At 37.3% G+C, this 288,358-nt stretch overlaps 1 protein-coding gene, 2 long non-coding RNA genes and 1 pseudogene across 8 annotated transcripts; all 4 read right to left on the bottom strand.

Annotated features, from left to right (window-relative positions):
• Positions 1-12,310: 12,310 nt before the first annotated feature.
• Positions 12,311-134,708, bottom strand: ATP11B (ATPase phospholipid transporting 11B (putative)). 6 transcript variants are annotated; one of them, XM_032407107.1, is made up of 31 exons: positions 134,437-134,708; positions 110,815-110,931; positions 105,110-105,199; positions 103,390-103,470; positions 98,192-98,299; positions 97,875-98,003; positions 96,941-97,044; positions 93,503-93,550; positions 91,420-91,484; positions 88,502-88,583; positions 80,811-80,961; positions 79,484-79,681; positions 72,646-72,885; positions 71,882-72,057; positions 71,369-71,437; positions 69,989-70,062; positions 69,812-69,915; positions 67,324-67,505; positions 65,966-66,169; positions 57,417-57,570; positions 55,987-56,089; positions 52,414-52,559; positions 51,170-51,229; positions 49,505-49,632; positions 48,311-48,449; positions 35,734-35,799; positions 35,089-35,192; positions 34,726-34,891; positions 32,136-32,221; positions 29,154-29,279; positions 21,252-21,339 (listed from the first exon to the last, which is right to left on the bottom strand). In XM_032407107.1, the coding sequence occupies exons 1-30, from the start codon at positions 134,461-134,463 to the stop codon at positions 29,195-29,197; spliced, it is 3,486 nt and encodes a 1,161-aa protein (XP_032262998.1). In that variant the 5' UTR covers positions 134,464-134,708; the 3' UTR covers positions 21,252-21,339; positions 29,154-29,194. The 6 variants fall into 6 exon arrangements, with proteins under 6 accessions (XP_032263000.1, XP_032262997.1, XP_032262998.1 ...); XM_032407106.1 differs by lacking the exons at positions 29,154-29,279; positions 32,136-32,221 and adding an exon at positions 12,312-16,989 and having other exon boundaries at positions 21,206-21,339; XM_032407110.1 differs by lacking the exon at positions 32,136-32,221.
• Positions 134,709-147,607: 12,899 nt separating this feature from the next.
• LOC116634025 lies at positions 147,608-163,410 on the bottom strand. Its single transcript, XR_004299825.1, has 5 exons — positions 163,321-163,410; positions 157,562-157,685; positions 155,735-155,820; positions 155,222-155,325; positions 147,608-149,426 (listed from the first exon to the last, which is right to left on the bottom strand). It is a non-coding gene; the product is annotated as an uncharacterized LOC116634025 (long non-coding RNA).
• An 18,834-nt stretch (positions 163,411-182,244) lies between these two features.
• LOC116634212 lies at positions 182,245-182,424 on the bottom strand (annotated as a pseudogene).
• A 9,915-nt stretch (positions 182,425-192,339) lies between these two features.
• LOC116634026 lies at positions 192,340-195,951 on the bottom strand. The gene is made up of 3 exons (XR_004299826.1): positions 195,849-195,951; positions 195,172-195,301; positions 192,340-193,684 (listed from the first exon to the last, which is right to left on the bottom strand). It is a non-coding gene; the product is annotated as an uncharacterized LOC116634026 (long non-coding RNA).
• Positions 195,952-288,358: the final 92,407 nt, after the last annotated feature.

Here is a 288,358-nt window from a genome sequence, read left to right on the forward strand (position 1 = left end):
TACAAAAGAGCCAGAAACCAATTCACAAAATGACCATAAGGACATATCTATATCAACAATTACTTTTAGTGTAAACGGACTAAATTTCCCAATCAAAAGACACAGTGGCTAAATGGATTAAAAAAACAAGATCCATCTATATAAGGCCCACAAGAAACTCACTTCAGATATAGGAACACACACACAGACTGAAAGTGAAGGGATAGAAAAAGCTATTCCATGCAAATGGAAACAAAATGAAAGCCAGGGTAGCTACACTTATTATATTAGACAAAATAGACTTTAAGACAAAGACTAATAAAGAAGAGCATTACATAATGATAAAGGGGCCAATCCAATATGAGGATATAACATTTGTAAATATTTATAAATATGTACCCAACCTAGGTACACTCACATATATACAGCAAATATTAACAGATTTAAAGGGAGCAATTTACAGTAGTACAATAATAGGGGACTTTAATACCCCACTTTCATCAATGGATAGATCATCTATACAAAATCAATAAGGAAACATTGGCCTTAAGTTACACATTAGATGGATTTAATAGAGATATATAGGACATTCCATCCAAAAGCAACAGAATACACATTCTTTTTAAGTACACATGGAACATTCTCCAAGATGGATCATGTTAGGCCACAAAACAGATCTTAATAAATTTAAGGAGACAGAAATCATACTGAGCATCTTTTTCAACCACAATGGTATGAAACTAAAAATTATAAAAAGATAACTAGGAAAATCACAAACATATGGAGATTAGAGAATATGCTACTGAACAACCAAAGGGTCAAAGAAATCGAGAAATCAAAAATACCTTGAGATGGATGGAAAGGAAATACAACATAACAAAACTTTGGGATGCAGCAAAACCAGCTGTAAGATGGAAGTTCATAGTGATAATTAATATGTTAAGAAACAAGAAGAATTTCAAACAAGTAACTCAACTTTATACCTCCAGTAGAAAAAGAAGAAAAAAAATGAAGCCCCAAGTTAGTAGAAGAAAGGAAATAAAGCTCAGAGTAGAAATAAATGAAAGAGAGACTAAAAAAACAGAAAAGATAAAAGATCAATGAAAATAAGAGCAGGTTCTATGAAAAAATTGACAAAACTTTAACTAAACTCACCAAAAAACAAACAAGAAAATAAAAAACCCTCAAAATCAGAAATGAAAGATATTACAGTTGATAACACAAAAATACAAAGGATAAGATACTCTGAACAATTATATGCCAACAAATTGGACAACCTAGAAAAAATGGATAAATTCCTTGAAACATACAACCTACCAAGACTGAATCAGGAAGAAATAGAAAATCTAAACAGACCATTTATGGGTAACGATATTGAATCAGTAATCAAATACCTCCCAACAAACAAAAAGTCCAAGACCAGACAGCTTCACTGGTGAATTCTGCCAAACATTTAAAGAAGAATTAATACCAATCTCTCTCAAACTCTTCCAAAAAATAGAGGAGAAGGGTATACTCCCAAACTGTTTTTATGAGGCCAGCATTACCCTGATACCAAAACCAGACAAGGACACCACAGGAAAATAATTACAAGCCAATATCCTTGATGAAAATAGATGCAAAAGTCCTTAACAAAATATTACCAAATTAAATTCAAGAATACATTAAAATCATCACGCACCATGATCAAGTGGAATTTATTCCACAAATGCAAAGATAGTTCAACATTTACAAATCAAACAACATGATACACCACACTAACAAAATTAAGGATAAAAATCGTATCAATAGATACAGAAAAAATATTTGACAAAATTCAACATCCTTTTACAATAAAAACTCTCAACAAAGTGGGTATAGAGGGAATGTACCTCAACATAATATAGGTCATATATGACAAGCCCACAGCTAATATCATATGCAATACTGAAATTCTGGAAGCTTTTCCTCTAAAATCAGGAATAAGGCAAGGATGTCCACTCTCACCATTTCTATTCAACACAGTATTAGAAGTTCTTATTATAACAACTAGGCACAAAAAAGAAAAGCCATCCAAATCAGAAAGAAAGAAGTAAAATAACTATCTGCAGATGACATATTATAAAGTCCTAAAGACTACACCCAAAAACTGTTACAACTAATATATTCAGTAAAGTTGCAGGATACAAAATCAATATAAAAAAAAATCTATTGTACTCCTATACACTAATAACAAACCAACAGAAAGGGAAATTAAGAAAACTATCCCACTTATAACTGCATCAGAAAGAATAAAATATCTAGAAGTAAATTTAACCATGAAGGTGAAAGACTGAAAACTATAACGCTGATGAAAGAAACTGAAGCCACAAATACATGGAAAGATATTCCATGTTCATGGATTAGAAGAATTAATATTGTTAAAATGCCCATACTACCCAAAGCAATCTACAGTTTCAATGCAATCACTATCCAAATTCCAATGACATTTTTAAAATTTAAATTCAATTAATTAACATATAGTGTCTTACTCATTTCAGAGGTAGAGTTCAGTGATTCATCAGTTGTTTATAACACCCAGTACTCATTACATCACATGCCCTCCTTATTGCCCATCACCCAGTTGCCCCATCTCTCCACCCCCCTCCCCTCCAGCAACCCTCAGCTTGTTTCCTATGGTTAAGAGTCTCTTATGGTTTGTCTCCCTCTCTGATACATCTTGTTTTATTTTTCCCTCTCTTCCCCTATGATCCTGTTTTGTTTCTTAAATTCCACATATGAGTGAAATCATATAATTGTCTTTCTCTGATTATTTTGCTTAGCATAATACCCTCTAGTTCCATCCAACCAAATTCCAATGACATTTTTCACAGAAGTAGAATAATCCTAAAATTTGTATGGAACCACAAAAGACCCTGAATAACGAAAGCAATCTTGACAAAGAAAAAAGCTCAAGGCACCACACTCCCTGACTTCAAGCTATATTACAAAGCTATAGTAATCAAAACAGTATGGTATTAATGGGACAGAGTAGAGCACCCAGAAATAAACCCATGCATATATATGGTCAGTTAATTTACAACAAAGGAGCCAAGAACATACAATGGGGGAAGGACAATCTCAAATGATGTTGGGAAAACTGAACCACTATCTTACACCATACTCAAAACTAACTCAAAATTGATAAAAGTCTTGATGTAAAACCTGAAATCACTGTAAACCTCCTAGAAGGAAAAAAAAAAAGGCAGTTAAGCTCCCTGACATCAGTTTTAGCATTGAATTTTTGGATTTGACCCCCAAACCAAAGGCAACAAAAGCAAAAATAAACAATGGGACTACATCAAACTAAAAAGCTTCTGCACAGCCGAAGAAATGAACAGAATGAAATCAACAAAATGAAAAGGTAACTTAATGGATGGGGAGAAAATATCTGCAAATCATATATATGATAAAGAGCTAATATCCAAAATATACAAGGAACTCCTACAACTCAATAATAAATCAAACAATGTGATTAAAAAAGGGGCAGAGGATCTGAATAGACATTTTTCCAAAGAAGACATACACATGGCCAACAGACACATTAAAAGATGCTCAATATCACTATCAGGGAAATGCAAGTCAAAACCACAATGAGATGTCACTTCACACCTGTTAGAATGGCTAGTATCAAAAAGACAAGAAATAACAAGTGTTGGTAAGGATGTGTAGGAAAGGGAACACTTGTGCATTGTTGGTGAAAATATAAATTGGTGCAGACACTGTGGAAAACAGTATACAGGTTCCTCAAAAAATTAAAAATAGAACTACCATATGATTAGGCAAGTCCACTTCAGGGTATTTATCAGAAGAAAACAAAAACACTGACTTCTGGGGAAGATGGCTGAGTAGGAGGACCCTAAGCTCACCTCGTCCCACAGATAAAACTAGATAACATTCTCATCAGTGTAAATAACCCAGAAAATGGCTGGAAGACTGGCAGAACAAGCTCTTCACCTACATATAGAGAAGAGGTTCCATGAAAGAGGATAGAAGGGTGGAGATGCAGTTGGAAGCTAAAGGGACCTGTGGGACTGTCAGCAGGAGGGAGGGACACTGCGGGCTGGAAAAGGGGAGTGAAACAGACTTAACCAGGAAGCCCACACAGGAAAGATGAATCCTCATAACATTTGGGTCTGAAAACCCAGAAAGGCTCAATTTCATAAGTTCTTATTATCAGTGGGACTTAAAATCTGGAACTTTAAAGATCAGCACGCTTGGCTCTGGGAGAGCCAGGAGGGCAGGAGGAAACTGAATCCCTGCCCTTAAAGAGACAGCCCAAAAGCTTTGCAGAGATGCAGCATAGAAGCAGCAGTTCGAAAAATGCCTGGAGTATACAGGAAGGAGATTTGTTTACTAATTTCAAAGCATGTGCTAGAGGGGCAGGGATCATTGGAAGACTTCTCCAGAACAAAGGAGCTGGCAGGCACCATTCCTCCCCACCTCCCTAGCCAGCATAAACACACAGCCACCTGTGGGAACCAAGCAGTGCCAACACTCCCTACCTAATTTGCTAACAGTGCCCCCCATCACACACTCTCCTGTGGAAACGCCTCCTCCAGACAGGCCTCTGCTCCAGATCTCCTCCCAGAGCAGACCCACACAGAACTTGCTAACGCCGCCGCACGTCCTGCCCCACACACCTCTGATCTGCCCCCTCTAACGTGCTCTTGTCTGGAGCCCATCCAAAGCAGTGCCACAAGGCTGGCAGTGTGCAAGCAGCCCTGATGGGGCCAGTACCACTCCAAAGTGACTCCTGACCCAGACAGTGGAAAAGATAGCCACATACAACGATCAGACTGTGGCCCCAGCAGTGCACTGAGGGCAGACAGCTGGTCTGGCTGCAGGCTCCGTCCATCAACAAAAGCTTCTCAGAGGACAAAACAGGGAAAGTGCCTTGAAGTTCATTGCTACTTGCATCTCTGACAAATGCCTGTCAGACTCAAGCGAAGCCCAAGGTGGCCCCAGACTGGCCCACTAACAACAGAGGAACCAAACCCTGCCCACAAAAGGCAAAGAGAGTCACTGCAGACAATGGGACTGAAGGAAAAAGTGGCTGAGCCACAACAAACTGGACAACCCAGAAGAAATGGATAAATTCCTACTAACATACTATCTTGCCAAACAGAACCAGAAAGAAACAGAAAATGTGAACAGTTTACAAGTAACGAATTTGAATTGGTAATTAAAAAAACTACCAAAAAATAAAAGTCCAGGAGCACATGGATTCATAGGGGAATTCTACCAGATGTTTAAAGAAGAGTTAGTACCTATTCTCCTCAAACTATTCCAAAAAAAGAGAAGAGGAAGGAAAGCTTCAAATACATCCTAGAAGGCCAACATTACCCTTACACCAAAACCAGACAAAGACACCATAAAAAAGAACTACAGGCCAATATCCCTGAGAACATGGATGCAAAAATCAACTAAATATTAGCAAACTGAATCCAACAATACATTAAAAAGATCATTCACCATGATCAGGTGGGATTTATTCTGGGGATGCAAAGATGGTTCAATATTCGCCTATCAATCAACATACACCACATCAACAAAATGAAGGATAAAAATCCTATGATCATCTCAATAGATACAGAAAAAGCATTTGACAAGATTCAACAGCCATTCATGATAAAAACCCTCATCAAAGTGGGTTCAGAGGCAACATACCTCAACATAATAAAGACCATAATATGAAAAACACACAGCTACCATCATGTTCAATGGTGAAAAACTGAGAGCCTTCCCTCTAAGGTCAAGAGCAAGACAAAGATGTCCACTCTTACCACTTTTATTCAAAATAGTACTGAAAGTCCTGGCCGCAGCAATTAGACAAGAAGAAATAAGAGACATCCATATTGGTAAAGAAGAAGTTAATCTGTCACTATTCACAGACAACATAATACTATACACAGAAAATCCTAAAGACCCTCCCAAAAAACTACTAGAAGTAATAAACAAATTCAGTAGGGTGACAGGTTACAAAATTAATACCCAGAAATCGGTAGTGTTTCCATATATTAATAGTGAAGTAGCAGAAACAGAAATTTTTTTTTCAGAAACAGAAATTTAAAAAAATACCATTTACAATTGCACCAAAAAGATTAAAATATCTAAGAATAAACTTAATTGAAGAGGTGAAAGACCTGCACTCCAAAAACTATAAAACACTGATGAAAGAAATTAAATATGACACAAATGGAAAGATATTCCATGCTCATTGATTAAAAGGACTTTGTTAAAATGTCTATATTACCCAAAGCAATCTCCACATTTAATGCAATCCCTATCAAAATACCACCAGCATTTTTCACAGAACTAGAACAAACAATCCTAAAATTTGTAGGGAACCACAAAAGACCCCGAATAGCCAAAGCAATCTTGAAAAAGAAAAGCAAGGCTGGAGACATCACAATTCCGGACTTCAAGCTATACTACAAAGCTGTAGTCATCAAGACAGTATGGTTCTGGCACAAAAACAGACACACAGATCAATGGAGCAGAATAAAAAACCCAGAAATGGACCCACAACTATATGATCAGCTAATCCTTGAGAAAGCAAGAAAGAATATCCAGTGGAAAAAAGACAGTCTCTTCAACAAATGATGTTGGGAAACCTGGACAGCTACATGCAGAAGAATGAAACTGGACCACTTTCTTACACCATACATAAAAACAAATTCGAAATGGATGAAAGACCTAAATGTGAGACAGGAAACCATCAAAATCATAGAGAACACAGGCAGAAACCTCTTCGACATTGGCCATAGCAACTTCTTACTAGATACATCCCTGGAGGCCAGGGAAACAAAACCAAAAATGAATTATTGGAACGTCATCAAGATAAAAAGCTACTGCACAGTGAAGGAAACAATTAATATAACTAAAAGGCAACCTTTGGAGTGAGAAGATATTTGCAGATGACATGTCTGAGAAAGGTTTGGTATCCAAAATCTATTAAGAACTTATCAAACTCAACACCCCAAAACCAAATAATCCAGTTAAGAAACGGGCAGAAGACATGAATAGTCATTTTCCCAAAGAAGACCTACAGATAGCTAATAGACACATGAAAAGATGCTCAACAGCACTCATCACCTGTCAGAATGGCTAACATTAACAACCCAGGAAACAGCAGATGTTGGCGAGGATGTGGAGAAAGGGAGCCCTCTTACACTGTTGGAGGGAACACAAACCGGAGCAGCCACTCTGGAAAACAGTATGGAGGTTCCTCAAAAAGTTAACAACAGAATGACTCAGCAATTGCACCACCAAGGATTTACCCAAAGGATACAAAAATACTGATTCCAGGGGGCACATGCATCCCAGTGTTTATAGCAGCATTATCAACAATAGCCAAATTATAGAAAGAGCCCAAATATCCATCTACTGAAGATATGCATATATACACAATGGCCTATTACTCAGCCATAGAAAAGAATGAAATCTTGCTATTTGCAATGATGTGGATGAGCTAGAGTGTAGTATGCTATGCAAAACAAGTCAGGCAGAGAAAAATAAATACCACATGATTTCACTCATATGTGGAATTTAAGAAACAAAACAGATGAACATGAGGGAAAGAAAAAAAGAGAAGGGGGGAAGACAAACCATAAAACAGACTCTTAACTATGGAGAATAAACTGAGGGTTGCGGGAGGGAAGCTGGGTGGGAAGATGGGCTACGTGGGTGATGGTGCATTAAGGAGGGCACTTGTGATGAGCACTGGGTGTTATATGTAAGTGATGAATCACCAAATTCCACTCCTGAAACCAATATTATATGTTAACTAGAAGTTAAATGAAAATTTGAAACAAAAAACCACAATGAGAGATTACCTTACACCAGAATGGCTAAAATAAAAAAGACAAGAAATAACAGGTGTTGGCAAGGATGTGGAGAAAAAGGAACCCTTGTGCATTGTTTGTGGGAATGTAAATTGGTGCATCCACTGTGGAAAACAGTATGGAGGTTCCCCAAAAAATTAAAAATAGAAATACCATATGATTCAATAATTCCACTACTGGGTATTTACCCAAAGAAAACAAAAACACTAATTTAAAAGATATATGCACCCTATGTTTATTGCAACATCATTTACAACAGCCAAGATATGGAAGCAACCTAAGTGTCCATCAATAGATGGATGGACCAAAAAAAAAATAAATCTTGCCATTTCTAATGACCTGGATGGAACTAGAGGGTATTATGCTAAGCAAAATAAGTCAATCAGAGAAAGACAATTATCATATGATCTCACTTATATATGGAATTTAAGAAACAAAACATAGGGGGAGAGAGGAAAAAATAGAACAAGATGAAATCAGAAAGGAGACAAACCATGAGACTCTTAATCATAGGAAACAAACTGAGGGGTTCTGGAGGGGAGGGAGATGGGGACATGGGGTAACTGCTGGTGGACATTAAGGAGGGCATATGATGTAATGAGCACTGGGTATTATATAAGACTGATGAATCACTGACCTCTACCTCAGAAACCAATAATACATTATATATTGAATATAAACTAAAAAAATGAAAAAAAAAGGATGGATAAGGAAAATGTGGTATGTACACACACACACACACACACACACACACGGAATATTATGCAGCCATAAAAAAAGAGATTGTGTCATTTGAGACAACATGTGGACCTAAAGGGTATTACGCTAAGTGAAATAAGTCAGACTGAGAAAGATAAATACCGTATGATTCTACTCCATAAGTGGAATCTACTAAAGAAAAAGGAATAAACAAACAGCACAATCAGACCAATAAATACTGACAATTGATGGATGCCAGAAGCGAAGGGTGTAGGAGGTTTGGGCAAAATGGATGAAGGGGGGTGGGAGAAATAGGCTTCCAAGTATGGAATGAACAAGTTATGGGAATGAAAGTCACAGCATAAGGAATATGATGTAATGGGACAGATGGTAGCTACCCTTGTGGTGAACATAGCATAATGTATAAACTTGTCAAATCACTAAGTAGTATACCTGAAACTAATGTACCACTGTGTGTCTACTCAAAAAAAAAAAAAAAAAAAAAAAAAAAAATTCTGTAAGCCTCAGAAGACAAATATGGTCCTGCTCTTACATCTTAGTTTTATTCCAGTGAGACTTGTGTCAGACTTCTAACCTACAGAATTTGGGATAATAAATTTGTGTTGTTTTAAGCTATTAAGTTTGTGGTAATCTGCTGCAATAGCAATAAAAAGTAATACCTACTAAAAAATATTCCCACAAATAAAAAATTCTAGGCCCACAACAGTGAATTCAAAATATTAAAAGAAATAACACCAACCTTACATAAACTCTTTCAAAAAAGAGGGGAGGGAGGAATACTTCACAAATTGTTTTATGAGGCCAGCATAACCCTAATACCAAAACCTGATAAAGACATTATAAGAAAATGAAATTACAGACCCTATATCCTTCGTAAGCACAGATACAAAAGTCCCTAACACGATATTACTATACTAAACAGCAATATATAAAAGAATAACATTTTATAACAAAGTGCAATTTATTTCAGGGATGTAAAGTTGGCTTAACATTTGAAAATAAACTGAGGTAATTTACCATAATACCAAATGAAACAAACCAAAAAATACGATCATCTTGATAAATGGAGAAAAAGCATTTTCAAAATTTAACACCTATTCACAGTTCCCACCATGTCTATTTAATTAACATTTCACAGGGAAGTTCTAGCCAGAGCAATAAGGCAGTAACAAGAGACAAAGATCATGAAGATTGGAAAAAAATACTGAAACTGTCACTTTTCTCAAATGACACGACTGTGTATGTGAAAACTGAAAAGATTCTACACAAAATTAAAAATCTAGAATTGAATGAATTGAGCAAGGTTGTAGGTTAGAGTCAAAAGTATAAAAATTAATTGCATTTCTGTATTCTAGTAATGAGTAATTTGAAAATAAATGAAAGAACAATTCCATTTACCATAGCATCAAAAAACATACAAATTTTAGCTTAACAAAGGTTTGCCAGACGTCAACACTGAAGACTATAAGACATTCCTGAGATAAAGACGACCGAAAAAAAATGGAGAGATACATCATGTTTATGGATTAGAAGACTCAATATTGTTAAGATGTCACTTGTTTCCAAATTGAACTATCCAAATCAAAATCATACCATGATTTTGTTTTAGAAATTGATCATCAGCTGATTTCAAAATCTATATGGAGATTAAAGGACCTAGGATAGCCATAATAATCTTGACAATAAAGTTGGAGAACTTTGATTACCTGATTTCAAAGTTCAGTATAAAATTATAGTAATCAAGGGGCGCCTGGGTCGCTCAGTCAGTTAAACGTCTGCCTTTGGCTCAGGTCATGATCCCTGGGTCCTGGGATGGAGCCCTGGTTGGACTTCCTGCTCAGTGGGGAGTCTGCATTTCTCTCTCCCCCTGCCCCTACACCCTGCTCGTGCTCTCTCTCTCCCTCTCTCAAATAAATAAATAAAATCTTAAAAAAAAAAAACAAAACTATAGGGGCACCTGGGTGGCTCAGTCGGTTAAGCGTCTGCCTTCGGCTCAGGTCATGATCCCAGCGTCCTGGGATAGAGCCCACATTGGGCTCCCTGCTCAGTAGGAAGCCTGCTTCTCCCTCTCCCACTCCTCCTGCTTGTGTTCCCTCTTTCACTGTGTCTCTGTCAAATAATTAAAATCTTAAAAAAAACCCAAAACTACAGTAATCAAGATAGTGTGTTATTGCCACAAGAATAAATGAATAGATCAGAGAGCCCAAAAGTAGATCCATGTTTATAGTCAGTTAATTTTAAAGACTTTATTTTATTTTAGAGAGAGAGAGCATGCAGGAGCAGGGGGAGGGGTGGGGGGGGAGAGGGAAAAAGTCTCAAGCAGACTCAGTGCTAAGCACAGAACCCCACACAGGGCTCAATCTCACAACCTTGAGATCATGACCTTAGGGGAAACCAAGAGTTGGATGCTTAACCGACTGAGCCACCCAGGTACCCCTACAGTCAATTTATTTTAAAAAGAGACACCAAATGAATTCAATGGAGACAGAGAATATTTTCAACAAATGGAGCTAAACCAAACAGCCTTACGGGGGTTAGGAGGAAGGAAGATCCTTAGTCCTTGCCTCATACCCTACATATAAATGAATGAGAGAGGGATCATAGACCTAAACATAAAAGTGAAAACTGTAATGCTTTCAGAAGAAAACATAGGAGAATATTTTCATTACTTTGGGTTTGACAAGTATATTTTAGACAAGACACAAAAAACATGTATCCATAAAAAGAAAAAAAATTGGACTTCATCAAAATACAGCACTTCTTCTGCAAACCAAAGTCACCATTAAGAAAATAACTCATGAACAACACAGGGGTCAAGGGCACTGACCTCCTGTGCACGAATATCCACTTTATAACTTTCGACTTCTCAAAACTTAACTATTAACAGCTTAACTGTTGGATTGGACAGCTTTACTGATAACATAAAGTCGATTAACATATACTTTGTATATGTATTATATTCTTACAATGTTAAGAAAATTGTAATAGAAAATACATTTACAATACTGTGAAATATCCACATAAGGTGACTCATGCAGTTCAAACCCATGTTTTTCAGGGGTCAACTGAATATAGGCAAGTCACAGACTGGGGGAGGGGGGGAATGTGAGCAATACATTCACCTGGCAAAGGACTTAAATTCTTATATAAAGGATTCCAGCCATTCTGTAATGAGACAAGCAGTCTAATGAAAAAATGGTCAGAGACTTGAACAGGCATTTCAGAAAAAAAACCCCAAAACAAAAAACTGCCAATAAGCATATGAAAAGGAGTTAAACATCATTAATCATCATGCTATAGATATAATAGAACTGGAACTCTCATAATTGCATACGAATGCACATAAAATGGCATATACAACAACTTTGGAAAATTTTTCAGCAGTTTCTTATAAAATTAAACATAAACCTAACTTGTGACCCAGCAATCCCAGTTATTTCAAAAGAGAAATTAAAACATGTCCAGAAAGAATGCTCATAACTTTATTTATAATCACACCAAACTGTAAATAACTCAAAGGCCCATAAATAAGAGAATGGACAAATTACAGGATGTTCATGAAATGCAACATGACTGAGTAGCAAAAATAAACCAAGTATATATGCAACAATGTTGATGAATCTCATTTTGAGCAAATGTAAAGTTATACATGGTCACTTTTACCAGATGTAAAAGTGACCATGTATAATTCCACTTATATGAAATTCAAGAACAGGTAAAACTACTCTATGACAATGAAAAATAGAAAAATGGTTGCAAGGGAGAAAGGGAGGAATAAATTCATTGGAAAGTGGCAAAAGGGAAGTTTCTGAGATGGTGGAAAATTATCTGGATTGCGGTAAGCATCACACAGATGTATATAGATTTGTTAAAAGTGATAGAATTCTAAAATCTATGCACTCCATGGTCCACAAATTTTACTTGAGGACAAATCATTTCCCCTGATTTATCAGAGGGCTATCTATCACTTCCAAAAAAAGTTGTTCACAGAGACATGTTTACTTATCTCCATTTATAGCAGCTTTGTCCTTGAGTCAGCTCTTCAAAAGAAAACTTGTTTCCGAATTCACGAAGTCTTCTGGTGAAATGTTGCTCATAAAGTTTTATTTCTTGTCCTAAATTTCTAATTCAAAAACATTACTCATCATCTTGTACCATAGAAGTTAAAGACTGAAGTTACCCTAGATATAGTCCAAACCCTCAACTACTTTTTAAATAAAAAGATGCCTAAAGTGATTTGTCCAGGATCATATTATTTCCTTTCAGAAATAAAAAAATATATATTATACATTGTCACTCTTTGCATATACTAACACTTGGGCAAATATAACAGCTTACCTTATAAAAAACGTATATTAGACAGTTATGTGTGCTTTAAATGGCAACTGAGGAAGCATAAGGAATAATGATTACCATTAGGAGGTTAGAATACTTTATATATAAATTGACATTATATCAGCTGTATTTTTTAAAAAGCACATATTTTCATTTCCAAGTTCACACTGGCTAGTTTTTCATGAGTGATGCAATTTCTAGTTGAAGTGTGTTGGTCTTTACAGCTGGGACACTTCTATCAGGCTGCTTTTCAGGAGCTGTACTGATGATCTATAAAATCTGGGCAAATGAAAAACTTAGAGATTTTTGACACTGGAGTCAGTGAATGGCGTAATAGCATCCCTGTACCATATGGAAGGTAAATGTAATAAAATTTCACCAAAAAAGTTTTTGGCAGTGTTAGTTGTGACAAGTAGATAGAGGCTTAAAATGCTTAAATAATGAAAAAACACTTTTAATTATGTAGGAAAATTTTTATTCAATAAATATAATTTCATAAACTTTAAAAAATTACTGAGAGCTATACAATAAGTAACTACACTTACTGACAATGCAGAGAGATGTTAAAGGATTTTATTAGACAGCCACAGTGTCTGAGGTCCTGGATTTTAAACTAAGTGTTGCCACAGTATTGCCAACTACTAATTCCCCAGAAAAATCTAACAATCACCATTATTAGAAACATATCATTACTTGTGATCTATTTTTTTGTAGGAAAATCATTCAAGTGTTCTCACATAAACAGCACTTTAATAATGTTCTATTTTTATGAAAATAGATGACTCATTTCAAGATAGAAATAATGTCTCAGAAGCAGGACCAAAATTAATAAAACATATTTTACATAACTCTTTGGTGTGTTTCTTTTATGAATACCTGCTTATATCACACTTCAACGTGATCTTTACAGGAAAACACAAGCATAGATGGTTTTGCCTTTTCCCCTGCCCCCAATAACTTCTCAGAGTAGCATATTTAAAATTTTTTTTTGATATTAACTGTCAATTTTTTTAGTGGCTTTGACTTCTGCCTATTGGATAGGAGTCTCAAGCTTCTCACACAAGCTCAATTCCACAATCCACAATCTTACAGCAGAAACGGCCTGGTCTGAGTAAAGGAATTTCCTGATGCAGTGATTTGCCTCAGTTTAATCTCCTACTCAGGACAGTGCCAGAGTTTGGATAGGTCTGGGAAGCCTTTTTGGACATCATGGAGATTGAGACCCAAGGAGGAGGGCAGTTAAGAGAAATTCAAACTAAATTCTCCCTTCTTTCTTCTCAACTCCACAGCAAGCTTGGTAGCTGTAGTTCTCCTGGCCCATACTCTAATCCTCCTAAGGTGAGCCTATTGCTTGCTGAAGCTGAGGAAGGGTACTGAGTTATCTTTTAAAGCAGCTGATGGGCAATTTTGAAAACCGTCTTGGTGCTTACTACTATCTTCAGGGCTACAGCCTTCAGACTAGGTAGTAAAGGTAAGAAAGTGAGGCAAACAGATTTGAGACCATCAATTAGTAAAAACACATGTAGCATTTTACTCTGGTTTCGCCAGGTTTAAAAGTAACTTAATTGCCAACATCATACTCTCCAAAGAATTTTAAAGAAATATGCAAAGGGGATTGTTTTGTGATTACTGGCTACATAATAAGTTTTAAAATATGAGTATTAGCACTAGAAAACTATTTAAAGCTTATAGACAACAGTTACTTTCTTAAATAAATTGAAGAAAGCTCTTTTCTTATAATTTTCCTTTAAAAAGAGGTTTCCAACAGAGTAGGATGAGCATTATCAGTAGATGACATTTACTTTTTTTTGACATAAAGTTCTTAAATAACTTCAAATAGTCAATGCAGACAATTACATCACCACTTTCAGCACCATATAGCCTGGCTGACCTCCACTGCGGCAGTTGGTCAGAGACTGCTTGGATGGCTTTGTGGTCCTTCTCTAGTGTCAGTAGTCAGTTTGGTTTATGGCAAACAAACACTGTAAATTGTTAAGGAAGATGTAATGTAGGACTATTACATGTCATTTTGTTAGATAAATATTTTATAAGACATTCTAAGAAAAAACAAATTCTGAGTTATCTTCCACTAAACTACCCTGAGTATTTTCTGCAATTTTCCTCCTCTGGAACATGAATTGTAAGTGAATATATTGTACACTGTATTATCCCTTTAATGTACTTCCAGAATCACAGTATATTCTTAAACTCAATTTTGGAATATCTAAGTTAAAGAAGGGCTATTAATGAAAATTAATATTTAAGCTGAAATTCATAATCTAATATCCTTGCATTACTGAAACAGACAAATGTTATATTAGCAAGAAAATAAAAACTTAAATAGTTTACCAGCAAACAAGGTAAAGTCTTAATTCTTGACTCTATCATTCTTTCCCTACTAGCCCAATTCCAGAAGTCTTATATTCATGAGATGGGAAGAGGTGGAAGGTTGAAGAATATATCTACAGAAAGGAATTATATTCTCAAGAGAAAATTTTGGAAAACCTTATTTAACCATTTCCATACAATTTTAAATGTATATGTATACAATCACATACTTAGAGCTCGGTAAGTTCTTTAACCAATAATCATTTCCAAATTTTAAAATGACGTTACTTTTTATCAAAACAAATGACAACACTGATCATATGATAAACTCAGGATGGAAATTAAGTACTGAAGTACAGTGAGTCAATTACAGCAATATGTACCTGATTAATCATTCTTAGCATTTTAACTTATGCTGCCATTACCCCTTAAGATTTAGCATTTTAAACTTTGTTTCACTTACATCCTATAGCCATGCCTGAAAATATACCTAGTAATGGGACACTGAACAGATTTCACTTCACTGTGGTAGTCTACTATAACTTAGATAACATATACTAACCTAAAAATAATAGGATTCTTATGTGAAATCCTTTATTCTGCACTCTAGCTTACTGAAAGGCAAGAGCAATTCTAAATTAGCCATAGAAAGAGCTCTTATCTTTTTAATTACCCTAATATTTTGATTTATATGATTAAAAATATTTGCAATATTAAAATACTGTCCAAACTTGTTTTTTATTGATATAGTTGAACTTTACAACAGTGTCATAAAATACTATAAACAGAGGCTTCAGATAGAGGAAAAAAAAAAAGGCAAATTTAAATATATTAACCAGATTAAAGCATGCAAAAGATCCAATGATAAACACATTAAATAATAATATGCTAATGGTATATAATTTACCCACTATAGGTTCTTTGTATTCTGTCACAAAAATATTAAACATCAACTTGAAATTTGGTGAATGGACTTGATTCCTGATTTATATATATAATATACCCTTTGCATGTATATGCTTAACTTTACTGGTTGTGTTACAGTATTTAGAGAAGTTTGGTATTGGTATATATTTACTATCCACAATGCAGTAAATAATGGTGGGAATGCAGCAAATTCTCCTAATTTGCTCTGTGAACTTAGAAAGCACTAAAGAATTAACAACATGGGTCACTGAGGGACCAAAATTCCTTTCTATTCACATTAACTTTTCGCATGAAAATCTTTAAATATAACTCTAATAAAAAAATAGAGTTTTCAGGGCAAACTTTTCAGCATAATTTACAGAAGCAGATTTGAATAGAAGACTCAATAACCAAGTTAATACTAAAAAATACAATTAATTAGGAATTACTTCCCTTTTCTACCTGGATATTAAAATATAGTGGCCTTAGCAAGAGGATGAAATGCCATTTGGAGTCCCATAAGCACAAGGGACAACCCAAAGAGATGGAAAATGTCTCTTTCACAAATTCTAACATGTTCAGATTTAAATTAAAGGGGTTGAAAGGGGTTTATGTCAATGCTTTTTATTTGTTTGCCATTATAACTGAATGGTATGAAATACTCGAGAAATTTCAAAAAGTAATTCTGCAGAACTAGTGTGGCCATTACCAGGATGATCACACTGAATTTTAGGAAAGGAGTTGAAATGGTTCCCACAAAGTACTACTGCCCCTTTAACAAGTAGATGAGTCCATTGTGGAGAGAGTCAAGATGCTCCTGTCGTTGGTATAGAAAGGATCCGATGCACTCCAAGATCTAAAGTAACAATAAGAGAAAAGTTTGGCTCACCAGGACCTATGTTTTAAGTGAGACAAAAATTTACTCTAAAACTTAGGATCAAAATGAAATTTGAATATTAAAATAATCACTTATTGATTCATTTTTAAATGCTAAGAGAAGTTCTTCATACTAGCCTTGAATGACCAGTCTATTTATATAATACAAGAACTTGGAAAAAAAATAATGCTCTAGTCATTATATAAAATATTAGCCAAAATTCAGACATTCATTAGCATTAAAACAATTTCTGTAAGTAGTAAAGCATGAGATGCTCTTAAAATTTTAACAATACAATAAGAAATAAGTATGTTACTAAGAGTTATGCACAATCAGTTTTACTGAAAAGCAACTAGGCTATATTTTGACATTACAGAAGCAAACAAACATCCCACTTACCAAAAGCTTTGGAATGAAATAGTAATATGTTCATATTATATTATACTATTTCTTTTCAGCTATAAATTCTATTCTAAAGATTTTAGCATAATTAGCTTGAATGCAGTAAATGGTTTATTCAATAGGTATCAAAGACAGCTGTGACTCATTAGGGTTTTCACTTAACTGAGAACAAATAAACCTTTAATGGTCTGGAAAATTTACTGTCTGAATAATAAGGCCTATAAGCAATTAATTACATAATGCTTTATTTGTAGCTCTATTAATTTAAGCTAAAATAACCCAAGACCAGAAATAGCCTTCCATGCTTAAAACAGCCTAACCCATTTCAAGGACAGTATCAGGATTACCAAGTCAAAGGTGGCTTTTCTTAGAGAAGACTAAAAGCACTAAACAATAAATACATTTTATGTAACTTTTTCCAGGGTTCCTACTTTTCTAAACAAAGATGTTGGAGGAAGAGATTAGCATTTAAAATGGCTTTTAAATTCACTCATCAAATATCCACTGTTTCCTTGAGATTCTGTATGTAGTTTAAGTTTAAATCAATTAAGCAAGCACAGTGATAATGAAGTTTGGAACCTAGAAATTTTACAAAGTTGGCAAAGAGGAACACAAATAAGCTACAACCATACTGGTAGTTTACAAATTCTCTAATTTTAAACACCTTAGTTTAAGGAAGGGCCTGTTCACTACTGTCTCTCTCTAGTACCTAGAACTGCACCTGATACATAGCAGGCAGTATTTGTAAAATAAATAAATGAATGAAGTGAGTCTATGAACATTTCTTAAAAGTATTTATCCAAGAAGAAGTATGCTTAGATACATATGACAAAACATAGCTCCCAACACCCTAATTATCGGGAGTCACTCAGAGTCTATTCCCAAATTGCCAATATTTTATATTAGTTTTTCCTCTTTTCCAACCATTGCTTACATAGAAGAATTTTATTAGGTAAGGTTTCTTTTGTTTTTGATCTTTCCAAAGCACACATGTGCATTCATATGTTAAATATCATATTTGACAGAACATTAAATACTGGAACTACATATTAACTATTAAGTCCTTTCTATTTAGAAAATAGGTTTGATTAGGATAAAGTAACTGTTGGTAAAATGCAAAAAGAAAATCATTTATTGCTGAAGTACAGCCTTTAGTGTACAACATGGCATATTCTTCATATAGCACCATGATGCTACATTTGAAACTGAGCCTGCAATATGGCATATTCCTTTGAAAACATCAATTAATAAAATGTAAGAATTTTTGTGCCTGGACGGTAAAAGTTTTTAATCAGTAGAATGTGCATATGAAAGCACTAGTTGTATTTCTCAAGTGATGCTCATTACCTCTTATGCTTAATAGGTTAATAGAACAAATATCCAAGGGCTTCTACATCTTGTAACAGAAGTAGTAGTCTTGTTTCACCGTTTAAGTTAGACATGAAATAGAAATGTAGAATAAAGGCTGTTTCACAACACAGAGTACTAACCACTATACGATCACGGCAATAAAGGCTGTTTCAATATCAAAACAGAAATACCAAACGTCTTTCTCTAATACAATTATATGGAAAAAAACAAAAACAAAACTCTACATATCAAAATGACTTTCAAAGTTTAAATATGATAATGGATATATGGCAATTTCCATATAGCCCTTTGAAAAGCGCCAAGTGGTTTTTCATATTGTATGATTTTTATCCACTAGAAAAAAACTGAATAGATCTTAAAGGACTTTTTAGATTATTCATTTGAAAAAAAAAAAGGGAGGATACAGTACTAACCAATAACATAACCTGAGATGTTGGACAAAAATGGTAAGATATTTATAGTCTGTCAAACAAGATATTACCGTTAAACATTTTATTAGGAAAATAAAAAAATCTTACAAAAGAAAATATTATGATACAATTTTAAGTGAAAAAAAGTACAGATGATAAGAGCCACCTTCAGGATGTGCTGAAATAAATCCCCTATTTCCAGGGGCAGGTTCAAAGGGATAATAATACAGTGTAAAAATGGCTATGTAAAGAAAAATGGGGGTCTATTACCTGAGTAATGGATATCAAACAATGAGAATATATATATAAACCAAAAAATATTTTTGGCTTATTTAAAATTAATTACAGTTTTTTTAATAGTGAAGATGTATACTGTCATTAAAATTAAATTAAAATTAAAATCCCTGTTGAAGCAGAAATTTAAAAAATTCTGTGGAAGTTCTATAGTAGTCTCTTAGTCTAACTCCACCTTAGTTCTATACAGTAAAGCTGTTTTAATAAGTAAAATAATACTATAAAGTAGGTCCTTCTGGAACTTCTTTTGGAAAACTTGGTGGCCTGGGTACATGACAGAGCTCCTTTCTAATAATGCATTTTATAATACATTTGTGTAAGTCAAAATACATAAGTCCCAATAAATTTAACTGTTCATAGTAATTCTTTTATGTAGAATAAAATTACTACAAAATGATACCACAGCATTATGGAAATATTTTTGATCACATGTTATAATCAATAAATGGAGACTGAAAACACAGATGTTTTAAGAATGCTATTTATAAATGCAACTGTACCACAAAGACATGGCCATAACTAAAGGCAAAGTGGGAACTAATAAGTTCGCCAGTAAATGTTACCTGAATTTTATGATACATATGAATGATAATTACTCATCATTTTTAAAACAAAAAGCTAAACAAATATTAAAAATTATTTTATCAGCAGATAATAGTGCCTCCTCCACCCCCTCTATTCCCTGCCCCTGGGGTATATTCCAAACTTTTCTAGGCCATGGCACACTTAGAAAGTGATTATTCATGTGGTACACGGTGGGCAATGGAAATCACCATCTATCTATCCCTGCCCATCTATAACTCTTCCTGCACACCAGTGCACTGCTGCTCTCATTCTAGGAATATGATATAATTCACCTTAAGGACACCAAAGCATGAAAAAAGTTATTTCCACTTCCTAATGTCCCCTGAATAATATGTCCCTTGGGGAAATAATGAAGAAATGAATCCATTTCACTTTTAAATAAATTTAAGTGGCATTTACCAAAACACGGCATTTTTTGTTATGATCCACAAAAGCAAGCACTGATATATCTAATTCAAGAAATAGATTTGGGAGGGGACAGAAATGCTAAGATTCTTCTAAACCATAATTTAATGTGCCTATTCTAACTTAAAAACTTTTAATTAGACCATGAATACCAAGTAAAAAATATCACAACTCATTTTAAAAACCTCATTACAGAGATAAAATGGTGTAGGAGAGCAGAAATACAGCCTTTTGTGTTTATAAATACCTCAAAGTCTCAAATGACTGAACAGAAAATATACATGAAGAGTAAGAGAAGCGAAATCCTTTGATTTTACTATTATGTGTAGACTATTTTGTAATACAAAAAGCAAACAAACAAAAAATAAATACAGGAAATAAAACAGTAATATAAGGTATAATCAAAAAAAGAAAGCTATAAAAACCAAATAAGTATCATATACACACTCCTATTCACCATATTTTAGAAAGACTGTAAAGAAAATTTTTTGTTCATTAGATGAAGTCTCTTCAAAGGTGCTTTCTCTTCCTTTGTTAGTGAAAGAGCCCCCTACCCCAAAGCCACAAAATGAAATCTACCATCAAAGAGTGCTAATAAATAGCACACCTCCCGCTTCAGTTGGTAAAACCAGCTGCTGATTTATTAGGTATCTAGAGATGCAGGTTCATCCTGTTCCAGTTTATAGGACACTCATCTGCAGCAAAGGCTACTTAGAGAAATTTCACACCTGCTGACATGGGTTGGACTACATCTTCCTACTACTCGTTCCAGCATTCTTCCAACAGATGCGCACGCTGTTTCTCCTTCTGGGAAACAGCACATGGAGTCCAAGCACTTGATACCTGAATTTGTTTCAGTAAGCTGGAGGAGTTGAAACAGAAAAAAATTAGTTATTTATAGATCTGGATTTCTAAAAAGCATTAAAAAAAAAAAACTACAACAAGCACTTTAAAATCAAAAGTAATGTATATAAATATACATGTTTTCTATAATATGAAAATGTATGGAAGGCTTTAAGCCTAATATACAAAAATATTTAAAAGGCACTGTGTCCTAAATTAGAAAATGGATAAAATAATTATATAAAAATAAGTAGCTGGTTATTATTTAAATCTGCAAAGATTCTGGATTTTAATGTCTCACTTTAACAATTTATTATAGCCAAAATGATTTACATCAACCACTCAAATTGAATTCTAATTCTTCTTTGAGTTTTTGTTTAGGTGAAATGCTCCTGCAATTTCAAGAAAAATGTCTAGCAATTGAGAAAAACAGAGTGTGAACCATTCTGAAGACTGGGAAATAATAACCAGGCAGGACCTAACCCCAATCTTCAACAACAACAACAACAACAACAACAACAGTAGCAAATACTTTATGTAATGTTTTCTATGTGCTGGGTTCTAAGCACTCTACATATATCCACTGAAACAATCCTTGAAAATTTATTATAATTTTATAATTCTCCTCGAAAAAAAGCATCATTTACCTTAAATTTGCTAAGCAACTATTAAGTGCCAATTATGGCCATAATCAGCTTATCTTGCTTTTAAAAAAATTACTGATTAATTTAAGCTACTGTATTAAAATCCACTAAACAAATGGCTTACTACTATTTTTATTAATTTCTGAAGGTATGCAAGATTTGTACTGATTCAGGCATAAATAATCCAGCAAAATAACTTAAAGCCATTACTACTAATAATTTTAATCCTGTTAAAATGAGGGGAAGAAATGGTATGATCACATAGCCCAATGAATCCCAACCCTGGTTTTGACATGATCAAGTGTACTCCTTAATTTCTCAGGGGGTATCATTTTAAACAAACTGTTTTTCGTTCACTTTCCTTTACATATATAACATACTGTATTAACAAATCTTTGGAAAGTATAGAGGAAGGAGAACAAAAATAGATTCATTAGAGGGTTGCAATTCACAAAGGTTGGGAGTCACAAAGGCATGGCAACAGGGGACATTTGTGGAGACGCACACAACGGACATAAGATGGATATGATGGAACATAAATAACCTGGTGCTCGGAATATAAGGAACGGGTGAGGTCCTGCAAAACCCCTGCTCAGAGTAATCCTACCAAATACCAAGCAGTGCAAGACAACATGGTTCCTGTCTGGCAATTACCTAATTGCACCAATGTCCTAGGGTCTGCTAAGAACTGAGAAATAGCCAAATTTTACTAGTTCTTTCATTACAATACCCTTGGTTTAGGACTGTTTATGGTACTGTTTCTTAAACTGTTTTTTGAGAGATGTTTACAGATGTCTTGTGAAAAAATGTTCTGCGGCCAATTAATTAAGTTTGGGAAACACTAATTCAATGATGGTATAAACAGACTTTTTGAGTAAAGGACTGTCAATAAGTCAGGATGCATGGTCAGTCTCCAGGGGGAGAGCTGGACATGGTGCATTCTCAAACTGCTTTTTTTTTTCCCCCAGTAAAATCTTCCATCCCACCCCCACTGCCCCTGGGAATCAATCAACACTAGGAAGAACATTAATATCCAGAGGAACAGTTTAAAAAATGCTGGTTTAAGAATTAAACCAGGTTTAAGGATTTTATCATCTCCCAGTTTCCTCCTTGGGTCCTTAGGCTCCAATTTCCTCCAACTCAAAATAACCCTCCACAGGAAGCAGGACTCGAAAGCTCCCACATACTCAAAGGTGAAAGTACAATACTGCAAGGAGGCCTTAAGGCCCTTTATAACCTGACCTCAGGCTGCCTTTCTTGCTCAACTTCCCAATGCTCCTGTACAGTCTTCACACAGCCAACCAGTGCAGTGTTCCTTGCCTTCGGGCAGATGTCAGGGCCTGTCACCAATTATGGTCAGAATGCTGACCCCTACACCTAGTTCAGTTTAAATACCATCATCTCCATGAAACTTCCCTCACCTCTCCAACTACCAGGAATCTCTCTCTGGATTCTATTGTACTGCTTGTTTGCATAACTTAAATGGTACGAGCACTTAAATTCAACTTGTATTTATTGAGCAAGGCACTGTGCTGATTCCCAGAGGGGATGGCAATCTAGTAAGTTAATAAGGGTAAAGAAAGGATGGGAGATAAGTCAGAACAAATAATGGTAGTTATATTAATGGAATGCTTACTATGTATGTGCCAGTTCCTATGTAAGATGCTTCTCATGGATTATTCTCATTTAAAACTTAAACTTTTGGGGTAAGTACCATATTCAGAAACATTTTACAGATGAGGAAAGAGAGAAGTTGAGAATTTGTTCAAGATCACCCTGCTGAGGCTTGAGTCTTGGTTTCTTTAATTCCAGAGCTCAAACCTCTTTATCATGCCATTATACTGCCTTCTTATAATTATGGTAATGAGGCTGACTACAAATATTAACAAAGAGGAGGGAAAGCTCAAACCCAGCTGTTGTTGTTGGTATTGGTGGGAGGGCATGAAAGAGTTGATGAAAAAGATAGCATCTGAAACACATTTTAAAGACTGGGTGGGATTTCAGTAGTTGGAGATGGGAGAGAAAGAGCATTCTAGGCTAAGCAAAGAGAATGAGTAATTATATGTGGGTAGAAAAGTATGATGTGTATTCAGCACATGTTTAGCCTACGTATAAGAAAGTAGTTGTTACACCTGCCCCCTTGCAAAAAGACTAGTGCGACTTAAAGTGTGATCCATGCATCAGTGTTGGTCCAAAAACATTTGTTACTGGTCTATGAGGAGATTAAGTGTTTCTGGTCTGTACGAATAAGAGGTTAGAAAATTTTATGGCAATTTGACAGAATACTTTTATAACTATTAAATCTAATAGTAATTTAAAAATCAGAGCTTATTTTATATGTCTTTTAAATTTCATTTCCTAGTACACATTTTGACCCTTAAACAAGATGGGTTTGGACTGCACAGGTCCACTTATAAATTTTTTTCAAATACACATACAGTACTATAAATATATTCTCTTTTGATTTTTTCTCTAGCTTACTTTATTGTGAGAACAGAGCATATAATACCTATAAGATACAAAATACGTGTTAATTGGCACTTTTATGTTATCGATAAGTGTCCCGGTCAACAGTAGGCAATTAGTTAGGTTTTTGAGGAGTCAAAAGTTATACCTGGATTTTTTTACTGCATGACGTGTCAGCGCCCCTAACCCCCACATTGTTCAAGGGTAACTGTAACTCATTTTTATTGTATTTTACCAAAGTATTGGTCCGTGATGGACTGGAAATTAAAAACAACAAAACAAAACAAGAGAACAAACTGGTCTTTCACATTTGGCTGGAGAACACTAAACTAGACCAGAAACTATAGAGAGCAAGGAGTTTGCCTGGTACTTCTTAATTTAACAACTTGTGCTTTGCTTATATAGCTGGTGCTCAACTTTCAAGGATTCACTGAAGATGAAGTCCATAAGGTCAGCAGCATTTGAGTGACCACGTATGAGCACAACACCGCTTAGGTCTGATCTGACTTTAGGTAATTATGTTGCTTTGCACTTATTACCTCTCACTTTAAAATCTAAGGACAGGTATTACTACATGGATAACCCCAAAGAGAGTAAACATCTCGAAATATCAAAAATATTATAAAGAAATGACTTCCTTAAGATCACCTTTTGAATTAGCAAAAATATATTTCCTTTTTTTCTCTAAAGAGAAAAAAAAAAACCCAGCTGTTTTAAAAATGCTGAATGCTGGTTAACTGTGCTTCTGTAAAGCTGCTATTTATATAAAAAACTACACTGTTCTCCAGCAAACGTCCAAGCTCTACCACTTTCCCATATACATATCTTTGATCTCATATTCAGGAACTGGGAGACCAGCCAGATACATGTAGCCACAGCTGCCAATTAAGTGGGAGTAGGAAAAGGGTAGAACATTTAAATCTCATTTCATTCAAAGTAAGGAGAGGGAATTATTCCTTTTGTGTGTGTTTCTTTTTTTTTTTTTTTTTTTGAACTGCTTATAAATACTAGACAAGGAAAAAAAAAAGCAAAGTAATGGGAGTGAGACCCTCCTTGGTGGCACTTTAATTTACCAGAAATTTTGAATCATTGGTAAGACCCTCTGCCACATCTGCTTCCCAGGAATGACCATATACCTTAGAGCTGAAAGGGCTGCCAAGCAAAACAACTACGGAGATTCAACATAATTATGTATGGCTAATAAAAATTTTCATCTTTATAAAAGAACTTGCCTTCTGAAATAAATTCTGACTCACTGCTCTTGTTTCTATTATTTTCATATCAATGAGAGTAAACATTTAAAAGTTTCTCCTAGTGCTTCTACTTCTATCTTCTATTTTTCTTGAATCTTCTAGATGTTAGAACATCGTCATACATCTTTAAATTATTTAGTCTTTCTTATGACATCTTACCTATCAAATCAAGTAAGTCTTTTTAAGTTTAGATAAGAATTATTGAACTATTAACCATATTGGTTCTTTAGTCTTTAAAACAGTTTTATAATAAATATATAATCAAAGTGAGAATCTTGTATAGCCTTAAAGGAGATATTTGGAAACTGTAATTATGAAAAACAACAACAACAAAAACAACGCTGTGTTTAAGGAAATGTTTTTCTTTTTAATGTGAAATCAAAAGCCATCAAATAGTACTGATTTCCAAATTTGGTTAAGAATAATAAAACCCTTAAAACAAGTAATGGCTTCAATTCATTATTCAGAATTGCAAGAGGTAGCTTTTTAGCAATGGCATTTAGAAGACTGCTGTCTCTTACTCAAGGCCCATTTCTTCAAAACATGCCTCAAAAGCTCACATTCACTCCTCTACATTCTCTTCCCTCTTTCCTTTTCCTCAAGGAAAATAAACAACTTTGGAAGATAGTTATAAATATAAATACCTCCATACTGTCTTTTAGGGATCTCCAGAGAGGAGATTTCTGTACGTGTTGCCTAAATTTAACTATGAAAATAAGCATACAATAAGAATTACATTTATCAGGTATGGTTATTTTAATAATTTGGTTTATTCTAGTTTAAGAACTGAGACCCCTTTATTTTAATGATGTAGTTACATAAATAACAATATCTGACCAGGAATCTGAAGTTTAGGTTAAGAAGAGTATCAAGTATCTGTAAAAAATGATAAAATCACCTATTTTAACGGAGAGGGTAAATCAGAATAGCACTAATTAATGAACTAAACCATGGTATAGCTGATGTTAAGAATTTTTCCTTAAAAAAAAAAAAAAGAATTCAGTTTTTTAAGTATGAATCGTTCAAAGAATGTCAGAGGGTAATTGTTTCATAGAAATAATGTCAACACTAATATTTTTCTTCATTTTGACCTCCAGATGGAAAAGCTGCTCAAATAACTCAGCACAGATTTGAAAATAACATTGGTTTTGTAGTGTTGTATTTATCAGGTAAACATGCAGGTCTTGCTACTCACGGCAGCCTTATTATTAGTTTTTTTAAACGTTCACTTCTTTTTGCTCACAGAATTTTACTCAGGAAAGTATAGCTTTTACTGGCAAACAACTGAATCCAGGCCATTAAAGTTTTCTGTTCCTTTTGTAGTTCACCGCTTTGTTAAATGAGACAGTAGATGTAAGTATCTTTGTCACAGAAGAGGAAGGTGACTTGTAGGTGGTTGAAACTATTCAAAATGTTTTGTTTTGTTGTAGGTGGTGGCAAGTTTCAGGTCTGGGGCTTAGCATCCAGGTCCACCATGAGAAAGGTCAACAGCCCTAACATCCTGTTGATACCCCTATAGTTGCTAGGTATAGCTGAAAAGAGAGCATCCAGAGCAGGCCAGGAATCTAGGGACAGAGAAATGACAAAACAATGGAGGCCAAAGAGGCAGGTCACAGTGGAGGGAGATGACTAGAAGGCCCTAGCCCACGACAACATTTAGGGCTCAGCATCATCCCCTGCCTGATTTGGCAAGGCTCACCGCATTTCGATTAGAGAAAAACAACTGCCATGTCAAGACAGAAAAAATAGAAGAGGGATATTATATAACACTTATTTTTTGAACTGATTTTTATTTCAAAATATATGCCAAAGGCAGGAATATATAAGAAAAATATTCAAGGTATACTTCACTCAACCAATGAAAATTCAGTGATAATCAGCAGAAAAAATTGCAGGTCAGGGCAATAACCCCAGCAATTTTACTAAAATCATATTCATGGTTTCAGGGTTCTTCTAGCTTCTTGTTTATAGGAAGAAAGACCAACTATCGCAGGATGATGAGATATTTTCACTCATCACCCTTTTGTAAAAGTAACCATAACAAGGCCCCTGTTACTAGGAGCGTTCTAAGAAGCCATCTCTCAACAATACATTTTAATGGACATATTAAAGCAAAGCAGTACCAGATCCATGTCTTATGAAATATCCACTTGAACTTGAACCTTTGGGGAACTTTTATCACAGAGGACATAGTTTTATAGCTTTAGTCTAGTCAGGTCCCAAGTGGATTGATTATCTGCTTTGTGGATTATCCAGGGCATAATACAAATCCAGGCCAGCTCCCCCCCCTTTACCCAGTGAGCTCTTCAGCTGAGTTTTCTTCACAGCTCAAACAGGGCATATTTTTAAAAACTAACAATTTTTCTATATTTATCAAAGCAAAATATAGTAAAAATAATCATACGGAGCATCCCAAAACAAAAGTTCTGAATTCTTTTGAATTTCTTTTCAATTAATAATAATACTAAGAGTTGATCTTCAACATTTTTCAACATAATCTTCAACATTTTTCATTTAGAGCAATTCACTAAAGGAATCTAATTTTAAAAATATGTCTTCCAGAATAATTCAGATTTTTCAAATTATTGTACCTGTTCTATGGTCTGATTCCACGGTAGAGTTAAGATTTATAATTTTTAAGTAGTTTTGTTTGAAAGTTTCACCACTTACGATGTTTTATCTCAAATGAGGCAATAGCACCTTACTGACCAGTAATTATAATATACAAATGACAAATAATCCAAGTAAAAATATAATTATTAGTAGTAAGAATTTTTATCCTCCATAATTGCTACCAATCAAAATATTTTGCATATTCCAATAAGGTCTAGAAGTGGTTGTTAGGGTTTACTCCTCAAGAGGTGAGTGAATCAAGTCCTCATCAATTCATACTTTTTTTTAATTACAAAGATATAACTATGAAAGTTTATGAAAAGTAAGAAGTGAGAGTCTGATGAATCTGATGAATATCAGTCAACAGAAAATTATTCAGTACCACGCCTAAGCACTCATTCATTGGATCATTCAACTCAAGAGCTAGACTTGGATAAGTAATTTGGTGTCTAACTACATTAAGATGTATAAAATGATACACAACTACCTCTTCAAATGGGAAAACTGACTTCAGAAATAACAGAAGTAGCATGACATATTTTCAAAAGAAGGGAAAAGGAGTAATTTCTTGAATATAAAATAGGTTGTGAGAATACCTTACTAGGTTAGAATTTGAGGTGAAGTATGATTTAACACTGTAACTCTAAAGGAAGACTAAAAAAATATTCAGGGATGGACATATAAAAAATGTAAAGATCACAAAAAAAGGAAGACAAGTAAACAAAAACAGTAAACATATGAGGAACAGTGAAGGATTAGGAAAGTAAAAACTGAAGGTCAGGCCAGTTCTCCCATAGCATGCCCCAAGCATGAGAACTTAGCGGATATGTCCCCAGGAAGGTCCAGCGCAGTACTACCTAGTGCACGCAAGAACTGTCCTGCTGGCTGCAAGCCTCAGCTAGCAGGTGCCTACTGTCCTCCCCTCTGTGCTTGCTTTCAGCAAATTCATATGCTGAGCTGACTGAACCCTTATCTTCTTCCATCTGGAAGGACAGAAAAGCAGTAAGTCTCACATTAAAGAACAATACTATCACTGTAAAATAGGTTTAGAATCAAAACAGCAAGTTGGGGTCCACAATCTGCGAGGGAAAATGAATGTTCATACAACACCACATTCATTTACTGTCACGAAAGAGAGCTAACAGCAGCTTCTTAAGGGGAATACAACAAAGCACACAAAATTAAGCCATGATTTTCCAGTGCACAAAGTTAGATTAAAACCAGATTGCCTTCAAAAAAATTCAATTTCTTCTATTATATTCCTTGCCACCGAGATTTAGGGTTCTTATTGCAAAGGTATGTATGCCCTTTTTCACAACTCTTATGCTCCCTTCTCAAAAGACTTCTCTACTCGAAGTGAACTTTAGCAGAGTAGAAGGGTCACTCACATGGCCTTTCAAATGCTAGACATGTGGGTAAGGGGGGGGGGCTTGACTTATTTAACAAAATTAATTTAATCCTTAATTTGAAATGTATCTTTTTAGTGAGTGCTAATTTACATAAATTTTTATTCTTTGCTTTTTTTTTCTTCTAGGGAGTATGTTCCCATAGCCATGTTAATTTGAACCTTTTTTAAATTGTAAGAAAATGTCCTCAATGAATAAAAAACCAATTTTTCCTCATTTTGTGTTTTCTCAGTCTTAGGACTGACCAACAATTATTTCTATCAAAAAAAATGCTATGGTGAATGTCTTACATGTATAAAAAATAAAGTAGAAGTCCTTGGTTTCAAGAGTACAATAAGCTTATGTGAAGATAGATTATTATTATTTAGCTTTGCCTATAATACAGGGGATGGGAAAATACCCAAAATGAGTTTTCTTTCATTAAAAAAGTTAATACTTTTGTATTAATGGTTCTTAAGAAGGACTAACCTGATTAAAGATTTGAAAACTCTTAAAGATATTTTATATCCGCATAATTTTCCTCTTTGTCACAACAGTAAACAATTAAGCTACCATGGATCACACCCAGGAATACTGTTTAATGCAATTAAAAAGAAAGATGTATTCAAAATTCACAGGATGCATAGTAGACAGATGTATGTGAGCACTTGTTCTTCATGCAGCTATAAGCAAATGCCCACCCAGTGGTCACTCACTGCTTATTTAAACAACTGGTATTTCTGCCTGGCCTTTGGTTGAGCATAGTATTTTTTCTTTTTGTTCTCTGATGCTGACAGTAAGTAAATAGACCACAGTATGTAAAATGATTACCTGATAGGTGAAGAACCTGGAGGCTCAGAGAGGTGAACTGATTTGGTTAGGACACACAAGCAGTAGTACCAAGGGTATCACTAACACCCAGGCCTGCTGTCTCCCCAACAGGGCTCTTCTCCCTTTGCTATACTACCTGATTGGAGAGTGGCTTGCAGCAAAGGCCACCTGACCGGTATATCCTGTTCTCATTGTGTTTTTTCACAGATGAATGTTAAACTTACCACCTTATCACATTGTTACAGAAACTGGGATCTCTCTAATTTATGATAACTGTACCTCATTTTTTTTAGTCTATTATTGCTCAAAAAACCCCCCCAAAAAGCCAATATGGTATGTGAAAATATGATTTCATAAAAACAGGAAGACTATTCACAATGCAAAAATTATCTTCACTTGACCAAAGAGTTTGCCAGGTGTTCTTTTAAATAACAAGCTCTCCTACTGTCTTAGAGTTAAATAATTAGATGTTCAAAGGCACATATGGATAAAATGTGTTATACATATTTGACTCAACCAAAGGTGAAGGAAAATCCTCAAGTTTGTTTTCATTTTAGTTCTTGTTTTAAACATAAAATTTAGTTGACTACCACTTAAACATCCATTTTTATATTCATGTACAATTATTATACCTTTGTAATTCAAAGTAGAATATTTCAAAAATCTGGAAGATAGTAAGAATAAAATCGAAAGGTTTGATAAAACTTTAGAACAGCTCAAAATTGTGAACTCACAGAGTTCCATAGGACATTATTTAAGCAATGTTTCGTCAAGGCCACTTGCTTGATCAAATGAACACAGAAACTCGGAGAATAAAAAAAAATTTTAAAAATATAATTAAGAATACACAGGATACTGAGAGGGTGAAAAACTGAAGAGTGTCAAAAGTTAAAAAAATTTTTTTTAGTTATATTACTTTTCCTCTTCAAATAAGACTGGAGTTAAAGTTAATAAATAGCTCTGGTATCTTAATATGAAATGTTTCAGGATTTAAGCTTTCATTCTCTTCCATCAAAAGACATCTCTATACTATTATTTTTGTGGAAACAGACAGAATGGATCTGTCTATGGAGATAAAGATATATATTTAAGAGGTACAAAATATATTGTGCAATTTATAAATGCACTAAACAGTAGCAAGGATATGAAATGCTTCAGCAGCCATTACAGTGTACAAAGACAAATATACACATGTATTTACAGCACAGATTAAGGCAAGATAAAAAATGGGCAACTCTCACTTCTAAGTAACTGAAACTTAAAGCTTTAAACTTTATGATGAATTTCTGTAGCTTAAGTTACTCAACATGCAGGAGCATCCTCAGTTATGAAAATAATATGACAAGCAGAAGCATTAGAATTGTACTATAAAAGGTAGTAAAGGTGTAAAATATATAATAAGATACAGATCTCTGTCCTGTTATGCTGAATTTTCATCTCAAAGAAGAAATGGATATATTTTTAAGTTTTAATATACATATTAATAAAGGTCAAATTAGAGACAGAGCTGTGCTGACAAAAATGCCCCACTCTTAATTCATGCCTCTGCCCATCTTTTGAATATTGTTTCATTGACCTTTAGCATGCAGAAGAGTTAACAAGGTTCTACTCCTCCTACTCTACCTAAGTTTGCTCAGCTGATTCCTTGCCCTCGACAATGGCTGCAGTGCGATGAACTCGTCACTTAAAGCAACTGTGTTGGAGTACATCTATAAGTGGACAGAAAAGGGATGGTACATACAACAAGTCAGTGAGCTGTATTCATCACCTAAGAGACAGACACAGGACAAACTTTGTAAAGACATCTGTTCCTCCAAGAATAGGAAATATCATACATAGTACACATACATGACTGACATTTGTAGGGCTGTTGGCTTTGCTATCAAAATAATTTATTCTTCACTCTTAATACCACATGGTTATTCTGGAGAAAAACAAAGCTCAAAATAAATGCTGACAACTCTTTTTTTGATGTTTTTTCTTGCTACTTTTGGTAAACAATGAAGTACCTGATAACTTTCTAACCACTTCTTCATCATTTGCAATCAGTGGTAATAGTATAAATCTGAAATAATAAAGATTACTGCATGTAGCAAAGGAATAATGTCACACGTAGGATGTGAATAGACCATATACTGTTTTAGCAAAAAAGAAAAAACCCCAAAAAACCCTTCTAGCAGGCTAGAAGATCTCTGAGTGGAAGTAGAGATTTCCTCCTTGGATTAGACCACAACAGAACATCTGGGTCAAGTTATTTAAAAGTGAGTTTAGTGGGACAAAAGGGAGATTAGCTTTCACACCCAGATAAAATGATTAGTTTACCACACGTTTCATTTTTAATCAGTTTTAACCTATGGTAAAAGAACCAAAATATATATAAAGTACTTTCAACTTTTTCTTGTCTAAGGGTCCACTCTAAGGTAACAAATATTTCCTATGTAATCCTTTAAGATTAAGTAATCCTATATAACCCTTTATAGAAAAGGTAGCAAGAACTAATATCACTTTTTCTTATCATTAAGAAAGCTCTATAAATACACATAAGTTTGCAAATGCTCTAATGTAGATTTCTAAAGATAAATGTAAATAAATCTGATTATTTACTTTTATAAAGAATTAAGTTTTAAACGTGATGTTGTTAATGTATTTTGGTGAAATATAACTTTATAAAGGCCAAGAGGAGGAGAAAAGTGTGTTATCCCTAAAGATCTAGAAAAAGTGTAAGAGACAATGTATTAAAAATAGTATTCTCTTACTGTAAATATTTATGTCTAAAGATTAGAAAAAAGGCAAAACTTTCTGATATATATTTAAGCAATATATTGCAAAGTAGAAAAGTTAGTAGCATACTGATATAAATATATGCATAGGCAGACAGAGTAATCAATTATGCAAATTTATCCAGCCCCATTTGGAGATCAGTATCATAGAGCAACATCCTCATTGTCCTTATAGTTATGATGCTTCTGCTGAGAACTCACTACATACAGGCCCAGGGTTGGGTGCTTTATATTCATTATCTCAACGATCATGTATGGTAGTAATTACTATTCTGATTTTACAGAAAAGGAAACTGAGGCCGAGGGATGTGACCTGATTAGGGACATACATTTTACAAATTGTTGAAATAGTACTTGAATTAAGATTTTCAGGCTTCAGGAGACCTACGCTGCTTTGGTGGTGTTAAAATGTATATTGGCTAGTATTGAGTTACCAAGACAAATAAATGCTAAAGACGTGTTGACATGATCAATTGAAATTAAAGCTAATACATCGTTTAGGAAGCCTAACTCAGGTCATTAAGTACTTAGGGAACAGTTATTCTATTTTTGAATATGCAACTAAATTTCCAAAATTTAAAGAAAATTTGCTTGGCCTGTAGCAAACATGCAGAAAAAAATCTCAATCTAGTACAAGTCAAAAAATCTGAACCACGTACAAGTCAAATACACAAAATGGCACATTCGACTAAATAGTTACCGTTTCTTGAGCATCTACTTTGTTACTGAACATTTCATTTAATCCTCATTACAAAGGTAATAAAACAGATATTTCTATCATAATTTTACTACTCATGAGGAAATTGAGACTTAAAGTTACAGAGCTACCAAGTGTTAGAACTGGGTTTTGAACTGAGAATTATCAGGCCCTAAAGCCTGTATTCTTACACACTATGTAACATACTGTTAATATTTGCTGTAGCTTAATATTTATTGATAAATGTTTAGTAAGAAAATATATTTTACAAAAATCCATTCTGTAAAAATTATTTAGGTTAAAGAACTTATTTCATACTCTTGTTGAAAACAATGTAACCTGAAAAAGTATTACTAGAATTCTAATGTTTCTAAAGACATGTATATATATCTCAATTATATACCTCTGATAGAATGCTGTGATAATGTTACTTAAAACATATTTACCATTATTATCTGGACATAACTTGGTAGTCTTTTTTTTTCCTTTTACTTGATAGTCTTATATTTAAAAGTCTGAAGTTCCATTAATAACAATATAATTAAATTTTTTTTTGTCAGGAGTCAAAATAGAATTAACTTAAAAATATCATATTTAACAATATTTGTTTTACAAAATACTTGATACAAGAATGGATAATTTCCTATTCTGTGATATAAGCAAATTATAATGACAGCTGTTCATTGTTACAGAACAATTCTAATTTAAAAAGGTATTGTATATAAAGAGTGCTTACCTGTGCCTTTTCAGTATTTGTAGGATGGAGCTGTCGGTCAAATACTTTCTTCACAATATCAAGAAATAGACACATAACAACCATGAGTATTATGGCAAACCAAGCAGAACCACTTGATAGGAGCTGAATAAATACAAAGTACATATTCTGGGAGCCCAAAAATGGCCTGCAAAGAAAGAAGGTAGAACATAGTAGATATTCAGTAATTGTTAATTTTTCTTCTCCATATCAGTAAGATCAACTGAAAGAAGTAAATTTATTATAGATAGGGTCTCAAAATTATTGAGGGGAATTTGTTCATAATATAATCTATCACAATAAACAGCTGAATCAATATAATTAAAATCTAATATAGTCACTCACCAGAGAATCCCTCCATAAAACAAAGAAAATATAAAATAGAATATAATAGATCCCCAGGTAACAAGATGGTTGATCCAGGTCCAAAAATGAGTTTCCAAAGCCATCTAAAAAAAATTTTTTAAAAATCCTTAATACAAGGTAATATTTACTTAAATTAAACCTCTCAGATAAAATTCAAGAATAAAATGTAGTAATTGTAGGTGCCTAACGTTCCTATGGCAAAGTCCCTCAGAACATAAATATTAATGAAAGAGTCCAGTATGGAATTGAATAATTTCAAGTTTATAATGTTTTTCTTCTATGGGGAAGCAGCATTGAAATTTTCAGGAGTACTTTATTTTCTACTACATCAGCCTAAAACAACCCATGTTGTCTAGCATTATATACAGAGAAGTAAAATTTCAGAGATGAATATTGTGGGCTTAATCTTTATTTGGCCATAAAAATCAGCTGAAGCTTTCCAAAATAATGAACTTAAAGTTGTGTTTTTTTATAAAAATTAAAATTAATTAAAATATTAATCAGTGAAATTATTCATGAAAAAAGGGAAAAATATCTACCTACAGTTAAAGAAACAAAGAAAGTTAACTATGCATTACACAGATGCAAAATGTGTCGTCCATGTTTCTAATTTCTGCACCATACCTTTACTGTGACTGTAATAACCATAACTGTGAAAACCAAGGTGCCAAATGTCCAGTTTCCAAACATCTAAACAGAAAAAAAAACCAAACAAACCAAATCCATCACTGTATTATGTGTTAACATGATGCTAAATCAGATGTAAGGCAAAAAGTACTAAAAATCACTTGCATTATTTAAGCCAGTTATATTTGAAATCTGTGACATTAGTAAAGTTAAAGCAGTATGAAAAAAAATCATAAAGCATATTATTATGCTTATTTTATCATGTAAAATGATCCTTTGGATAACATTATCAGATTGGAAGCCCAAAAAGAAGGCTTTGAGACTGCGTGACACAGAATGTTTTTAGTTTTTAGTTAGAATGTTAGTGACTGCTTTATTCCTGTCATACAATAAAAATAACTCTTCAATCACAATTATTTTCTGAAACCATTCCAACCAGAAGTTACGACAGATCACTTGACACTGTATTTCTGGACACAGTGTAGGCAGAGCAGGAGAAAAGAAATTTACACACAAAACCAATACCTGAAAGGAAAGATAATGGCCAATGGAATTTTTCCTCAAAGGATTCTATGTAAAAATGAAGTTAATGCCAGTCAAAGTATTTTTCTGGGATTTATAGCCAAAACTTAATAAGGTTTATTAAAAATGCTGAATCCCCAAAGACTGTCAGGATTTAATTTCCACTTATAAATAAGAACAGAACCAGAAGTTTATGTTAAGTTTACCAAGTAGTCAGTTTTTACCACTGGTTTAAAAAAGTATTTAAAAGGCTCTGTTTCTTTTTATTACTGGTGTTTAACAATTAGCATTTACTCGAAAAATTACTTAACCTCTCTGTATCTGACTTGTTTCACTTGTAAAATGGGGGAAGAAATTTACAGGTTTCCTTAAGAATTGGGAGATGTAAAAATGACAGGGTGCCTGGTATATAATAAGCAATCAATAAATAGTAGTTACTATCATCAACAATGAAACATCAATGAATAATCCTTCATTTGAGGGTATATTGGGAGTTGATTTTCAAAAGTAAAGGAATGGAAAAGTCATACTAAACTCATTTTCCTCTTTTATCATCTCTAGAAATGACCTGGAAATACTAAAAATCAATCAGTGTCACTCAACTCTGCTCTTGGAGGAATGCCTGCCACCTCTTTCAGGGCTTTGGAGAGATTTGATACAGCCAAGGAGCCTGTGCCTGGAAGTGGGTAACAACCATACGTGTCTATCCCTCAGTATTCTGGTTTGACTGGGCCTAGATTTAGGGCTAATGGTATCTTCCTTAGAAACAGGATTTAGGGCTCCCTCTTGCATTCAAGGCCCCAGAGAGGGCTGTAGAAACACATTCACGTGGTCTTTTTTGTTGTTTTATAAAATTAGCGAAACTAATATATTTCAAACCAATCAGTTAAGACTCCTGTCTCTTTCCATTCTGACTTCCACTTGAGCCAGTTGATGATAAAGTGAATGGCAGAGGGCATTTTGAGATCAGGCTACAGAGAAGTCGAGCTGGGCACATTACATTGGCTTTGGTTAAGTGGGATGGAACCATTTATGTCACTCAGTTACATTCATGTACACTTATGTTTGTATTTATAGTTCTATTTTTTCCCCTTAAAGAGGGCCTGCCAAAATGTGTAATGTTTAGACTTTCCTAAACCTGGGTCTACCCCTGTTCAGAAGAGAAAGATGCTCAAAACCCTTTCTATCACAATCTGCTTTTCTTCTAGATCACTTTTTCAGCTGAATTTGTTACCTAATTATTTAATAAAGCCAAATTTATATTCCAATTTAAAAAGGATCATTCATTATTTATTTGTATACTCAACAAACAGTAATTGAGCATCTTTTAAAAAATTTTTTATTGTTATGTTAATCACCATACATTAGGTTTTTTTTTTTTTTTAAAGATTTTATTTATTTATTTGACAGAGAGAGACACAGCGAGAGGGAACATAAGCAGGGGGAGTGGGAGAGGGAGAAGCAGGCTTCCCGCGGAGCAGGGAGCCCGATGTGGGGCTCGATCCCAGGACCCTGGGATCATGACCTGAGCCGAAGGCAGAGGCTTAACCGAATGAGCCACCCAGGCGCCCCACATCATTAGTTTTTGATGTAGTGTTCCATGATTCATTGTTTGCGTATAACACCCAGTGCTCCATGCAGTACGTGCCCTCTTTAATATCCATCACCAGGCTAACCCATCCCCCCACCCCCTCCCCTCTAGAACTCTCAGTTTGTTTCTCAGAGTCCATAGTCTCTCATGGTTCGTCTCCCCCTCCGATTTCCCCCCTTTCAATTTTTCCCTTCCTAATTGAACATCTTTTATAAGCCAAATACCATTCCAGGCCTTGGGAATAAAGCAGTGCTAAGAAAAAGTTCCTGACCTCATGAAGCTTACATAGTGGAGGAGACATATTAATAAACAAACGTAAAAATATACTTTTAGGTAGAGATTAATGCTATGAAGAAAAGTAAATGTAGGGGAGGTGGGTGTCAAGAAGTGATGGAAGGTGAGGGAGGTAACATTTTACTGGAGTGGGCAGAGAGGCCTACTCAACCCAGTAATGTTTCAGCAGACCTAAATGAGTAAGGGAGTCAGTCACATGTCCACAGGTGAGAAAAGCATCCAGGCAGAAAAACAGCAGATGAAGAGGTCCTAAGTCAGGAACAAATTGATCTAGTCAAGGAACAACACAACTAGTACAGCTAGAGTAGAGTGAACAAAAAGAACAGTGGTAGGAAATACAGTCCAATAGGCAGATGGAGTCAGGATGGATGAGATTTTTTTTTATACTGTAATTAGTCACTGGATGATTTTGTGCAGGTCATTAGATATTCGATCAAATTTTCATTCTCAAGAGACCACCTGGGCTGCTGTGTGGAGAGGAGACAGGAGAAAAGGGAGTAATAAAAGCAGGAGCAGGAAGAGGCGGTACTACAGTGCGGGAAAGAGATGGTGAGATCTGGACTGTGTGGAGAGAAGTGGAAACAGTCAAGATATATGTGACACTAGAACCAATACGCCTGCATATCAGCTGTAAGAGAAGGGAAATAAAAAATGATCCCTGGACTTGCCTGAGCAGTTGGGTAAAAAGTGGTTCTATTTGTTAATATAGGGAAAACTGGAAGGGAAATGGGTTTGCAGAAGCTATAAAATTCTATTTAGCTGCGTAAAGTCTGAGATTCCTATGTGATTTGTTAAGTGGAGAAGGTAGTTATTTGAATCTGAGGAGAGACTGGCAGAGATATAAATTTAGGAGTTCTCAGCATATAAGCAGTATTTAAATGATGGGAAAAATGAGTTTACCCGATGTATGGATAAAGAAGAAAAAATGTCGTAGCACTGAGCCCTGGGCCGCTGCTCCATCTAGAACAGTGGTTCTCCAGTGGGGGTGATTTCTCCTCCCAAGGGACATTCGGCTGGGTCTGGAGACATTTTTGATTGTCATACCTGGGGAGGGCATGCGTGTACACTACTGGTATCTAGTGGGCAGAGGCTAAGCATGCTGCTTAACATCCTACAATTCATAGGATGAACCCCAACAATAAAAAATTATTTGGCTCAAAATACCATTAGTGCAGAGGGTGGGAAACTCTGATTCTGGGGGCGGGAAGAGAAGACTGAAAAGGAATAGTCAGAAAGCCAAAGTAACAGAAGCTGAGAGAAGATAATGTGGCAGGTAGGAAGGCTTTGTAAATTGTGCCAGGTGGTTGAGTTCATAAGGGTTGAGACATGCTCTTGGATTTAACAATGTGGGGTTGGCTGGTGACCATAAAAAACATGGTTTTGATGGAGTACTGGGAGTGAAAGCCCCATAGGAGTATGTTCAAGGGAGAAGAGAAGGCAGAAAGTAGAAATAGCAAAAAACGGTAACTTCTTCAAATTTTGCTCTAAAGATACACAAAAAAATACAGCAGAAGCTGTGCAGCAAAGCGGGAGGTCAAGCAACTATGGTTTTTATTAGAAGATAGGAGATACTGGAACAGTATGTGACTGGTTGGATCTAATAGAGGACAACAGATTAATGATGAAGAAAAGAGAAAAGATAATTGCAGAAGTAAAGTCCTAGGTTAGGCAAGAAGGAGTTTAAGAATAAACAAAAGATGAAAACTTTTTCTGTATTAAGTTCAATTGAACTATACAGTGATCTATAAGTGAATTACCTTCAATCAGTTGTTCAGTTCTCCAGTACAAACATTCTTTATTATAGATTTTAAAAATTTGACCAATTGCTGGGTGATACCATAAGAAGCAAGGTATATTTTTCTGTTCTCCTCTAATGTATACTACATTTCATTTTCTATCAGTTGCTGGGAATATTACTAGTTCTTTAAATATCTGTCTCATGAATAAATGAACATACAGGGAAACTCTATAATGAACTAGATAATCAAAGCTATATTAATTATATAAGCTTTTATTCAAAGAAATCTGTATTTACTTACAGGAATTAAATTGCATATGTGTTCTTGAATGACCTGGCTGGTAATAACAGTGGTTAAATCATTTACACTGAAATAAAAGATACTGTATTCTCTGGAGAATACAGATACAAAATGGTATATTTCCAGTCTTAACACAGAGCTCTTACCATTTGATGGTTAGGTTTCAACAGCTGATGACATGTATAGCACAAAAAAGAAATTAATTAAGGACACGAAATAAGGGGAAAATCATTATAATTTCAAGAAAAAAATAGTATAAAAGATTTATTTTTCTCTTTCTCTCAAAATTACAACCTGAAATTTCATCTGCTCATTCTACCTTGTATTGCTAATTAATCTGGCAAATGGTCCACACCTAGAAGGGCTGATGAAGGGGTGAATTATTTTTTCTTCCTTAATCCTTTCTATCTCATTAAATATTTAATGTGGTGGAATAGTATACAATATATATTTTAGAAGGGTACTAAGGCTCTAACAATTCCAACATCTCCACTGGAGAAGTCTAATTGGAATTAGAATACTCTAATAGCTTTTCTCCCAATCCTGTATTTTTGGAATGTCAATTATTTTAGTTTTTGGGTATAATTGGGTATAATTTCATAAAGAGCAAAAATCATTTATGGTAGACATTTTCCTTTGAGTTCCTGTACACTTCAGTAGAACAAAAACGAAATGAACAAGCAAATTAAAAAAACCCTTATTTGGGCCAGATATCATTTTAAATAGTAGTTACCTAAGTTTGTAATTTTCACATCAGACCACTGAGAATGAGTGGAGTAGATATTAGCATTTGAGCTCCTGAGGTAACAGGAACTGTTTTTCTTTAATCCTTCTCCTTGTGAAGCCTGGGCTGAAACCACCAGAGCAGCAGAATGTCATGTAGGGTTGGGATGGGAACTCAGCTACCTCTGAAACTCTTCTGATATTTTCCTCCCTATATCATAGTTTTCTACTTTCACCATGCCTACAATTCCCTCCTTTCTGTTTCCTTCATTATAGTGTTTTAGTTTTCTAATATACTCTTAAGCAAGCCAGCATGCTTTGCCTTTGCATCCTGTAGAAGTCTGCTTTAACTGGAGGTGAACTCTTTGAATCTGAATTGTTCCTCCACCTTCTTTCCTATCTTAATCTTAAGTAGCATCTTCCCCATCTGTAATTTTAAATAGCTTTTTCCCTGAGAGTTACCTTGCTGAGATCACAGAAAGACAATAGAAGCTATTTCCAAAAACACTCTGAACAGCAACATTGTCAGAGGAAGTGTGTCCCAAGATGAGATGACTTACTCTGCACAGATCAACAGAGGAAGAGATAAATTCTTCTTTAAAAAAAAAAAAAAAAAAAAAAACCACAGTCATTTGTTTTAGTACCTCTTAATTTACTTAAATAAACATTCTTCATTGGTGTTTACCTCCCAATTATTTAGCTTTTTTATAAAAGTGATTTCATAGATAGTCAAATTCATAGAAACAGAAAGTAGAATGGTGATTTCCAGGGGCTGGGAAGAGGGGGAAATGGGTGGTTGTTTATAGAGTTTCAGTTTTTCAAGATGAAAAAGTTCTGAAGATCTGTTGCACAACAATATGAATATAGTTAACACTACTGAACTGTATTCTTAAAAATGTTTAGTTAAAAAAAGTATCAGATTCTTCTACAAAGCAGGAAAGAATATACAATAGGAAAAAGACTATCTCTTCAACAAATGGTGTTGGGAAAACTTGGACAGCAACATGCAACATAAACAAACTGGACCACTTTCTTATATCACAAACATAAATTCAAAATGGATGAAAGACCTAAATATGAGACCTGAAACCATAAAAATCCTAGAAGAGAACATAGGCAGTAACTTCTTTGACATTAGCCTTAGCAGCTTTTTTCTACATGTCTCCTGAGGCAAGGGAAACAAAAGCAAAAATAAATTATGGGGACTTCGTCAAAATAAAAAGCTTCTACACAGCGAAGGAAACAATCAGCAAAACGAAAAGGCAACCTATGGAATGGGAGAAAATATTCGCAAATGACAAAGCCAATAAAGGGTTAGCATCCAAAATATATAAAGAACTTATAAGACTCAACACCCAAAAAACAAATAACCCAGTTAAAAATGGGCAGAAGATATGGACAGGTATTTCTTCAAAGAAGACATCCGAAGGGCCAAGAAGACACATGGAAAAAAAAAAAAGACACATGAAAAGATGCTCATCATCACTTACCATCAGGGAAGTACAAATCAAAACTACAATGAGGTATCACCTCACACCTATCAGAATGGCTAAAATCAACAACATAAGAAACAACAGGTGTTGGTGAGGATGTGGAGAAAAAGGAATCCTTGTGCACTGTTGGTGGGAATGCAAACTGGAGCAGCCACTGTGGGAAACAGTATGGAGGTTCCTCAAAAAGTTGAAAATAGAACTATCCTATGATCCAGCAATTTGCACTACTGGGTATTTACAAAGAATACAAAAAAACTAATTCAAAGAGATACATGCACCCCTATGTTTAAAGCAGCATTATTTACAATAGCCAAATTATGGAAGCAGTCTTAAGTGTCCACTGATTGATGAATGGATAAAGAGGAGGTACATATATACAATGATTATTCAGCCATAAAAAAGAATGAAATCTTGCCATTTGCAATAACATGGATGGAACTAGAGAGTATAATGCTAAGTGAAATAAGTTAGAGAAAGACAAATACCATGTGATTTCACTCATGTGGAATTTAAGAAAACAAAACAAACAAGGGAAAAAAAGACAAAACAAGAAACACACTCTTAATCATAGAGAACAAACTGATGGTTACGAGAGAGGAGATGAGTGGGGGTGAGGGGGTGGGGTGAAACAGGTGATGGGGATTAAGGAGTGCACTTGTTGTGATGAGCACTGAGTTTCATATGGAATTGCTGAATCACTGTATTATACACCTGAAACTAATATAACACTGTATGTTAACTGGAATTAAAAACCTTTTAAGTATCAAATTATATATATATATATTTATTTATTTAGAGAGCACATGTGTGCACATTCGAATGCGTGAGTGGGGGTAAGAGGGGCTGGGGGAGGGGGGAGAGGGAGAGAGAATCTTAGCAGGCTCCACACCCAGCATGGAGCTGGACGCCGGAATCAATCTCATGACGCTGACATCATGATCTGAGCTGAAATCAAGAGCTGGATGCTTAACCAACTGAGCCACCCAGGCGTCCCTCAAATTATATATTTTTAAATATGTGCAGTTTACTATATATCAAATACAACTCAATCAAGCTGTTTTTGTTTATTTATTTTTAAAAAAGATTTTACATATTTATTTGTCAGAGAGAGAGAGAGGGAGCACAAGCAGGGGGGTGGCAGGCAGAGGGAGAAGCAGGCTCCCCGCTGAGCAAGGAGCCCAATGTGGGACTCAATCTCAGGAACCCGCGATTATGACCTGAGCCGAAGGCAGATGCTTAACCAATTGAGCCACCCAGGTGTTCCTCAATCAAGCTGTTTTAAAAAATATGCTTTCATGGAAGTCAGTTTTTCTATTATTTTTGGAGAACTTAAAATTAAAAAAAAATATATATATATTTTTTAATATTTTTAAGTAATCTCTACACCCAATGTGGGGCTTGAATTTATGACCCTGAGATTGAGAGTCACATGCTCTACCGACTGGACCAGCCATGGGCCCCTGGAGGACTTAAAAATTTTTTAAGTTATATCAAGATCTGACTGACTCATTTCACTTAGCATTATGATTTCACTCATTTGTGCAATTTAAGAAACAAAACAAACAAGCAAAGAGGAAAAAAGAGAGAGAGGGAGACAAAACAAGAAACAGACTCTTAATTATAGAGAACAAACTGATGGTTACCAGAAGGGAGAGGGGTGGGAGAATGGGTTAAGAGGTGATGGGGATTAAGGAGTGCACTTGTTGTGATGAGCCCTGGGTGAAATATGGAAGTGTTGAATCACTATATTGTACACTAGAAACTAAGATAATACTGTATGTTAACTAACTGGAATCAAAATAAAAACTTAAAAAAATAAAACTAAAGTTTTTGTCAAAAACAAAGTAACATCAAGATCTCTAACAAATATTTTATTAGTGTTACCTTTTGTCAAAATTCTTTAAATGTGATCCTGTTGGATTACAGAGATAATTTAAAGTTTTATGTTAAGCTCATTTTTAGCTTTGAAAATAAGATTACAATATACTCCCCAAATTACTAATCTGTGACTTTTGCTCAAATACTTGATATTTGTGATAAAATGACACTACTGCATTTTAAGAGAAGCCCCAGGTTTTAACTCATATTCCAAACACTATGAGTATCTTAAGCCTGCATAAGGCTAGGCAAATTCTACATGAATTTAATTCTTTTACTATTTTGAAGAAAAACAATTAAAAATTAGTCACTATGTCTTTTTTAAATGGTGCTCTGAAGGTAAAGATCTGCCCATAGGAAAGCATCTTTTTAGACACACACAAATACTCAGCCATGTCATATACATTCTTCCAGTCTTTCCAAATCTCAGAGAAAAATTTTCAGGATTCTTGTATTTTACTAAGGGAAAGGAAGACCTGCTCAAAAAGATCTGAGAATATATGAAGAATGAGTAGTTCTTTCCTAAGTTAAAGACAAATTAAGAATGAGAGAATACCTCAAAAATACTTGTTGAAAATTCACACCTATAATATTTATGATACTGCTAGACCCTCATACAAAAAAAATGGGAGTAGAACCTTAACTTCCCCTGAACTGTCCTACCCTACCTGGACTCCAAACTATTTCAACTCTTTCCTGCTCCTCTCTCAGGATCACTTATTTGCATCAACTTCATCTTTACCTTGAGCCACTACTCTCCCAGCACTTCCCCCTAATAATGTTTTCTACTTCAGGCTTTCAACTGTTTGTAAATTTCTTGGGCATACAAGAATAATTACTGGAAAACAGAAAGCATTCAATACATCCAGTGCTGAACAATGGGACATGGGCTAGATGTCTAAAAAGATTTTCAGACCAGGAAGACCTAAGAGGTAGCAAAAGGACAGAGCTCTATGGGCTCAACCCTGAAGAACTGATGGTCTTAAGAGAGACTTTGGGAAGAAGAGGTAAGACACTCTAGAGGAAATGTAACAATGGCTTGGAACTAGAAACGAGTGCAGCACATTCGGAGAGAGCCAGCAAGGACAGTTTACACATTTAAAGAGGAGAGATTCTGGAAGAAGTAGATCAGAAGGGATTGGGAAGGACGGGGTCTTCAAAATAATGACTGGATGGTAAAAATAACAACTAACAGTGCCAAGACTTACTGAGTACTTCTATATGCTAGCCACTATGCCTAATGCCCTACATATATCATTTCATCCTCATAGCAAACCTATAAGGTAAGGATTATGCTCTTATAATTTTGTGGGTGAGGAAATGGAATCTTAGAGAGGTTAACTAACTCATCTCAAATCACTCTAATAATTTCAGGTGTCAGGATGTGGATCCAATGCACCTGATTCCAATGTGGGCTTCTTTTCCACTGTACCTAGTATCGGTGGCAGGGAGTAGTAGATTAATTTCTAGTGGTATATATCAGAGTGGTAGAACTGGTAGGCTAAAAGGGAAATGAAGTTAATGATTTACAATTCGAGTTAAAAAAAAAAGGAAACCAATAATTAATACAGGTGCTAAAGAGAACTTTTGTACCAGAGGCCAAACAGTTTACCTTCATAAAGATTTTATCTTTGGGGGCACCTGGGTGGCTCAGTCGGTTAAACATCTGACTCTTGATTTTGGCTCAGGTCATGATCTCAGGGTCTTGAGATCAAGCTCAGCAATGGGCTCTGCACTGGGCATGGAGCCTGCTTGAGATTCTCTCTCTCTCTCTCTCCCCCTCAGCTCTGCCCGCCCCTCCCCCTGGCCCCCAGCTCTCTAAAATTAAAAAAAAAAATTATCTTTTGTATACAGTATGCTCAAGATTTAATTTCAGAAGAGTCACTAAACACAAGAAAAAAATTTAAGTTCTCAAATTAAGGGAATACTTAAATTATGTAATAGAATATTATGCAGCCATGAAAAAATAGTTTTGAAACATTTTTAATAACTTGGAAAATCACTTAGGCTATAATAGGGGGTAATTATAAGGCTATCATTGAGAAATAGGGGGATATAAATTATGAGGTTAATGGAAAATAGCAAAAAATAAAAAAGGATGGATGAAACATGTTAAAATCATAGATGTAATTATACTTAGGAGGACAACAAGTGATTTAATTTTCTTTATATTTTTTCCCATATATTTCAAATTTACTATAATGGACGCATACTATTTTTAGAATCAGGAAAAAAGTAGTAACTAGCAACAACAAATTTAATTTCCTTTCATGGATGACATGTTCCTTCTTCCTCATTTTCCTTCTGTTCAGTTTTCAACCCAGTATTTCAGGTAGAAATGGGCATACTTACTCATATTTCTATAAGTTTGATGATCCTTGCATAGGTGGCACTATTATGCAGAAAAGCACTGGGCTAATAACTTGTTTCTCAAAGGAACTTAGGATCATGGCTAAGCACACAGGCTTTGAAGTCACACAGAACCGAGCTGGAATTCCTTTCTTGTAATTTACTTATTGTGTGACCTGAGGCAAGTTTCTTAACCTCTCTCAGGTTAATTTTCTAATATGCAAAAAGTATTTATGATATTTTCCTTACAGAGGGTTGTTATTATAATTTAATAAGCTAACACATACACATGACACAAAGAACTCAATAAAAGGTAGTTAGTATTTGAGAAGTGCCGTATTCTCTATGTTACACAAACTAGGATCATATTTTTGTTCAAAACAGGCTAAAAATATCCTCAAAAGTGAAGTGGCAGTACTATGTATGTTCCTGCACTACATCCTAAAGGGATCTGCATGGTTAAAATCTCTCTACAATTGAAATCCATTTCCTTCATTGTGCTTGCTATATTTTGTTATTATTTCATTTGCTTATTTTTTGTATCTCACACAAAACTAAGCTCCATGACTAAGTGTGTTAGTTAATCTCATATATCCAGAGCCTAGTATAATACACAGGTATGGCTGGTCCTCAATAAACATTTGTCAAACAGATAAAACTTCATATTCTCCCAATGGCAAATCCTGTACCTCTGTGTCTCAAAATATATTTCGCAACACTTAAGTACTGGAAAAAGTAAACTAAAGGTGAAAAGCATTTCCAATCTACCACAGTACCACTCTGCTACCACTTCCTTTCCTCCTTACTCATGCAGCTAAGCCTAGAAAGAGAGGCCTAATTCCATCAGGAGTCAACATGAGCTCTCCAATCAGGACACAGTAACAATGTACTGTGTGGCACTCTTTCTCAATTTCACACTTCAGAAAAGTGGCCATTCTAAATAGTAACTTATAACATTCTCAGAATTGCTAGTATGTACTGAAGAGTAAGGTACCACTTCCTAAGGATACAAAAAAAAAAAAAAATTCACATAATTAAAAGCAAAACTAAACACTAAGTCCTCATTTCTCATATGAAAAATATGGGTCATAATCTCTCTCCAACAGGATTATCGTGAGGATTAATGGAGATGGAGCATGTAAAGCACTTAACAAAATACTAACCACTAAATAGACAGTGATTATTATTAAAACACAATCCTGAAGTGAACCTCATTCAGAGGTATATCCTCTTGTGTGAATTTTTTTTTTTTAAGATTTATTTGAGAGAGAGAGAGAGAGAGAGAGAGAGAGAAAGCGTGAGCATAGGGAGAGGGGCAGAGGGAGAGAGTCTTTAAGAAGACTCCTGACTGAGCACAGAGCCTGAGGTGGGGCATGATCTCATGATCCTGAGATCATGACCTGAGCTGAAACCAAGAGTCGGATGCTTAACTGACTGAGCCACCCAGGCGTCCCTGAATTAATTTTTGAATATCAAAATTGCTTAGTAACTTGAGTCTCATATTAAGATTTCATTGTATTGCCTTCATTTTAACTTTTATTTGAAATCTTTTTATAATTGCATTTTAATTTAATATCTACAATTTTATAATTTGAATTGAATTTTCCTTTTTTTAATTAAAGTTATGAAAAATCAAACTAAATCAGGTTATTAACAAATATTCTTTAAAAAATGATATATTTTACCTGGCCATTTCCAAGCAGAGATATATCTTTTCCTATTAGAAAATAGGATCCAAAAAAGAAAATAAAGGCATGACTGAAACCCAGGATGGTCCAATAAAGAAATGTTTTAATGCTTAGTTGACGGTTTTTACTAATGTCTCTGTATATTTAAAAAAAAAAGAAGAGAAAAAAGAGCATATTAGGATTCATATTTATTACCTACTATTACAATTTGATAGTTAAAAAACAAGATGGATATTTTATTTAAAATTGCTTGAAAATATTAGCAGAAAGAATAAACCTGAATTTATAAGTCACTGTTTATAATAATATACATCTGTGGAACAGCTTACAGTTCACTTAATGTATTTAAATACCTTTTCTCATTTAAGAAAGGAACATAATATAGGCATAATAATTCAGTTTAGGTGTGAAAAGTTGATCTATTTGTATTATATTCTGTTGTAAACATTCAGTCACTCTGCTAAGACTGTCTCTTTTTAGTAGAGTCATTTGAGTTCAGCACTGAGGCTCCTAATCAATTTCATATCCATCAACAGCTATTATGGGAAGAACAGCCTGTGCTAATCTTAGGTCAAGCCCAGTCCTAGGTATCCTGGGAAATCAAGGTGAGTTATTGCCATTTCTGGATGACTGAATACCTTTATAAGAGTGGACATCTGGTTAATGAGGGAACCATAAGCTAGCTGGTCCTGAGGAATAATTCCACAACTCTGTGATTACTTGTTTGGTTCTGAAGAAGCAGGGATAACCCAGAAGATCTGGAATGGGAATTAATGTCCTCAACCTCTCATTTTTACATTGATTATGACTCATTAATTTGTCAATGCTAGAACATGAACTAATTTTTTAGAAATTCTAGAGACAACCAATTACTGAATAACTTCTTTTGTGCACGTAAGATGGAATATTACTGGTTTTCAACAGTAAATGGAAATTACACAATTGCCCAATGCATTCCTATTATGAAAGTGTTCATTCCTAAAAACACTAGAAAAGTTATTCAAATTTTTTCTTTGATGTTCAACAATTATAAGCCATAAACTAAAGTACTTGCCTTAGTAAAGTATTAATCACCAAGACACTACCTAATATATTTGCTTATTTATAAGGTGCTTTCAAAAATTGGTAACTAGGTAATACATTATTTTCAATCAAAAGTGTTTCAGACATTTAATACTGGAAAATACTTACCGATAGAGGGTGGGCTTGCTCTGCAATACATGAGGATCTATATGCTGTTCCAATAGACTATATATCAGAATAGGTAGGGAAGTAAAACAAATATTGTATAAAGTCAGGTACACGCTGTCATATAGCGTCTAGAAAGAGAAATTGGTAGGAATTTTGAGATTCTAAACTATGTATTACTGTTATGTATATGATCACAAAGAAGTATATTAAAAATAAGCATTAGAATTATATAGCTTTTTCCAATTCACACAAATATCAATTTTAATAATTCCAATTTGCTTCTTACATAGACATAAACATATAATATCCAGATTTATATTCTTGTGGGAATTGGAACATTTTGTTATGTCAAGTGATCCATATTTATAGTGACTTGGATCTACATTTCAAGATTCTTCACAATTTGGTTACTGTGATGTAATTTTACACAATTCTCCTACATGCATCCTAGTCTTTATATTATTCCTTTGATATGCTACACAAATAGTTTTGCTTTTATGTCTCTGTCTTCCTATCTAAGTCCTACATTTCCTTTAAGGCATGTTCCAATGCCCAAGCAGATATTTGGAATTTAGAGTTACAGGTTGTAAACAGAAGTGAAAACAGTGATTAAGGATAGAGACAACCCATGAAAAACCTAATATAAACTATTATTTCTTTTTTTTTGTTTTTAGATTTTATTTATTTATTTGAGAGAGCGAGAGGCAGCAGGGGGAGGGGCAGAGGGAGAGGGAGAGGGAGAAGCAGACTCCCCTCTGAGCCGGGAGCCCGACATAGGGCTCGATCTCAGGACCCTGGGATCATGACTGGAGCTGAAGATAGATGCTTAATCGACTGAGCCACCCAGGTGCCCAAGCTCTTATTATTTCAATTAATTAGAACAAAAGTCTTGATCAATTAGAGATGTATAGTGTGGTATGTGAAAAGGATGCTCAATTAGCCAAAAGCTGTAAGTCCTAGTATGGTATAGTTATTAACTTAGCTATGTGATCTTGGGCAAGTTACTTAATTTCTGTGGATTTCAATTTCATTTTCTATAAAATAAGACAGAGTAGATCAGGAAAGGCAAATATGTGACACGTGTACAACCACGGACCCACATGTGCTCATTATAGCTTACTACTAACCAATTACAGGGTTTTCTCTCTGAGCCTATAGCTTTAGAACCTTTCTGAATGTAGCATTCCTGGTGGTCTCTATCCATTATTTAGAATTAGCTTCTGAGATAAAGCTTATATGTCATTACTGGACACAGTCACTAAGCTTTCTTCCCAATCCAAAAAAATTCTATCAAAAAATAAATGAGGTAATCTCCCTAGTAGTTACCCTGATATGGCTTGATACAGAGTTTACAGAAATATTAAATGTAAGTTGAAAAAAGTTACCCAAATTATCTCATAAGCTGTTTAAGAGTTAGTATCCTTTTTTTTTTTTTTTAGAAAGCATCCAGAATTGAATATATTTTGGTATTAACATTCATTTCAACTTGAAAATTAGAATAAATATTGTCAATGTTATACTGATCAAATACACTAATTAGGCAAGTTTTGTCTATTTATCTGAAGGAATAGGAAAAATGTAAAAAAATCCCTCCAACTATCTATCAAAAACTGAATACACATATCTTATTCTAAAAGGATAAATCAAAAGCTTCTATTTACTTACTTGTTGAGAAAACAAACAGTAGAACTGATATAAAAATTGGGGTGTGATAAAGCACACGTTCTGAAAAACAAGATTAAATGGAAATAATGAAAATATTTGGGTCTGAAAGAGAAATGAGTTCTAAAAATGGCTATTAAAGAGCCAGAAACACAATCCCAGTTGATATGGTAAGTAGAAGATCTGCTCATAAGAACTTGTCCCATTATTTAACAATGTCTAAAAGAATTCTAAGCAGGACCACAAATGTCAGAATGAAAACACCTTGGACTCTTATTGCTAAGCAATGCCATAATTTTGAATTTACAACCTTCCAGCTATTATTCAATACTTTTCATATATAATACAATAAGTATAGTTTATTAAACTTTAGGCTACAATAGCTTTAAAATAAAAAATATTTAAAACAATAAATGGAACTAGGAAAACATCTTTCCATTTCAATATACTTATATCACAGCAAAAGCTAATAAGGTAGAGAAGAACTGCCACCATCATTTATTAGCAATATGCAATCTACCTGTGTTCTTTCATTGGCTTATAGCTATTATTTATAGAATATATGCAATATAAGATATTCTGGTGTACTAAATGTCTTGGTACTCAGGAGCTCCTAACATGGGTTCCACTGAAAGTTCACCTCCCCCAAAAGGGTTAAGAGATAAAACAGTATTTCAACATAGTTTTCTTGTAATCCTATGTATTTTTACTTTATGCATTTAAAGCCCCTTTAATAAGTAGTTTATACATCTCACTAGACTACCAAAAGGTCATTCATGGAACAAAAAAGATGAAGAACCTCTGCTTGAAACCACTGTATTGGACTTAAATTAAAACTTATTACTGGTTCAGGACAAAATAACATGAAAGAAATAAAATTAATTACATCTAATTTGCATAGGATAAAATGTATCAATTTTAAGTGTGAATTTTGATGCTGACAAATGTATATACCCATGTAACCACCCCCACAATCAAATCAGAGAACTTCTCTATCATGCAAAGTTCTCTTATATCCCTTTCCAGTTGGTGCTATCATCTGAACCCTCGGCCTCAGGCAACCACTGATTTGCTTTCTGTCGGTAAACATTAGATTTATGACAAAAATCTTGATATATTCCATAAACTTATTTTTACCTATAGAAACAATTTTTAAAAGAATAATTTGAATGGTAACCGCATATCTTAAATTGAAACCTATATTACTATGTCAGTAAACAATTGTAAAATATCTCCATGAAACTCACCTTATAAAAAAAATACTGTACAAGGGTAGCTATTCTAATATAATAAAAATGACCATGAACAAAAAGCAATTTGGAGAGGAATTTAAATCTAGCTATTGCATAGTCACTGTTTCTTGCAGCTTGTCTTCCTTCTTTACCCATGATTCCTATAATAAAGAAGACAAAACAGCAAGTTCATTGATAACTGTTAAGTGTGATTTTCATAATTTATCTGCAATATCTTAATTATCTATAGCAGCTGAACCTGGACTTAAGATCACTATACCCTAATATATAGCAAATAGTAGATTCCCAAAAAGTTGTTCGACTTAAATCAAATAGGTAATTAATACAAAGCTACAATATATATACCAGGCATGTAACATCAAGTTTCAAAGACTCAGGATATAATAAAATACAATTAATATAAAAATAATATTCAAAGTTCAGGATCTAATAACATCAAGTTTTACACTAATAGACACAAAGTACTAGTTAATAGATTTCTAATGGAGAGAAGTGCTATAAAACAGCTTTAACTTTGTTATTTCCAGTGAACATAAAAAATATCCAAATTGAATGATTTGAAGCTAGCAAAAATGAGCATGTTTAATGGTTTTAAAACTTTCACACACAAGTCAAACAAAATGTGCTCTTTATTTATTGAACTTATTTAAAAAGGAACCCATGATTTTGTTCATTATTGGATTCAACAGGCAAGAAATATTTCAATAAATATAACTGGAACAAACATTATAGAGCAAACAAAAAGACTTACAAAAATTGTATGTAAGGTTTGCTAAAAATTCTTACATCATTAATAGTGAGAAAAGCTATCACACTCATAACTTTTTATCTTTCCACAACTGTACCTAAAAAGTTACACATGAAATAGCAATTCACCATATTTAAATGTCTATGTGCACACTTTGAACAAATGCCAAGTATATATATATTTTAAATGTTTAATGTGACAATATTGCTCCCTACTTGTTTCTTATCTAATTGAGATGGGACAAAATGTGCTTTTTAAAAGTGTACAATATCACTTGAAATTAGTACATAATTTTATCTGATAAATATGACTACATTTTTAAGGTTACAGTAATCTTTTAGGTTTCAAAAGAGTTATTGCCAAGTTTGTTTTTTTCAATCTGGAAACAGCTTTGAAAAATCATTTTTCAAAATTATAATTTTTATTTCTGTCATAAAAGGATTAAAATTTTCCAAAATGTATAGATAAAGATAATTACATTTATAACACCTAGAGAAGACCACTATTTTTGGTCTGTATCATTTTAGAATTTTTCCTTCTGCACTTGTTGGTGTGTGTTTAATATATATACAAACAAGTGTACAAAATGAGATTGTTTTATAATCTGCTATTGTCATTTAATACATTATGGATATTGCTTATAACGTGTTTTTGTCAACATATTTATTTATTTTCTCAAAAAAAAAATTCCTGGATGCATAATTGCCAGGTCAATAGGCACACATTTAAAATTCTGTTATACATAATAATGCAGGGTATACCAATTTACACTCCCACTACTATTGTATACAAGGATTTGTTAATTCTATACTTTTGCCAATTCCAGGTTTATCATTTTTTGTAATTTTTGCCAATCTCATAGGCAATTTTACTTGTGTTTTTTGATTAGTGAGACTGAACACTTTTTTCATGCATTTAGTATTCATTTTGTGACAACTGATGACTTACATCCTTCCACATATTTTACCAAAGTGTTTTTCTTATACTCCTTAACTTGTTAAGACCTCACATACTAGAAATATTAAGACTTTGTCATCTATTTTGCAAATGTTCTTTATTAGTTTCATGTTTAAAATTTGCATTTGGGGGTATTTACTTCTGCCACACATACTGATCTCTTCCTTTACTTCCTTGCTTTCTTTTATATTTTTACTAAAAAGATCCTTCCATACCTCAAATTACAAGATTACTCATTAAATCTTTTCTTCTACTACTTTTTGTGGTCTTTAAATTTTTTTTTAAGATTTATTTATTTATTTGAGAGAGAGAAAGAGAGAGCACGTGAGCAGAGGAGGGGCAGAAGGAGAGAAAGAGAATCCCAGGCAGATTCCTTGCTGAGCACGAATGCAGGGCTTGGGGCTCAATCTCACAGAGCCTGAGATCATGACCTGAGCCGAAACCAAGAGTCGGATGCTCAACTGACTGAGCCACCCAGGCGCCCCTCTTTAAAGTTTTCTAAATCTTTAATCCATATAGAATTTGTTTAGCTATATGCAATGGAAAGGAATCCAACTTCTTTTTTTCCCTGAATAACCAAACCAGTTACATATATTTTTTTATCAAATAATGTCTCCCTACTTATTTGAAACATCTCCTTTGTTATGAACTAAATTTCCAGATGTTTTGAATCTATTCTGTTCACTGGTCTGTTACCATACTAGAATCAAACTGTTATACTGTAGCTTTTTATGCTTTAATGTATGGTATAGGAAATCATCATCAAATTGTTATGGAGATTTATGGGAAACGACAGTATACAAGTTAGAAAGAAAATTTAGTTATCATAATGAAGAGTTAAATTAGCCCAGAGTAAGGAATTGATCTGAGAGCTACACTGGAAATATTAGACCTGAGAACTACTTCACAGGACATTATAGAGGTGATTCCAGAACAGTGATTAGCCTCTTTTCTAACTCTAAAACTTTATCTACTTCATTAAAAAGCCTTCATACTTTTTACCTTTGCATCTGTATTTGTATAATAAAGTTATTTAGGAAAACAGGTCAGAATATGGTTTAAATATAAAATGACTGATAAACATAATAAAATGATATTAGTAATCTAAATCCAACAAAAATTTTAGGCAAAAATTGAAAAGAAATAAATTAGAATAAAAGTTATTAAGTTAGAAAATTATTTGAAATTTTATATTTATTATTATAGTTTAGTATAATTTCTTGTTTCTAAAATTGTCATTAGAATGAGTTGCAGAATCTTTAGACTGAAAAATAGAGTAAATAATAATAACACTCTAAAACAAAAAATTGAAACCATGAGGAGGACTATGTAAACCACAAATTTAGAGTTTAAAAATGATAAAGTAATGTGAGAAAGTACTTTAAAAGGTACAAAATGGCAAGTAAAAATAAAATTACTTTATTATGAAGGAGAACTGGCAAAGATAAAATTCACTAACATGGTATTTATTTCCTTGAAAATTTGTAATTAAAGTATCCTAGGGATGCCTGGGTGGCTCAGCCAGTTAAGCGTCTGCCTTTGGCTCAGGTCATGATCCCATGGCCCTGGGATCAAGTCCCGCATCCGGCTCATTGCTCAGGGAGCCTGCTTCTCCCTCTGCCTGCCACTCCCCCTGTTTGTGCTCTCAATCTCTCTCTCACAAATAAATAAGTAAATAAAATATCTTAAAAAAAAAATCCTAAATATTGGGCTTAAGTATAATGGCCTTCTGAGGGGGATACACTGATATATTACTACATTGCATTCATATATTTGATATTGCACTTTCATCCACAAAAGTAAAATTCAAAATCACTAAATAATTATACCAACTTTAAAAATTCAGGAAAAAAATTAATCACCTATGCCGACATGTGCTTCTTGTATCATGCTTACATCATTAGCACCATCACCAACAGCCAATGTTATAGGTTTCTCAGGTGAGATTTTTATCAGTCTTATTACCTGAAAGATATACAATTAGTTATTTATTATAAAATTTCAATTTTCTTATATTATATAGTCATTTATCTGAAACGACTGTTATAAGAACAGTTGAATAATGAAAAAAATTAATTTTGTATTAGACAATAATATGCACTGGGGTTCATTTTCTGAGATGTTAGGACTGCCTTTCAAAAATGTCATAGCAAAAGAGAATATTATCTTTGGATTTTATGATGGGAAGCAAGACTCTTAAATACAGCTTAAATGTGTAAAAAGCTCAATAATAATTGTGTTAGAAAATAATTACACATAAACTTTGTCAGGCAAAATTTTCTCTTAGGAAATTATTCTTTTTGTTTAAAGTAGAGGAAAGATAATTATTTTCTCTTGTCATAAAATTTAAGAAATTTTAAAAAGCAACCAAGATTAAATTCAATAAAATCAAAAGAAAGGTTTCTTTGGAATTCTTGAACATACTTAAAGAACCTAGGTATTAGCTCTGTTTGGTCTCCAGTTTTAGTCTCCACAGACTGGGGTACATGAATTATAACAATATAGGCATTTTAACAAAATCCCATTAAGCCAAAAAAATGTTGATGTCTAATTTATTAGACCCATATGAGAAACAAGCAGTGTGCAGATGTGGATTTCAAAGGATATTTGTGAAAGATACAGTATAAGACCCAAATTTTAAATCAAGAGTTATAAAAAATATCTGTATAGGCTTTCACTTGAAGCACAGCTGAAATTTAAATATTTTTTGTGTATAGCTTTAAATCACAAGAACTGACTTTTCAACTTTTTACTAAAGTTTCATCACTTAATAGCCACTTTTAACAAAGAGAATGCAGGAGTAAGCAGAGAACCACCTGAAGTGGAAGAACTGAAGTCTAACAGTCTTTCTCACAGCTAAATAACTTATGAAACTACAGTTATCACAGTTCAATTTGTGTCTCAGCAAAATCACAAACTGATACCCATCAAAGACTTTGTAGGTCATTATGAATAGTTGAAACTAATATTCACTCTGAAAATTCCAAAGGTCTAATGCACTTGGTTAACATTCAAAATGTGAGAAGTGACTTAGTAACATTCATATACTACATATTACCAAATAGGACTAGATAAGGCATTAGCCTTAAAGAATACCTTTACTTTTTTTTTTTTTTAAGTAGGCTCCATACCCAGCGTGGAGCCCAATGTGGGGCTTGAACTCATGACCCTGAGATCAAGACCCGAGCAGAGATCAAGAGTCAGATGCCCAACTGACTGAGCCACCCAGGAACCCCCAAGAATACTTTTAGATCTAAATATCTTTCTGGAATGTTTTGTAACACAAACATACCTTTGCTTTTTGCAGTGGTGCCATACGACAGCACAATACAGCTGAACAATTTCTGCAAACTTCCATAAATAGTTTTTCATGCTCCCTGAGTGCAAGAGACAGGCTGGTCCCATCCACCACCAGCCCGTGCTGAATCACATGATCCTCTTTAATTCTAAGAGAAAATAATTATACCCTCTGTTAGATACATTGAAGCCACATTATTTATAGTCATTTAGTAAATAAAAAATTCTTACAAAAAGATGGACCATTTACCCATAGGCTTTATTGTTACAAAACTGATATGCCAGGGAAGAAACTAAGTTATGATTACCTGAAAGCTGAAATTAGGCAGAACTGAGAGTGACTGATATGAGTAAAACAGATGATACTCAGTTTTACAATGAATTGATACAGATATAGTAACTGATTTTCTAAAATGTGAATTATAACACATAATCAGAGGATACTTTCCCTAATTTTAGTATGAAAAATCTTATAAAAATAAAAACACTATTAGTTATACATTTAGTAAATCCTAATTCTAAAAAATTAAATGCAATCAACAATGTTCAGGAAAATTCATGAGCTAGATTCACCATGTGAGCAGGAAGGAATGAAGGAATCAAAATTGTCTTTTGATATTAACCCCTTCTATGTAACACCAGATATTACTATGGTGGAACATGGATAACACCTCTCTGTGGGCATATGCTATATGAGTACCACTCAAAGTATGATCTGATTACTGACAGCTGGGAAAATTGTTGCCAGGAAGAGACAAAAAGCTTGCATCAGTATGTGAATCAACTACAATACTGGGCACACTATTTTGTTCAACTGTTTCTCCCCATTCTCCCTTAGTAATAAGACTTCCGTGATAAAAGAAGCAGTGTCTAGATTTATATTCTGCTGCAAACTCCTTTATATAATTGAAGGCCAGCACTCAAAGTAGCACTGTGCTACATCCATAAAGTAAATACTATAGTTCACCACTGGGTTAACAGTATAGCAGACTGCTACTGAGAAATATCCCTTTTTTTTTTAACTTGGTGTCTTGTTTTTTAAATTTTCATTGAATTTCAATTTATTTAAATTGAATTTATTTAAATTTATTTACATTTTATTTAAATTCAATTTATTTAAATTCAATTAATTCATTGTATTATTAGTTTCAGAGGCAGAAGTTTGTGATTCATCAGTCTTATATAATACCCAGTGCTCATAACATTGCAAGCCCTCCTTAATGTCCATCACCCAGTTACCCCATCCCTCCACCTCCCTCCCCTCCAGCAACCCTCAGTTTGTTTCCTATGCTTAAGAGTCTCTTATAAGTTTGCCTCCTTCTCTGATTTTGTCTTGTTTTATTTTTTCCTCTCTTCCCCTATGATCCTCTGTTTTGTTTCTTAAATTCCACATATGAGTGAGATCATATGATGTATTTCTCTGATTGGCTTATTTCACTTAGCATAATACCCTCTAGTTCCATCCACGTCATTGCAAATGGCAAGATTTTATTCTTTTGATGACTGAGTAGTATTCCATTGCATATACCACATCTTTATCCATTCATCTGTCGATGGACATATCCCTCCATTTTTATTCCATTTTTCCCAGCTTTGTTGAGATACAGTTGACATTTAACATTATTTAAGGCATGCAACGTGACGATTTGTTACACATATATATTGCAAAATGATTACCACAATTAGGTTAGTTAACACCTCCATCCCCTCATGTAATTACCGTTTTTTTGGTGTGGTGATAAATTTAAGACCTACTCTATTAACAATTTTTAAATATATAATAGAGTACTGTTAATTATAGTTATCATGCTGTACATTAGAATCCCAGAACTTATTCATTTTATATATAAGCTAAAGGTTTGTACCTTTTGACCATCATCTCTCCATTTCCCCATACTCTGGCCTCAGACACCACCATTCTACTCTGTTTCTATGAGTTCAGCTTTTTTAGATTCCACCTGTATGTATTTGTCTTTCTTGGTCTAACTTATTTCACTTAGCATACTGCCCTCAAGGTCCATCCATGTTGTCACAAAAAAAATTTCCTTCTTTTATAGCTGAATAATATTCCTGTGTTTACTTACACACACACACACACACACACACACACACACACACACACACACTTTTCTTTATCCATTCATCGAAAAACAGATACTTAGGTTGTTTCCATTCTTGGCTACTGTGAATACTGCTGCAATGAACATGGTGGGGGGTGCAAATATCTCTTTGAGGTAGTGACTGCATTTTCATTGGATATATATCCAGAGGTGGGACTGCTGGAGCACACAGTTCTATCTGTAGTTTTTTGAGAAACCTCCATATTGTTTACCATAGTGGCTATACCCTCCTTTTTAAAAAAAAATTTTATTGTTATGTTAATCACCATACATCAGTTTTTGATATAGTGTTCCATGATTCATTGTTTGTGTATAACACCCAGTGCTCCATGCAGAACGTGCCCTCTTTAATACGCATCACAGGCTAACCCATCCTCCCATCCCCCTCCCCTTCTAGAACCCTCAGTTTGTTTTTCAGAGTCCATCGTCTCTCATGGTTCGTCTCCTGCTCTGATTTCACCCCCTTCATTCTTCCCCTCCTATCTTCTTTTTTTTTTTTTTAACATATAATGTATTATTTGTTTCAGAGGTACAGATCTGTGATTCAATAGCCTTGCACAATTCACAGCGCTCACCATAGCACATACACTCCCCAATGTCTATCACCCAGCCACCCCATCCCTCCCACCCCCCACCACTCCAGCAACCCTCAGTTTGTTTCCTGAGATTAAGAATTCCTCATTATCAGTGAGGTCATATGATACATGTCTTTCTGACTGACTTATTTCGCTATACCCTCCATTTTTAAATCAAAAGTGAGAACACTATCAAATGAGCAACAAGCTATAAAAACTAAACATGTATCAACAGATTTTAGTCTTATAAAAAATCTTTTATCAGCTAAAATGATGTCTTTCACAGTATGCCTTATCACTATTGTGTTGCACTGTAACTAATAAGTGGTCAACAATTATCTTTTACAATGTAAAATTTTAAAGAATGTATTTTTCTGTTATTAATTGCCTAGTATCTGAAAGCAACACCACATTGACTGTTTTTCCTACCTACTGGCCAATCTTTACTTAGCAACCTGTGCTCCCTCCAATGCGTTCAGTCTAAGCACTGCCTGAGCAGAAGTCTCAGAAGAAGGGGGTAGCAAGCAGCCAAGAGTGGGAGAGATCAGATCAGTTTTCCTCTGGAACCTTCCCAAGGCACTCTATTAGGTTTTCTCTGGACAGGCTTTATAAGTCACCATATTACCTCACTAACCATGAGATATTTATGAACGATGGGAAAGCATCTCACAGTTCTGGCAAATAGTAGGCAGCATCTGTTCATCTCTGTGGCTTCATGTCTCAATACTTCCCATACCCTCTTTTCCATCTCTTGTATTCTCTGGCCATACTCAACTACCATCACCTCTCTCTCAGCTCTGGAAATTTGCATATGTTGCCCCTAATGCTTTTTCGTGTTACTCTCTGACCAGTTAACATTTCTTTTTTTTTTTTTTTTAGTGTTATTATAGAATTTATTTCATTAATTTTCATGGTCTCTCCTTTTTTTTTTAAATTTTTTTATTGTTATGTTAATCCCCATACATTACATCATTAGTTTTAGATATAGTGTTCCATGATTCATTGTTTGTGCATAACACCCAGTGCTCCATGTAGAACGTGCCCTCCTCAATACCCATCACCAGGCTAACCCATCCTCCCACCCCCCTCCCCTCTAGAACCCTCAGTTTGTTTTTCAGAGTCCATCCTCTCTCATGGTTCGTCTACCCCTCCGATTTCCCCCCCTTCTTCTTCCCCTCCTGCTACATTCTTTTTTTTTTCTTTCTTAACATATATTGCATTATTTGTTTCAGAGGTACAGTCTGACCAGTTAACATTTCTTTTGGGAAACAACAGTCTTGAGTTTTTCCACAGAGCTCTGTCGTCTAGGCTAAGCTTCCCTCTTCTATCCACCCACAGCTTTCTGTTCTTGCCTGTTACAATCCAGTTGTGATAGGTCTAGGACAGTATATCCACTTGTTTTTCCTATACACTGTAAGTATTCTGAGAGTAAACAATACGCCTTATATGACTCTGTATTCCAAATTCTAGATAGCAGACCATCAATACATGTTTGTGAAGGAACGGGTATATAAACTAAAACTCTCAAAGGTATGGAATTTTTTGTTCTACCCAAGATTTTTAGAACAGACGTTTCCTGGAAGCCTGTAAATCAAAATCCTATCGACTTCTCTGGTTATTTCAGGAAATATATTCTACCAAAAAGATGGTATATCTAAAAATATAATATAAACTTCATATAGCAAGCCTAAAAAAAGACTGTAGTCTTTACTTTATAATATAGCTTTTGTACAAAAAGGGGAAAAAACAATATCCATAATCTTAACAGACTCACTAAAAGCACATATATAGAAGACTTAAAGAAAACATTCTAAAATACAATAATTATCTTTAGATGGCTGTATTATTATGTTATGTTCCATCATATCTTTTTTTTTTAATTTTACTTTATTTTATTATGTTATGTTAGTCACCATACATCATTAGTTTTTGATGTAGTGATCCACGATTCATTGTTTTCATATAACACCCAGTGCTCCATGCAGTACGTGCCCTCCTTAATACCCATCACCGGGCTAACCCATCCTCCCACCCTCCTCCCCTCTAAAACCCTTAGTTTGTTTCTCAGAGTCCATAGTCTCTCATGATTCGTCTCTCCCTCCGATTCCCACCCCCCTTCATTTTTCCCTTCCTTCTCCTAATGTCCTCCATGCTATTCCTTGTGTTCCACAAATAAGTGAAACCATATGATAACTGACTTTCTCTGCTTGACTTATTTCACTTAGCATAATCTCCTCCAGTCCCATCCATGTTGATGTAAAAGTTGGGTATTCATCCTTTCTGATGGCTGAGTAATATTTCATTGTATGGACCACATCTTCTTTATCCATTCATCTGTTGAAGGGCATCTCGGCTCTTTCCACAGTTTGGCTATTGCGGACATTGCTGCTATGAATACTGGGGTGCATATGGCCCTTCTTCTCACTACATCTGTGTCTTTGGGGTAAATACCCAGTAGTGCAATTGCTGGATCATAGGGTAGCTTTATTTTTAATTTTTTGAGGCACCTCCACACTGTTTTCCAAAGTGGCTGAACCAATTTGCATTCACACCAACACTGTAAGACGGTTCCCCTTTCTCCACAACCTCTCCAACATTTGCTGTTTCTTGCTTTGTCAATTTTTGCCATTCTAACTGGTGTAAGGTGGTATCTCAGTGTGGTTTTGATTTGAATTTCCCTGATGGCTAATGATGATGAACATTTTTTCATGTGTCAGTTAGCCATTTGTATGTCTTCTTTGGAGAAGTTTCTGTTCATGTCTTCTGCCCATTTTTTGACTGGATTATTTGTTTTTTGGGTGTTGAGTTTGAGGAGTTCTTTATAGATCTTGGATACCAGCCCTTTATCTGTAGGGTCATTTGTAAATATCTTCTCCCATTCTGTGGGTTGCCTCTTTGTTTTGTTGACTGTCTCCTTTGCCATGCAGAAGATTATTATCTTGATGAAGTCCCAAAAGTTCATTTTTGCTTTTGTTTCACTAGCCTTTGGAGATATTTCTTGAAAGAAGCTGCTGTGGCCGATGTTAAAGAGGTTACTGCCTATGTTCTCCTCTAGGATTTTGATGGATTCCTGTCTCACATTGAGGTCTTTCATCCATTTTGAGTTTATCTTTGTGTATGGTATTAGAGAATGGTCAAGTTTCATTCTTCTGTATATAGATGTCCAATTTTCCCAGCACCACTTTATTGAAGAGACTGTCTTTTTTCCATTGCATATTTTTTCCTGCTTTGTCGAAGATTATTTGACCATAGAGTTGAGGGTCCATATCTGGGCTCTCTATTCTGTTCCATTGGTCTATATGTCTGTTTGCACCAGTACCATGCTGTCTTGGTGATCACTGCTTTGTAATAAAGCTTGAAATTGGGTAACGTAATACCACAGCATTTTTCTCTTTCAACATTTCCTTGGCGATTCGGGGTCTTTTTTGATTCCATACAAACTTTAGGATTGTTTGTTCCAGCACTTTGAAAAATATCATTAGAATTTTGATCGGGATGGCGTTGAAGGTATAGATTGCTTTGGGCAGCATAGACATTTTAACAATGTTTATTCCTCCGATCCATGAGAATGGAATGTTTTTCCATCTTTTTGTGTCTTCTTCAATTTCTTTCATGAGTGTTCTGTAGTTCCTAGAGTATAGATCCTTTACCTCTTTGGTTAGGTTTATTCCGAGGTATCTTCTTCTTTATCATTTTCAGTATTTTTTAAATGGACACTTATTACTTTTAAAATCAGGATTAATATCTTAGAAAGCATATATAAAGTAAATGATTCTGAGCAATTAATTTCTATGTTTTAGGGAGTTCTTGTTGACATTATGGTACTTAAATGTTTAAGCAGCCACAATGGTGGTGTCACTACTCCCAAGCTGTAGTATAATTACCTAGATCAACCCCGTTTTTGAATTCAAACAAAGAACCTTCTGAGAGTTGTACTGTCTCTTTAAAACATTCCTTAAATAAGTTTTCCTTTGATGAAATTGAGTTTAGTACCACATCAGTGCCTGCATATCAAATGTGAATAAAGCTCCGAAAATACACTGATAACTGTGGCACAGTCTTTTCACATTTGTTTTTCTGTATTAGCATCACAAGACCACAAATGACAGGTACCTGTAGGAGACCTAAGATACCTACATATAAGCAACACTGATGCTTAACTGAAGCAATCCTAATTTAATGTGAAAAATCAGAATGTTGGGGCACCTGGGTGGCTCAGTTGTTAAGCGTCTGCCTTCGGCTCAGGTCATGATCCCAGGGTCCTGGGATCGAGCCCCACATCAGGCTCCCTGCTCAGCGGGAAGCCTGCTTCTCCCTCTCCCACTCCCCCTGCTTGTGCTCTCTCTCTCTTTCTCTGTGTCTCTCTCTAATAAATAAATAAAATCTTAAAAAAAAAAAAATTTAAAAAAAGTCAGAATGTTAAAGGGAGCTCCTAAATAAAGTTGATCTGACTACAAAAAACAGACTTAGAAAAAAAGAAAATGAATTTAGAATATAAATACTTGGGTAATTATCTTTGAACAATAAAATGCAGATTAATTTTCCAGTTTAGTCATATAAACTAGATCAGGATTTGGCAAGTGTTTTCTGTAAAGAGACAGAAGTAAATATTTCAATTTTTGGTTTTGTGAGCCAAGATATTAAAAGAGAGGAAACAGATTTTGACAAAAATTTTTATTGACTAAGTAAAAAAATGTAATAATACTAATTGAACACAATTTTTTAAATAACATAAATCTACCAAAGAGAAGAATGGAAATCTTTTCTTTGGGGGCAGGAGGATAATATTTGGTTAATTGGGGTTTAAAGTTAATGCTCCCTATCATCAAAATCAATTGCAAATGTCTACCTCTTAATGATGATCTATAACGAGATTTTACATTTTAACACAATAGAAATATCTTTAATGAGATTTTATATTTTTGAATGTCTTTTCAAACAGGTAGTATATTAAAGTGTCACTATTGTGTAAGACCGCTGAATCACAGACCTGTACCTCTGAAACAAATAATACATTATATGTTAAAAAAAAGAAAAGATAGTAGGAAGGGAAAAATGAAGGGAGGGAAATCAGAGGGGGAGACGAATCATGAGAGACTATGGACTCTGAGAAACAAACTGAGGGTTTTAGAGGGGAGGGGGGTTGGGGGGATGGGTTAACCTGGTGATGGGTATTAAAGAGGGCATGTACTGAATGGAGCACTGGGTGTTATACGCAAACAATGAATCATGGAACACTACATCAAAAACTAATGATGTAATGTATGGTGATTAACATAATAAAATAAAATTAAAAGAAGTGTCACTGATTAATAAATACAATACCATCTAATTCGATAATAAAATAATCAATACTCCACTGTGCATTAAAAGTATGATATTAAAAGTCCATTTTTCTTTTGTTTGGACATGATGGATAAATACTGATAATAAAAATACAGTAAAATATCATAGGGCAATATGGGTGGCACTCAAAACACTACTGATTTAGAATGGTGTCACTGTAAGCTGCAGTAAATCAAGCAGCAGTGAGAAATTATAAAAGTGCTTCATAAGGTCTCTGTCACAACTATCCAACCAGGCTATCGTAGTGTAAAATCTTTAACTGATGATATGTAAATGAACTAATGTGCCTGTGTTTCAATAGAACTTTACTTACAGATGTTTAAATGTGAATTTTGTAAGTTTCACATCACAAAATATTACTCTTCTTTAGATTCTTTCTCTTCCATTAAACAATGTAAAAATTATTTTGAGCTCATGGGCTATAAAAAACAGGCAATGGGCCATCTTTGACCCATGAGCCATAGTTTGCTGACCCTTGAATCATGAGATAATTACATTCTTACCTTCTGGCAAGCTGCCTCAATTGTTCAGCACATTCGCCGTCTGATTTCTGGTTTATAAGTTCAAGGATATTCATGGTTCTGTGAAAATGTCCACATGATAAACTCACACTAACAGCTGTTTCATGTTTATCACCAGTTAGTACCCATACTTTGATACCAGCCATTCTCAATGCTTCGATAGTTTCTCGAACTCTATCTTGTAGCCTGAAAATAAAAGAAACAACATTAGCAGTAGAGAATACATCCTTGACCATTTTAAATATAAACCAGATAGTACATGTAAGGTAAATTCTAGACTCCCTGACTAAAAATGTTATAGTATAGTGATATAACTGATTTTTTCCCCATTAGGGAAGAAACAGGAATAATCAAATTAGTGATCACCTGGTTAACATAACATCTATAACTTTGTATCTTAAGAATTTATCTTCAAAGTTGATTTTTATAGAATCAAACTAAATATATGGTCTTCATAAACTATTTTATTTAGAAAGTCTTAAATTTGAAATTAGAAGATTTTCCTCTTTTTTCATAAGAAAAATTTTCATATCAGTAGTTTAAAAATCAAATTATGGACAATAAAGGATGATGTAATTTCAGGTGAGTCTCAGAAATCTCATGAGGCCAAATGAAAGGTAAATGAAAACCTAAATTTTAAAAAATACAAACACTCTTAGAGACAGGTGGTGGGGAACAAAGACTAAATGGACCTCAAGGAATTCACAAACTAATGAGAAGAAAGTCTTTAAAGAAATAATTATAATGTACTGCCACAAAAACAACATAGAACTATCTACAAAACATGAATACTTCACAAAGAAGAGAATTTTTAATCCTATTAGTGGTAAGGAAAGGTCTTACTGGAGTGGGGGTACTAACTGAGCTATACTTTGTAAAGACATTAACAAATGGATAAAGGAAAAATTATCCAGGCAGAAGGCACAGCCTTGCCAAAGAACAAAGGCACAAAATAGAATAGTTTTAACTATAGTTGTTCAGAGAACTACATACAGCTTGGTACTGCTGAAGCAGAAAGTGGAAGCAGGCAGTGGTGGGAAATGAGGCTGGAGAATTAAGCAGGTGTTTAAAGCCTTTGTATGGCACACAGAGGAGTATTCTAAAAATTCAAGCCTATAGGCACAACTGTACCTAGCAGAATTCTTTCATCTATTTAAGATATCTGGCTAGAGTAAAAATTGTATATACTGATTGGGAAAAATTAAGGCTTTAACTCTCTATTTTGATTTAAAATACATTATTATAGGATGTTAATAAATGGAATTTATGTCATAAATTAGAAACACTTGGCTAAGAAAATTCTTACACAAGAAAAAGGATATTGCCTGTTTGATGCTTACCTGTCTTCCACTGCTGTAGCTCCAAGTAATATCAGGTCTTTCTCTATGAACTGGAAGACAGCTGCCAATTTCTCTTCCCGTTGTTGCAACGCAGTCCTGGCTTCAAACAGACGTCTGTCTATTTCCTCATACTCTTTAGATGTCAACTGTTTATAGGCCATACACAGAGTTCTCAGCCCTTTCTAAAACAGAAAAATTAAAGACAAAAATTGAACAAAAATAACTAATGGGAAATCAAGAAGTCACTGAAATAAATTGAGGATGCCTTACCAAAAATCAATCACAAAATTTAAAAAGTACTATCATTTAGTAATAGGAAATAAATGAAGTGTCACAAAGCCCTCATGACCTGAGTTATGGGACGCATATTATCATAGCTCTTTTAATTTCTGATGCGTTCTTAAAAGTTGCTCAAAATAATTAAAGTTTTTAAGTTGTAGCATATTAAAGCCTAGACAGGATCATAAAGATTATCTCACTGTGGTTTTAAAACTGTTTTACCTGGAAAGCCAGAAAGTTCCATAGGGGTAACTTCAGGACTGTCAAGAGAGAGGCAGCCCCAGGTTCTACTCTTGTTTTAACACTTACAAATCTACTTTATATACTTTGTAAGAAAATTTTTTAAGCAAAGGGGACCATAATTTCCTGAGAGTTTATGGTATGATGAATTTACAGTTCAAATAATGAAGTCAAATAAACAATACTTTCTATAGTCACCAAATGATTTTAAACTGTATCATTATATAACTTCACTGGTGAAATGGAATTACACAACACTTAGGAATATATATTTGATTATCTGATTCTCCTGGGCATAAATTTTTCTTAGGTGCTACTATTTGAAAATTGGTGTCTACATCTAAGAGCTATACAAGTTCCTTCTCTTGCTGTACATTCTCCTCAGAAAAACCCAAAATAAATATATTTTTTAAATGTTTTATTTATTTATTTGACAGAGAGAGAGACAGCGAGAGAGGGACACAAGCAGGGGGAGTGGGAGAGGGAGAAGCAGGCTTCCCGCTGAGCAAGGAGCCTGATGCGGGGCTCGATCCCAGGACCCTGGGATCATGACCTGAGCCGAAGGCAGACGCTTAACGACTGAGCCACCCAGGCATCCCCCAAAATAAATATTCTAATAACAGAACTTGGAAAGGGTACATTATAAAATACTACATGACACTATTCAGATTTCTAAATATTAATGTTCCTTGATTTACAAATGACCCATACCTATAAATAACTGTTTTCCTTAAACAACAGTTAAGGGACCATGAGAGTTGTAAATATAGGAAACTAATTCATTTTACAACAAATATTTACTGAATGCCAACTATGTGCCAGTATTGTTCTGGATTAAAATGAGTGTAAGGTAGAACAATGTCTCTATTCTCATGGATGGTACAGTGTGATAGATGAACTAGATCAGGTGGGCAGAGATGAGTATAGAGGAATCATTTATAGAAATGCAGAAATCAGAGATCATGAGTTAAGACTAAGAGCTGCCTAAAAATTTTCCTCTTCACATGAATTGTAGCACTTTGTAAGATTCTCCTCGTTCTTCTAGTAAGAGAGAACTAATTCACAAACCATAAAATTCACTCCTTTAAAGAGTACAATTCAGTGGTTTTTTATAAGTGTATTCACAGAGTTGTACTATTACTACTATCTAATTTCAGAACATTTTCATCACCCCCAAAGGAATCCCATATCCATTAGCAGACACTTCCCTTTTACCCCTTCCTCTAGCCCCTGGTAACCACTAATGTGCTTTTTGTCCCTATAAATTCCATTATTCTGGATATTTCATATAAACAGAACATGTGACCTTTTGTGACTAGCTTCTTTCACGAGGCATAGGAACTTTTCAAGGTTCACCCAGGTTATAGCATATGAGTACTTCATTTCTTTTAATGGCCAAACAACATTCCATTATATGAATATGACACACTGCTTAATCCATGCATCAGCTGATGGACATTCAGATGTTTCCAACCTTTTGCCTATTTAGGAATGCTGCTAAGTTTTTGTGTGAACATATGTTTTCAGTTCTCTTGGGTATATATAACTAGCAGTGAACTCCTGGGTTATATAGTAACTATATTATTCTATGTTTTATGAGGAACTGTTAAACTATTTTCTAAAGTATTTGTACCATTTATAATCCCACCAGCAATGTATAAAGGTTCCATTACCTCTACATCCTTGGGATTTCCCTATATTCTTTAAGTAAACTCCTCTTTTTAATATATTAATTTGAATGGTCTTTGCAGCCAAAAAAGCCCTAGCTGTAACAGTTTCAAAGAAAAGACTTGTATTTTAGCAGGTTAAAAGTCAATTTTTAACCAAAGAATGTAGAAGCCAACACATAATGTAACAGAACTGCAGAAATTCTATACTTTTTGATAAATTACTAATGCAAAAATGAAGCCTTAAATCTTTCATACATATATCTTTTAGAATTTTGTATAACTTAGAAATTTACACTCACCAAAGCAAATTCATCTACGTGAATTCTGGTTTTTTCTATTTCTCCACCTACACATTTAGGAAGAATTGATGATTCAGCTCCTTTAGCAAATAAAAGCTTCTCACCTAAAAAGAAAAATCAGTTATCAAACTCTTAATATTAGATAAATAAAAATTCATAAAAGTTTAGATAGGTTACCTGAAGGTGCCTGAACAATTACACTCATTCTCCTACGATCTGAATCAAATTCAAGAATATGAAGCAGTTTGTACCTAAGGAAAAAAATAAGACCAAAAGCTTACTTTTTTTTGAATAATATTAAGTGAATATTTGAAAAGAACCCCTATAAAAGTAAGAATTAGAACAAGAAATTAATCTCAACTACATTTTCAAGATGGGTTATGAATCATTAATAACAACACAAGACAGAAATAGAAGGAACTGACATTTATTGAGTACTTACCAAATGCCATGTACTTTACATACCTTATGTCATTTAATACCCATGAGAACCAAAGAAGGTAGGTCTTATCTCATTTTACAGATGAGAACTATTAAACTCAGAAAGATTAAGTAATTTTCCTAAAGTCAAATAAGCTTGTGAGTGGCACAGCAAGGATTGGAATCCAGATCTGCCCAGCTTCACGTTTTTCTCACTAAAAAAGGTAATTGATTCTCAACCCTCTTTTCTGCCCAAACATACCTGAGAAATACAACACACTCACATTAGTAACAGAGGATCATTATAGCAGTGATTCTGAACCCGACACAGTGAACGTATGTACAGGTGGGGTAACAAATGCCTTGATAAGGAGTAGTAGGAGAGTATGTGTGGATAGGTCAGGTGCGGCTTGAAGTTTTCTGGATAGATTTATATAGTGATATACATACATAATGATGTGTACATCTCAAAAAAAAAAACAGTGGGATGATGGTTCATAAGTTGATGAAATGAGCTAGACAGGCTTCTACATGAAAATAGCAAAGAACGGGCTCTATTTTAGTTTGAAAAAGCACAATTTGGAAAGGGACAGCTGGAGTTGAGATATGACTGGAATTGGTTAAAACCATGAAAGGTATGAATAGAATAGGAATGGACTAATTTATCAAGCAATGTAAATATTGGAAATAGGCAGTTGTTCCTTAATGTTTGAAAAATAAAATCATAGGAAATATGAAGAAGTTTTTCTTTATTTATTGAAAACTCATGAAACTCATTATCCCAGGGGTGTATAAAAATAAACATATGAGTAAATTCAAGAAACATTAAGCTAAAATACAAATGAAAGAGTCAGAGTAGGATATTGTTATTACTGTGATGAACTACAACATAGTATTACATCATTCTAGAGCAGGGGTCAGTAAACTTTTTCTATAAAGGTCCAGGTAGTAAATATTTTAGGCTTTGCAGGCCATATATGGTCTCTGTTGCATTTAAAAAAAAAAAAAACGGAAACAACCCCTCAACAATGTAATGAAGTTTGCAGGCTATAGGTCAGATATGACTTATGGGCCATAGTTTACAGATTCCTGTTCTATATTAAATACATAGAAAACTACAGTATAGAAAAAAATTACCGTTCCAGTTTTCCAAGTGTTTTAACTTCCATAGTTTCTTCAGAATGGCCAATAAATACAATGCCAATTCTAGGGATTAAAAGATAAAGAAATATAAGATTTAAGGATGATATTTCATGTTTCATAATATGTCATTATAACTTAGCATGAATAAAAACATTTAAAGTATACATTTAAGATGTATTTTAAAATATTTCTTTGAATATGGCATTGTTTTTAAGAACGTGAAGAATCAGAGTAGGTTCAAAACAATACATACACAAGTATTTCTCACAAATTATATTCTTTATATTTTGTAGTAACCAGATTTTTAAAGATCTCTTCAAAATATGATTCAATGCAAGCTTGACAACAACATTAATAACACATATAAAATTCTCATTTACAATTTAGAGTGCACTTCTACCTTTATGTGTTTATGAATTTTGTCTGACAATTTAAAGTAATTTTCTAGTATATGCATTTTCATTTAAAAGGTGTTTTTCTGAAGATTTGGAAATTAGATCAAACTACCTTGCAGCAGCTTCCACTAAAGCCTTTTCATCTGGTGAAGATGCATAGTATTCCAACTGGGAGGGTGCAAAGTTGGATTGCCAGGGACCATCACCAATGCCATCAGTCTGAACATTGCTAATCTGTACAGTGTGACAGAGACTGACTGCTTTAAAGAAGAGATCGTGTTCTTTAATCTGTAGAAAGATAATATTCTCAATAAAAATACCATTCCCAAGTAACATTTAGAAAACTGTAAGCAGAATTCGAAAAAAATGTCAATAAATACAGTTAATAATTTGGTTATCTTCGATCTACAACAGGAGTGCTATAATCCTGAACTGCCTGAATGCTAGCTGGTTGCTTCTGACTACAAAGAGTAAAATTGCTTATAACCCTTCAACATAAGAGTATCTTTTTAGGAAACATAGCCAAATTGCAAGTAAAGATGAAAACTCTTTTGTGGAAAAAGTGAGATCTCAAAAAGTATTAAATACATTTAAATTCTATTTCTTAGCAAAGTCTTTTCTTCTTTACTTCAAGGCAGTAAGGGTTCTCCACTTAGTCTCATTTAAATACTCAGAGAACTAAGGCAGACACATAATTAATTTGCAAGTAAAAATGGGTTGTGACTACAAATTCTCAGTGCTGAATCAAAGGATATACATTTCAAGTATATAATCCTTGCCCCACTGACACTTAAATTTTTTCTCCTACAATCCAGTAACTACCAAAGAGAATTATTTAAAATGAAATTCCAATTTATTAATTTAAAAGTTGCTTACCAGTTCACTTTCATTTTCAGGACTGGTTCTAAAAGAACTGGTTGTAAGATGGGTTAAGTTGTTAAGATGGGATAAACTATTAAGGTAAGATAAGCTTCCTTCTGAAGAGTCTGGTGTTGGTCCTTCAGATACAAGTCTACCATTGATTTCTTGGTATTTTATGCCATTAATGGAACATTCCCGAAATTGCATCTCATTTTCTGTCAGTGTACCAGTTTTATCTGTAAACACGTACTCCACCTAGAGATGGAAGATAAAAGAAAACAAACTTTTGTGTTTATGGTCTTATGTTAAACAAAAAAAACCTTGTCCTCCTCTGTCTCCTAAAGTCAAGCTTACCTATTAACATTAGTATACTGATGTTGAGATTTTTTTATAATCTAAGCACAAATAAATAAAGATGCACAGAAATAAAACAGGGTAACATAAAATATTTCAAATCTATATAAACTTTGAAGTTTGTGGCATTTTTAGGTGCATGTTCATGTGTACAGCTGACTGATAATGTGGGATTAATACTTTTTTCCATCTCCTGGATAAGGTGTTTTGAAGTAGTAGGACCAAGAATGATCTTTGAGCTAGGGTGGAAGGGATGCTTAATAACCTAGAAATGTGAAATGGTATGTGGTCCAGAAGAAGTGGTTCAGAAGAAATGGTACAGAACTGGGATCAGGAACACAAAGTGATAGCAACACAAGAAGTCAGAGATGGAAAGTTGTCTAAAATATTAGATAGATGGAGGAAATTGAAACCAAGGGTAGAAAACAAACTCAGTGAAAAGGAAAGTGTTTAAATGAAAAAAAATATATTTTAAGATTTATTTATTTATTTGAGACAGAGAGAGAGAGCACAAGCAGGGAGGAGGGACAGAGGGAGAGGGAGAAGCAGGCTCCCTGCTAAGCAGGGAGCCTGATGCGGGACTCGATCCCAGGACCCTGAGATCATGACCTGAGTGGAAGACATGCTTAACCAACTGAGCCACCCAGGTGCCCCTAAATGAAAATATTTTTAAAAGTAGATAAGACAAATAATTTTACTACTCTTTTGAGACTAATTCTGGAAAATTAACCCTATAAGAAGGTAGGTCCCAAAAGAGAAGGATGAAATAGTCAAGTCCTGATACAACTAGGATTATGGTGAGGATTTGATTAATGCAATAGTGATCTGAGAAAGTTGTCATTTAAAAAGGGAGGTACACATCACAAGGAAAAACAACTATAGACCAATACACCTTATGAAAATAAACACAAGCTAAATCTAGGAACATATAAAAAAGAGATACACCATGAATATGTGGGGTTTATCCCTGGAATTCAAGATAGGTTCAACATAAATCAGTCAATGAAACCTACCACAATAATACACTGGTACTTATTCTTTATTCCTTTATTAAAATGATCATCTTGACAGATGCAAGAAAAGCATTTAACAAAATCCAATACTCTTTCATGATAAAAACATTCAACAAATTAGGGATAGAAGGCTATTTCTTCAACCCGATAAAATGTATCTACAAAACCCCATAATTAGCATCCTATTTAATGAAGAAAGACTGAATGCTTTCCCCTAAACTAAGTTCAGGAATAAAGCAAAGATGTCTCTTCTTGCCACTTTTATTCAACATTGTACTGAAGATTCTAGCCTGGGTAATCAGGCAAGAAAAAAGAAATAAGAGGTATTCAGATTAGAAAAGAGGTAAAACCATTTGTAGACAACACGACCTTATATATAGAAATTCCTAGGGAATCCACTAAAAAACTACTAGAACTAATAAATGAGTTCAGCAAGACTGCAGAATAAAAAGCTCAACATACAAAAAGGGAGGCAGAGTTAAAGCTGGAAAAAATTGTTAGGACCAAGAAATAAAGTGAGAAAATATACCTTAAAGTTCATTTTCTTGCAAATAGTAAAGATAACTACAACACCTGAGATGTAGGAATTCTGCTATGTAAAGTAATAATAATAAAAGCCAATAATTGTACAGCAATCACTATATTGCCAGCACTGCTAAGTGTCCTAACTCATTTAATCCTCTCAACAACTCCATGAGGTAGGTACTATTATTATGTATATTTTAGAGAAAAAGAAACAAAGGAAGAGTTAGGTTAAATAACTTACCCAGTCACAGAGCTAGCAAATGGTGAAATTAGAAATAAAAGATGAATTATTTTATCTTTCCTATGTGGTATTAAAGACTGCCCACTACTTACAGCAAATGTTAAATTATAAAGATGGATACAGAGAGACGTCACTTACCTATACAAGTTAATAAAAAACTTTTAGATCAGGAAGAATAATAAGAATAAGGTATAAAAAAATTATGATATAAAATATATCAGCAGTCAGAGAGAAATAATATTTCAAAGATGATTAGAATAGACACAGACCTATCAGTCATGGAGGACTCTTTAGAATTTAGATGATAGAGATAAATAAAAGAAATTAACTTTGATATTTAAAAATATACAGGGGCACCTGGGTGGCTCAGTGGGTTAAGCGTCTGCCTTCGGCTCAGGTCATGATCCCAGGGTCCTGGGATTGAGCCCTACATCAGGCTCCCTCTTTAGCAGGGAGCCTGCTTCTCCCTCTCCCTCTGCCTTTTTTTGCTCCCCCCCACCCCCTCAAATAAATAAAATCTTAAAAAAAAATAAAAATATATATAAAATCAAGTTTTAACTTTTAACTTTAGTTATAGAGAGGGCACTATACACCATCATAAGAGCAGTTTCTTCTACAGTATGGAAATGAAAGGGCACAGAATATGACAAAGTAGCTTTCATTGGTATAAAAATAGATAAAAGAATAGAGGCAATAAACATATTATGAAATACTTGCAGGGTGCCTGGGTGGCTCAGTTGCTTAAGCGACTGCCTTCAGCTCAGGTCATGATCCTGGAGTCCCGGGATTGAGTCCCATATCGGGTTCCCTGCTTAGCAGGGAGTCTGCTTCTCCCTCTGACACTACCCCCTCCTGTGCTTTTTCCCATCTTAATAAAAAAAAAAAAAAAAAAAAAAAGAAAAAAAAAAAAGAAATACTTGCAGGCTTAAAAGTAAAAAGAGAGACTTAGATGAATTATAAATTTAAAAAAGTTATCATTTAAAGTTTCTTATAGAGAGAGCAAGTAGGAGTATATGCATAAACAGTGTGAGGTTCCAGAAAAACAATATTCTAACATGAAGAAAAGAGGAAGAGGGGAAAACTGGGATAGAAAAGGTCAAAGGAAAGAAAAAAATGGGAAAAAAAAATGTGTTCAAAGAAGCAGTAAAAACAGGCTATGTTTTTAGGCCTTGAATAGGTGATACATAATTAAAGAAATGTGACATGAATTAATATTTAGCATAAATTACTAAAGTCTCTTAAATGCTAAAAATAAATGGATCAACTTCTGGTTAAAAATGGTAGGTTGAGCAAATACAATTATCTCTGTTCCTCTTGAGACTTTACTAAAATAAGAGTAAAGGAATAAAAAAAGAACAAAAATAATGGTAGATGAGAACATGAAAAGGGAGATATGACAAGTTTGGAAGATGGAAAGGAGATGAATGAGTGGTAAGTGACTTAACAAAACTTAGAATATGAAACCTTAGCAATGGGAGAAACCCTTTCCCAAAAACTCGCAGGAAGTAGATGTACCAGCTACTACTGAATGTGAAAGTATAGGATGAGGCTGAAAATGAAGGTACCAGGAACAGTCTGAAACCTGAAATCCCCTCATAACTTGCAAACCTGAGACTGCCCTTCATCTATCTGAGTAATAGTTGGAAGGTTTATTCTCTAAGAAGGGGACTGAACCAAAGGGAATCTGAGCCCCATAGAAAGCTGAAAACAGGTCTGAGACAGCTGAAAACAGAAGTGTTGACAGTATGCTAAAAACAGGGAGACTTCTACTGGATGGCTCTAACAATCACAAGCAGCAGAGATACTAACTGTAGTCATTTTCTCTGGTGAAACTGAGGAAAGACCGGTACTGACACTAGGGAATATGTCAAAAAAACAGCTGGATGGCGAGGCTTTCCTAGGGAAAATTTTTAAGCTTGTAAGGAAAACCAAAGATTAGCATTCATTTGAGGATTACTCCTTAAAAGAAAGGTAGAGTCTAAAACAAATTACAGTCAGTTCTGCTATAACACTGTCTTGAAAATATGAATCTATAACAATGTAACTCATATATGAGGGAACAATTTGAGCAAAATGTGGGCTTTGCATTTGGTTATGCACCATTTCCTCTGTGAGAAACACCAGCAAACTGCACACAAGGAACACATGAAATGTACACATCTCAAACAGCTACCAGCCACCTCAAGTCACCACAGGTGTTAGAAGCCACAGCCATCCACTTCTACTTTCAGATAACCTTCCTTTCAATAGTTCACAATGACACACAGGTTGCAACACTTCTCTGATGGTCACTTCCACAATTAACCTTCTGGTCTTTTTCAAGACAAAATGCCACATATATTATATAGTATTTATGTATTTTTTTTTTTTTTTAAGATTTATTTATTTGAGAGAGGGTGAGTGCACACAGGTGCGCACGTGAATGGGGAGGGTGGGGCAGAGAGAGGGAGAGAGAGAATCCTCAAGCAGACTCACCACCAGTGTGGAGCCCCACATGGGGCCTGATCCCAGGACTCTGAGATCATTACCTGAGCAGAAATCAAGAGTCGGACAACCAACTGACCGAGCCACCCAGGTACCCCAGTATTTATGTAACTCTTAACAATTTATTTTAAATGTGTTACAAAATTTTTGTTGCACTCCTAATCCCATTAGCCCTGTGGTTTTTACTAAGTAATTTTACATAGAACAGTAATTTTTAGGATTGCTTTTTCACATTATAGCAGAACTGACTGTATTGAAAAAGGAACTAGGAGCAAACAGAAAATGCAGGGAACAGAAAACTTTAAATAACCATCATTAATATCCTCAGAGAACTAAAAGAATAGATCATACTCAAGAAAAGGAGTAAGATATAATTAAAAGAAGACTATTCAGATATAATGGAATATTAGAAACTAAAAATATGGGGTGCCTGGGTGGCTCAGTTGGTTAAGCAGCTGCCTTCAGCTCAGGTCATGATCCTGGAGTCCCGGGATCGAGCCCCACATTGGGCTCCCTGCTCAGCTTCTCCCTCTGACCCTCCCCCCTCTTGTGCTCTCTCTCTCCCTCTCATTTTCTCTCTCTCAGGTAAATGAATAAAATCTTAAAAAAAAAAAGAAATTAAAAATATTATAACAGAAATAAAAGAAACCAAAAGTTAGGTAGAAAGATAAAGTTGACAAATTCTCCCAGAATTATAAAAACAAACAAGTAAATGAAAATTGAAAGTCAAAGAAAGAATTAGAGAATCAAGATAAATGGTCTCAGATATCCAAATACTAACTTAAAAAAAAAAAGACATGTTATCAAAGAAATAATATAAGAAAAATCCCTGGAATCGAAGTACACATGTTTTTAGACTGAAATCGCTCACAGAGCTCATTGTCCAATGAAAGAAAAAAAAACTCACACCAAGGTATATCAGCATGAAATTTCAGAATTATCACATAAAGAAAAGATCTTAAACACTTCCAGAGATAAAATAATAGATCGCACATAAAGAACTGGGAATCAGAATGGCACTGGATTTCTCAACAGCAACACTGGAAGCTAGAAAAAAATGGAGAAATGGCTCTTAAAATTTGGAGGAAAACAATTTCCAACCTGGGATGCATTATACAGCTAAATTATTAATCAAGTACAAAAAAGGAATGAAGAAAAAAAAACGGGAATAAAGATATTTTCAGCCATGCAAAGCCTCAAAATATTTTCCTCTCATGCATCCTTTTCCAGGAAGTTATTAGATGTGTTCTACCAAAATGAGAGAATAAGCCCTAGGTGGGCTGACACAGGATCCAGGAGATCCAAAACAGGAGAGAGGCAAAGGAATTCCTAGGGTGATAGTAAAGGGAAGTCCTTGGGTGACAGCTGAGAAGCAGGCCCAGACATAAGTCCATACTGAAGAAGACAAAAGTCTCCAAAAAAGCTGCCACCAAAAGAAGAGAAAGAGAGAAAGAGAAAGGAAATCCTAAATTACCTCATGTGTTTCAATATGTAGAGAGATGTTTCATATATTCATCAGAAACTTGTTTGTGCAATTAAGCATGAAAAAACAGAGCAATTAATTCTAGGGAAAATAATATATAAAAAAGAAAATGTAATTATAGTATCATAGGGCACACTTAAAGAACTTGAAATTAATGAGCAATACTAAAAGAGTCAAAATAATGTCAATAAATATTTATTAAATCTCTAATTGTGATATAAAAATATTAGGGGGTTATGGGGAGGCAAAATGAGTATGTATCTGGGTATGTATATATAAAACAGTAGCATAAGATTATATCTTTATATCCCATAATAAATGTCTAAAATTTAAAAATCAAGAAAGAATACTATATAGTGCTAACTAATGGAAGAAACGATTTCAGGTTTAAAAATGGGAAACAAGGGTGCCTGGGTGGCTCAGTCGGTTAAGCATCTGCCTTCGGCTCAGGTCACGATCTCAGGGTTCTGGGATCGAGCCCCATATCTGGTTCCTTCTCAGCGAGGAGCCTGCTTCTCCTCTCCCTCTCCCCTTCCCCCCTGCTTGCTCTCTCTCTCTCTCTCTCAAATAAATAAATAAAATCTTTAAAAAAAAATAAAAATGGGAAACAAGAGTTAGGTGTGGAGGAAAGTAGGGCTATTTTTTGGTATAAGCCTCATAACATTTTTCTTTGTACATAATATTAGTCTTTGTACATGGACTGTTTTAAGAAAAATAACAAATTAGAAAAACACAATAAAAAGATCCTTTTACCTGTCCAAGCTCTTCATTCAGATCAGAAGTATTGACTTGAGCTTTCTGACCTGATTCTTCATGATAGAGATCAAGATCCCAGCCAATAAAAAATGACCCAAGAAATTTCTGCATTTCGACTGTCACATATAATGAAATTGGAATGATGAAATTGTAGAGTACCAAAAAAGCAAGGAAGTCTGAAATGAATCTCAGAATCTAGGGAGAAAAATGATTGTTTGATAAGAGAAAACATATGAGAATTTCCTTAGTAATACTGAAGAACATTAGCAGAAAGTTTCATGTCTAAACAGACCATCAACTATATTCTGAAGCACAAGTTTCATGAATTGAAATTCATTTTTTAAATTGTTTCTTTAATACATTTCTTTTGTTCGTTTTATTGTTCATTAGAATCTTGAACAAAGTAAAAGAAGAAAAGGTTAAATTTGAACTACTTGTTACTTTTCAGAAGCTACCAAAAAGCCTGGTGTGACTGAAACAACCTTAAGCAAAAAAAAAAAAAAAAAAAAAAAAAATTATAATTGTAACCCCTGGAGTATACTTACCATTCCATTTCCACCCTTCGAAATCACAGATAACTAAAAATTTACTGCAACTTAAAAAAACTATTTTAAGAACTGCTAGACCAGAACTGCTGGCAATGAAAACACAGATTATATAGTAATAGCTTACTTCAATAGCATAGCAGTATCACATTTTAACGTGTATTCTGTGAAAGGTAAAATACCTAATTATGAATGATATGGAAAATATGTTCTGTGATCTGCTTTGTGGTTTCTTGAGATCCACATCTGTCTTCCAATACTTATATTTTAATCTAATGTGAAATCTGGGGAATAATTATTTACCAAAATTGCAGGTTAAATTTTCCTGGTAGTCCATTTATTCAGTTTAAAACTTAATTATGACATATTTTGTGTTATTACTTCATACCATCAATAGACTGACAGACTCCTTGAATTATTCTGACAGAACTGAAAATCAACTTTTTTCATTCACTTTATAACACACAGTAAATGGAATAAAACTCTGAATTTGTAGTTTTGAAGGGGAATGCCATTATAGATGATTTAAATTTTTGTGATCTCTTGTAACTATTCAAGTCATGCCATAGGGAATACAATTGCTTATGCCCTAAAATGCAAAAAGCATACCAGTATAAACATGCTGGCCACTCTTCACTTACAGTGTCTTTTTGTCACCTTTCAGTAATAATGGTTTTAGGAGATTATAGTGGTCACTCCTATCAGAAGTCACTATCGAATCAGTAACTGCCAAAGAATAAAGTTTCCTTTCCAGCAGAGTCAAGAACACCATAAAATACCTTACTACTATTTCTTTGATGTTCTGTTTTTTGGTTATACCAAGGTTCATCCCATTTTTCTTCAGCTTGCCATGTATACTTCAAGATAGTACTGATGATGGCTTCAGAAATAAGGATTATTAGATAAATTATCAAAAATGTATTCATTGACCTGAAATGAGGGAAAAAAAAGAATATAAAACATGTCAATTTTGTGTTATTATATTCATCTGCCTGGAAATTTTATACGGGTATTAAGTAAGAGATAAAAATATATAAGATGTCATGGTAGCTATTTAAAGGAAACAGTCTTATCCAAATGGCCAACAGACACATGAAAAAGTGCTCAACATCGCTCGGCATCAGGGAAATCCAAATCAAAATCTCAATGAGATACCACTTCACACCAGTCAGAATGGCTAAAATTAACAAGTCAGGAAACGACAGATGTTGGCAGGGATGCGGAGAAAGGGGAACCCTCCTACACTGTTGGTGGGAATGCAAGCTGGTGCAGCCACTCTGGAAACAGTATGGAGGTTCCTCAAAAAGTTGAAAATAGAGCTACCATATGACCCAGCAATTGCACTACTGGGTATTTACTCCAAAGATACAAATGTAGTGGTCCGAAGGGGTATGTGCACCCTGATGTTTATAGCAGCAATGTCCACAATAGCCAAACTATGGAAAGAGCCAAGATGTCCATCGACAGATGAATGGATAAAGAAGATGTGGTATATATACCCAATGGAATATTATGCAGCCATAAAAAGGAATGAAATCTTGCCTTTTGCAATGATGTGGATGGAACTGGAGAGTATTATGCTGAGCGAAATAAGTCAATCAGAGAAAGACATGTATCATATGATCTCACTGATATGAGGAATTCTTAATCTCAGGAAACAAACTGAGGGTTGCTGGAGTGGTGGGGGTGGGAGGGATGGGTGGCTGGGTGATAGACATTGCGGAGGTACGTGCTATGGTGAGTGCTGTGAATTGTGTAAGACTGTTGAATCACAGACCTGTACCTCTGAAACAAATAATACATTATATGTTAAAAAAAAGATAGTAGGAAAGGTAAAATGAAGGGGGGGAAATCAGAGGGGGAGACGAACCATGAGAGACTATGGACTCTGAGAAACAAACTGAGGGTTCTAGAGGGAAGGGGGTGGGGGGATGGGTTAGCCTGGTGATGGGTATTAAAGAGGGCACGTTCTACATGGAGCACTGGGTGTTATGCACAAACAATGAATCATGGAACACTACATCTAAAACTAATGATGTAATGTATGGTGATTAACATAACAATAAAAAATAAAAATAAATAAAAATAAAAAAATAAAGAGGGCACGTACTGAATGGAGCACTGGGTGTTATACACAAACAGTGAATCATGGAACACTACAATAAAACTAATGATGTAATAATGTATGATGATTAACGTAACATAATACAATTTAAAAAAAAATAAACAGTCTTCGTATTTTAAGAAATGACCATTCAACAGAATCTATTTACCAGTGATAAAATAACCAATACATAGGATTATAAGCCTATTTGAATTAGTTATATTACTGTTCAAAATGCTTCCAGTAAATGACAGCTTTGACCAGTTATTCTCGCCATAATTATTCTAAAATTTTTTTTACATTTTCAGGTAATTTTAAGTGTAAATATAACTAACATTTGTGTAGTATTAAGATTTTACAAAACTTTGTTACATGTCTAATCTTTGTAAAACCTCTGTGAGATCACATCCTTTTTAATAATGAAGATCAAAGCCCAAAAATCATTCTATAAATTTACCAAAATCACACAAGTCAGGAATTAACTTTAGAATCCCTGTTCTTTTCACCAGGCAAGCTTGGTATTGTAGCATTTCGCTAGGCAAGCTTAACATTACATCTCTGATTCTTTCATCAGCATTTTGTAATTTTCAGCACACAGATCCTGTATGTATTTTGTTAGATGTACAACTAGGTATTTCCTTTTTTGAGAATGATTGCAAATGGTATTGTTTTTAATCTCAGTTTCTGTCCTTGGTGTTTCATTTTTTTTTTTAAGACTTATTTATTTATTTTAGAGAGACAGCAAGCGGGAGCAGCAGGAGGGGCAAAGGGAGAGAATCCTCAAGCAGACTCCCCGCTGACTGCAGAGCCTGCCGTGGGGCTCGATCCCAGAACCCTGAGATCATGACCTGAGCTGAAATCAAGAGTCAGATGCTTAACCAACTGAGCCATCCAGACACCCCTGGTGTTTCTAATGTAAATATTTAGTTCTGTGATAGTTAATCTTATGTGTCAAGTTGACCGGGTTAAGCAATGCCCATACAGCTGGTAAAATATTATTTTTGGGTGTGTCTATGAGGGTGTTTCTGAAAGAGAATAGTATTTGATTCAACAGACTTAGTAGAGAGACATGTCCTCACCAATGTAGGTGGGTATCATCATTGAGGACCCAAATGAAATAAAAAAGACAATTTTTTTCTCTTTTCTTGAGCTGGGACATCAGAGCTCCAGGTTTTTTATCAGTGGCCAGCTCCCTGGTTCTCAGGCCTTTGGATGCTGACTGCATTACGCCATCAGCTTTCCTCGTTCTCCAGCTTGTAGATGGCAGACTGTGGGACTTCGTGGTCTCTACAACCACGTGAGCCAACTCCTATAATAAATCTCCTCTTACATATGCCCATATATATCCTACTGGTTCTGTTTCTCTGGAAAACCCTAACACAAGTGCTATAAATTTCCTTCTCAGTAGTGCTTTAGCTTCATCCTATAAAATTTGATACTGTATTTTCATTAACTTCTGGATATTTAAAAAAAATGTTCTTTGAGATTTCCTCTTTGACCCATTGATTATTTAGAATTAAGAGTTCCAGCTGCTCCATATCCTTGCCAATACTTGGAACTTTTAAGCTTTTTAATTTTTGCCATTCCACTAAGTATATATTGGTATGTATCTCTTTGTAGTTTTAATTTGTATCTCTCTCATGACTAATGATGTTGTACACTTTTTTGTATGTTTATTTGCCATCTGTGTATTTTCTATGTGAAAATTTCTCTGCTCCAGTCTTATATCCATGTTTTTCATTGCATTGTTTTTTTTATTATAGACATATTATAGACATATGAGCTCATTATATATTCTGGATACAAGTTCTTTGTCAGATATATGTTTTATGAACATAGTCTCTCAGTTTGTGGCTTCCCTGTTCATTTCCTTAATTGTGTAGCGTGAGAAGTTTTGAATTTTGAGGAAGTATAGTTAACCAATTTTTTCTTTTGTGGTTATTGGATTTGTGTCCTAGGAAATATTTACCTATCCCCAGGTTGTGAAGATTTCTTCCTAAGTTTTCTTCTAAAAGTTTTATAGTTTTAGCCTTTACACTTAGGTATATGACCCATCTTCAAAAACTTTTTAGTGTATGATATGAGGTAGGAATTGAGGTTTATTATTTTTTTTCCCATATGGATATCCAATTATTGTTACATCATTTATTGAAAAGACTATCATTTTCTTCATTGAATTTACTTAATGCTTTGGCTGAAAACCAACTGACCATATATAAATGGATCTATTTCTCAACTCCACTGAAAAATCTTTTTTGCTAATACCATACTACATTTACTGCAGCTTTATATTAAGTCTTAAAGTCAGATAATATAAATTCTCCAGCTTTTTTTTTTTTTTTTTTAAAGATTTTATTTATTTTTTTGACAGAGAGAGACATAGCGAGAACAGGAACACAAGCAGGGGGAGTGGGAGAGGGAGAAGCAGGCTTCCGCAGAGCAGGGAGCCCGACGCGGGACTCGATCCCAGGACCCTGGGATCACGACCTGAGCCGAAGGCAGACGCTTAACGACTGAGCCACCCAGGCGCCCAATTCTCCAGCTTTTTTAAGAGACTGTTTTCTTTATTCATTCTACATATGCATTTGGGCTACTACATTTCAATATGCATTTTATCTATTTATTTATTTATTTAAAGATTTTATTTATTTTAGAGAGAGGGAGAGAGACAGCACAAGTGGGAGAGGGAGAATCTCAAGCACACTCTGTGCCAACCATGGAGCCTGAGGCAGGACTTGATCCCATGACCCCGAGACCATGACCCAAGCCAAAAATCAAGAGTCAGATGTCTAACTGACTGAGCCACCCAGGCACCCCGGATATGTATTTTGGAATCATCTTGTCAATTACTACAAAAAAGCTTGCTGGGATTTTAATTAGTATTGAAAGAATCTTCACATCAACTACAGCTTAACAGTGCTGAGCCTGCCAATCTATTAATGTGATTTCTCCATTAAATAAACATCTCTCACCATGTTTTGTAGTTTTGACCTTGCTAAAACTCACTTATTAATCCTAATAGTTTTGTTGTTGAATGTGTACAACTGTCTACGTGAAAAATCATGTGTCCTCTGGTAAGGACAATTTTCCAGTACTTATGCCTTTTATTTCTTTGTCTTGTGGCACTGAAAAAGGCTTCTAGGATAATGTTTAAAAGAAGTGGTGAAAATGCATGCATGTTCTGGAGATGAGTCCTTACAAAATAGGTGCTTTGTAAATATTTTTCCTAATCTGTGGCTTCTCTTCATTTTCTTTTTTTAGCAGTGTCTTTTGGAAATGTAGAAGTTTTATTATTTTTTTAAACAGTGACATAGTGTTATATTAGCTTTAGGTGTGCTGAAGTTTTAATTTTGATGAAGTTTAATTTATCAAATTTTGGTTTTGTTTTTGATTCCTTTTTTGCATGTTTCTTATCTAAGAAATCTTTCCTTAACCCAAGGTCACAAATATTTTCTCCCACGTTTTATAGATTAAGTTTTTATGTTTAGGTCTTACATTTTGAGCTAGTTTTTTGTTTGTTTTTAAAGATTTATTTATCTATTTGAGAGAGAATGAGAGAGACAGAGAGAGCAGTGGGGAGAGGGAGAGAGTCTCAAGGGGGCTCCGCACTCAGCATGTGGTGCTCCATCTCACAACTCTGACATCATGACTTGAGCTGAAACCAAGACTTGAACACTTAACTGACTGAGCCACCCAGGTGCCCCTGAGTTGGTTTTTGTATATGGTGGGAGGTAAGGGTTAAAGTTTGGTTTCTGGCATATGGACATCCAATTGTTCCAGCACTGTGTGTTGAAAAGACTATCCTTTGGTGTGGACCATTTTTTTAAAAAATAAATCTCTGATAGATAATAGGGCTATCTAGACTTTCTGTTTCATCCTGTATCAACTGTTGTAAGTTGTATTTTCAAAGAATTTATCCATTTCATCTAAGTTGAAAAACGTAGTTACATAAAGTTGTTCACAATATTTCTTTACCTGTGGATAAAGTGACCACAGTAGATAGGATCTGTACTGATACCCTCTCTTTCATCCCTGATGTTGGTAATTTTGTAGTTTTCTCTCCTACTACTTCTTTTTTCCCCTTAATCCCTTAATCTAGGTAGAGATTTACCAATTTTGTTAATATTTCCAAAGAACCAAGTTTTGGCTTTGTTAATTTTGTCTATTATTTGTTTTCTATTCTATTGGTTTCAGCTCACATCTTTAATATTTGTTCTCTCTCTTCTCTGACTGGGTCAAATCGCTCCTCTTTCTTTAGCTTCATAAGGCAGAAACTTAGATGACTGATTTGAAGCTTTTCTTCCTTTTATATATATAATTTATAGCTAGAAATTTCTCTCCAACTTAGGCTTTGCCTTGAGTCCACAAATTTTGATTTGTTGGATTTAAATTACCACTCTGTTTTTTCTTAAATTTTAGAGATTTTCAATTATTATTTTTTCAAATAGTTTTATTCTGCCCCTTTTACTCTCTCCTCTTTTGGACTCAATTAGATAGATAGCTTAGCATTGTCTCACATGGCTCTGAAACTCTGTTCATTTTTCTTCAATCATTTTTCTCCCTGGTCTTCAGACTGAATAATTTCTATTGCTTTTTTAAATTCACTGACAATTTCTTCTGCCTTCTTCCATCTGGTGTTGGGCCCATCTAATGGCACTTACATTTCAGCAATTATATTTTCAGTGCAAAAATATCCACTGAATTTTTTTTTATAGTTCCATTTCTTCCCCCAAGTTTTTTATTTAAATTCTAGTTAGTTAACATACAGTGCAACACTAGCTTCAGGTATAGAATTTAGTGATTCATCACCCACATATAACACCCAGTGCTCACCACAAGTGCCCTTCTTAATTGCCATCACCTATTTAACCCATCCCCTGCCCACCTCCCCTCTGGTAACCATCAGTTTGTTCTCTATACTTAAGAGTCTGTTTCTTGCTTTGCCTCTTGCCCACCCCCTCCCGCCCCACCCCCCGTGTTCATTTGTTTTGTTTCTTAAATTCCACATATGAGTGAAATCATATGGTATTTGTCTTTCTCTTATTTCGCTTAGCATATTACTCTCTAGCTCCATCCCCATCGTTGCAAATGGCAAGATTTCATTCTTTTTTATGGCTGAGTAATATTCAATTGTGTATATATACCACTTCTTCTTTATCCATCCATCAGTTGATGGACATTTGGGCTCTTCCCATAATTTGGCCTATTGTTGATAATGCTGCTATAAACATCAGGGTGTATGTATCCCTTCAAATCAGTAATTTTGTATCCTTTGGGTAAATACCTAGTAGTGCAATTGCTGGATCATAGGGCAGTTCTATTTTTAACTTTTTGAGGAAACTCCATACTGTTTTCTGTAGTTTCCATTTCTTTGCTGATATTTTACATGTTTATTCACATCTTCCTTTAGTCCCTTGAAAATACTTACAGTATCTGCTCTATAGACCTTGCCTGCCAACTGCAAGATACAGAACATTATGGTGACAGTTTCTATTGAATGCTTTTTCTCTTAAAAACAAGTTACATTTTCTTTACAGGTCTACTTATTTTTGATTACATTATTGGATTTTATAAATAATTGGTCGTACAGATTCTGTACTCTTTTACGTTCCTCAGAAGAGTGCTGATTTTCATTTTAGCAGAAGTTAACTTGGCTAGGCTCAAATATCAAAGTCTATCTCCACTGCAACAGGCAACAGCAAAATTCTCTGTTCTGTTCTTTCAGCTTTCTGATACTGTTTTTCTGTCAAGCCCACTGGGGTCTCTTATGCACATGTATAGTTCTAACAGTCAGCCAAAGATTTGGGCATAATTTATGTGCAGGTTTTGGAGTTCATTCCCTTCTGTGGCTCCCTCCCTTACCTGGTTTTCCTCTGTCTAGCTGTTCTTCCAGCTTTAAACCTCCTCTAGCACTTAAATCTTGTAAAGATCAGGCTCTCTGATGCCCTATGCAGCACATGAATTGGGGAATGCCTTCAGGCAAAAATCTGCACTCTTAAATCTTTCCCCTTGCTCCTGCCACCTTTCAGGAGTAGACTCTGCCATTTTCTGTCTCCTTTGTGTCACTCTCTTGTATTTTCAAATACTTGTTTATGCAAAAAAAATTTTGTCCAGGTTTTATAATTGCTATCTGCAGGAGGGTTAGTCTTACCAAGTGATTCCGGTATTATCCAATAGTATTTATTTTAAAGTCATAATGTAACACCTACTAGAGGCCAAAGATTGTGCAAAATGCTACATGTATACATCTCTATTCTCAAGGATACCATCTTTTGTTGACTGATATATATTTTTATAAATATAGTATTTTAAACATATATGAATAATACATATTCATGTGTAAGTAAATGAAAATAGTTTTCTTACTTTTCTACTGCAGATCGTTTCTGTGACTTGCTCTTATAATTTAATGCCATCTTAGTTTCCATTCCAGTGTAGATAGCAACTCCTGCAAAACAAAACAGTTCTTTAAAATAATCCACTGGCATATTTCAAAAGAGAGGTTTACTCACTAGCATGAAAGGAAATGTATTATTGTTACAATTTGCCTTTAAATCTTTTTGGAGTTTTTAAAAGGCTTTCCAAGTCCAATTTTGGGGAACTCCAGTCACTCAACCTGCTGGATGGGAAAGGCATGAGGGTTCTGTTTCTGAGTTATAATTAATATATCTGAATGAAAGAGATATTATTAGAGTTGAAAGTGATGGAGGAAAAGGATTTGGAAAGGTAAAGATAGCAGGGAAGGCTATTATAAGTAAACACTGTTAACGAAGACAGAAATGGAAAAGCACTTTGAACAATGGAATGCAGTCAGAATTTGAAAGGCCCTGAATGCCAGAAACTGGGGTCAAGACATAATTTTCTACCACTGGAGAGATAATATGGAAATCTGTCAGAGTAAATGAAGTAAACAAAAGTAAAGTACTATTTTAAAAATGTGTGCCTATATGAATGACTGAGATAAGCAAGAATGACAGTAATAACGGTCTAAAATTGGGGAGTGAATGAAATTAGTTAAGACCAGCTTTATAAAAAACTTTGGAGTTAGACCTTAGTTTGAGTGCTACCTCTGCCACTTACTAGTTCTGGGTCCTTGGGCAAGTTATTTAATCTAAGTCTCAATTTCCCCATCTTTAAATAGGAAAAAATCCCTCAGAATTGTTGTGAGATTTGTATGACAAAATAGCAAAATGCCTAGAAACAGAGAGATGATCAGTAAGTATTCACACCCATCTTTAAAGAGTGAAGTCTGAGAAGCAGTGTAGGATTCATCATGCTCTCTTTCTAAAGATTTGTCCTAGAATTTTCACCAGTATTCTTTAGAGGCAGGGATTATAACTCAGATGACAAAGCACACTGAAATTACAGAAATGGGAGCAATCAGCCAGAATGATATGCAACAGACAGGTGGGGTTGAGGTGACAACAGCAGAACCCAGCTAAAGGCATTCAAATATACGTTTTATTTTAAGAATGTGAAAGGTGTTCCTGCTAGAGAGATGTGTTCAAATACAGCATTGCATGAGAGGGTCTAAAAGCCCTGGAGATGTTTTCTGGCTTTGGCCATCAGAACATGATGGTTTTCTTTCTTTTTTTTTTTTTTTAACTATAATATACATTATATACAGTTTATCATTTTATTCATCTTAAAGTGCACAATTTGGTGGCCCTTAGTACAATCTCAATGTTGTACAACCCTCACTAACTTGACATTTTTATCACCCTCAAAGAAAAGCCTGTTCCCATTAAGCAATCATTCCCCATTCCCCTCCACTCCCCAGCCCCTGGGAACCACAAATCTACTTTCTGTCTCTATAAACTTGCCTATTCTGGGTATTCCAAGTAAATGGAATCATACAATATGTAGCTTTTTATGTCTGGCTTCTTTTACTCAGCATGTTTTCAATGTTTATCCATGTCATAGCATGCACTAACTAGTACTTCATTTTTTATGGGTGAATAATATTTCATTATATAGGCATCTTACACTTTGTTTATCCATTCATTAGTTGATAGATATTTGGGCAGTTTCTACCCTTTGGCTATTGAAGAGTGCTACTATGAACACCCTGTACAAGTCTTTGAACACTTACTTTCAATTCTTTTGGTTATATACCTAGGAGTAGAACTGCTGGATCATATGTAGAATTGCTGGGTCATACAACAATTCTAGGTTTAACTTATTGAGGAACTGCCACACTATTGTTCATAGCGGCTGTGATATTTTATACTCCCACAGCACTGTATGAGGATTCCAAATTCTCTACAACCTCACCAATACTTGCTGTTTTCTGCTTTTTAAAGGATATACATATCTTTATCAGAGAGCCTCATACTGAGAAATAAAATATAGCACAGTTAATAGGAAAGAAGAGAATGAAGAAGAGAACCTCAAAAGCTGTAAACATTCAGTGAATAACAGGCTGGGCAGTATATGAAAGGCCATTCCTAAAATGGGAGGAGCTAGCTGACAGCTAAAGGTTATCAGGACTTCACAATTTGCCTAGAGTTGACTCAGAACATGTGAATTAATTTAGATCTCCAACACTAGAACACTATTTATTCATCCTTTTGATCCAGTCAGTATACATTCCAATAATACCTGCCATTAAATACCACCATTAAAATCAGAATTATCTTCTTAGCAGTGCTTCACAAGTATCCACAAAAGAGCAAGGTTCTAGTCTACTATTAAAAAATAGGGATTAACAACAAAAAAATACAATACAAAATTTTATTAACACAGTCTTTGCAAGAAAATTATTACAGACATTTGACTAAGTAAATTATCCAACCAAAAGACCACAAATGCTATGCTTTAAAAAATACTTTATATAGGGGCACCCAGGTGGCTCAGTCAGTTGAGTGTCCAACTCTTGTTTTCAGCTCAGGTCATGATTTCAGGGTTGTGAGATTGAGCCCGGTGTCAGGCTCTGTGTTGGGCATGGAGCCTGCTTAAGATTCTCTCTCCCTCTCCCTCTGCCCACCCACCCCAACTTGTGTGCATTCTCTCTCTTTCAAAAAGAAATACTTTATATAAAGCATCAACATGAATCTATAATTAAAAATTTTCAATATAGGGAGCCTGGGTGGCTCAGTCGGTTAAGCATCTGCCTTTGGCTCAGGTCATGATCCCAGGGCCCTGGGATTGAGTCCCACATTGGGCTCCCTGCCCAGTGGGGAGTCTGCTTCTTCCTCTCCTCTGCTCCTCCCCCTGCAAGTGCTCACTCTCTCTCTCAAATAAATAAAATCTTAAAAAAAAATTTTTTTTCAATATATACAAACCAAAAATTTCTTTTGTGTTTTTTAACCTGGCTCCACGAAGCAAGAGACTCTCCGGCCCCAGAGGTCTAGGGAGGAAAAAAAAAAAAAAAGCATTGAATATATTAAAAATTAAATTCTAAAATGGCATCTTCAGCAGAAAATCCCTAAGCTAGTTACAACACTGCTTCCATACAAAACCAAAATCTTGGGTTACTATAAAGCTGTTTAGGTCAATTATGATGTTAGTGACCATAACAACAATTATCTGCTTTAGCATTTCAGGCACTTTAAGATCAGTGGCTCAGAAATAAGACTACACCGATAAATAAACTTACAAAGCCATCAGTTGCAAGATTTTTAAACATAAAACACAAAAGATAAACCAATGATTTAAAAATGTTTAACATAATGAAATTTAAAAATTTTGTGCAAAATTAAAGTTTTTAAATGGAAAATAAAGAATTAAAACGCAATGTAAACATGAATTATAGTATGATTTGTATATAAATGCATCAATTCTTCATAATTAAAATTACACTGGATAATAAAACATAATGTAGTAAGTGAGTTAATACTTTCTCTAGGCAAGATCGACACTACAACTTGACTACTTGCATTGCATACTCCTTGGAGCACAAGTCTTCTTGCTGTTTGAATTTCTCTCCATAAAGGAGATACGAAACGAGAAGGAATAACTAGAAAGGAAATTGTATTTTCTTAGTGATAGCAAAATGATAAGACTGTTATGGATAAGTAAAAAAGCCTTAGTTTTGTTGATATTCCTTATGTTTTTCTGAAACATACATATACAGTTACCAAAATCAAACAGAATCTGAACTAATTCTGAAGACATCTACAAATCCAAATGAACCAAGGAGGATCAGGTATTTGGGACATGGTTAACAAGTATGGTTTTATTAGATAGTTATATTTAGAGCACACTCCATGGATATTCCAAAATCAATTATTCAGGAGGCATAAAATAGCTTTTTCACTTGGTGTTGGTTCCAACAATGAACAGAAAAACTTTGAGCTCACATTGATATATAAAATTGGGATATAATGATAGAAAGCTTTCAAATTAAAAGATAATTCATCAGTTCACTCAGGTTGCTTTAGCAAAGAACATGGCTAATCTTTTTAACCATTTCAGGTGCTGGGTAACATAATTGATCTTTTGCTTTACCAGCCACAATATCTTAATGAAATTCAGATTAGTATCCACATATATATTCCACTATGTCACTCTAGAATTCAAAATAAAACCTAGTCATAGTTATTCAGCAGGGGGTCCTACACTTACAAAGACTTTGTTAAGGAGTTTACTGAATGTGCTCCTATGTTAATGTTTATTAAAAATGTGAATTGTGCTGAAGTATCACGATATTTTTGGTGACTTGTTTTGAGAACTTCATTTCAAAAATGCTCAACTCTTCATGTTAGTGACTTATTTCGTGCAGCCTGTATTAACTGAACACATCTCCAGAAAAGCGGTGGAATGCTAATTGGACTAGAAGTTCAAGGGCTGATTCCAAGATTTATTCTTGATTTGGCTTTGTGGTCATGAGTAACAATATAATCTCATCATATCAACACATTTCTGAAATAACTCAAAGCCTTTCATGCAGGAGCCAGAAATTAACCTGAATATTGAGGGCAAACACACCAAAACAACCAACTAAGCAAAAACCAATCAGAAGAGTAAATAAGAGGTTCTAAATTGGCCACTAAATATGACATTTATACTGGTCACACATTATATAAAACGTTTTTTGTATTCTAGACTTTAAGTGTGGTGGTTTAAATGTGTAAGAACTTCAATAAGAATGGCTGTTTCCTTTTATGTTACTACCTAATACTACCAGAAAAAGAAATAAAAGTACACAAATAATCTTACTGAACTATTTTGATATCATTTCATGGGATTTTTTTGTCCTTACTCATTCCTGCTACAAATTATTAGAAGATGAAATGTAAATGCTTTTAAATTAACCCTTTTCCATGATGTGCTGCTTACTTACCTAATCTCCCTTTAACTTGATTTTAGTCCCTCCCCAATACAATTCTCACATAATAGTATTTGGACAATGCAAATTATTCTTACCTTACAATTTCTTCCATTTGTTGAGTTATTATCATTCGTCCCATGAATCTATCAAAGAATTCACCATGTTACAAAAAAACCAGAAGTACTTAGGACATCAATGGGTGAAAAATTTTTAACAGTTTTGGCACTATTCTTGTACATGAAACAAAACTTAACCTTTTGTTTTTGGAATGGTCCATTTTTAATGTTAGAAGTTACGTAAGTAAATACTTATCATTCATTAAGCTTTAAAAAACTGATATTCTTGGCATCTCCAATCTAGCTATGAATGAGGTAAAAAATAAAAAAAATGTTTTCAAAATGGCAATGAAGGGGCGCCTGGGTGGCTCAGATGGTTGAGCGTTTGCCTTCAGCTCAGGTCATGATCCCGGGGTCCTGGGATCAAGCCCCACATCGGGCTCCTGGCTCAGCGGGGAGCCTGCTTCTTCCTCTCCCTCTCTCCCTGCTCATGCTCTATCTCTGTGTCTCGAATGAATAAATAAAAAAATCTTAAAAAAAAAAAACAACCCCAAAAATGGCAATGAAAATGTCTTATCTTATTATTAGTTTAGTGATCTAATTTGTAATTTCTACACAAAGATGCATATACTATTTAGCCAACAATGAATGCTCACACATACCACAGTTTATTAAGTAAAGTCTCCTGACTAGAATCATTCATTCACTCACCAACTGATTCTATGCATGCATTCATAAATATTCACTGAATGACGACCACGTGTGAGTTAAGTGGTGGGGATTGAGTAGTTAAGCAAAAACCTATCAGTGAACTCCAGACCTTCTTTAACTTTTGGTTGCCTGAAATCTAGAGTAAGTGGCCTGTTATCATAATGGATTTTCACAGCCTGGCCTTTCAGTTCCAACTTCCACAACCAGAACAGCTTCATAGCACAGAGTCAATTCAAGTGTACAATCACTTTCTACTATGGTGAGGTAAATTCTAAGCTGAAGCAAACTCTAGACAGAACTTTCATGTTAATCATTTCCCTAAGCAAAGAAATAAGCATTCCTTCCAAATGTCCCTATTACCCCCCTGTTTCCAGGTCACAGATGCTTATAGACTTCGGCTTCATTGTTTCTTGCTAATCTCCTACTTCTACTTCCTTCAGCTCCCTGTATCAGGGAGCAGCACTGAGGTTTTTTTATTATCTCCACATAATGGAATTTTATGTAGTCCTGATTCCAGCCTCAACTTTGGATTTAGATTCAAAGAACCAATTCAGCTGCTATTTCCCTCGGTAACTTTTGGAGATGATGTGTGATCACTCTTTTGATTTCCCTGAGCTAAATTCCAAAAAGAGACCTATTTGCCTTCATTTCATCTGTCCTGTTATCCTTGATTCTAAGGTACTCCCATCTATTTATGCTGGTTCCATACTGGATTAACTCATCTTGCACTTTCCCTAGCCATTTCTCCAAACCCACACTTTAATTTGATTCAAAATGGAAATTGTTTCATTATTCTCTTTTCTGATTATAAAGACTACCTACACTGAAACACACACATTTTATAAAATGATTTAATTTAGAGAGTTTAAAAAGACATCAAGAGGGAAATAAGAATCACTGGTAATCCCACTACTCAAATATAAACACTGTTAATATTTTGGAGTATCTTTTCCAGACTTTTTTTTCATGCATATATCTTAAAAACAAAATGGAATCATGCCATAAATACTGTTGGTAACATTTTCCCTCACTTAACATGTCCTGTCAAAAACATAGATCTACATCATTATTTTTAATGGCCACATACAGCACTGCATTTTGGGGGTTACTGCATAATATAAATAATTCACTGCTGAGGGAAGTGTAGGTTTTTTTCCACCTTACAGATAGTTTAAACAATGTAGCCTTGAACAACCTTGTGTATATATCTTTTCATATTTTCATTAAGATACATTCCTAGGAGAATTTCATTATTTCATTAGAAAAAATTCTTAGAAGTGCAGGTGCTGAATCAGAGTTTAAAAAATTAAGAGTTGTAAAAATAGAAAGAACTAAAGGAGCAAAGGAGCCCATCCCCCTCCCAACTCACCTCTGACAACCACCAGTTTGTTCTCTGGACCTAAGAATCTGGTTTTGTTTTGTTATATTCCACATATAAGTAAAATCATATGGTAGTTGTCTTTCTCCGGCTTATTTCATTTGGTATAATGCCTCTAGAGGTCCATCCGTGTTGTTGTAAATGGAAAGATCTCATTCTTTTTTATGGCCGAGTGATACTCCACTGTATACATACACCACATCTTTATCTATTCATCTATCATTAGATACTTGGGTTGCTATAAATGATACTTTATCCATTCATCTATCAATAGATACTTGGGTTGCTATAAATATTTTATCTACTCATCTATCAATAGATCTTGGCTACTGTAAATAATGTCATAAGCATAGGGGTGCATATATCTTTCAATTTAGTGTTTTCATTTTCTTTAAATACCCAGGAGTAGAATTACTGGATCATACAGTATTTCTATTTTTAATTTTTTGAGGAATTTCCATACTGTTTTCCACAGTGGTTGCACCAATTTACATTCCTATCAACAGTGCACGAGGGGGTTCCCCTTCTCCTTACATCCTTGCCAACACTTGTTATGTCTTGCCTTTTTGATACCAGCCATTCTGCCTGGTTTTGATCTGCATTTCACTCATGATTAGTGATGTTGAGTATTTTTTCATGTGCCTGTTGTCCATCTGCATGTCTTCTTTGGAAAAATGTCTACTCAGGTCCTCTACTCGTTTTATTTATTTTTTAAAGACTTATTTGAGAGAGAGAGTGCACTCAAATGGAGGGAGGGGGAGGGGGGAGAGAGAATCTCAGATGATAGCCACCCCCCCACCCCCAGCATGGATGGGGCTCAATCCCACAACCCATGAGATCATGACCTGAGCTGAAATCAGGAGTCAGATGCCACCCAGGCACCCCTCTTCTACCTGTTTTTTAATTGAAAAAAAATTTCTTTTGGTGTTGAGATGAATTAAGTTTTTTATATATTTGGATATTAACCACTTATCAGGTATATCATTTGCAAATATCTTCTCCCATTCACTAGGCTCCCTTTCTGTTTTGTTGATGGTTTCCTTCGTTGTGCAAAAGCTCTTTACTTTGGTGTAGTCTCAACAGTTTATTTTTGCTTTTGTTTCCCTTGCCTGAGGAGATATATCTATAAATATGTTGATAGAGGTGATGTCCACGAGATTACTGCTTATGTTTTCTTTTAGGAGTTTTATGGTCTCAGGTCTCACATTTAGGTCTTTAATCCATTTGTGTGTGGTGTAAAGAGTGGTCCCGTCCTAAACTTATACTTTGCTCATGGCAATAAAAATTAGTCCAATGTTTTTGTAAAGGCCATAGATTAATTTTAATCCAACAATTCTACTTTTGCAGCTCTGTCTTTTCTTAGGAAATAATCCACTACTATACCATACCTGTACAAGTCTGCTTCTGGTTGCTGACATTCTATCACAGCTATGAGTGTGTCCAAACTGGCAACTGTTTGTAATACTGCTGTTTCTGGAACTGCCACGTGTGTCTGGGAAAATTAAAAAAAAAAAAAAGGATTACACTGCAGTTTCAAGAGCCAAATGGGACCTTAGGTATCATCTATTTCAAATCTCTTTTCAGATGAAATCATAGTATACTGTACTTGAGATCACTTAGCTAGATAGCAGAGGAGAAAGATTACAAAATAACGAATAGCAAAAGGAGCTACAATGATTACCTGCCTAGACAGACCATTTGCATATAAAAAAAATTAAGTCTGTATTTTTTTTTTTTTTAAGATTTTATTTATTTTTTGACAGAGAGAGACACAGCAAGAGAGGGAACGCAAGCAGGGGGAATGGGAGAGGGAGAAGCAGGCTTCCCGCGGAGCTGGGAGCCCAATGTGGGGCTTGATCCCAGGACCCTGGGATCATGACCTGAGCCGAAGGCAGAAGCTTAATGACTGAGCCACCCAGGTGCCCAAAATTAAGTCTGTATTAGCAGTCACTATTTGCTCAAAGTTTATTATAAAGCAATTTAATAGGAAAAAATACGAATTTTCACTTTCATATTCTGAAAACTAAGAACAATTTAAAGGTGTCCCTTATCTAAAAAAGCACCAAAATATTAAAGGATAACATTTTTTCCTAAAAACACTTTCCATTTTTCTTTAACTTGATTAAACCACGAGGCTACCCTTGAAATACATACATAGCATTATTTCTTTTAAAAAACTTATAATTTTTAAAAGCTTCAGTGATTTAAAAAATTTCTTCCTTAGCAAGTCAAACAAAGGAAAATATTACCATAACCCAAAAACATTTTGTTCACCCAGAGCAACACTTATACATATTCATGTACAAACATACATGTACAAACCTTCAGGTTAGTTTCTCCATCCAAACTAGCAGTTGTAACATGACAAGAACCATCAAGTCGATCTGACGACAGAAGCACCAAATCTGCAGGGAAAATTTCATCTTTGGCTATTCGAACAATATCACCCACCTATAAGGAATTATGGGAGAAAAGTAAATATACAGATTTTATGAGGCAGAGACTTATTTTTATTGAGTTCTAAACAGATGGCCTATCACAATATTTTAATGTAGGAAAGTAGGCTTTTAACTAAAATATAATCAGATTAGAATTTGTGATACCAAAATATAATTGATTTACATTTACTAAACGCATACCCGAATGTTTTTTGATCTAGTTTTTACAAGGCCACCACTTCGAACAACATAAACAGGAGCTCCATTTACTTCATTATCTGAGTTATGTCGTAACCAATCTTCATATCCCTGTAAATATCAAAAGAACAAAAAAATACCCTTTTTAATGTAATTAGAAGATACTTTTATTGCATGAGAAAAAGAAACATAAACACTTCCTCAAAACATTTATTTCATTTACCAGAATTATATTAGGCTAGTTTGATACACACAACTCACGGTATCTGACATTCATTCCTACTAGAAACACTCTTCTCTTGGTGTCCTTACACACATGTTCCTGGTTTTCATAGTACCTCTCTAGTTACTCCTCAATTTCCTTACAGGAGACTCCTTCCATGTCAGCTTTATGGGCCCCTTTTTCACCCTTCACTTTCTCACTACAAGATTTCTTCTATACCCATGTCTTCAAAAAGTCCTGAAATTTGTATCTCTAGCCCGTATCTCTCTTTTGGACTCAAACTTTAATATCTAACTGCAACCTTAATATCTCCATTTGGATGTGTCATAGTAAACATTTCAAAACCAAATTGATGATATTATCCCTCCAAATCTATTGCATTTTTAATGTTCCCCATCTTGACAAATGACATCAACATCTACTGAATTGCTCTTAGCAGAAATCTGGGGAGTCATTCTTGATTCTTACCTTTTCCTACACTTATTCAATCTGTAAGTTCTATTGCTTCTATGTAAAAATGATATTTTAATCATAAAATATAAATTCACAGAGCATTACTACAGACAACAGCAAAGAAAATGAACAGATTTTTAAACTGAGGTTGAGTTCTTTCATTTTCTTAAACAATAGGCCAACAGAACTAATGATATTATGTACTTAAAAAATATGGTAGGCTAAATGCATTGTCATTTAAAAAGGGGCACAGACATAAGCATTTCAGAAAAACCTCTGATTAAATGTTTAAGGAGTGGCAATTTTTTTAAAGTGGAAACGGCTTTCTGTGCCATTTTATTTTTTTAAAAGATCTTATTTATTTATTTGACAGAGAGAGGGAGAAAGAGCACAAGCAAGGGGAGGAGGGGCAGAGGGAGAGGGAGAAGCAGGCTCTCCGCTGAGCAGGGAGCCTGATGTGGGGCTTGATTCCAGGACCCTGGGATCATGACCTGAGCAGAAGGCAGATGCTTAACCGACTGAGATTTACCAGGCACCCCTTCTCATGCTATTTTAGAGAACATTCAAGAACTCAGGGGTGTAGCATAAATACAGATAATGGAATGATATCCAAGAGATAGCATTCAGTGATAAAATGAGGTACAGAATGTATTGTGTTCTATGCTATCATATATGAAAATAAAAGTATGCCTGCCTATGTGAACATTCTGCCTAGATATCAGGACTAATGTACAAATATATCAGGAGAGGAAAACAGGGAACTGGGGGTTTAGGAATATAAAAAACTTTTACTATATGCTATTTTGTACTGTTTCTGTTTTTGAAAAATATGTGCATCTATTACCTAAAAATATAACACTTCAAAATATAAAGCAAATATTAAGGATTACTTTGACGGTCTTTTTTTTTTTTTTTTTTTTCCCAGGGAGAAACCTTTGGGAAAGCATTCTTAAGATACTTAAATTTACTTAAATTACATTGATCTCATTTAAGATGTAGTATGTCGATTTTAGAGAAATTTAACTGAGAGTCAAAACATCTTTTCTGAAACTGTCAAAAAGCACAATTCCTTTTATAGTCAGATGGCATTAATAGCTGAGCAACAATGATAAAAACATTATCTTTTAAAACACAAATTCACAAAATCTAATCTACCCTACATATTACTGCCAGATTAATGTTTCCAAAACATTGTTTTAAGTCACTATCTTGTTCAAAACCCCCTCAATAACTCTCAATGCTTACAGCAAAGAATCTTCCAACCTCTTTTAGTATCAACCTATGTTTCTAGTATTATCTTTTAATACTTCCCTCTACAGGGTCAAACATTTAGTCAGACATGTCATTCCCCAAAATAGGTCTTGGCTTTTCCTGCATTTAGCCCTTGCCTAAGTTGTTTGTTTCTGTCTCACCTTCTTCACCAACTGTCATTTTACCAATATTCCAAGTTTCATTTCTATTATTTATTCCACAAAACCTCCCTGATTATCAGATGAAGTGTTCCATCCTTTCTCTGAATACCTAACACCTCATTGGCTCTTACTAGTACCTTATTAAACTGTAATTATTATTGTATTTGGTCTTATCTTCCCTACTTCATAGGTTTTAAGTTCACAGAAGGCAAAGACTTTGATACTTACCAGAGCACTATATCTTGCATTATACAACTAGAGAGAAGACTTAATATGTAAGTATGACTGGAAGAAGTTAAAAAACAAAATAATAACTTCATTCAAATTAAAGTGTAAATAACTGATAATAAAGCTTTTCCTATTTTGATAAAAATACAAAGGCAGACTAAAAGGGGAGAAGACAAGGAAGGAAGATTGGAACATGGCAACTTCCACTTTTATAATTTTTCCAAAATTGTGTTCCACTAATCTATAGTGATGGATATATAAACCTGAACAGTACACACTCTGGTATGAGTGTGTTTCTTGAATGAATGAAACTTAGGAACAGATACTGCACAAGAGAAAATTCTGAGTTCTGAAATTGTTCCTGAAAAAGGGAGAAAATCTTTATAAATCAAATGTTCTCTTTGAAAATTATGACCTTTCGTATTTCTTCTTTTGCCTTAGTTGTCAAAAAGCTCTCAAGTAAATTTAGTACTCAACTGCAATAACCATGCTAACACAGGTTTGAGGTATAATCTTCCCACTTCCTATCTTTAGATTTTATGTGTTTTACTTAACTCATTTTGGAGGAAGACAGGTTGTCAATTGTCATTATCATATTAAACTCTCTCATTTTGCAGATATAAATTCACCACTGTTTCTCAACTCAGTTAATGGCACCGCATTTCAATTAAACCCAGTCTATATTTGGCCAAGACATTGGGAAATCAGGGTAAGAAGTTTCATAACATGTTGCATTGCTTTAAAATATATTCAATAGGTTTATTCATTCATTTATTCATCTATCAAACAAATGTTTATTGAAGGCCCAATATGTGCATGACTTTGTTCTGGTCACTGGAAATAATCTGGTATATAAAACAAAGTCTCTGCGCTCATAGAGCTAAACATTCAAATGAAGGTAAGAGATAAACTAATAAACATTTATTCAAGAGAACAACAGGAAGTGACAAATGATATGAAGAAAAAAGACCAGATCAGGAAATGAGAGAGTAACATGGTGGTCAGGAAAAGCCTAAGATATCCATGTGGAAATGTTGCACAAACATTTGTATATATGTGTCTGGAGTTCAGGGAATAGTTTTAGAATACACGTTGATTTGAGAACCATCAACATATAAATGGTACTATAAACCACTAGACTAAATGAAATCACCTAAGAAGTAAAGTATATACAGAAAAGAGGTCCAAGGGACAAATATATGTTACTTCGATGAAATAAATGACATCTACAAAACCAAGTAAATATGTAACTGTATGAAGTGATTTGGATGCTTTTAAGCCTCCAATAAAGCAGTAAAAGGAAATCAAACTTAGTGAAAGCAGTAGCATGGTATTCTGACACACCAGATTTATAATGTAACTGTTAATCCATAGATTCCTCTTATCCTTCTATGTAAGTAATAAAAAATATACTACACCCCAGAATTAAAGAATGTTTGTCAATTTTATTTCCATGTCAATTTCTTTTTTTATTTTTTTATTAACATATAATGTATTATTTGTTTCAGGGGTACAGGTGTGTGATTCATCAGTCTTACACAATTCACAGCACTCACCAAAGCACATACCCTCCCCAATGTCCATCACCCAGCCACCCCACCCCTCCCACTCCACCACTCCAGCAACCCTCAGTTTGTTTCCTGAGATTAAGAGTGTCTTACGGTTTGTCTCCCTCTCTGGTTTTGTCTTGTTTCATTTTTCCCTCCCTTCCCCTATGATCCTCTGTCTTGTTTCTCAAATTCCTCGTATCAGTGAGATCATATGATAATTGTCTTTCTCTGATTGACTTATTTTGCTTAGCATAATACCCTCTAGTTCCATCCACGTCATTGCAAATGGCAAGATGACCTCTTTTTTGATGGCTGCTTAATATTCCATTTTGTGTGTGTGTGTGTGTGTGTGTGTGTGTATGCACCCCAATTGTCAATGACAATTGACACACAGCTGCACAGAATCTCATTTTACATTGCACACACACACACATATACATATACCACATTTTCTTTATCCATTCATCTGTTGATGGACATCTAAGCTTTTTCCATAGTTTGGCTATTATGGATATTGCTGCTATAAACATTGGGGTGCACGTGCCCCTTTGGATCATTACATTTGTATCTTTGGGGTAAATACCCAGTAGTGAAATTGTCCATGTCAATTTAAATCTTATCCCTAAATCTTATAAAATGGAAATTTATCATATTTACAATTATAATTCAATTAACTCCCTTTCAGGTGGAAGGGTCATCTATTTAACTGGGCCCCTGACAAGATTTTTTGAGAAGTGATAGCTATTTAGACATGACATTTCTATGAATTTCTTTATTTCTTACTCAGCATGTGTATCTAATAATCTTGATTTTCTATATCTACATTTTAATATCAATTCAAGATTTGGTTGAAGCTATTTCCCCTAGGGTATTACTTTATATAAAAATGAACATCACCAGGGAAAGTTGTAGAAAGTAGGAAAACACTATACAATTTTTATTCAAAATGGTCTTGCCAAAAGTACACGCTTCACTCCCTAGAAATATATCCCTTTTGAATTGTACTTCCTTTAAATATTGCCAAACCTACAAAGATGATTATAATAATTAATCTGTTTCATATATAAATTGGTTTGTACATATAAAATGCTTGTTTTTGGATGCTTCCGAGGTGTGTCAAGGGAACAACATATTTTAACAATGGTAATCATTCCATGAGTCCTTAGTACTTGAAATATAAAAGTGGCTTAACTCAGTTTAACTTTACCATATGCAATATCAAATTTGTTGCTTTCCTATGGAAATTATTTTCACAACAATAAATGTTAGTTTGAAGTGGAAATATTTAGCAACTTCTAAATGATTTCGGGGGGGGAATAAAAAGTATTTTCATACCTGCTTTATGGCGGTTACTGTTATCACAAAGAATAACGGAAGTCCACTGGTAATTGGACTGGTAGGTGTATCAATCATAAGCTAGATTTACAACAACAAAAAAAGAATGCAGAATATTAATATTTTTATATTGTATACATCACACTATTAACATCTAAAATCTCAAACTTATTGGGAATTCTGAGAACACTATATAAAATGTGTATCATGGTCCAGAGTAAAAAATAGGACAGAGATATCATGCACACAGTTTAGTTCACAGTTTCACCAAGTTTATTTTGTTGGTTATTATATGAAGTTAGTAATCTAAATCTACTGCATACCCACAAATATTGCTAGAATGGACTCAGTCACCTCTGCCTTTTTAAGAGTACTTAAGGTCTTTCTCCTCAGTATTTGCCTAGAAGCAGAGCTACAGCTGCTCAGAATCTCATTTTACATTTCTTTGCCCATCCTGGTAAATGCTGAAAAGTCTGTCAGCAATTTTTACGCTGGAATTCAGAATAAATTCACCACTTAAGAAGAGAGAACAAGGAATGGGACTAGGAAAAGGATTTTTTTTTTCTACAGTGATTTGTCACATCTACAGAGCCAGAGGGGTAGAGCTCAGAAAATGATGCCGTAATTATGATCTAAATCAAACAACTGAGGTTTCAATAAATTGCTGGAGAAGTAATTTTTGCAGTAATTATGTTTGGTTAGTTAAAAAATGGATCTAATGGTTTATTAATGTTCCTTTACCCAGAATAGGCCAATTATATTTGTTCTATTCCACAGACAAGCTGAATTCCTGATCTTAGCTAGTAATTTCACAAATGCATGTGTTAATGTGGACACGGTTAATATAAATTCTCACTTTTCAAAAAAAACCAAGCTGATGTTCTACTGACAGAAAATCAGAAGTTCCTTCTCTGTTCATGAAGGAAAGCAAATTTTTAAAAAAGTAAATGTTTCCTCAAGCTTTAAAGTAATCACTTGACAATTTTTTTTTTCTGAAATTCCAGGTTCTATGAGAGAAAAGTTCAGTTTATACAAAAATTCAATGCCACACTGAAAGAGATTGCTAATGTATCATCAGAAAAGAATAACCCCTTTAAAAGAAAATGGCAATCACTATTTTTAAATTTTGACTTATACTCAAGTTTTATAAGCTGTTCTCTTGACACTTTGATATTAGAGAAAAAAGGAACAATATGAAAATTAAGAAACTGTAAAAGAGTTTATAATGAATACAGATTTAAGAAAATGGTCCCCAGAATAAAAATCTATACTCATGGGGATACTTAAAAATTAAAATTAAAAAAAAAAATCTTAAAATAAAACTAAAATTTAAACTGAAAACAAAGGGAAAGCCAAAAAAATATTTTCATGGACAAAGATGGTTCCGTAAGCAGAAATGTGCCAAAAACATGTGCTATATATTAAAAGCCAAAATATTTATGTTCTGAGGCAGAGCAACTGAAATGTAAAATTGGCTTTGATTATGGTTATCAACACCACAGCGTATCAGTGATGAAACAAAATAAAATTAATCTTAAAATTCATAGGCTATTTTTTAGAAATCTGCATGTGGTTTAAATCACGATATTCCCTGATTACAATGGGGAAGCTCTGCAGAAAAGAAAAAAAGATCCCATAGTCAAATAATTTAGAATGCAATGCAACTTTTCCCTGAAGATATAATTTTAGAAATCATTCTATATTGAGTGATAAAGCTTACCTGAACCAAAAATATAATAAGAAAATAAAAGTTTGCCACTCTTCTGAATTGTTCAAATAAATTTTTTGGAACAAAATTCCACACAGTATACTAAAAAAAAGAGAGAGATGGATAAATTAATATTTAAAATAATATACACTATATCAATGTAATAATAAGAAAAGTAAAATCAGATTTACTAAGTCCTTACACAAATGATGTAAATCTTGACGCTACTAAAACTATCTGGCTTTTAAGAGTTTCAGAACTTTTATTCTATACTTTTTTCTTTCTTATACTATTTATTGGCAATTTTAGTGTAATTTAAAAAGATGAGATAAACTGGAACCTACCAATTTTGCTATTAAATTCTTGATTTTTTAGGAGTTGGAGATGACAGATCTAAAACAACATTTAATAATTTATTTTGGACTCTGGTTACACAAAATTGAACTAATGTTAAAAATAAATAAGAGCTGATAAAAATGCTGACACTAGATACAATTTATTTTCTATTTTATGTAGCTCAATGTCAGAAATAAAGGAAATGGTATAATTATTTGATTATTCTTTGTTAAGTACAGAATATGGAAAAATAACCTAGAATGTGAAAAAGATTAAAAATACTTTACATAAGTGATCACTAGTATAACCACCAAGAATATCTCATAAAGGCATAAAAATCTGTCACAATGTCAATTTTTAAAGTAAGACAGTCACTTAAATGACCTTGGATTAATCTCTCTGCACCCCACTTTGTGCCTCTATAACATGAGGAAAATGATAACCATAGTGTATAGGGTTGTTATAAGGTTTACATGAGCTAATATATCTATGAAGCACTTAGGACAGAAACTGGCTCATATTAACCTCTATGTGTTTGTTGTTATATTACTAATAAGCATATAAGCCTATAATGCTATATTATAGGGGTAGGGTAAAATAGTACAAATTCTACTTGTGTCACTAACTGCTCACAACACTTCATATATGAAACAGGAAAACACTTTGTAGTATTGTTACTTTATCCTATATACATTCTCTCAGTAGCATGTAAGATTCTTGAGGCTAGGGACATTGTTTTATTTACTGCTCTATCTCCAGCACTTACCACTACTACTCAGCACATAGTTGAAGATCAAAACTTTAGCAGAACAGATGAATACACACACAAACACACACACACATACATAAGGTTGAAATGAATTTTTTTTCAGATAACTATCCTATGTCAGGCAATGAAGCCTTAATGGTTATTGACGATTTTGAGATTTGTAAGGAGGAAGTTTTCCTACTTTTCTCTGGTGCAATTTAAGATGGTTCTAATTTCTGAATTTTCTTATTTGAAAAATTCACTTCATCAGTTGTTTGAGACCTGAAATGTCCTTTCCCATATGAATAATTTTATAAATAGAGTTAGGTTCCCAGAAGAGCCCACAAAAGCCTGTTTGACCCAAGGATATATAAGCAGTACAATACCTAACAACATTTCTCTCAGGTGAAATTATATTTTCAGTTCTACTAAAATATCTGAAACATATTTTCCTATGGTAGTGGTACCACCAGTGGCTCCAGAATCTGGGAGTGGGGATTATGTTCAGGGTTCTAGAGAGAAGAGATGTCGGTAGATGCTTTCTATTCACTGCTCAATGTGAACATATAAGATGGTAACTTTGGGTCATATCATCTCCAGCTGATCTTAACTGGAATAAAAAGACAGTTGTCCCTATAGGGGTCAGAGTATTCCAGGTAACACCCTTAGTCACCAAATCAAATATATAAAATTTCATAGGAATCAAGTTGGCAACGTCCTAAGTTTACATCAATCTATTTAAATCATAACAGTGACAATATATTTTGTCTTCCAGAATCTCAAAAAGAACAAGTACAAAAATTGGAAGTAGGGTAATTGATCTCAGGATATTTTCTTTGGCTAGTTCAATAACACATGGAAAAACTCAGAATAAATAATAATTTCTTATGAAAACTAGCTTACAAATATTAGGAATTGTTGTTTCCAGGTTTTCTAAAATACAAATATATTAATAGACTGAACGAGGCTAAATTCTGTGCTTATCCTATCATATGTAGAGGAGGAACTATAGAATAAATATTAAACAATATAAAAATATTATAAGAAAAATAATGATTTATTACACTTTAAATTTTAGTTATTATGTAATAATGGTCAATAAAAATAAATTAGTATAACTTCTTTAGAGCTATATATATGACTATATAATTGACCTTTTTTCTCAAATTCTGACATTAGTAAGAAAAACAAAACATAGTTATGAAATCAAATCTTTTCCAAAGAAGTTAAAATTTAAGATAAGGTAGTTACTATGGTAAATTAAACAGAGATATCATGTACCTACAATGTGCAAGACACTTGCACTATGAGAGAAACCAAGAAGTTTTTTTTTTTGTTTTGTTTTTTGTTTTTTTTTAAAGATTTTATTTATTTATTTGACAGAGACAGTGAGAGCAGGAACACAAGCAGGGGGAGTGGGAGAGGGAGAAGCAGGCTTCCCGCCGAGCAGGGAGCCCAATGTGGGACTCGATCCCAGGACTCTGGGATCATGACCTGAGCTGAAGGCAGCCGCTTAACGACTGAGCCACCCAGGCACCCAAGAATTTAATATTAGAGGAAATTAAGAACAAAATATCAATAGCTATATTCAAAGATTAAGTGATGGAATATATAGAGAATTAAAATGAAAAGCAGTCAGTGAGAGAAAAATTTAATGAAGAAGGTCATATTTGACATGGGCTTTAAGAGGTAAATATTCAATAGGCTGAAAATAGGGGGCAATTATTATTATTATTATTTTTTTAAGGTTTTATTTATTTATTGACAGAGAGAGACACAGCGAAAGAGGGAACACCAGCAGGGGGAGTGGGAGAGGGAGAAGCAGGCTTCCCGCAGAGCAGGGAGCCCAATGCGGGGCTCGATCCCAGGACCCTGGGATCATGACCTGAGCCGAAGGCAGACGCCCAATGCCTGAGCCACCCAGGCGCAATAGGGGGCAATTAGAGGGAGACCATTTCAGGAAAAAAAGACAGCATGAACACAGGCAGAGAGGAGGAAAGTTCATCATGACTTTGTGGGATAGAAAATAATACAGTATAGAAGAGTTTATGGGAATAATAAGGGAGTAGAAAGGTAGTTAAAAGAGAATTTAGAAAAAGTCAGCCCCATTTATGGTCAGGAAAAAATGGACACTGTCTATATAAATACCTATATTCCTGAATCTGTGGTCAAAAACATGAATTTTGTATTTCCATAAAAACATGAAATCTACAATCTCTGCAGAAACATAAAAGCTACATTTAAAAAATGTAGTTATCGGGCGCCTGGGTGGCTCAGTTGGTTAAGCGACTGCCTTCGGCTCAGGTCATGATCCTGGAGTCCCCGGATCGAGTCCCGCATTGGGCTCCCTGCTCAGCAGGGAGTCTGCTTCTCCATCTGACCCTCCCCCCTCTCATGTGCTCTCTCTCGCTCTCTCTCTCTCTCAAATAAATAAATAAAATCTTTAAAAAAAAAAATAAATAAATAAATAAAAATAAAAAATGTAGTTATCAACATGACATCACAGCAAATCACAGTAGTAGGGAAGTTCAACACGGGCTTATGGAATAGCAGGTAATCTAGTTTGGAAGGACTATGAGAAAGAATTAGTGGAATAATAAGGTAGTAATGAGAGAGAGAGTCCTCATATGCTAAAAAAAAAAGGAATGTTTATTTAAATATCTGCATTTTTGAAACTGTGGTCAAAAACAATAAACCTAATACTGCTGCATTGAATACAATCATATAAAGATATTTAATCCCAAAAGTTTTCCAGGACACTCAGCTTTCAATACTGGCAGAGGACTAAAGTGGTCCTGTAACTCCCAGCAGATAAGAATTACAAAAACTAGATTTTAAAAATGGATCCTGGAAAGTATCCAAAATATAGATAGAAACTGGAAGAGAGTTTAATTTTAAAAAATGTAAATGGAGGGAATATGAATTGTGAACTATGGCTTCTTACCCTACAGATACTATCCAACTCTCAAACCTATGGCAGCAAACAGTAGGGAAAAACTACACCCTTATTACAAAATATGACAGAGATTTGAGTTTAGGACTGGAAAGGTAGATGGACATTTAAGGGGAAAATACTGGTAGTGAAAGAACCATGCAAGGAAAATGACCCAAATTCAGAATGTAAATTGTCCAAACCTAGGCTGACAGCTGAACTCTGCACCAAAAACGAATGAACTGCTGATATACGCAACAACAAAGATGAATCTCAGGATTATTGTTACATCAAAAGAAGCCAAACACAGAAGACTCACGCTATATGACTGAATTTATATGAAATTCAGACAAAACTATAGTTATAGAAAACAGATCAGTGGTTGCTAGTGCTAGAGGTGAAGAGGAGGAGGACTGGCTGTTAATTTTTTAGTGATGGATATATTCTATATCTTGATTTGTGATGGTCACATGTTATATATACATTTGTCAAAACTCATCAAATTGTACACTTAAAATTGGTGAATTTTAGTGTATTTAAATTAGACCCAAATTAAAAAAAAAACTTAAAATTTTTAAGAAGGACCTTTTTTTTTTTAAAGATTCTACTTATTTTTATTATTTGAGAGAGTATGTGTGCACTACAAAGATGCTTCTGAAGGTGGTCTATTAAGCAACAGCAATGATCTAAGGAGAACTTTACCCTTAGTCTCTTTAATTCACATCCTCTCTAACTGCACTGTCCAATAGGTAACCACTAGTTGCATATGGCTGACATTTAATTTAAAATAAATTAAAATTTAAAAAGTAGCTTCTTCAGTGGCATTAGCCACATTTCAAGGCCTAACTAGCTCTATATAGCTACTGGCTATCATAGCAGACAGCACAGAAAACATTTCCTCCATCATGAGAGAAAAGTCTATTGGGACAGCATGACCCTGTAATCTTCAGTTTCAAGATAAACTAAGACATCTTAAAAATGTCACAGAAAGGGGCGCCTGGGTGGCTCAGTCAGTTAAGCAGCTGCCTTCGGCTCAGGTCATGATCTCGGGGTCCTGGGATCGAGCCCTGCATCAGGCTCTCTGCTCAGCGGTGAGTCTGCTTCTCCCTCTCCCTCTCTGATCTCTCTCTTTTGCTCTCTTTCAAATAAAATCTTTCAAAAAAAAAAGTCATAGAAAAAAAAATGAAACGAGGAAAAATATGTGAGTGAAGCAGTACCTTGGTACTATTAAATGTTTACAGAAGAGTGGTAAAATTGGACGAAGTCAGGCTTTAATGTCACATAGAACTGAGTGCAAACTCCAATCTTGTCACTTACTAGTGTGCAACCCTAGGTAAATTATTTCCTAACGCTTTAATTGAAGAAACAAATATAAAATGAGCATAACGCTTGGCAAAAGCTACCTCAAAGTTGTAAGAATTAAATGATATGAGATGTACCTAACATAGTGACTGGCACATAGTATAAATATTAGTTCCTCAGTTTAATTGCAACTAAGGATAATTTTTGGTGTGTTAGTTAACTGGTATTAACAACTGGCAACTCCTTTTACTTTACAGTTCACAATTTTGGTTAAAGATAAATCTGCCACAACCATGTCCTTGAATTTTTAAGGATATAAATGTATACTAGAATATACAAATCACTTTTCAAACAAAATGGAACATATCTATAGTTTTAATATTAAGTGTTAATGCTTACCTTAGATGAAATGATCCGGTTATCTATAAATTTCTGAGGTGTGTAAAGGCCATTCTGAGGAAACCTGTTGGCTATGTAAATGGTTCTTGTGTCACTTTGATGTGGTGGGTCAAAACCCTAAGACCAAGCAAAAGAAAAATAATGATCAGTAAGGTTAGTTGTTATGATTCTTTACTGTTGGTTTTATTTAACTAATCAGATTACACATATTATTACTAGACTTGAATTGCATATAGGCTCAATCTATCTAATTATTAGCAAAGTTAAACCATATATTTTTTTCTTTCTCAGGTAAACTAGTATATTATCCTCAAGTATAAATTAACAAGGTAATACACCTGGTAATGAAAAATGATCCATACTCTGTTAGAAATGCTACCATAAGGGGAAAAAAAGTCATATAGAAGATTTACAGAAGCATCTGAGGATAAGACTTCTTTCCTTCCCTTTCATTCCTGTGGGTTCCTTGCCTTGCTTCTTAATACGGATTCCTACTCAGTGATGTGGAAATCCTGTGTAGTGATGGCCTAGCCAGCACCTATCACATCTGATGACAAAGGTTTATTATTTTATTTCTTCCACACCCAGATCAACTTGGTTTCAAAGAGCTTTGATCCCACAGGCCTCACAATGCACTGGGTAGGGTCTTGCCCAGATTCATTCCACATAATCATCTCTTTGTGCTAGTTATATTATCAATCAAATCCCTGAAATATGGATATATAATTCTGGCCTGAAAATTAGGAAACCATCTCTCAAGGTACATTTAGTAATGATCTCCAATGTAAAAGTTTTCACTGGAACAAGAATACTGACACTTTATTGCCACAGTATTTTACTATTTTCCTAGGTGACAAGTGAATCTTCAATAATCCTTTGGCAGATCTTGGGGATCCTTTGACAGGCTGAAAGCAACGAACAAAAGCAAGGCCTTTTTGGGGGGGTTCTATCTGGCAATGACTTGAAATTTCTCAGATTTTCATTTTTTTCATGGTGGTCAATGGCTATTTACTACTGCTACTAACTTACTAAAAAGTTAACTAAAGTTGGTATTCTGGATCCACTTGTAGATATTAAGGACTCTAATTTAGTAATCTACTAAGTGATGTGGCTGCCATTCAACGCTTCGCATCCCTGTAAAATTTCCATTAAGCACATACATACACAGACAGTGGAAATTCCCATATTACCTAGAGGTATATTTTTGTTTAGTACATCAGAATATCAACAGTGCTATCTATAGGTTTCAACTTCTGTTATTCTTAGTTTAAAAAAATTTATTCTGTGATCTTAGAAATAGCTAGTACAAGACTGTGAAAATTAAATGCATTTGTATGTTCCATAAAAAAACCATGAAGTTTCATTTTATTTGTTCATGCTATTTATAGTGATGACCACATTTTGTGGATGTGAATGTGCCATTATGTGTCTGATTTCAAAATCAGTTTCTTCAAAGATAAAATGTGGCATGCATATTTATCTTCCTCATAAATTTTCCTTTAAACATTTCATAATTGTTCCCTATAATAACTCATGGGAAAAAGGCAGGTCTCAAAACTGGAGTTGGAACTCATTGCTCTATCTAGAATATTGCAATCATCTTATAGATATATGCCATTATCCATTCAACAAATATTTATTGAGTTTAAGTACCATGTTAATCCATGTAGGATTCTGTGATTTGTTAATTACTCAAGCAAATCACAATATGCTCCAACTCAATAAATAAAAATGAATGAACAAAGAGTTTACATGCTACTGCTGTAATCTGTGGCTGTATTTCTCAAAGGAGGTTCAGATGAAGTTTTCCAGTAAAGTTCATAAAGTTACAAGAGGGACAGACACAGGTAACTGGAACATTAGACCACATGAGGCATATTTATTCCACATCCACTCTGTAACCATGTAAAAATAATAGTAAGTTACATACCATGTATGTAAGCTTTTGGGATAAATTAAATTAAAAAAAGTAAATTTGTGGTTCTGAAAGAATATATAAATCTTTTTTTTTTTTTTTAAGACAGCGAGCAAGTGCATGTGCATGTGTGTTCACGTGAGGGTGGCACAGAGGGAGAGGGAGAAAGAATCTTAAGCAGGCTCCCGTGCTCTGTGTGGAGCCTGATGTAAGGCTCGATCTCATGACCCTGAGATCATGACCTGAAATGAAATTGATAGTCAGATGACTAACTGACTGAGCCACCCAGGTGCTCAAGAATATATAAATCTTTAAGAAGATGTCAAGACAAGTGAGACTGAGAACAATTGATGAATTTTATTTTTCGCTAAATTCCACCATGACTGGAATGTATTACTATGTACATCTAAAGTGACGAAACAAAAAGCCAAAGACTCCCCCAAATTACATATGTTATTTATATATTGCAACATCTCATTCATGACTTTCTAGGAAGCAAATACTCATCCTTCTCCATTCATCTCTACTGGCTGTACCAGTAATCACATACTAAAGTTTTGAAACTCCTTAGATTTCTACAATTATTTCAAGGGGATATATTGAAATGTTTTAAAAATAAAATCAATTTTAAATTAAAATGAATTTTAAATGCAGAATCACTATATTCCAAAATATCATAATTTAACATAATTCCAAAAGGAGAATGATGAGTTTTTCCTTATTCTATAACATCCACTTATACATTTTCAGTTTTTTCAGTTGTAATTAATACACATGATCTCAATCATTTTATAATCAATGGTATGCCTATAGGTGTGGGTATTTTTTTTTTTCCACACAAAACAGTTAAATTTTATATTTATGACGGTATAAATTTTATATTTGGGACAACTAGATATCCCTTATGGAAAAACCCTCTAACTTTAGTTCATTAGCATCACCTTCTCTGCAACAAATTAAGTCAGCCACAAGAAATAAAAATAAAAGAATAAAATTGTCCAAAAATTAAAAAAATGACTTAGAGCAGGATCCATAAATGAGCTTCAGGTCTGTGAATCTCTGAAACTGTATGCAAATCTGCATAACATGTACATTTTTCTGATGAGAGTGAGCACAGGTTTCATTGATTTTTCATGACGTAAAGAAGCTTAAAACCACTTACCTACTTTACTTGCTTTATAGTCAGTACTCCATCTCAATATTGCAGATTTTAAAAGAGAATCTATGTTTCAATAACACCTCTACTCTTTTTAAAAGGAGTCTAAACAAACATTGTATCAAAAGTAACTGTACAGCTATACTGTTAGTGTGAGGTTCAAGTATTCCATGCTTTTCTAGCAAGGATTAACTGCAAGTCATGGCACTGAGAAAGAAATACAGTCTGAACTTCCTAATCACTAGGTCAAGGCTACATGCCAGGGTTGGCACACATTACATTTTCTCTTGTCATCTCAGACTACCCATTCACACCTTTAACTCCTTGGTGCTAGCCTGCTTCGTTCTCCTCTGATTTCATCTTGCCCTGGGCAAAGAAACCAAGATAGATTAATGCTATTCTAGTCACCCTGATTCTATTTTAATTCCTGCTAAAAAGTAGCGTCTATGCTTTGGAAGCACACAAATTTAAACTATTTAAAAATAAAAAACTCTCATATTCTTTGAAAGTATGAAATTCAAAACCTCTTTTCAGTCTGAATTTGTGAGCATATGTTAAAGTCACAGGTATTAAAAAAAAAGTGAGTAAGGTAGCAAAAAATCTCAGGATGGCTTCTTGGGGAAGAACTGACAACAAACAGGATTGGTTTGAAAAGAGACTCCTTTTGTAACCACAAACTGATGAGACCTAGGGAAACCAAACTAGTAAACAGCTTTGTAATTTTTAGAAGTTAGTCTTTGGCACACAGCAGTACCTAGAAATGAATCATAACATTTTACATTTTCATACCAACTATACCAGCCTCTCCATAATCTTAAAAGCTCAAAGATTTTATGAAAAATACAAACATTACAAATAAAAGCACTAACAAGAGACTAAAACCATAGTCCTATAATTAAAATTGTTACACTTCTTTAACATAACTAAGAAAACATCATCTTTAGGGTTCAGTGATCAAAGTAAATTTGCGCTTCTTATTCTTATGTGATTTATTTACTCTAAAATATAAAGAAAAAAGCTTCAAAACAAACCACACACCAAAAAACCCACCAAAACTAAAAAACAAAAAAAGAAGCTTCAGAGTCAAAACTTCAATACCATTTTTATTAAAATATATGAACAAAAGCTTTATGTCACACACTTTATTATATGACAGAAAGTAATTTTTGTTGGCTGTATGCTCCAATGTACAAAGGCACATGAAAATGGCCTAGCAAAAATTTAATGATACTGGGAAAGAATGATTTAGTGTATTTTACCAAATCTATAAACTTAATTGTGAATTACTGTTTACTGGACATAGACTTTAAATAAAATACACCTATATGAAGGTACGGTAAGAGCAAGATAATTTTACACTGTTAACAGAAAGGAAGGTGACAGAGAATAACTTAAAATGCCCGTGATATAAACAAACACAATAATTAAACATTTTTATTTCATGTTATATAATTTTCATTTTAGGACTTAAGGTTGTTTGCCATCTATCAAACCAGTCTGGGCTTCTAGGAACTTTGGCTTACTGCAATGGTGGGTTAGGACTGGCTTTCTAACTATATGATATAAAATTTAGAGTGATCTTTGACTCAAATTCTTAAATCATCTGTCAATGCTTTACTACAGGAAGCTCATCTCTGATGGGTTATATTACTTCCCAAACTTGATTTCCTATACACCTCCAGCAAAAGCCTCTTCATCCTTCAAGTTTCAGCTTAAGAGTTTCCTTCTCAGTGGAGTTTTACCTGACACTCCTTTTTCCCCAGAAACAAAGGAAGGCACCTGTTATTTATTATGCTCACCAAACCTTTTGCACACTTTCATTATGGATTTTATTAAACGGAATAGTAATTGCTTGTCTGTATATCCATCTCCCCCTCCAGACTGAAGATTCTTAAAGGCAGCATGTACCAATTAATTACTTAATGAATATTTACTGAATGGGCTAAATTCTCTAGTTTTGAGGTTCCAGGTTTAGTTTTTAAATATCTTTAACAACTTTTCTACCAAATTAAATTTAAATTCAATGATATTTAAATGAAAACGGAAAAACTTTAAGAGTGATTCTGCAAAGTGAAATCTACTATTACTAGTAAAAGAAAGGCTCATAAGAAGCTTTTCATTTTGCTGTTCCTAGATTTATCTTATTCTCATCAAAGCCATTTGTTAAAGCTTTACAGTTGATTGGGGTTCATTTCTGGATGTCAAAGAAACCAAATTCTATTAGGGAAATGCAAATCAAAACCACAATGAGATACCACCTACCACCCATCAGGATGGCTATTATCAGAAAAAAAACCACACCAAAACAGAAAACAATTAGCACTGGCAAGAACGTGGAGAAATTGGAATACTTGTGCATTGCCAGCAGTAATGTAAAAGTGGTATAGCCTCAGTGGAAATATGGAAACTCTTCAAAAAAAGTAAATACAGAATAATCATATATGATCCATCAATTCCACTTCTGGGTACATACTCAAAAGACATGAAACCAGAGCCTTGAACAGATATTTGTATACCCATGTTCAAGGCAGTATTATTCACAATATCCAAAAGGTGGAAGCAACACAAGTGTTCATCAACAGATGAATGGATAAACAACATATGGCACATATACACAATGAGCTATTATTCAGCCTTAAAAAAGGAAATTCTGACACATGCTACAGCATGGATATACCTGAAAGAGATTATGCTAAGTGAAATAAGCCTGTCACAAAAGAAAAATACTGTATGATTCCTCTTTTTTTAAAAGATTTATTTATTTGAGAGAGCACGCACGCATATTCACACACAAGCAGGGGGAGGGACAAAGGGAGAGGAAGAGAGAATCTCCGGCAGACTCCCTGTTTAGTAGGGAGCCCAACATAGTGCTCGATCCCACAACCCTGAGATCATGACCTGAGCTGAAACCAAGAGTCACTTAACCGACTGAGCCACCCAGGTGCCCCCGTATGATTCCTCTTATACAAGAAATAGCCAAATTCAGTCAGCCAGCTGTTTAGTGAATGGGAGCATAGGGAGTTTGTGTTTAAAGGTTACAGAGTTTCAGTTTGGGAAGATAAAAAAGTTCAGGACATGGATGGTGGTGATGGCTGCACAACAATGTGAATGTACTTAATGCTACAGAACTGTAGACTTAAAAATGGTTAAAATGATAAATTTTGTTATATATCTATTACCACAATTAAAATATCAATTAAAAAAATCAATTTCATCCATTTGAAATTTTCTGATGGATTAGAAGAGTCCTATTTGGTCATAATTCAACCATTATAATAATGAATGTCTTCTGTTAGACTGGTGATTTCCATGTATGGCAACAGAGACATTTATAATAAAAATAAATGTGTGAGGCTGTTTTAGTTTAGATCAAATTTAAAAATCATAGACTAAAAACCCTAAATTTGATTTTTTTTGTTGCTGTTCTGCCTATCAGGTTGAACACTGACTAGACAAGAAGCGAAACTGGTAAATCTTCTAACTGTGGTATCCAAATTAGAGACAGATGGGTAAAAAGAAATTTCTTTTTTTAGTGCACGCATGTGCACGCGCACGGGAGAGAAAGAGAGCGAGAGAGCGCGCACACACGTGTGAGCAAGGGGAAGGGCAAAGAGAGGAAAGATTCTTAAGCAGGCTCCACATGGAGCCTGACATGGGGCTCTATCTCAATACCCTGAGATCATGACCTGAGCCGAGATCAAGAGTCCAATGCTTAACCGACTGAGCCACCAGGGGCCCCTGAAAAGAAATTTCTACACAGGTTTCTCAAATACTTCCGAGCCTTCTCCTTCTCCCCTCACAATCATACACAGCAGTAGCAATGAAGATGGCTTATAGGTCCTCCTTAGAATATCAGAAGCAATGAGTTATAACTGAGACAGGCTGGAGACATGTTGTCAATCAAAAAACAGATCTTTTACACAGTATATCCAAAGTTTAATATTTAAAAATATCAAGCACAAAGACACAACCACAAAATTCTAAACAACAACATGAAAAAGCATATTGAAGTCAAAGAACAGAGACACAGGGTGAATCCTATTTATTTAGGAAAGAACTGGCACAGCCACCCCAACTTCTAGCAACCATCACCCTCATCAGTCAGCAGCCATCAACATCCAGGCAAGACCCTTCACCAGCAAAAAGATTACGACTTGCTGAAAGCTGAGACTATTGTTAGCATTTTTTAGCAATAAAGTATTTTTAAACAGAGGTATGTACATAGCTTTTTTAGACATATACTGCTGCAAACTTAATATAGTATAAACATAAATTTTATATGCACTAGGAAACCAAAAAATTCATTCGACTTGCTATATTGTGATACTCCCTTTATTATGTGCAGTGCTCTGGAACTGAACCCACAACATCTCCAAGGTATGCCTGTGCACTACACTTTCACAGCAGTCTGCATTAGTGGCCATGGATTCACAATGATGATACCATTTGATTATTATGTATACTGACATCATGACTGCACATTTACATACTGAAATAGGTATATTTAATAAGTGTATTTCTTTATTTTTCCTTCATATAACAACTTCAGTTTTGATGTTGATTTTTTAAAGAAGCTATTAAGTAGTCAGTCAGGTTATGTATTTAAACTTTAACACAGGATAAGAAGGGATGAAGAATTTATAAAATATTTGTTAGGGTCTGATAGGGTGGAAAAGCAACTAGGTACTTGGGAGACCAAAATATAAGTTATAAGACTGTTTTGGGTCTATAACAGAATCCCTTAAGTTAGAAGCTGCTGCTTTTACCATGAGCAGTACAGTATAGCCAGTATTCATACCAGGAAACCACAACAAATATTTCCAAGTACAGATTTAAACAGGGTAATGTATTAGGTAAAAAATTATAAACAATAACAACATAAAAATATATTGAAGTTAAAGAACAGAGATGCTAAGTGAATCCTACTTAGCTGTTTAGACAAGAAATGAAACAAAGAGTAGAAAACAGCAGGGTAGAAAAATGATAATTACCTTATTAATTTTATATTGCTGGGAACCTGAGAAACATGAAGAAAATAAAACATGTCCATACAAGGTAAAACAAACAGGACCCAGCAAATCTTGAAACTATTGTTACAAAAATTTGAAAATTAAACTTTAAGCAGAGAAATTATTATTTAGCAACACTGGGTCCAACTGACATAATTCTAAAAATTTATTTTTAAAAACACACAAGAGTATTTTAGCTTATTTGCAGTTCTTCCAGGGAGCAAGCAGTTCATTTACCTTGCATAATGACTATTAAAACTGTACTGCTGATCTGCAATTCTTGACTTCTACATGTAATGAAAAGAATTTACTTTAGCATGCAAAGAGTATTTGAGTACTTTCTATGTGCTCTGTAGTAAGCTAAGGACCACAGGTGATAAAAATAGATGACTTGGTCCCTGCCCACGTGGAGTTGATAAAACCTTAGTGATTTGGCCTTATTTACCTCAGATATCACCTAACTTCCTATTTCTACTCATGTATTTAAGATCAGACTAGAATTATTTTCTGATTTCAACATGGGACTCCCTGCATAGTTATCTAGAAAGCAACTGGATATTTTTGTTTAGATGTTAAGGAAAGAGGGCTGGACTTGAGATTGGAACCCAGCAAGCATAATGATGATAGTTAAAATTAAAAAAAAAAAAAACATGTATGAGACTGCCTATTATGAGTGTACAGAGGAAGAAGAGAATAAGAGCAAGAGATGGAATTCTCAAGGCTATCATTTAAGATACACATGGGAGAGAAGGAATAAGCAAAGGAGAAAGATCACCAGACAGGAAGGAAAACAGAGAAGTAGTATGGCAGAAACACAGGAAGAAGTTGCAAGAAGGAATTATTTCATATACCGTAAAGAGAAATGAGAACTGAAAAAAAGAGTGCTGAATTTAATAATTAGGAAATCACTGGTGGCTTTTGTCAACACAGTTTGAGTAAAGTTAAAAGGGCTACAGCGTATTGATTAAATGGGGATGAAGAGGAGAGTGGGGAAGTGGGGAGAGTGATTAACTACAGCTGGATCAAATGAAAGATTTTTTTTTTAGTGTAAACGAATCATATATTCAGGTTTGAAATGAAAAATCTGATAAAGACAGAGAAAAACAAAGCTATGAGAAAGAAAAAATTATTGAAGACCAGGGAATTACTAAATGTAATATGTTATCCCAGATGGGATTTTGAAGAAGAAAGAATTTTCTTGAAAAAATAACAATGTCTGAATAAAGTATGGAGCTTAACTAATAATAACGCGTTAGTATTGGTTCATTAGTGTAACAAGTGTAGCCTAGTAATATAAGATGTTAACAATAAGAGAAAGTGGGTGTGGGGCGTCTGGGTGGCTCAGTCAGTTGAGCATCCCACTCTTGATTTCAGCTCAAATCATGATCTCAGGAGCCTGAGATCGAGCCCTGAGAGCCCAACATCTGTCATCAGCAGGGAGTCTGCTTCTGTCCCTCCCCCTCTGCCCCTGCTCCAGCTCACAGGCTCTCACAGGCACTCTGTCTCTCTCTCTCTAAAATAAATAAATAAAATCTTATTTAAAAGAGAGCTAGAGGGGCACCTGGGTGGCTCAGTCGTTAGGCGTCTGCCTTCAGCTCGGGTCATGATCTCAGATCAAGCCCCACGTCGGCTCCCTGCTCAGCGGGAAGCCTGCTTCTCCCTCTCCCACTCCTCCTGCTTATGTTCCCTCTCTCGCTGTGTCTCTGTCAAATAAATAAATAAAATCTAAAAAAATAAAATAAAAATAAAAAATAAATAAAAGAGAGAGAGAGAAACTGGGTGAAGGGAATCTACAGGAATTCTCAGTATTCTTTTGCAACTTTTCTATAAATCTGAAAGTATTCTAAGATAAAAAAGTTTATTTTTTAAAAGTTAAAAAAATAGGGGCGCCTGGGTGGCTCAGTCGTTAAGCATCTGCCTTCGGCTCAGGTCATGATCCCAGGGTCCTGGGATCGAGCCCCACATCGGGCTCCCTGCTCGGCGGGAAGCCTGCTTCTCCCTCTCTCACTCCCCCCTGCTTGTGTTCCCTCTCTCGCTGTGTCTCTCTCTGTCAAATAAACAAAATAAAATCTTTAAAAAAATAAAAATAAAAAAATAAAAGTTAAAAAAATACAGTTCTCAAAAACAAGTACATCTACGAATGTAAGCAAATACACACACACACACACACACACACACACACACACGGCCATAGGTGCATTACACTAACCTAGTTTTTCTCATTTTGCATAGATCACTGACAACTTGATCTCAAGCTATAGGAAACATCATCATTAGGGAACTCATGGTCTAGGAGATATTATAAAAACTGTTAAAAGCATCTCTGATTACTTAAGAATTCTGACTTTTACTGTCTCCTAATAAATTCCTAAGTTTCTTTTTTTTTCAAATTCTGCAAATATGTGCTGGAAAAAGGGCTGATCAACACTGAGTAGGCACTGCACCAGTTTCCTTTAAATTTGCATAAAGAGTTGGAGCCATAAAGTCAGGGGGTCTGCTGAATATCTAGATAGAGGCCAGTGTCTTTACTTTTAAATTTCAATAGGAAAACACACGTTAGAGAACCACTTACCTTTCAATAGTAAAGAATCAAGTCCACCTTCACCTCTTTGTTAGCATTTTTCAAATTTGTATATTAAAGAGTACAGTGGAGAACTGAGATAAGCAAGAATATCTATATTCCCTTTGTAGTTCAGGAGATGCAAGAGTAAAGAAACAATTTCCTAGGTAACAGATGATTAAGACCTGAACCGACTACATACTACTTAAGCTTTGTCTACCAATTGCACTCAAGGCAAAGGACTCTTCAAAGCAAAATCTTACAATACCAATATGTAACACAAGTATTTACTGGGAAAAATGTGCTTGATACTATATGAGGCACTGTACCAAATTTCAGTAAAAATATCTGAACATTCTGAAATATCAAGCTACTTAGTATGTCATTTATTAAACTATCCTATAATTTAATTTTTAAAAATTCAATTTATAAATATTATGAGCATTGACTATATATTAGGTATTATGCTCAGTACGGTGGAAATACCAAAATAGAAGTTAGGGCCTCTGTTCTGGATAAAACTTCATTTAGAAAAAATAAGGCCTCTTAATAAGCACCAAAAAGAAACAAAATATCAAGTAAAATTTTGACTGAAATAGTAGTAACTCATTAGATGACTCGTTTTTTTTAAGATTTTATTTATTTGACAGAGAGAGAGACAGCGAGAGAGGGAACACAAGCAGAGGGAGTGGGAGAGGGAGAAGCAGGCTTCCCGCTGAGCAGGGAGCCTGATGCGGAACTCGATCCCAGGATCCTGGGATCCTAACCTGAGCCGAAGGCAGACGCTTAACAGCTGAGCCACCCAGCTGGCCCTGATGACTCACTTTTTTCCCTATAGAAAATTATCAAATACACCTTTCTGAACAGAGTTAAATGTATGACATAATTTCATTACAGATATAATAAAAGTTATTAACAAAAATGGAGTATATTTTTTCAGCATTTCCAATTTCTATTTCAATACCACAAACTTGTCAAACTTCAAAATAAAATTTTGAGTCCCTAAGGTTCAGAACAGACAAAAAGGAAATTAAAAACTTGAAAAAATTCCAAAAAATTTGCCATGCTATTCAAATCCAATTTATATGTACTGCATTTTATGGTAGATAACATTTTCAAGAGGAGATACACATTAAGGTACAAGCAAGTCCTAACTTTTTCTGGTCCCTAAAATATTACGTCAACTTGAGAATGGCCATTGCTGAGTAACTAAAAGAACTCTTGATCATTTCTCTCCTTTTCCTCTATAAACCTGTCACTCCAGAGTACCGCTGCCACCTAGAAATTTCTCCTAACTCATTTTCTAGCCTTGCCTCACTCTTGAACAGACTTAAGATGGCAGGATTGGGAATGAGAGATACAGGGAAAACTGCTGCTGTTGCTAATTCTCTTCCACACTGCTAAACTCCCTGGAAAAACTCTCTGGGTTCAAGTCTTGCCACTGGTATTCATTAGCTACTGACCTTGGAAAAGTCCACACTTTGAGCCCTTCCCTTTTCTTCACAAAAGCAAACATGGATAAAATATCTTTTTTTCTTTAATTAAGAAGACTTAGCTAGCCTTAAAATAAGATAACCATTTCTGTAATCAGGGGCTGAGCCTTTGGGACTCTGTGTCTGGAAAGAAGCAGTTTGAAGTTCAGTTCCTATGGCATGATAAGGATTAACAGCACCCCTTTGTACCTGGGCCCTAGGGTCAGGTTCAACCGAAAAGGAAGCTGAAAAAAGCTGCATACCTTTAAATATGTATAAAACCTCCAAAGAGATAATAATATCTACTTTTTTAAAAAAGGAAATATTCTGAGAAAAACCAAGCAGATATGCATCAAGAAAAGATGGAATTGAGAGATCCAATAAATTCTGGAAATAAAAAACAGTCATTTAAATTAAAAATTCGGAGGACAGGATGAACTCTAGACTGGACACAGGTGAGAGAATTAGTGAACTGGAAGCTAGAACTAAGGAATTCACAGTGAAAGCAGCACAGAGAGAAAATAGATGAAAAATATGAAAAAGAAGTTAAAAGCCATAGAAGACAGATTAGTATCAAGCAAGAGTTCTAGACTGAGAAAATTAAAGGCTGAGAAGCAATATTTAAAGAAAAAAAATGGCTGAAAAATTTTCTGAACCATAGCAATAAAGCCTTCAGATTGAAAGCAGACACAAGTGCAGAGCAGGAAAAACATGAAAAAATATGACAGATACAGCAAAATAAAATTGCAAAATATCAAGGACAAAGAGATAATCTTAAAATCAATGGGACACAGATTACCAACAGTAATGGCAATTAGATTAAAAACATATTTTATACCAGCAATTATAAATGTCAGAAAGCAGTTGAATAAGAAGTACCTTCAATATGTTGAAAGTAAATGTTAATCTAGAATTGTGTATCTACCTAAATTAGTGTTCAATAATAATTATGAAATAAAGACATAAAAACTAAAACAGATCATCCCTCCAAACCCTTGCTTAAAAATTACTAAAGGATGTATTTTATTAAAAAAGTGAACCCAGAGAGATGAGGTGGTACACAAGAAACAATGGTGAGTTAGATTAGTGATTGATTAGGGCTGGGGGCTAGAGGTTTGGGGGGATGGAAAGTGGAAGTTAATTGGCAGGGAGTTTCTTTTAGGGGGTATAAAAATGTTCTAGCATTGGACTGTGGTGATGGCTGCACAATTCTATGGATATACTAAAAAAACTGAATATTTTAAATGGGTAAACTGTACAGTATGTGAGATAAGTCTTAATAAAGCTGATAAAAGGAAAAAAGCAGAACCAAACTATTACATAATAGTAATGTGGAAGGTGAAAGAAGAAATACTGGAGTTAAAACTTAAATCCCTATATTATTTGTATGTGGATAGAGATACTCAACCGTTATAGGTAGAAAATCATGAAATACAATCCATAGCTTCTACCTCATCAAAGAAAAAAATATGAAAAGGAACTTACCAAATTCAATACAAAGCCAATCAAAATCCTAGAAAGATTCTCCACAGAATTAGACAAACCGATTATAAACAGCATATGGAATAGTAAAGTTCAATGCAATTCTGAAAGAAAAAAAAGGACTGGGGTCTGCTCAGCCAGATATCAAGACTTATAAAAATACTATAATTAAGACAGTGCATAACACTCCACTTAACATCAATGGATAGATGATCCAAGCAGAAAATCAACAAGGAAATTTGTTGGCTTCGAATGACACATTGGATCAGATGGATCTAACAGATATATTCAGAACACTCCATCCTAAAACAGCAGAATACACATTCTTTTCAAGTGCACATGGAACATTCTCCAGAACAGATCACATAGTAGGCCACAAAACAAGTCTCAACAAATTCAAAAAGATCAAAGTAATACCATGCATCTTTTCTGACCATAATGCTATTAAACCAAAAATCAACCACAAGGAAAAAACCTAGAAAGCACACAAATACATGGAGGTTAAATAACATGCTACTAAACAATGAATGGGTCAACCAAGGAATCATAGAGAAAATAAAAAAATACATGGAGACAAATGAAAATGACAACACAATTGTCCAAAATCCTTGGGATGCAGCAAAAGCTTTTTTTTTTTTTTTTAAGATTTTATTTATTTATCTGACAGAGAGAGAGAGTACAAGCAAGGGGTGTAGCAGAGGGAGAGGGAGAAGCAGGCTCTCTGCTGAGCAGGGAGCCCGATGTGGGGCTCAATCCCAGGATCCCAGGATCATGACCTGAGGCGAAGATAGACGCCCAACTGAGGCGCCCCAGCAAAAGCTTTCTAAGAGGGAAGTTTATAGCAATACAGGCCTATCTAAAGAAGAAAGAAAAATCCCAAATAAACGACCTATCCTTATACCTAAACGATCCAAAAAAAGAAAAACAAACAAAACCCAAAATTAGAAGGAAGGAAATTATAATAAAGATTAGAGCAAAAATAAATGAAATAGAAACTAAAAAAAAAAAAAAGAACAGATCAATGAAACCAGGAACTAGTTCTTTGAAAAGATCAAAAAAATTGATAAACCTTTAGCCAGACTCATAAAAAAAGAGAGAGAGAGAGAGAACACACAAATAAATAAAATCAGAAAGGAAAGGGGAGAAATAACAACCAGCACCACAGAAATACAAAAGATTGTAACAGAATATTATGAAAAATTATATGCCAACAAATTGGACAACCTAGAAGACATGGATAAATCCCTAGAAACACATAGCCTCCCAGAAATGAATCAGGAAGAGATAGAAAATTTGAACAGACCAATTACCAGTAGTGAAATTGAATTAATAATCAAAAAACTCCCAACAAACAAAAAGTCCAGGACCAGATGGCTTCACAGGTAAATTCTACCAAACATTTAAGGAAGAGATAATACCTATTCTTCCCAAACTTGTCCAAAAAATAGAAAAGGAAGGAAAACTTTTTAATTCATTCTATGAAGCCAGTATTACCCTGATACCAAAACCAGATAAAGACACTACAGAAAAAGAGAACTACAGGCCAATATCTCTGATCAACATAGATGCAAAAATCCTCAACAAACTATTAGCAAACCAAATCCAATGATACATTAAAAAAATGATTCATCACAATCAGTGGGACTTATCTCTGGGATGCAAGGGTGGTTCAATATTCACAAGTCAATCAATGTGATACATCACACCAATAAAAGAAGGGATAAAAACCATATGATCATTTCAATAGATGCAGAAAAAGCACCTGACAAAGTAGGACATCCATTCATCCCACAACAAAGTAGGATTCAAGGGAACATACCTTAACATAATAAAGTCCAATATAAAACCCCACAGCTAACATCATACTCAATGGGGAAAAACTGATAACGTTTCTCCCAGGATCAGGAACAAGACAGGGATGTCCACTCTCAGCACTGTTATTTAACAAAGTACTGGATTTAACATAGTACTGGAAGTCCTAGCCACAGCAATCAGACCTAAATGTGACACCTGAAACTATAAACATCCTAGAAGAGAGAAAAGGCAGTAATTTTTCCAACACTGGAGGCAGCAAATTTTTCTAGGTATGTCTCCAAAGGCAAGGGAAATAAAAGCAAAAATAAACTATTGGGACTACATCAAAATAAAAAGCTTCTGCACAGCAAAGGAAACAATCGACAAAACTAAAAGACAACCTACTGAATGGGAGAACATATTTGCAAATGACATATCCATTAAAGGTTTAGTATCCACAGTATATAAAGAACTTATACAACACCCATAAAGCAAATGATCCAATTAAAAAATGGGCAGAAGACATGAATAGATTTTCTCCAAAGAAGAAATACAGATGGTCAAAAGACACATGAAAAGATGCTTAACATCACTTGTCATCAGAGAACTGCAAATCAAAACTACAATGTGATATCACCTCACACCTATCAGAATGGCTAAAATAAAAAACACAAGAAACAATTGGTGTTGCAGAGGATGTGGAGAAATAGGAACCCTTGTGCACTATTGGTAGGAGTGCAAACTGGTGCATCCACTATGGAAAACAGTATGGAGAGTCCTCAAAAAGTTAAAAATGGAACTATCCTATGAACCAGTAATTATACTACTGGGTATTTATCCCCCAAATACAAAAACTCTAATTGAAAGGGATACATGCACCCTTATGTTTATAGCAGCATTACTTACAATAGCCAAATTATGGAAGCAGCCCAAGTGTCCATCAATAGATAAATGGATAAAGATGTGTTATACTGATGTGAGGAATTTGAGAAACAAGACAGAAGATCATAGGGAAAGGGAGGGAAAAATGAAACAAGATGAAACCAGAGAGGGAGACAAACCGTAAGACACTCTTAATCTCAGGAAACAAACTGGGGGTTGCTGGAGTGGAGGGGGGTGGGGGGGAGGGGCTGGCTGGGTGATGGACATTGGGGAGGGTCTATACTATGGTGAGCGCTATGAATTGTGTAAGACTGATGAATCACAGATCTGTACCCCTGAAACAAATAACACATTATATGTTAATTTAAAAAATTAAAAATAAATAAAAATAAAAATAAAAAAGATGTTTTACATATATACACACACACATACAATGGAATATCACTCAGTCATAAAAAAGAATGAAATCTTACCATGTGCAACAAGTATAATGCAAGTATAATATTAGCAAGTATAATGCTAAGCGAAATAAGCCAGTCGTAGAAAGACAAATACATATGATCTTGCTTAAGAAACAAAACAAATGAGGGGCGCCTGGGTGGTTCAGTCGTCAAGCGTCTGCCTTTGGCTCAGGTCATGATCCCAGGGTCCTGGGATCGAGCCCCGCATCAGGCTCCCCGCTCCGTGGGAAGCCTGCTTCTCCCTCTCCCACTCCCCCTGCTTGTGCTCCCTCTCTCACTGTGTCTCTCTCTGTCAAATAAACAAATAAAATCTTAAATAAAAAAAAAAAGAAACAAAACAAATGAGCAAAGGGAAGAGAAAGAGCCTAACTAAGAAACAGACTCTTAACTATAGAGAACAAACTGATGGTTACTGGAGGGGGATGGGTGGGAGGACGGGTGAAATAGGTGAAGGGGATTAAGAGTGCACTTACCATGATGAGCACTGAGTAATGTATAGAATTGCTGAATTGCTATATTGTACACCTGCAACTACTATAACACTGTATGTTAATTACACTGGAATTAAAATTAAAAACTTAATAAAAAAGACAGTGCATTATTGGTACGCCAGATCAATAGGTGAATGAAACTAAATAGAGAATCTAGGAAGAGAACATGATATGTGAAAGAGAATGCTGGTATATAACAGAGAAAGCAAACAACATCCATTAGTGGGGAAAGCATGGCTCATTCAATAAAAAGTACTGGGACAAATAACTTTCCATATGGGAGAAAGTAAAGCAAATTCTCTATTCCATACATAAAAATCAACTCCAGATATACTAGAGACCTAAATGTTGAAAAACTAAATTTTAAGACAATTTGAAGAAAACACTAGAAAAATAGCTCTATGATCCTGGTATAGGAAAAGACTATCTAAACAACTAATAAAGACCAAAATCATTAGTCCTAATAAATTTACCTACAAATAAATTTAAAATTTCTCTATCAAAAAAAGACACCATCAACAAAGTTAAACACATACAAGGGACGAACTGGAAGAAAAGATTTACAACCACAACAAAGAATAAGAATACAGACTACAGAAAGAACTAACAGGGAAAAGACAAACTATCCAATAGAAAAATGAGAAATCTATTCATATGAGTGAAATACAGGACACTTGAATCTCACTAGCAATCAGGAAAATGCAAACAAGAACAAAATAAAATACAATTCACACCCATCCATATCGGTAAATTTCTTCAAGTCCGACAGTACAAAGTGTTGACCAAGAGGTAGGGAAAGGGGAACTCTCACGTTTTAGAAAATAATTTGGCAATACATGTAACAGTTATAATGTACACACCCCATTACAGCAATTCCACTTCTAAGTATTTCAATAAAAAACAAACAAACACAAAACATAAACATAAATAAGAATGGCCACTGCAACATTTTTTGTAATAGAAAAAAATGACAACAATCCAAATATCCATTTGGGAAGAAGAGACTCTTAGAAGACTGAGTAGGACGAGGTTGCTTTATTTTGTAGTTTGAGAGCCTAGCAACATGCTATCACAGATTAGGTGTTCAGAAAATGTTCGAGTGAATGAGTAAATAAATGAAAAAGAAATAAATGAGAAAGTTTTTGTTATATGGAGAACTAAAACTAGACAAAAATCCTTGCCTTCATGAGATAAAGGAGACAAGTAATTATAGAGTATGTTAAATAGTGTTAAGTACTTAGAGAAATAAAAAGCAGGTAAGGGGGATAGGGAAGTACTGGGGAGGGTTACAGTTTTATATCGAATGTCCAGAAAGGCCTCATTGATAAGTAACAACTGAATAAAGACTTGAAGGGAGTAAAGGAACCAGCAGATAAGGGGATGGGGGGAGTTGGGAAGGGTGGCATTCCAGGCAGAGGTAACAGCCAGGGCAAAGATCCTGAGATTGAAGTATGCCTGACACTTCTGATGAACTGCAAGGCAGCAGTGTGGATAAAGCAAAGTGAGGGAAGAGTGATGGGAGATGAGAAGTGGTTTCGGGGGGGGTTAAGGTGGGGGGGAGGGTGCACAGAGAGATACAGATCAAGAACAGACTTTACTCTGAGCAAGAAAGCAAATCCTTAGAAGGTTTTAAGCGCAGGAATTACATGATCCAACTTGTGTTTTTAATAAGATCACTGTGCTGCTATGTTGAAAACAGACTGCAGGGATTGAAGGGATATTTAATGACAATAATAGCAATCATAAGGTTCTTTTGGAGGATCTAAGCAAAGTCCCTACTTCAGTGCTGCTGGGATACTTGGGATTCCTCTAATGCTTGACCTCCCTATTAAATGAAAAAGTGGGTATCTAAGAATATGTGTCTAAAGATAGAGATAAAAGGAGCAAATATTCAAAGATCTGGGTTCTTAAACATTAAATTCCTGAGGTTAAAACTTAATTAGCTACACCAAAATAATACTACCATAGGCCTGTGTGCCTCCTTTTCCTACTCTTGAGAGAAAGGCAAACTGATCTGAACTAATCATCTAAACTGATGCTGAAATAAATGATACTGATTCATTAATTCAACCCACATTTGGTGGGTGGGTACGTACAATGAAATGGGCCAGCTGCTGTCTTGAGTACAAGGGATATAAAGATGAATAAGGTTATGTCCCTGCCCTAAGATATTTACAGTCTAGTGAGTGAGATACCTAGACTTATATTGTGTGCTATATAGAAACAGGAACACACTTTTAATGTTACCCAGCAGCACTAACAGAAATATAACATGTGTCACAAACGCAAGCCACATATACAATTTTAAAATTTCTAGTAACCACATTAGAAAAATAAATAAAAAGAAACAGGAAAAATTAATTGAAATATTTTACTTTACCCAATATAGCCTAAATACTAACATGTAACCAACATAAAAATTGAGATATTTTACATTATTTTTTGTACTGTTTTTTAAATCTTGTGTGTATTTTACACTTAAGAATGTCTTGATTCAAACTAGCCACATTTCAAGTATACTGGACAGCACAATTATACAGGACTGATCTATTTTCTAGAAAACTGAAAAGAATTTGAGAGTTACGAGTATAGGACAAAGTAAAATAGAGTGAGGCTTGCACATATTCACATGTTGAAGGAAAAGACTAGGGTAAACATACTATATAGATAATTGATAGGGAGTGTGGAGAGCAGGATGAAAGAACAAAATTAAGAGCACAAGTGGACTGGTTAGTTTGGAAAAGAGGACAGTCACACCTTTCTTTGTGACAGGTGGAAAGGGAAGAATTAAATACAGATATAAACAAGTTTGGTAAGTGTGAGAAAACAAAGTTGAAAGAGTTTAGGTTAAGAGCTTGCCATCTTTCTCAGCGAATTAGAAGACAATCTCACCAGCCCTTTCGCTATTGCCAATACAAATCTGAAGGCACTACTTTACAGAACAATTTAAGAAACAGTATCCGGGTATGACAAGATTAAGTTTTATTTTTGTAAAATTACAGTACTTTTCTAACTTTCTTCTGGAGTGGTCAATCTTGAATTTTGTCATTTTATCTCTAAACACAGAAGCAATACTATGGATTCATTCTTTCTTTCCTTACCTATTCATTTATTCAGCATACATGTACCCAATGTCTACTCTATGTCAAGTACAGTGAGACACTGAACATACAGCAATTAATAAGGCCTACATTTGTATCTCCAGTATTTAGCATTATAATGTCTGCACACAGTAAGTGCTTTAAAAGCACAGCATTACACTGTCCTGTAAAGAAATATTACACGTCAACTAAAATACACATTAGCAAAGGCTTTCATTTAAAAGTCTAAAGAAGTGAGGTGCCTGGGTAGCTTAGTTGGTCAAGCATCCGACTCTTGATCTCAGCTCAGGTCTTGATCTCAGGGTTGTTAGTTCAAGCCCATGCCTAGCATGGAGCCTACCTTAAAAAAAAAGTCTAAAGGAGTGCTGTCCAACAGAATTTTCTGTGATAATGAAAATGTTCTACTCTGAACTGTCCAATATGGTAGCTAATAAGCACATGAATTTTTAATTTAATTAATTGAATTAAATTTTAATTTTAATGTGGTTAATGGCTACCATACAAATCCAAATATTAGCATACAGTGAGTAGCTAATAGAATTACCACTATTATAATCAAGGTGCTATCATCTCTAAGGGATTAATACACATAATATGCTGTCAGAATAATGCGTACACTATGAATACTAGTTGTACCAGAAAAACATCATAAGAAATTTTGCTTAAAATTTTCTTAGTGTAAACTAACTTTAGCACTGTGAGCCAAAAAAAGAACAAAAGAAAAAGAAAAAAGATATGCCAATCTTTTTTTTTTTTAAGATTTTTAAAATTTATTTATTTGACAGAGAGAGAGAGAGACAGCGGGAGAGGGAACACAAGCAGGGGGAGTGGGAGAGGGAGAAGCAGGCTTCCCACCCAGCACGGAGCCCAATACCGGCCTGATCCCAGGACCCTGGGATCATGACTTGAGCTGAAGGCAGCCGCTTAACCAACTGAGCCACCCAGGTGCCCCGAGCCAATCTTTTCTTTTCACTCTACTTCCCCAAGTTGGAAAACATCAACCTTTTGAGTTTTCTCATTGTGTCAAGAAATGAAAATACTTTGTGGAAATAAGGAGTCAAAATTTTCTTAAATTATAAAGTACTAGAGCGTAGGAATTACTTTTGTAATAAAATGACAGGAAACTTTTTTTTGGCAAGACAACCTAAGTTGTTGAAAATCAGGATTCATATAATGAATAAAGTGTTTATAATTAAAAAAAAAAAAAAACTGTCCCTGCAATTTAATTTCCCCAAGTTTGTCCCACTTAGCTGAATTTTTAAAATGAACCTATTGTTAAAAGACATGGTGACAAAATCCACTGAGCAAATGGAAGCATAATCTAAACTACACTGAGCTGAATAATTCCTGGTGTAGTAACTAAAATAGCTGTCCGAGATAGCAAAATATACTTTCATTACTCTGTGTATCCACTATCCATAATGTATAATTTAAGTGACTGTACAAACTTAATCAGAGATACAAAGTCCTACACTGGCACAGATCTGATTACATACTTAGAAGATCTGATAACTTAAAAGTAAAACCAGTGAGGTGAGCAACTAAAAGTCAGAGATAGCATTTTTTACGCACAGCAACTTGTTCAACTTGTTAATCACCCAGTAAGGCAGGTGTCTTGTAAATTAACCATACAACTTCCTGCCCTTCCTTTTAGTTGTGTTCATTTGAAGCCATTTTAAAAAACATTACCAGATTGCCTGTCTTGAAGATGAGAGTGGTTATACAACTGAGATTTTATTCAGGTTAACAGAAATACCTAACACTTAGAAGCGATGTCTTAATCTACTAGGAAAAGCTTTAAGAAAACCACTTTTGAATGATCTTCCTACCACACAAAAACAGTACTAGGTAAATAAACCTTCTATACATGAAGACTGGCAAATCAAAAGCATGAGATCAGACCTGTAATAATTAACTTTCAGAGTCAAGTTGTGCTATGGCTTATTGCAACAAGGCCAAGGTATTACAATATAGTATTATAATGACATCATTAGCTTAGTTTCCTAATAAGGCATATATACGGAATACCTGAATTTACAATTAGCTAAAAATAGGAAGACAACATTTGTTTGAACGGCAGGCAGTTCCAGTTTTATTTATAAGATATTTTTCTGAGCGATGCCCTTTGCAAAATGAATTAACAGAAGGCTGGCTCTGAAACAGATTTAACATTAAAATGCTGTTCTAGAGCAGGGAAAAAGAGGTATAAATGTTTCAGTCCCACAAAATCTTTACAGTGCCACGAAAGTCGTTTTTGGGGCGTTGCCTTTTGAATCAGTAAATGAGAACACTGAACTGTAGAAGCATTAATTAATGCAACTTAAAAATTAAGCAGCAATCAGCAAAAGACCTCATCAAAGAGCTAAGGTTAGGCTTCTTCAGGCAGGAACAATTTCTGTCCTCATTGTCACTGTCACCTTAGTGCTGTATTTTCTGGGCTATAGTTGCCAGGAGGCAGGAAAGATTTTTCTCTCTGAATTAATTCTGAGAAAGGTGGCGCTTTTTATATGCCTTAAATCACTCTTTTTTTCTCCAGATGTTCCAGTAAAACTGAGAAGTTAACCACTGGTCCCGAACCTGTGTCGTTCAAACTACCTTGAGAGAACGGGAAAAAGTAAGGTTCACAATCCAAAAGTTTGACTTGGGGTGGGGTGAAGACAAGGTAAGAGGGAAAAACAGTCCTTCAAAACTTCCGTACCCCTCTTTTCCGAAAGCAGACGGGGTGTTAGAATATTTTCTTTCCCTCACCTCGGGCTTGAGTAAAATTTCTTCCGAGGCGAGTGGTTACATTAGATAAGGTACCCTCCTCCTTGACAACTAACCAACACTGAATCGTGACACCCTAACTGAAAACAGTGACAAGGAGGAGCTGAAGATAAGTCCTCCCCTTCCTTCAAACGTGTCCCAAATTGTTAGGGGCAGGAAGCAGAAGCCTCTCGTCTCCCCCCAACACCTACTCTCTTTCCGTTCCCTCGCCCTGTTTCCTCAGCGGGGACGCCGAGCCCGCTCGGGACCCCCGCTTGCGGCCGCGGCGCCCAGGAGCGGCGAGAACCAAGGAAACCAGAAGCGCGGGCAGGAAGCAGCCGCCTCCCGCCCGCCTCGGCGTCCCGGACTCGGAGGCGAGATTCGTGCGGGAGCTGTGCGGGGCTTTCCGGCTCGGGCCCCGCGCCCGCCTCCGCCGCGGCCTAGCCCGGCGCCCGCGCCCCGGCCTCGCGGCTCCGCGCCGCCGGCCCTTCCCCGCCGGCCGGGCCCGAGAGGCCGCGCGGCGGCAGACGTCCGGGAGGAGAGGAGGCACTTACCAGCTGCTGCCGGACCCAGCGCCACATGCCCCCGCCGTCGCCGTCCCGGTCCCGCGGGACGCGGGGGCCGAGGGGCTGCAGGTGGAAGCTGACGAGCCAGAGGGGGAAGCGGGAGTGCCCCTCTGGCTGAAGTTCCGCTCGCCACCGCCGCCACCTCACTCCCCGCGCCGGGTCCCCATTTCGCCGCGCCGGCCCCGAGGTCCTACAGGCGCGGCCCCGGCGCCGCCCCCGCCCGGCGCAGCTGAGCCTGCCGCCGCGCCGCAGCCACCTTCATTATTGACCGTTGTCACCCGAAGCACCACCACAACCCCACCCCCGCCCAGCCCGGTCCCTCAGCCCCACCCGGGCCCGCCCCCGGCGCCCCGGCCCGCCCCCGGACGTGACGAAAAGGGCTGTGCAGACGGAGGGGCCCGGCTCGCCGAGCAGCCGTCAGGAGCTGGGGGTCAGCGGGGTGGGCGGGACCGGCAGCGGGCCTGGCCAGGCGCGGCTTCTCCAACGCGGCTTCTTCCTTCTGTTCCACGCCCCCCACCCCCCCTTCTCCCAATCCAGGGGTAGGATTAAATCGCGTCTGTCTCCGGAGTCTGCAGCCTCTTGCCGACTCCTCTGTTTCTACCTCCTGTTGCAGGTCTGTGGCTGTCTGCCTTCTTTGGTCCCCCCGGTCCCCCAATACGCATACGCACATTCTCGAGTGTAGTGACTGAAAGTTAATTCCCAGAGGTCTCCAGTTTGGGTTCAATTAAATTGTCGAAGTCTTTTTCTCATTGCATAACGCAGCCCTCTTCTTAAGCAAATGACTGAGCTGGAGCAAGGGGAATCTTGATCACTGCCTCTAATTTTGAGAAGGGTTGAAACTGCCCCTGTGCCTGATTCAGTCTGGACCACCGTTTCCCGGAGAATGGACGAGATACTCTGTTTTTCTGTGCTAAATTGAACAGGTGGGGGGGGGGGCAATATTTTGTATGGAAAGGTAGTTGTTTACTGTTAACTGTCAAACTCCTGCAATCCAAAACACTCTAGAAGTAGCAAGACCTAGGTAAGATAAGGGTGTGTATAAATAAAGGTAAGGAGGAATGAATGTAAAAGCAACTAGAACAAGGCTTTGACTTGGCAGGTTGAAACGAAGCGCTAGATCTCCGTCTAGTTCAAAAGTAGCCCCATGTGCATCTTGAGTGTTATATATGTATCGTGTGCAGTATTTTTGCTGAATTAACACTTCAACATACAGGTGTTTGTGGTTAAAACAATTTTTTTAATTAAGAGAAAACAGAAATGAGAGTAAATGACCAGGCAAGTTATTGCATATATACATAATCTTTTAGTTTCAATAAATATACCATATTATATAATGATTATCCAGTGCCACAAATAGAGCCTTTCCTTAGGGATATTTATGATCTATAAAACTAGCAGTGGAATTTTATATTATAAATAATCCAAGTACAGAAATTAGCTAGATATTAAGAGAAAAAAGTAGTCTCACTTTTGTTCTCATGACTGAACCTTGCTTTATGACCCTAAAAGGAAGTTTGAGATATATTTACTTATTGTTATAGTAATAAAATATGACTACCATTCATGGAGCACTTGTGTGTCCCAGGCCCTGTACTAAGCTCTTTACTTGCATGGTCTAATTTAAGCCCCCTCAACTCTTTCAAGATGAAATTATTATTTCCAATGTATGGATACAGAAATGGAGGCTCAGGTTAAATAACTTGCTCGGCTTAAATAATTTGGCAAAGCTGGGATTCAGATCCTGGATGGTCAAGCAACAAAGCTCATGTTCTTAAGATATGTAAAGAAACAAAAATATCACCATACCTACTTAGTGTAACTACTTTTCATCTGCAAGTGGTCTGATTAAAATTAGGCCTGGAAATTTTTATTTATATGCCACTAACATTTATCAAGACAACATAAGAAGTAGAAATCTAAAGGATACTTTGTGCATTATTATTTAGCTGTGTCCTAAATTCCAAAAGATAGAAGTGGGAAGACTTGATTTTAAATTCTACAGAGGGATGTGGTAAGAAGTGATCTCAAGATAACTGTAAAGATCCTAATTGTAGTTCAGACTGTCAAGAACAGAACACTCAAAGCACTGTTTTGCTCTCAAAGCACTTGTCAAGAGCAATATTATATACCTCATATTAATCCAAGGAGCATAGAGTATTTTTATACTGTAGATTATAACCCATTAGTTGTAATGAAATCAATTTAGTGTGTCATAATCGGTATTTTAAAAATAGAACAGAACACATCAGAATATATTGCAGTGTAATATGTATTGTTTTCTGAAACTTTTGTACAGACATACACACACATGCATACCAGGTCACAATATAAAAAGAATTTCTTCCTATTGGTTGCAGTTGGAAAGATTTAAAAAGCACTGACATGAGAATAACAGGACTTAAGGCAGGCACCAGCTATAAAAGGAAGAAAGAAAATGTGTTTGGAGTCAGTGGCAATTTATTCATTTCAGTTATTTCTTAAGTATTGAGCACCAAATGTATGCATAACAACTGCCTCAAATTAGGAGAAGACACAAACGGAAATTTAAGGTGACCCTTTCTCTCTGGATGAAGTTTACAACCTAGTTGAAAAGAGAAGTTATAGAAAGCATTCAGTTAAATAACTGTAGGAGCAAATACTTAGAGAGTGGAGAAAGCTCAAGGTGTTTGAGGTACCACTAATAAGAGTAATAGGTAGTAACTAAGAGGTGGGGTTGGGTGAGTAAGGATAGGCATAGCATGGGGAGAGTTTCCGATTAGTCACAAGAGTTTACAGGAGGTGGGCAATTCCTGGAATTTTCTGAACAAGGAAATGATAGGATGAAATTATCATGCTATTCCATAGATACTATACGTGATAGGAGAGAGAAGAAAGGTCAGATACAAAATTATTGCTAGAGTGAAGCATTGAATTCAAAAGTGCTGGACTGGCAAAGAGCCAGAAGTAAATAAAGCATGTTGTAGGAAGTTGTGCTCTGGTGACAGACAAGGAAATCTGAAACTTCAGCCATTCCAAGTGAGGTGACAGACCTTCCAAGAGAGTAAGTTTACCAGCATCAAACAGTCATTGAATTAATGGTAAATATAGTTATTTTCCTTGAGTCAACCTGTTAATATGATTCTGTGCTAGTTACACTTGTGAGGTATGTTTAATCCCAGGGCAAAAAATATATCTCCTGGTTTGGTGTAATAGGTATAACAGGGACAAAACAAAGGAGGATATTTTTCTTGATTAGAACATCTTGGACTATCAAGAGAATCTCAAGCAGACTCCCCGCTGAGCATGGGGCTGGATCCCAGGACCCTGAGATTGTGACCTGAGTCAAAATCAAGAGTCAGCTGCTTAACTGACTGAGCCAGCCAGGTGCCCTCTTTCTTCCTTAATTGTAAGTTGCCCTTTCATAACTCAATACTACTTTTGTGTGAACTAGATGCAGCGTTCTGTCACTTCTCTTGTAAAAAAAAAAAAATAGAAGAATGAACTTGTGTAACTTTTGGACTTAGTTTTACTTGTTATAAGAGGGGAGGCACTCAGATAGACAAGTGCCTGTGATTGACTTACCGACAGAAAGAGTGATGGCCTCAGATCAGCTGCAGCAACACCAAAGCTGCTGTTGTTAATTGACAGTCTCTGGACCTAACCGACTTTTGGTTACTTTTGCCACATAATAGATCAAATTATTTAGATATCTAGAGGTATTAGTTAGTTTTAACTTCTGGACATCATGAGGAAGTTTCACTGCTTGATGTTAGATATTTTATGAGTGTTTTTCTTTCTGATTAAAATGACTGCATTAGGGATGCCTGGGTGGCTCAGTCGTTAAGCGTCTGACTTCAGCTCAGGTCATGATCCCGGGGTCCTGGGATCGAGCCCCACATCGAGCTCCCTGCTCAGCGGGAGGCCTGCTTCTCCCTCTCTCACTCCCCCTGCTTGTGTTCCCTCTCTCGCTGTGTCTCTCTCTGTCAAATAAATAAATAAAATCTTTTAAAAAAGTAAAATACAATGACTGCATTAGGTCAAACTCAGAGAAGGTAGAATGGTGGTTACCAGCAGCTGGGGGAGGGAGGAAAGGGGAAGTCTTGTTTAATGGGTACAGAGTTTTAGTTTTATAAGATAAAAAGAGTAAAAAAATTTTTTTTGAAAATGAAAAGGGTTACGAAGATGGATGTTGGTGATGGTTGTACAACGTTATGAATATATTTAATACCACTGAACTATACACTTGAAATGGTTAGGATGATATATTTTATATGTCTATTTTACCACAATAAAAAAATGGGGAACACTGACTGCAGAGGTCGGTGTTTGCTAGCAGCCGCTTCATAGACTTTGTAGGCTAAACCATCACAGTTGTGTTCAATGGCAGAATCTTGGCATTTGCCCTTTTATCTGTATTAGAATAGACCCACAGTTGTTTTCTGAGGAAAATCTTGGCTTAGTCCACAAATATTTCCTCAGTTCTCCTCTCTTTCCTTACACTTTTGAAAAACAATGTTAGTCCTCTCCCCAGTTCTGCTGAGTACTAATGGAAGTGAATATGCCCTAAATTGCCAATGCGTCTGTCTGCTTTGCAGAGATGATCAAAAATGCTCAGTTGGCAGAGGTAGTGTTAATGGAGGATTTCCTGAAGACCATTCACTCTTTTTGGGTGATCTAAATTTTGTCTTGAAAAGAGAAGTGATGATAAATCTGTCTTTGGAAAATGTGGTTTTGGCTCCTCCGGTGATTACTTTTACTGAACTGCAGTTTCCGGCCATATGAACAGCTGGAGTCTAGGGACCACAGAGCTGCAGCCTGAGGAATCCCACAACTGTTTTTACCGTGGAGGTGCAGGTGAGAATGCTTGCTGCTCATCATGTTCTCTTAACAAGAGCCTGCAGAAATTCATTACCACAAATGACTGTGCATGTCTCTTGAGCAACGAGTTTGTTTTATAATGTGAGCATTCTGAATTATGTAATAGAATGTGCTTCCTTCTATCATGTGCTGGTACTTTAAAATTTTGGAGGCTTGCTTATGGCAAGTGCCCAGACTCTACACTGTACGTTTTGGGAATTACTTTTACCCTGAGTTCTTACTTGTCTACTCTTAGTTTCCCTTTGGTTTAGTTACTCCACTTCCTTAACATCTTATTGTACTGTATGTATTTCATAAGACATCTTCAATCTTCTCTGAATAAAAGGGATAAAGGAAAATATGACATAACCATTCATTATTATAAGTCATAAAAGATTAGTTTTTTCATTTTTTGGTTTGTTTTTATTTTATTTGTTTATTTTAGAGGGGGGAGGGGCAGAGGGAGAGTCCTAAGCAGATTCCGCGCAGAGCACAGAGCCCAGCCTGTGGCGGGCTTGATCTCAGGACTTTGAGATCATGACCTGAGCTGAAACCAAGACTTGGTCCCTCAACTGACTGCGCTGCCCAGGCACCCCTGTTTGTTTGTTTGTTTTTCCATAAAGTTTTAAGATGAGACAATGAATCCCAAATAATTTAATCTCAAGATTATGTGATTTCCTTTACCACCACAGCAATTACATATGTATTTTCACTACCTTATAGTGACCATAAATGCTAATTTGTATGAGTAGCAGATTGACTGGAAGCAATGAGTAAACATCCAATGAGCAAAAACTGAAGCTAGGTAAGGCAATGAATGAAAGGAGAAAAAAAATGTGAGCAAGAAGAAAACATGCTGAGTCAAAGTGAAATCAAGAATGACGTTCATTAAGGTTGTAACTAGTAGAATGGTTTGGAAGTTGAGCATTGAGAAATGCTAGTTCGAAGAGACTTCTGTATGGGAGACAGGATGAAGGTGGCTACTTGTCAAAAGGGCTAGCTTGAATATCTGATTTTGGGAATAGCCTACCATTAAGGAAGGGTGTAAGAAATTCACATAAAGTCAACAAGCCTGTTGTTTCCCTAGTGCTCAGGTTGGCTGAGCAGAAGGGCTCTGGGATGGACTGAAGACAGGTTGGTTTGGGATTATGGGAGATAGGATCCTGGGGCAGAAACAAAATGTAACCAGGAGAAGCCACACTTCTCAGGGAATCAGGTGAGAGGAAGATCTGAGCTGGAGAGAGCTGAGATCCAGCAGTAGATCCACAACAACCTAGAGCCAGAAATCCTTGGGTATCTCCAGCGCTTAACCTAAGGCCTGGCATATAGTATGTATTCAAATTTTTTTTGTCATATAAATAAAACTGGACCAAATTGAATCCTGTATCTATGTTATTGTGATTGCCCATTTGCCTGTAGTTAATATCCCAACATGGCTCCAATGGCCAGAAGGCCTTCCCTTGTGCATATATGACAGCATCTGGATGAGTCTGCCTTAAGAAATGACTCCCTAGAGAGGAGAGGGAATAGATGAATGGGGTCAAGACTGTGGTCTCAGCCACCTTGGGTCATTTCACATGCTGCATGTACCATCTGGAAATCCCTTCTGATATCCTCTACCTTCTTCTTACTCAGCTAATTCTTCATCATTTAAATCTTAATGTAAAAGTTACCCTTCAGAGGTTAGGTCCCCTTGCAGAGTTGGGAATATTTATATAAACCCTAAGCACTTAAAAGATTTTGTTGGCTCCCCCCACACACCTAAATATGAATTCAAACACAAAATAAAAGTGTGAAGCATTTACTTTTTTTTGAAATGACATACAATGATGTATACATATTCAGAACTTCTTTCTAGACTTTCTTCTCATTCAAATTATCTCCCTCTTTCTCTCTCTCACAAATACTGCCCTACATGTGCTCAGACTCTGCCTCTTTCTCTCTCCCCCTCTCTTTCACTCTTTCTTGAGCCTTTGCTGGTGGTGCCTCAAACAGGTGCTGAGTCAGCTGTCCAGGTAATTCTGCACACTCCCCATTAAGTATTCCCACAGTGTCCCATACCTCTCCACATACTTTGCACACTGGTAATCATGTAATTTTTTGCTGCAATCTGCTTAATGTCTATCTTCCCTATGACACTATTCTTCTGTAGGGCAGGGACTCAGTTTGTGAAGTTTAAAAATTCAAATATTAATTTGCTTGACCACTTAGTTGGTAAAATGTTAACAACTTTTAAGTGATTAGTGAAGAAATCAGGGAATCTTCTGGAACTGTAAATTGGACTTTTATGAGTAGAAGGGGAATAAAATAAGAAGACTTACCAGGTGAGAAGGACAAATGAAATAAGAGGTAGTCTCCTGCACAATATTGATATTATCAAAGACTTCACAGACTATTGTTGCTATTCTAGTGAAGTAAACTGATTTCCTCTAGATAATTCCTAGACAAATATATCATAAAACTGTCATTATAATCAGTCTGTTGTTGACAGTTTTATAAGACCCATTCACAAAATCATACTAAGGGCGTTCTTATTCTGATTCAGATGCTAGATCCTGGCTGTCTTCCTCCACCCTCACCTCTTCTGTCATCACTCAGTTATTCAATCAACAAATATTTGTTGAGTGTTCAGCGAATGCTCGTCATCATGCCAGGTGCTGGGCTAACAGTTCCACAGACTTTGCCCTCAAGGAGTTCATAGTGTAAGACCTGGGATACTGTCTTAGAATTAAGTTATTTATAGCAGCATAATTTTATGTTTGTATCTTGAATATAATGAAAATATATGTGAAAGTATTGAGAAATGTACTAACTATACTGATGCAGGACATTACAGGTACATAAAGAAGGTCCGTAGGAAGATAGAGTTTAGAAATTTCTTAGATCTGTCACCTCCAGCTGAAGACCTGCTTGTTCACCGACCAGATAGATCCTCAATAATTCAACTGAGACGTGGTAACTTTTCTAGATGGGGCAATATTTCTTGCCAATCAGCATATGCACACTCAGTGACCTTGCATGAGGAAACATCCTGTCTGTAGAAAAGGAGATTGCACCTCATCTACACAAAGCAGGAGTGATGGTGTTGTCAGTGTGTGTGTGTGTGTGTGTGTATTTATGCACATATATGAAGACATGGAGAGGTGATGTGTGTATGCTTTATTAGCTCACTTGATTTTTATCCAGAATGATTAATGAATGTAAAATTGTAGTCTCAACCCTCAGGGGCAGTCGTTAGCTTTACACAGAGGAAAACTTGTCCCATACCATAGCTTGCACTTTCAGCCCCAAAATAGGACAAGAGAGAGCAGGTAACTCAGTGGAATCATGACCATGACATGACCAGAAATTCAGTTCAAACATATAATGGTGGATCAATATTATCATTGTAAATAAAGAGGAGGAGATTACTGTTAGATGCATCACTCTGTGACTTTCCGCTGTCCTGTGGAGAAAAAAGAGGAAGAAACTCTCATAATCACAATAGGAAAAGTAAACAACTTTTCAAGCACACATATATGTGCATATTTCACTCAGTATTATTTTGTATATGTACCTGTACAGAAAGATGCAAATATAATTTAACCTTGAAAAATATGAGTGTGAATTCTAATTAATAGGCCTTAGTCCAACTCAGTAATTAATGATAACATCAGTGAATGCAAGAGCTCCACAAGTTTGCATTAGAATTCTGAATGGCATCTTGTTTTTACTTCATTGAATTGTTTTGGTATGTCAGACAAGAAAATGCAACTTTTCTTTGTGTTAATTAATTAAATAGTATATCGGGAAAGATGCCAGTTTAGGTTGCATCCATCAGTTTAGCTCCATCTGCTGTGTTTCATCAAGTCGCTATTTAAATCTGATACAGTACTTAGTTTGTAGTTTTAATATTGTCCCGTAGCTTCCCTAAGATGATTACTCCATTACTAACCCCTAATCATGCTCTTGTGCTTCTCAGCATCAGGGTTGGGTGTGCTGGTCCAGTACCAGAAAGAACCTATTCTTATTTGAGGCCAGATCAGAGACACACAAGTGTCTCAGAGTCTTAACCGTTCTCACTGGGGCTCTTTGTAGAACATATAGAAGGAATTTGTCTCCACTCGAAACCTGGAGTTCTCTTTTTTCTGGATTTCCTTTCTTCCTCTTGCCCCTTCAGCCCTTTCTCAGAATCCTAGTTCCCAGCTGCTCCCTGGCCCTTGAGTCAGAGTCTGAGGAGACATATCCCTGAGTCCAATGTGGGAGAACAACAGAAAGTACTTGCATTCTTCAAAGTGGGGCATTTGCTGCTATTAATCACCTGTTTTAATAGAACTTTGATGATTTTTAAGTATTAATATTTTATTAAATATTATTAGTAATAATTATCAGAGGTGAGCAAATGTAGCCTTCTCTTTAATTCCTCTTTATTCACCTGGCTTGAATTTCTATTGATTGAATGTTAGACTGAAAGTAAAAGAATATTTAATTAAATTACATTTGGCTACTTACAGAAATATGCAATTTAACTGTGATGCAATAATCACACTATTAAATGCTATACATTCTTGTAAATAATACACAAGTTTTCTTCATAACCAATTTAATTATTAATAAATAGGGGGATCGCTCCAATTAGGTGCTCAGAGAAAATAATTGTGGAATGAAAGATATCTTTTGTGGATATACAGTGCAGCGGTGTTCAAAGTCAGTGTTACTTCTCTATACTTTTCTCTCCAACGATATCATCTCTGTGGGTAATAGCAGATCTTCAGTATCTTGCTCTTACCTATCTTTTTTTCCCTGTATCCCCAATTGGTTTCAGCATCCTTCTCTGCAAGCAATTGTCTTTATTTCATCATTCAGATGGAATGAGCCTTTTGAAAACTAGTGAATCAACAGAAGCCCGAAAATTATATATGCACACTGTATGTTTAATAATGGTGTGCAATCTGATTACTGTGGGTACAATTTTAAAAAAAATTGTCTGTTTAAACAGAGTTTATGTGATGGCAACCTCTGTTCTCTCAGGATTACTCGAGTGGAAAAATCCCTTTAAGGCTAGAGCAGAACTTGTGGGATGATTTTGAGTAATCAGTAATGTGAATTAGCTTTGAGCTTACCATCAAAATGTGAAAAAAATAAATTTGAATCAAAATTGAGAGTATGACCCTCAGTTGTGGCTCTGGGTTTCTTTATGTGGTTGACATTCTCAGACAAACCTCTTTCAGAACAACGATGAAAATTGTTACGTTATGGAGTTAAAAAATAATTCGTCGACCTTTGTATCCTACTGAAATAAAGTCACTGAGAAGAAAATACTGTTCATTTTAGTTGTAGGTAAGCTCAATAGAGTTTCACTTTCTCTCACCCAGTTTCCAAACCGCTAGACCACTAACTGTTCACTGGAGTCTTTAAGGTCATCGTAAAATGAGATAGCAATTTGGCAATTAATTGATTTAATACTGAGTGCCAAGACATGATTGAGGCTCAAAACCCACAAACCCCAAATCTATTAAATTATCCTGTTTTGAATGTCTATTTTAGGAAGAATAAGCAGATGATTTTAAAGTAGCTATTTCATTCTGCATAACCATAGTCTGAGGAACTGGTAAATTACATAGTCTGAGAAAGATTTCAGAAGGCTCTCAAGATTTGAGCTGATGTATTTCATTAAGGAAAAATCATTACCTGCTTCCTAATTTAGCCAGAAATATGATTTATCTCTAATATAAACTTCCAGAAATGAAAACAATATACGATTGAATTTTAAATTCTCAATAGCAATCAAGATTCAAGTTCCTTCAAGTATGCTAGAATTGATTTGGTCATTTTGTCACTTCCTTTATATGGTGCCCTCTCTGGGCTTATGGTCAATAATTTGTCAGATGCAATTATGTTTATGAATTTAATTTTCCCTTGCCCTATTTGACAAACTAGGCATATTCTCATATTTTGTAGGAGTTACTCTTTTTTTTTCCTTAAAATTATTCACCAGTTTTTCATATTGTTTCCCACAATCTTAACAACATGAGTGCAGTCATCTATTTACTAGCTAGAAAAGTTTTGATATGTGCAATATTTAACCTACTGCATCCAATTTAATCCCCACACCAGGCATTACATAATAATAATAATAGTAATAACAACAATAATAATGCCTACTATGTGTTAAGCACTTACTAGGAGCCAAGACTTGAACTAAATGACACATTTTCTTATTTAATCCTCACTGTGATCCTGAGTTTGGTATTATTTTATTCCTATTATGACTCTATTATTGTTATTGTTACTGTTATTATTATTATTATAGCTGCCATTTATTGAACTTAATATGTGCTGAGTACTTTACCTGTATTATATGATTTAATCCTCACATTAACTCTGCATAATGAAGTTACACAGCTGTATGGCCAAACACTGTTGTTAAAACACTGAAATACTTTCATAGTGGGCAGTGAAGAGTTGCTGCCCTCAGTTCCCCAAGTGCCCTCTCAACCCTGTTTCTCTGGTTGCCCAGCTCTTCTGGGGTCACTCAACCTTGTCCTTCTCAAATCTCTAGATACTGAAGAGGTAACACTGGGCACAGGCGCCCTTCCGGACTTATGCTCCAGAGTCTATTCTGACTGGTTGCTGCCCAAGCTGTACAAGTTGTTAAGTATTGTGACTGTTAGCAGGGATGTATGTATTATCATTTCCATTTTGCAGGTTGGAAAATTCACGTAAGTCCATAAAAGTTAAGCAGCTGGCCCAAGATCACCCACCTAGGGAGTGTCAGAATCAGGATTCAAACCCAGGTCTTCCACAAGATACAAGCCCTGTTCTTAATTACTACAGTGTACTAAAAGATGGAGAAATTCAGCTGACTTTTGATACGGACTTTCCGGTGTGAATAGCTTTGGAACTCTGTACCCTGTGTCTGACGACTGGTATAGTGAATTTTAAATTTCAAAGTATTTTTAGTATTTACCTTGAAGCTGTGAGAATACTGTTCTCCTCATTCCCAGCCATAATAATGAGCATGGAAGTACCAAGATGATGGATATTACTTTGCATCATTCTGCCAACAAGCCCATATTCACTGATTTAGCCAATGTTGTATTTGCAATAATCTCTCTGTAGGTAGAAATTATTTTATTCATTTTATTACTGGGTCCCCAATATAGCAACGTTGGCATTCAGCCTAACCAAGAATTAAAAGTTACAAAAATGTCATTTTTATATACTTTTAAACTATATACTTTACTTTTATATTATTTTAGTGCCCAAAGGCTGAAATCGTTGGCATTATACTTTGCTTCTCTACTTCTGTGTCTTGTCTATCATGGCTTTCTCCATTTCTAATAAAAAGTTAGCCTCCAATTTAGCATACATAAATGTCCACATTGCTCATACAACCCCATTGCTAGTATTAAAGGAAATTTGAATGCTATTATTACACAGCTATGTATCTTTTAAAGGCAGTTACTCAGCACCGGCGCACAAATCAACAAATTTGCCAACTACGAAGTTTACTTTTATTTAACAAAACACGATAATCCTTCCAGAATTGGGTATGCCACATCCACACACCAAAACAAAAATCTGACTTGCAGAAAGCGGAAATACTCTGGATGTGGTGGGAGAAGTACTATATTTTATCCATAGGTAGCATTTGGAGAGGGATAAGCAGGAAAAACTTTTGGCAGGTATGTTTGGCATTAGGGGCAGGGCCAAGAAGTTTTCTTAATGGAGGCCCCAGTCTGGCTTTTTTTCTGAGACAGTAGTCTGTGCCTATCCCTCCTTTCCCATTCAAGTTCACAGTGGGGCTTTGAGCTCTATTTGAAACCCCTGGGACCAATGGAGAAGTAGCCGGCAGCAACAACAAGCAACCTCACCCCAAAGCAGCGGCAGGAATGAGATATCCATCTGTTACCTCTCCTGGGCCCTGAGCAACACCCGGGGCCCTAAGGCTGTGGCCACACTGCTCTCTGGTGATGGTTAACTCTGGGACTTTTGGTAGCATTTAGGTTGGGAATGCAGCCTGCCACATGGTTACCTTTTCACAGGTTCAAGGTGGGCTGCAGCCAGGATCTGAGCTTAGAGAGCTGTAGGATCACACCTGAAGCTGGAGTTATTCTTCACCACTCAGGGAGATTGGGATTGGTGGGGAGCAGCCAAGGGAGGAGCTATTGTGATGGTGGAGGACCGGAGCAAGGAGGGCGTAAGAATCCCCTGGGACCCCGATGGAAGACAGAAGGGACCTGAAAGGGGAGGGCCGAATCTCTAGCGAGTACCCTGGAGAGGGCCTGAACTGGTGATGATGCTGTTTTCATTTCTTTCAATTGTTTTTTTTCCCCTGGGACCTAAGGAGTGTCTATAAAAAAAAAAAACAAAAACAAAACAAAACAAAAACAAAACAACAACAACAAAAAACACCCAAGTTGTGGGCACATCTATTGTCTTTAGGGCCGCACTCTGAGACTAAATGTTCCATTCACACATAGTCGTGGAAACGCTCCAAGAATGGCAAGCTTCCTCTTATCTTTTGTGAGAGGATTCACCATGGACAAGGGCAGCCATCATTTCAATGCGTGTTATTGAGGCCCTACTATGTGCTAGGAGCTATATTTGCCACTATATCGTTCAAAGGAGATGGGGCAATTGAAGTCTGTTTCACCTGAAGGAAATAGAAGAATTAACTTCTGGATGTCGTCCCTGTGCATCCACCATTATGTTTACGTTCTGTGGCTGAAGTGTGGCCTGGCGTGCACCATGCTCACTGGTAGGCGTGTAGACATTTTGGAATAGAAAAGGTTTCCTTGATATTCATCGATGTGGAGGGGATTACCTGGGGAAGACTTGGAGACCTAACTGTTCCATAGAGTCTGTTCCAAATATCACAGATCAGAAAATGTTTCATCAATATTTTGAAATTGATCAAACTGGGGATGTTCAGTTTTGCAAACCTCCCAAAGGACCAACATATGAAACCAGAAAGGTATTTTATTAATTTACAATGAGAAATAAAACCTTTAGGGATCAGGGAGCCTACTCTTCCGTTTTGCTTCCACTCACTGTCTGAACTGAAACCCCAGAAGAATCTAAACTATTAGCTGATACCTTGAGGAGTGTAGGCTTAGAAGAGGAGGTACTTAAGAGAGACTTACATTTAATGGCATTACGTTAAGAGAGCCCAAACATGAATTTCTGCTCTAAGGAAATACCTACTAGGCAGAGCAGGTACTGAGTAGAAGCTGGCTTGGTTCCCTTTCCTTAAGACACAAATTAACTGGGCTCTGCAAATGTTACACTGTGAATCTCATTTTCCTATATTTTGTGGCAGATCACGTCTCTCTACTTTTCTCACCTTCACTATACTAATTAGGTGGCAGGCTGTTTTGTTTCTGTAAGGTGCATCTCAGTGTTGATTTTTGGTTTAACATCCAGAGGGCAATCTTACTTCCTATTCTTCGGGAATATCTCCTTACCCATGTGCTACTTATAGGGGTGATTACGGAACATCTAGCTATTATTTATTTTGACATCATTTCCAGTTTCACATTGGTTTCAAAAATGGAAGAAATAAAAAGCATGGAGATAGAGTGCATCATTAACAAGCTAGGTTTAAACTTAGGATTTCCTAATGCTGAACCCTTTGATAAATTCACTAGTTTTTGAAAGTTGATTATATGTTATTATTGCTATTCTAATTAGTATGCTTATTTAATTGGGCACTAAGGTGCCAATTAAAAGAAGAAGAGTCTATCGTAAAGTAGGGAAAACAACTGATGTAAATTTCCTAGAAGTAAAATCCATGGGAGATATAAAATATTCTGTAAAATCACAGTCACCTGTGCATTCTCTCACTGTGTGTCTCGGTACAAAAGATTGCTACACCATTCAGAATAGATAAGCAAAAATCCCTGTCAGTTTTAAATCAACTCTAGTCAATTTGATTGCTTAAAACTGAGAACCCCAATGAGTACACAAGGTCTAGCCTACAGCCAGGTCCCGCCAGCTACTCTCTGAATGCTTTCTTCAGAGCCTCCTCCTCTTCTTGCTCTTCTGGACTAGGCCAGAACCACGGTTCAGCTTGGAAAGTTAGTTTCTCAGGAAAGCAGGCCTTACACTGACTTGTTTCTGGATGTCCACACGACTGGTTGTTAAATCCTCTGGGTTTTCTGATGGAAACAAAAACAGAAACAAAACCGGGGGGGGGGGGGGGGGCGGGGGGGCGGAATGTCATCATATATTCAAACCCTCAGGGAAGCTTCTTTCTCAAAACAGTACTCCTTGCTCCCATCCTCAAGAAACCCAGTGTACTAATTACTGTTGGCTAACTAAATAGATTTTTTCAGAAGAACTGGTTTTTAAAGAACTTTTAACTTATATCCACACTATTTTTTTTTCCTAAATAGGAATGTATAAAGGCAAATAGTTTTGTTATTCAAAGCAAATTCCTGACCCCAAGTTGAGTGATATAATTGAGTGTACTAAGATTCAGGATTGTTCCTGGATTAACATTTCTTTTTGTAGTGTTAAATTCATATTTTAAAGTCATACGTTTTTAAAATACTAAAAATAATGATTGGATACTCCTTTTATCATAAGATTTAAGGTATGTAAACTCACTGAATTTTCCGAACAACCTTCTGTTGTGGTTAAAGTATAATCAGTCCAACTTTACAAAGAAGTAAATTAAAATCAGAAATATTTATATCTACTCCTAGGAAGCCAGTGAGAAGTGAGAATTCACCGGATTCTGAAATTGCCTGCTCCTGTTGTATAGTTATATTGTTCAGATATGCCTTTTTTTTTTTTTAAAGATTTTATTTATTTATTCATTAGAGACAGAGAGAGAGAGGCAGAGGGAGAAGCAGGCTCCCAAGGAGCAGGGAGCCCGATGCGGGACTCGATCCCAGGACCCTGAGATCATGACCTGAGCCGAAGGCAGACGCTTAACCATCTAAGCCACCCAGGCGCCCCAGACATGCCTTTTAATAGTTCGAGAAAAATATCTCTTCAACCCAAGAGGAACTACAGTTAGTAAACAAATACATGGGAAATAATGTTCATCCTTGATAGTAATTAAAAAAATGCCAGTGAAAGCAACTTTAAAATAGTATTTTACATCTATTAAAATAGCAAAAAAGTATAGCTTTTTATTATAACAACTGTTAACGTTGAAGTGAAATTATGTATTCATTCTTGATGGCCCTGTAAGTTACCACAGTCCTTTTAGAAAGGAGTATGGCAATAAAGAACGACTGACATAAATAAAATTAAGCCCTTTGTTCCATTGAGGAATTTATTCCAAGAAAATAATTCAAAAGAAATAAAAAGATGAGTACATTCATTATCTCTTTATTCACAACAAGACATTGTTACAAAGTAAATAATCAATATTAGTGGTATAGATTAAAATTTTGGTGGATTGTCTTTAAAAACTAGGGACTACATTTTTTTCATCAACCTTAACTGAAAATAAGCATCTATTTCATGATATAAATGTGTAGCACACAGACTCCAGACAATCCAGCAACTGACAGTGGTGAGAGATGATTGATTCTGCAATAATGTCAAACTTATAAAATTTAATTATTAAAATTTTAATGAAAGTATAGTTTCAAAAATTGATGGTCCTATTGTGACCTGTATACCTCAGAATGACCAATAGTAATGAGGGAAGTTTTCTCGTTTACAATATGATAGCCAATAAATTAGGAAGAAATAGTAGAATTAGAATATCACTATATAGGCTTTGCTCAGTAATGGCTGCCTGCATTCCAGGGAGACAACTGGATACATACTTTCTGATGGTACCATACAAATACCTATGGGGTAGTTTTGTCCTCCACCAACAATAAATCAATAAATCAATAAATAAAGATAAAAAAATCTAAAAAATGATCATCTTAGATTTTAATTTATAGAAAATACACAGGCTAGAGGAATGTGTTCAATGAGTTCATGGATATTCAATCAGCAAAATCTAGGCAGTGAGGCCATTTGTGGGACCGTGACTTTTCTTCAACATTAAATGCAAGGAAAAAAAAAAGATCCAGGAGGAAATTTATAGATTAAAGAAAAAAGCCCTCAAGATACATATATATCAGTTAATAACAATATAGGGACCTTGTTTGTATCTGGATTTGAACAAACTGTTTTTAAAAAAGGCTTTAGGGGCACCTGGGTGGCTCAGTCAATTAAGCAGCTGCCTTCAGCTCAGGTCATGATCTCAGGGTCCTGGGATCCAGCCCCGCGTCCAGCCCCGCCTCGGGCTCCCTGCTGGGCAGGGAGTCTGCTTCTCCCTCTCCCTCTGCTCCTCCCCCCCTGCTCACTCTCTCTCTCTCTCTAAATAAATAAATTAAAAAAAAAAAAAAGGCATTTAAAAAGGAAAATATAAGCACCAGGTATTAATAGTATTAAGGAATTTTTTTCTGATTTGGGAGGGACTTATAATACCGAGGCTATTTTAAAAGGGAAGTCCTTTTTTTTTTAAAGATGCATATTGAAGTATATGTAGAAGAAATGGTATGATATCTTGGATTTACTTCAAATAATCCAGAGTTTCTTCAAATAGAACTCACATCAATTTAGTTATGTGCCTGAAGCCTGTGGAATGGTGCACATGTGCTCCAAACCTTTCCATTTATAAATATATTTATTCCTTTGAAGAACCTTATCTTTTTTCACCAGAGCTTATTGAGAGCTTATTTCTGCTTCATGGATTTCGTCTAGCTTCCCCTACTACTTCAATAACACATGAACTATTTCCCACATTTGTTTCTTAAAAAAAAAAAAAAAAAAAACCTGAGCAGAAATTCTGTTATTAAAATGTAGTCCTGCCCTGGCATCCTCAACATAAAAGGCAAATCATAGAATCTGAGACCAATTAAACCCATTAATACTTATCAGATGTATATGACGGATTAAGCATGGAGTGTGATTGAGAGAGATTAAAAATAAATTCTCTGTTTTGAGAAATTGGTCATTCACTTGGGGGAGAACATCATGTGGAAATCACTGTAACAATAATGAACATATATTGACCTCTTACTCTGTGCCCAGTACTGAGCTAAGTGCTTTACATGCATTTAATGTTAATCCTTATAATGACTTCATGAAGTAGGTACTATTATTATTATTATTATTATTATTATTATTATTATTCTTTCTTTTTTATTTCTAAAATACAAGTGTACAATCTCAAGATAACATACTCAGCGTCACCCAGAGAGATTAGCCTAAAAGGGCCTGAACCCCAGGTCTCTGTGAAACAGAAGCCGATGCTATGCACAGTTACACAAAACTAGTAGTAGTCTATTCAGTGAGATTTACTCTGAACCTTCACTGTGCAAAGAATGTATAGTGAACAGTGTCTATATAGATACTGCCACATTCATGGTATGATGGTTAATCTTATGTGTCAACTTGACTGGGCCATGGGATGACCAGGTATTTGGCCAAACATTATTCTGGGTGTTTCTGAAGGGTGTTTTTGGATGAGATTAACATTTTTCATCGGTAAAGAAGATTGTTCTCCAGGATGTGAGTGGGCCTCATCTAATCTGTTGAAGGCCTGATTAGAGCAAAGACTGATCCTTCCCCAGATAGGAGGGAATTCTTCAACAGACTACCTTTGGACTTCATCTGCACAATCAGCTCTCATGGGTCTCTGCCTGTCAGCCCACACTGTAGATTTGGACTCACCAGTCTTCATAATCACATGAGCCAATTTCTTATAAGTCTCTTTCTCTCTGGAGAATCCTAATACAAATATATTTCAAAAAACCCAAATAGAAGCAGTGTTTAAATTACCACCAGATTTGGTAACACTGACCCCAGGATTTTATATGAAAGTAGTCTTGTCTTCCAGTGAATTATGTTCCTGAAAATGTGCTTCTAAAAGTCATGAACAGATTCCTACTTGCGATATTTGATTCTTTCTTAGGGAAAGACTAGAGGAAACAAGTTTTAGTCTTGTCATCACCATTTCCCCCCCCAAAAAAATTATTCCATTGGTAGAAATATTGACCTTATATTGGTCTTGTACTTCTAATTTATGGAATAAGGTTATTAGTAATTCAATACATATTGGCAGCTCCCATGCCAGGCACTGAAAATCCACAGATAAAATAGTTCCTGATCCCCAGGGGTTTATAATCTTAGTAAGGAGCCAGATAAGCTAAAACCATTACACTATGATGATATCTACTGTATTGGAGGTGTGTCCCAACAGAAATGGCTGTGAAGAAGTAGTGCCTAAATGTTCAAGAGACTCAAGAAAACATCGCAGAATAATAGTTTTAAAAATTAAAAATGTATTTTGTTAGGTCATCACAGACTGATTCGCCTTTCAGATCTTTATTTAAGGCAAGATCTACATTACATCAACATAAAAGGACTCCTGATCCTACTTTTTTTCTTGCTGAATGTCCTTCCGAACCTAGTTCTACAGTTATTAAGGAGTCTAACTTAATACCTGCAGGGGAGTCATGTTTTCCTATTCAATTTCATTTTTTTCTCTTTCTGTCTTCTAGAAAATCCTGGAAGATGGGTTTCAGAGCAGCATTATGCTAAATGAAATTATGCATGTCCAAAATGGAGTTGCAACCCTTTTTCTCTCATATACTCCAGCTCAATAATGTCACTCTCTGACTTCACTAGCAGAAAGAATGATTCATTTCCCCATTGGTTTTCTACCCTCAAATGCAATTAAGGATTTTGAAATTGTTTAAAATAATTAACAATAAACTCTCCTACTTTCCTTCCTTTGCAGGATTAATTTTCCTCGTGAGCCATCCCTGGGAATTCATACTTAAAAGCTAGATCTTCGTTGACATTAATGAGACAAATATTAGTTTACAAGCAGCCCTTTATGTCTATTTGTTCAATCAAAAACAAATTTAATTATGGCATTGCATGCTGCAACTTAGACAATGCTCTCAAATTAGACCCTTTGCCAACTTGTGTCTCCTAGTACCTTTCTTGATCTAATTAGAATTTTTATATTAGAATACATTTTCGCATCTATTGACAAGAGAGTAGAAAATAATGGTCAGATTTTAGGCATACTTCTATGATTTAAAACTGACCTTATTTTATATATTTATATATAGATAAGATCTAGAGAGTTTAGGTTAGGTGTATGTCATTATCATAGAAGGGTTTCTGGCCCTTGCTCCCTCCCCTTCCCTCACAGAATGGCATTCTGAATGATAACACTAAGAAAGGAGGAAACATTTTGAGCTGAGACAGATTTGTAACTTCCTCGCCAGGAATATACCAACTAGGAAGCATATCTGTGGGAGGCATGATGGCATAGGTATATCTTGTTGAGGGTGGAGTGGTGGCATGAAGCCAAGTTCAGTTTGTTTCATGCAGGCATCAGTGGCCAAAGGGGATCTGATTTGAAGGGGGAAGAGCAGGAAGCACTAGTTCTAGATGTTCTGGGGCCGAAGATTGTAAAGCCAAGAGGTGCATTTGTGATGAGGTGAGGCATACCATGGGTCAGCCCTGGAAACAGAGCGTGCAGCAGCCAGGAGATAGTGAACTCCCCAGCCAGTTTGCTGAGGTCCGGGGCTGGGCTCTGATCCACAGAGGTTCAGGAGGGAGGTGTGATCAGGCACCAAGGACCAGCTGTGAACCTTGGTTGGTTTTGGTGAAACTAGATAGGAATAGAGGATCCTTGGTGCTCACGTGGTGTCCAGGATTCACTTTCATCACGGGGAGCTCAGAGGAGCAGATGAGCATTATCACCAGGGGAAGAACAGGTAGGAATTAAGCTGGGGCTGGGGAAGGATAAAGGTTTCAGCTAGTTGTGAGGGAGTTCACAGCTGGAGTCCAGTCCTACTGGAAGTGGCCTGACAACTAAGAACCAGGGACTCGCAAGGGAGGCCAATGAGTCAGGATGACCATACTGGAGAGATGCCTATCAATATTTCCCAAAGTCCCATGTAACATTTCCACTTACCTCTCGTTGTCCAGAATTTAGGCACCTGCCCGCAATTAGCTTCAAAAGGTTGGGAAACAGTCTTTTAGTCCAAGTAACAGTGCTCCCAGATAAAAATTGAGATTCTGTTAAGGAAGAAGAGAATTGATATAGGGAGGCAATCACCACTTTCTACCACAATCCCCACATCCTCTGTAAGAGCATTGTCTTTTTCTTTTAAATCTGGACTCTGCCACTTGCCAGTAGTATGACCAAGAGCAAGTTAATGAATTTATCTAAATCTCTTTTTATTTTATTTCATTTTTTTGAGTTTATCTAAATCTCAGTCTTAGTATCTACCAAATGGTCATATCACCACTTTGTTCACGGGTTTGTGAAGATGAAATAAAATTAACATATGTAGATGTTACTAAATACATGTCGGTTTCCCTTGTCATAAAGCTGGTTCTGCTTTTCTCTTGACCATTTCCCTTTACCATTTTCCTGGTATTATTTTGATTCCTTGATCAAGATTGGCCTGGGGGATCATCTTACCCAGATCTTATCCATGAAGACAAGGAAGCAGACTCATCCAATGCAATTCCTCTCAGGTCCTATACCCTCAGGGGATGGAGTTGGTACTATAATAAAACACATCACTTGAATTATTGCTATTTAACAATTATAGGTTTCATGAAAATTTTAAAGAAATTGACCAATTTGGGTCTATTTGGGTTAGAGTTTATCAAAAATAGTTCTATTTTTTTGTTTCTGTACTAAGTGAGGTCCACAGTTTATACTTCAATACTTGCTGCCTTACAATAAGACATTTATGGCGGTGTGTTTTTCTTGTCATATGACTGTCAGCTGTTAGACCTCATTATAATTATAGACTTGTTCTTTGGCTCCAGCTCTTGTTTGCTAGGGCAATGTGAACTTTAGATTAGATATGAACTCTTTGCTAAACTCGGTGGTTGAAAAGGTCCCTTCAGAAAGGTAGTACTTGATTTTCCTCCTTTTGACCTCTTTGCATTTTCTTTCTTGTCTTGGTAACCATAGAAATAACTAGGAGAGGGGAAGTTGGTCCAGATCCATGCCTGTACTGCATGGAAGGCAATAGTTGCACTAGTGCTTTGTCAATGATGATTTGACAGAAAAGGTGAAGGGCTGAATCTTGATCAGCAGCTCTTCTGGCTTTTGAAGGAGTATGGGAGACAGAGGGAAAGTGAAGGGCTTACTGTACCTGCCCTCTTCTCTCTGCTCTCACCATTAAATGCACTCCCAAATCCCAGGGGATTCACTTTTCCCTTATAGGTCACTGATGCCCACCCCCGTTTGGGTGGACTCATGTGTCCTTACCTCCTTCTGTTGATCTGTCTGATCTTCTTTCCTCTTTCAAGGTATATACAAGTCAGTGTAAGCTTTGGGATTACAAAATCTCTTATGAACCAGTATACCTGATCCTCATTTTCCTGTTCTGTCAAATGGTAATAAAACCTGCTTCTCAGAGTTATTTTGAGGATTAAAGAAAAAGATGTATCTACTGTACATTTCTAAGCATAAAGTAGGAATTTTGTAAATGTTCGTTTATTTCCCTACATATTAACATTTCTCCTTTGACCATGTCCATGTTCTTTTTACCTCTAAAACTTTACTTCTCAAAATGTGGTCCCAGGACCAGCAATATTGGAAATGCCAAATCTTAAGCCCCACCTCAGACCTACCTACTGAATCAGACTGCATTTTCACAACATCCTTAGATGTTTCATATACATGTTAAAGTTTGAGAAGCACTGCTGTAAAACAAAGACTCCTCTTTTTATCGTTTTCCCAAGAGGGAAAGAATAATGGGCACCCCTGGTTTCATGCCTACCCCGTGTCAGCTGCTGTTTTTTGTTTTTTTAAAGATTTTATTTATTTGACAGAGAGAGACACAGTGAGAGAGGGAACACAAGCAGGGAGGAGTGGGAGAGGGAGAAGCAGGCTTCCCGCAGAGCAGGGAGCCTGACGCGGGGCTTGATCCCAGGACCCTGGGATCATGACCTGAGCCGAAGGCAGACACTTAATGACTGAGCCACCCAGGCGCCCCAAGGTGCTGGTTTTTTGAGTGCTGTTTCCCTTATCGTCACTTTGTGAGGCTGGCACTGTCGTCTCCCCTGACTTGTGAGGAAATAGAGATGAAGGGAAGGTAACTGCCCAGCCCAAGAGCAATGAGGAATGGACAGGCGAGACTCAAACTCACGTCTTTTTGCCCATTTTGCACTACTTCAAAACCACACAAGCCTACTGGCTGTTATTGCTGGAGGGGAAGACAAAAGTGGGGAAAAAAAGTAGAAAATGAAAACAAAACAAAACAAGAGACATGAAAATATTAAAGATAACCTTGAGTTTGATGACATCGGTAGAGAACTGCTTCCTTGATGACCTGTTCCAGCTGTCCTCAATTCTTTTCCAGGTTCCTTGCCCTTGATTTGATATTGACATACATTTTGGCACCTGATAAAAGCTGATAAATATCCCATAAATGTGAAGTGGTTATTTATTTTTCAGCCTATAATGTATCAGCTGATCGCGGCATCAAACCCAGCATGTGATTGTATTCATGAGTTTTATTTTCAGATGTGTTTTTCTCTCTCAACTAGATTATGAGATTTTTAGGGTAAGACAGCCTGCCCCTTCCTTCCTTTTTCTCTGCTTCCCTTCCTCCCTCTCTTCCTTCCATGTTTCCTTCTTTCTTCCTTCTTAATGGTAAAAATATCATAGTATTTATGTTTCTGGAATGAGAGATAAAATTTAATTTCAGGTGATTTAATAGTTTTAGTTTATCTGCAATTAACAGATTATGTGTTATTATTAATGCTTCTCTTGATTTGAGCAAGGGATCCATGCTGATCAATATAATTTTAGATCAAGAGACAGTATCTTATATCTGGTCTTATGCACTAATCTCGATGTCTTAAATTTCTTATTATGTTAATAAACTCCCTAACTATGACTTCTGAAATTTAAAAAGGCATGAAAACAGTAACTAACTGAAATATTTCATTTTCCAATGTAGATTTTAATAATGACACCAATGATTCCATATAGGTCAAAATAAATAAAATATAAAAATTGACCCATGTAGAATATACCTTACATTCTTCTGTAATGTTATTAAGCAATAAGAAGTATGTTGGAAACAAAAACTGGATTTTTAATCTTTTGGAAGGATCTTTCTTAGAAGCCAATATTTTACCTTTATAACATTCTTAAATAAGTCTCTTGAAAAGCCCATGATATATACTGTAAATACAGATGTATTCCATATTTGAGCTATCATAGTTAATACACTGTATCAATTTACCAATTTTTCCATACTTTGAAGTTTAATTCACTAGACAACATTCCCCAACCAGTCAGAACTGGAATGATAACTGCTCCCAGTAATTTTTTTTAAGATTTTATTTATTTATTTGACAGAGAGGGAGCGAGCACAAGTAGGGGGAGCAGCAGGGAGAGGGAGAGGGAGAAGAAGACTCCCCTCTGAGTGGGAAGCCCGATGCGGGGCTCAGTCCCAGGACCCTGGGATCATGACCTCAGCCGAAGGCAGATGCTTAATGACTAAGCCACCCAGACACTCCTTTCAGTAATTTTTAAAAACCTCTCCATTCCACTTATTTATTTAAACTTGTTAAGATATAATTCTGTAAGAGGGAATGGTTATCTGAAATTCTCTCTTAAAAAAAAAAAAGATTTTATTTATTTATTTTGAGAGAGAGAGAGAGCAGGAGCAGAGTAGGAGCAGAAGGAGAGGGAGAAGCTGACTCCCCGCTGAGCAAGGAGCCCAACACGGGACTCGATTCCAGGGCCCTGAGATCATGACCTGGGCCGAAGGCAGATGTTTAACCGTTGCGTTGTGGAATTTTCTCTTTTACTTCAGCTCCTGGAGGCATTTCAAACTTTACACTGAGCCACCCAGGCGCCCCTGAATTTATTTCTCCTGGTCACCAAAACTGTGTCTGTGAAAGTCAGGTGATGCTATCCATCCATTCCAGATGCCTATCTGTTACTGGAATGAATTTCAGGTCACAAACAGCTGTGCAGGAAATATCACATTTCTTTATTTTCCCTAAACCAACTGAAATCTGACCTTGCCCACATCCTGCAGAACAGGCAGAGAATTCACTCACCGTCTGGTTTGGCTCTGGCCACAGGACTGTGCTAAGTTTCCGGGGAGATACTGACTGTCTGATCAGTGACCAGTGGCCCACCCTGGTTTCTGCTGGCAGGCCTGTGTCTCGTCAGCATGGTCTGAGGGCTAAGGCGCTTCTGGACCATGCCTGGGGGAGCAGAATTTTGGGGGACTCTTCTGGCCCCTGTGCATAGGGTCTGTCCTCCTTAGGAGCACTATAAATCCTTCCCTCGGAGGTCTTGCTTCATCCGGTGGACTCTGCCATCGGCTGTGCCACAGGTCTCAGGAACTCCACAGAACCCACCGACCTCTGTCCCCTGTCTAATCTCTCAGAAACTCAGCTCACGGCTCTCTTTTCTGATTTTAAAAATGCTTTTCTCTCTCTTCTTCCCCTCCAAGACATCCGGGGTTATGTCTTCTATGGACTTAGGTTTTTCAAAAGACCAGAAGAACTTCTGACTTCCTATGTACATGTTTTCAGCTTGGTAAAAATTCCCAAGGCAGGAAGTTACAAAAGACTTTCCTTCTTACTTGAAACTGAAAGAGGAGAGAACAGGAACAATGGGGAAATCATAATTTAAAAAAATTATGACACAGATCTATACCAGTCCTTCAAAGAGTTTTTACCTTGGGAATTTCATGAAGACAATAAAGGCATTTATGTTTGATTAAATCTACTCTGGAATGAAAGTTCTATATAGTTTGTTGTAAACTACATTAAAGATAAATATACAATTCTGGTGTAAATTTCCAGTGCTTCCTGAAACTGGGAAGAATCTGTAGACCAGGTTTAGGTCTGCTCTGTGTTGCGTTGTGGAATTTTCTCTTTTACTTCAGCTCCTGGAGGCATTTCAAACTTTACACACACACACACACACACACACACACACACACACACACACATATATCAGATCTTGTTTTTGTTGCATGGATTCAATATTTTATCTTGTTTCTTTGAAGGTACTAATCATAGTTTTTTTGAAATTTGTTTGTACCCTGCAGTATTCTCTAGCATAGGAAACTATGTTTAAAATATATGCATTATCCAAATAGATGATTATATTTTGGGGTTTATATTTTACATTTTATTTTAGGTCTGTATTTTAAGTGTATTAAATAAATACCAATGTATAGATTGATTTAAAGGTATTTAACCAGATAACTTAAAGGTAAAAAAATCATCTTAAAAGGATAATATGCTATTTTTCCAGAGTAAACTAATGAAAAATAATTTTATGCAAATGATGTGCTCCTCAGATGTATGATATAGAATTTTTTAAATTATATTTTAAAAGTATTAGGATATGTGGGTAAAACCATTCTTGGAAACTTGTTTTGGAAAGTGAAGAGTTGATTGAGAATTTATCTCTTTACACCATGATGAGATGGTTAATAATATGGGCTTAGAAATCCCACTGCGGTGTTTGAATCCTGCCTTCACAACTTCTGTGGGATGTTGAACAAATTACTTAATCTCTCAGAACTTCCATAAAATGAGGATAATAATAGTGTCTTCTTCACAGGGTTGTTGTGGGGACAGAATGAAAGAATACATGTAAAGAAAGTACTTAGAACTCTGCCTGACGTATTCAGTACTCAGTAAATGCTAGCTATTATTACTATTTTTTATAGAAAGAGGTACCACTGTAAATGATTACAGTATGTAATCCATCCTACCAATTATTTATGGATAACTATTACTTATTCTTTTGCTAAAAAGTATTGTATATGATATTTTTGACATATTTGCTTCTCATAATACTGAAACTTCAGAAAATTCACCATGTGTTATACAGTGTGATTGCCTTGAAGAGCTATTAAGTGTGATCTCAATCATCAGAGTGGAAAAGCCTTACTATAGAATCACATGGAACTCTGCTACGAGACTCTCATGCCCATCTACCCCCTAAACACCCACAGACTCACATATCTAGCAAAAGGTACTGCTTGCCTCGATGTTTGCATGCAAGAACAAACAAGAAATCTGTCTCTGCAATAAAATGTTAACTTTTCCTGCCAACATAGGTATTTATTTTGGGTGGGGGAGAACATCATTTGGTAAGCACGCATTAGAATTTTACCTTTTCCTGAAGGTACTGTATTTTAACTCAGCATTGTCAATCTTTGTGATGTATTTTCTTCCTTCTTTAATATTTGTACTAGTCACAGTGGTACCTAACTACAAATTAAGTACTGTTTGACTGACTACTACATGCCTGTGCTTTCTTTGTTTTAACTGGCAACAACCCTATAAGCTGGATACTCATTATTCCTATTTTAGAGATGAGGCACAAAAGTTTGAGTAACTTGCATAAAGTTAATAGCTAGTGAGTGGTGGATCCAGGATTTGAACCAGACAGCTCTAGCACCAACTCATTTTACTACTATTCCAAACTATACACTAAGGTATGTATCTGTGAGTTAAATGTAACACTCTACAAAATGCCTCAATAGGGTTTGCATTTGTCATGGAGTTGATTTTAAATCAAGTGAAAAATCAGAAGTGTGACTCTGAGACTATGTTACAATGAACTTTTATAACATTTTTATAAAATATTTTATATAGCGATATACTTTATCCAGTTAACATAGATTTTGTTCTTTAAGCTCTTAAGTTGGTTCTTTAAAGGAGAAAAAAACGTTTCTATAATGAAGTTCACTTTGTCAAGGAAGGTGTTGAATGAGACTGTGAAAATAATAAAAATGGCACCTTATATTTGTCTCGTTTTATTTTTAAAATGTTTATAGGTGTCGAATTTGCTATTACAGGAGGAGCAATTCTTTACTTTGCAAAAAAGATTCAGCATTTTCTAAGAATTACATTATCACATTCATTTAACTAATGAATTCCCTAAAGCTTTACAAATATTATCCACTCTCCTCTGGCAACAGAAAGGGGGAAAAATATGTCCCTGAGTACTGGCTTCAGGAATGTTGGGCTGATAGGGAAAAGTTTACTCTCTTGTTAATTTCAAGGAGCTTTTAAAAACAAATGGTGTGGACATTACTTATTGATTTATATAGGAATTAGTCTTATCCTTTGCTTCATGAATCAGAACTCCATTTGGTGGAAAACTTTGTCCCGGGAAGCTGAGGCCTGATGAAAAATCTCCATGGTGCTCACTTTGATATCTCAAGCCATCTATATAGATTTGAGATGGTAAAAACATCTCTTTATTTGATGCTTGAGTTCCCTTTACAATTATCCTTGGCAGAGGTCTGTACTGCTCTCCTGTCCTTAGTAGTAAAATGAGTTGGTGCTAGAGCTAACTGGTTCAAATCCTGGATCCACCACTCACTAGCTATTAACTTTATGCAAAAGACAGGAGAGCAGTACAGACCTTTGTAGAATAGCCCTACAAACACGTGGGTGCTCATTTCTTCTCAAGGCAGCCCCTAAGTCCTTCCTCTGTTCTTTACTTTCTCCCTTTTCCCCTCACTTCCTCCCTCTTTCTTTTTTACCAGCGCCTGTAACATCCACCCATTAGTTTTTTATCCTTCCTTTGGGGCCACACAAAACAAATCCACCCACTCCTCAGACTGATAGTCTTACAACTAACTAGAGGCAATTATTACCTTTATTCACATCCCTCCACCCAAGATTAAAGAATCACTTTATATTAAAGTGGACAGATTTCAAGCTTTCTTCAGAAATGGGAAGGTCATCCTCCTCCACCAAGCATGCAGCTTTGTTGGGCGGGGTGGGGGGGATGCACATGGAGCCGTGAGAGAGGAAGGGGACACCTGCCTAGCCAGCTGGATCAGCTGAATCAACCCTGGCGATCAGTGAGGTGACAGATGTCCAGCCAGATCACCTTTACATTGTGTTTCTAATCCTTACAACCTTGTCAGGTGAGTTAATGATAGCTAATACTCACACAGCCTTTACCATCAACTCATCTAGATATGGTGGACCCAAGTAAAGCCCTTTTAATAGTGGTTGACACATAGTAACATTCAATGTTACCTGTTTTTATCTTCTTGTACTTCTGCAAGCTTCTGGAGAATTTTTGACTTGACTACAGTATTCTACATTTCTCTTTTTTCCTTTTTTTTCTTCTGCATTTTAAACCTGAAAGAATTAAAGAGGAAACATTAGGCTCCTTTTATAAGTTCACTATTTCTCCTGGCTTTGTATTAACCACATATTTTGATCCTTAAAGTCATTCAAAAGGATGATCAAGGATCAAGGAGGAAAGCCTGCAGTTTTCAAAAACTTCACGTTATTCTAGGCCAGGCCTTCCTTTGCACAGTTCTTTGAGGTCTGTTTCTTCTGTGGAAGAAGCACTATCCCACATAAGGAGAATGGCACCTAAAAGTTGAGTTTCATCTCTAATAGGAGAACACGAAAAACGCAGCTCTAGTTTGCTTTTCATATATTAAAATTCATTTTGGAAAAAAAAAACCCACTTTTTTTTCAGCTTAATGAAAGGGAAGGAGAGTTGATGCCCTTGGTGATCAAGTGTGGGGTGGCTGGTGTCAGCTGCCACTGCAGCCCGAGAACTGGTTTATGTAGGCATAGGATACTATATTTTAACACAGCATTACCCTTTTGCCCCCATAAGCAACAGCTCAGATATTCTGGCCAATCTCCTTGGGCTCACACTTCTTTGAACTAGTCTAGGTGGTTAGACAAACCTTGGCAGTAGGATACTTGTAGTTGTTGATCTGGAATTCTCCCCTTTGGGAAAGGAGGTGCTCTGCAATGAAGAGTGCCTGGTCAGATTTAGGGGGTATGAGAAGAAACTTGCTGGAAGGACACCTGGGATTTGATTCTTGGGTGCTATACCCCCTCACCCCCTGCAGTCCCAGGTGGAGCTGGAAGCTTTTCTTATCCTGAATATGACTGGATCAGTTTCCCAACTCCTGTTTTTCTCTTTGGCTTTTCTACCTTATAACTTCAGCCTGACATAGTGTGGGTTAAGCTGCCTTCCAAAGCACACAAGTTTATCCCTATTCACAAAATGTCAGAGCCAGAAGCAGAGCTGGAAATATATTTAGTGAAGATTTTAGTAAGATATATTTACATGGCTCACTGTCACCTCCACGGGTAAAGTTATTGCTAGCCATTTCAGTGTAGGAAACATATTCCTATTAACCTCTGTGCTGACTGACACCCAGAACTCTCCACCTGGAAGTACAGGGCCAGATTCTTACCACGAGATGTGTGTGTTCCACAGAGACCAGTACCATAGGCAGTGTGTTATGGAGGTGCAACAAGTGTTAAAATATAAAGAGCCAGAAGCTAGTCTGTGGAAAAAATTTGCCAAATATTATACATCATAAATAGAAAAATATTTGATGATAGGGCTTTCCACAAATTTAACAGCATCTGAAATATTTACATGACATTACTGAAGATGAGCTGCAAAGCTGAAATAAGTGTTGCAATGTATCAGTGATAAAAGGCAAAAAGCCTCAGCAAGCCTAGAGGAAATACTGAATTGTCACTCTACTTTTTAGTAGGAAATATTACAAAACAATTGTCAAATGAAGAGCTGATTGAAGAGTACACAGCCAAAAATGTACCACACAAGTATTATAGAGAGGTGCCAGGCAGTTAATTAATTAACATATCGTTGCTTTTCAGATCTTGTGATTTTGTGACATGTCAACTTTTCAAATTTGTGATTAGTTGTAATTTATCTTCTCATTCTAAATAAATATTTATATACACAGCTGTTTTTTCCATCTTTACCAATCTTTTGGTTAAGTGTCCACAATCTGACAATAGACACAGTCTCCTACTTCTGATTTTTGAGTGATACTCTGTTTGGTCAGGCTTGTAGTCAATAAGTGTTAGTTGAGTGGATAAAATAATAAATCACTGCAATCTGGATGGTTGGGTGGATCAAAAAAGGGTGGACTAACCTTGGGTAGAATTTGAAGAGATGATGGGGTAGTGGCATTAGTAAAAATGTAGAGATAGGAAGACTATGGCGATATCAGAGGATAACAAATACTTAAGATTGGTTCAAAAAAGTTTAGGGTACCTGGGTGGCTCAGTCGGTTAAGTGTCTGCCTTCAGCTCAGGTCATGATCCCAGGGTCCTGGGATCGAGTCCTGCATTGGGCTCCTTGCTCAGCGGGGAGCCTGCTTCTCCCTCTCCTTTTGCCTCTCCCCCTGCTTGTGCTCTCTCTCTCTGTCAAATAAATAAATAAGAATCTTTTTAAAAAATTGTAACTATGTGAGGTAATGGATATGTTAACTAACCTTATTGTGGTAATCATTTTGCAATATATACCTGTATAAAATCACTATGTTGTACACCTCAAATTTACGCAGTGTTATATGTCAATTATATCTCAATAAAGCTGGAAAAAAAGACTGGCTCAAGGAAAAGGCTTGTGTTGAATAAGTGGTGAAAAAATAGGAAAGGAAGTTTTAAGCCACATTAAGGGACAAGAATCTAGAATGTCGGATTAAGGGAATTTTACTTTATTATATAGTCATGAGAGTGTATTGGACAACTTCTGCCTTTGCCCACCGAAAACCCATTGCCTCATCTTGCAGTAGCACCCTTATTTGTCTTTCTTTCTTTTCTTTTCTTTTCTTTTTTTTTAAGAGAGAGTGGGGAGGAGCAGAGAGAAAGGGAGAGAGAGAATTCCAAGCAGGCTCCATGCCCAGCACAGAGCCTGACACGGGGCTCCATCTCATGACCCTGAGATCATGACCTGAGATGAAACCAAGAGTCGGACACTCAGCCAACTGAGCCACTCAAGCAGCCATTAGCACCCTTATTTTCTACAGGAACCATGCTTTTCCCACTCTGAATCTATGTAGGTTGGGTGGCTTCACATCACCCGGGGATCTAAGGTTGCAGTCAGTGTTAGGACTTCTGTTGGAGAATTAAGAAAGCGTACTCCCTTTCTGCTAATGATGCTACATATCTTCAGTAGAAGCCTGCAGGAGGTGGTGGCTATTTTGTCACACTTAGGGAGAGTGTGCTCAAGAGTGCAGTGAACCCATAGCCAAGAGATGAAGGTAGAAAGATTCCTAATGACAATGCTTGAGTACCTAGGTTCAATCGTGCTTGAAAGTAGAGACCCTTGGCCTTTTTGGTTAGATGTGCACCAATACATTTCTTTTGTCAGTTTGAACTGGGTTTGTTACTTGCAACTGAAAGGCAACAAATGTTTGTGAACAGGGTATGAAGATTTGTCTAGTAGCAGATGGGGTACAGAAGTCAAAGATGCTGGCAGTGGAAGTAGAAAGGAAAGGAAAGAGGAGTATGGAGGAATAATTAAGAGGGCTTGGTACCTAGAACCGGAAGATGGAGCAAAAATGACTGGAAATTTGAGATGCAGTGAATGATGGTACCATGGACAGAAATTTGTGAGTCAGAAAGAAAAACCATAGTCCCTTAACTCCCTCAGAGGTAAATACATTTATTCCTAGGCTTTGAGTTGGAGCTGATGATAGGAAAATCCAGTGGAAATATTTAGGAGGTAGTTAAAAGGTAGAATTAAATTAAGCCTCAGGAGAAAACTCAGGATCCAAGATCTAAGAAGTAAATGGGCTGCCCATATGTAACCATGTGATAAGCTGCAGGGGGAGGTAAGTCTGAAACAGTAAAATGAGCAATGGGCTGATGGACAGCGATGCCAAAAGGAACAGGGCCAGGAAGGAATCAGGCCTTTTGCGCCCTGCCAGATATCTAGTCTCCCCTGCGAGAGTTCAGGAAGCGAAGTTTGTGAAACGGGGACATGCCGCTTGGATAGGCACAGGTACTAATTTTTACAAGTGCCCTGCAAGGCTAGAATTGAGCAGTTGAAGACCTGAGGGTGTGGGTGAGATTTCTGCAGGTGTGGTTCAAGGGATGAAAGTGGTGAAGAACAAGGAAAATAGAGACAGGAGGACTGATTAGAAAACTGTTTTGGGATGCAAAGAGAACCTCCGCAAAAGGGGATAGTGAGCAGTGGAGAACGGCAGAGATGAGGTGAACATCACTGGAGAATGCAGATTCACAAGAACTCTGGAGGCGAACTAGATTAAAGTGAGTGGATGATACAAAAGTGGGGGCAGTGGCTGGAGACCAAAAGACTGGCAGGGAAAAGAAGGTCAGGAGCAGGGTAGTTTACTAATGGAGGAGCTTAGCCAAGGTTTTTTGTTTGCTTTGTTTTATGACTAGGACAGAGGAGGCTTGTTTCAGAGGATAGACAGAAGAGAAGGGCCAGTGAATTTGAAGGGAGTGAAGATGTCAGAGAGAAAGAGGGTTCAATTGAAGGAGGGAGGTAAGATCAACAGTGGCAGAGAGAGCAGATGGGAAAGGAAGCAATACATCCCCTGTCTGAGACTGGGGGAGAGGATGAAAGAAAAGGTGTAAAGAGAGATGCTTGCAGGCAGAATGAGAGGAGATGAGGCATCTATCATGTGTTTCCAGGATCGATAAGACAGTAACATGAGGTGTCTACTGCATTCAACAGGGGCTGTGAATCAAGTTACAGACAGGATGTCCAAATTGCTTCTCTCCCCATGAGACTTCACAGAAGATTATGTTACTGTAAACTGCTGTTTAAGCTAGGAAAAAAAAGGATACACAGTCTGCCACATACCTTAGCTTTTAGTTTTCAGTGAAAATGGGGCAATTGTCTGTCTTGTCATGACAAGAGGTAGATAATGCAATCTCATCATGACATGATACATACCATTTGCCATCACTTATATGAAGTAAAAGTACAGATGTAATTGGAGGTGCCATACATTTCACAACTGTGTGCTGTGGAATATCTCCTTTCTCTGGGAGGATCCCAGAGAAGCCAGTTTTCGAGTTTGGTGGCTGTGGCTTACTTTGGTGAGTAATAATCCTTGACAATAAGAAGAAAGACCTGCTATGAATCAGAGGCAGAGCCAGGAAGTAGTCTATCCTTGATTCTTACTATCAGATCAAACTACCCAACACCAGAAGAACCGGTGAAACCTGCTGGGCAGGAACCAGTCATTGTGTCTTCTCTGATAAAAGTTGCTGCATTCCCCCCCCCCCCCCCCCCCCCCCCCCCTCCCTTTGACAAAATCAGGCTACTCTTCAAGACATTGCCCTTTGCCCTGAAAAGGTAGCTGTGCCAATCATGTGATGGTGGTGATGGCTCCCACCCAAGTCCTCCTTTTTAGAAATAGTCATTTGTCATGCAGGCCCCTCTAACCCTGTCCCTTCCTGGCACCTGCTGTGCTCCTGGACACACCCCTCCTTGCATCTATGTAAGAAAATAAAAAGCACAGGTGGTGGCAGGACTGGGCGAGCAGGTGAGAAAAGCAGGGCAGGACTCTCTTATTAAGACTTGCTTAGTTAATGTGAGTTACTTCAAAGAAGTGTGAGCCCAAGGAAGTTGGCTACAAAGTCCAAGCTGATGCTCATAGGGCAAAAGAGTGCGGGAAAACATAATTTTTTCTTGCAAAATAAGTAGCTGGAACCACATCAGTATCATGGACTATTGATGATGTAATGGAGTTGGATTGTATGACTAGGATAGAGGAGATTCCCCAGAGTCAAGGAGCCTAATAAATGTGCAACTTGTGGATCTCTGGTGGGATGAGGCAACACTCCCGAATGGGTGTTTGGAAATGCAAAGGGGTGTTTTTGGTTGTCACAATGATTGGGTGTGTTACTGGTGTTTAGTGGGGGTGGGGGGCAGGGATGCTGAATGTCCTGTGCTGACTGCACGGGCCGGGCTGTACAACACAAAGAATGATCTCATCAAACATGCTGATATCACCTCGTTGAAACAATGAGTCATAGATACCAGAGAATGCTTAATCATGGCATTAGACTTCACGGCTTTTAATTTAATGAATCAGATTCTTTGAAAACAGAATCCTATTAAGTTGGGTGTTTCAGACATTGATGAATTTCAATGCCATTTTTTTTTTTAAGATTTTATTTATTTGAGAGAGAGAAAGAGAGCACAAGAGGGGGTAGGGTCAGAGGGAGAAGCAGACTCCCCGCTGAGCAGGGAGCCTGATGTGGGACTCGATCCCGGGACTCTGGGATCATAACCTGAGCCGAAGGCAGTCGCTTAACCAACTGATCCACCCAGGCGCCCTCAATGCCATTTTCAAATATGAAGGATGAGTACCAAGGGATGACCCTGCAGTCAGTGGAGAATGAATAAAGTTGTTTGGATCTTCAAAATAAGATGTAAATGGAAAAAGGGGTGGGGAATTAGTGTTTCATGGGTATAGAGTTCAATTTTGCGAGATGAAAAAGTTCTAGGGATCTGTGGCATAACACTGTGAACATACTTAACACTGTTGAATTATACACTTAGAAAAGGTTACGATGGTAAATATAATGGTTTTTGTTTGTTTGTTTGTTTTGGTTTTTTACCACAAGAAAGAACATCAGCAAAATAAGGGGGGGGGGAGATATAAATGGCTTGGAAATTGATCAGGCCCCTCATTTTAAGCCTTTGAAACAGAACTTCCATATAGCAGGGTGAGACGTAGGCAGGTCAAGGAGTAGGAGAAGTTTGTATTTAGGGTTCTGAGCATCAACCTCTACCTTTTTCCCATCAGGAATCTTCTCTGCTATAATTCCTTAGCCATAATTCCTTAGTTTGGCACAGTGTGTCATAGTTGAGCAATCCTTTGCACTTAACATTGTCTCACTTGCCTTCCTTGATTCCTCCCTTCCCCTTGTGCACCACCTCTCCTCTGCCGTTCAGCCTCACCCAAGGCTAAGCCATCGTCATCTCTCTGTTGACTTCAATAATAGCCTTCAATCTAGTCTCCTAGGTCCCTGCTGCCTCTTTTCTCCACTCTGATCCATTCTCCTCCAACCAGCCATAAAGATCTCTTTTAACAATTATTCAGATCATGTCACTCCTTAGCTTGAGACCCTCTAATATCCTCGCCCCCCCACCCCACTTCGGATTCAAACTTAAAACCACTTTATGTGCCTCTCTCCTTCCTCGTTTCTACCTCTTGACACTTGTCCACTGTGCTCCAGCTGCCTTGGCCTTCCTTCGCTTCCTCGGACACGCTCAGTTCATTTCTACTTTGGGACCTTTGCACTTACTGTTCCCTTTGCCTGGAAGGCTTAAATGGTTGTTTCTCATACTTCAGGTCTCTGATTGAATGTTGCCTTTTCCAGATTCCTTCCTGGTTCCCCTCCCCCCTGCTCATCTAAAATATCCTCCCTCCTTCTAGTCACTCTGTTTACTTAATGACAGTTACTTCAAAGAAGTGTGAGCCCAAGGAAGTTGGCTACAAAGTACAAGCTGATGCTTGTAGGGCAAAAGAGCATGGGAAAACATAATTTTTTTCTTGCAAAATAAGTACTGGAACCATGTTGGTATCATGGACTATTGATAACATAATGGAGTTGGATCATACGAGGTAAGTTACAATACTTACCTCAGTCGGAAATTATCCTGTTTATTTGTTCACATTTTATTTTGTATTTTCCTCTATTAGGAAATAAGCTTTGTGAGGGCAGGGTCTTACCTATGTTGTTCACCATTTTATTACTAGCATTCAGAATAGTACCTTTCACATGTTACATGTTCCACAAATATTTGTTCAATGGATGAATAAATGGCTGAATAAATTTTCATAACAGTCCTGTGAGACAAGCAGAGGAAATATTCTCAATCTTATTTCACGAGTATATTCTACAGAGTATCTGTACTTGCCAAGGTCACATCAGTGGTGGGGCCAGGGTAGAGTCCAGGTCTTTCTAAGTCCCCTGTGCTGCATCCTTTCAGGTAGTTCATGAGCAGTTAATCCTAACCATCTTAGAGGATGGAAGAGGGAGGAAGTGGGCACTTGGAGAGATTACCAGTCACACTAAATGTATATTCCTATTTACAAACTTGTAGCCATAGGTAGAAAAGAGGGAGGGCTCCCTGCCAGCATGTTCCATCTCTCCTATCTTCCTACTAAACCCACGCATAGCATGGCTGCAGAAGGCAGGAGAGCGTGGTAGTTCGTGGTAGGGGCTTTGGATGGAGGTAAACCTGAGTTCCACTCCGAATTCTACTACTTAGCAGCTGTGTCTTTAGACAAATCAGTTATCCTTTCTGAGTTATCCTTTCTTGGGCTCACACTTCTTTGAAGTAACTGTCATTAAGTAAAGAGAGTGAGTAGAAGGAGGGAGGATATTTTAGATGAGCAGGGGGGAGGGGAACCAGGAAGGAATCTGGAAAAGGCAACATTCAATCAGAGACCTGAAGTATGAGAAACAACCATTTAAGCCTTCCAGGCAGAGGGAACAGTAAGTGCAAAGGTCCCAAAGTAGAAATGAACTGAGCGTGTCCGAGGAAGCGAAGGAAGGCCAAGGCAGCTGGAGCACAGCGGACAAGTGTCAAGAGGTAGAAACAAGGAGAGAGGCACATAAAGTGGTTTTAAGTTTGAATCCAAAGTGTTGGGTGGGGGGCGAGGATATTAGAGGGTCTCAAGCTAAGGAGTGACATGATCTGAATAATTGTTAAAAGAGATCTTTATGGCTGAATAAAGGGTATGGTGTGAAGATGTTATGAAGATAGGATTGAACAGGCTTACAAGAAATTTAGCTTTCCAACACCTCTTTCCTCCACCTGTGGACGTGGAGGGGAAGTTAATTCCTACCGCTTAGAATTGACAAGCTCTCAATGATCATTCAGTCAAACTACTTAATTTGTACTTTGAGGAACTCAAGACCAGAGAAAGTGGTGACTTGTCTAGGTTCCCTTGGGCAGGAGAGGTGGGATTAGAAATGGAAATGGAACCTAAATGGACTGACTTTTGTTTGTGACTCTTTCAACTCACTGCTGACATCACCAGGCATGGAAATATCAGATTTCCACCTGCTCTTTTCCTTGGCCAAAGCACACAACAGAAGTCAGGAGATTCCCCTGGCAGATAGGATTGCACAGATAGGGACAGGGACTGAGGCATCCTGGTGCCCTCCCACAACCTGTTACTGGCTTCATGACTTGGGCCCATCACTTCCTCTTACGGAGTCTTAGTTCCACCACCTAGAACATGGGGATGATAATAGTACCTACCTCTTATGGTTGCCTTAAGGATTAAATAAAATAACCCACATAAAATTGTCTGAAACATAGGAAACAAAATAGATCTATTTCTAAATTTGTATTAAAAGTGATTTGAATATATGCACCCTTATGTTTATTGCACCTTTATTTACAATAGCCAAGATTTGGAGGTGACCCAAGTGTCCATCAATAGATGAATAGGTAAGGAAGTGTTTGCATGCACACATGCGTGCGCGCGCGCGCACACACACACACACACACACACACACAGGAATATTATGCAGCCATAAAAAATGAGATCACCATTTGTGACAACATGGATGGAGGATATAATGCTAAGTGAAATAAGTAAGACTAAGAAAGACAAATATATGATTTAACTTGTATGTGGAATCTAAAAAAACAAATGAATAAATAAACAAAACCAGAACCAGACCTGTAAATACAGAGAACAAACTGGTGGTTCCCAGAGGGGAAGGAGATGGGAGGATGGACAAAATAGGTGAAGGGGAGTGGGAGATACAGGTTTCCAGTAATGCGATGAATAAGTCATGAGAATAAAAGGCGCAGCGTAAGAAATGTGGTCAATGATATTGTAATAGCATTGTATGGTGACAAATGGTAGCTATATGTGTGGTGAGCATAGCATAATGTATAAAATGGTCAAATCACTATGTTGTACACCTGAAACTAATGTAACATTGTGTGTCAAGTATACTCAAACTTAAAAAAAAAAAGTGATTTAAAAGTGGCTTTTATAAGTATAAAATACAGAGGAAATATAGTTTTTTAAATATAATACAGTGTACAACAGATAATATTCTACTAACATTGCAAAAATATAAAATAGATAGTTCTAAAGAAATATATTAATTGCTATTGAATATTGGTACTTGGAAGAGAATAAAACATCACAAATTGACTGGTAAATTAAGTCCCCTACCCTACATATCATATTGTAAAAGCAGATAATGAGACTATATTTTATTAAGTCCTAGTACTAAAAAGTGAGTTACAATACAAAATACATTAGAATAAATTTCTGCATAGTCTATGTAGACAGATTAAATGTATCAATCAAAATGGGCACAAAGTAAGTAACAACATAACATACATTTGAATACATTTCTATATAGGGAGTCACAAAACATATAGCCAAACAAATATTTCAGTAAAAACTAGCGCAAAGTAGAGGAGCAAATCATTGCATTGGAAGGAACGCCAATATCATAGTCATGTGGGCAGTTAAATCAGTTCACAACAGTGTATTCGCTATCAACTCGGTGCTTCTCTTTTTGTTTTCAAGTCTTTATAATTTTCTTGGTTGTTGCAACATCTGACCCATCTGTGATCCAAGAGAAAGAAATCCCCATTAGTGGGGCCACGCTGCCAGGCCAGCCTATCTCCTTAGCTCAGACAAGCCGTGGAGAAGGGGTAACTTCCAAAGACATTACAGAGAGCCTTCTCGCTCAGGGAGGAAGGCTTTGGACACCCCAAACGCCAGACAAACCCAGGAGTTGCTTATTCCTGACAGAAAACTTAAATTAGATTCAATGAGGGTAGAGGGTGGATGCTCTTCTGTGACTAATTTTCTACAATATAGAAATTAAGATTTGACTTATTCCCCACCCCAACTTCAGGGCACATTCTTCATGACAAAAGTTTAAACAAAAGTCTGAATTTCTATGGTTTATTCCTCACTTCAGGATCTTTTCTGCACACATTAACCATGGAAATCAGAACATTTAGGGAGGAGCTTAGGCAAACGTGCCCCAGGACCAGAGAGTGGCTGGGGCATGAAGGGATCTGGGAGGGTTCTGTTTAGCCACCTGGAAGATGCCATAGAGTCACCTGAGATTTCTGGCTACAGTAGTAGTCATCTTTTACTACCTTAAGGCTTTTCTAACCATTGCTGTCGTTTCTTTGATGTCAATGAAGAAGTCTTGGTCTATAGCAGTGGGTTTGTCTCTCGATAGTTATTGTGCATGACAGTTTTCTAGGTGGGCTTCAGTTCCTACAGCAATGATGCAAGCTGACCCATTTGAATATGGGAAGAAAATATTAAAACTCCTTTTAGGGAGCCACAGCCAATGCCCTGTCACCCAGCCCCTAGTTGGGTGCTCTTTCCATTTCTAAAGCCTCTGACAGGTGTTCCTCGTGATAAGGAATTAATTTCTCATACGCATTGCTTCCTGCTACACCACTGCACAAACCCTTGACACCGTAAGCCCAAGTACTGAGAGAATCTGCTTCTCCCGTTTTACCCCAGTCCACGCGTTGATCTTCTATCATGCTTCTATCATCTTCTATCATGTTTAGCCTACCTTCTAGACTATGTCTCCTTGCTGCTTACTACTCAAATTTTTAGGACTGACTTTCAAACCCTCCAAAATCTGTACTAATAGCTACCATTTAGCAGCTGCTTTCTGTATGTCAAGTGCCATAGCAAGAGCTTTATACATATTCATTCATTGAATATACTTATCAATTCTATGCATACTGCTATTACTATGATTCATTCCCACTTTACAAAGGGGGATAGAGGGGAACATAAAGTAATTTGCAAAGCTAGTCACATACCTAGTGAGTGGCAGAGCTAGGCTTTGAATCCATGCAGTCTGCCTCTGGAACTTTGCAGATTCCATAATCCCACTTTGGTATGACTTCCATCTGTTCAAGCCCATCATACAACATCCCCCACCACCTCCAACATAGCCTAAAATCCAGGTGGAATCACAAGAAGCAACTCGCTCAGTTTTTTCTCTCATTACTTGCCTACATCTTAGGCATCCAACAATTCGTGTGGGTGCCAAAGACTAATCTAGGACATTTTCAGGTTTTGCTCACCATCTGACTTCCCGAAGAAGTGCTCAGGGTCACTTGGACCTTGTGGTCAAGTCATTGGAGAAGTTGACATTGAAGTTGAAGGTCGACTCTTAACCTCTACATCTATCTTGCCCTCTTGTTACGCATAGTGTTAGGCATGGTATATGCTCCTTGGAACACATGCCCAGTGAATCCCCAGGTCACAAGGTTTTTATTTATTTCCTTAGCATGTCTTGCTTATTGGCCCATTTTACACCACCTCTCTTTACAAGAACAAGACTGCTTAAATTAATTTGAACTAAATGCACCAAAATGTTAATGGTTAAATGGTTTTTTTTGTTTCTTTTCTTTTCCTTTTTATAAATTAAAAAAAATTGAATTGTGATAAAAAATACACACAACATAAAACTTACCATCTTAATCATTTTTTTAAATGTACAGTTTTAGTAGTGTTAAGTATTGTTGTGCAACAGATCTCCAATAGTTAAACACTGTTGAAAAAAATAAAGCTCTGGGCGGATAGGATTGTTTTTGTTAGGGAAGAATAAAACACATCAAATATTGTGAATTTAGCCCCTGGAGAATATTGGTACTTCTGACAGAAAGAAGGAGTTTGGGAGGTTAACCTATTGGAGATGGGTTAGTGGTTATCTCTGTGTTGTGGTATCATGCATGATTATCTTCTTTTAGTATTTAAAATTTGATGGTTTTCCTACACGGTGTATGTGTCAAATTTTTTTTTTTTACTAGAAATGAAACAGACAAATAAACAAAAAAACAAGGGGAAAATAGCACAGCTTCCTAGCAGGTGTCAAACATGCAGGCCCTAGTTTAATACTATCTGTATAACCAAAGGTTGTTTTAGGCACACTTTTGTAGAGGAACTTTCCTGGTCTTACCCAAGATGAAGCAATTTCAAAAGTTTGGGCACAGAAGGTTTCAGGAAGCTGCTGATAGCTGAGACTCCTTGCGGGATGTGCAAATTAACTTGGAATCTTCCTGTATACCCAGACTTTCTAGCTAGGCTGAGCACCTTGTCCCATGCATAGAACCACAGATTGAAACATCCTTTGGCGCCACCTTATGCTAACTGAATGGATTGCACCTGCTTAGAGTGGTTTCACTATACTAGACTTAGTAGTTATAATTCTCCATGAATTAGTGAGATAAGGAACTTATTTTTGTAATCATACACTGTTAATTTCTTTCCTTTTAAAAAATTTACTGTTACATATTGTGATACTTGAATTGTTTGATACTAGGATTCATGATTCAGTTAAACATTTGTTTTGACAAATATTTGTGTGGCATTTATTTACATTTGTGTCAGGTTCTTCTTTTTGTGTCACAAGGATGTCCTAAGACTTGCTTAAGATGACCCAGTGAGAACACTGTATATGACATGATTGCCAGGAGAGGACAGAGCGAGGGAGTCATGGCTAAATTGAAGGAGGAAAGTGCTTTATAATAGTGGTATGGCCAGTCATTAATGACAATGACATTTGACATTTATATGGTGCTTACTATGTGCCAGGCCTGATCTAAGCACTTTTTATACATTAACTCATTTAATTCTCCAACAACCCTATGAGGGAGGTACAATCACTATCTCCATTTTATTTTTTTAAAGATTTATTTATTTATTAGAGTGAGAGAGCGCAAGCATTGGGGGAAGGGCAAAGGGAGAGGGAGAGAGAATTTTAAGCAGACTGCAGGCAGGGCATGGAGCCTGACACGGGACTCCATCTCAGGACCCTGAGATCATGACATAAGCTGAAACCAAGAGTCAGATACTTAACCCACTGTGCCACCCAGGTGCCCCACTATCTCCATTTTAAAAACCAGGAAATGGGGGTGGTGCCTGGGTGGCACAGTGGGTTAAGCATCTGACTCTTGGTTTCAGCTCTGGTCATGATCTTGGGTGGAAGGATCGAGCCCTGCCTCGGGCTCAGCGCAGGGAGTCCACTTGAGATTCTCTCCCTTCTCCTCTTCTCCCTCTCCCTTCCCTCCTGCTCCTCCCCCAGCTCAGTGCTCTCTCTCTCTCTCTCAAATAAATAAGATCGTAAAGACCAGGAAATGGGGGCACAGGGAGATTCAAGTTAACTCACCCACAGTAAATGGCCAAACCAAGATTTGAAGTTTGAACCTATGCATTTTGGCTGTAGAGTCCATAGTCATTAGGCAATACTGTCTCCAGCATTAAGATAGTAGAAGTCATAGTTTCCATTTCCTGAACAATTACTGTGGGGCTAAGTGCCCCACATGCTTGATCTTATTTCATCCTCGTGCTAACCCTATGAGGTGCTACTCATCTCCTTTTAGAGATCTGGGACCTAGGTTTAGGGTAGTGACGTAACTTGTTTGAAGTCATCCAGCTCTTAAATAGCTGAGTGCAGACCCATCTGATTTTAGAGCTCCAGTTCTTAACTACATAGCCGTATGGCTTCTGAGAGTGCCATCTAATTACCATGTGCAAAGATGAAGTGAAAAAATTACTACAATAAAATAGTGGTTTGGAATAGGTGAGTTACACTCCCGTGTGCCCTCAGTTTTCAAACTGAATCTTGACTATGTCTTAGTGGGACTCTTTTTATAGTGCAATACACTCTTCTTGCTCTTTTTAAGAAAACAATTTAACTTTTCGTCATCTGTGAGGGAAATCATTACGCACTTCCGCTGTTGTATGATTCTGTAATGCCATAATTCAAAATTATAGCGCCATTTGCCCATAAACGAAATGAAACCAAACTGTCATATTTTTTTGAGATATCACATCCAGATTTTCAAATTTTTACTCTGGTCTCTTGATGTCAGACTTGTTTCCATGTATTTCATATGGTAGCCCATTTCTCACCTATAATATCAGTATGCTGTGTACAACTAAGAGGTAAAAAGAATAAAGAGAAAAGAAAACTAAGAAAAATGTGAACAAACTAGGAGAGAAGACTCACTAATAGAGAGTCCCGGGGCTCACCCCTGAAGAAAAGATATGGGTCTGAGTGAATAAACCATGTTAAATCTATTTGAATTCTTTGGATTATTTTCGTCTACTACCTTTCTCCTCTGCATGCTGGGTGGCTGAGGTAGCTAGATAGCTGGGCTCTGAAGAGATGAAATGTTACCATTCGTGAGAATAAAATGGCTATTTTGACTTCATGGCCCATCTTGGATATGCCACAGTTAATGCCTGTTCACACACATAATCTAGGAATGGGACACCATTTTCTTTAGAGTTTGCCATGAGCATTGGCTTTCCTACTTGTGCCATCATTGCTTTACTCCTAATTTATTTTTCAAGAGTGGTCAGAAAACTGCTCTGTGAACTTTGCGCCATCATCTATTAGTTTGCTGTCTCCACGGCAGTAAGAGTGAGCGGGTGTCCAGCTCCTACTCAGTGGTTATCTACTTTGTGCCATCTGTAACTGTTTTATCTTTGCTTGATCTCTTTCCATTCTGAGAACACCTCAAGTGACAGAGGTGACCTCAACTGAAGCAGTGGGTGGCAGCCTCCTCTGGGGATGAAGGAGGGAGAAATCGGGACTGGTTATGTGAAAACAGGACCTTGATTGTTTCAGGGGAGTGGCTGGCTCCTAGGATAGCATGGGGCTGGGGCTACAGGACTTTTCTCAGCTATCTTGCTGTAGGTATGGCTGTGTCAAATAAGAAGCAGCCCCCTTGGGGGACCAGACCCAGCACAGCAGGGCTTGAGTCCTACCTGCCCAGGGAAGCTAGTTTCCTAGCCTGGAACGGAATAGGGGTCTTCACTGTCTTTCACCAAGTCTAATGAAATAGCTCACATTGCTCTGCAGTCCCCTGTCTAGGTATGTTACTTAGGTTTTGTTTTGTTTTATGACTAGCAAATTTCAGAGGGAAAAGGAATTTATTGGAGTGTGTTAAATCAGAATCAGAGAAAAGATCTACAGGCTATTTTCCATAATGCAGTGAGAGCAATTTAATACAAATACAAGTCATCTCAAGTTTCTCTCTTGCTCAAAACACACCAAGAGCTTTTCATTATATCTAGAATAAAACCTTACAAGGCCCTATGCTATCTGGCTTTTGCTACCCTGACATCATCTCTGCTACTCTCATTTTACTCCCTTTGCTCCAGGAACTCTGCCCCACCTCCCCTGCCGCCGCTGTTATTCTAAGTACCAAGCTCTCTCCTGTTTCAGGGCCTTTGAACTTGTTTCAAGTGCTGAAGAAACTTCTCTAGGATTTTATATAGTTCACTCCTTCATTATATTCAATTATGTTTACTTGTTTATCATCTCTTTCCCCAATTAGAATGCCAACTTTTTGAGAACAAGACTTTACTGCTGAGTTTTGAGAGCAAGGCTTTATGCCCAATCCAAGCACATAGTAGGCTCTCAATAAGTAGTGGTTAAATGGGTAACCAGGTTATAAGTAGCTCCAAGAACTGAGGGGTAATCTCTAAGGCACAGGAATGAAAGAGCTGAATGGAATATCCTAAACTTTTTTTTCTAAAAAGCATGGAAGAGCAAACAACATAGTGAACCATTATTGGACTGAGATCTGGCAGAGGATGGGAGCTCAGAATGTGAGTACATGACTTGACCACTTTTGCTGCTGATTCAGAAGTGGCAGACATGAGGCTGAGCTGAGGTCTTACTGAGCCAGGGATGGTGGAACTATAATCCAGGGCATGCAAAGAGTGTGTGTCCCGATAAATAACACCCTACCCCTGGTCCTTGGACTGGAAAGATAGCAGTAAAAGTGAACTGGAAGTAAGTCAGATCTTGTATGCTCTATACCCTTCCAGTCACATAGGCAGCCCAGATGATCCCAGGCAAGGTGATCCTAACTGCTACTGCCTCCAGATACCTGAATGAAGCAAATAAAAACAACACCTGGCAGATTATAATCCTACTCTTGGCCTTAAATTATTTCTACAGATGATTTTTCTTTTTTTTTTCTTTTTTAAATTACATCTGACTTTATAAGTTTAATCCATTTTGTAAGTTCTAGGGGAATCACTAAAAAACAAAAGTAAAATGGGTGTAGATATTTTAAACTAATAGGGAAAATATCACACACAGAAAAAAATCACTACACAAGAAGACAAGAGAACAGAGAAAGAAAAAGGAACATAGAGTTGGTAGACAAGTGGAATGCACACAGTGAGATAGTAAATATAACCTCAAAGACAAAAGTAATGATATTGAATGTAAATTGACTATATGCTCCAGTTAAAGAATTATGTGTATGACTGGATACATATAAACATTTTTCAAGCAATATAACTCAATGATAAAGATGATAAGGATAAAGAAAGACAGGAAGTCAAATACTAAATCCCCTTGCCCAGTTTATTTTAAAACTAGAACAACTACATTAATATCAGAGAAAACAGACTTTAGGGAAAAAGCATTACTAGAATTAAAGGGCTTTGCTTCATGATGATGAAAGGTCCAACTCACCAGAGAGATATGGCAATTCTATATTTGCATGCTTTGAATATAACAACATCAACATATATAGAGCAAATCCAGGTAGAAGGAGAAACAAATTCACCATCACAGCAAAGGTTTGAAACCATCTTTTTACTCACTGATAAAGCAGAGATAAAAAAAATCAGGAAGGCTATAAACGACTTGAACAATATGATTACCACATTAGACCAAATATATACAGTTAGCTGCATATTGCACACTTTTCAAAGTCATACAGAATATTTACAAAAATTGACACTGGGGCACTTGGGTGGCTCAGCTGGTTAAGTGTCTGACTCTTGATTTTAGCTCAGGTCATGATCTCAGGGTCATGGAATTGAGCCCCATGTTAGGCTACATGTTGGGTGTGGAACCTACTTAAGATTCTCTCTTTCTCTCTTTCTCCCTCTGCTCCTTCCCATTGCTTGTGCTCTCTCTTTCTCTTAAAAAAAAAAAATGACACTACACTGAGCTGTAAAGAAAGTCTTGACAGATTTAAAAGAACTGAAATCGGGGCACCTGGGTAGCTTAGTCAGTTAAGCATCTGCCTTTGGTTCAGGTCATGATCCCAGGGTCCTGGGATCCAGCCCCACATAGGGCTCCCTGCTCAGCGGGGAGCCTGCTTCTCCTTCTCCCTCTGCTGCTCCTCACTTGTGCTCCCTTTCTCTCTAATAAATAAAGAAATAAATAAAATCTTTAAAAAAATAAAAGAACTGAAATCATAAAAAACATGTTCTCTGACACAGTGTGTTTATGCTAGAAATCAATAACAAACAGAAATAAAAATCCCCATGTTTAGAATTTCATCATTATGCATCAAAACAACCCATAGGTCTAAAAAGAAATCACAACGGAGATTAGAGTGTGTTTTTACCTGAATAATAGTGAAAGTGCTACAAATTCAATATTTTAAGATAAGGTTAGATCAGTACTTAGCAGAAAATTTATTGCCTTAAATGTGTATATTAAAGGGCGCCTGGGTGGCTCAGTCAGTTGAGCAGCCGACTCTTGATTTTGGTTCAGGTCATGATCTCAGGGTCCTGGGATGAGCCCCCACCTTTAGCTCTGAGCTCAGCAGAGAGTCTGCTTTGAGATTCTCTCTCTTTCTCTTCCTCTTCCTCACCTCCCCCACTTGTGCGTGTGCCCACTCTCTCTCAAATAAATAAATATTTTTAAAAATTGTATATATTAAGAAGGAAAAAAAGGCTGAAAACTACTTAGCCATATATCAATCTCTCTTCAAGAAGTTAGAAAATAACAAAAGTGAATCCACAGAAATTAGAGGGCAGAAAATAAAACAGATGAGAACATGAACTAATGAAATAAAAAACAAACATTCAATAGAAAAAATAAACAAGGTCAAAATGCAGTCATTTGAAAAGATTAATAAAATCTACTAACTTCTGGTGGGACTTATCAAGAAAGAAAGAGAGAAGGAATAAATAATCAATAATTAATATATAAAAAGATTGTAAGAGGATATGAACAACTTTATGCCAAAAAATTGAAAATTCAGATAAAATGTTTGGATTCCTAGGAAAGTAGCAAACTTAACACAACTGACACAAGCTTACCAACTTACTAAAACTGACACAAGAAAACATAGAAAACCTAAATACTTCTATAACTACTAAGGAAAGAAAGTCCCTAATTAAAGCTCATCCTGCAAAGAAGATCCTATGCCTGATTAGCTTAACTGGAGAGTTCTACCTAACAATGGAAAAAAGAATTATATGGATTGGATAGAGGACGTATCAGATATTAAACTGATAAGAACAGATACTACACTTGATCTTAGCCAAAAGGCCGAGAAGCGATGGGAATTATATGGATTGGAAAGGAAGAAACAAATCATCATTATTCAAAAATGATATGATTATGACATAGAAAATCTAAAAGGACCTATGAATACATTATTAAAATTACAATTATTTTAACACTATAAAGTATTATTATTAATAAATAATTATACACTATTAAACATATTACCAAATTGAGCAGTGCATACAAAATCAATATAAAAATTAATTGCATTTCTATATGCCAGTAATCAATATTTAGAAAGGAACCAAAAGATACCATTAAAAATAGCAAAAGAAGTCATGTACCCAGATATAACTCTGATAAAAAAAATGTGCAAGACTTTTGTGAAGAAAACTACAAAACTTAAAGAAAATAAAAGCAACTTAAATAAATGTACCATGTTTATGAATTTGATGACTCAACATTTTAAAAAATGCAGATTCAATGTAATCCCAATCAAAATAACAACATGTTTTCTCTCTCTCTCATTTTCTCCTTCCCCCCCTTCAAGCTGTGTGTATATGTGTGTGTGTATAAAACTTGACAAGCTAATTCCAAAAATGATATGGAAATGCATAGAGTCAAAAATAGCCAGGATAATCTAGAGGAAGAAGACCAACATGAGAAGAACTTGCTCAACTTGGTATTAAGACTTAAAACTATTAGTAATTAAGAAGCAACATTTTGGTTCAAGGATAGAAAAGACAAATAAATATAAATGAACATAACAGTTTATTTATTTATTTATTTTTAATTTATTATTATTATTTTTAAGATTTTATTTATTTGCGAGAGAGAGAATGAGAGACAGAGAGCATGAGAGGGAGGAGGGTCAGAGGGAGAAGCAGACTCCCTGCTGAGCAGGGAGCCCGATGTGGGACTCGATCCCGGGACTCCAGGATCATGACCTGAGCCGAAGGCAGTCGCTTAACCAACTGAGCCACCCAGGCGCCCAGAACATAACAGTTTAAAACCCAAACATATATTTGTGGATTGGTTACATTATTTATTTCAAGGAAGGCAATACAGAATAGTAGGGAAAGGACTATCTTTTCCATAAAAGGTATTGGGACAAATGAGCCATAAATGCAAAAAGAAGGAGAAGGAGAAAAGAAAGAAACTGGACTCATAATTAACACCATGACAAAAGTAAATTTTAGGTGGAAAGTAGATCTCAATGTCAAATGCAAAACAAAGTGTTTTGAAGGTAATCTAGGAGAATATCTTCATGCTTATGGGCTTGGAAAAGATATTTTTAAATAAGGCACCAAAAAAGATTGCTAAATTTTACTCCATGTGTCAAAAGACACAGTCAAGACACATTAAGAAAAGGAAAGTCACTAAAAGGAGAAAACACTTGCAACACATCTAACAGAGGGCTCACATCTATATATAAAAAAAATTGTCCAAAATTCCTTCAATTTCCTTTAAGGAAAATACTGAACAGCACAACAGAAAAATGTAAAAGACTTGAACAGACAGTTCACAATAGAGGATGTCCAAATAATATATGTATGGCCATAATATATTTAAAGGCATTCAGACTCATAAATAAGGTCGTACAAGTTAAAACTACAGTGAAGTGCAATTACATACCCATCAGATTGTGTGAAATTAAAATTCTAACCCTGAGAAGTGTTAGCAAAGATGTAGATTTGCATAGCCTATAACCCAGAAATTCCTCTCCTAAGTATATACTCTAAAGAAATATGTGCTTATGTTCATCAGGATACAGGCACACAAATGTTTATAGAGCATTAATCAAAATACCCCTGAACCGGAAACAACTCAAAACCCATTACCAACAGAAGGGTTAAATAAATTATAGTAACATGAAATGAAATACTATACAGTAAGAAAAATATGAAGGAACAACAACACACAAGTGCATGAATGAATTTTATGTACATAATTTTGAGTAAATGAAGCTAGATGCAAAAAAATACATATTTTATAAATATTCTATTTAAACAAGGTTCAAAAGGGGCCCAAACTAAATTATATTGGTTAGGAATTTGTACTTTGAGAGTAAACTACAATGCAAAGCAGAGGGGTAATCATGATAAAATTTAAGAGAATTGTCTGGGTCAGGGCATTCTTAGGATTTGCCCAGGGTCAAGAGGGTAGTGAGCTGTAAAGTTTATTTGAATCCAAACAATGTAACACCTCTGAAGGGTGTGGGATGGAATTCTCTTTTACCATGCAGATTTGAAGTAAAACCCTGAGGCAATGAGATTCAGGATAGGGGACTTGCAAGAAGGGGGAATGGTAATCTGGAACAGGCAGGATCCCTCTTGGAAGAGGGCAGCTGAAGAAGAGGCTCTGTCCAGTTTAAAGAATCCCATGAAGGTCTTGAATGGATACAAGAGTGGGAGTTACAGTGTTGGTACTGAATACAACATTACTCATTTCACAATTTGTCCTCAGACTCTTGCACGGGAGTTAATTGTACAACCTAGATATTTCAGGATACTCTAGATTGCAAGTGTTCATATGTTACCTGAAAAAGATACAGTGCTCACTGAATTACACACAGTTGACCCTTGACAACGCGGGTTTGAACTGCATGGGTCCACTTATACATGGATTTTTTCCCCCGTTAAATACAGTACAGTGCTGTAAGTATATGTTCTTTTAAGATTTTCTTAATTGCATTTTCTTCTCTCTAGCTTACTTTATTATAAGAATACAGTATATAATACATTCAGCATACAAAATGTGTTAATCAACTGTATGTGTTATTGGTAAGGCTTCTGGTCAACAGTACACTGTTAAGTTTTGGGAGAGTCAAAAGTTATACAGGAATTTTTGACCGCATTGTGGGGGATGCTTTGGCACTCCCTAATGCTCTTGTTATTCAAATTTTAACTGTATTTATTTTTACATATTTTGTATTTATCTTCATATAATTTATAGTAAAAATGATTAAGTGTATACATAAAGCCCTTAGATAGTTTCCAAATAAATCAATTCACACTTCAGAGGAAATTTTTTAAGAGATCAGGCATTCTGGTTGTGGGTTCAGGGCCTTTGAGCCACTGTCACCACAGCGTTGAGGATCGAGACTCTGGTCTCCTCACGCAGAGCCATCTCCTCAGTGGTATAGCTGGGGTACAGCAGGAGATCTTCCCAGACACAAGAGGGTGGAAGTTCATGCACATGAAATTTTGGGAACTGCAACTGTGCTGTTTATAACCTAAGACTCAGCGGAAGGGTTAAACTGAAGCCGATGACACCTGGTATGGTAAATGACCATTTCAAAGAACTTTTTGGTTGTAATTTTTGTAGAAGACATCTCATCTGTTTTGCTAAAATAACTGGTATTTTTTTTTCTATTGATTTTTCTCCTTAATGTCCTCAAGACCCATAATTTCCTATGACTTCTACAACGAGTTTAAGAAACAATCTGGTGTTACTTGGGCAGGTGGATGGTGGTGGGTGGTGCAGATGTGAGAGGGAAGAAGAAAACGCTCACCTTGATATGGCTGTTGCTGTAGCTCAACTTCAGAAATGATGATAGAAATAATGAGGAAAATAATAGTGGCTTTAGAAATGATTTGGCAGCGATTTTATTTGTTGTACAATAAAATGGCTGGCCCGTGGCTGTATATGTAGAGTTAGGAGTAAACTTTCAAAGCATGCTCAGGAGGCATGCATGGTAATCCTATTATCTGATAACAGGATTTGTGCACATACCTCCCACATGCAGCATCAGTAACCCACCCTTTTAGTATTGCTGTGAAATGCAATTTGTGAGCAGATGAAAAGTTTACAGCACATGGGCCTGTGCCATGGAGCTCAACAAAGCCAGCGCACTGTGTGGCAAGGTTTCTGAACCCAACCCCTGTTGTTCCTGCTGTCTCCCTCCTTATTGATTTCTGTCCCTTGGCCAAGCAGGCTTTGTGATAGTCTGCATCGACCCAGAAACTTGCAAAATGAGCTAATCAAATAGGTGCAGCAGAAACCAACCTTGAATTTCTAGGACGCTTTGGAGACGTGCCACACATAGGAGGTGGAGACATGATTGTGTCAAACAAATGGTGGTAGAATGTAAGGGGCGAGGAGGCCAAACGGCATGAATTTTGGCTAATTATTTTACAGAAACATTCGTAGATACAGGGGAAGCAGGAACTAGAGGCACATGCTCGATGGACAATGTCTCAGTCCTCCAGGGCTGCCATCACAAAATACCATAGACCAGATGGACTTAAACAACAGGAGTCTATTTCCTCACAGTTCTGGAGTCTTCAAGTCCAAGATCAAGGTGTCGCCAGGTTCGGTTTCTCTTGAGGCCTTTCTCTTTGGCTCACAGATGGACACCTCACTCTGTCTTTACATGGACTGTCCTTACCAGACCCTCTGCTGTCTTTTCTTCTTCTTATGACACGAGTCATATTAAATTTGGACCCCACTTTATGATGTCATTTAAATTTAACCTTAATTACCCATCTCCAAATATAGTCACACTGAGGTTAGGGCTTCCACATATGAATTTTGGGGAACACAGTTCAGTCCGTAAGAGAAAATGACATAGGTAGTGCTTAAAAATAAGGTCTTGCTATTCACGTTTTAAGGTTTTTTTTTACACATGGTCTACCTACCTTCCTTTTTGATAGAGTTTACAATAACTGATGTTCACATAAACATCATATAAAAAGCAGCAGATGTTAGTGACAGAAGCTGCTGTGAAAAATATGGAAAAGAAAATATTCATTACTTCCATTGCTTATGAGTAAGAAAGTATAGATTCATGATTTTCTTTTTTTAAATTTTATTTATTTATTTAAGACACAGAGGGAGAGAGGGAGGGAGAGAGAGAGAGGGAGAGAGGGTGAGCATGAGCAGCGGGGAGAGGGCAGAAGCAGGCTCCCTGCTAAGCAGGGAACCTGAGGCGGGGCTCCATCCCAGGACCCTGGGCTCATGACCTGAGCCGAAGGCAGACGCTTAACTGACTGAGCCACCCAGGCACCTCCACATGCTTTTATTTTCTAGAAAAAGGCTTCTATGGTAAATTCACACATTGATATACGAATTTCTTGATTTTTTCCAACAAATCAATCAAGATGGGAAAATTATTTTAATAGAATGTATTTATGTTGGCCATTGCTTTTTTTTTTTTTTTAAAGATTTTATTTATTTATTTGTCAGAGAGAGAGAGAGCACAAGCAGGGCAAGCAGCAGGCAGAGGGAGAGAGAGAAGCAGGCTCCCCACTGAGCAGGGAGCCCGATGCAGGCCTCGATCCCAGGATCCTGGGATCATGACCTGAGCTGAATGAAGGCAGTCGCTTAACCAACTGAGCCACCCAGGCATCCCGACCGTTGTTCTTAATAAAATGTGATTGTATATGGTTTAAAGAATATACAACTGTTCAATGTGCAATAGATATAGCAATGAGTGTATAGGACAAACAGATTTGGTTAGGGGAAAACTCTAAACCATAAGATAGTATGGAACTTGGGTATAGGGACTCTGTTGGTGGCTGATGGGGAAATAGATTGTTCTAGTCTTTTTCTTTTTTATATAAATGTTGGAATCAGCTTGATTATTTCTACAAAAAAGTATGCTGAGATACTGACTGGGAATGTGTTGAATCTGTAGATCTCTTTGGGAAGAATTGGTATCTTCACAATATTGAGTATTCTGATTCTGTGAAATTTAGTACATTTATTTAGTTCTTTAATTTTTCTTAACACTGCTTTATACTTTTCAGCGTACAGTTTTTGAACTATTTTGTTAGATTTATCCCTGAGCATTTCATGTTTTTTGATGCTATTGTAAATAATTCTGCCTTTAGATTTCAATTTCCAATTATTCACTAATGGTATATAGAATTATAATTGATATTTTTTATATTGACTGTATATTCTGCAATCTTGCTAAACTTACAGTCTTTTTTTTTTTTTTTTAAATATTCTTTGGGATTTTCTACCTAGAAAATTAGGTCTTCTACAAATAGAGGCAGGCTTATTTCTTTATTTCCAATATGTATGCCTTTTATTTTTTTTTCTTATTTTATTCCATTGAATCTTCATTATGATGTAGAATAGCAGCACTGAGGTGGACATCCTTGTCTTGTTCCTAATCTTAGAGGGAAAGCATTCCGTCTTTTATCATTAAGTATGATATTAAATATAAGTAGGTGCCCTTTATTGACTTCTACCTTAAGAAACTAGAAAAAGAAGAAAAAAATCAAGCCCAAAGTAAGCAGAATAAGGGTAATAGATAAAGATAGCAGAAATCAGTGAAATAGGAAACAGAAAACCATAGAGAAAAATCAATGAAATGAAAAACAGGTTATTTGAAGCGATTAGTAAAATTGATAAACCTCCAGTTAGACTGAGAAGAAAAGAGAGAAGATATGAGTTAACTAATGTCAGGCATGAAAAAGGGGACCTAACTCCCCAGCTTATAGTGCTTACCCAAGAGATAACAGTGTGTTACTTGAATCATTAAATTTCTATGTAAATTAGGACCATTGCTATTTCCTAGGCCAGTGATTCTCAAACTTAAGCACGCACCAGACTTGTCTTTAGGGTTTAAATCTGTTAAAACACAGATTGCTAGGCCCTGGGTTTCTGACTTAGGAGTTCTGGGGTGAGGTCTGAGAATTTGTATTTCTAACAATTTATTAAGTGATGCTCATGATGCTGACCTGAGGACTACACTTAGAGAGCCACTGTGTTAGATACAAAGACTCTAGGACACTTTGACTCTACTTACTTCTCTGTTGACTTCTGTGTTATAACTATATCTATTTAATTCCCCATAAGGCAATAGTATTCCTGTTTATATAATAAATACTCCTTTATATTTACCTACATATTATCCTATTGTTCTTCATTTTTTCTTGCATCTTTGAGCTTCTATCTGGAATTATCTGCCTTTCTGCCTGAAGAACACCCTTCAGCATTTCCTTTAATGGATGTCTGCTAGGGATAAATTCACCCAATTTTTGTGTCTGAACCTATTTATTTTGCTTTTAACTTTGAAGGATATTTTTGGTGAATATGAAACTCTAGGTTCCTGTTACTCTCTTTTAGCCCATTGTCTTATGACTTTCATAATTTCTGTTGAGAAGATGGCTATTAATCTTACTCTTGTCCCTTTGAAGGTAATGTCTTTTCTTTCTGACTGCTTTTAAGATTTGTTCCTTGTCTTTGGTTTTCAGCTCTTTTCTTATGATGTGCTGGTTATGCTTTTCTTTGTAGTTATCCTGATTAAGAATCATAGGACTTCTTGAATGTATGGCTTGAAGTCTTCATCAAGTTTGTATTATTGTCCCTTAACTTTCAACTATATTGTTGCCAAAGAATACAGTCTTTTCAAAGAATAGTCATTCTTTGAGATGTTTTGATACTTGATTTATGGCTAAGTGGTAGAGTTTTGGAAATATTGCTTGTAAGCTTGAGAAGAATGCATATTCTGTAGTTGTCAGACGTAATTTTAACTATGTTAATTATAGCGATTTTGTGATATATATTCTTTAAATATTCTTTATCTGTATTAATTTTTTTCTTCTAGACCATCAATAATTACTTGAGGTGTGCTAAAATATCCTATGATGATTTTGAGGCAATTTTATTATGTACATACAAGTTTAAAATTGTTAGAGTTACATAGTGAATTGAAAACTTTTATCGTTATATAGTGACTTTCTCTATTCCCAGTAATGCTCTTTGTCTTATATTCTATTTTAACTAATATTAATGTAGCGATCTCTGCATTATTTTGGTATTTGTCTGGTATTTATTTTTAATCTTTATATTTTTAAACTTTCTATATCTTTATATTTTAGATATGACTATTATAAACAGTATAACAATATTTTTCTTTTAACTTGTGCTTAATTCATTTACATTTACTCTTATTATTATATTTAGACTTGTTTCTATCAATGTAAATTTTCCTGTTTCACTCTTGCTTCTGTCTTCCTCTTGCCTTTTTAAAATTAATTTAGTTTTTTAGTTAATTTTTTAAAACCAAATTTTCCCCCTCCACTAGTTAAAATAATACATTATTTTCTTTTAGTAATTAACACTGAAATTTTATCATACATATTAAATTTAAGGAAGTTTCAATTAAGTTAATATATTAAACGTGCTCCTGAAAAATACAAGGATTTTAGAACACTTTCCATCAGCTACTCACTTCTGACTTAGATGTTACTGGAGGCTAGAATTTTAGTTCTCGGCTCTATTTTCTTTCTTTTTTCTTTTTCAAAGATTTATTTATTTATTTGAGAGAGAGAGAGCGGGGGGAGGTGCAGAGGGAGAGAGAGAGTATCTCCAGCAGACTCCTGGCTGAGTGCGGAGCCCCAGGTGGGGCTTGATCCTATGACCCTGAGATCATGACCTCGGCTGAAATCAAGAGTCAGACGCTTAACTAACTGAGCTACTCAGGAGCCCCATATGCTCTATTTTCTAAACATGGTAAATTAGTTCTCCTCCCCCCCTCCCGCCTTTCTCCTCTTCCTCTTCTTGTCCTTTTCTTTCTCTTTTTCATACATATGATATCATTTTAAATTTATCCACATCTTAACCAGTTTATTCACTATTATTTCTGCATTTCAGACTTTCCCTTAGCAATAATTTTCTTTTTTACTGAAGCACATTCTTTAGAAGTTCCTATGGTGAAGATCTGTTGGTGGCAAACTCTCTAGGTTTTTGCTCAACTAAAAATGTCTTCATATTCTTATTATTTCTGAAAAGATAGTTTTGATGAATATATAATTTTAAGTTGATAGTTAATTTCTCTCCACAATTTGAAGTTAATATTTCCTTTTCTTTTGCTTTCTGTTTTCACTGTTGTGGGTCTAAACATCATTCCTTTTCTCTCATGTTGCTTTTAAAATATTTTTTGTTTGTCTTTTGTAGCTTGTAATTTCACTGCAGTGTGTATCTTTGTGGATTTCTTTTTATTTATCATTTGTGTATCTCATCAGTTCTGGAAAGTTCTTGGTCATTTTCTCCTCAGATACTGCAGCTACTCCATTCTCCCTATTCTCTTCTCTAGGACTCTGAGTGGATGTATATTAAAGTCTTTTATTTTATCCTCCACATCTTTCAATATCTATCTTAATGTTTATCATCTTTTTTTCTTTATACTGGATCCTGGTTATTTCTTTCAGATATATTGTCCAATTCACCAATTCTTCCTTTATTAACATCTAATCTGCAATCTAAACCATTTGTTAAGTTTTCTTTCTCAACAATCATATTTTTTATTTCCAAAAGTTTTTTGTTTTTATTTTTCAAATCTACGGAATAGTTTTGACAGTCTCTTAGCAGTTACTCATGTTTTGGATATCTTACTTAATCAGTTTATATATAGCAATTTTATATTCTGTATCTGACAATTCCAAAGTGTGACTTCCTTGGGGACTTGAATCGGTTTGTCATTACTGATGATTTGCAATAGTGGTGTCTTTTATGTGTATTTTCTGATCTTGGTTTTAAACTTGTATTTGCTTGCTCTGAATCTGTGGGGAATCTTGTGGGAATGCAGTGGGGATGGTATTCTCCAGGAAACATTTATTTTTGCTTTTGCCAGGAAACAGGGAGACTATGGACCTGCAACATTTTAGTTCTCTTTGAGAATATCAGCTTAATGTGGGGCTCTCAAGTTCAACTGTTGTAGTTGCTTCTAGTCCAAGACTTAATCCAGCTTTCACAGTTCTGATACTGGCTTTTGTCTTCAGGACAGTCTACCTTTCTCTTTCCACTGCAGCTTACCATCCTGCATTTTTAAAATTTATTTTTGGAGAGAGTATCCTGAAGATTTTTCCTCTTTCTTACAAATTCAGAAATGCAATACAGGATGGTTTATCCAGGATCTACTTTATTTATGGTCGGGAGACCTTTCAGAATACTTAGTTTTTTTATTGCCAGAAGCGGAAATCTGAGGCCTTTTTTGTTCAAGTGCCTCTTTAATAAGGTTTAAAATATTTACAACTAGTTCTTCAGCTGAGTTTGAAAAAGGTAATTCAGACAACAAAACCTATCTTACTCATCATGATCAAGCAGTGTTCCTTACAGCTCCAGTTTTATGATCTTCCCATTTACTTTATCTTGCATGTGGAGTGTAAACTTGCCATGGAAGGCTAGATTTAGAATGTTCAAATGAGCAATTATCTTTTAACACCAACACAAGTCATGCATACAATTTGGCAGATTGAAGATTACATACAGAAGAGACTTGAAGTTTCTTGCAAAACAAATAGAGGAGTGAGAACATTACTGAGTGAAAGCCAATGAGCTCCATCTCTTTAAAAAGTTAAATAAAACTTTTTCTTTTTTTACAATTCAATGGCTTGACATTAATAAGGTCGGCAGTCTTTAAAAATTTATAAATATTTTCTCTTCAACTGTCATACATATCCAGAGTATTCACAGATTTTCCGTGAATGCAGCAGTGTGTAAATTTGCTTTCAAGGGTTAAGGTTAACTGAGTAGAAGATTCACAGGCCTTTCTGATTCCTATACTTAAAAAACGGATAGTGTAAAGAGGAATACCACCAATACATCAACGGTAATCTCATCCTAAACAATAATCTTTGTGAAATCATGAGCTTGATATACCAGTTATATTTTCCTACAATATAACATGTGTCCTTTGCCATAGGTGTGTCTCAGTTCAGAAAACACCATATTCAAGCAAGAGGAAGTTGTGGGTAACAAGAACAAAGTGAGCTCACTTTCTGAAATTGTACCAAAGAGTCTTTACTGGGGGGCCTGGTTGGTCTGGAGTGGTTAAAGTTCTGTGTAAGACTCTGATTTGTAAGTGCTGTTTTTTTGACAAATAAACAAGTCTGGGCATGCAGAGGCTTGATCCCCATTTACATTTTAGTGTCTTTTTAGTTCTCAAGAAATGAAGTTCATGTTCACCCCCATCTCTGGGTCTTAGTTACTTCCCAGGACATTACAGAGGCAGGACCAACTGTTCTTTAAGGGTTCTCCTCGCACACTGGTCTCCTGTAATATGTGAGGCCTGGGGGATGCTGGCATTCATTACAGCCTCCTCTTACTACCACACTAAATACTGTAACATACTGAAAGAGAGAAGAGCTTCCTCCACTGTGAACCTCAACAGGCTCATAACAAGGACAGTTTTTTTTCCCCTCAAATATTGTTTAATCTACAGATTATTTCATGAAAAAATACCTTGATTCGAATGACTCAAGTCACTTTCTTCTTGGAAAACATTCAGTTACCACCTTCATACAGCTATGATAGTCTTGGTGATTTCATTCATTTACCCTTAGGGTGAGGCCAATACCTGGAAAGATGGAGTAGAGAAATGGGAAATGGGAAGAAACTAACACTTTTGGTGACACTATTGGAGCCTCTAGATCAACCACTGCTTGAAACTTTAGCTGGACTCTTCAGTTATATAAGGCAATGCATTATCTTCATTGTATAGACCTTCCTTGGTTTATGACGGTGTTATGTCCTGATAAACCCACTGAAAGTTGGAAATATCATAACTTGAAAATGCATGTAATACACCTAACCTACCAAACATCCTAGCTTAGCCTAGCATACCTTAAACGTGCCCAGAACAGTTACACTAGCCTACAGTTGGTCAAAATGTATACTTTTCCAGGGACATACCATTTGCTTAAAATGGAAGCACACCTGTTCTGGGCTCCTGGGTACTTAACTGTCTTCTCTGTGCTCAACTTCAGAGGGTCTAGTAGTGGGCAACGTTCTATGGCTGTTATCTAAGTTTCCTCCAGGAGTTAGTGGGAAGCTTGCAGAGTCTGGGATTTGCAGCTACACATATCTGCTGTTGAGCAGTGAACACACACTGTTTGTAAAGAACATTTATGGAGGGGAATTCATGAAGATGTGAGATGAGCAGGTATGTGGTTACTCAGCTGCTCAGTATATTCCAGGAGCGCACAGTGACCCTGCCCTTGAACTTTAGGATTTACAAGTAGGGTGACCACATGCCCCAGTTAGCCCAGAAGAGCCCCAGTTTATGGACCATAATTATTAATTACCCCCTCTGTTAGTTCCTGCTTTAAGCTGCATGGCTGGGGGAGCGCTAGCACATAGAGGTGCACGGATCAAAAGTAAGTTTGAGGAATAGGACAGCATAAGGATGGACTGAGTCAGCATTTGGAGAAACAGGGTAGAGGCCACAGCAATAATTTATCATCACATAAATAAGAGTGGGATTTATTGTGAGGCACAGTGAAAGGGATACGATGAGTGCACGGTTTTGACTTTTGAGATGAAAACAAAGACTGAAATAAATTAAACAAACTCGGCGACAACTAGCCAATGGCTAGCACTATTATAAATCAATAACAGCTTTCTGCTCCTCGGGCACTGAGTGATTAAATTCCTTTCTGCACCTTGCTCACTCATCACATCAACCTTTCCTTCTGAGCCCAAACCTGGCCTCAGTCTCCTTCTGCGTCAGCCACTGCCAACTGCTGAGGGCTGGCACATGAGATAACACCTATTTGTGCTTGTCACTTCATTCTATCTGCTCCAAAATGTCAGAACGGGGACTATCACAGCCATGGGTGTTGCGAGAAAACAAATGTTCCTCGACTTTTATCAGCTGGAAAGCTTTGTGAGGAAACAAAAGGATTCACTCATTCGTTATTTTCAACAAATATTTGTTTCCATGGAAGAAAAAGAGTGAGATTCAACTCGAAGATGTTTGTTAACGGAAAAGTAACATCCAGCCTCACGGTGTGCAGAGGTACAGAACCACAAGGTTCCCAAGATCGCAGGCAACCGCGGACTCACCTGTAAAAAAGCAATTGCAGTGCTCATCTCCTTCCACGGGGGGACACTCCAAGCTCACCACTGAAAACGCCCGCTTGTGTTGTTTCAGGGAGCGGTTGGAGAACAAGCGCCGGGAATCTTTTCTCCATACCTAGGGATTATTAAGTGGGTAGCATTAAAAGTACACTGGCCGAGCTGTGTGAATGAGGCAAAGCCGTTTGAAGGTCGGTCCCTATGGTGTTAGCAACCTATTCTAAATGAATTCACAATTAAAAATGGAACAGAAATGTACTAAATTTCACTTAAGATGTTTTGGTCTCCGCTATACAATGATGAAATAATTATATAAAAGATGGAATAATTTGGGGGCAATATAATTCTCAGTTAAAGCTACAGTACGGCTTATCAGAAAAATGGACGCAGCTCTACCTCAAACGCTCATGCCTTCATCCGAATGGGCCCTACAGAATTCAAATTCCATCTTGGATACACAGAATTTCAGCTGTAACTTAAGTCCCAACATGTATTCAATATTTCCATCCCTGTGTCTGGGACAGACATCTTTTAACATTTCCAAAGGCCCGATAGCTTTTCCCAATCAGCAGCGGATGAGGGACGCAGATACAAGTGGATGGGGGTGGCCCCTGTAATTCGTTTTTCACGTTCTTAAATGGAACCTTCAAAGGGGCCACGCTTACCTTTCCTAGTGGAAAGAAGGACTTTGAAGACCAAAGCCGGGAATGCCGGCGCCCAGGGCGCCCAGCGCGCCGGCCCCCTTCCGCCGAGCTGAGGCGCGGCCGCCGCGAGCGCAGCGCCGGGAGCCCACGCGTTTCCGCCGGCGAGGAGCGCGCCGGCCGCTCGCCGCTCCCCGCCGCTCGCCGCTCCCCGCCGCTCGCCCGCGCACCCGGAAAGGGCTAATTGCTTTGCTACTGAGCAGCCGGTTTAAAAGGAACCCCGGAAAGCCCAAGGGAGCACGGCCCAGATTGTGGAGCAGGGAGAGCCGGGGGCCGTGAGGGTCCCCGGGGCGAGAGGGGGAAAGGGCGGCTCGCCCGGCGGTGGGCATATGGAAGCGGGCTCCCGCAGCAGCGATCTTCCCGCTCGGTTCAAGTTCATTCCGGGCCGCTGCGAGCTGGCACAGGAAACGTTCGGTCTTTCATGTCAGGTTTGCACCTCCCGGCGAGCACTGATTAGTCGGTTGACTTGTGCCGCATTTGAAGTTCAGCATTTATTATTAAAGAGAAGTGGCAGTGATTAGTGCTGAATCCCCAGAGAACTAAATAAATATTTACTAAATAAGAACATTCAGCCATAAAGGAATGGCTCGAACAGGTTTCTGAAATCCCGGCGAGCGCCCGAAGTGCCGCCCCCAGGCAGGAAGAGGAGTTGCGGGGCTTCTCGCCGGAGGCTGCAATCTGCAGACCGCAGGTCCGAGGGGGGACCTTTGTGAATCTGGGCGAAACCGAGAAGATCCCAGGCCTGAGTCAAACTCGGTGGTCTGGGGTTTTAAGTGATTTCATTGGCTGTGTTTCCAAGGGTGAACGTCAGGCTAAACTTTGAACCTTTGTTTAAAAACAGTTTAAACAATGAAGTAGCATTTTATTGCTCAAGTAGTAAAGAGGACTGACTTGTATTGCTTCCAACTTTAAGAAGATTCTCTTAGGCCGAGTATGCTCCAAAATGTATCCAAATTGTGAGCATTCAAAGGAGCGTATCTAGACGCCTTATTTGGCAAATAAATTATGGGATGGCACGGTTGTCAAAGGCATTCATGTCGGTTATTTTAAAAGTTTTTTCTTAATCATTAGACAGTTTAACTGTAGAAAATGTAGAATATATATGTATATCTCCACACATCCATATCATGCTCTATCTCTGGTTCTGTATCATGATTTTTTTCAACCACACTTTTTTTGGTGAGAATTTTCCAATGATATTAAATATTTTAGAAAAAATTTTCAGTTGTGGAGCTTTGAGGTGATTTTCAGCTTCCACTATTATAAACAGCCCAATTAACATCCTTGTTCAAAAATCTTTTTGCATCTTTCTGATGCAAAATACCCAGGTAATGGAAATACCAGGACAAAGCATATGAAAAATTTTAAGCTTCTTAGTGTATCTCGCCAAATTTATAGAATGTAAATTGAAGGCATTCAATAGGTAAAACACTATTTGAATTTGAATTTCTTTGATTATCAGTCGGGTTTAATATTATACTAAGAGCTCTTTCAGAGCAGGGCCTTTTTTTTTTTTTTTTTTTTGCTCATCACCATATATACCTGGTGTGTTGTGTAATGCCAGGCACATACTTGGCACTCAATAAATATTTGCTGATTGAATGAATAAACGATTGAATAAATGTTAGTAAGATATTTGAGTTTCTTGTTTTGTCAAATGCTTTTTTGTATTGTTCATTTCTCTATTATTGTGACAGTTGTCTTTCCTATTACTTCGCAAACTGCTTTACCGTAATAAAGATTTAAACTTTTGTCGCGTATGTGGCAAATCTCCCTCTCCTTTATGAAGTATAAGTGTGTGTGCTTACGTGTGTGTACTTTTTGATTTTCAGAAGTTAAAAAAGATTATTTCAAAGTATGCATTTGTGACTCCAGCACACACAAATTAATTGGCTCTAGTGAATACTGTGCAATCTAAGACTTGAGGCAGTTTTACTATTTTAGACAGCTCATTTTCCTTCTTATTTACCACGTTTTTCCTTGGCCTTGAAGTTTTTTTTTTTTTTTTTTAGGACATAATGTGTTGGGTAAAATGGTATCACAATCTTAGTCTTAGCCTGACAAACACCCAGCTCAAGACCTGTTGTTATACTAGGGAAGGATCTGTCAACTCCTTAGTTCCCAAACAACTATCCAGTAAATGCTTCTCGCTGCTCTTCCATTTGCCTTTTTCTTGTCTTGTTCATTATTATTAAAGACATGAATAGAAAAAGGATCTTTGCTTCTTAAGGGGTTTTCTGCACGGATCTCATCCCCACCGAACACATAATCCCTTTTGGTATCCCACCTGGTTGTGATTGAAATGACATAGTGTTAGGGACCATGGGTTGGAAATGGAGTGCCATTTTTTGACGTAGTAATGGTTTAAAACTTTGGGAGTATGGATATCTAATGGAGAGAGAGATTAAGCCTTAACTTTCTTTTCTTTGTGTAAGCATTCCCAGAAATAAAAGGATGATACAGAAGCCAAAAACTTGTCTGAGGCAAACACTACAGCATTTAAGTCACAAAAGCTAAGATTGCACATTCCATATGCTTTTGTTAGGTTAGGCTTGAGGCTCAGAGATGGGAAAGTTGCTTGTGTGGAGTAGATTATTTTTTTCTTCTTACCTGCACACAGTTTGGTTAACCTGCTGCCCTGCTTCATCTTGTCTTTACTCTAGGCATAGAGCAGCCTCTATCTGGGACACTGCTGGTCTAAACTAGAAAAGCCTCTATGAACCCTACACTGGCCCTTATTGCTTCTGCTCAGGTATAAAACACATCACATGGAAATGTTTAAAAGTAAAGTAATTCAGTTCAATAAGCATGTAGCATTGTTTTCTGGGTTACTTGCCTGACTTTTGCAGATGCCAAGGGAGGTAGGTGTTACCAGTGAGAAAAACAGTGAAGGAGAGTTAGCCAATTCAGATTCTGAATGTTTTACCTCTATTTGTCCTTCGAGGCCCATTGAGTTTCTGGAGTCTTCTTAGATAACTCTAGTCAACGCTGACATGCTCCTTCTGCCTACCTTTCATTTATTTACTCATTCCATAACTATTTATGGAAGACAAGAACGCATAGTGGACAATACAGGCATAGTTTGTGTTTTCATGGAGCTGACTTTCTAGTAGGAGGAAACAGATAATAAGTAAGGGCACAGGTCAGTATGGCAATTTCAGATGGTGAAAGTGTTGTGGAGAAAATGCATGCCAGAGAGTGTTGCAGGTGGGGTGAGGTGCTGGCTGATGCTGGACGGTTAGGGGTGAACACAGGACCCGAGATCTTACTGAAAACAAACAGCCAGCTGTGTCGGGGAAGGACTGGCCTGTACAGAGGTGAGAGCTTGGCAGTATGTCTGATGCGGATGAGAGTGGAGATGCGTGATAGGAGATGGGTCTCAGAATTCAGCAGGGCCCAGCACATGTAAGCCCTTGTGGCACTTTGGTGAGGAGTATGCTTTTCTTCCCCCGCTTGGTAAGTGAAACAAGAAGCCATGAGAAGATTTTAAACTTCTCAGCACAAGCTCTGATTTGTGTTTATAAGCAATCACTCAGATTGCTGTCTGAAGAACGGACAGAGAACAGTGAGGACTGGAGGCAGATGGACCCACTGAGATCTTGGCGCCTGCTCATTTCCAAACTAAGGCTCTGAGGGTTCCCTGGTACTGGTTACAAGCACCTGTAGAACAGAAACTTGCCCTGTCTCCTCTCCTTCCTCTCTTCCTCTCTCTCTTTTTTTTTTATTCTCCTACAGGCTCTGACAGTGTTAGCATCATAATGGGCTCCATCACTTGCCATGACTTGGAGGACCCTCTGAGAATTTTTGGTTGTAGAATCGGCCCAGCATTTTTGCCATTTGCCTTGAATGTGTGGAATCAAATTCTTTTAATGATTTCAGCTCCTTGGAAGCAGGTTACTGCGTAATGAAGAGGTGGTCTTTTCTTTTTATTTTTTCTTCAGTTTTATTGAGGTGTAATTGACAAAATTATAATATTTTTAAAGTGTACAGCATGATGATTTGATACAGGTATACATTGAAAAAAGGATTCCCACCTCGCCTCATATTACCTTTTTTTCTTTTTTGGTGAGACCGCTTAAATTCTACTCTCTGCACATTTCCATTATACAATATAATATTATCAACTATAGTTATCATGTAATACATTAGATCCTCAGAACTTTTCATCTTATAACTGAAAGTTCGTACCCTTTTACCAGCCTCTCCCTATTTCCCACTTTCCAAACCCTGGCAACCACTATTCTACTCTCTGTTTCTATGAATTCAACTTATTTTTAATTCCACATATAAGTGGTATCATTCAGTATTTGTCTTTCTCTGTCTGGCTTATTTTACTTAGCATAATGCCCCCTAAGTTCATCTGTGTTGTCACAAATAGCACAATTTCCGTCTTTTTTTAAGACTGAATAATATACCGTGTGTGTGTGTGTATGTGTGTGTGTGTGTTTGTGTATCATATTTTCTTTATCCATTCATTTGTCGATGGCCACTAAACTTGTTTCCATATCTTGGCTGCTTGGCAATGAGCAGACGTCTCTTCCAGCTAGTGATTTCATTTCCTTTGGCTATATACCCAGATATGGGATTGCTGGATCATATGACAGTTATATTTTTAGCTTCCTGAGGAACCTCCATATTGGTTTACATAGTGGCTGTACCAGTTTACATTCCCAACAGTGTACAAAGGTTTCCTTTTCTGCACATCCTCGCCAGCATGTGTTATCTTGTCTTTTTGATAATAGATATCCTAACAAGTGTGAGGTGATATCTCATTGTGGTTTTGACTTACATTTCCCTGATGATTAGTGGTGTTGAGCACCTTGTCCTCTACCTGTGGGCCATTTGTGAATCTTCTTTGGAAAAATGCCTATTCAGGTCTTTTGACCATTTTTAAATTGAGTTATTTGGTTTTTTGCTATTGAGTTGTATGAGTTCCTTCTGTATTTTGTAAATTAAAAAAACATGTAATTTGTAGTGGTAATGAAAATATTGTATGATATGTAGTCATGTAGGGTATGGAGTTTGAAAATATTGTCTCCCACTCCAAAGGTTGCTTTTTCATTTTGTTGATGGTTTCCTTTGCTGTGCAGAAGCTTTTTAGTCTGAGGTAGTCCCACTTGTTTATCTTTGCTTTTATTGGCTTTGTTTTTGGTGTCAAATCCAAAAAAATCATTGCCAACTGATGTTAAGTAAGGATCTTATTCCCTATATTTTCTTCTAGGAATTTTATGGTTTCAGGTCTTATATTCAAGTCCATACCATATTATGTATATGGTATAAGATAGGATCCAGTTTCATTTTTTTTATGAAGATATCCAGTTTTCTCAGCACCATTTATTGAGGAGACTATCTTTTCCCCATTGTATATTCATGTTGCTTTTATCAAAAATTAATTGGCTATACATGCATGAATTTATTTCTGGTTCTCTATTCTGTTACATTGATCTATGTTCCTTTTTTTTTTTTTTTTAAGATTTTATTTATTTATTTGACACAGAGAGAGAGACAGCTAGAGAGGGAACACAAGCAGGGGGAGCGGGAGAGGGAGAAGCAGGCTCCTGGCTGAGCAGGGAGCCCGATGCGGGGCTCGATCCCAGGACCCTGGGATCATGACCCGAGCTGAAGGCGGACACTTAACAACTGAGCCACCCAGGCGCCCCTATGTTCCTATTTTTAAGCCAATACCATACTGATTTAATTACTATAGCTTTGTAATATCATTTGAAAATAGGAAATGTGATATGTCCAACTTTATTCTTCTTAAGATTGCTTTGGCTATTTGTGGGCTTTTGTGGTTTCATACAAATGTTAGGATTATTTGTTCTATTTCTGTGAAAAATGTCGTTGGAGTTTTGATAGGGATTGTATCAAATCTGTAGATTGTTTTGGGCAGCATGGACATTTTAACAATATTAATTCTTCCAGTCTATGAGCAAGGTATATCTCTGCATTTATTTGTATTGTCTTCAAATTCTTTCATTAATGTCTTACAGTTTTCAGTGTCTTTCACCTCCTTGATTAAATTTATTCTTAGGTGTTTTATTCCTTTTGATGCAATTATATATGAGATTATTTTCTTTATTTCTCTTTCTGATAGTTGTTAGTGTATAGAAATGTAACTGATTTTGTATATTGAGTTTGTATCCTGCAACTTTGCTGAGTTTGTTTATTAGTTCTAACAGTTTTCTGTTGGAGTCCTTAGAATTTTTTATATGTAATATCATGTCTTCATGATATTATGAACATGAGAAAATTTTATTTTTTCCTTTCTAATTTGGATACTTTTAATTTCTTTTTCTTATCTGATTGCTCTGGCTAGGACTTCCAGTACTATGTTCAATAAAAGTGGCAAGAGTGGGCATCCTTATCTTATTCCTGCTCTTAGAGGAAAAACTTTCAGCTTTTCATCATTGGATATGATGTTAACTATGGGCTTGTCATATATGGCCTTTATTTCGTTGATATACTTTTCTTCTACACACAGTTTATTAAAAGTTTTTATCATAAAAAGATGTTAATTTTATCAAATTCTTCTCCTACATCTATTGAGATGATCATATGATTTTTATCCTTCATTTTGTTAATGTGGTATATCACATGTATTGATTTGTGGATGTTGAACCATGGTTGCATCCCTAGAATAAATCCCACTTGCTCGTGGTATATGATCCTTTTAATGTACTATTGAATTCATTTTGCTAATATTTTACAACTATGTTCCCCAGGGTTATTGGCCTGTAATTTTCTTTTTTTTGTAGTGTCCTTCTCTGGCTTTAGTATCAGGGTAATTCTGGCCTCATAAATTGAGTTTGGAAATGTTCCCTTATTGTCTATTTTTTGGAAGAGTTTGAGAAGGATTGCTATTAATTCTTTAAATGTTTAGTAGAATTCACCAGTGAAGCCATCTGGTCTTGGACTTTTCTGTGTTGGCAGCTTTTTGATTACTTATTCAATCTCCTTACTAGTAATTTGTCTGTTTAGATTTTCTATTTCTTCATGATTTAGTCTTCATAAGTTGTATATTTCTAGGAATTTATTCATTTTTTAGGTTACCTAATTTTTTTGGCATATAATTGTTCATAGTAATTTCTCATGATCTCTGCTATTTCTGTGTTGTCTGTTGTAATGTTTCCTCTTTCATTTCTGATTTTATCTATTTGAGCCTTCTCTGTTTTTCTTAGCCTAGCTAAGAGTTTGTCAATTTTGGTTATCTTTTCAAAGAACCAGTTCTTAGTTTCATTATCTTTCCTCTTGTCTTTTTAGTCTCTTTTTAATTTATTTCTACTCTGATCTTTTTTATTTCCTACCTTCTACTAACTTTGGGCTTATTTTGTTTTTGTTTTCCTAGTTCTTTGAACTTAGAATTAGGTTGTTTTTGAGACTATTCTTTTTCCTTAATATAGGCACTGACCATTATAAACTTCACTCTTAGAACTACTTTTTTTGCTGCACTCCATAAATTTTGGTATGTTATGTTTCCATTTTCATTTATCTCAAGATATTTTCTGATTTCCATGTTTATTTCTTCTTTGACCCATGGTTTTTCAGGAGTATGTTGTTTAATCTCCACAGATTTGTGAATTTTCCAGTTTTCTTCTTGTAATTGATTTCTGGTTTCATACCATCATGGTTGAAAAAGATGCTTGATGTGATTTCAAACTTAAGTATATTAAGACTTATTTTGTGGCTTAACACATGCTCTATCCTGAAGAATGTTCCATGTATACTGGAGAAGAATGTGTATTTTATTGTTGTTGTATGAAATATTCTGTATGTGTCTTTTAGGTCCATTTGGTTTAATGCGTTGTTTAAGTTAAATGTTTCCTTATTGATTTTCTGTCTAGGTTATCTATCCATTGATGAAAATGGGATATTGAAATTTTCAACTATTATTGTATTGCTGTCTCTTTCTCCCTTCAAACCTGTTAATACTTGCTTTATATATTTAGGGGCTTTGATGTGGGTGCATAAATATAATTGTTATATTCTCTTGATGAATTGACTTCTTTATAATTATATAATGATCTTCTTTGCCTCTTGTTACAGTTTTTGACTTAAAATCTATTCTGTGTGATATAAGTATAGCTACCCTTTCTCTTTTTTAAATTTCCATTTGCATAGACTATCTTTTTCTATCCGTTCACTTTCAGTTTGTGTGTGTTTTTAAATCTGAGGTGAGTCTCTTGTAGGCAGCATATAATTGGGTCTTTTTTGTTGTTTTTAAAGTCAATTTAGCCACTCTATGTCTTTTAATTAAAGAATTTAGTCCATTTACATTTAACATAACTATTGATAAGTATAGACTTATTATTGTCATTTGGTGAATTGTTTCCTAGTTGTTTTGTAATTCGTTTGTTCATTTTTTCCTTTCTTGCTTTCCTCCTTTGTGATTTAATGTATTTCTGTAGTAGTATGTTTTTATTCCTTCTCTTTATTTTGCATTTCGGCTATAGGTTTTTGCTTTGTGGTTACCATGAGGCTTACACAAAACATTTTATAGTTGTACCAGTCTATTTTAAGCTAATAACAACCTAACTTCAAATGCATATGAAAGTTCTAGATTTTTACACCCTCCCCCACACCCCCATTTTATGTTTCTGGTATTATAATTTATATCTTTTAATATTGTGTATCCATTAACCAGTTATTGTATAGTTATTTTTAATGCTTTTGTCTTTCAACCTTTATACTCGAATTATAGGTAACTTACCTACCACCATTATAATATGACTGTATTCTGGATTTAACTATGTATTTACCTTTACCAATTAGTTTTATATATCTGCATATTTTCATGTTACTAATTAACATGCTTTCATTTCAGCTTGAAGAACTCCCTTTTATATTTCTTGTAAAGATGGTCTAGTGTTGATGAACTCCTTCAGCTTTTATTTGTCTGAAAAATTCTTTATCTCTCCTTCAATTCTGAAGTGAAGGACAACTTTGTCAGGTAAGGTTTTCTTGGTTGGTAGCTTTTTTGTCTCAGCACTTTAAATATATCACCCCACTCCCTACTTGCCTGCAAAGTCTCTGCTGAAAATCTGCTTAGAGACTTATGGGGGGTCCCTTATAATTAGTATGTGTGTATTTCTTTAGGTTCATCTTCTTCAATACTCTTTATGCTTTCTGAATCTGGATGTCTGTTTCTTTCCTCTCATTAGGGAATTTTTTTAAGCTATTATTTTTTCAAATAAACCTGCCCCTTTGTCTCTCTCTCTTACTTCTCCTTCTGGGACCTCTATAATGAATATTATAGGTCTGCTTGATGTTGTCTTATAGGTCCCTTATACTATCTCCACTCTTTTTCATTCTTTTTCTTCTTATTCCTCTGATTGGATGAATTTCATTGCCCTGTTTTTGAGTTCACTGATCCTTTCTTCCAACTGATCTAGTCTGCTGTTGAACCCCTCAATTAGATTTTATAGTTTAGTTATTATTTTCTTCAGCTCTGTGATTTCTGTTTGGTACTTTAAAATATTTTCTATCTCTTTGTTGAAATTCTTACTTTGTTCATGCATTGCTCTCCTGATCTTGGTGAACATCTTTATGACCATTATTTGAATTCTCTGTTGGGTAAATCATTTACCTTCATTTCATTAAGGTCAGTTCTTTTTTTTTTTTTTTTGTAGTTTTTAATTTTATTATGTTATGTTAGTCACCATACAATACATCATTAGTTTTTGATGTAGTGATCCACGATCCATTGTTTTCGTATAACACCCAGTGCTCCATGCAGTACGTGCCCTCCTTAATACCCATCACCGGGCTAACCAATACCCCCTCCCCCCTCCCCTCTAAAACCCTGTTTGTTTCTCAGGTCCATAGTCTCTCATGGTTCATCTCTCCCTCCAATTCCCCCCGCCCATTTTTCCCTTCTTTCTCCTAATGTCCTCCATGTTATTCCTTGTGTTCCACAAATAAGTGAAACCATATGATAATTGACTTTCTCTGCTTGACTTATTTCACTTAGCATAATCTCCTCCAGTCCCATCCATGTTGATGTAAAAGTTGGGTATTCATCTTTTCTGATGGCTGAGTAATATTCCATTGTATATATGGACCACATCTTCTTTATCCATTCATCTGCATTAAGGTCAGTTCTAAAGACTTATCTTGTTCTTTTGTTTGGAACACATTCCCATGTTTCTTTATTTTCCTTGGTTCTCTGTCTTGGTTTCTCTACATTATATAAATCAGTCACCTCTCCCACTCTTTTTTTTTTTTTTTTTAAGATTTATTTATTTATTTGAGAAAGAGGGAGAGAGAGAGCGCTCACAAGCAGCGGGAAGGGCAGAGGAAGAGGGAGAGAGAGAATCTCAGGCAGACTCTGAGCTGAGTGTGGAGCCTGATGTGGGGCTCGATCTCACAACCCTGAGATCATGACCCTGAGATCATGACCTAAGCTGAAACCAAGAGTCTGACACTTAACAGACTGCACCACCCAGGCGCCCCTCACCTCTCCCATTCTTAACAGACTGGTGTCATGTAGGAGATAAGTCTTGTCAATTAGCACAGCCTGAACTCCTGGTTGTTTCTCAAACTTTTGTGATTGTCCAGCCACCATTTTTGTTCTTTGCAGCAACCAATATTTGAGGGTGTACCAAGATCCATCAGTGTCCCAAAGGAGAGGATTGCAGTCAATACCTAGAAGCAGTCTGATTAGAAGCCAGTCCCTCAAACAGTAGCTGGAAAGAAATGTATTTAAGGCAAGGGATATCTTCCAGAAAAAACTGGAAAAAAGCATTTTTGCTTGCTCCCTCTGCACTGAGGCCTGGGTTGGAGGTCTCTGTTTGGGGGAGGTGGTGTACATGTGGTGAGTGTCGTGATCTTGTTAAGAACTATTTCTTTGTTTGCTATAGTGTTGGAGGTCTTGCAGAGCCAAGCCCTGTTGGCTTTCAGAGCTAGGCATTTTGACGGCCCATGCTTCAGGTGGGATCCTTCAAAGATAGGCTGCTAGATGTGCAGTCAAATCCCTTTGCTCCTCAGGGAGAAGCTGGGAATTGAAGGTTCCCTCCTGATGGTATGGTGCCATGCTGGTGGTAGGATTGATGACAAGAGTATATCTCAGTCTTTCTTACTTATTTTGATGTAGTTATTTTTTTAAATTCACATGATGTGTAAGAGTCAGTTAGTTTCTGGAATACTCTCAGAGAGAAGTGTTCTGTGTATAGCTGTATATTCAGGGTGTCTGTGGGAGGAGGGACCTTCAGGAGTCTCCTTTGTCACTATCTTGGTTCCTCCCTCAAAGTGGTGTTTTCTTAACTTGAATTCACTACAATGAATATTTTGTCCTTTTTGAAACTAGTCATTGTTGCTTACTTAATATAGTAATTGAAATGTGGGAGAACTTTTGTAGTTATATAAAAACAGATTAGTAATTTCATCTTGTGAGCTTTTCTTCACTCTTCAGTAGGTTTGCTTACTCAAACCAATTGCCCACTTTTGCTAAGTTTCTACTGGGTGATGACAGAGCTCTCCATCTTTAGTTGGTACACTATAAATAACCTTCATTTTTGCATATTCTATTTATATGGTTGTAATTCTGGAGTCTCCTAATTCATTAGCCTTAACCACAGAAGTGCTTGGGTAGATCCTGAGATGTTCACAGTAATTGCTTATGATATTGGCCCTAGCTAACACTAGGTGAAGGCCAGGGGTGGTGGAAGAAGCTGCTGCTTTGGAAGGTGAGGAAAGAGGGAGGTTAGGGACTTACAGTAGCTACTAAAAGAGTTGAAGGGGGAGCAGTCACATGGAAATTTAGAATTAGAAATTTCTGATCCCTTTTCTGGTTGGCTGTGAGGGTGTGTCTGCTTTGGGTCATAAAAGAAAGGAGAATGTTTCACTTCTTATCTATCATACTCCTATAATAACTAAGAGCACAGATTTTGGTCTCAGAGATAACTGCGTTCCCAGTCAGGACTTTGCCATTTCCTGTGGGACCTTGAACAAATTCTTAAGCTCTTTAAGCCTCAATTTCCAGAGCAGCAATATGGGGATAATCATAGTTCATACCTACTATGGACTGAATGTTTGTGTTCCCTCAAAACACATATGTTGAAACCTGACCTCCAATGTGATGGTATTTGGAGGTGGGGTCTTTGGGAGGTGATTAGGTCATGAGGATAAAGGTCACAAATGGGATTCATATCTTTATAAAAAGGACCCCAGAGAGCTCCCTGTCCCTTTTGGTCATGTGAGAACTTAGTGAGAGGGTGGTGTCTATTAACCAGGAAGCAGGCTCTCACCAGACACCAAATCTGCTTTCATCTTAATCTTGGACTTTCCAGCCTCCAGACCTGTGAGAAATAAATTTCTGTTATTTGTAAGCCACCCAGTCTATGGTATTTTTGTTGTCGCAACCAAAACTGACTAAAACAATACCTCATAGTGCCTCTTTGAGAACTGAATCAGATTGTGCATATGAAGTATTTGGCATAGTGTAAATGCTCAGTAGATGTTAACTATTGTCATTAACAACACTTTCTTACTATAGTAGTGATACCTATTTGTTATAGCCAAGTAAGAAAATGCAGTCAAACAAAAGGAAATAAAAATCATGCATAATTCCTTCATCCTGAGATAAAAAGAGATATCTACTCCCAATCATTTTCTCTGTATATACTGTTATCTTACAAAATTTAATTTTATTATATAGTGTCTATTAACAGCTATGTACATTATTCTTCTAAAATATTATCATGACTAGATGAATAAAATTCATATAGGTGTACTAGACTATAGTTTATCTTCCCAAATCTTTCTTGTTTGACATTTATTATTGTTTCCAATATTTTTGTTATTGCAGTGAGTAATGTAATAAACATTCTTATACAAAAGTTTCCTTTGGCTCAGTATAAAACTATAGTTACTGGATTGAATAATAGCAATGTTTTTGGAGTTTTGGATCCTTACTGCCCAACTGAGTCACCAGAAAGTTGTTAACATTTGTATGTTAATCAGCAGAATATGAGAATAACTTTTTCCTTTTATCCTCACTGACACTGGACATTAGCTTTTGAAAATTTTTTTTCTCATTCCCCTAAAACTTTTTGAGTGCCTACTGTAGATCAGGCACTATTCTAGGCATGAGGGTATAACAGCAAACAAAACAGATAAAAATCTCCCTGCTCATAAAGCTAAAATGGAGTATGTTAAATGATGCAGTTGCTACAGAGGGGCAGGAAGATACAGAGTGTTTGGTTTGTGGGGTAGGGAGAAGGTGCAATTTCATATAGGGCATCAGGTAAAGTCCCATTGGTACATTTGGGCAAAGACCTTAAGAAGTGAGAAAGTGGTCCTTGAGGATATCTAGGGGTGAAATTTCCATGCTGAGGGAAGAGCAAGTGCAAAGATCCTGAGGCAGAAGCATCCTTGGCATGTTTAAGAAATAGCAAGACCAGTATAGCTGGAGTGAGATGCATATAGAGAAGAACAGAGGGCAATGAGGTCAGGGATAAATGGGCTCAGATCATGTAGGGAATATTACACCATTGTAAGGATTCTGACTTTCACTCTGCATGAGACAGGGAGTCATGCAATGTTTTGAGCAAAGGAGAGGCATCATCTAACTCACGTTTAAAAGGATTGCTCCAGCTGCTGTGTTGAGAATAGACTGAAGGGCAGCAAGGGCAGAAGGAATAGGGAGGCTGATTAGGAGGCTATTGCAATAATTTAAAAGGTGGGGGATGGTAGCTTAAACCAGCAGTACAGTTGATGAAAAGAAGTCCAAAAGTAGGTGCAGTGAAATAACAGGATTTGCTGATGAGAATAAAAGAGGAATCGAGGTTTTTGATCTGAGAAGCTGGAAGGATGGAGTTATCATTCACCAAGATGAGGAAGATACCAGAAAGGACTGGTCTGGGGAAAGATTAGGAGCTCGGTTTGAGATGGCTTTCAGACATCCATGTAGAGGTGTTACATGGGATGTTGAATACATGAATCTGAAGTTCAGGGAGAAGTTCAGTGTGGAGGGAGTAGTGGAGGGAATAGTGGGTGCGTGAGATTTAAAGAGAATTTTCTTTTTATTGTATAATAGATTATAGTGTATTTGTTGATGCGGATGACCCAGTAGAGAAGGAAAAACTGGTGATGTTGAAGAGGAGAGGATCATTGGAGCAATGTCATCAAATAGGTAAGAAGGAATGGGATCTAGAAGACAAGTCAGAGGGTTGCTTTTAGATAAGGCATAGAAACACTTCATCTGGAATAACAAGAAAAAAGCCAGAATGGGTGAGTGTGGACACAGGTATGTGGCTAGATGTGGTGACAGAACTTCGCAGAAGTTCTCTTTAATTTGCTTCTATTTTCTCAGTGAAATAAGAAGTAGGTTTATCAACTAAGAATGAAGGGTCTTGGATAGACTCATTGTGGTGTATTTAATGCATATCATTTTTGTGGCAGTGTGGGGGATGGGTTGGATGGAGCAATGTCGACCTGAAGAGAACATGACAGTCATTCTCAGCAAGAGATGCTGAGCACCTGGATAGGGAGGTGGTACTAGATATGGAGAGAACGCATAAATATCACATGTTTTCGAGGAAGGGCATTCAGAACTTGCTGATGGATTAGGAGTAGGTGTGAGGGAAAGGGAGGAGGGATCAAACATAATACTGCTTTGAAAAGCACCCTAAAAAGGCAATAAATTATGATGGCTTCAGCTATATGGAAATGAAGGCCTGAGAGCTCTTACTATTTTGGCTCACACACTGGAGTATACCAGAGCTCTTTTCCTCTCTAAAAATTGGTCCTAACATTCTGGTAATCTTTTATTTTTAACAAAGTATGGTTAAAAAACAGCACACACGATTTAGAGAAGTTTTTGGCACTCACTGGGCTCTGTGAGTGGGAAGTATATCCTCATTTTGCAGACGAAGGGACCAAGGCCTACAAAGGTCAATGGAGGTAATTACAAATGGGGGGAAAATCAAACAAAAACCTCTTTATTAATTTAGAATAATGAGAAGTACTTTACATCTTAGATTGCAGATCATTAACTAACTACATGCTTGTTTTGTTTCGTATAATGCCTAGGACAGAATCTCATACAAATAAATGCTTAAGAAATGTATTTGACAATGATTCTGCATAATGCATTAATTGCCATCAATTGCCTAAAAAAACCTTTTAAATATGTATAAAGGTACTCATAATATTGGCAGCCTCTTACATTAGGGTTATGATACCCCAGGTATTCTGGAAGCAAGGACCAGGTCTTCTGGTCCTACAGGTAAAATATTCTTCGTTAGATAAAAAATGTGAAACTGAGTATTTGTCATGTCCTGAATCTCTCTGTCTTTATCAGAAAAAGAAAAAGCAGGAAATAACTTTAAAACACTGATTTATTAAAGTTTTACATAGGATCTTATTTTTGTTTTTGTTTTTGGGTTATGCCTAAGTGTGTTTAATATGGGCGTTTTCATTACTATGTTAAAAAAAACTTTTGCTATGCCAATCACCCTTGTTCTGAAATATGGTAGCTTCCCCTAAGACGCAAACAGTAGCAAAGTACTACAGTGTAGTATAGTTCATATTTTTTTATTCATTGCCTTAGAACTTGTTCCTTCATTGTTAACTTCAAATTAAGCGCTTTCTAAATGTACAGATTATTTCTAGGAAGGCTTTGTGTTTGTAACTCAAATATCAACTCTTTGAGGGCAGGAAAGATTCTCTATTTTTGAACGTGCTTCACACAATATAACATATAGTAGCTATTTATGAATGTTACTTGAATAAAAGATAATTGAAATCCTTGAACTTTAGTTTCTTTTCATTTGGTAGGTACATTTTAAAATGTCACGTTTCCCTCTGTACAAACATGTATGTACGGAAGCACATTGTCTTTGGATTCATCTACCTCTGACAATTAACTATCTAATTAATTAATCATCTGATAATTAAAATGACCTCCTTTTGGCTGATACTGGATCCCAAGAAAAGTTCAAAAGAAACTTGACACATCATGTTGTGTAATGTTCCATTGTGAGACTCCACTGCTGTTTATCACATTATGTCACATCTGCTCACATGATGGTAATAAGTTGAACAAAACATGTTGACATATCCGAAAAAAAATCCAGTACATTAGATTTATATAAAGCCATCCAGTCTTTGCTCTTTCAAAATGTTATAGTCACTGGGCAAAGCTGGCAAATACAGCATCTTTAACCATAAGCAAATTTAGGACTCTATTCATCAAGTAAGTCCATACATTGGACTTAATCCTTCCCTCAATTTCTGCCTTGAGATTTCGGTCAAGGCCTTTTGGACAACATATGGGCTTATGTAGTTTATAGTTCTTGCATAATCCTGTACTTTTGTCTACCAAATTCTTAAGTTAGCATTAGTTTTCATAGAGGAAGACACGTAGAACACAGAGCTTTTTATTACACTTGAGACACACTATTTTTCCTCCTCTTTCTTGAAAAAACTGATTACAAAGAATTAGAATTGAAATGGAAACTGCAAGAAAAATAAAAATTTCATAGACCTCATTTGGCATTCTTTATTCGTGGCAGCCTCAGTCATGGTAATATTAGCACTTTTATATTTTTGGAGACATTTCTGCTTCCAAGATGGTGCACTGATTTCCAAAATGAAACTAGGATTCCATGGCCCTATGGAATACAGTGACTCCGTGGAAGTAGAATATATTTTAACATTGTATGTTAGATTGCTTAACATATAGTACGCATGAGCCTTAGCTTAAAACTTTCATTTTCACTTTCTGTGATTAGTGCATGATGTTACTATGGAGTAATATGGAATTCAGGGAGGACTTCTGCAGTAAAGGTGACCTATGGCTGGCACACTGTATCTTTAATAAGCTACAGATGACATGGGTCTCTTCTCAAAAGGGATATTGGCTTTCTGTATATAATTAATAACAAGAAAACTGTATCCTGACTTTAAGGTCTGCAGTAGCATCCTGGAACAAAAAGGGCCATAAATTAACATCAATTATGTATTAAAGTTCCAATTAACCTGGCTGACACTGATATACTTTAACAAGGCACATTTAGATAAAAGAAGAAACTCTCTAATTACTTGGAACAGGACCTTATGACCCATTCTGCTCTTTTATCCCAATTCCAACCTAATGAAGAATGAAGTCAGGGAAAGTTCCACAAAAAGTGACAATGCAGCACCAGAAGATATCCCCTGGGATACCCTTTTACCATGAAAAACTCTTCACAGTGAATATTTTATTGTACTTGGCTTCTTAAAAACAAGTACACCCATTGAAGGAAAAGGGTTATTTTGAGGTTGAAAATCGTGGCTTCCTTTGAGATTTCCCACTGGAACTGGTTGAGCATAATATAACCATTTAATGGGAACCCCCCTCCCACGTTTGTGCCGGAACTTGCTTTAGATACATCCTCTAGGAAAGGGGCTCATTGGTCATGATTCCCTCTGCATTGTTTACTCTCCCTGCCCCCCAAATCTTTGGACGGCCTTCCTGTTTTCCGTTTGATTTGAGAAAAGCATTCTGGTCTCTGGTTCCCATCTGTTCTCCAGGTGGCTCTTTGGAGTTTGTTCATCTTCGTCTTCTGTCCACTGCCTGGGCATCCTGCCCACTTAGATTTCTAGGTCTTCGTGTCCCTCCTGGTGTCTCTTGTTCAGTTAGCTTCATCCACAATTGCACACGCATCTTCTAGGCTGCACGTTACAAGCACTGAAGTGTTTCTTCAACTGAAAACACAGAAATAGCAGATGAAGATGTTCATAGAATGAATGAGAGAGAAATTGTGGTGATTGTGGGTGACAGGGAAGGAGTGGGAGCAAGACAAATCTCAATAGCCGAGGAAACAGAAGAGGGAAGGACACACAGAATAAATTCAGAAGTTGTTTGTCTTTATTGCACTTTTATTTTTCTGTGAATCATTATCAACTGTTATTATTTGTTTTCCTGCCGTGATCTTCAATTAGGTGCCTGCTCATTTCTTGACATCGTTCCTAAAACCAATACTCTACCTCACCGTGCACAGTAGATGGAGGAACTCGTCTCACCCTGTATTCAATCAGGCTTCCCTGCTCATCCGCTCCACTCCTCCCACCAAATAGCCCAAGGCATAAATACTTTCTTCAAGGCTCTTCCCTGCCTACATCCAAAATGAGACTAGCTTTTTATAGATATGAACTCAGCTTTTAGCCAAATATGAAATTAAAAAAAATCAAGAAATGCATCTAAATAAAGCAGAATTTCTACTTATACATTTGAATAAATATCCCAGTTCTTTTAAGGCCACAGATATGTGTGAATAGATACTTAGATCTATCTATGTACTAAGTAAGTATCTAGAACAGATGCTTATGAATAGAGATGAAAGAAGACATACAGAAATTAAATGTTGGCAACATATGTGGCCAACGAAATATTTCCAAATTTAATTCTGACCATGTTTTTTCTTGTGGCAAAGGAAAGCGATAGTAAAAGCGTGAGAATAGAAGTCAGCTCAGCTTGGCCACTGGAATCTAAGGTTCATTGGTTTGAGGCCAGTGGGGGAAGGGCCGTTACCCTGTAGCCAGGTAAGGAAGGCCCCCAGGGCTTTCTTTGAAAGCTGACTTTCTGCCCTTAACCCATTTGCCTATGTGCTAGGGCCCAGGGCTTCCAATAGTTTCCTTGTTCCCAACTTTGTGTTGTTCTGACCTTGATTTGACAACCCAACTCTCTCCTTTGGTACACCACTTAATATGTCTCTTGTCTGCTTTATTGGAAATCTTAGTTCAAGGATAAACAGGAAAGTCCTAAGAACTTCCAAACAGAACAAGTTATATAGAAAAGTAAACACACTCCCACTGGCCTTGTTCTTTCCCTTTGAAACATGAAAGCTAAAAGACAGTGGAATATAGCATTTACAGAAGACAGAGATAAAATTATTGTAATCTAATTCATATGAGAAAAAAAAGAAACAAACCTGTGAAGCTTTGTTCCAAACAGCTGGTTTAAGCCACCCAGGTCTCTCACCCGGATTATTGCCAACAGCCTACCATAGAGTCTGTTCTCCACACAATGGCCAGAAGGATCCTTTTTAAAAGATTGGTCAGATTGCATCACCTTTGTGCTCAGACTCCTTATGGTTCCTGTTTCTGAAACCCTCTCCTTTCTTCTCTCACTTCATCTATGACCCCTTGCCCCATGCCCACACCTCCCCAGTCACAATGGCCTCCTTGCAGTTGGCCTGGGATTCACTTCACTGGACTCTTATATGTCTCCTTCCCTTCCTCCAGGTCTTTGTTCTATTATCGTCTTATCGAGGAACTCTTCTCTAATTCTCGTATTTTAATAAAATAGAACCCCCCATCATTCTTTGTCTTCCTTACTCTGCCTTATTTCCTACATAGCACTCATCACTATCTGCTTTACTATGTGTCTGTTTATTGTATCTTTTCTCCCACTAGAATATGAGCTCTGTGGTGAGAGAGGATTTGTATGTCATTCTTACCACCTAGAATAGGCCCTTATAAGCTCTCTCCAGTTGTCTAATGAAGGGAAAGTGTCCTATACCCAGCCAAGATATTCTCCTTTATGAAGGAAAAAAAAAAAAAGACATTTGTTGATATGCAAGGACCCACACACCAGATTACCAGCAAACACCAATTCTTGAGAGAGACCTTGAAATTATCCAGAATGCTTTTTAAAAAAAGAGTAGATTCTCAGGCCCCAACCCAGATCAACAGAATCATGATTTCTTGGGGGAAAGATCTAGAATCTGAATATTTCAAAGTATTAAATAAAAAATTTCTGAAGGGCCTTATGTAATTATTGTCATAAGAAAGTTTGGAGAACTCAGAGTCTTATCTTACAACAAATGAATGTGAATAGACTTTTAGTAGCAGTAAACTTTGCAGTGTATGTGTCTGAGTGGATATAAAATACAATGCATTATCTATCTATCTGTCTATCTATCTATCTATCTATCTATCTATCTATCCCTACCTGAAGGGACTAGAAATTTAGTTTAACTAGAAATTTTAACTAGAAATTTTCAGTGTAAATACTATGTAAGGATTCTTGAAATAGAACATATTTTTGTTATCTGACCCATTCTTTAAATTACTCATTTTTCATTACAGTTTTGACTACAGTTAGCTCAGCGGTAGTGTTTCAGTACCAGTTCCTGTCATCAGCAGACAGATACAGCTAGAAATACATAGACATGATAGTCGTACTTGTTAAAGTGAGCTCACCTGTCCATTTTAATATGGAGTAGGAGAGAAAAGAAATTAGATACATGAGTCTCACTGGTAATACTTAATGTAAGACACACTAAGATTCTATGGCTGACATTTGGCTTAAAGGCAGATTCTTCTATTCCCCAATATTCTCTGAGAATATGACTATGATACAGCCCTGTATCATACCTGATATTCAGACTGACAATACATATCAGAGAAAAAGTTAATTATGCTCATAAGACTCAATTTAAAAGGCAGGGAATTGTTAAAATAACTGAACATGGTTAACACAAAATAATGTTTGATAATTAAAGCAAACAGTTGTTTGGAAAGTGCAATTATGGCAAAAACTAATTCCTGGATACCAGATAAGTAAGGTACTATTGCATAAAATGAGATCCTTGAACACAGAGTGTTTATAATCTTGGTGAAGAGACAAAGCATGTAGAGACAGGAAATAATTAAAGGGTAATGAAACAGTGCTCTTGTACATGTTACATAATCGTTCTGGATTACACAGTATCCTCATCAACGAAGTGGATATAATAATGTAAGTCTCCCAGGGAGGTTTGAGGATTAAAGGAGAAAATTCATGCCCTTGATAAGTGGCATAGAATGCCACTAACTGAGGACTGACCACAGAAAGATGTGATGGCTAAAGATCAACACAGTCAGGGAAGCTTTTATAGAGATGGAGAGATTGAGACTTGCTCTTGGAGGAAAAGGAGATGAGAATTCTAAGTAGGAGGATCAGCATCAGCAAAGGTGTGGAGGAAGGAAAGATCATGGTATTTTGGAGGGACAATGAGGAGATCATCTGACTGAAGGTGTAGGTCATAAAAGGCAAGGTTGTCTAGGTAGATATACTTCTTCAAAGAGAAAAATAGACATATACAGAGGAGAGAAAGTAACAATATCCCTTATGATTCTACCTCCCAGAGATAACTACCTTGCGATACTCCCTTCTAATTTTTTCCCTATGCAAAATTTCCTTTTATAATTAAAACATATAATGCTACATATATACTTTTGTAACTCTCTTTTAACATTACATTATCTGCATTTTTGCATGCCATTACATGTTTTCTTTTTGAAGCATGATTTCTGATGGCCAAATAATACCACATTTTGTGATCTTGTAAGTTAATCAGTCTATTTGGTTAGACTTGTAGGTTGTGGTATTCTGTTCTCTTCTAATACATATAGTACCATGAGATGACTTAAAAAAATACTCTGGGGCATCCGGGTGGCTTGGTCGGTTGAGTGTCCGACTCTTGGTTTCGGCTCAGGTCATGATCTCATAGGTCATGGGATGGAGTCCTGCGGCGGCTCCCTGCTTAGCGAGGAGTCTGCTTGAAAGATTCTTTCCCTCTGCCCCTCTCCCTGCTCTCTCTCTCTTTCTAAAAATAAATACATCTTTAAAAAATACTCTGATAGGGGTGCCTGGGTGACTCAGTTGGTTAAAGTGACTGCCTTCGGCTCAGGTCATGATCCCAGGGTCCTGGGATCGAGCCCTGCATTGGGCTCCCTGCTCAGCCGGAAGCCTGCTTCTCCCTCTCCCACTCCCCCTGCTTGTGTTCCCTCTCACGCTGTCTCTCTCTCTCTCTGTCAATCAAATAAATGAATAAAATCTTAAAAAAAAAATAAAAAATACTCTGATATTTTTTTCTCCATAGGAGGAATTACTACAAGGGACATACTTTGGTAAAACATATATGAATATTTTATTGTTATTGATATATTTTGTTAAATTACCGAAAGCTTGTGCCAATATATATTTTCACTGGCAGAATATGAGAGCATGAATTTCATTCTTCTCTTGGCAGAGAAATTTGGACTCAGTGGGTTCTTGATCAGAGGAAGAGCAATCTGGCAGCAGTAGGTGGTGGGATGGGAGGAAGAGATGCTGGAGCCAAGCATCAATGCAGAGGTGCCATGATTAGCTGCTGAACTTCAGTGATCCAAGTGAGAATAGAGAGGAGGAAATCAATCCAAGATATTCTCCCTCCCTTATTTCCTCTTCTCGCCTTCCCTGTCTTTCTCATTTCCTTCCTTCCTAATAACTTGCTTTCCCCCTTTATTAAAAAATATACATATCATAGAGTATTTGTAAAATGTAGAAATGTAAAAGTTACATTTTATATCTTTTCAGTCTTTTTTAATATATCAATCAATATACTTAAGCATTTTCACATATTAAATATTCTTTGCAAAAACAAAAGCCCTTCCTTTCATAGATATATTGATCTACTTATTCATTTGCTATTGATGGATATATACAGGCCAGAGGTTTTCATATTAATTTTTGCTATTGTGTATAATGCTGCTATAAATATCCTTGTCCATATTGTTGCCTTTATTTCTGATTTTCCTCTAGCAGAAAGGAATTACTGAGTAAATTGTATAGATATATTTTAGATAAAGAAGCATTTTCAAGCATCAGTAACAGGATTCATTACACACACACACACATATGCACATGCACACACATGCACACACACACAACTAGGACAAATAAAAAATGGTCCTTGTGTTTCTACATTTCAAGAATAAACCCCAACATAGAAATTTCACAAAGCTGGTTTTGGAGGGTAGTTGACAAGTTCAGTTTTGAACACAAACTGAATGAAAAGAATCTATTCACAGCCCCCCACCCAGGCTCATTTACAGACAAAACTCATAGGTATCTGCATTTGGCCCTAACTCTTTGTTTTTCTAGGTCGTGTTGCCCTCCATTCTTGGAAAGTAGACTCCAACTACAAAACATATTCTTCTCTCACCTGACTACAACTCACATCCCAGATGAGCCCGGGGCAGAGCCTTGAAAAACCTGACACCTCCTGCTTTACCTGGCCAAGAGCTGACCCCCCCCACATACCATCTGCCATGGGTGCAGCTGCAACCCTCTTGCATCCTTTATTTTATTTTATTTTTCTCTTTCTGGAATTTTCTTTTTCTTTTTTTTTATTATGTTCAATTAGCTACCATATAGTACATCATTAGTTTTTGACTCTCACATCCTTTAAAACTCCTTAAAATGCCCAGCCTGACAGAAACTCGGGACTGACATTTCTCTAGATGTCTGGCCCCTCTCCTCCCTTGACGAGTGAATAAACTCTGTCCTGCTTTTTGCTCCCCTCATCAATTCTTTGCCACCTCACATCACCGGCTACCCTAACACTGAACAAATAAACATATATAAATGGAAGTGAAAATGAGGGTAGAATTTATTTCAAGAAATTCATATAGTCAACAAATGCGATTGCTGTTTTTGACATTTTGTATCTCATTATAGTATATTAACCAGAATTATAAGAACATTATAGAGATATCCAGGGTGCTATTTTATATTTTCCACAGTGAAACGTTACTTTTATAAATAGCTCCCAGCAGAGAAATTGAAGAAAAATACTTGAGATTTTATCTCCCTTATATGCTCATCTTACTGTTTAGCCCTTCTTATACGCAATCATTACTTAATCATTATTTAAGGAACATATATCAATGTGATCCCTTTTCATTTGTGAATAGAGGAATAACTATCTTCTTCTTTTGTATTTATTTATTTATTTTTAATTTTAATTTTTTTAAATAGGCTCCATGTCCAGCATGCAGACTAATGTGGGGCTTGAACCCACAACCCCGAGATCAAGACCTGAGCCGAGATTAAGAGTCAGGGGCCCAACTAAATTAGCCACCCAAGCGCCCCATAACGATCTTTTTCCATATAATGTATCCAGTTAGGAACACTTTTCCCAACCAAGTAAAGAATGATGAAACTGGTCCATCCTTTCCAAAGATTCCCAAGTGAACTGATGCAAACTTCAGTTTACTCTGTCTTCACGTAACTCAGTTGACTCCATCTTGTGCAAGGCTGTCTTGACTTTCTTTTTCTTTCTTTTCATCCTCTGTACTTTTTTTTTTAAATAAAAAATAAATGCTTTCTCCAGAAGAAGGAAGAAAAATTTTAAATGTTCCCAGTAGTATCTTATAGCATGTAGGATGGCCTTACTGCATCAGTGATGTTGTTGCTATGATTGGTTACCACAACAAAGCTTATAAATAGATTTGCCTACTCACTAAGACCTGTTCCTTTTGAAGGACTGTTTGAGTCAAAGAATGGATGATAGCTTTGCTAAAATACATGATCTCTTTCCTCTCCAGAGCTTTCGCCCGCTGTGCCATTTGAAGATGTCTCAGTGTTTTCATTCTAATGTGTTTCAAAGTGTATTTTGATCTGGCAGAGAATTAAAAAAAAAAAGGAAATTTTTTTTCCTTTGTCTATTACTGAATTGATGGTACAGTCATTTTGCTTCATGATTTTGAAACAAAACTTGTTTGAATTGATGATTGTTTTCTGGTGCAGTGTAAACTTTTAGTTAGCTAGCAGGGGCGAACTTCTTTGTCTCTCACTTGCTCTGAATGCTATGAATGTATCCATTAAGAAACATTTATTGGATGCCTTCCATGTGCCAGACACTCTGTTAAGTGCTAGGCATGTGGCATTGAAAAAAAACTAGACTTGGCCCTGGTCTTCATGGAGCTTATAGTTTATGGGAGAAAGAGACTGTAAAGTAAGGAGCACAGAAATCAACATACAATTATAAAGTGTTATGAATACTATGAATTATAAGTACAATGATTAAAAGTGTTATGAAAGAAAACAGGGTGCTTGGTATCTGAAGCCCTGAATGATTGTCAGATTGAGAGTGAGAGACATGGGGAGTACAGTTAGTATGGTATGGCAGCATTCCAGGTTAGTAATCTAAACTGCTGTTGAAAATTACCTTTCATACAAGGTCTTCTATACAAGATGTGGGTTATTTACATTTTAAATTTTCATTCCAATTTTGGATATGTTTGGCATTCTGTATCCATATTGGAAAAATGTGTACCACTTTTCTGACATACTATGCCACTATATGATAATGAGCCAGTGTGTTTGTCCTCTCCAGAGTAATTAATTGTATTGACCATTTGTATAGGGCAGTTTTTAAAACCAGAATCTCTTGACTTGGCAATTACAGTTGACCCTTGAACAATGTGAGGGTTAAGGGTACCCTGCACAGTCAAAAATCCATGTATAACTTGACTTACCCCCAAATTTAACTACTAATAGCCTACTGTTGTCTGAAAGCCTTACCAGTAGCATAAACAGTTGATTAACACATATTTTATATATGTATTATATGCTGTATTCTTACAATAAAGAAAGAAAAGGAGAGAAGAAAGGAGAGAAAAGAAAATGTTATTAAAAAAAAAAAAGAAAGCCATAAGGAAAATACATTCATAGGATTGCACTATAAAAATCTGCATATATATGGACCTGTTTAGTTCAAACTTGTGTTGTTCAAGGGTCAGTTGTACTTCTGAATATGCCATGGGTGTGCTAATTTCTCCTTGCAGTTCTATTAATATTTGTTCTATATATTTTGAGACTATTTTATTAGGTGCATATAAGTTTTTTTTTTTTAAAGATTTTTATTTCTTTATTTGAGAGAGAGATAGAGACAGAGATAGCAAGAGAGAGTAGGAGCAGGGAGGAGAGGGAGAAGTAGGCTCCACACTGAACAGGAGCCTGATGTGGGACTCAATCCCAGGACCCTGGGATCATGACCTGAGCCAAAGGCAGATGCCTAACCGACTGAGCCACCCAGGTGCCCAGGTGCATATAAGTTTTAAATCATTATATTATCCTGGATACTTGAGCATTTTATCATTACTTAGCAACCTCTGATCTCTAATTATGCTTGTCAAATTCTATTTTGGTTAAAGATATAGCAACTCCAGGTTTCTGTTTTCCAGGGATAATAGGTTTCTACTTTGTTTTTAGTGTGTCTCTTGTAAACAGCCTACATCTGGATTTTTGTGTTTTTGTCCGATGTGTCAATGTCTGTGTTTTGTTCTTAAATTGGTAAGTTTGGTCTATGATGTTTTTATTTTTAAATTATTGATATATTTGGGTTGTTTCCATCTTTCTTTTGCTTCTATTTTTCTGCTTTGGTCCCTCATACTATCTTATGCATGCCATATTGTTATTCTTTCCAGTGTTATTCTATCCCAATCTTCTATCAATTAGAATCACTTGGGAGATTTATTTTTTTAAAATTTTTATTTATTTTTATTTTTTAAATTTTATTTTATTATGTTATGTTAGTCACCATACAATACATCATTAGTTTTTGATGTAGTGATCCATGATTCATTGTTAGCGTGTAACACCCAGTGCTCCATGCAGTACGTGCCCTCCTTAATACCCATCACCAGGCTAACCCATCCCGCCACCTCCTCCCCTCTAAAATCCTCAGTTTATTTCTCAGAGTCCATAGTTTCTCATGGTTCATCTCTCCTTCCGATTTTCCCCCTTCATTTTTCCCTTCCTTCTCCTAATGTCCTCCATGCTATTCCTTGTGTTCCACAAATAAGTGAAACCATATGATAATTGACTTTCTCTGCTTGACTTATTTCACTTAGCATAATCTCCTCCAGTCCCATCCATGTTGATGTAAAAGTTGGGTATTCATCCTTTCTGATGGCTGAGTAATATTCCATTGTATATACGGACCACATCTTTATCCATTCATCTGTTGAAGGGCATCTTGGCTTTTTCCACAGTTTAGCTATTGCGGACATTGCTGCTATGAACATCAGGGTGCATATGGCCATTCTTTTCACTACATCTGTGTCTTTGGGGTAAATACCCAGGAGTGCAACCGCTGAGTCATAAGGTAGCTCTATTTTTAATTTTTTGAGGCACCTCCACACTGTTTTCCAAAGTGGCTGTACCAACTTGCATTCCCACCAATAGTGTAAGAGGGTTCCCCTTTCTCCACACCCTCTCCAACATTTGTTGTTTCTTGCCTTGTCAATTTTTGCCATTCTAACTGGTATAAGGTGGTATCTCAGTGTGGTTTTGGTTTGAATTTCCCTGATGGCTAATGATGATGAACATTTTTTTCATGTGTCTGTTAGCCATTTATACAAATTTATACAAATTCTTCTTTGGAGAAGTGTCTGTTCATCTCTTCTGCCCATTTTTTGACTTGATCATTTGTTTTTTGGGTGCTGAGTTTGAGAAGTTCTTTATAGATCTTGGATACCAGCCCTTTATCTGTAGTGTCATTTGCAGATATCTTCTCCAAAGGCTAGGGAAACAAAAGCTTCTGTACTTGGGAGATTTAAAAAAATATTAATATTCAGGCTTCACCCCTAGGGATTCTATTTAAGGTCTGGATGGGGCCTGGACAGTGGTATTTTTGAAAAGTTCCCCGGGCAATATAGTCTAGGCACTTTTGTAATTCAGAATTTCCCATCTCCATCTAACATCACATCCTAACCACTTACAATGCATGGAGAAGCTACCTTTATTCATTCTGGTGAAATTCTTGGAACAATCTGGCCTGGGATTAGTATTTGCACTATTTCCACCTTGTTCTCTAGGAACTGTCTCCCTAACTTGATTTCCATTCCCCACTGTCTCATAGCTCCCTGAACCCACATCAAATCTGTATCTTGACAGAGTCAGGTATTTCAGGTATTAAGAGTTAGGTATAGTTCAAATCTTATCTCTGGCTGTGAGATCCTCTAACAGTTTAAGTTATAGCATTGACTTGATCCTGTTAGTTTCTCTTAGATTCTTTTTTTTTTTTTATGGCTATACCATAACTTTTTTTTTTTATTAACATAATGTATTATTTGTTTCAGGGGTACACGTCTGTGATTCATCAGTCTTACACAATTCACAGTGCTCACCATAGCCCATACCCTCCCCAATGTCATGGATTGGAAGAACAAATATTGTGAAAATGTCTATGCTACCCAGAGCAATCTACACATTTAATGCAATCCTTACCAAAATACCATCAACTTTTTTCAAAGAAATGGAACAAATAACCCTAAAATTTGTATGGAACCAGAAAAAAACCCCAAATAGCCAGAGGAATGTTGAAAAAGAAAAGCAAAGCTGGTGGCATCTCTTAGATTCTTTTCTTTAGTCTGCTGGAATTACCAATCCCCACCCCCTAACCCCTCAGCAGAGTCACCATTTGCTTAGATCTGGTCTACCAACCTGTTGCTGAAGATGCCAATAACAATGTTATTGAAATAGTCACTGTAAAACATAGATCCTGGTAGTTCTGAGAGGTGGAATTTCTTCTATCTGTTAAAGCTAATAGTGAACAATAATGTCCTCTAATCCAGTGGCTTTCCCAAAGTGTCATTCCTGGACCAGCAGCATCAACATCAACTGAGAACTTGTTAGAAATACAAATTCTCTGGTCCTACCCTAGACCTCTTCAATCAGAAATACTGAGTGGCAGAGCCCAGCAATCTATGTTTTAATTAATCTGCCAGCTTATTCTGCTGCTCAGTCAAGTTTGAGAGCCACAGCTCTAATTCAAAAGGTTTTTCAATATTCAATTTAATTAAGAAGACAGGAAAATTTTCTTTATAGTGGCAACCAGTTAATTAACTAGGAAATCAAGAATGGCAAAACTCAAAAAGAAAATAAACTATTCAGTGGGTAGTACTATATTTTATAATTTTATATTTTAATTTACATTGAACATTACCCCAGTATTAGGCTAATCTTCATGTTAATCTGTTTTTCTTGAAATTGAAAGTTAGTATATTATTAAGTCAAGTGAGAAGGTCAAGACAAAAACTGTGAGTGAATTATCTAAATGGAATGTGGACTGATACCAAATTATTCACATCTAACCCTCCTGTACAGAAACAATTATCATGCTCTTTTAAAATTTAATATGGAGTCAAATACTTTCATTTGTATTTCTTTTTTTTTTAGAAGAGTTTATTTATTTGACAGAAAGAGAGAGAGAGAGCGTGAGCATGCACACAAGTAGGCAGAGCGGCAGGCAGAGGGAGAGGGAGAAGCAGGCTGGCTCCTCACCGAGCAGAGCTAGGGATAGGGGGCTCCATCCCAGGACCCTGGGATCATGACCTGAGCTGAAGGCGGATGCTTAACCAACTGAGCCACCCAGGTGCCGCCTTTTGTTTCTACTTCTATAGACTGTGGTTTCCACAGCAAGAATAACAAAACTGTTGTTTATCCTTATGTTATGCTAATCGACACTTGCTAGGTATACACCAGTACACAGAATGCTATGAAATAACTAGGCCCCAATGAAGAAAAAATGCACAGTCAAGCCTTCTCTTTGTAAAATTTGGTCCTAGAAAAAAATAGATTTGGGGCTGGAAAAAAATAGAGTTTACCATCTAGAATCTTAAGTATCATACACTAGTTTTATCTCTGAATTTATATAAAAAATTCATTTTTGTCCTGTTTACTAGTTTCTGAACTCATTTTTCCTTTGCTTAAAGTAGAGTACCCTTAAGATATCCAGATAGCTTTTAATGGAAACATATTCTTTCACTAGCAGTAAACTGAGGGGAAAGAAGATAATTCAACCATTGAAATGTTTTCATGAAAATCTAGTTTTCATATTTATAATAGTGTATTATAATAGCTTAGATAATGTACTTAATAGACTATGAGACTTAACAGGGCCCTTGGGTTGTTAGTGGTGGAATTACAGGCTGTGTGGAGGAAGTACCATGGACTCTATAGCCACAGGGTGATGGGGGTAGGGATGGGAGTTGGGGAGGGAGACATGTGATACCCTCCACTGCAACAGTATGGCAGGGCACACACTGGGGAAATCATGGAGAGCCCCATGAGCCAAACACACATTTACAGAGCATGTAAACATGAATATTGGCCATTTCAGGGATGCCATGTGCCTTTGTGGTGGGTATTTTGCAAACATTATTGGAGAAAGTAAAAACTTCTTTAGAGATATATTTGATTACAATTCTGTAACTAAACGGCAGGTTAAGGGACTCCTGTGATGAGTGCTGGGTGTTGTATGTAAGTGTTGAATCACTAAATTGAAACTAATATTACACTGTATGTTAACTAACTGGAATTTAAATAAAAACTTAAAAAAAAAAGAAAAAAATAATTTGACTGTTAGAGCTTCCTTAGATTTGGAGTAGCCTTCCAGTTCAAACCTTGTAACTCCCTGAGCCTGGTGGTTTAATTTTCCTAGGTTCTCAGGAGGTCTAGCCAGGTGGCAAAATTTCTTATTTTCCATTTTCCTCCAGTATGTATGAATGCAAGTGAAATGAGAAATTATTGTTCTTACCTCCAAAGTCCTATAACCTTGGTGTGGATGAAGCCTACCAAAGTAAGAAATATCCTTAAATCGTCAAATGCATCTCCTGGCAAACTAGGAGTCTGGTAGATGTTCTCTCTAGGTCAGGACTAATCTCTTCACATTGGAGGCTAGTCCTTTCCATGTATGGTCTGCTCTGCTTTTTTCTCTCTCCCTTGCTTCCCCATAGCTTCATACCCTCAGGCCTCTACAGCAAATTTATCCAGTAACCTGTCAAATCATCTCAATCTCATCCTTGAGGTCTCCTAGGCTGTGGTTTCCTGTTTATACTACTCATCAAATCATCCTAGTTAGGGTCTTCTGGAATGCCCAGACTGTCACGGAATCATCGTGAATATACTAGCAACAAGTCACAGGGTCTTTCAGGCTTCATGTTTTCGGTATAAATAAATCCATGACTTTTCTTCATTTTCCACCACTTCCTTAAGAAATATACTTACTCTGTGTGTAAATGGAATTAGTGGGGGCATATGTGTTAATTTCTTTGGTTTTTGTGTATCTAATTGTTTTAACGCCACTTGGTTTAGTTGTGTTAGAGTTGTCTTTGACTGTAAGGGCCTGGAGTTCAGGATGTGTGTTCTACTTGGCCTGAATATTGCTCAGCTAGGGCTATATGCAGCTGGGTACTTTATAATGATGGGAGGAAGAACATTCTGCCTTTGGGTCTGACTTGCATTGTCCTAAAAGGCTGAAGTCCAGCCCCGTAGATTTGTGGACATGTCTATTTTGGTCCAACACAATAGCTGGTTATCAAATCCCTTTCTACAGTCTATAGAATTTATACATCGGTTTATGTCTCTAACATTCAATTTTGGGTCTGTAAAATGGTATCATTCCACTACAAAACCCTGCATAAATGGTAATATTCTTCTGTTCTGTCTGATGACAAAATCTCCCTCCATTGCCACTCAAGCATATTCAAAATGAGAAAGGAAATGCCTCTCTTTATATAATAAGGATTTTAGCTTACATTTCAACACCATGGAAACTAGGCACTGGGATAGGATCTTTTCGGTCTAAATATATCCTTGGCTTTCAATTATATTTTCTATTTCACCAAAATGGCTTTTAAAATTCCCCCATGTTCACACCATTTTCCTTTATTTTGGGTTGGCAGGATCACCTTGAGCCCACCCCTCAACTTTCATCAGCAAATATTATCACTTCAAGAGAAGCATAAATTGGGACAATCTGAGTACAAAGGAATCTCTCTGAGAAGCTATTCTGGTGCCACAGGAATGTAGAATAAGATTAAAGTGTGTCTCAGATTAGGGGTAGCCACTTTTAACTCCTTAAAAGTTAATTCTTTGAACTTCCATAGGAGATAGAATCCTGGTATAAAGGATAAAGACCTTCCTTTAAGGGTGGAGAATCAGGCCTTCCTCCAAGAAACACCAGCAAGATGGTGGAAGCACTGTGGTTAGATTGCTAGATACTTGTGACTTTGCAAAATTGTTTTTGCTCCTCTGGCTTTCCGTTTCCCTCTGAGTGAAGTGAAGTGTTTGTGTAGAGATTTTCTAAGATTCTTTCAAGCTCCACTTACTTGTCAACAAATATTTATGAGCATTCACTAAGTTCCAGGCACTAGGGATGAAGTGATAAACAAGGGAGATGGAGTCTCCAGCATTCCAGAACTAGGATGTAATCTGAAAGATTGTCAATTACATTTAATAAGGATTTTAGCTTAATATTAGCCTTTGGAGCATCCCATCTTATTTCAAGTTGTGCCTCTTTTGTCCTTTTTCTACTTGTTGGTCTTCCTCAATCATTCCGGGAGAAATAAATCAAACACTTGTCTTATAAGATGTATTGAGAAAATGCCAAATATATCCTGTTGGTCAGAATTTGTTTTGATGAATTGTGGTTGATACCACCTGCATTCATGGGTATGATTTAGGGAGGGAGGACAGATATTATGACCACATTTGGGTCTTACTGCTGTGTCATAATTATATGGTTGTATGGATAAAATGTCATTGAAAATAAAATGGTTGGAAAAAACCCTATCTTTAGAATCAGTTTGTTAGATTATTCCTACGTAGATAGATCTATTGCATTTAGGAGTGGGCTCATATTTTTGAGTGCCAATGTGTGTTATTTTCCTATGCTTAAACAAACAGCTATGCTTAAAGCTTAATGAAGTAGGAAAGGCATTCAGGAAGAGCTAGAGCCAACATCTTGTATATTTGAACCTGTCTGTTCTGCCAGTGACCCATAGAGTGAAGAGCTGTGTCAGCTAATCATTTAGTTGACCATTGCTGACAGACAAATACCTTGTGCTGAGCTTGGAGGGAATGTCACAAAAACATCAGAAGTCAACAAGGTGACATGATCTCTGTGGGGTCCTATACTTATTTTTCCCATTGCTTGGAGCTGAGCAATTACACATACAAATGCATCTTATCTTCAAATAATATACACATTTTAAGAGTTTAAAGTACTTTGTTTTCAGAAGGTGTTTTAAAAACTAGTTGGACACATATTTTTTCCAATGATGATAATTAGCTGATTAATAATATCATAGTCATCAAAAGAGATAGCATGTTTTCAAAATCATGCAACAATAGATGAGCCCTTACATGGTTTTAATTGGAACACCTAATAATTATAACCTTGTAGATGCAAGGGAAGACATGTGTTCAAATGTAAACACAAACACAGAAAACAAAACACAAATTTGTCAGCAGAAGACTGCCTGCTTATATGACTACTAAACCAGAAAACAGCTGTTTTATTTAATGCATTGTTTCAGGGGATATAGGACTGAAGTGAAATCACTGAAGTAGTGGTCCCCAACGTAGTAAAGTCCTATTATCCACCTATCCCATGACCTGCAAATTTTGAAAGATTTCTTCCCTATCCAATTGTTTTTATTAATTATAGTGTTTCTATTTTAGTAAGCAAAGACAATTGTAGCTATCAGTTAACTATTGTGATGAATGTGGAACAATGGATATTCAACACTGAATTGCTATCATTTCTACCCAAACCAAACCAATTTGTTAGAGATATCTTAGACTCCCTTATGGTGATCAAGTATGTGATTTCCTTTAGACACTTAAAGTTCTTGAAAATGGCACATGAAACCCATTGCTACTTTTTAGGAAGTCCTAGAGTTTCAGAGATCTCTTACGAGGAAACTCAATGATGCATAAAAGTTATATGTGTGAATTTAGTTGTCTTTGATGAACTTAAAGTTGAAGAAGTTTTTATTGCAACTCCTTGTTCCAAATGCTTTTCTAAGAATGTGAAGAACCAAGCTATATTTTCTTAGCAGAAGCAAACAAACATATACATTGCAAGAAAAATTTGATGGGCCCTTTATGAGCTGAGTCTTTTGGTAATTATCAAAAGATGTATGGCTCAACAATGGGACTATTTATTGTTCTTTGCAGACCTGAGGGAGCACGATTTAAAATAGGCTGGGTTGTAAAGAGCAAAAGAAAGAACTAAAAACAAGTGTTTTTCATAAAAATGTGAACTACCAATTGCATTGTGATGTGATTGATATTGAAAGATGTGGAGTAAGTTAGGAAGATATATTTTTCTCCTTAAATAACCTTTAAGGTTATTTATACTACTCTGAGAATTAATGTTTGCCTTTGGGAAGTGTGTGTGTGTGTGTATGTGTGTGTGTGTTCCAACAGCTATCTACTGAACGGATTGGATATGTGATATCAAAAGAGAACTACTTGGAATGCTTAGGCCCATTCTGAACTGCATTGTGATTTTTGAGCCTTAAAGCTATGTCTGCACCCCTACCCCAACTCCACACTGTTTTTTAGGGTCAGATGTGTCCAGTGCTACCCAGTCTGCTTCCTCAAGTCCTGAGAATGTTGTTCTCTAGATTGAAGACCTCTGGTTCTGGGAATGGTACTGCTGGGGGAAAGAGGAAAGATACTTGAGCTGAGATCCTCTCTAGAAGGTAAAAAGTATGGAAGGAAGGATATGCTAAGGATGGGAGGAAGTTCACATTACAGAGATGCTCTATGAGAGAGGCAAGGTTGTAACTATGGGGGAACAGGGTTAGGAGCTAGGATGCATGTGACTATGAGAGTCCTCCTTCCACCATAAAATGTTTTCTTGAATGGTCTATCCCTGAATGTGAGAAAAGTCATATAAAATTTTATGTCCATCAGTCAACCCTCTGCCGACTCCACTGCCCTGTGTTTTATTACTTTTAGTTATCTCAACCATTCAGTTAAGTTTGATGTGTCTAAATACGCTTGTGTGTTGGTGTTATGAATGACAATAAAGGTAAAGCAAAAAGACAAATGGTCTTCATTTCAAATCAATTAGTTGTGGAGGAGGATGATGTTTACTTCAAGGAGGATGGGCTGACCTTTGAGCTTCACCTACACATTGCCTCCTACAGTGTTCCCCAAACAGTGTCTCAGACCATATTAATAGTTGTTCCACCCCAAGAAATTGTTCTATGGCCAAATAAGTTTGAGATATGTTGTATACCATAGGAAACCCACAGGAAATCCACATTAACAGGCTAAGAAAATCTGAGGAGTCCTATAGTAAAGACAATTATTTAACCTTACTTAACCCAGTATTTCCCAATGGATTTGACTATAGACTCATTTTTTTCCATAGGACATATTTTTCATAAAACAAGATTAACATATGGAGAACACTACTGCATTTTCTTTCTTGAAATAATTTCTTCCTTTACTTCTATGACATCATACTCTTGGTTTTCCTTGTATCTTCCTGAGCACTGTTTCTGCCTCCTTTGCTGGCTCATAGTCTTCTGCTTGGTCATTGGATATTAGATTTCCTCAAGGTTTGGCCCTAGGCCTTCTCCTCTTTCCATTCCTTATTCTCTCACCATGCCCATAGCTTTAACGAGTTTCATGGAGATGTCTCACAGATGTCTAGCTCCAATCTAGACCTCTTCTCTGGGCCTCAGCCATGTATATCCACCAGTTTATTTTGACATCTCTACTTGGATGTCCAACTCATGTTAAATCAAGATCATTGTCTTCCTGCCTTTGTCCTGTTTTCTTGCTTTATTTCTTTTTTCAGCAAATGGCATTGCAATGCATTCTGTTATGCAACTCAGGAAACTGGAGTCATCTTGACACTACACTACATCACACTGATTGAGTTGTATAGATGTTACTTCCTAGGAACCTTAAATTCATCCACTTCTCTACATCTCCATTTCTCCTTCTTTGGTCCATGTTACCAACTTTTCACACTTGGGATCTTACAAAGGCTGTTCTAGGCTTATAGCATCCACTCTTGCCCTCTCTAATCCATTATCCACAATACAGCCCAATTACTCTTAGAATAAGGACCAAATCCTCAAGTAAAAAAGACTGTGAGATCAGGCTTCTGTCTCTTGTTTTAGCCTCATTTTGCATTATACTTACCTGTAACCCTCTTTGCTTCTCTGGTTCTGATTTACTTTATAAAAAAAATTGAGATAGCATTCACTCTTTTTGGTATTTATCTTTATGGTATGTTACACCATAAAATTTGCTCTTTTAGAGTGTACAGTTTAGTCATTTTAGTATATTTTCAAGGTTGTGCAATGATCACCACTATCTAATTCCAAACTATTTTCATCACCCCTAAAAGAAATCCATTAGTAGTCACTGTCCATTTCCTGATCCCCCAGTCCCTGGCAACCACTAATCTATATTCTTCCTCTATGGATTTGTCTATATTGGACATTTCGTGTAAGTGGAATCATGTAAATGGAATGTGCTCTTTTGTGTCTGGTTTTCTTTAACTTGGCATACTGATTTCTGGGTTCATGCAAGTTGTAGCATGTATTAGTACTTTATTCCTTTTTATTGCCAAATTGCATAGATATAGCACATTTTGTTTATCCATTCATCAGTTGGTGGACATTTGGATTGTTCCCACTTTTTGGCTATTAGGAATAATGCTTCCATGAACACTTACGTACAAAATTGGTGTGAACATATTCTTTTGGGCATATTCCTAAGGATAGAATTCCTTGGTCATGTGGTAATTCTATGTTTAATTTTTGAGGATCTGCCAAATTGTTTTCAAAGTGGCTGTACTACTTTACATTCCCATCAGCAATGTATGAAGGTTCTAGTTTCTTCACATCTTTGCTAACTTGCTATTGTCCATCTTTTTTATTAAAGCCATATTAATAGTTAAGAAGTAGTATCTCATTGTGGGTTTGATTTGCATTTCCCTAGTGATTAATGCAGTTCCTGGTTTATTTTTAATTTTTGAAATGCATCGTATTTCCTATTGCCACAGGGTCTTTGCATGTACAGTTCCCTTTCCCCCAATCCTTTCACTTTTAACTTGACTCTACCTTCTGCTCTCTTTATACTGACAACGATTATCGTTTCCTTAAAGAAGTATTCTTTAATATCTCTAGGTCAAATCTGTTGACTCTAAGCTTTCATTGGGTTGCATAATTCTCACTCATAACACTTACCATAATTGTAACTCCATATTTATTTGTGTGATTTTTTGATTAGTGCCTCCTCTATCAGCAGATTACATGTTTCATGAAGGTAGGAAACCTGTTTATATTACTTCCCATTGTATTCTCAGCACAGACAATGCCTGACACATAGTAGTTAGTCAAATATTTTCTGAATGAATGAAAGAATAAATAGATTGGTCCTGGATTAAAGAAATAACTTTAATAAGTAAAGGCATTCAGTACTACTATGTATTCCTGTGGGATTTCTCAGAAGACAGCTTGGGGTCACAAATCCTCTCTCTATATGAATAATTATATACTTTGGTGAGTTAGAAAAGATAAATGGGAGGAGAAATTCAGGGCAGAGAGCAATATCTGTAGGGATGAAGGATAGACACTTTTCATCAGATTACTTTTGCGTACCCTCACGAATTAAAAAGTGATGGGTTTTTATGATTTTGGACAGCTTGTAGAAATCAACTCAATTGTCTTTTAAACTAATTTCCTCATGAATTAATTTCCTTAAAATTATTAAAATGAAAATTCAGTTTTCTTGCAGTGCACTGGCCTTTCTTTGACTAGTCACTTTTACATTGGCATATAGGCACTATTTGCCATGCTTTAGACTTCTAAAAGAAAGTAAAATGGAAGACCTCTAGCAACTTTTATCCACTGACATGAGTTATCTCCATTGGTCATTTCTGTCTGAAACCCAAGATTCTTATTCATTTTAGTTGCATGCTTTTGCTAAGCATTAGATGACATTTACTTATACAAATGAAAGCTAGAATTTCAGGAAAATCTATTCTAACATCCTCCAACATTTATCATTTCAAGTGACCCACACTAAAGAGCAGCATGCATACCCTTGTACTCTGACACTCAATGGGGATATCAGCTAGCAGGTAGGACCCTTTTCTCAAATGCAGTGCATATAGCAAAGGAAGATAGTAACCAGTACTCCATATCCATCAACAAACAATAACATCCTGAAGCATAATGACTATGACCATGGTAGCCCCCACCTCACCTGTAGTCAAGTGTAGCCTTGGGTAATAAAGATGGAAAACAGCAATACTAAAGAAAACATGCCTGTAAAGGGGGCTTTTACTAAATTGCTGAAGGTGTCAAGCTTCTTTTCCTTCTCCTTGTTAGTAAACTCTTCATGGTTGAAGGAATGGAGGCCTAATGACAGGAGATGGACACGCCACAGACAGAAGTGGCCCTCAGACCCTGGCGGTCACTGTGTGACGGTGTGTGTGAAGGAATGTACATCCTTTTTACGTCTTTGTTCCAGTGGACATGGTCCACTGGCAAATCCTGTTGCACTAAGATCGGAGGCTGCAGATAACCCAAACATAATCCAGACATGTGGACATTGTTCCTGTGACATAGCGTTACGATTCCAAAGTGCACCAGCCCTCTCAAAAAACAAACAAGACTGGTTTCTTCCTGCATAGAACTCTAGATCTATGTCTCTCTCTTTCTCAATCTCTAATGCTTTTTCTGTCCTTGTTGCTGTCAGTCTCTTTCTCTTTGTCTTTCTCTCTTCTTGTGTTTTCATCAATTAAATACTTAAACTTATAGGTGTGTTATGTATATATATTTCCTAGACATTGTGTGTACATTGCCCATAGACACAGTTGACTACTTAATATACATAAAACATGTAAGATGTAAGATATATATACATATTCAAAATATTTATAACCCCCAAGTAAAAAGGAAACTCTCAATCTGTTATCGAATGGGCAAACATAAATTACTATATTTACCTTTTATAGGAGAAGACAATACTAGTTTTATCAGAAATAGTGTGAGGATGAATTGGAGTTTATAAATGCTTGTCCAAATAGACTCAATGCCCTTCCCTGGGCTTCCCTGCCCATGGGCTCAGCCAGTGTCACTCTATAAACAACTTGGGTTCTTGTATCAGCTCTTGGGTTCTCCCTGGACTCTGCCTTTGGAAACTTTTCCTTAGGAGTCTTATTATTTATTGTTAATTTTGCACTGTAGATTCTGCCTGTTCTGTACCCACTTACCTGGACCTGGCTCTTTTTATCTGCCTTGCCTTCCAGATCTGTCTTTCCTTGGGTACTGACTCTAATGTCCTGAAGCCACAGAAAGGCAATGTCAGGCAGTTATTCCTAGAAACCCTGAAATTTATAAGGACCTACTCTGTCCTCCAGTGGCAGCAGATTTGGGAGGAACATAGAGCCCTTTTTGGGTGGCTTCAGAAGGTATAGCTGAGGCTCAGTGCCTGGGTTCTCAGGACCAGGTGCCTCAGCTCTAGGGCTCAGCTCTAGAGGCCACAGAGGGACATGCCACACTGGCAGTGAGTCTCATGCCTCCTGCTCATGATGAACCAAGAGAGTTCATATTCTAGTGCATAGCCTGGAACACTTGGTCCTACTGGCATTTCTGCTGCCCCAATCCTGTAGCAGCTGCACTGGAAACAATTTACCTGAAACTCAAAGACATTGCTTTATCTTGCAGATGCAATTTATCAGGAAAAATGGAACATATAGACATATGGTCCCAAGGGGGTTATATGGTTTGCCTTATATTTGGTGAAAGAAGCTCAGAGTTATATAGAACTTTTCTTCCAGATGAGTGAGCCTCCTTTAGAGGACTTCCTGAACCTTTTAGCATCATCAAAGCATAAATTTGGGGCTGTCGTTGGTGTAAGTTGGCCTCCATGTTATGATGGTTTTGCCTAGAGATGGGAAAATGGTGAGCTATATCATGAATGATCAAGTCTTAGGACTTAGTTGTAGGAAGAACTAAGGGGAATTTTTTCTTTTTTTAAAATAAACTGGAATGAGTCCTTCTTTCACTTTTCTAATCTCTGACCAACCCCTCTACATTGACTGAACCTTGTGAGGTAGGGGATGTTCTCACCAAGGTTGCATTCATGTCCCTGTACTGCCAAGGCCTGGCTCCCATCTTTGTCCAGCCTAGTTTGGAGGGCAGGTTCTGGATTCAGACTGAATAAATTCAAGTCCTACCTCCAGTGTTTACTCATTGTATGTGCTTATGCAAGTCACTTTACTTCCATGCCTCAGTTTCTACATCTATAAAATGGTAGCAAAAACATTAGGTACTACAAGGGATAGAGCAGTGCCTGGAACATGGAAAGCCTAAAAATATTAGCTCTTGCTATCCTCATTGTCATCATGACAAGTCTGCCTCATGCATCACTCAGGGTCCTAGTGTGTGACATGATTTTCACTGGTCCAGACCCTCACAATCTTTCTATCTTGTTTTTTTTTTTTTTTTTTTTTAAAGATTTTATTTATTTATTTGAGAGAGAGAGAATGAGACAGAGAGAGCACATGAGAGGGGGGAGGGTCAGAGGGAGAAGCAGACTCCCCGCCGAGCAGGGAGCCCGATGCGGGACTCGATCCAGGGACTCCAGGATCATGACCTGAGCCGAAGGCAGTCGCTTAACCAACTGAGCCACCCAGGCGCCCGTCAATCTTTCTATCTTGTATAAATGACACTGACAGTTGAATAAAACTGCCACTGGGAGCTCTAAGAGGACCCACCTTGATAACATCCACAGACCTACATTGGCACAGGAAGGAAATTCTCACTAAATAAGACTGAACTATTAGAACATCTGAGTTTAGAACAATTATGGCATTTGCCTGTGCTCCCTCTGGGCACCTCCACACTCTTCCTGCAGTGTCCTCAGGGCCCTGCAGTTAGCCAGTATCTGATATATTTTATGGACCTTCAGTATGCTTGCTGGCCTGCCAAAGCCAAGACCTGATGCATGCTCTATAGCACTGGGAGCTTCAGAACACCATCTGAGAACAAAAGTATGCCTGACTCCTCTGCATATACACCAAGTAAATATACACCAAGAAGCCGAAAGACAACTTCTGGGGCCTTTCAGGTAGATGGTGACCACTAGAAATTGTCCTCATCTTTCATTGCCTTCAAATGGAGCATTATTTGAACCAGCAGGACCAGATTTCCACCTGTGTCCTTGTGACTTGTCCCAGCAACCTCGCACAGGGTATGAAAAGTGTTGTATAGAAAATGTTGAACTTAGAATAATACCAGAATCAGCTGCTGTATCTATCCACTAGAAGATGGTAACCAAAGGCAGCTATCACAGAAACCCACCTTCCACCTTTGGAGAACTTCAACTTACCACCAATTAAATCTGATGATCTCTTTGATCTATGAGTTAATGCCAGGAAGCAAACTGAATGGATAGTGCACCTGATATCTTATCAGTGTGATTTTTGCTTGTTTGAACCCAGATGTTTCAGACTCCAAAGCCTAAAACTCTCTGTTACACCTCACTTTCTGAGGATACAGCTGATTCCCACCCTCAAAGAGAAGCACCTCCTAAAAGAACATAAGAGATAATTTAACTTACACCCGTACAACATTTGAGTGGGCCTTTGACAAGTAGGTGGAATGCAGTCATGAGGAAATGGGACAAGGATAGGACAACTCAGGCAGAAAGAACAGAGCGAAGACAGACTGAGGTGGGACGCTGAAAAGCATGTCTGGGGAACATATGTGTGAGTGGGGCATGGGCCCACGAGTAGGAGCTACACTGCCTCCCTGAGACGTCATGTGTGTCTGTGTGGTGTGTGAACTAGAACAAAGACTGGGAATAAAATACCCATACGCTAATGGTGATTGTGCTTTACAGATGGATTATAGGTATTTTTTTTCTTCTTTTCTCTAATTTTTCTGTGTCATCTACATGTCCTCTGGCCTTGCCTGTGAATCAGTCCTCTGTGTCTCACAGTGCCTTTGTGTCATTGCTGCTACTCTCCTCCGGGTCTCCTCATGACCCCTCCGTGCTACTGACATCATTGGCCTACAAGCCAGGCTTTTGTATGCTCTGACCAGGCTCCCGCTCCAGAACTGCGCTGCATCATATTCCTTAGGCCTCAGCCAACCCAGGAACCCTGCTTCCTGTGACATTCTCCTCATTGTTTGGGCCCCCATCAGCCCCTCACATACTTTTCCCCCTCTTGCCACCACATCGCCTGCTATCTGGCCATTGCCACCAGCTCCATGTATTCTCTTTGGAGTAGTCCCAGACCTAGATGTTTGGGGCCCGAGGTAATATAGCTCTGTCAAGTGTTACCCATGGTCATCTCCCCCCAGGGCATGTACTCACCATTAGGGCGGCTGAATTGGGTGGTTTCAGTGTCTACCATGTGCCTGGCTGCTCTTCTAGGTGCTGGGGCACACGACCACAGGAGAATCCAAGTCTCACTCTCGCAGAGCTCACCTGGTAGTGAAGGAGACTGCACACAAACCAGGTCAACCAACCAACAAAAATGATGCAATTTCAGACGGTTCTAAGTGCTGTGAAGTGCGTAAGGAAGGCTTTGAAAGTTGATGCCCAAAACAAATACTGGTGAGGGGAGGGATGTCAGCTTCATACTCCCAATCTCTACCCGAAGGGAACTTCTTTGATAAAAATATAATGAAAAAAGTTTTTATATTGCAATTAGTAGTTTATCAGGTCATCTTTGTGGAATCGAAGGTGGAAGTGTTGCAAATATTTATTCTACTCTTATGTAAGTACCCTTCTTGAGAAAATTTACTGTCAGTTCCTTACAGGTTATGATCTGGCAACTTAGACGTAGACATATATATTATAAAGTTATTGCCTCGGAATCATTTTAAAAGCTAATTTTCTGCTGGAATTCTAGATGCACAGTATCACTCCCAAAGCTGAGCTGCGTGCTTTGCGGTCCTGGCTCATTACTGTGCGTTCCCCTTTGTGTTAATGATTGTGCTAATTGTCTGCAGGTATCTTTATTTCCCCTTTTAAGGAACAGGGGTTTCTTCTGGCTTAATTCCTACTAGGGTATTTACCTGTTCTCCATGCAAATTCTCCCTACAACTGGAAGTATTCAAATAAATTTTGCCTCAGTTTAAGATTGTGCTGCTAAGATAATATTTAGATTGGGGAGATAGTTTTTGCTACCTGTTGTTTTGCATTTTTGTGCAGGAGGGGAACAAACATAGTTTCAAGATGATTTGTATTTATTTATTTATTTATTTTTTAAAGATTTTATTTATTTATTTGACAGAGAGAGACACAGCGAGAGAGGGAACACAAACAGGGGGAGTGGGAGAGGGAGAAGCAGGCTTCCCGCGGAGCAGGGAGCCCGATGCGGGGCTCGATCCCAGGATCCTGGGATCATGACCTGAGCCGAAGGCAGACGCTTAACGACTGAGCCACCGAGGCTCCCCAAGATGATTTGTATTTAAACTTAAAAAAAAACAATAGTATGATGATGATGATAATGAGAAATATTGGTACAGTGCTTTTTAGTTAGAAACTTCCAAACAAAAAGTACAATTCAAAGGTTTGTCCTATGACATATACATCCCCTCCATCACTGATAGAGTTATCTATAAACATTTCTCCTTCAAATTGCATTTTCTTTTTTTAAAGACTTTATTTATTTGAGAGAGAGAGAGAGTAAGAGAAAAAGAGAGAGCACAAGCTGGGGGAAGGGGTCGGTGGGGGGGGGGGCGGGTAAAGGCAGAGCAGGGAGCCCAATGTGGGACTCGATCCCAGGATGCTGGGATCATGACCTGAGCCGAAGGCAGACGCTTAACCGACTGAGCCACCCAGGTGCCCCAAATTGCATTTTCTTAACATGGGTTGTGTGTAATGGGATTATAATCAATTTAGGGCCATACTTTAAAAAAATTGAAGTAAAGTTTATATTCGGTTAACTACACAGGTCTTAAGTATAATATTCAATGAATTTTGATAAATATATTCACCTAGGTAACCACCACCCCAATCAAGATATAGAACATTTCCATCATTCCAGGAAGTTCCCTCATGTAGGGGGCATAGTTTGAAGTATGCAGACAGTGTTTTATTATAGAAACAATTGCAGTCAGAAATTTGCATGCCAATAAGCTTAAAAGATAGGCACCATTAATATACTTCACCAGCTTCTTGAGGTGCCTGGGTGGATCAGTGGGTTAAACATTGGTCTCTTGATTTCGGCTCAGGTCCTGATCTCAGGGTTGTGAGCCTGGCATCGGGCTCCAGGCTGGGCCATGGAGCCTGCTCAAGATTATCTCTCTCCCTCTCCCTCTGCCCCTCCCCACCACTCTCTCCTAGCCTGCCTCTCTCTCTCTCTCAAATAAATAAATAAATAAATAAAAATAAAATAAAGATCCATAAAAAATATATTTTACCGGCTTCTTAACCAAACAACTAATTTTCTTTAACATTTGCTGGCAGTTTAATATTGTCCATTGCCCATGGGCTTCTCAGCAGTGCCAAAATCATTTGGGAAAAACTTTACTCCTGAGGTCGCAAAAGCTTGCTGATTAATTTAACAATGAGCTAATTATAATAACTTCTTATAATTAGGTCCAAGGCAGGAGGTTTTGTTTCATTTGCATCAGACGTGTCCATCATTGGTATCTTTTGGGCCCGGAAAGCAATATCCATTTTTCTGTTGAAGTGGACCAATGCCACACGAGGGGACATGGGCTGAAGGAAGAACTGCACGGATTTTATTTTTAGTCATTCAACAGATGAAACCCTTACTATGAGCCAGGAACTGTTAACTATTGGGGTTGCAGCATTGATCAAAATAAAAAAAAAATCCCTCTTTTCAATGGGACTAAAACCATCCCCCCCAAAATAAAAACCTCCTATTTTATTCTTTGGAATCTATCTCACCCGCAGGGAAGGAGGGGTGATGGGAATTAGCTTCTTTGGAGTGTTTTAAGCAGAGGAGTAACATAACCCTATTTATGCTTTGAAAGGGTCACTCTGTGCAGGGCAGGTTGTAGGGGGCAAGAGCAGAAGAAGGGAGACTAGGCAGCATCAGGTGAGGGATGGCAGCTGGGACTAGAAGAAGAGTTGTGGAAGTGATGAGAGTCGTTGAAATAAGCAGCCTATGGGTCTATGTTGCCTTTCTGCCTTCACCACCATGAGAGAAACGGCCATTGGTAATGATAAACATTATCTTGTTTGACCAATTACAGCATCACTTCCTGGAAAGAAGTGTCCTCCTTTTATAGTTGTTGGGTATTATAATTATTACTCATTTATTTGTTTGCATTCTTAAAGTAAAACCAACTGATTCCTTAAGCGTTACAAATGTCACAGACCTTAAAGAGAGAGAATTATCAGCATAAAAATTAAGATAAACTAGGCTGGGGAAGGTAATTTCTTCCTATGTAGTAGGCCCCATTTTAGGTGCTTTGTATTTGCTGTGAGTTTGAGTTTCAAGGCCCACAAAAACACAAAAATATAGATTTCTTGATTTTCCTACAAGTGAACTTAAATTTTATCTTAAGTTTTCATTTTTTTTCTGCTGTAAAAATCTTACTCCAGTTACATTTATATTAATTCAGTCCCTTGAGCGATTATATTAGTCATTTCATTTAAACCCACACAAATCTGGACTTTCCCTCTCTTCCTCTCCTTCATCTTGGTATTGATCCTCAGGATGGCAGGGATTTGTAAATATGCTACTGGAGATGTGGAGGCGAGGCCAGCCTATCTTTCTTGATCCTGATCTGGTGAGATCTTGTGCCATCTTCCATGAGCTAGAGCTGGTTCGTTTGGTCTTTGGGCATGTCCTTCTCCACACTGGCAATCTCCTGAGAAATAACTGTATTCTCAGTCACTCCCCTGAGGGAGCGTACATACTATATCCTTCCTGCAGTGTCTCCTCATTCAGCCTTGAGAGCCCTTACAGGGCTACCAGTAGCCTCTCTTGGAGCAAGTGGGATTCAAGTCCCGTCTTCAGGGATCCTCAAACCAGAAATGTTCTATCATGTTTCTCCTCCAGCAGTGCCTCTCCTTACTGGGACTTGACCTAAGGGTGCAGGATGTTGGCCTCTAAGTCAGCACCTAACTTGTTCTCTTCACTTCTCTCTGCTTGCTGACAGCTCTTATTTCTGAAGGGCTTGGCGGCAGGAGTAGAAGAACTGGAAGAGGGAGCCACTCAGCTTGTAGTCTTCCCATATCTATTGCCTTTTAGGAGCTGGGCCTTTGGAAAAATAAAATCAAGAATTTACTTATTTTGTGTGCCCTAGGCAGTGAGAAATGGGAGGCTGCAGTAGAGGCTGGGGTACAGTATAAGCCAGGGTCTCATTTGAAGAGTTGGGTAGAAAAGTGTAGGAGTGGAAATCCGACTGGCAAGCGATGCGTGGGCTGACATTTCATATTTTGCCTATCACATGATGATTTCATTTGCTCTTTATATGGGTTCTATGAGTTTCATCTTCTTATTTCCGCTTTTTAAATGAAAATAGTTAAGAGAAGTCATAAAAAATCATCCAAGTTTGTACAGATAGTGTGTGTTGGAGAACCAGAAATCAAAACCAGATCTGTTCTGACAGCAAAGCTCATGTTTTGTTCATTATAGCTCATAATGAAACTCATATACTAACATTTTCCTTCCATGTGAATGACCTGAAGCATTCCGGGGAAAGCAATGAATGGGCATGGACTATGGATAGGAACTATTGAGGGCACCTACCTGGTCAGTAGGTGTAACATCTCTCTTTCTCTTCAAATTTCAGCCTTCAACCAGTAAGTATTGAATGGCCATGGTGGGGTGTAGGGATACAATAATGAACAAGCTAGTTCTTGACCTTGTGGAAGTTAGAGCTAGGGAGAGGTGAGAGACGCGTTAAAAGGTACTTAAAATCCAGCACAGTGAAGTGCCGCTAATGAAGTGAAACAGCTTACTCTGAGAGACCTAGAAGGAACGCTAGTTCTGCCCTGGGGGATCCACAAAAACTTCCTGGAAAGGATGGGATTTAAAGCACAGTCCATAGAAGAAGCTACGAGATGTGCAGTACTAGAGGATAGAATGGGACAGCCCACTGCAAACTTTCCAGATCTTTTTGTAAGTGATGTTCTCCTCCTCCTCCTTTAAAGGAGGGTGAACTGAGCTCCAGTTGAGGCACAGACATCCATTCTTGGGCCCACCCTCTAAGGTAATGCAGATCTTTTCTGTAACCAAAGGTTGGCTGTTTCTTGTGCCTACGCTAACCACCGCCCAACGAACACCGCATCCTCTGCAGCCAAGGCTACCACGACTCTTTATTGATTACCTCTGAAAAGGCATCCACTGTTTGGTATCTGGCCTGCTCACCTTCTAGTCAGTGGCGTTCTTCTCATTGGCTTTGCCTCCCCTCTGGCCCGAACGAGGCTGCACGTGGGAGATAATCGCCATCAGGACCATCGAACACTGCAGAGATACAGCGGAAAGAGGCAGAGCAAACTACACCACTTCTTCCTCCCTGGACTCTGAGGACCTCGGGAGAGCTGAGGGGAGGGTGCTGTTGGAGCCTGCATATTCTTGCTTGAACAGGTGGTGTTTAAAAGAAAAGAAATGTGGTTATTTTTGAAATCAGGCCTTTCCTCTCCATCCTTGCCCTGCTGCAGGCTTCCATTCCGAAACTCGTTTTCTTCCTCAGATGTTACAGCTTCTGAATTTATTTCATACAAAAAAGCATGACATATGTTTTCTTTCTTATATGTTTTTTAAGGTGACAGTGAGTTTCCCCAATTCCCAGCACTTTCTGCTGGTTGCTTCTGCAGGGGAACACAGAACATACTTCCGGCAGCCGCGGCTGCTAGCATGAAGCCCAAGGGCTCGTGGCAGGATTGGGATGCTTGCCCTTGAATTGCTCTGCTGGAGCATCTTTCCCTGACGTGCAGGCTTTTATGCTTCTGGGGACAGTGGAGTCCCTGGGACCTGGAGAGGAAGAGTGTCATCCAGTGGTCTGCATGCTGGGCAGGGCTTCAGGGAGGCAAGGATGTGGTGCTGCCTCTGGGAAGGGATCCTGGAGTGAGTCCTTTCCTCTCTGGCTGTTTCTGATCATGGGAGTTTGAGCCAGCCACCATGACTTTGTCGCCTTCAGAAATGTGGTGGGGAATCCGTGCCCTCCACCCTCTCACCTGTACATATTCCTGAGGTTATACTTTAAGAGATGTACCTTAAGAAAATCCCAAACAGGGGCACTTGGGTGGCTCAGTTGGTTGAGTGTCCAACTCTTGATTTTGGCTCAGGTCATGATTTCAGGGTCATGAGATCGAGCTCCATGTTGGGCTCTGCACTCAGCGGGGAGTCTGCTTGAGGATTCTCTCCCTCTCCCTCTGTCCCTCCCCCTGCTTGTGCACGTTCTCTTTCTCTCTCTCAAGTAAATAAGTAAATCTTTAAAAAAAAGAAAAGAAAAGAAAATCCCAAACAGAAAATCAGGATTTGTGAAATGATGGTGGGGCGGGGGAGTTGAATATTCATGCTATCACATTGTTCCTTTACATAACAACATCTAGATCATGATTTAATTTAAAAAATGAATGTGACATATACATCTTTATTGGCACATACATGTAGTTGACAGGAGAAGGGAGACGCAGAATTTGTTGAGGGACCTTTGTCCCCTGCTACTCATTGAGTCTTCACGACAACTCTATATTATAAATAGTATTATTCCTACTTTTGAGGTGAAGAAATTGAGTCAGAGAGGTGACATAATTAGCAAATTAAGTAGCTTCTCATTGGCTAAGCTGAGATTCCAACCCAAGGCCAGGGCAGGTGGTGTGAGCCTCCTTAGGGCCTCTTCATGAGCCAATACCCTAAGGTTTCAAACTGGGCTTCCCTGCTAATGCCCTCAGCAGTCCCTTCCCTCCTCAGAGTCTGATTCTCAGGATAATCTTGTCTTTCTGGCTTCACAGGGTTGTTGTGATAGCCATGATCGCCAGACAACTTGGGCAAGTGCTTCGTAAATGACAACACATTAGAGAAATATTAGAAGGAGTTATTATTACTTCATTGCCACTGAGTGAGGCACACCTGTTGATGAATAACTGAACTATTTAGCTGAGGGACTTGCTATGTAGTTTTGTCCCCTATAGCAGAATACTGGCAGAGGCACATTCTTCATGCGGGTTTGTTTGTTTCATACTGAAGCCAAGTGCAGGTCGTCTGTGGACGAGGGTGTGCGGGAGTAATCCTTAAGAGCAAGCCTGCTGGAGACATACTGCTTGCCTCTGCCACTTACCAGCTCTGTGACTTTGGGCAAGTGACTTAACTTCTCTGCATCCCAGCTTTCCAATCAATAAAATGAGACTAAGCATAGTATTTATCTCGTATGATTATTTTGAAGATTAAATGAGTCAGTTCCTGCACAGCTCTTAGCACAATGCCTGGAACATAGGAAGTGCTATCGTAGTGCTAGCTGGCACTACCCTTGCTAGTTGATTTTGACCAGCCTTGGTAGGGTTTGCGGGAGCCGCACACTGGTGGCAATGGTCAGCTCTGTGGTAGAGTGCCACGATGGCGAAAGCTGGCGATAGGGGGCCTTCTCTACAGATAGCATTCCTTATGGCTCACAAAGAAATGGCTTCTGTGACTGATATTTCCCATGTGGAACAAGTGCTATGTCAGGCCTGGTAAGGAGCTAAGCGAGAGCCTGTCAGATCTGCTTCACCTCTTCAACCTCATCTCATGCTGTATGGTCCCATAACTCCACTTCCACCTACACTGGGCCCTTTTAGGTCTTAGGATGTGACATGCTCTCTTCCCTCTCAAATGCACGATTCCTTCTACTTGGGATGCTCTTTCTTTGCCACCATAGCCCCAGGCCCACCAGTCAGCTGGCTCACATCTGTCCACATATCTCTCAGGTCTCAGTTTAGTTGTCATTTCCTGGGGAGGTTTGTTCTGATGCCCTTAAGACTATTTTGGAAAACAGTGTTAAAATGCAGTACAGTCTCTAATGATTGAAATAAAAACCATTACCCTAAAAACTCTGTAATGGCACTTGCTTAACCAATTGTACGTTTGTTGTGGGTAAACAATATGCTATTTTTTTGTATATAAACTGAAACTAATTTATGCATTATATTCTTTGTTTATTCAAGGTAGTTTACTCGTTTTCTGGATTATACAAATTTCTTTTTTTTCTTCCTTTTCTCTTTTTGGCTACTTATTCCCTTGTGCCAGCTCTTGACAAAATCAAGATTGACTTTTTTTTTTTTTAAGAAACAATGAGTTGAAACTTTCATGCCATTGAAAAATCTAGAAAATGTCAAATAACTTCTACTTTTCTTTTAAAAATTTTTCTGAAACAGTTTTGTCCAACATTTAGATATTGCTCACTGATTTTAGCTCTCCTCATTTTGTAAACAAAAACAATAGAAAAAAGACAGAAAGATTTATGCCTCAGCCTAATAGTGTTACCTGTGAGAGGTAGGTGAAAGTGAATTTTGTTTTACTCCTTTTGCTTCCAGTGAATTCTCTAAATTTTCTACAACTAACACACTTTGGAATAATAAAAAAATTATTAAAATTTTATAAAGAAAACAAGAACAACTTCAATGTTCTCTGAATTCAACAAGATTCAATAAGTAATGCATGTTGGGAAGAAGGAGAATTTTAAAAAAGGAGACTGTTTCCTGTCTGCAAGGAGATGGACATCCAGAAGATGTTTCCCTTTTGAACATTTTTTCTTTCTTTCCTTTTTTCACTTACCATACCTGCCTTCTTGACCATTGTCTCAGTCCCTCTTTTCCAGTTATACCTCCTTCAGATGAGACTGTTTCCCTTCTCCTTCCATGCCTCCCTCACCAGTGTTTTTTCTCCATATTCCACTCACCAATGGTGGACGTGGAAAGCACATGACATTGAATTTCAAGATATTCAGGAATTTCTTTTTAGTTAGTGCTTAGAAATTTTCCTAAACAAAACTCTTCATAAGCATCAAAATGGAATTTTAAACGTGTGTGCATTTTTAAAAAATTCTATATAGAAGAGAAATTAGCTATTTGGAATTGTGTTTCTGAAGACCATTGGTTAGATTTCCTGTCACAGGCCCAAAGGGACCTGTCCCTTACCATACATTTAATGATATCTACCTCTCTCTTGCTGGAAATAGCAGCTGTGACTCTTACATAGTCTTACCAAGATCTGTCTGGGCCTTTCTCAGAATGATACATTTTACATTTCAGCAAATAAAATACATGTGGCTTATGAGGTCCTTACAAGAAATCTCTGTGCAAAAATTGTGCCAGCTTCTTTTTTAATGCTACAGCTAAAGACCAGAAGAGGGTCTGCCTACTGTACTCATGTCAAATGAGTAATCATGCTATGATTGAACTTCCCCTCTGCCAAGTGTTTCTAAGAGAGATTGGAAGGGGGTCACAGTGTCCCCACCCTCTGAAGCAAACACTCTTGGTATGAAATTCATTGTGTCTGCCCCACAAAAAAATGGGGATCCACATCTGTATGGATAGTTGATTTAAAAAAAAAGTTGAAACCAGTATTATAGGTGCAGCATACTATTTGTTGTTTTAACTGGCATTTCTTGTGAGTCTGAACATTTTTTCCATATGTTTATTGGTTTTTTATACATATAGTATAGATATGTATATCTATCTGTATCTTATTTTGAATATTTTCTATTCATGCCTTTTGCATTCTTTTCTATTACTATGATTGTCTCTATATTGATGTAGATGAACTTTTCATATATTAAGACACTATCTTTTTGTCCCATGTTTTAAACCTTATCATTTTCCACTGTATTTGCCTTTTAGTTTCGTTTCTTATATGAACATTAAAAATGTGTGAATATTGCAATCTTTCCCTTTTAAAATGTATTTTTATATTACTTCTTTATTATCCTTGTTTCCAACACATGAGAGCGAGAGAGAGAGAGAATCCAGTGTTTTCAGTGAGTTAATAATCAACCTCTAAGTGTTACTGAATCTGACAGTTAGGAAATAATTATGTTCCATTTACTTTTTTAGAAAAAGGAGGAGGGGAGGAAACATAAATTGGAATTAATTCCGAAGTTAAGTGGCTCTGGCTATAGTCCCCCCACTTTCCCGTGTCAGAATGGAAAGGAACCTCCAGTGTCAGAGGTTATCTCTTTCAGCCCCTCCCCCTCACCCAAGCAGGAATCCTGCCCATACTATTGCCACCATCCTCTTGACAACTGCCAGGATAGCTCAGTCTACTACTACAGCTCTGGATGTCAGCAGGAACCACCTTTCCTATGTTCTTTTTTTTTTTTTTTTTAAAGATTTTATTTATTTATTTGAAACAGAGAGAGAGAGAGCACAAGGAGGGGAAGCTGCAGGCAGAGGGAGAGGGAGAGAGGGAGAAGCAGGCTCCTTGCTGAGCAGGGAGCCCAATGCGGGACTCGATCTCAGGGCCCTGAGATCATGACCTGAGCTGAAGGCAGACGCTTAACGACTGAGCCACCCAGGCGCCCCTACCTTTCCTGTGTTCTGCTGATACTTGCCTGCCTGTAAGTTCCACATGTCAGGCCTAGCTCTGCCCATCAGAGCCACAGAGACAGAGTTGGTCTAGCTAGAAAAGCTTCAATGACTCAGAGGAAGCTGACATTTCTTCTCCAGGACAAACACCCTAAAATCTTTTCTCTCTTCCTCCTCCCACATGGAGTTGAGACTCACCACGGGTCTGTTTGCCATCTCCTGGACACATCCCAGTGTCTGCCTCTTCTCTTGTATGGGCCCAGCACTGAGCCCCAAATTCTGTGTGCACCTGGTGGGGCAGAACTGGCACAAATATGGCACGCTCAAATCCTTCCGTCTGCCGTGACCCATGCCCACTCAGTCTCCCTTTGCTGCTTTTCACTTTCTCAGCCACCGCCTCTGTGTCTCAGGAACCCTAGAGCTGGCGGCCTGGCACCTGGACGTGTCTTTACTCCATTCCACCCTTAAGTGGAAGCTTGATTTTGTTTTTGTTTGTTGGGCTTGCTATTGCTGACAAAACCCTGGTAAACCTCTTACATAGCTGCTTGGCAAGAGCTGGCTAGACTGTTTATTTATGTTCACTTCCCTTTCCTCCTACTTTTAAAGACTTTATTCATTTGAGGGGAAGAGGGGCAGAGGGAGAGAAATGCAGGCAGACTCCCCGCTGAGCATGGAGCCCACACAGAGCTCCATCCCATGACCCCAGGATCATGACCTGAGCTAAAAATCAAGAGTCGGACGCTTAACCGACTGAGCCACCCAGGTGCCCCCCTTTCTCCTAGTTTTAAAGCCCCTGCCTTTTGCTGATGATGGCAGTAGTTTTCAACCTCTGTCTGTGGGTCAATGTTTTGATTCTGGATCTTGGCCTCGCTAGCCTGTTCGACCAGGGCTCAGGCCTGGCTGTTCAAGGACCTCCCACTGAGACTTGGCGGCTGGGGAGGGCAGGGCAGGGCAGGGCTGGGGTAAAGTGAAGGTGGGGCTTGTAGAGCTGGGTGGGGCTAGGCGGCATGGGAGACTGACTTGTTTCTCTGCCTCAGCTGGGCCTGGCGATGGCACAGGTGGTAGCTGGGCCTGGCAATGGCAGTGGGGGTGTTGGACTTGACTGAGTCGTCATCCTGGCTAACCAGCTGGACAACCCCGGGCAGGTCATGGCTCATCTCGCAGAGGATGGCTCTGGAAAGCAGTGCCCTCTGCTGCCGTCTATCAAGCACTGGTTTGGGGACCATGCAACTAACAGGGTCACGGGCATCATCCCATTCGATTATAGCAGCAAACTCATGACAAAAGGTCCTAGTCCTCCTCTCATTTTACAGATGACAAGATAGTAACTTAGGTTAAATAATTTGTCCAAGGTCAAAGTGTTTGTAAGTAGCTGAGCTGGGATTTGAACCCAAGTGGTGCGAGTGTGTTCCTAACCACAACGCCCCTGCCTCCCCCACCCCCCATTCCGCTCAGTTCTGTGGCCCATCCTAATTGAGCAGGAGCTCTGGGTCTCAGGAGGACCATGTTCACGCCATTTGTCAGTAGGAATGCAGCTAAGGCCACCAACACTCCACTAGCCTGTATGAAGCAGCCAGCGAACATTCAGGTACTGAGAAGAAATTTCTACCAGAAATGGCTTTCTGTCAGATTTGCTATCACCATCTCCATATTCAGGGACAAAAACCCAGAAACAGAACGAAACATGAGTTTCCCTCGAGTGGGAAGCCTGTCTAAAATATTATTATTAATTATTCATGTTGGCCGAGGCTGTTAAAATATTTTTTTCTTCTTGTACACATAAAAAAATTAATTGCTCTGGCCTTTTCTCTGTGATTTCCTAATGTCTTGGCATGCCAACGCCTGAGAAAACTTAACCCACAGAATGAGTAATAACTCCGTAGCTAGGAGCTGGTATTTTGATTGCCCAAGGTTGTGGAAATCTCACTGCAACATGGAAGTCAGCTCCTTAGAAAGCAAGCAAGCAAGCCAGCCTGCTGGCCTCTGCTGAAAAAAGCCTGTCCTCTTTAAGGATTTTAATTTGCCTTCCTTCAACATAACATAATATTGTAGTTATTATCTCCTTGGCTTTACACATTAGTTCAATAGGGCCCAGGGCCTTCCTAAGAACAGAACATTTTCATATTTATTATCACAATGTGTGTGTGTGTGTGTGTGTGTGTGTGTGTGTGTGTGTGTGTATGAGAGACAGAGACAGAGTACGAGTGAGCCCTGATTAGAGAAATGTTTTTACATTGAAAGATAGCAGATCTGTTGCATCAGAAACTGCCAGTAAACCTGTGAGGGGCAGGAGAAGAAACCTAGAGCCTTATTTTTATAGATTCATGTACTTTGTGTCTTAGAGCAAAGCTCAACCTTCCAAGAAAAACACTGAAAGTCTTGGCATAAATACAACGTGGTACTTAGTAGGTATACTCAATATTTGCCAGTTCTATTCCTCCCCTCCAATGATGTGATCATATTTACCATAGACTTGCCATTTCCATAACAACTAAAATTGGTGCTTTCACATAAAAGTCCTATTTCTGTGTCTCTGTAGTTGTTTATTAAGTTTATTTTGATCCCAGTTACATCACTAGGAACCCTCCGGTACCATTTATCTAAATATGGTTTGAGCTTCTATGGCTGGCTTCTCCTATGTTCTCTCTCTCATCCTTGTACTACCTGGGTATAACTTAATCTTCTGCCTTTTTGTTTTCTTTCTGCTTAAGTGAAAAACAAGAATGCCGAGATTGCTTCAGGACACACCTGTGCACTGTGGCAGAGCGGCTGATCTTGAGGGAAGGCTGGTTTTGCCACACAGGTGGTGACTGGGAGGCCTCAACAAGCCTCCAAATAAAGAGGGGAAAAAAACAAAGCCAGTGTATGTTGAGGTGGGGGCTGGGATGGGGGACGGAAATACCTTTGACTGGGTATTTAGCAGATGTTGCTTAATTACTCTGAGTACCGAAGTGTAATTAGAAAGCCAAATGTCACAGAGAAGGAGTTTTAACATGTGTGCATGCACACACGGACACCCCAACCCCCCCCCCCCCCCCCCCCACCGCCAGCCCCGGCCAGGTGCACATTTTCTTTCTACATTTTCAGGTAGTTCCTCTTCCTTGACATCATGATAGAACATTCAAGATTGAGAGACTCCATTGAGTTAATGCAACGCGCTGTGAGAGCCACAGTTCAGAGGGAGATTTGCCCCTAAATGTAGTTGACTTTTCACCGGGGTTGAATTGCTCCTTTTTTCTTGACACTGAATGTAATCTGTCCCAAATTTTACACCACACACTAAAGAAGAATTGAACATGGCATATAGTTACTAGCAGTTAAAGTGCTGGTGCAGCAGGCAAAATGAGGATCTAGATTTTGGAGTTCTGGAACACAAGCTCAAATGCTTGTCAGTTAGGTTTTTTTTTTTTTTTTTTTTTTGGTGATATATGCAATTGGACTTTTATGGCTTGGGTTAGAATGGAGATAAATGTGAGTCATTTAATATTTCTGCTTTTCACTTCCTGTCTAGAGCACAGAGCATGCTCCACCCATTTTTTTTTTTTCAGAAATAGCATTAACATTAGGAGGCTTGTCAATTATTTTCTCTCTTAGCCATTTATCGAAATTTTTTTGGTCTCACTTTCTTCATTTACAAAAGGGGAATGATTCTTTCATGTTGTGATAAATGGATAGTAGCCAGTAAAAAAGGGGTACTTTCAATCTGTAAAATACCATGTGAAGAATTTTAATCTTAAAAAATTAGATTTCTTTAAAATATTAATGAATTAGTCATTTGAAGATATTCTGTTTCACTAACAAAGAAATGCATCTGAAAGAATAATGATGTGATATTTTATCATTATCTATCAGCTTGGTAAAGATAAAAAATATTGATGATATGTAGGGTTTGTGAGAATGTGGGTATGTTGAATCAACTTTTCTGCAAGGTATATTGTCAATATATTTAAAATTTAAAATGATCATGCCTTTTGATGAAATGACCCCTCTTCTAGAAATTTATTCTCAGAAGAAAATCAGAAAGGTATTTAAAGATATATTTATAAGCTTGTTCATCTTAGCTTCCTTAATAAGATTGAAAAATGGGAAATAAGATACATGTCCACTAATAGGAAATTGTTAAATGAACTATGGTATACCCCAAATAGGATAAATACTCTTTTCAAAATAAGGACATAACTCTGCTGATATGGAAAGATATCTAAAATATATTGCTAAGTGGAAAGTAAATTATAGAACTATATGTTTAATATTATTCCATTTGGATGGATATATTTATATTTATCCCTATATTTATATTTATCTACATGAAGAATATTTTTGTCTGTCATAGTCTTTGGAAAAGGAGGTTATTGGAAAAGGACTTTCACTTTATACACTTTTGACTTGCCTAAACTTTTTTTATAGTGAATGGTGTTATGCTGTATAATCAGCCAACACAATAATAATAAAGAAGAAAAAAGAACCCAAGGGACACTGAAATGAAAAAAAAAAAACCTCTGAATTCTACTGCTTCTACTAATTTCACTCATTTGTAATATGACCACTGAATTGGATACACTCAACTTCTGATCAGCTAAGTAGGTACACAGGCCTAGGCTATTTACAACGGACTAAAGAAACAGTAAAAGATAAACAAGTATGAGATAAACAGTATGGAGATATGATATAAATTGGTGGGGACGACCATAAATAACACACTAATCTATTTAATGAAATAATATATGACGGGCGCCCGATGAGCCTGTGAATTGAATATCATGTGAAAATAAGGTCGTTGGATTTAGCGTAAGTGATAGGGGCCACTGCCGGGGGATGATAGGCACCGCATTCAATGCTGTGGGAAGCGTGATTCTCTCTCCAACCTCTTTTCTTTCTGAGAGACCCAGTGGTAGGCACTAGAGACTTTCAGTCTACTTTGCCTTTATTTTGGACTGAGACCTAGATGCTATCATGTAAAAATATCCCTGCTAATGCATATTAAGATGTGACATGCTTCCTTTTTTTTTTTTTTTTTAAATTTTGTATGCCTTTGTATCATTAACCTGAGAGGGAAAAAAAAAAAAAAAAACCCAAAAAACCCCATATCCCGACGTGTAACTAAAAACCTCCCGGTGGGATTTGTTTAGTGTGAGAGAGTGATTAGTAATTTTTAGTGATTAGTAATTTTCTCCCTCAGGTGGTTTTTCTGCATTCCTGTAGAGATCGTGTACACAACAGGGCTGCCAAGTGAGAAGAAAAGACTTAGGCAGAAAATATCACGCTTTAGAAAACAGTATGTGTGTGTGTGAGCGCGCGCACGTGTGTGTTTTAAACAACTGTTTTAGTTACTTTGACAAATAAAGTGCTTTGATTTGGAATCATTGCTTTTATGTCTTATATAATCTCTGGTCTTGCAAAGAGTTCCATTATGCAATGATTTTATACAAGGGAATTATATCTGTGTTCCTATCCACTCATAACCCTGTCTCCCTCACACCCTTTCTATCCCCCCATTGGGTTTTGGAAACCAAATCAGTTCTAAATATCTTAGCTTAACAAGGCCCCAGGGCTTTATTTGCAGGTTTTTTAAGGCCCACTGTGGAAATCACAGGATTGAAACAGAAGGAATTTAGCTTTTTCAATTAAAAAAAAAAAAAAAAAGACTGCAGAGGTCTATAATGAGAGAGTTCTATGAAGGAGGGCCATGTTTTTAGTGTCTTGCTTGGTCAACCCTATCTGCTTCCCAATAAAGGAGGTTTTCACACAAACTCTTGCATCCACACAGATGAATTGCTGGCCAGAGTGTGTAGTTGTTTCTCTTCTTGCTACTCTCCGAGGCTGGAAATGATGTAGCACAAGATGAAGCAAGCCGTGTGGCCTCAGGATTCTCCCACTGGTACCTTTCATAATTTTATTTTTGCATATCCAACGGGCACCTACACTGAGCCCAGTGACCTCATTAATCCTAGTTGCTAGCTCCTCAGAATGTTGCTCTATGAACCCCAGAGAATGATACACTGTTTCTTTGGTTACTCTTTGGTTTCTGAGACTAAAGTTGGTGCTTAGAACAGTAAGTGAAATAAGCTTTAAAGGCATTTATGCTGACAAAATTGAATAGTTTGCTGACCCACCTTACCCAGCTGATGGATTTTAGTCATGTCCCCCATTATCATTGTCGTCATTATCAGCAGCAACACAGAGCTACTGCACTTTGCCGTTGTAAGTGCTTTCTCATGCATTGTCTATTTGGTCATCATGGCTGTTCTTTGAGGTCCAGGAGTGTGTTTCTCTTCTCACCATTTTAGATATGAAGATGCTGAGGCTCTAAAACCACACGTTTAGCATCAGAGCAAGGAAGAGAATCCAGACTTTCTAATTCTGGGCTCTGTACTCTTTCTGAAGCCCCTCAGCAAGGAGGGGGAGGTGGGGGATGCTCTGGGAGGGGGGCACAAACCACTCTAACTCTGGGCTGAGAGCCTAGCCTGCCTTGAATTCTGATCTTGAGCAAAGACTGAGGTTACTTTAGAATACAAGTGATGACTTTGAAGTGGATAGATTAGTCATTCTGCAAATTTAGTGTAATGATCTAAGAAAACACAATTTCCCCCCTCTCTTTGGTAAATTGGCCATATGGTGGTGCAAGGAGATGTTCTGACAAGCCTGAGGTGTCACCTTGTGAGGTCCTCCCAGAGATAGCTTTAGGTTACCTGTTCCACGTGGTGGGTGAACCACTCCCCCAGCCCTATCTCCATGGATACGAACAGAACTTGCTCTCTTCAGTTCTCTGAGTGTGAATGGCAAGCCCAAATTGGCTGTCCTAAGCCACTCAGGGCAGCATGAAGCATTTAACTGTTCAACATGGTAAATGAACAGAAAATATAGGTGAGTGAGACTGACTCGTGGCTGGGGAAGAGGCAGAGGTGGACGGCTTTCCATTGCCCTCGCCGGAGACCATGGATGGGCTAAAATGCCTCTCCCCTCCCATCCTGGCCCACTGGGGCACCAGGATTGTAAGCTGTTGCAAACTGTGGAGAGAAGAAAGAGAGATGGGGGTGGGGTGGCAGTCTGAACAAAAGTGGGAACTGGGGAGCATGTAGAAGTTCCACAAGACAAGGCAGAGGGTTTCTCACTAGGCTGTGACCAACTCTAATATTAGGGAGAAACATTCTATTTATTTTTATATTTCTTTAAGCTGAGTGCTGTGCTAGGCACATAGTAGTAGTTGCTCAATAAATATTTGTTGAGGGAATGATAGTAAACTAGTGTGGACTTTTAGTAACCTCACCTGCTGTTTCCTCCCTGGATCAAGCACCCAGTTTAAACTGCTGGCCTGGCCTGATGACTACCCCTAGAATTGCCACTTCTGATCTTGCTCCCATTTGTGGACCTTCAGGCTTTGCCTGTCTTTGGGGCCTGCATAGTGCCCCCAGCCTGGCCTCTATTTCTGCTTCCTGCACTGACTTCTGATGGAATTGTTGTCAGGTAGGCTGTTTCCAAAATTCTCAGCTTTCCAATTAGTTATGATGGAACCAAATAATTCCGGAAAAAATGTAGCCCTTTTAGAAAACTAGTTGTGAAACAAATGATTTTTGTCACAATATGAGATTCCACATGTACGGTGGTGGTTTTACCAAAATTTTAGGTCTATTAAGTCCTGGCTAAAGGAGTAAAAAGTCTGCTTTTGGGAGGCTATTTGGCTGTGTCTATCAAAATTTTTAAAAAGTATAAATATTTTGATCTAGCAATTCAGTTCCAGAAATCTAACTTACAGAAATATATGTGTGCGTGAATATAATTACAAAGATGCTTAATGCCACATGATTTGTGATCGTAAAAACGGAAGTCATTGTAAATCCGTTAACAAGGAAATTGGTAAATAAATTATGTCCACACAAAAGAATACTATTCATCAAGTAAAAGGAATCAGGGAAATTAGGATTTATTTTTATATTTAATATGCCAGGGGCTGAATAATTTGCATAATATCACATTCTTTAAGCTATATGTGTGTGTATATATGCAAATATATCTGTGTATAATATATACATATACACCACTATATGTATTTTTTATTGTGTATAGTTATATCTATGTATTCCTATTTGTGAATATATGCATAGAGAAAAGTTGGAAGGACACACACCGAATAGTTAAGAATGGATATCCATGAAGAGAAGAAATGGAATAGGATGGTTGTTACTTAGCTGATCATCTACTGCTCTGATATCTTCTCTTTCCTTCTGCCATTTTGGGTCATGTATCTTCTAGGAAGATTAAATGAAATAATGGTTAACTCAGTTCTGTATTTATTAGCATTTGTGCCTATGCTTATTTTTTCTTCTATGGCCTGTGTGTGTATGTGGGGGGGGGGATCTGTCTGTCTGTCTGTGAGTAAACTGAAATCACTGGGGAACTATTGGTGAATTTGAGCTTGTGGGTTAGTGTCAGAGTTCCTATATCTCTTTTTTTCTTGCTTCCCATGATCACTGATCATAGGTAATATCTGCCACCAGGAGTAGATGAAAGATATTTATAAATGTGAGTCATGTACAATTTCCCAGGGCTTTATGTTAGAATGCAGATGACTCCTTTCTCAAATCCAAAGAAAGCCTTGAACAAAATGACAGGAAAGATGCAGGTTGTCTGGTGTCTCCCCTTTCAGGGCCCATGCTCTCTTGTTGTCTTGAATGGCAAATATTTTCGAGAAGATAGTAGGTACGAAGGTCAGGTCCATCAGTCGCCAACTATGTGTACGGGGGCCACTCATTTAGTCTTGCAAAGCTTTCGTTTTCCCCTAAGTGACACAATAATATCCGGCTAGTAGGCCTTTTGTGAGGATGAAGTCAGATACCATGTGTGAAAATGCCTAGTACACATCGTAGATGCTCAATGACTATTTTCTCCCTTCTGATTCTTATTTTAAGGATCCTCTCAAATAAGCTGTTGAGCTTTGCTGTTCTCAGATCATTTTCATCTTCTGTAGCGCCCTGTGGTTTCAGAACATCTGCAGTTGTGTCACGTCTTCCCCTTCTTCCACCGTGACTCCGTGTCCCTTCTTTCCTCTCCATTCTTCTCTCCTCAAGCACTTCCTCTTGCCTTTGGCTCTTCCTCCCTATTTCCAGTTCCACTTTTTCTAATTCCATACCTTCACACCTTCCACTTCTCTATTCAATTCCTAAGACTGCTGGGGAAGAGATACACGGTTCACAGAGAAAGAGAAAGAAACGGAGTGTAGTAAGGGAATGAAACCGACTGTTCCTCCTTCACAATTGAGCCACACTGGGTTTCTCTCACTTCTCCAGCTGTGCCTCATCATACCTCCACATCTTTGCACATGCTGTTCCTTCTTTACTTTTCCCTACTTTACTTGGCTAAATTCCACTTGTGCTTCAGGTCTTAGAGGCATATCCTCGGGGGGCCTGGTTCTGGGCTCCAATATAGCAGGTCAGATGCTCTTGCTCTTTGTGCCCACAGGGCTCCATGCTTCCCCAGGCCCAAATACTGACATCACTAGACTGTAATAGTTCATATAATAGTCTCTCTTTCCTGCTACAATACCAGCTCGTATGCATAGATTGTCACTTGTTTATTTTCATATTTCTAGTGCTTTGCTCAATGCTTAGCTCTTAGCAGGTGCTTATCGAATGGAGCTGTAACTTGGTGTGTTCATCACCAAGTTATCTGGGAGACCCAACCTAGTTTTTCTCAAGCTGCATTCTACTCTGGGACCTCTGTCTTGTTCTTACACTAAAACTAGTCCACAATTTTGAGTGGCCCTAATAAAAGCAAGACGAAATTTTGCATACTGTCTGTGCCTATTTAATTGGGATAAATTTCCAAACCCCCTCTGCCTGGGGCTAAGGCTCCAAATAAACTTTTCAGCTTTTCAGCCCTCTGTGAACCTGATAGTACGTGTCACACAAATTTGCCAGCATTGTCACCTTTCTGTCCCTGCTCATGCTGTTTCTTCACCTTGCAGGGGTGATTCTTTCCATTCTTTGACTATTGAAAATCTTCTTATCCCTCAAGCTCCTGTTCAAATAATGGCTCTTACTTCTTGAAAATTAAATAAGATAAATTGCATAAATGCACAGCACGGTGGTTGCCATAGAGCAAGTAACAGCAATACTTGCCACAGAGAAAGTACTCTATAGAGATTAGCTATTAGCATCTTTTCTTTACTAGACTTTAAGCTCAGAGAAGGTGGGAACCATGTTTATATTATTTATATTGGTACCTAAGCACCCAACATAAGGTTGAGTGCATAGTAAGTGCTCAGTAAATGGTTGTTGAATAAATGAGGGAATTAATGGTCTAAATGACTGTCTAACAGGGCAGACCACACACTAAATGTGGTGTGCTACCTCCAGGCAAAGCCCACTACCAGGTGTAGTGGGTTTATCCACATGAGTTATTGAAAACAACTCCAGTTCTTTAGCTACCTAGATATGACCTAAAAGATTTTCCAAGAATCACTAATAAATGATTGGCTAAATATGCGTAGATGCTAGAAAAGCACAAAAAATATGTAAGTTTCTTTGGTTAGTCAAAGGTTCTGCTTTGAATGCGGAAAATATTAGGGTGAGAATAATTAAAGGAGATTTCATGTTTAATTGGGTCCAATTCAATGGGACCTTATAAAAAATCAACTTTAGGAATCCTGCTTCCTCCCATCTCCTACACTAGTGGTACAGTTTAAAGCAAATGTTAATAGTGAAAAATCAAATATTCTCTGTTTCACATATTAAATTCCTTTAGAGGAAGTCTGAAGTGGTGAGTATTTTAACTCAATTAAACAGAATGCTAGAAAGATCTTTTTGAAATACAAAATAGTTTTAGTTTGAAAAAAGTCCAGGTAAAATACAAGAATGCTTTGAATAAAGTAATATATATATATAATATATTGGCAGTATATTCATACTTGTATGCAAAATGTCAGTACTTGCTGAGTAGTATATGACCTAGTCTAGAGTATTTTGGGATGAAGTTCTCCATCATTTCCAGGTACAATTACACATGGTCTTTCCACTAATTATTTTTTTCTCTTTCTACATTCCTTTTCTTTTCCAATTCCCTTTTTCCTAGAGTGATAATCTTATAACACCAGACTTTGAAGGGAGAAACATTAAAAATTAAATTTTGAATAACACAGCCCTTCTTAATAGTAGCTTAATAGTAGCTTTCACTTCTAACAGTAAGCAAAATCCTTGGATTTAAGATGATCAGCGCAACTGGCACACCAAACAAATAAAAATCAATAGCAAATAAGAAATGACTCTACATCCTCTGAGACCAAGCAGTAGTGTCTCCCTGAGCTGACCATCTGGGAGGTCAGGAGCCATGATGATTTCATCAGCTGCTGTGACAAACTAGAAGAAGCAGATGAACCCTTTGCTCCTTTCTGCAGCGGTGGTTATGGGGAAAAAAATGTGATTCAGACCTGTTGGCATTGGGCATGGCTCTGGATATCTCATGTTATTCCTGTTCTAGAGACTGTGGAAGGTGTTAAATCTATTTGTGTAGACAAACGACCACTTCTTCTCAAGGTTAAGGTCCATTCTTGTCTTCTCTGAGATGTCAAAAATGCCTGTGAGGCTCCTGAGACCTTGCTCTTTCCCAAGGCTCTGGATTCCTGATGAAGACCAGTGTCTTCCCTACAACACAGCTGCCTCCTGTTTGGGCCACCATTACTGACCGATCACTCTCTCATGCCCAGGAAAGCAATCTCAACCCCATTGAACAGACCCCAGCTTATCGTTGATCTAGCTATGCTCTTTCCTTGTTTCTGTAGTGGGGCACTGAGCACTTATGTAGTGTGGCTGTCACTGTACCCCAGTAACCTTTGAGAAAATAAATTGATGTTTAACAGCAATAACTCACATTTTAGTGGCTAATTTCATGTCTTTTTACGTAACATACGTCTTCAGACCCTCTGTTCAAAGTCTCACTCAGTTACTTCAGGTATTATTCAGTAGCTTCTCAGTTACTTCATGGGGGCTTCCATAAGCTCATGACCAATTCTATCTAGTTCTTCTGCTCTAGATCCTCCACTGATGCCCATGGCCATCAACACCAAATTTGTGAAGCCAAATAAGAGCGACTCCTTATTTTCTGCCAATCTTCATGAGAGTGATTGTTTTTCTAGTACACTCCAAGGCTGCAAACCTATAAAATGCCAATATAGCACCGTACTTAAATTTCATTCCCCTGGAACCATGGTGGCTTACATAGTAATTAGGAGAAAACTCCTTTCCCTTTGTTACTCAGTTATGATAAAAAAAAAAAAAAAAAGAAGCACTCTTTGTGCTCCAATATTTCACAAAATCCTCATGAAAATAACTTTTTTTGTGTGTTCTGATTGAAGTCCTGTTTTTTGTAAGGCTCACAGGTGGTATTTTGAGCTGGGTAAAGAAAGACAGTCTGCTCTTCCTCTTTCCTTGTTTTGTTTTACATGTCTTTACCCAAACGCTTCTTTACAGATATTTGACTTTTGTTCGTGTGTTTATATTTTGGGGACATTTCTCTTCTCTTTTAAGGAGCTCCCCAGAATCCCACAGAATGCTTCCAGAACCTGGTCACTGGCCATATCTAGTTGCCAGGGAAACTAGGGAAATGTGGCCTTTTATTCCATGTGTTAATGTACCTAGCCAAAAATCAGTATTCTGTTAAAAAAAAAAAAAGGAGAAGGAGAATGCATTTTTGGTACAGACAACCAGCAGTCTCTGCTACAGGTTTTAACCTACTTTTCCAGTTTTTTCCCCTACCATCCGTCCCTTTTACACACTTGGGTGGAAGACATCCAGTTTGTTCACTGCTCTGAATATGGTATAGTTTTTCCCACTTCTGTGTCCTTGCTCATCATGTTCTCTTGTTTGAAATGCCTCTGGACTCCTTTTCTTGCTTTTGAGTTTGCATCCTCCAAGGCTCAGATTGGAGTTTTCCTTCTACATAAAGTATGGTGATTACTTTTCTTCTAGATTTCAATGCTCTTGTCTATACCATTCATGGCAACTTTTACCTTTTAAATTTATACTCAGTGCTTTCCTTGTAAGCCTGTCAGTGCAAGGGCTGATGGATTTTCTGAAGGAAAGAAGTGAGAACAATGTCTTGCTGAAAGCCAGTGCTTGGCAATTACTTATTTTTGTTGTTGTTAATAACCTAGGCTAAGGTTTGATGAGATGTATTAAGGATTGTGTAAGTGTTCCAGCCTGAGAACAGTTGAGTCAAATCATGGAACTGTGCTATCTCTATACCTTTCTTCTGAGAGTAAAATAATACTTGGAGCATTAGTTAATCTCAGAGGGATAAGGAGCAGGATCGGCGGGGGGCGGGGGGGGGGGGTAAAAAATTATTGCAGCCTTAACCCAGGAATCAAACTCTCCAATTTTTGGATAACATCAATTTTGGGATAATATTATACATTTATTTTTTAAATTATTTTTAGAATTGGTAATACATTCACATTTTAATTTTTTTTAAAAAAAGATTTATCCATTATTTGAGAGACAAAGAGAGAGCGCACCAGCACAGGGTGGAGGGGCAGAGGGAGAGGGAGAGAAAGCCCAAGCAGACTCCATGCTGAGCGGGGAGCCTGATGCAGGGCTCGATCTCACAACCCTGAGATGAGGACCTGAGCCAAAATCAAGAGTCAGACACTTAACCGACTGAGCTACCCCGCCACCTCCATTCATATTTTAAATATAAAACATATAAAAGCTTCATTTCCTTACCAGTCCTTCATCCAACCATCTCTATCCCTCTGATAGGTAACCATTAATATTGATTTTTTAATATCCTATCAGAGATATTTTTAAAGCAAATAGAAACCAATACAAATATATATTCTTTTTTTGACTCATTTTTTTCTAAAAATCACAAAATACTATACACACTTTACTTTTACTCAGTATACCTTGAAATTTTCCCTATCAATACAGCAATCATGTCTCAGTTCCTTTTTTATGGTTGCATAGTATTCCACTGTGTGGACACCATAGTTTATTTAATCAATCCCTTTTTGACAACATTTAGGTTATTAGCAATTTTTTTCCATTACAACAATCTGCAGGTAATATCCTTGTACTTAATTCATTTTGCATTCGTGTATCTATAGCGTAAATTCCTAAAAATAGAATGGGATATGTATTTGGAGCTTTGATAGATATTGCCAGAAAGCCCTCCATGAGAATTCTACCAATTTATATTCTTACCAGCAACATATAAAAGTGCCCATTTTTATGCAGTCTTGCCAGCATAGTTTATTATCAAACCTCTGAAATTTTTCCTGTCTGGAGGTGGAGGAATAAACTCCAACTTCATCTAGTCTTAATTTGCATTTTTATTACCATGAATGAAGTTGGGCATCTATTTTTTCTATTTATTTAAGAACCATATCTCCAAATGTCTACCGACGGAGGACTCGATAAAGAAGATATGGTATATATATATATGTATATATATAATGAAATATTACTTAGTGATCAAAAAGAATGAAATCTTGCCATTTGCAAAAACATGGATGGAGCTAGAGTGTATTATGCTAAGCAAAACAAGTCAGTCAGAGAAAGACAAATACCATATGATTTCACTCATATGTGGAATTTAAGAAACAATACAGAACATAGGGGAAGGAAAAAAAGAGAGGGAGGCAAACCATAAAAGACTCTTCATTATAGAGAACAAACTGAGGGTTGCAGGAGGGGAGGTTGGGTAGGGGGATGGGTTAAATGGGTGATGGGTATTAAGGAGGGCAGGCACTTGTGATCAGCACTGAGTATTATACGTAAGTGAAGAATCACTAAATTCTACTCCTGAAACCAATATTATACTATATGTTAACTAACTAGAATTTAAATAAAAACTTGGAATGGGAAAAAAAAAAAAGAGCCGTATCTATTTTCTTTTCTGTGAATACTCTGTATCTTTGTGAACTTTTTAATTGGATAAATGACCTTTCATTTACTCTTAGTGGATTTGTAGGTACTATTTATATATGTGAGAGATTAGTCCTTTTTCTATGTTTCAAGTTGCAAATATTTTTACCTAGTTGTCATTTGTTTTTCAGTTGGCTTATTTTTTTTCTCCCAGAAAAGTTTTTTGATTCTTATAGAATGGCTCCTATCAATCTTTTCTTCCATGGTTTCTGGATTTTGTGTGAGTTACAAAGACTTTCAACACTCAATATTATAAAATAATTCTCTCAATTTTTTCTTTATTTTACATTTAAATATTGAATCTATTTGAAATCTCAGGCTCCCTTTTAAACCATTTCAAGCAAATATGTCCTTGGGATAGGATTGCTAAATTTTATAAATAAAAATACAAATGGCCCATTAAATTTGAATTTCAGATAAGCAATGAATCATTTTTCTAGTACAAGTGTGTCCCATGCAATGCTGGGGGCTTTTGCTTAAGACTGACTTATAATAAATAACGATTCATTGTTTATCTGAAATTCAAATTTAACTAAGCATCCTGTATATTACCTGACAACCCTAGTTTGGGAGCCACTGGCCTAACTGCTTAGACATTTTAGGTTGGTGTGAGTCTCAATTTAGGCTATGTCAGGGCTCTGCTCCTCTTCCTCATTCACCATTTAAAAGTTTAATAGTATCGGGGCACCTGGGTGACTCAGTTAAGCGTCCCACTCTTGGTTTCAGCTCAGGTCATGATCTCATGGGTGGTGAGATAGAGCCCGCATTGGGCTCCTTGCTCAGTGGGGAGTCTGCTTCCCCTCTCCCCTCTTTCTCTCCATTCAATCAGCTAAAATGATCTCTTTAATTTAAAAAGGTCCTTAAAGGTTTTAGATCTGGAATTGTAACTGCTGGAAGAAAGGCAGAACATCATGTCCTCGGATCCTGGAGAAATGCTTCTTCTTGCTCTCTGGCATTATTAGGGCTTTTTATGAAAAACCTTACTTTTTCCTGTCTTAATGTTTTCCTTAGCTTTCTTTCCTAAGTGAGTTAGGGCTCTCTTGAGTGTGTCACACGTGATTATGGTTTCCTTATTCTGTAAGAAGAGCGCAGAAGGGAGAGGGGACCAGACACCCTCTCATGGACTCTACTAAACCTGGGATTTTGAAATCCAGAGTCTCACTTCTGGCAGAATTCCCTAGTTCTTACAAAGAGAAAATATACTTTATTCCTGATTTCTACCTTGACTTTTATATACTAGGAGGGTTTTCTCTTCCCATCGAAGGTAATTTTTCACATGCAGATCCTATATGGATTTTGTTAGATTTATGCCTCCGTTGTTGGTGTTGTTCTTCCTCTTTTTGGTAGTATTATAAATGGTATTGTTTCATAATTTCATGTGCAAGCTGTTCATTGCCAGCATGTGGGAAAGCAATGACTGTGTATACCGATGTTATTTCCTGCAACCTTGCTATCATCACTTATTAGTTCCAGGAATTTTTGGTAGATTCTTCAGAGTTCTCTACATTAACAATCATGTCATCTGCAAATAAAGGCAGTTTAATTCTTTCTTTCTAACCAGTATATCTTTAACTTATTTTTCTGGTCTTTTTTTATTAGCTAGGACTTCACATAGGAGCCACGAGAGAGGATATCTTTGCAGTGTTACTGATCTTAGGGGGACAGTGTCCTGTCTCTAACCATTAAGTATGATGCTAGCTGTAGGTTTTTCCTGTATACCCTTTTTTAGATTATGTGAGCTCTCTTATAGTTCTCATTTTTGGAGACCCACAGAATATAAATGGTTTGTTTGAACCTAATCTATTGAGAGATTTGGTATATGGTCACTCCTCCCAGGGCAAGAGTGGTTTGGAAGTGGTAGCAGGAAAGGACATTCTACCCTTGATTCCTATGATGACTAGTCCCTGAGTCAGCTCTGTGCTGCCTCCGTCCTCCACCCCCTGTCATAAAACCAGGAATCTCCAGCAGCTGCATTTGGGAAAGAGTCAGCATGAGGTGGAGTGATGAACTTGCTTTTACATCTGAAGAACTGCCACTTCTTATCTGTGCGACCTTGGATGAATCACAAAACCTCCTTTCTAAAGTCAGGGCCATGCTTACTTTATAAAGCTGTGAAGATAGGTTGAAATGATGTAAACTTTAAAGTACTCTACAAATTTACCTTTTCGACTCTAAGTTCTTGGAGGGCAGGATCTGTGTTAGTTCATTTTTGTGTCCCCTAAATAGTATGGGGCACAGTGACTGCTTACTATACAACTAATTAGTGTGTTATTACAGATATTTATCCCTTCAAGATCTCTTTGTCCTTGGGCTGTGTGTGGGGAGGTAGTGCAAGATTATGTGGCTCTCAGTCAGGGTCTGTGACCTTGCACAAGTCACCCAAACTCCTTAACAAATAATTGGGCTGTGTACATGACTATGTGAAATGACTCAAGTAAAGGATTCTGCAAAATACTGGCTCGTGGAAAACACTCAATAAATGCTAGCTGTTATTTTTATTTGGGCAGAAATTTCATGATTGAACTAGAGAGCTAAAGAGGGAAAACTATGGGGGTCTTTATTTGGTTGAGGTTGATTTTTGGTGTTTCCTTGAGGGAACTTTCTTGTTTGTGCATGGATGCTAATGGAGGGCCAGAATGAGGGGGGAAAAGGGGCCAAAGCTGACTGCTGCTCCAAATTTCCATTTGTGCCAATTCACCATTTTTTTCTTTTTCTGTCCACTAGGTGACACTGTTTACTCATCTATGCTCCTCCGTTTAGGCCTTTCCACAAATCTTAATTCAAAAGTAGCATGTTTTATTTGGGGTAATGGTGAAGGGGGTGGGGTGGGGGACTGAATTGGGAAAGAAAGTATAAATAAACTGCCAGTAACCAACCTTTGAGGCACAATTAGAGGCCAGTTGTCACCTATGGTTATTTGACTTTATGGGCTAGTTTCAAACTATTTTTTAAACTGATTTTAAGAGCAACATGCAATTAGTTTCACATCTATTCAAGAAATGAAGGAAAACATGGACTACTTCCCTTCCCAGGCCTTCACGAAAGCAAAGGTTAAAATAAAATCTTGTGTCTTTGAATGTAGAGTTGAGTAGACGCTCTTAAAGGTCTATGTTTCCTGCTCTTCCACGATAGTTAATGAGGGCACAGATTACTAATAAGCAGCTGAAGCAGTTTCTAGGCTAAGCTTAAGTTGGGCCTTCAAATCGAATAAAAATTAGTCAGTGCTGAGAAGAACCCAAATGCAGTGTGTTCATTTGGGGGTAGAGTTAGCAGAGGGGCGCCCCCCCCCCCCCGGCCTTCCAGGTCAGTTATGGTCCCATTTCTGCATTGCTTCATTGCCACAAAATTAGAGGAAGCTGTCCTTTATCTGGATACCCCCCACCCCCATTGAAATTCATGATAATTCCAAAATGACTCATGTAACTGTTGAATAGGAAAGAAAAAAATTCCAAAGTGATTTTCTTCCCTTGCATTTCCAGGCTGTGAGCCAGGGAAATGTGTCAACCGTATCGAACCAAAGGATCAAGAAATCAAAGAGTTCACCCATTTGCCTTGGAATTTGGGGTCTGTCTTTTCCACTTACCACCTCTTCATTGTCCATTATAACTTTAAAATTAACTTGTTTATGCTTGTTGATAGCTTTAATTTTTTTTTTTTTTTTTGGTCCTCAGAGGTAACACAACCAAAATTCTCTAACAAATATTTCCCAGCTCAGAATTTTCCTGAAGCTTTCCTGGCCTCTCTTGCTAATGAGCTCCAATTTTCTTTGCTTTTCTGCGTGTCTACCAGCACGCACCACCTTGAGTTGGTGTGTAATAAACAACTAAATATAGTCACAGTTTTGGCAGCCAACTTTTGGAAGACTGTCACAAGGCCCCCTAAAACAGGAATTAAGCAGATTTAAAATGAACAGGCACTCTTTTGGGCTTGGGAAGAGAGGACGTTTTCATATGTTGTGAGCAGCAGTTACCACAATGTCTTCCATGTATTTACGCCCCGCTTTATTTAAATTAACAGTAATAACTTTAATGCTCGCTGGCAAAGCATTGTTAAATGTTCAGCACCCCTCTTTGACATGGGGCCTCTTCCAGAAAATTCTCTACGTGGAACCAATGCTGTGTACTCTGCAGTTGCGTGAAGAGGTTAGGGGAGCAGAGCAGGTATCAGCAGCCTCTGCTAGCGACACAGAACGGTGGTGGCTGAAACATGCATTTTGTTCCTTGGTTCAGTGTAGAGCACCCAGGACATCTGGGATGTGCTCACATCTCCAGCTTGCACGGTCCTCTGAGGAAGAAACGAGAGAGCAGAAAAAGGAAAAGAGGGTAATGGGAGAGAGAAGGGGACAGAGAGAAATTCAGAGCTGGCTTCAGCCCATTTGAATTTTAACTCTGGGGCATTCTCCTAAGTAGTGAATACTAATTATACTGAGTGTGTCAAATCGTGTCCTGTTTTTGTAAATCAAACAAATGCTCCCAGGAGATAGGCGGAGGCCACCAAGCCCATTTCATTTATGACGCAAGGTGAACGTAAAGCTAGGACTCTGGGGGCGGGCGGGGGGGCATAGGGTTTGTGAGTTTATTTAGTTTTATGACATGTGCCTTGCACCTTCCACACTACCTTGACATAAAGGTGGCAAGCTTTCATTTGAACAGTTACTACGCTATGAGGGATAGCTATAGCACTTTGTAGAAACATTGGGAATAAACAAATTGTTTCGAGGGACATGGGTTGTAGTGCTTTTCTCAGGGAAAATGAGAAACAGACCACAGTGCGTAGAGGATGTTGCTCTCATCAAGAATGCCTGCAGATCTTTACCAAACTCTCCTGAGGTATTTGTGGATGATCTAACGGTGACAATACAACAGGGTTGCTTCTAGGGGAAAGATTTGCCATTCCCTGTAACATTTGAGCGCTACACGCCCTCGACGATCCCGCTTTAGCTTTTAGAAGAAAGCAAGAAAGTTTTTTGTTGTTGTTGCCAGGTGGATCTTCCTAAAGTGCCCTCGCTTTTCAAATCTTCAGTGGTTTGTCACTGTTTACTAAGTAATGCCTAAACGGAGTGGAGACAGAAGCCTTCCCTGCCCTGTAGTGCCTCTTCCAGTCTTTGTGCTCATGCTCCCCTGGCCAGCACACGCCCACCAGATGGGACCCTGGATTTGGCTTTCCCAGCTTTCGTGGAGCCCTGTCATTCTTCCCGGGAGGCTCTCAGGGACTCTCCTCTCTACCAGCCGTCTCTTAGCACGGGGAGCCTGCTTACCACTAAAGACCAGTTTAAGTATCACCTTCTTCAAGAAGTTCTACCTGATCTCCTGTGCCTCCAGGCAGAAGTAATCTTTCATTTTTCAGAACATTGTACCTCTTTTACGGCATTTAACTCCTCCTACTTTAGTTGGTAGCTACCTGTGCGTGCAGCATGTTTCCTACCAAACGCCAAGCTCCCAAGCATTGGGGGATTAAATAATCTGCATCTGCCTCAGTCGTCTGCACGGCATCCTGTATAGACTATGTGGTCATAAATATCCTATATAGACTATGTGGACATAAAGCATACACACTATCTTGCCGGACTAATTTCAATAGCTGTGTCTAAGAGCTGGTAATATAAAATAAAGAGTCAAAAATAAAGCAATTAGGAGCATATTTCTTTATGTAGGTTTTGCTTCGGTGCTCTTTTTCAAGCAGTTACCTTCTTTCAGATGTGTTTGACACATAGTGGGTGCTCAGTCAACCAGCTCCTAGCTGCTTGAATGTGGTATCACAGCAAATGAGCTTCCACAATCAGGCAAAGAGAGTTTTTAATCAGACTTTTTTGAATTTATGAACTGGTGAACGATCTTTCCAGGTTTACATGGAAACTGGAAAGCTTAAGAGGCAGAGTGAATCATTTCCATTTTTGATGTGCATGAATCTGTGGACTGTTGACAGTAAAGGGTGAGAAACATGTAGCAATGTGATATGAACTAACACTAACACTTATTGAGCACTTATGGTATGCTAGACACCCGGCTCATCAGTTCATATGCATTACTTCATTTGGCCTCCCGATAACTGTGATTTCCATTTATAGATTAAAAAAACCCAAGTCTTAGAAAAGTTAAGTAAGTTGCTCAAAGACACACAGCTAGGAAGTGGCAAAACCAGGAATCAGACCCAGGTTGACAAACTCCAGTGCATATACCATTCTGCCTCTTTGTGCAAAGTTATGTCCTTCCAGAAGAGAACATAGTGTTCCTTGACCAGTGTTAAAAATAGCAGTTTTTATTCAGCCTGCACCTCTTCTCAGTGCCCTCATTTTACAGATGAAGGGATAGATGCCCAGAGAAGTTAAGTCCCTTACCCAGGATCACAGAGCTAGTGAGAAGAGGGATTAGACCACAGATATCTAGACTCTAGTCCAGAGGACCACCATTAGAAGATGATGTGTTAGCACACAGATTTGGATGTACATGAGTCTGGCAATGTTCTCCCAAACATAAGCCCTATGTGCAGTGAAAGCCAGAGGCAGCTCAGCTGACCCCAGCGGTGTTAATGCTGTCTGATTTACAAAGCGTTCTGACTACCTTTCCTTTTGCTCATTGGTTAATCCAGTAGTACTCCCCTCAATCCAGCACACACATCACTGTTTATGACCAAAGCACCCAAGAGTGCCAAAGTTGTCCATTCATGCACCAGAGACCAACACACTCCCTCTTCTGTGGCTGACTCTGCCCACTCACACGACAACCAGGGTGTGAAGAGCTGGCTGGGTTTTGGTTGAGTGTGAGGTTTGCTTTGTGGTGCACTTTGGAGGCCTCTCTGCTACTTGGGGACCACGGGTGTCTAAAATATCCACAATTGGTGGTCTCTTGGGGTTCAGGCATTTCTTTAAAGATGCTGAGATTGTTGAAGCAAAACAAAATAAAGAGCAATGAAGGGGCTGGTGACCACAACAATACAACACCACCGTAGAGCGTCTGGAATCAGAAAGCCAGAGGACTGGCAGCAAAGGGTCAAGACTTGAGGGTGAGTGAGGCTTCCTTCCCAGTTAAGCAGGGAATGGTCCTTCTTGTGTTCCACCAGGGGGCTGATAAGGACTTAGGTTTCCAGATGTTGAGATGAGATTTGAAATCAGAAAGAACTCTGCCTCTGGGTGTCGAGTGATCATGGAAAAGCTATTTAGTCTGTTTAGACCTCAGTTTCTTTATCTGTAAAATGATATAAATCTTAGGGGGTTCTGTGGCAATTAGGTTAAATTGGACAATGTAACTGAAGGCTCTTAGTAAATGCAGCACTATCCACACACCTGTTCTCCACTAATGACCAACTGCTGCATTTAGGAGGTCCACATTAAAAAGAAAATATGCATTCTGGGAGAGCAAACAAATTTTTATATCCACATTATCTTTTAAAAAATTGACTTTATCATGAAGGATGACTCTGGGTAAATAGGGCATACATAGGTAGGGGCATTTCTTCAGTTGGGGTGAGTGGGAGGCAAGGAGAAGAATGAAGAGTCAGGTGCCAGAGCGTCATCTAAGGGAGTGTCTCAACAGCCAGTCAATGTGAAGGCCATGGGCTAGGGGTAGAGATGAAGAATCTGAAGAGGTCAATCAGGGCAAACATTTTTCTTATCACCATTTGGCCCACGGCCGTCCTTTTGCAGGTGTGTGAATACCTCACGTGGTCTTTCTCAGTCACTGGGCTTTCAAGCTGCTGATATCAAAATCCTGCGGTGACCCAGCAACATAGAGATCTTGTAGTTATCAGATCACAGAGCCTGATATCCCAGTAGCTAGAACACTGGGAGGAAGGGAGATTGAAATGAGCTTTGATCAACCTTCATATCTTCCAATTGTGTTTCACACACCTAGGACTTCTGTTGGGAGAGGTGAGCTTAAGTTATATTTTATGTTATATTTTTCATTTTCAATATCAGAGAGAAGCAAATCCCCATTATCAAGGTGATTTTGCCCTTATGTATTGGAAAGCTCTCAATATCAAACAGATGAAAACATTAGTAATCACTATAATATCTGCCCTGTATATTATACCTTTCTTGTCAAACTATCAAGTTAGGATGTATAAAATCTTAAAATTGAAAGATAATTTAAAATATTTTCTATCCTGTATACATATTTAAACCATCCTAAATACAAAGGAAATTACCCTGTCTTTAAAAGGAGATTCCCAGGATCCCTTGAAAACTCACTTTGATATTTTGCTAGTCTTCCCACTGCATATTTAATCCCACTGCTATTAATTTTTCCCTAATGGAAGATGGAGACTAGCTTATTGCCGTATTTCTCTGGGTGTTGCATTGTGTTATATTCAGATTTATATTCCCACCACTTACCACTGTCCTTGGCACAAGGCAAGTATGCAATTACTGTTTGTTGAATGAGTGAATGAATGAATGAATGAAAAAATGCATGAATGAATGGATGAATGATTCTTGCTTCTAATTTACTCTATTGGTGTGTCTACTTTTTAGTCAGAATGATTCTAGTTCTTTAATGTTTCATGAGGAATCTGCCTTCTTTTTGAACATCTGAACCTTTTGACTGGCTCTTTACTCAATCCTCTCAAAGTTTTTCAAGTTCCTCTTTGGTCTGAAGCCCAGAATTGGAGATCAGTGAAGCTATCAGGTGAAAATGCTAAAACTCTTCCTCATTTACAGAATGGAGTAAAAAAAAAAAAAAAAAAGGAGTGGCTATAACTGACTAAGGTCTAGCTTGTAGGAGGTTTAGGATTAAGGGAATTATTGCTAAGTGTTTTTGTTCTTTTGTTTTTGGTTTTGTTGGTTTGTTTGTTTTGATGTAATGATGATAATATAATTAAGGCAAAAGTCTTTATCTCTTGGAAATATTCAAGTGTTTCCAGGTGAAATGTTATGGTGTCCAGGGTTTGCTTTAAAAAAATATCAGCAGGAAAGGATGGGAGAAAATTAAGGCAGTATAGATGAAAGAGGATATATTGATAATTTCTGAAGCTGGGTTAATTATCCTGTTCTCTCTGCTTTTGTGAATGAATATTTTTCATAATGTAAAGTTAAGAAAAATGCATGTAGACAAACATACTTATTCTAGATGGGAACAATCAGGACATAGAGAGGTGAGGAGCATGCCTAGCATCATAAAGCTAGGTAATAGAGTCCTTGGACTGCAAGGCAAGTTGTCTTCCTCCCACTCAGATGCTCTTTCCAACATGCTATGTGTTAGGTCAGCTCGTTGTGCACTCCTTGTAGATATTACTCATGTCACCATCATCCTGCTAATGATAACTTCAGCATGAAAAGACTATTTATTTATTTTTGAAGATTTTATTTTATTTAGAGAGAGAGTGAGCGCACGAGCAGGGGGAGGTGTAGAAAGAGAGGGAGAGAGAGAATCTCAAGCGGACTCCTCGCTGAGCATGGAGCCCGACATGGGGCTCAATCTCACGACCCTGAGATCATGACCTAAGCCAAAATCAGGAGTCCGATACTTAACCAACTGAACCACCCAGGGGCCCCTACAAAGACAATTTATTGACTCTAGTCTACTTCCAACCTAACTTAGTGTACTTCCCTGTGGTTTTAATAAGCACAAAGATTTTCCCACTCCATGTAAAAATCAAAAGAGCAAATAATGTTGATATAACTCCCTGTTCTATAGCATTCTTAGAGACTAAAATAAAACATTAACAGAGAATAAAACAGACAAACATGTGCAAGGAATTTCAACGATGAACAGTCACTAAACATATTTAAACTTTTAAATAAGAAACTGCACACTGCAACAGAATCTAAATAATGTCCCAGAAGTAATTGCTAATTTAAGTGTGCAATAAAATGATAACATGCTTTGATAGGGCTCTGGACAGCAGAGTCTGTGATAGATCCAGCAGGCTGGCAGCCATCCAAGGCTCAGAGCGGCTTCAAGTTTGGAACATCAGTAGCCAATACCACATCAGGAATTCACCTGGGCCCAGAAAACTCAGGGTTACATGGCTTTGCCCATATTCCTTTTGAGAAAGAAAGAGCAAGCATCTCTTCATTCAGAGGAAAGAAATAGGGATGGGTCTAAAGAAGGGAGGGGATGGAGAATTGTGTGTGTCAGGATGGAGGGGTGGGCGGGAGGGAGGAAATTGTTTGGGTGCGAGCTCGTTCAGGTGTAGCTCTAAGAAAAATTCCATGAAATGGTTAAGCACATTGTCAGAGTGGTATAGCCCAGAATACAAGCTTGATAGTAGGAAACCTAAGTCAGGTGACAGTCCAGGTGAGAAGAGGTGTTTCAGGGAGTCTTAACCAGGGGCTCTGTTCAGAACCAGGGGAGACCACTTATAAGATGTCTTCTGGAGGGGCGCCTGGGTAGCTCAGTCGTTAAGTGTCTGCCTTCAGCTCAGGTCATGATCCTGGGGTCCTGGGATCGAGCCCCTCATCGGGCTCCCTGCTCTGCGGGAGGCCTACCTCTCCCTCTCCCACTCCGCCTGCTTGTGTTCCCTCTCTCGCTGTGTCTCTGTCTGTCAAATAAATAAATAAAATCTTAAAAAAAAAAAAAGATGTCTTCTGGAAACCAGTTAAGTGCCATAAGGTGTTGGAGGCACTAAGAGGGAATTGTGCAAGCTATTGTGGAATTGAAATAGCACTCACTTCCTTAAATAGGTTTCAAAACATTTTTGGATTAGATTTAAGACATTTTCTTTGATTCATATTTCACAAGCAAGACATAGGTATTTTGTTCATTTTTTCCCCCTGCCAGAATTAATTCTCTTTGCTTATAAGATGCATGTCATCATCATAACATTGTTTTTTACCCCATATTTTTTTTTATTGTATATTCCAATTCCCAGGGTGTTATAAAACTTTTGAAGAAGTTAATGTTAACTATGGATTTCCGTATTAAATGAGCTTCTCAGTGAGAACCAGTTAGACATGAAAGCATACTTCCAAGTGAATTGTGTATTCATTTAAAGTTTAGGAAAAAAATAAAAACAAACCCTGCTCCACCTCCACCCAGCATGTGACTCCAGGTCACCACCCTTGAAACATTGTGCTTTTGAGCTTTTGACTGGATTTGCTTCTGAGGCTAAGAGAAGTGTGTGGCAGATGTTGGGAGGCAGTTGGGGACGGGGGTGGGGTGCAGGGATGAAGGGGCTGCCAGATGTTGAGCGGGAGGGTGGAGTGTGAGGATGAAAGCCTGCCAGATGTCTGTAGTGCAGAATGTTGGGGCACCTGCTTTCCATGATCTTCAGAAGATGATTTATATCACAACAGTAGGCTCTCATAAAGGTCCTACCCCTCCTCAATAAATACTGAGTCCAGGACTCCTACAACTATTTTCTGCATGGTATCTTGCCTTGGATTATGTCTTTTTAAAAATTCAAGTTAAGGGTTGTGTGAATGAAAATACACAATCAACCAATATACTCATTTGTAAATAAAAGAGGTCGGGAGGGGGGCTTTACATTTAAATCTGTTGTTCTAAAATATAAAGACAATCACCTTTTATTTTCTATTTATTTTATCCTTCCAATAAGGGATGATTTGCTCATCTCTTTTCCCCACAATGAATTTAATAGATTTATTCATCAAGTTTTCTAAATTTAGACACCAAACTGATGTTTTTCTCCCACTGCTTAATTTTATTCTTAGCAGCACTTACATAAAGCCAGGCAGTGAAAGATATGGCAAAATTACTAACTTGCTGTGACCTGGAATGCACTGATAGAATAAAATAACAATAATAAAGATTGATGTACCAAAGAGACTTAATACCAAGTGCTCCTAATGAAATCAGTTTTATGCTTATGGTTTTTCCCTACAGGCTACATATTTCCTGTGGCTTTATGGAGTCTAAGTTTTCTTTGTGCTGCCTGGGAGAGGCTCAATTCTTAGGCTAATAGATGGGCCATACAAAAGAAAATATGTGGATCTTATAATTTCTTTGGATTTTAGGAAACTTTAGTATTTTCTGGGACTAGATTTGATTACAACAGGTAAAATTCCTCACTCTGATCTTGTTTGAAAGGCTTAGAAATAACGGTATTTTAGGACTTGAAGAGTGACCCAAGAGACTGGGAACATTAAAAGAGAAGCTACATTTGTCCCAGTGGCCTCCCAATCTTCAGAAAGCCAAGGTTTGTCATTCACCATGCACCACAGTTAGCAGTGTTGATGATTGTTCCTCTGAACTGCACTGACATTCATGCATTTGGTAAATAATCACTGAGCACCTATTAGGTGCCACTCTGCTAAGTTCTGGGAATATGTGGTGAAAGAAATCCTTTCCTTCTTGGAACCCCTCAGGTACTAGGGAAGACAGGCATTGAACAGATAATTGCTCAAATAATTATTTACAATTTGTTCTATGAGAATGAGAAAACACAGTAGTGGGAACTTTGATGGAAGATAACCATGGAATGAATTGCTTTATGACTTGGCAAATTGGTCCTTCATTGAGGGTCACCAGATGGACTACTGACTTGGCTGGATAAGTCCATCTTTCCATGTGATGGTATGCAAGCATTTTGTCAGGTGATACTTTTAAAGTACCACCAAGAAAACAAGAAAACCCTTTTTTAGCCTGCATTCCAGCTTTTTCCAGGGGCAACCCCAGAGTTGAAACTTTTCTTCATATCCAGGCCCTGTATTTTTTAAAAAATAAGCTTTTAATTTTAGAATAGTTTTAGAGTCAGAAAAGTTGTGCAGGAAGTACAGAAAGTTCCCATATACTTCACACCCAGTTTCCCCCGTTAGTAACATTTTACCTTAGTACAGGACATGTGTCACAACTAATGAACCAATATTGATACATTACTATTTTTAAAAAAGATTTATTTATTTATTTCAGAGAGAGAGAGAGAGAGAGAGTGTGCACTCTAGTGGGGGAGGGGCACAGGGTGAAGGAGAGGGAGATAAGCAGACTCCCTGCTGAGTGGCGAGTCCAATGCGGGGGCTGACCCCAGCACCCCAAGATCATGACCTGAGCCCAAATCCAGAGTTGGACACTCAACTGACTGAGCCACCCAGGCACCCCGATACATTACTATTAACTAAAGTTCAACTTCTTATTCAGATTTCTTTGGTTTTTACCTAATGTTCTTTTTGCTCAAGGCTCTCATCCGGGATACCATATTACATTTATTGGCCGTATCTCCCCAGGTTCTTTAGCTATGACAGTTTTTCAGACTTCCCTTGTTTGTGATGACCTTCACAGTTTTGAGGAGTACTGCTCAAGCGTTTTGTAGGATGCCCCTTTACTGCAATTTGTCCAATGGTTTTCTTATGATTACATAGGGTTATGGGTTTTGAGGAGGAGGCCTACAGTGGTAAAGTATCATTGTAATTATATCCTATCAAAGGTACCTACTACCAGCATGACTTACCACTGTTGATGTTGACCTTGATCACCTGGCTGCAGTGGTGTTTTTTAGGTTTCTCTACTGTAAAGTTAGTCTTTTCTCCCCTTTCCATACTCTACTCTTTGGGAGAAAGTTTCCCTATGTAATCTGCACTGAAGGAGTGGGAAGTTATGTTCCACCTTCCTGAGGGCAGAGTTTCCATGCATATTATTTGATAGTCTTTTGCATGGGAAATTTGTCTATTCTCCCTTATTTATTTCTTTATTTAGTTGTTTACTTATATCAGAATGGACCCATGAATATTTATTTTATGCTTTGGGTTATAACCCATTACTACTTTATTTTGCTGCTCAAATTGTTCTAGCTCTGGCCATAGGAAGCTCTTTTAGTTGGCACTGTGCCCCTTACACATACCACATCATTGTGTGTGTATGTATTTTCTTTTTGTAATTTTTTGAAGTACTTCATCACTTTCTGACACTACAAGGTGCTCAAGGCTCATCTTGCCTATTTTCTGTTCTGGTCCTAGCCTCAGCATTTCTCCAAGGAGCCCTGGTTTCTTTTATTGGAGGACAGTATTAGAAACCAAGACCTGTCTGGGTGACTCAGGTTTATTTTTCACACTACAAACTACCTGTAAAATAGTGACTGAACAAGAATGTGGAGAGGAGAAGGAAGCCTGAGCTTCAGAGTCAGACCTTATATCTGTTTCCCATATATTTCCTACTTACTACCTGCAGAGCTCTGGACAAATAATTTAACCTCTTGGAAGCTTACCTTTCTCATCTACAAAATGGGCACAATATTGCTTACCCTGTAGGGTTGTTGTGAGAATTTGTAAAAAAAATCTAATGGGTCTGGCATGTGGCATCTGCTCAAAAAGTCATTTCTATGGAGCGGTAGGTCCATATGGGTGTCACCACCCCAGAGTTGGCCGAACACCAAGGAAAATAAATGTTTAATTTTTTTTAATTGCATAAACAAAACCATATTATCCATGAAGGAAATTAAAAAAGGAGGATGTTTTACTTACAATCCTACTACCCTAACATATGTTCCCTTTTAGTCCCTGTCATTATGTACTTATTTTAAAAATATTTTCATCACATTGTATATAATAAGAGAAATAATGTTTTACTGTTGTGTATCCAGTAATAATAAAATAGCAGCCCTTATTGAGTGCTTATCTGGTAGTCAACCCTTTACATGGACTATGACCATCTCTATTTTATAGTTGAGGAAACTGAGGCATGGAGAAGTTAAGTCCTTTCCAAAGGGCACACAGCCAAGGAGAGAGAGAGAGACAGGATTTGAACTGAAGGCTGTCTGATGCCAGAGCTTGAAGCCCTTAATCATTATGTTGTATTTTCCTTTTTATGCAGATACACACACGTAATCACATGCACACACAGATGCATACGTTTTCATTTCTTTATGTAGCATATACTGAGCATCTAGCATGCTACAGGCATTGGATGATGTTGGTAATGAAAAAATGATTTTTTCATAGTCGCTTTTTTTAAGGTGCTCAGGATTTTATAGGACATGTCACACACAGACAAATGACTTCAATGTGATGCTCTGTGTAATAAATGCTATTGGAGGATACAGAGTTTGGTGTTTGGAAAAAATCTGTCCAGTGATGCCAGGGGGAGTTTGATGGAGGGGGTGGCATTTGAACTGGGACTTGAAGGTTGGGCCAGATTAAAATAGGTTTGCGGACACTAAAGGCATTTCAGCCAAATGGGATAGTAAAAATAAAACTGTAGAGGCTTGTGGTAGATTAGATCACTGAACAGCAGGTATTCATTTCATTTGACAAACTGCTTGCATGGAGCATACTCCCTTACCCTCAGTGACTTTGGGCTTGGCCTTGTGACTTTCTTGAGCCAATGGAATATGGGTGGAAGTGTCATCATGCTATTTGTGAGCCCAGGCCTCTGCCTGGGAAGAGCATGTCTCAGATTGCTCCTTCAGCCTGGGGTCTGGAATGAGTGCACACGAAAGCCGACTTGAAGGTGGCCTGGCCTGACTCAAAATGGGCCCAGATGAGCCCAGCTGACATCATGCAAACTTCAGCAGACATGCAGACCTGTTAGTGCAAAATAAATGTCAGTTATTATAAATCCCTGAGATTTGGGGGGTTGTTCGCTATGCAGCATAATCTCAGCAAACATCTGATTAATACAAGGCCAGAAAGGATCGGCCAAATTAGAAGAGAAGGTAATTGTCCGGTTTGGCTGAAGAATACACATGCACGTCTGCACCTGCACACAGAAGGATTTTAACTTAAGCCATGAAAGTGAATAAAATGGCTCAGACTTTGTTGGATTTTGGCTGCCAAAATGCCCAAGATGATTTTATAGCATCTTATGTAGGATTTATGAAAAATCTATAAAGTTATGAACTTGGAATAAAAGCACAGAATGTCTTTGGTATTTTTTTCTTCTCTCCCCTGCCCCTTTTGTGGGACTCAGCACATACCAAGTAAACATTAGGGACATGGGTCTTCCCTCAAAGGACCTTATCAATTGAGTAAGAAGATAGATATACACACAGGAAATACAAGGGAAGTTCTTGCAAATAGGAAAGTTGCAGGATTTAAGGCAAAGAAGGAATCTGATACTATTTTAGCTTAGTGACATAAAGGACATCTGCTAGCAAGAGGTTAACCATGGCAGCATGAACTATATGATTCATTCATAAATACCTTCTCCTGAGGCCAGGTGGTTAAGAAGGGTCCTCTACTCTCTCTGCTTTTCCACCTTCAGAATCCAGGAATATAAATGCATGTTGCTGATGATTGACCAGCCACCTGAATGATTAGGCCAAGGTAGAGCCCTGGTGGGAGGAAACAAAATGTTTTAAAGGCAAAAGAGGTGTGGAAGTAAACAAAGTGAGTGAATAGGTGGCTCTGTGGGAAAGGACCACGCAGGCATGGCTTTTTGGGAAAGCCTGAGCGTACAGAACAGAAACATGCTGGGGCCAGGGCTGGGTGGAATGAATAGAGAAGCCTTTCTTTAATATCCACCCCTCTGGACTCGGGTTGGAAGCTGTCTCTCCAACTTCCTTCTGGTTTTGCTGTGCTTTACTGTCAGTAAGACATTTGGGGATGGGCTGTGCCTGCCTTTCTCCCACTCACAAGTCACCAGTATATCGTCATGGCCAAAGAGCTTGTCTCCTCTTTGCCTTCATGACATGCCCTTGGATGATGTGTCTCCTTTACGAGACATACTGGTGCCATTACTTTTCAGCAAATGAATTCTGTACCATGGGGTACATTTGCAACTTCAACTTCCCTCTGGCTTAAAGATAAGGAAAAATCTGTGACCATGGTACCTAATTTGGAGGTGTTTCTGCCTCAGTCTCCAGTGGATCAACCCTGACTCTGTCCAGGGTGCAAGAGAACTGTAGGTCCTCCAGCTGAGTTCTAATTCAGTGGCTCTGAACCTCTCAATGGTGTGGCCACAGGGACCCTGACTGTAACCATAAACCAGCTCCAAAGGAAGCCTTGTCACTTAAAGATCTACAAAACATAGTTCACCCACATTTGTTAAACACTTGCTCTCTTTAACAGGCATTGTGGTAGGCATAGCAAGGGACACAAAAATGAATAAGACATGGTTCTTTCCTCCACAGGGGTTTATAATCTAGTGGAGAAATAGATAGGCACAGAAGCAACACAAGGATGTGGGAGACTGAGTGTGAGGACAAGTTTGAGTGTGGGCCAAATATGGAACCACCCAGCCTCTAGGTTCAAATTGGAACATAGTGTAACAGAAATCCTACCATGGCCACATGGAATGCCAAAAGCAGTCTGTATGGAGGGGACTGATTTAAAACATTATCTAGCAGGGTGGTCAAAGCTGAGGTATCCTATACTGGTCTGGGGAGAGAAGAACAGACCCACATGGATAAAAGTTTCTCTTTTTAAAGCCCCACTTCAGCAATTTTTCTTACTAACTTCCTATTTTTGTTCCACCTCCCAGAGGCACTGTCTAGGAGGCTTCTAGAACATTCTTTGCCTGGGGGATGAAGGCAGTATAATTCTAGTGGGCCTTAGATCAGAACCAAGTGGGTTTATATTTTTAGCAACAAAACTACTGTACTCACCATGAGCTGATTTCCCTTTGGATTAAGTAGAAGTGAAGGTAGCTCTCCTTTCCTCTATGTAAAAGTTAGCCTTCTTTCAGCTTCAGTGAGTGCTCATGGAGATCATCTTGGAGATGTGGTAGCAAAATACCACTTGCTAATAGTTCATTCATTTTTTTCCTTAAGTGAAACGGTCTTGGAAGACAAGCCTGGGAATTAGGCGTATAGGCTGGGAAAACAGACAGGGATTTGGGCAGCAGCTGTTTTTAATGTGTTTGGAGACTACATATGTACTATGTAGAGAACACATTGCATTCAGTAAGATCATAAAATATGCATGTGAGTGTGGTAAGAACATGACAATAAAAATGGTGCTGCCAACCCAGTGGGAACACTTTGTTATGCTGGCTGAACCATGTGGCTCCATGTCTCAGAACATGGCAGCCAAGCTATATTCTTTAGAGTTGAGATTTGTTGTGTTCTAATGCCACAATTCTCTATCTTTCCCACATGATTAATATACAATGCTGAAAGAGTTCTTAGTGGTAACTTCCAATATCTGGGGAGAACTCAAGGCTGCCTCCCAGATCTATGGAAATATTTGAGGACAACATAGTTAAGGACAAAATTTTCAGGTACAGGCAATTTGCTCCGCTAACAAGAGATGAAGCTTTGAGAGGGGAGGGTCAATGGTATCATGATTAAAATTAGATGAGGTAAGAAATCTCTTAGACTCTCAGGACACCTAAAAATCATTCTTTTTATGTTAATAAGCTTTTAATTTTGATATAGTTTTAGATTTACAGTGAAATTGCAAAGGTAGTACAGAGAGTTCCCTTAAAATCCCTCAACCAGTCTCAGTCTTCCCTAATGTTATGATCTTAGAATATCATGGCACATTTGTCAAAAATAAGACACGAATACTGATACACGACTATTAACTCTAGACTTCATCTGGATTTCGCCAGTTTTTCCATTAACGTCTTTTTTTTTTTTTTTTTCCTGTTCCAGGATCTAATCCAGGATACTGTATTCCACCTATTTGTCATGTTTCCTTAATCTCCTCTGGTCTGGGACAGTTTCTCAGTCCTTCCTTGTTTTCATAACCTTTCGAGAAGTAGGAACATGAGTATTTTGCAGGGTGTAAAAAACAAACATGCTGTGTTTTAAAATGAGGCCCGAAACTCTCTTGCTTGGAAGAAACTGCTTTGTCTTGGAAGGCTAGAGAGGAAACATTAGAGATGGATGAGATGGATGGAGAAGGCTAGAGATGGAAATAGAGATGGATGCCAGGGGAGAGAAGGCACGGAGGAGGATACTGTACCTGCCCTTGCTCTCATCTGCTCGGGGGGAGGAAGAGCACCTGAGGATTTGGGTGGTCTGGTGTATTTGAGCGTTATTCCTGGAGTCAGTGGTGTAACCTCACAACACATCAGAGTCACTGGGGAGCTTTTAAAAATACTGATGCCCAGGGGCACCTGGGTGACTCAGTTGGTTGGGCAGCCGACTCTTGATTTTGGCTCAGGATGAGCCCTGTGTTGGGCTCCATGCTCAGTGTGGAGTCCACTTGTTCCTCTGCCTCTGCTCCTTCCCCATTCCCTGCGTCCCCACTCACTCTCTCTCTTTCCCGTAAATAAATAAAATCTTAAACTAAAATAAAATAAAAATACTGATGCCCAGGATTCACTCGAGACCAATGAAACCAGAATTCTGGGGATGTGACTCAGGCATGGGTATTTTTCAACAGCGTAGCAGATGATTCTAATGTGCGGCCAGGACTGAGAACTGCAGACTTAGCTAGCAATACATATCTGTATTGTATTCCTTAGCTAGCAAAGAACATATTTGCCTAAGGATCCTAGACATAGCCATGGAAAAGGAGTAGACCCCACCTACACCCCTGGGATTTGGTGTTTAAAATCCTGGCAAAGTATCTTTATCATAGATTTAATTGGCAGTATTATTCTACTTACTTTTCTTAACTAGCTTGAAAACTGTGTGCCAAGCCATGGATTTGTGTCCTTAGTCATCAGTCTGGTGTGAGGCTAACACAAGTGAGTTATGGAACACTGTTCCTCACCTAGTATCCTGCTTGTAGCTGTCTAGTGATCAGAGCTGACTATTTGGAAGTACTAATCTATCACACAGATAAAGACACTGGACTGGGAATCAGGAAGCTGGTTCTAGTCTTAGGGTTTTAAAAGCCATTTGACCACTGGCTGATCAAGTCACTTAATTTCTCTGGAATTCAGGGCACTCACCAGAAAAGTGAAGGGTTTCATTACGTCACCACTGAGATCTCATCTGGCTCTAAAATTCTATGATTCTCTTAAATCCCAGTTTGTCACTTCCTAAATGTTTTATCTTGAGTGAACCACTTAGTCTGAGGGCTCATTTCCCCATCTGTGAAATAGGGACAGGGATGCCTCACCTCAAGGTCAATGTGCGCACTAATTGAGATCCCTCTGTGAGGTGCTGCACAATTCTAGCTGTAATGTTTTCTGAAAAAGGGGTGATTTTTCCCTCTCTTGGGGATCATGGTATCACCAGTGCATCTCTTCCCCCCCATGTAAATGCCTCCAAGTACTCAATAAGTATTTGTGGACTGAGTAAATAGCATAATTTGAAGATAAAAACTAGTCAACATAGCAGTAGATTACAACAGTGGCTTCCCATTAGATTCACCCGAGGAGCTTTAAAAACTATGACTCTTCCATCGCATCAGAGTCCAATCAAATTAGAAATCTCTGGGGATGGGATCCAGATGTCAGTTTTTTTTTTAAGGTTCCCAAGAGATTCCATGTCAGTTCTTCTTGCTCAGCAGGTTGAAGAAACAGAAGACGGCTTGAGTGTTAAAGGCTGCCCAATCCTTGAAGGACATGCACTGTATCTTTCTTTCTGTCTCCATCTACAACAACACTTAGCACAGGTGCACGGTAGAAACTCAACATGAATTTGTTCAATTGGATGGAATTAAAAAAAATGTCCAGCGCACCATTTCCTCCCTCAGCCATTTCTCTCACTATGTGATACAATATGCAGAGCAGGTGAAGTCATGGGTTCTAACTCATGGTCCTCCTCAATCATATTCTCACTACAACACAGGGTCTTTTTTTGATTTTTGATTTTTAAGATTCATACAATTTAATGAGTCTAGTTTGAAAGTGAGCCTCCCTCATTCCACCCCCAATCTGCGGCCCCATGCTGGTCCAGCGACGCAATCCTGCAGCTGATCGGTGCCTGGGGCTGGAGAACAAGGTAGGCGGCAGCATGAGGGTGGTGGCATTTTCAGTAGCTGGAGTCACTGCAAGCCCATGTCACCGCTGCGAGGTGTTTCACCCACTGACCATAAGGCAACCCATTTGATGTCTCTCCCTTAGGTTCTCAATGTTTTATTTATCTTCATGCTAAGAACGTAGTTTTAAAAAGATTCTGAGATGCTCTCCTTATTATTAATACAGGTGCTTACTTAGTTCCAGATAAATACAGAACCCCCCCTTCCTTTTTTTGAATGTGTTGTAGCTTTATATGAAGCTAATGGAGCAAGGCAATGCTCAAACGTCAAATTAAACTGCACAGCTCTGTAATCACTCAGACTGACATGGCATAAAAGGATAATTAGTAGTTCATTACATGGAACATTGTTTGTTCAGCTAAATTGATTTCTCAGCTGCCCATGTTTTCTGTTTACTTAGTAAGCGCTCCACTGCACATTTTTATTTGAGAGCTAGGAAATCCCTTTCCCTGAACTTTTTTTTTTTTATCAGTGCAGTTTTAAAATATAATTTGCTTGAGCTGGGTGAACCTCTGAATGACATACAGGTGTACGGTAACAATCCTGAGTGTGGATTGATGCTCGGAACATAAAACCGGCTGTGGTCAGAAACCTGCGAGACTACCTAAAGGCCGGAATATACCCAGTGGCTTTGTACCTGGAAATGCTTTTGTGGCTGTTTGCTTTTCAACTTAAGAGTGAACTCCCCTCTCAGAAAGGGAGGGAGTGAGAGAGAAATTGGAATAGACACCTAATCCCTTGCTGTTCAAAGTGGAAATTTTCCAACAAAGTTTTTCTTAAACCCTTCATGTTGCCTGTTAATGCCAATATAAAGGAAACAGTGGCTGTTTTAGGATTTCCTGCAACCCTGCTCACCATCGGCAGGCTTTAGAAAAAAGGCTAAATGCTAGCTTTGAAACTTTCTGAAATTGCTCCCTTACAAAGATAATGTGCATTTGCTAGGTAGGTGCAGTACAGCTCTCCATTGTATACGCCCTTTGGTTCCTTCCATGTCCTTTGCACTTCTCTCTGGTGAGTGAGGCATCCACAGACATTTTTCTGGGCAAATATGGACATTCAGAGGTGTGGTCTTTGACTCCATCAGCATCTACCTCCTAACATGCAGCTCACTTGGGTTTGACCATTGCTTGCTTGGCTTGGCTTGGCTTGACCAATGAGTTAATGCATTGAACTAGGTGACCTTGGAGTTTTGATAGCCACAAGGAGAGGAGAGAAGCCAGTTCTTCAGCAAGTTCAAGGCTTGAGCACATGATGGAATATAATTCTGGGCAACATGTCAGGCTGAAAATTCTGCCACGAAGAAGTTTGTTTCCGGAAAGATTCTCAACATTAACTAGGTTTTGCTAGTCCTTGGAGGAGCTTAGAAATCTGCTTTTTTTGATTAAACATTGACATCATCTGTATTAAGCAGAGAAGATGAGTCTTTGAGAGGAGAGGGGAGGCCTTTTGAGGCCGGGCAAAGAAAAGCTCAGTGGCTCACTTGGTTAAGTATTTTAAAATACACGTGTGCAGCTGGGGTTCTCACTAAGGGAACTAAAAACTGTATTAAATTCCACAACCAAGTTCTGGGTTTCTTTCCTTGGCCCATTAGAGGGCTTTTATAACATAAACACAACATATTGAGCAGGCGTCTCTCAGTTACCAATATTAATGGGAGGAAATAGAGCCTGCATGAATGCAATCCAGGGATAATCCCGGAGGCTCACCGTGCTTTTTGATTTAATCTTCTTCCCTAGCAACGTTGTTAGGTGCTGGACTCAGAGTTGAAGGTATACACAGAGGAAGAGCATCCTGACTTTTGAAGAGAGCATGGACATACTATATAGTTGTATTCTCAGTACAGAAAAACCCAGCAGAAATGTGAAATTTGAAAATTTCAGTTTGTAATGCCATTTCAAAGTTTTTTCTTTACAGACAGTAATTTGGGGGTCAAAGTCCCAGGCAGGCCATTCCCTTGTAGGCTTTGAATGTGGAAACCAGTCAGTGTGAAGATCTATGATTACCCCGTATAGAGTGGGACCTCGCTCTGGTTAAAACAATGCTAATGAATGTGCTATCATGAACTGCGGCCCCGCCACGTGGCTGGCACCATGCTATGGGTTTTACCTCTGCCATTGTAGCACCTTCTGTCCCCACTGTCATTGCAGGCTTCCTTTCCCTTCTTGGGCCAGCCCAGTACTCTAAGTAAAGACAACTGGGTGGTTACCAGTATCAGACTGTCCTTTATCCTGAGCACTACCTGGCGCTTGCCCACCCATCTACTCTCTTTACATCCTGCAAAACCCCTGGTTTCTCTTGGCCAGGGCGTGGACCTTCTGGCTCCCCTTTGTCATCCCCTATCTCATTTCTCCTGTTACTGTTTGCCCTAATTTTTGTCATTCAGATTAGCTGTTGTTGGTACCTCTGCCCCCCAATCTCTACTACTAATGCGGAAATGTGGGCCTAGCCCAGTTCCTAAGCTGAAGCCAACAGAGGCTGAATGCATGTAAGCAATCCTCCCCAACTTGCTCATGCAGCAATTCTATTAAAGTTCTGTTGTCAGAACTGAATTATCTGGATGTTTTGTTGCAAACCTCTGGGTTTCTGTTTTCCACTAACTCTTCTCTGCTGCCAGAGAGACCCAGGAATTGCTTCTCTAAGGGCAAGTCCTGAGCTCCATACATCTGCCTCCTTAACCACATTCAGGACATTCAGATGTGTGGTCTCCCTTTAGGGAGGCTCTTGCAGTGGCCCAAGATACAAGGTGATGATTCTGCCCAGAGGGCTCTTGTGGATCCCTGACTGGCTGTCCTTGCTATAGTCCCTTCTTAGCTTCCTTAGCACCAAAATCACTTCATTTTCCTCCTCTCTCCCTAGCTGTTTCTTTGCCCCCTCTTCCTGGCCCCTAAGAGCTGGGGAGACCAGAGGCCAGTGCTGGGCCTCATTTCTTTTCCTGCCTCTTTCTTTCCTTCCCTCCTCCATTCAGGTGCTCCTCTCACTTGGCTCCATGGTTTCAAATCCTACCTGTACCGGCTGAGGTCTCCCCATGTAGTATCTCCTAGTCTTCACCTTTCTCCTGAGCTCTAGGCTCATAGCCACATGCCTGATCAGAAATTTGGGGTATAAAAGGCATCTTTAACTTAAGAGTGCTTGAAAGGAATTTGGGATTTCTTTCCTGAAACCTGTCTTGCTCTTTCCTTCCTTTAAGTTAAATAGCTGCATCCAGTTGCTAAGGCTAAAAACCTAGGAATCATCCTTGATTATTCTTTTTTCCTTACCTCCACATCCAATCCATCAGTGAGTCCTGCAGGTTCCTGTATTCAAAACATATTTCCAGCACGTTAACTTTTTTTCCAGCTTCAAGCCACCATCATTTCTCCACTAAACTATGGTAATACCCTTTTAACTAATCCTCCCTGATTCTGAGTCTATTCTTAATAGAGCAGGTGGAGTGCTCCTTCAAAAACAAAATTCAAGATTGTATCATTTCCCAGTTTGAAAACTCCTGTGGTGTTTACTGTGCTTAGAATAATATCTAAACTTCACATGGCCCACTGGCTCCACATGATCCAGCCCATTGTCACTTTCTGATATCATTTCACACTTTCCTCTATTCCCTCAAATTCCTACAGCAGAGTCCTTGCACTTATTGCTCCCTCTGCCTAGAATACTCTTCCTCATATCTTTGCATGATTGCTTTCTCCCTGATGCTGGCCTAAACCACTAGGTCTTGCTCCATATTCCCCAGGGCCAGCTGCTTCCCACATTCTGGGGAAGCAAGGTATCGGGGGAAGCAGTTTGAAGCTAAATCCCAGCAGAGCCTGAAGAAGGCAGGTTGACTTTCTATCTCAAGGGGCATTTTCCATTGCAGTCATATTCCACGGATGTTCACCACCACTTCCCTGAGGCATTTCATTTCAAGAGTCCCCTTGACCCTTCCTGGTGGAGAACAGCCCCATAACTGAAAATCTTAAGGCCCATTAAAATGCAAAATCTGGTGGTAATATAAGCCAAGGAAAGCAAAATTTACAAGATTCCCTGCTTGGGATGCAGTGTAAAAGACTAATATGGGAAAAGAAGGGTAATAGGAGCCTCATAATCAAAAAGGAAATTCCACTCTCATGTCCTGTCTATTGTTTGGCTTTTCAAGAGTAGGTGTGAGTACATGAATGTAAATAATTTGCATATATCTATACTCCAATTACTGGTTTATAGATGAAGTATGTAAAGTGTAGGTGATATTTATGTTTTCCTTTAATGAAAACTTATAAAATGAGTAATAGTTATTCAAGAACCTAGAATGACTTTTTTGGATTTACTTGGATGATTAGGCCAGAAACACATTCAGAAAATTATATATATATATATATGTATATATATATAAAATCTAATAATATCTAAAAAATGTCTCTCTGAAAGAACAAAGTGCTAGTTCTGCAGCACTTCAACCTGTCAAGCAAATATATATGAACATGTTTTTCTTTTGAAAGGCATATTATTATGTACCTGATAAATCAAAATAAGCTCCTCTGAGTGACTTACATCTGTCAAATAAATAAAATTCAATCCCACATATATATATCATCTGTTAAACAAATCCAACTTGGGGACAAAACCAATTCAGTTATGCAATGCCTGTAAAAACAAAAAAATTAAAAAGATATTTATAAGATCACCAGGGTAGCACAGTCAGTTGAGCATTCAACTCCTGGTTTTGGCTCAGGTCATGATCTCAGGGTCATGGGATTGGGCCCCATGTCGGGCTCCCCACTCAGCACAGAGTCTGCTTGAGATTCTTCCGTCTCTC

This window comes from Phoca vitulina, unplaced genomic scaffold (genome assembly GCF_004348235.1).
Source record: "Phoca vitulina isolate PV1807 unplaced genomic scaffold, GSC_HSeal_1.0 scaffold8, whole genome shotgun sequence".
Lineage (NCBI taxonomy): Eukaryota > Metazoa > Chordata > Mammalia > Carnivora > Phocidae > Phoca > Phoca vitulina.

What these genes read in the sequence shown, in the direction of transcription:
- ATP11B (XM_032407106.1), bottom strand. Translation starts at nt 134,463, where the DNA reads ATGTGGCGCTGGGTCCGGCAGCAGCTG. An exon ending in ACGTAGATGAATTTGCTTTG is followed by an intron (nt 67,506 to 69,811) that starts GTGAGTGTAAAT and finishes TTTCTGTTTTAG; the next exon opens with AAAGGGCTGAGAACTCTGTG. An exon ending in TTTTATGGAGGGATTCTCTG is followed by an intron (nt 34,892 to 35,088) that starts GTGAGTGACTAT and finishes CTTTCTTTGCAG; the next exon opens with GCCATTTTTGGGCTCCCAGA.